This window comes from Diorhabda carinulata, chromosome 4 (assembly GCF_026250575.1).
Source record: "Diorhabda carinulata isolate Delta chromosome 4, icDioCari1.1, whole genome shotgun sequence".
Classification (NCBI taxonomy): domain Eukaryota; kingdom Metazoa; phylum Arthropoda; class Insecta; order Coleoptera; family Chrysomelidae; genus Diorhabda; species Diorhabda carinulata.
Window position 1 is genome coordinate 27330763 of NC_079463.1, and position 216630 is coordinate 27547392.

Here is a 216630-nt window from a genome sequence, read left to right on the forward strand (position 1 = left end):
ATGGGATCTGAACCCTTCTGTGGTATCAGCTTCAGAAAAATGAAAAAAGCACTGAAAAAGAAGGTAGATAGGAGCAAAACCAATTATTGGGACAACCTACAGGGTCTGAAACAGGCTAAGACTCTTCTGGGAAAAATAACCAGATTAGGTCTGCTGCATGTATCAACCTAAGTAAAAACAATCTACGAATACTAACAGGAGTTCTATCGGGGCACTGTAGTTTTCTCAAACACCTGAAGGCGCTAGACCTAGCAGATCATGCGGTATTCAGATTTTGTTGCACAGAGGACGAAACCTTTATCCACATTCTTTTGAAGTGTAAAACACTGAGGAGCTCCAGAGCACTACACCTGGGTGTGTATGAAATAGAAGACGAAGCTATCTGGCAATTGGAACCATCCCACACATAGACTTTTTAAAAAGAGTGGGATTGATGGATCAGCTGTAAACACTGGGCTCTCCGGTCCCGCAGCAAAAAAGGGGACCTAGGAGTCGCAGTGTGTACGAAACCTCAAATCCATACATATATACATGCAAAGTGTATTGATGACTTGAATCCATTAATCTCGATATTTAACATCCATCCCTCAAATTGAATTTTCTGGAAGGAGTGAGATTAATAGATCACCTGTAAGTACTGAGTGCCACAGCAAGATAAAAGGTACATAATAGATCTTTTGACTAGCATTGTAAATGACATCGTACACTATACATCTATACGTTATGAACATATCGAATGATCTTATACATTGGATTTCTCATTCCTTTAATTTTTAAACTGTTTAAAACCCTAATTTTAACATAACTATTAAATTTTATATAGATTTCAAGTTACCATAAAGATGTACATTTATGTAAATGTTTGTATTTATAGAATACGAAGGCGCGGGTGCGACTTTTCGACCCACTCTTTTAACAAATTCACTTGACAATGGATGATATTGGAATGAAAATTGCAGCTGGTAATTTTGGGTTGAAATTATAACATTGGTCTACCTACTGACCATATTTTTATTCAAATAATTATAACATTCGTGCTTATAAATTTTTATTCAAGGCGAATACTAGAAAACCGAATATTATATAAAATACCTGGTTATTATTTAAACGCATTTATGTCTACATATTATTAGAATTAGATTATTTAATAGAAACAACTTGAGGTGAAATAAACATTCTAGAGGTGACATTGAAATAGTTTTTATAACATCGTAACATACATGTACTATGCAGAAGATTAAATTTGTTCGGCGTAAATCTTGATATAATTGGACTTGAGATATGACAACACTAGACGAACTACAGTCGGCAAAAACGCTTTTAAAGTACCACAATATTTAAGTAGTAACCTCTGTAGTTGAGTCGCTGCAATCATAGAGTAAATAGTGTCACATAGGATTTGCCATGGAAAAATGATTGGTCGATAGAACATATATTATGATCTACTGTGATTTAAAAGTCAGTTTAGAGAACAACAAAGTCATGAACGGTTGCAACGAGCATTTAATGATTATGATTAGTATCACAAACAGCTGTGGGCCCTGTTTCTCAGTTACTGAGAGAGTGAGATATAAGATGGAAGAAGCATCTATCAAGCGAATGACGCAGCTGTTGGAGTTGACTTTACAACAGTAAATTTAATGTTACATGAATAACTTCATGCGAGAAAATTGTTACTCGATACCATCCACATACCATTTCCAAAAGAAATTTCAAATAATGGTGGTCATTGTATTTTCTCTAAGATAATAACAAGTGATGAAACGTATATACATACCAACAATCAAAGGTTCGATAAAAAATTTCTGTATATGTTCATGTTTTCTCTCGTAATACAGGATTAGTGAGAGCAATTAAGTTTGAAGATCAACGTAGGTACAGCAAACGTAGAAGCATGTCTACAGTTTCTTTTGTAATGAAGCATCGTGTAAACTTGTACGGACATAATTTAAATAATTCCATTATTACATTATGAGTTTCCTTAAATTTACAGACTACGTCGTTATCAGTCATCTTGTTAAAAATCACTGATGCAATACCAGTACGAATGCGGTTAAGTATACGCCATGTTTTTTATTTCCGGCTGTTATTTTTGGTGTAGGAGTTATAAGTTGACATTTCGCATGAAATATCCTATAGACAACTTTGTTGATTGTTTTCAAATTTGTATAATTGTTATTTATCGTCTGTTCAAAGTCTGGATATTGTACATTGTGTGTACAATCTTTTATTGTATGTATATTCTGTCATTGACATACCATATGCTTTGGCGGTTCTGATAGGACCTTTTGCTTCTAGTACGTTTCCTAAATAGGTTGTTACCATCCATAATTATTTCTTTATGTTATAGCAATTGTGGCGTTCCTTACAAAAATGACAAGAGTCCTAAAATTCGGATTGCGCGATTTACATTGACACTTGTAAATCAGGAGCCATCTGTTTGACCGGGAAAGTCAGATTCTACAAAAAGAACCATAGTACGAATTTACAGCCACCAAAAGATCAAGTAGTTTTACAAAAACAAATCAAATTCCTGCAAAAAGCACCATTGTCCCGGTCTGTTTGATTAGTAAGCATGGCTAGTGTTAACGAAATTTGTGTTGAAAATATGTTACAAATTACTTACCTTTAGTTTTGTATTGATGTGACTCTAATGACCATAAATATAATTAATTATAGTTTTTGTATACAATAGGATTAGAATTTAAGAGAGCATATACACGCATAGCGTCTTCTTAAGAGTTTTGACATCCAACGAGTACATTAGTCAGATTATTGAAAACACTTTATTTTATATTAATAAATAGTTTTCACAAAGTTGTGAATTGAGTTATATAACTCGTTAAAAAGTGTCCATCATTTCTAAGAATTTAGTGCCTCTCATTTTGGACCTATACTATAGTGAAAAATATTTTTCTGATATGATTACTTTATATGGATTTTTTTAAGCAAATTTTTATCTCCCCATATGTTTATCACTGTATCCAAGTTAATTTATCACAATTAAAATCATAAAATGCAGTATTTGTAGGCATTTTTCGATTTTTTGTTAACATAAGGTGATTGTGACTTTAGTGCTTGAAGTTAAGTCAATGTATTTATAAATAGGTATGTAACAAGCACATGGTGCCAGGGTCGATTCGAGAAATCCCAGACACCGATGACTTAAGTGAAATGCGTTAAAATATATATACTTATATGGTTATGGGTCAATGTCGGATACGTTACTTGGAATAAATATAACCAATAGTATGAAATGTATGTACATTCTAAGTAAAGTAGAAAGTTTTTTTTTATTGGGAGCCTAATAAAAAATATACGAGGTTTGTAGTCTCTACAAACAATATATATGAAGATAAAACACTCCTCCAAAAAAAGTATCGCATCACTATGATTTCTGATCTTTGCACTAAGATATAAATAACTATTATTATTCATATGAATGTTTTCAGAAAGTCTTAACTATTTTCTGTATTAGAATTAACTATAGACAGAAAGTGGTATAAAAAAATGTATACATATATGTTAGTTAAAGGAGCTCATAAGTCGGAAAATATGGTACAAAATCATTCTTTTAAAACCAAATAAATTATATAAATATTTTTTATCAAGTCCGAGTAATTTTGGTCCAAATGTTCTCACTCACTCATTCAAATTTCAAGCAAGTGTTGAAAGTTAGCTGGTATTAAATCTGTGGATATCATCGTTCTGTAAATATTGTACCACACAGATGCATTAAGGTGATATGCGTGTAGGTCAGTCTAAAACTGTATTTACTTCTTGATAATATTGATTTCAATAACGGATGAGGGAGCTGGGAATGTGGGAGGTGGTGAAACTAAATTTTCTTCTCAGTTAAATGCATCCGTTTTGGCTTGATTTTTTCGCTCAAATGCTACAATAAGTTAGCATAATACTCGCCATTGATAGTTTTTCGGATGGAACCTTCTTTGTCATGTTAAGAGCCGGCTTTCCCTTTTCAGTCCATTGTTTTGATTGTTCTTTTATTTGTTAGGAAACGGACCAAAAATTCAGCTTTATTCCTGTGTAACATTGCCAAAAACTTAATGGAAACATCTTCACGACGCTGTTTTTGTTCTATTGTGAGCAAAAGCGGCACCCATCTTGCTCACATCTTTCTCATGTCCAAATTTTCAGTTAATATGCGATGTACAGCGCTTTTTGAAATGCCTACTATGTTTGCTAGCTCGTGCACTTACAGTCGACGATTAACATTCATGGAATCGTCACCTCATTTGGTCGACCACTGCGATACTGGTCTTCGAAGGTCGTACGGCCTGGTTTAAACTCTGCTACCCAATAATTAGCTGTTGATAGCAAAGGAGCAGTCTCACCAAGAATAGAATCTAGTTCAGCTTCATAATATTGGTTGGACTAAGTTCTTTCAAATAAAAGTTTGTATCACATAACGATGACTAATTTTTTCCATGTTTACAAATTGACTCAAAACAAATATTTAACTAGGTGACGTCTTCAAACTTGAAACATATTATACTGTATTGAATGTATACTTTCTAATACAGTTTTTCAAGCAACTACCACCAGGTATAGGTCGGCCAGGTACTTCTGGGACCATCCTCGTAAATGGTTTTTGCGAGCAAAAAATAATATTCGATCAACGTAATAGTTTTTTTTCGTCATATCGATCTAACATGGGGGATACTGATAATATAATCAACAGTATTCTAGCTTAATACCACTCTACTGTAAAACCGCTCTCTTAATTTCAGTTAATTTATACGTACATCTATTGTAAGTATTGAAATCCTGAAAAAAATTGTCAGAAAATTCTATTTAAAAGCAGTGAAACAAAATTAAGACAATAAATGAATATATCGCAATGTGTGCAGTAAATTCGTATTAATCGTGAAAAATAATTATTTCACCACTCCTGATGGGAATCATTAGGATCTGTTAATCATATAGTTAAGTGATTCCAAGTGATTCCACACTTGAGGTTTCATTAACGTAGCAAATTACTCACTTTTATTTTATATTGATGTGACTCTAAAAGGCCATTTTTATCATTGATTATAGCTTTTGTATACGATAAGATTTAGTTTTTAAAGCAGCTTGTACACGCATACTAGGTTCTTAATAGTTTGACATTTGTCGATTAGCCAAATTATTGAAACCAGGTGTGATTAATTATTTATTTGGTTAATAAATAGTTTCTTCAAAGTTGTGAGATGAGTTATTGAACAACAGAGACTGCATCAGTTAAAAAATCCATTAAAATGTTCATACTCGTACAAGGCCTTTCACCGGAAAGATAACGCGTATTAATCATTTTGGTAATTTCAAATAATCGATGAATCCTGTGTTATTTTCTATCCGTTCTGTATAGGGGTTTCTAAGAAGGGCAACATGAATAGGTATTTTGTTTTATATTGGTAAAAATATTAGATTCACTATATTATGGGACGTTTTGAATAAGAATGGCGCATTTCTAGAATATAATCTCAAAATATCTGAGTCACTATTATCATTAAATTCAATCAACGTAACAACTTTAAAGTATCATAGTCATGTGCAGTGAAAACAGAGCCCTTATTAATAGCAAAAATTGTCGTGCGGTTTGGAGAGCTTACAAGTGATTTTCAAAAATCTAATGTATCCACAAAGTGGTGCGAAATTTGGACTGGAGGCAATTTTTTTTTGGAAAATGTGACCGTTCTTCTAATAACTTTAATGATCGGAACAGCACCAGATGCTTTAAAATGATGCAATTCTATTAATGCCAAGTCGAGTAGACTCTTATGTTTTCTTATATAGATTTCTTCATATAAAGTTATTTCAAGTCAAAAGTTAATATCAACAACTATTTGTACAGACAAAAAATTCTGTAGTTTGTCCTTAATTATGTTCGACAAAAACATGCATAGACGCCAGTATATCCTTGGAAGCCATTTGGCCGCTTTGTTGTTGCATAAAACGTAATTCATGACACAATAAAAAATGTGATATTGAAAATTGTATTTGCAACTGATTATATGGATTTCTTCTATTAGCCTATTTATTAATTTTTTTACGGCCAAACAACATTCCTTGTACCTATAGGGAACTTATCTCTTGTTATTCAGAACGCTCTCGTTCTCTTCAGCATTCTTTGTGATTTGGAAGCTCTTAGACTTTTTCTGTAGTCTATGTTATTGGTTCTCTGTTTAAATTTTTATAATTGAATAGTATCTTGTATCTTACTAAAATAATCCATTCATTATGTATGTATTCTTGGTAATTTGATAATTCACTAACATAATGTCTCTAAAATTAGTAGTTCTTTCATTCCTGATCCATTTATAAATTTAAAGACATATGCTGGCACCTGTTTGGGTAACGCTTTATCCAGTATGGTCTTAGGTATTCAGCAACAAGATTCTGTTACATTTAGCAAGCATTGAGAGGATACTTTCAATTCAAATTCACAGTCTCTTTCCCTGTTAAAACTCTTAGTACATATTAGCTCTGCTAAAGCATTCTTTCGATCACTTCTGGTTGTAGTTTTCTACTAATATTCTCGAATCTTTTCTTTAGTTATCTTTTCCTATTTTTTCCAGAATTATTAATTTAATCGCTTTGATAACTACAATATGATGATTATGTTATTCCTAGGTTTTCAATCATTTTGGTACTGATTATAAACGATATAAGTAGTTTGATAGCTGCTTGACTATCCGACATGACTATTATTCTCTGCTTTTCATTATTCTTAAGTTGAACTCATTTTCAGCGTAAATTTCCCCTTGTACTATGTTTAATGTTTTCACCAAGTGTATTTTCAGGCTTCTACCGGTTTGTTATGCTAAGCTTCCAGTCTAATATACGAGGTGTGACTATCAAGTATCGAGACTAGGGCTGCTAAAGAAAAAGTTCACATGTGCCAAAGGTTAGCGACTGTCAGCTATTTAACCTGAAGTGGTTGAAGACAAACCAGTGTAGTCGTCGCCTTCGTTCGTATAGGGGCTGTTTTGTTTTTGTTTTGCCGTTAAAATGATGGACGTTAAAATACTGCCACGATTGTTGTGGCAATTCACATGAAACTGCATCTGAAATATAGAATTCGTCGAAACAAGTATTTGGCAATGAATGTTTGTTACATCCACGTGTTTTTGAGTGGTTTAAGTGTTTTCAAGATGATGTTGAAGATGAGTCACGTTCGGGTCAATCTTCCAGGTCAAAATCGGATGATGATAATACATATGGAAAAAATTAAGTAATCTTGTTAAATCTGACCGTCGGATAAGTATTCGTGCGGTTGAATCTATGGGAATTGTTGAAGAATGTGTGCGGCAAATTTTACATGAAAAGTATGTTTAATACTGATGTCTAAAATCCTTACATTTGAACAACAAGAAGCTCGAAAATATATTTGTATTAACAGTTTGAATGCGACTGAAATTTGGATCTTCCTGCAATATGCGACTTCTACTTCAAGGTCAAATCTGCATTAAAAGAAATGAGTTGAGAAAAAGTGGCGCACATCTTGAAGAAACTGTCAGAAAAAGACTTTCTGCACTTTTAACTCTTACGTAACTTTATTGCATATAATTTTATTTATCAAAATATTAAAGATTGGCGCTTTAGGACTCTGTTCTGAAATTTTTTCTGCTGTGTACTGAAGAGTCACAATACGCGGAGCTTTAGTTTCATTAATTCATACCAAATATGGGAAGAAATCAGAATTTTCGATTCGAAATTTAAAAGTTTTCGTGAATTTTATCTTTCAACTTCCTCATAATTTTGTAGCTAGTCGAATTTTCACAAATATTCTCGAAAATAATCAGAACAGCTCCAAAATTTCATAAATGCATACGCAGAGCACAAGTTACAGATGATATAACAAACCAAACCACCTTTCTAACTAATGCAATATGAAAACCTTCAAATATTAAATATTTTTATTAGTAATATCGACTTTCTATCAATTCGTATCGTAAAATATCGTTCATAGTGACATTATTACGAATTTAATGCTTAAAATATTAGAGTACACCTACAGAAAGAAAGTAGTGGCACTTTCTTTTCGGATCAGTAAATTGAATTGAAGTTCTTTCTCTCCAATCAGTCAAAAAATTATATATTTCACATAGGTATTTAGGTTCGTGGTCTGCCTTGATATTTATGAATTCGCCCACGACCCAATTTAAACCTTAGACTCGGCTTGCGTTCAAATTAAAAAAAAAATAAACAGACTTATGAAAAAATAAAAATATTTGATCATGAAATATAAGTTCCATTCTAGGTGAATCATGACACTTGAATAATTTATCAAAATTTATGTTCTGGTATATTCCTTTTTATTTCGTTATGATTTGGATATTGGAATAATTATCTTGTTTTGCTAAAATAGTGATGTAAGGTCATTAACTAAGGTTGAGGATATTATAATTATTGTTTAATTAACTATATCACTATATCGTTTACTTCAAGCAATTAATATAGTAAAATTATATTTAAAAAGTAATTTAAACACTTGAAAATTTAAGCTAATGATTTTTATTTGGATTACAGAGGTAAATCAAATATATAAAAAAGAAGGATTGTGACTAAGGAAAAAACATTTTTTTGCTAATAATCGATTTTATTCGTCAATGATAATGATTCGTCGAAAAGCAATACAATTATTCCAATACTTCTCGAGCTTCTCGATGCCGTGCTTGTAGAAGGGTTTGACTTTTGCCTCAAAATAGTCTTCAGTTTCAGTAATTGCTTCTTCATTTGAGCTAAATTTCATGCCAGCGAGCATTTTTTGAGATCAGCGAATAGCCAGTAGTCATTGGGGGCAATATCTGGACTATACGGCGGGTACGGAAGCAATTCAAAGTGTAATTCGTTCAACTTAACCATTGTTGTCATAGACTTGTGAATTGGTGCATTGTCTTGGTGAAACAAATGTTTTTCTTGTATTTTCCTCAGGTTTTCTTGATCATGTCCACAATAGGATCACATTGGGTTTACCCAATTGAAAATATATTACTTTTTCTTCAAGCTTTCATGATCATGTGAAAAATTCCTCAGGATCACCTGATGAGTTTCTATGATTAATAAAGTATATAAATAATATTTGCTTGTTTGAACCTCTTACTCTTATCCAAATTAGAAATTATATAAAGTGACCTTGCATATAAGGATAATCTAATCAGTACTATGTAAGATGAACCTGACCATAAAGTATTCAAGGCAATCCTCAAGGAAACTGTAAAATGGATATTTAATTAGGAATATGTGGTAATCGTTATAAGGGCCGAATAAGAAAATCCCGATCAGGATCTTATGAGGTAATCATAATCAGTACCATATAAGGTAATCCTGATCAGGATTTTATTAGCGAACTTCGTTACATCCTCATCAGATTTTTCTCAGGTTATCCTGACCTATACCTTACTTGGTTGCGGAGTTTCCTGATAGTCCTTATCGAGGATTTAGTCAGCTACCGTTTATTAAGATCCATGGCGAAATTCTTGCGGTTTAATAAATTTGAATTTGAAGAATATAGAATAGTTTGAGAATACAGTGCGACAAATGTTTATATCGAAGCCCAAATAATGGTTTGAGCAAGGTCTCAAAGAGCTGAGCTGGAATCATAGAATACCATGGGCCTTAATTCGAATATTGATGCTATCTTTTTATATTATTATTCAATGAACAAAGTGGACATTGGAAGCCGATGAGACACTCTCTATGTTTTAGGACTTCATTACATACTAGAATCATATTAGAAATCAAATGTGTGTAACCACCATGCTCCATTCTTATGATAAAAAAAATAAAAACAGTTTTCAAAATATTACAAAATGTATGCTTGTATATATCCAAAATGATCCACCAAACACCTTGTATATACCAATATATATATATATATATATATATATATATATATATATATATATATATATATATATATATATATATATATATATATATATATATATATATATATATATATATATATATAGTGAAAACTTCTAATTATCATTAATTTTTTATTGTTCATAATTTCTCATCTATTTCTGAAACGTTAGTTAAGAATGACGTGTTCTTGTGGCGGTGGGGGACCACTGGTGATGTCTACAGTAGGTGTCTGGTCAGTGGAATTGTGGGATGCCCACCACAAGAAATGAGATGTCCCACCTTCGTGGTCCATAACAGAAATTAACGCAGTCGATTGTCGGCATCTGCGAAAAGTGTACACCACACGTGCGAATAAATAACAAAATAAAAAACCAAGTTGCTTTGAATTTTAATGTGCCTTCTGTGATAATTATCCGCTCTGTAGAATTTTTATTACTATTGAAAGACTAATAGTGTTCTGGTTAATATTTTTAGGTGAGTAATGCCGAATTGTCATTCATATTTTATGTTTTGTTGATATTTTAATTTTTTTCATTGAGGGAAAGAAAAAAAATGGATAAACATGATGCATAACATGTTGTTTTTGATAATTTTTTAAAATAACATCTATGGAGATTTTTACATTTTTACATTAAATTATATTCACGTTTTTATGTATAAATTATGTATATATATTGTTTAAACGTTTGTAATATTGAATAAATATGAATAAATCACAAAAATTTATCGTTGTGCGTATTTGTTTTTCGTATAAAGGGGTTTATATGATATTCTGATTATTGAAAATTTGTATCTGATTGATTCATGAGTTAATCATAAAAATTTAGAATACCAAAACTTCATATTAAAAGATGGATTATAACAGAGAGGGTACTTGGCACTCTGTTGTTCATAATAGCTGTGGATGATGTAATGAAAGAAACAAAAAAATCTATAAAAGCAAAAAAGGAACTTTTAAATAACATCAAGATATGGAAAAGAAAATGAGAAATCTGAATATTAATATTGGAAAATGGAACTAATAGAAATGATCAAATATTTAGATATGTCACTGCTTAGAAGAGGAACAGATGATGCGGAATCTCTAGTCAATCTAAATCGATTATAAATTTTCAGGATAATTCATGGGCAAAAAGGAAATCAGTGGGAAAACCAAAATTAACATATGGAAGTGAAGAAGAAGTTCTTAAGAGAGTGAAGGGAATAACACGTAAATACAGAATAAGAAACGAAGCGGTGGGGGAAGAATTAAATATTGAATCAATAGCTGAAATTATGAAAGTTTAAATCATAATAAAATAGAGAAATATATTTTTGATAAAAATATAACGGAGTCTATTGGATAGAAAATGACATTATTTAGATATAATTTTGACCTAAGATGACGCGCATTTCGGAACATCAGTTTTCTCAATTTTTTTCAGTATATGCGGCCGTAATCACCAAAAAATATTTCAATTACCTTAAATTACCAGCTAATTTGCCGAATTGGCGGCGAAAACCATGGTCGTTCGGCTTTAATTCCTACATAAGCTGAATCTTAAAAAAGACAAGATCCTATAAAATACATACCATAAAATCTTCAATTCAGTGGAAGGTGACAAGCCCTTTCGCTGAGGATGGCGACAAATTGCTTGATTTGATTCTTCTTTAATGCTTTCCTGTACAGCAGTTACAACTTCTCCAGTGCATCCTATTCGAGGACTCACGGGATGTACATTATTAGTAAGATAAAACGTGGTCCGAATACGATTCATAGTTATTCGAATTAGCTAATTTGAAAAACTATTATGTACGTCTTAAACAAAAAGAACTTTGTCAAATGAAGCTTTGTTTCCAACTTAGAAGAAAAACCACTTTTTATATATAAAGTGAGTCTCGTGATGAGTGATTCAAAACAAAAAATTGGCGCAGAACTATAAAATCGATTTGATAGATATATGCAAACAACAAGCACAACAAATCTTTTCACTGGAAAAATAAACAAGAAACAGCTACATTGGTACTCATATGTCCCAACTGAACAAGTCTAAATAAAAAAAATATCAACAGTAGTACCATGTCATTAAAAAAACTTTTTTTAAAAGCTGCCTTTAGATTTTACATCACTAATCAGTGAAGATGTCTTCAAACTGTGTTTGCACCGAATTTGGTACGCCTAAGTACGCGACATGTATAATTTCTTGTAGTATTATGATATGAAAGAACTTTTTTTCTCATTGAATCGACTTCATGAGCTGACCATTGATTTTTTCGTTCTTATTTTCACCGCGTACATTCCTGAAAAACGATAGTCGTCACTTTATTGGCTAAAAAATTCACCTTGACACTGATTTACCCTGACAAATCTACTGTTTTGACTTTTGTTTATCAGGTGTATTGTAGTGGAGTAACGGGTATGAGAAGGTGCAAAATCTTTCCAAATTTTGTAATTGTCAAAGGTTGGCGCTTTTGGTTGATTGTAAGCAAATGCGGCACTTAACTTCTAGCAAGCTTTCTTCTACCCAAGTGATCATTCCAAATTAAAACTGAGCTAGCTATATGAGGTCTCAACGACTTGATCATACAAAATTTCTTTATTTCAATGTCCGATCGGCCAACAGCATATAACTTTTTACATTTTTTTGGCGACACCACCTGTAAGTACAGATCGTTCGGCATCTTCCGTTCTTGTATAATCACATCTCAAATTTGACAAATCTTTTTTTAACTTGAAGATTAAATATTTATTAAGCTTAGTATTGGCTGGTGTGATGATTTTTCTGATGAGTAATGCTATGTCTTATCTTATCTTATCTTATCTTTTTATTTTGTTATCTGAGAACGCAGATCCTCTCTTATATCTCAAATTATGTTATTTCTTTTTTAATATGGTCTTATTAGTTTCCCCTGTATGTTTGTATGATTGTGACTGATTTTTTGGCCTCGATTTTGCTACACTTTGAGCATTTAGATTTAATTTGAATATTGCACACTTTTCAAAGAGTAACTGCAATGTAATAATTCGATCAAAGTATATGATCATCTTTATTAGATTTACCAGGATTCTTAAATTTCTGTTTGTATCGTTTGGATGAAGAAATATGGGCGCTATTAGATGAATTACGTAAGCGCGTAGTTCCAGACACAAAATTGAGAAGTAACCATCAACATATTAAAAACGTATGCCAAAAATGAAATACATTTCACAAATACTGAAAAATACGCTATTAGAGTTAGTTATACTTGAACTAAAAAATAATTTATGGTTGGACTCAAAATACTGGAAAACACGCTTTTCGAGTTAGTTAAAATTAAAACCGGAAAATAAATTATAGTTTGATGAAATTAAAAAACACGTTTTTCACAATAACAAAAAACTTTATTTTTGGTATAAGAGTAATTTAACTAATGAGATAATTAATATTATAAAATCTCGGGCTTCTATCTGTGGCATTTTAAAACTAAATATGTAAAATGAAACTAGTAAAAACTTATAACAAGTGACATTGAGTCCTATATTTCGATATTACCTACCATTTTGAGTTCGGTAAATGGAAAAATTGAGAATGAGATAAAGGGAAGACCTTCTTAGTGAGTAATATTCGGTAAGGGAAAAATAATTCAGACGACCCGGAATAGGAGACGAACCCAGATCTATTAGTTATGCGCTAGAAATCAATTAAGCTATCCCAGAAATAAGTACCGCGTTTATATTTTGGTCACCTTCAAAAGAGTCCCACCGAGAAACACTACCATCGATCTTGCCTACAACTCACAACGATTTTTAATCCGTTGAAATTTGGATGCGCCAACTCGGTAGGGGGATATTTCAGGTAAACGAAAAGGTAGTCGCAGGATTCGTTAAGAGTATTTAGTACCCAATCCACTTTGTAAAGTTGGAAAATCCATAAATTAGTATAGGTTAGGGTACCCAACCTAAATTCACAATTTTATGCATAATACAGATCTTTTAAAAACTGACCAAGGAAAATATTATTCTTATTGGACATTTGGAACTGACATAAATTTTAATTGTTTAAAAAACTCAGTAGCATTTTACATGGATGGCACTTTAATTGTCCAAAGTACTTTTTGTTTTGTGTGATTAGAATGTAAAATATTTTTTTTGAAATACACTTTATATAAATTTCATTTATACAAGCTACGTAATCTTCCGTCACGAGTTGTTTAATCTTCATGATAACCACGATCACGAGCTGGCACGTTGTAACAAAAGTTAAAATTTTGTGGCGACTTTCAAAATCACGATTTGGCGCACGGTACAAAACTATTTTGAGTTTATTGAGCAAATTGGGAAAGAAAGGAAAGTCCTACAAACTAAATAATTTTCAATAGTCGAAAAAATATTTCGGACAGTCCTCGGATTGCATATCACATTCAGATCTATTGGTTACAAAACGCATAGTTAGTTTAAAAATGCCATACAAAACACCCCACGATTTTATAAGAGTGACATTAATTTTCTCATCACTAATTTTATTATATTTTTTAGTTTTATCGAAATACAATTTATTTATTATATGCCATTTCGGGTTAATTTAATTATCTGTATTAAAAGTTATTAAAAATTCAAATTTATAGAAGGAATTCAAAAACATAAATTATATCATATTATATTTCTTTTAAATTAGCATTATCGTCACGTATAATAATAAAAATAAGGAAATAGTCACCTCATCAAAATTCTTTTGTTATATTATATACAACATTCTCTTAAACTATACAAATATGTTGGAGATCTTCCTGAAAGATAAGATAATGAAAAATGAAAATATCACGGACATAGAAAATATTCCATTTATACATCCGATAATAAAATCAAAACAGTGTTTCAAGTTAGATTTTGATCGGCAATAGAAAATTTACCGTTTAAATATATTACGCCAATTTTCTGGAATTTGAAATTATCGTGTTTTATTATACAAATTTGCTTGTAGCTCACATTTTTAATGGATGATTACGTATATTCATGTAGTGTGTTTCACGAAATGAACAATTTTACACCCCTATTTGAAGGCCAGAGGTGGCTCGTGCTCAATGGTTAACAATCCGTAATTGTATAGGTTGTCCCTGTAAGAGTTGCGGATTGTTAGCCATAAGGTTAACTGTCAAACAAATGTTCAAATGTATAATTTAGAAAATATACTTAAATATAAGTTCTGATTTCGCAACTTAGGCCTATAACTCAGAAACAAGGGGTCGTATAAAAAGTTTTTGTCATAGCATTATTTTCACGTCAACTACTCACCTTTGTATGTTATCATCAAGTCCTGAAATACTCTGTATGTCATGCCAGGAGACACAAGAGTTTGCGATAAGCAGTAGCACCACGAACCATGGCTTTAACAGCTGGTTCCAAAATTCAATATGACACCAACAGAGGTCGACATGAAGAACTTAAAACCTTTCTATCCATTCAAGAACAATTCCATGTTCTACAATCCACTGGATTGATATTACACTTGTGGACGAGAAACGATGTCTTGAAGCTAATAATCTTACGCGGAATCTTGGTCCTCAATTGTCCTACTCACTCGTCCTGTGCCTCTAACTATTCATGTTCGGCTTTCTTCATAATTTGCCTGATAACTAAAAATTCATTTCGTTTACAAGTTATATGTCAGACATTGGATTTATTCTAAATGCAAATACATCTTTTAGTTTTCTTCTTCATCGTCTGTGTCACTATCAACATCATAGGAATCATAAGAGATATTGTCTATTTTTATACTTCCATTTTCTTTCAAATGCTGTAAGATTGATTGAAAAAACATATAGCTGCAAGTCATATTAGTATATTAATGACATTAAAATTAATTACAGGTAATTGCGGCTAATTTTTACAAGGCAACCTATCCTTAATCCATTCCATACATCCTCAAGATTCCTTTAAAATTAATTTCATCAAAACAACAAATACCTGCAAGATCAAGTGATGGGATCTTAGATTATATATAAACATCATACGCCATCAATTTGACTGTTGTGGTCTTTGAAGTTATAGTTTGGTCGCCGACACTTCTAGTGTTAATAAATGGTGGCCCAAAAATTAAATCCCAGGCATCGGGGGCAACGCATTTGCAATTGTAAAGTTGCGTTTGAGTTTTAGTGAGTGATATACAGTAGGTGGTATAAGAGGCGAAGGATCCACTTAAATACCTCGTCTGCCTGTTTAAGCACATCTGTTCATAGATTTTTCTTCCAAAATTTTAGATAATCAGTCCACCAACACCAAAGTCCTTGTGCCTCATTTTATCACCCTGAATGAAATAAAGTAGGACGGCACATAGCATTGCTATAGCTAGGGTTCCTATAATATCTAAAAACAAAACAAGGGCGTAGTTATAGGAGCTAACACAGGGCGCAGAAAAGGCTATTTACGACATTGCCTGTACATCTAGCTATCAAGTTTAACTTTCTTGGTCACATGTTTGATAACAACTGATGATAATACCCACACTTCTGTTTATTTTATCAACAATTTCTTAAGAATAACTTAGTTCTTTGAAGACCAACAATTTGACAATCTTTCTAGACACGTGAATTCTTATAGGAAAATTTTAACACCACTGAAATCGAATAAATTCTGTATCCAGACATCGTCATGGACTCGTTCATTCAATATAATACTCATAGCTAAAGAATAATCAATGAAATCAGGAATGTTCACCTAATAGAACTTCTGACATCTATGAGCGTAGAATATTTTTGAATTAATATAATATTTACTGGGTGTTGGTTTTTCAATGTCACTGAGTGTATTTCTCACAGTTATGTTTTGAAAGAATAGATAATTCGTCAGCGTAAGAGTAACAATGAATTTTGAATTGTTAATATTTTGTTGTGTTCCATTGACTGATTCTAGTCACACTTTTATGCATACTAAATAGACTACGACTACTACATTCATTATTTCACCTAAAATTTGCTAGAATTTACTCAACAGTTTGATGGAATTCAGAAACAATGTCAAAGTATTGTCAACAGACCTTCAAACACTATACGTGTAGGTATATAGTTAATTTTTATATAAGAATATTATAATTTAAACTTGTCATATAAAGATATAATCGAAGGAAGATATCCTTGGAGGTTTACATAACTGGTATTAATTGGTACACAACTGATATTTATGAATTAGTTCTAGATTTTTATTTATTTTCCATTTTTTCTATATCCAATGAATCGCACACCTACATACATCAATCTCACTAAAGTTTAAATTCCATGTCTAGACCAGGGTCGAAGCCTTCATAAATCGTGAAAAGTGAAAAAAAAAAATAATAGTAGGATGAAACTCATTTGAAAAGGTGAGGAATATGATGAAAATAAAAGGAAAAATAAATTACGGGTGATCTGAGTTCGAGAAGTGGAAGGGGGTGAGTTTTTAAGGCTAAAAAATAGTTTATCTCAATTGCTGGCAAACTATAAGTCCTATGGTTGTAGGTTATAAAAAGATCTACAACTTTTATTTTCACAATTTTCACAAAATGTATATGAAAAATTCAAATTATCAAGTTTTTGGTTTTTTATTTTTATCTTTTAAAAAAAGCCTTTTCATTCCCAAATACACTGTAATTTGTTTGATTTGAAATATCTACTTTTTTCACCTTATTTTGACTTGAAATAAAAAAAGCAACCCTAATTTTCAATCGAAAATGCTTGCGTCAAAATAACAGCTTTTTTGAAAAAGTCTGTGAGATTTTTGTTCGTTGAAATCTCTACTTTCTAATGGTTAAAAAAATATACATTACTATAGTAAATGTTCACAGAAAATGCAAAAAATCGAAAAAAACTTGATCATTAACATCAACAATCAAATAAGTTAAAATAGAGTTAATATTTATTTAATAAGACATCTACAATTTTTGGAGAATGCTGTAGAATATTCTTTAAATAATTGATGCCTATTTATTGCTGTTATAAGATTATTTATATACCGGAGTGAACTACGGAAACTTTTAGCCCATTTGAAGGAATTTCATAGGGAAATTGGTAGAAGCGGCTAAACAATGCCAAAAACAAGAACAAAATATTGTGTTCGTAATGTCTGACCAACCACTACACCACGAAATGAAATCCACCGTGAAATCTTAGCCAGTAGTGTAATGTAATGATCTCTAGATTTATCCTCAGTCCAGGTAATACTTGAGGGATTTCATTTATTGATGTCGTTCCTCGAAACAATTGGATTCGTCATGGATGGTGGTCTTAAGGAGGCTTTTTGTGAAATATATGCCGAAAATTCGTCCGACAAAGCTCTTTCCGGGCATGTATATGCAAGAGGACATTTTCTAATACATCTCGCCTTGTCTGAATTAATTTTTGCATCGATGGAGTTGTCGGACATAGAAAAGGGACCAGTGGATATATTTTTGTTGGATTAAAAATTATCGACCCTGGTATAGTCAAGTTACAGTGCAATGAAAATAATAGGTTTGACTTACCACACAATACACATTTATGATGAATTTGATCAGTGAAATTAGAAGAAAAATAAGTTTTTCAATAATGTATCGATTATTTTTGTGTTATAATACATCCTAATTTTGTTTTGGCCTATTCCTTGTTTTTGACGAAACTATCTTCTTAAGATTCTTTTCTTCATCTGTTATTTGTTTGTGTGAATCCGCAATCTTTGAGATACTTAAACTTACTAAATCCTTTTCAAACTTGATCTTTTTTAGTAAGTTTGATTGAAAAAGCTCAATCTAGACACAATAATGAATTAAAATGATTAGTATTATTTTCACGCGTTGAAAAATATTTTTTCTTTAAATACAAAATTATTTGTATTCGATTTATTAAAAAGAGTTCTTCTCTATATTTTGAATTTACGTGTATTATGTCTGCTGAATTCTTAGCCCTTGTTTCTGATTTAATAGGTTACTTCTCTCAAAACTTTCCTCACGAAGGAGGCCTTTTATTCGTTTCGTATTATGTTTTTGAAGCATACATTTTTCTGTATTAAGGCATGTTGCCTAATTAGTTGTTTAGTATTTATTGCTTCATTTTCTTTTGAGAAGATTCAGGATATCACATTTTTTTTTGTAGATGTGGAACTATTAAGGATGTTCTTTCATCTTATAATTGATATTTTTAGCATTTTCCTGAAGACTGACAGTGATACATAAAGGTAAACTGTAAACCTTTGGTTAGGTTAGGTTTTGCAATTTGAGACTTTTTCTATCCAATTTTATCTATCTGTGATAAACAGTCCAAAATAAGAATTGCTCATTTTTGTTTGTAAGAAACTATTTAACAACTGTTAAAAATGGTTCAAGAGTTTTGTTAACTTCAATGATTATAAAAACATCTCAGGCTATTGGATTATTTGAAACGAGCTCAATACAAACGAATGCTGTGAATCGATTAAATATGCCCCGAAAGACGAAGGGCTGAAAGAGTTTCCTGGGATATACGGTTTGTAGAAATCCATTTTATGTCTGTAGAATCCAATGAAGAAGATTTTTTAATGATAGATGGGTTTCAGTATCGATCTGAATAGTAAGGAAGAGAATCCTTAATACTAATTTAAGATCCTTGCGACTTTTAAGGAGAGCACCTGCGAATATGCAATAAAAGATTAGCTTGGAGATTGGAAAACCAACACTGCCGTATGAAGAATAGAGATACTCGATCTTCACAGATGAAAAGTGAACGAAGAATATGGATAAAACTATTAACGCTATAAGATAAATATTTAAGGATTAAGTAGTGGCCAATATGTTGCCCCTTTTTCATGCCGCTGTAGAACCCAAGCTTTATTGATGATATTGCTTAACCTCATCGTGCTGAGATGGTTTTAGAAAAAACAAAATAAAATTAAAGTTTTCTAAATTCGCCTAGTTGGTAGGATCTGAATCTAATGGAGCATGCTTTGGATCAGTTTCAAAAAGGCAGAAATTGCACAACATTGATTGAGCAAATTGGTTAAAAGCATACTAGAATACTAGCTGCTTTTGTTGTTTAAGTATCTTTTTTTATTAAAGTTATTGCTGGATTATTTTGTGTATTATTTTCTATTAACACTTTATTACATTTTGATCATTTTAGGATCAGAAAAATCGTTTATGGCATTCAAAAGTTAACAAGATATACCATAATTTTTTTTATGGTATGGTATTTTTTTATGGCTTTTTTAGGTAATTCTTTTTGTTGTGAAACATAGTATATTTATATATTTATGATGATAGTAAAATGAAATAAGTCTTGTTACAATGAATTTGCTTCTTTCGTATTTAACTAAATATTTGTTTTTGTGTTGCAACAATGTGATATTTCCGTTAACGTATCGTATTCTAATGGAAGAGCCAAGAGTTTTTCTGAGAATGATATGAAAACTACTAGATACTTATATCGCATCACTTGTTGCGTTATATATACAAAGAGGTCCATATGTATGGAATAAATTCAATTTTAGCGTTATTATGTACTATGTGGGAAAAACCAGAAACAGGTCGATGTTTATTCTTAAATTGACAATTTACAGTTTACAAATATTATCCGCCTCCAGCGTCCCCATTGAATTATAAACATCCCCTCGAAAATTTTGAATAAGAAAGGGGGTCGTGTGGTACCTTGTTGGGAAGTGATTTTAGTCCTCTGTTCAGTAATATAAAGTTTTTTGAATTTGGTGCAATCATCACTGAAAAAATTAATTTTTAACATGTAAAATAATGTATCTATCACAAAACTTTACGTTGAATGGAGATAATAATGTCGCATAATATTTAGAGATTTTCAATGTAATTTGCAATTAAATTCAAAATTACCATTCACTTCTTGATACAATGACCGAGGCTATTTTGGATTTCTCGTACAGCATTTTATATGACCTCAGGAGTTATTTTGTTAGTTAATTCCGTTATCCTATTTATTAAATTACCAATTTTGTCTGGTCTATTAAATTATACTTTAAAACCGGACATGTAAAAAATATTGAAACCTTGTTAGAAATGTTCAATTCACTGTTCGATTTACTTCTAGAGATTGAGGGCTTGAATCATTAACAAAGTTATTGGCCCTAATTTTTCTGAGGGCACAGTTAATATTGAGGTTTAACTAGATTTTGTGATTAATTTTTTCTGATGTTAATCATCCAAATGAGATAGATCGATCTATTTACTACCAATAAGACGGAGCTCCATCGCATTTTGCACGTACAGTTAGAAATTATTTAAACGAGATTTTTCCCAATAGGTGGATTGGAAAACGTGGAACGATCGAATGGCTGCCTAGATCCCCCGACTTGACTCCTCTGGATTACTTCTTATGGGGTTTAATAGACCAGACTATACTACTAATTTAAAAGTTAGGATAACTGAAAAAATTAACAAAACCCCGAGGTAACAAAATGTTGTATGAGAATGCCAAAATACCCTCGGTTACTGTCAAGATATGAATGGTGGTTATTTTGAACATTTAATTTAATTGTAAAAGTACAGGTGCCACACGACTCCCTTTCTTGTTTAAAATTTTCAAGGGGGTGCTGGAAGGAGATAATATTTTCCTGCTGTAAATTGTCAAAGAATGAAAATCGAACTGTTTCAGGATTTTATTACATAGTACATAATAGCGCTAAAATTGAATTTACTCCATAAATATGGACCGCATTGTATATGTGGTACAGTAGTTTCAGTGAACTTTGAAGGACATTAATAAAATATTGGTTACTATGAGGAATGTCATTACAATTGCTTTTAGACAGCCTCCCTTAAACTAAAAACGTACAGATCGTCTTTAAGAATAGTATCATTTTTTTTGACCCTAAAATAGGTTAAATCAATTGATAAAATTAATATGAAAATTTCGTGTGAAATAGAACTATACAGAAAAACTTATCATACATAAAAATAATTAAAACGATCATCTTTTGGCAAGGTAAGAAGCTATTCCATACCTCTACTCAATAATTTTGAATGGCTATGTGTGGTATCTTTAGAAGGGAAGTCTTAAAATCGGTAAGTGTTGGTACTAGGTTGGTAACCTAAATATCCCATGCGGGTGGACGATCTTCGAGCATCTAAACTTCACTGTTAAAACGATTAAAACTGTGACGTTCGCTCTTCAACTTCCACATCAATTTCACATAACATATTCTTTGCAGTTACAGCTTCTTGAAATTTTTGTTCCCATTAATATCGTTAACATTATCAATAAAGAAAGAGGGAGTGATTGAAATAAAGTAGGAATTGAACTCCTCATAGGTTTATAAACTAATATTAACAAGTTACGACATAATCAAAAGAAATTTTTCAAATATGAAAACCGATATTACTTATTAAACACCCTCTGTAGTTAGAAAACATTATTAAACTCGAAAGAAATATTTCAAAGAATCAGCATTTTCACTCACAATTGCGAGAAGAATGTTGATATATCAATAGATGTAAATAACAAATGTATAAAACTTTTCAACGAATATTTGTGTTGAAAAGAAAGAATTTTATACTTGTAGGGGCTTTTTTATCAACGGAATTTTGAACTTATTAAAATGCAAACAAATTAATTGCACTTATATTTACTATTCAGTCTGTTATAAATCATAAATACATTTTTTGCCAAAGATTTGATACAACGCAGAATATCGTCTCCGTAAATCAAAATATCACCAGTTCTGCTAACTTTGTGCTTATCTTTAATATTGAAGATATACGTAAATTTAATATGTCTGTAATAAAATTTTAAAAAATCAATAACAGATCCGAAAACTATGCCGGATATATCACACAATGGCGCGATCTCAAAATTGATACGTTTCGTGACAGATTGAGCAGACAGAGCTACTTGTTCAAGGTCGGCTGCGTCAAACGCTTCTTCAGTAGAACAACCAAAAGGATAGACGAGACTTTTCCCGTTTTCTTGTAAAGATACAAATAATTTTATCGATGATTCAAAATTATTTAATACGTTGTAAAAAGCTTTTGTTACCGGTGAATCGAATTTAAGATTTTGCTTCCATTTTCCGATAGCTTCCAAGAATACTTCCGTACTAATATCTCCCATGTAGTTCACACCTAGTAACAAAGGATAATTACAGGATAAGTTCAAAGGAGTTGAGTTTGTTGGGCACTTATTGATAGTTTTATGATAAGCGTCTGGGTTTAAACATGGTAGAATTATGAAATTCGTAATCTTTACTAAACTTTTGTTTTTCGTGATAAAATCTATGAGGTATAGCGCCGATGCAATTGCTAACCGATCAGATCCATCAGATCCAGCTTCTATTAACGTAGCCATTTTTTCATGATCATAAGAATTATCAGATATAATTACTAAATAGATTGGTCTTTTTTCTATCGAAGTTCCTATTATTTCTAATTGTAATCTTTCAGGATATTTTTTTTCCATGTTAGTTAAATATTTGCCAATTTCTTCACAGGTCAAGAACTTGTCATGACATATTTCATAGCATTTTACTGGACATCGAAATTTTACCACGTTTTTGGGGTCGTATCTAAATTTTTTCGGTCTAGATTGAGTTCGTTTTTTTGTGTATTTAGGTTTTTTTTGTTTTTTTGTACACTTTTTAGTATTACGCTTCCTCCGTACAATTTTTTTCTTTCTTGCCATTGTCACAATTAGACAGTCACTTATAAAATTTTGATAGTGAACGTCAAAATTATTTTATTAGTTTTTAGTACAGAATGGATGAATTTGCTACTAGAGGTGCTAGGGTAGAGTAAGATTTTTTAAATGTCTTGTCAAATGTCACTGTTTTCCAATACGCTCTTATTAGTTCCACCTATATGTTTGCAACTAATTTTCAACAGCTACCAATCCAAACTAAAAACGAGTTTCTTGCGTTATCCGTTTTTATAACAACGGTATCATCAGCAGTAATAACAATAATTATATTTTCATGATTGTTTCTTGGCATACACACTTGAAAATTTTCATAGTTTTCCTTTCTTTGTCTTTTGGCGTAAATTGTATTAGATTTCCGACAACTTTGGTCGATTACTCTACACATATTGTGAATATCCAAATAAAGTGTTAAAAAACTAATTTTGTTTTTTTGTTTGTTTTTTATCGCGTATAACTGTTGATCCTTAAATAACAGGTACGTCATCGTTTCAAACGAAAGGAAAAAAATCCTAAACTAGGCAATTTTTAAGAGTACAACATTATTAAAGTGTGAAATACTTTCTATGATGTTTTTAAACTAACTCTATGTTTCGGAATTCAACTAGTAAGAATTCTCTACCTTGAGCTAGTTAAGTGGATACGAGGATAAAGAAAACGAAAGACCTATGTGTGAGAATTATTTGTAGTCTTTAATTCGTGTTAATTTACTAACATACACACGATGGTTTTGGTGGCATAGCTATCTTTACGATTCATTACTAATCACTATTTTAAGGGCGTTCTCATTCTCGGAAAATTTTTGTTTTCTGAACAAAAAGATATTGCACAATACCATAGCATTAACTGGTAAGATTCAAGTTGTAAGTTATCTACGTAGTTAGATATTAGGTTCGTTCCAGCTACAGCCAGATATTGCGCAGAAAATATCATTTAAACGCTTCCAATAACCGTTCCAAGAACGGTTTAGACTAGCATGTTGCCTATAGTATATAGTACCGTATATAATTTTTGACAAAATATTCCTATAATTTGACTCATTTTCATTAAGCCCCTCATATTAAACAGAATCTAATTGTGCCATAATATTGCTTGATCCCAATACCGCATATTCCATGCAATTCTGAAGATAGCTTCTGGAGGTTTCATGTCCTCGTATCTTTAAAATTTAGTGCTCTAGATTGTTAACTCCTATTTGTGTTCAAAAACTTTATCGCCGTTTTCGTAGTAGGATGTGGCAAATTAAACACCAAAGGGTACGAATTCTAATATATGTCCGAGCTTATATATCCATCGTTTGGGACTGAAATTATGATCAAGTACAAAATAAAACTATGTATTAAAGTACCTATAACATTAATAAAAATTCTTAACTGATTAATGTAATAAAGTAATTCTTAAGTGGTTTCCAATTTCTTTTTTTGTATGTTTCAATGTTTGGGGTTATTCGTCGTATAATTCTACGAAATTATTACAGATTTCGGTGTCAAGATTAGTTTAATATTCTATAGTAATAACGTTACAACGTCACCTAAATACATTAATTCATAGCCACAGTCTAATCTATTTCAATCATGAAATTGGATTATACTGAACATTCATTATTATTCTAAACATTTCTAGTGAGAAATGTTGTCCCTTGTATATGTATAATCTTTTCATGCAAAAAAAATCGTAATATAACTTGTTTATACTTATAATGGTTATTTTGTTTTTATAGCGGTTTTAGAAACGATTTCAAATACTCTATTTATCTGCGCTGCCACTTAATATTATTAATGATATTCAGGCGTCAAAAGTACTAATTGGCATTCAATATTTGGTCTCGAATTACAAGCTGCTGTGAGATTGACACCTCACCATAATATATAAGTTTACCATTCAAGGCCAATATTGTTTTCGTTAGAAGCACGAAAAATTGCATCATTTCCAATATTGAATCGTATATTGCGAATCGTATCTCTTATTTGGTTAAACAGCATTTTTTTACCGAACGTAAGCCATATGTTCCAATACTTTTTTAAATAAAACGCAGTGCATTTGGCTTAAATCACTGGAAAAATAGTCCTTTCGTTTAACAAAAAAAGTAAATCACCTATCAACTTAAAATAGAAATAATTTGTTCTATTTATTATTAGTAATATTGGTAAAATTTCGGCGATTCTTGGTATTTGCTTTTTAATATTAAATGCTTTGACTTTATTCTTAATAACATTTCAATAGAAGAATACTTGTAAAAAAACATTGACATGTAACGTAAGGTCCCCCGAAAACAATAATTTAGCAGTGCAATATGACGATGAAAAAGGAACAGGCGAATAGCCTACATCAAAGAAGAAAAAGAAATGATTGTCCCTCCATAATTTCCATTTTCAAACTGCTTTTTCTAGTTTTAAAAGTGTCATATTACTTAGGACTTACAATTTTAGAGTTGGTAGATAGAATTTCATTAGACGTTAATGGAAAGGATCTTTTGAAACTACCAAAAATTATTGAGAAATGATTGTAATATGAGACATAAAAAAGTTAAATAGAAAATGAACATTGTTAAATTTCATTCTTTTCTTTTCTGTTCATCTACTGACTCATGTATATGTATGATTATTTACTTGATACGAGGATCGTTCGAGAAGTACCTGTCCTGAACTAGAAATGGTGGTAGTTGCTTGAAAAATTCCACTGTATTAGAAAGTAAACAATGTATTTGAGAGAGCATGTATACGTATAGTGTGTCTTAATAGTCTGGACATCCAACGGGAACAGTAGTCAGATTATTTAAAACACTTAATAGATTTATATTTATGTTAATAAATAGTTTATAGAAAACCTTTTGTGAATGAAAGATCCTTGTTGCTTAGTTTTGGGTTCATATACATAGATAAATGGTTCCTAGACTGTCACAACCTCATAAATCTCATCTCACTTCGATTAAATTTTTTCAGCAACAATCGACACGTTATTTTTATTAATCCATCATCCGTCACTGTCATATCTACCTGTTAAGCAAACGACACCTGTCGGTGTTTTAGCAGCTGTGGACGTTGAAGTTACTGTCCTCATGGGTTTCGTCCAATTTTTTTGACAAGGGTTCTCCGTTTGTTTCTGTTTAAAGCTATTTCTATAGCCTTTTTCCTTGTTAATTTTATCTGGTGCAGTTCTTCCTCGGTAGTTTTTGTCCATGTTCAAACACATTGTATTATAATTTAATGCTTGTATGGTTATATTTGGTTTCGTTTCTATACTTGTGGCCTATCTATCTCGTTTTTTGCTTCCAAATCGTTATTCAAATTTCCTGTTCTTCAGCTATCTTCCAAAAGTGTCCATTACTTATCTTGTTTGGCCAAAAAATTTTGCATATAACTCGTAGGCATCTGTTGATGCACGATTGAATTTCCAAGTTCCGACCATGTATAACAAAACAGATTTTATATTGGCTAGTCTTGGAATAAAATTTGAAGACCATTTTTTAAACAGTGATTTAAAAGCGTTTTGCGCAAGGTCTATTCTTCTCATATGTCATTTTTAATAACCCTATTTTCTACTTATTTGCTACCTAAATAGCAAAATTTTTTGTTTTCCTTCATTATCAAATTTATTACAAAGTTAAACAGGCTCACCGACAGGATTAATTCCTGATAATTACCCTACTTGTGTGACTAAAATCTAATAGTCATAAGGGTATTATATTATCGAATCTTAAAATCAATGTTTAGGGATCAATTTCAAGTAGTAAATTAATAGGTTGTTACATTCTACCTAGATGGATTAATAGAGGTGCAGAAGCTCCAATTCATTAGCCTCCTCCGTCATGCGATTTTAATCCTTTGGACTACAAAGTTTGATTGTATCTTAAAGAGAAACTCTATGATACAGTGGTGAGATCACTTTAAGAATTAGAAAATAGGATTCAACATCACTTTAATGACCGCTTATATTTAAAAAAAAAAGGATAAACTTGTGTAATCATGGAAAAAATGTTAATTAGATAAATAAATTTCCAAAACATATTAATAGCAATTCGTATAATCATTCTAACACCTTTGAGGACTGCGTCAAAATACCTTATTTGTTACCGAATCTATGCTACATCACTATGACGACACTTCAAAATTAAAGACAATACCTATCCCAAACTTACGATATATTAAGACTATTATTATCCACCCACAATTCATTCGAGTTAAAAACTAATTTTATATTGTGTAATCTAATTTAACTACTAAAAATTGCAATTAATTGTGTAGTTGATAACATTGATTGACATGATATTAATAAGTTAATTAACACGCTTTTTCTTATTATTTCTCACCAACCGACCAGACTTATTAGCAATTCTTTCGTTTAGTATTATATATATTATTGAATGAGCTAGTAATTATGGCTATTCACTTATAACGATGATTTTTGCTCCGAGCGTGGCGGTGTAATTTATCCGAATGAAACAACCCTAGCGAATAGAATATTAAACTATATCTATAATTATAAGAAAAAAACAAAATGTATTATGCAATATTATTAACAGGATAATTATAATAATATCACTACAGTTATTTAAATTTACAAGTGGATTTTCTTCATTGATCTCATTAGAAGCAATACTACCTATGGTAGCACTTGTAATATTGTTGACACTTTGTGGTGTGGAAACCAGGTTTTTACATAGATGTAATTTCACTATTCCTGTTCAAATTAATGTCTATTATTGAGGAAAACATTTTAAGCTCATGATCTTTCAGCTACTTGCTCCAAAAGAACGTATACCACCGAATTGTCATTATTATTCAATTTGACACTAGTCATTGTGTGTAAATATAATTATAGTAATATTCTCATTATCCGTTTGGCTATTTTTCATATATTCTCGTCTTAGCAAGATAAACTTCTAATTGCTCTATATAAAAACATTTTCTACGGTATTCGCTAAACTATGGTTAGTCACTCGACAGTTACCACGTACTATGTCGTTTTCAGAAAGTGGAAGGTGAAAATAACAATATTTGGGAAATTACAAATATTAAGATGAACACTAAAAAGACTGAAAGAGAATCCATAAGTGTTGAGAAGCTCAAACTTTTCGAAGCAAAATGGGAAAAGACGGATAAAAAAGGATAAGAAGATATTACAAAAACATTCTAGGTACGAGGATGGTCCCAGAAGTATCTGGCCTGACCTAGAGATTGTGATAGTTGCTGGAATAGTACCACGAACTATAAGAAAGTACATAATCTATACAGCATATGTTTCAAGTTTGATGATACCAAGTTGTTTAGTATTTGTTTGGCAGCCATCAATAATGAACGTTTCTAGTGAATTTGTAAGCATGGAAAAGATTGGTCACAATTCAAACAAGGTCGTACGATCTGTGAAGACCAGCATCGCAGTGGTCGACCAAAAGAGGTGCCGATTCCAGAAATGTTGAATGAAATCCACAAAGCAGTATTGTCTGATCGTCGACTGAAAGTGAGCAGGCTGGTGACATAGTAGGCATTCCAAAAAGCGCTGTACATCGCATATTAACTGAAAATTTGGACATGAGAAAGCTGTGCGCAAGATGGATGGCGCGTTTGCTTACAATGGAACAAAAACAGCGTCGTCAAGATGTTTCTTTTGAGTCTTTGGCAATGTTTCACAAAAATAAAACCGAATTTTCGCGCCCATTCATAACCATGGATGAGACATTAAGTCCACCACTTGACATCCGAAGCAAAAGAACAATCAAAATAATATATTTAAAAGGAAGAACTGGTTCCAAAAAGGCAAAGACCGTATCATCTACAGGCAAGGTCAATTTTTTGGGATGCGCATGGGTTAATGTTCACTGACTACCTTGAGAAAGGAAAAACTACACACGACGAGTATTGAAGCAAATTATTGTAACATTTGAGTTAGGAAATCAAGCAAAAACGGCCGCATTTGATTAAGAAGAAAGTGTCATTTTAATGCACCAGCTCACACATGCGTTATTGCAATTGCCACAATTAATAAATTGAAGTTTGGCGTACTACTTCATGCACACTATTTGCCCGATTTAGCCCACACGGATTATTTTCTGTTCCCAAAATTGAAAAAATGGCTTGGTGGTCAAAGATTTTCCAACAATGAAGAGGTGATGTCGGCAGTTAAGTGCTATTTTGAGAAGCTGCACGATTCTTATTATAAGAAGGGCAAGGAACTTATTGTACATCGTCGGGAAAAGTGTATGGATCTAAAAGGAGATTACGTTAAAAAATAGATAAATTTTTTCCATAATTTTTTATGGTAGGGTTCTATTTTTTCAGTTCTGCCTCTTATTTTCTTTATTACGTATCTTGGTTGGTGTTACTGTAATTTGATATTTTTCTAGAATACTTTTATTCTAATGGAGATCTCTCAATTTGAATATTTCTTCATTTATTATTGTATTGAATTGATTATATTTTTGATCCAAAATTAATTCTATTACGTGGTTTCTTGTCCTGTCCCTGTAAATCTTGTGATGATTTTCTGTTTCTTGATTCTCTTATATTCAACATTAAATAATGAACTAAGTTTTTTAATTTATTGCCTCAAATATTGGATCAAATAACGCTAAAAGAATGGACTATAGGTACCAATTATCGATAGACGTAAATAATTTTCGACGTAAACTTGTTCGATTTAAATAATAATGCAACTTCTAGAAAAAAAGTTTACTATAGCCCAATTGACCTAATAAGGCATCCCCCTTATATGGTTATGGTTTGCGGTTATCAAGGCAAGGTACTCTGTAGATGTAACTTGAAAGTATTTATTAATGGTATGGAACATTGATTAGACATGTAACATGTTCGGTATAGACAAGAAAAAGTATTTATCATTTTTAACTTATTGTGTCATAATTATTATGAAGACAATTTAAAGGTAAACATATTCAAAATGGACGATGACCTAATTAGAATCGTTGAACGACATTGATACTTTTTTGTAAATGAAGAATTGTTTTTTTCCGAAGAAATTGTCATTTTAAAATAATGCTGAAATATTTTGAAAATTTTGTGGAGTAGATAATATCTAATACCTAAGTAAAATATTTTTTTTTTCGAGTATATTCAGCTTCTTCTGAGTTAACCAATATTTTTTTAAATTAAAATATGTATTAAAATATTAATAATTTTTAGTGCTACTAACCAAAATTTCCACTTTTTAACCTGGGCATCCCTTTTTTTCCATTCCAGTGGTATTGATTATAGTATTTTTGGAATTATCTGTCTTATTACATTTTTTATCAAAGTAAAAAATCTTTCACTTTCTCCAGTTCTCCATAAGTTCATATTCAGTTATAGTAGGATCGTTACTTACGACATTAATCCTCCTCCCGTGAAAAATATGGATTATTTGGTATAGTTCAAAAAACTCAAACTTTGGCTCTTCACTCCATAAAACTCTCTTCTACTCTTCATATGTGTTAGCTCAATGCAACCTATTAATATTATTTTGAAGTCTTAAAATAGGTTTCTTTGTTCCATAAAGTCCAGTTTTTCTCAATCTTCTTTTCACTGTAGAAGTACTCAAAGGCAGATCCCTAGATTCATTGATCTGAGCTTCTGTCTCTGGACCCGTGAGTAGTCGATTACGTTTACTGAGGAATATAATATGTTTGTTTTTAGCGGTTGTGTTTTTTCGAGACCGATCTGAACGTTTTCTATCACCAAAGCTCCTGGTGGATGCATATTTTTCACGTTGTAGTCCACAGTATGTCGAGGCATTTTTTATTCGGCGACAATGGTACGGTTACATTTGCCTAAATTATGAAGACTTGTAATTAATGCAAGAGCTGCAACCGATAGTTCCTTGGTTTTACCTATTTTAAAACTGAATTTACGAGAACGAAAACAATTCGTATACGAACTTCACAAAAATATATCTTGATACAAAAAATATAAATCATAGCACATTCTTGCGTCTCACAGGGCTTACTGGAACTGAACTACAATCGTAAATACCGGAGAAATAATTAACAGTTGAAGAATAACGAAAAAATCAGCCGGTATGTGCAAGTTTTGAATCGTCGTATTTACCGATAAAATATTAACAAGCGATCGTATGAACCTTCCAGAACTCGACGCCTGGCGACAGAGGCTGGAAGTTGTTAGTCCATCTAAACGCGCGCCAGCCTATATCTTCTGACAACACAATATCTTAGTTCCGCCCTGAAAATGAGTCTGATTTGGATGATGGCGCAGGCTATGAAAACAAATACTGATGGGGTTGGATAATATTCTAAGACCCCTTGTCGTGTAGTTATGGTCAACGAGGCCCACCGCTACTAATATAGCGGTCTAGAGCGAACCAGGGTGGCACATAGCCCCCCACTGCTGGTGGCTGCTATAGTGATGACATTTGTACAAAATAAGGCTTTGATTTCTTCAGCAAGTTGTGTCAGCCCATTGGCATTCTATGACTAAAACGTTTCAAATTTTTTTTTCTATATATATCTGATAATTGTTTCATAATTTGAATGAACAATTTTCCATTTGATAGACAGTAAAGTGTAAAATTGAAAGATAAATGTGTTTTGACATAATAATTTCCCATTTAAGATTATTTGAATTTAACATTGGATAAATGGTAACCCAGACAGAGGTACAATCTCTTGTGTGTAATTTAACTCACCATCAGTGCGAACCATTGGGATCCGTCAGTCATTTAGTTGAAGGAGACAATAACAATCCAAACATGTCAAAACTCTATTATTTGATTATTAATAATATCTAATGTAAAATCAGGAATATTCGTGTTTATCATTTCTAGATTCCCTCATACGTATTCCATGTTTACAGGAGTTTTTAGAACTTCACGCCAGAAACTGCCAAATTTAAATTCGACTCAACAATGTAAAGTTACACAATAAACGAGGATGGTCCCAGGAGTACCTGTCCCAACAAAGAAAACAGAAAAGAATTCGAGGGGGCTAAATCTGGTGATTAGGTAGTAATTCAAACTTCAATTCATTAATTTTGGCCTTTGTAATAACGAATGTGTGAGCTGGGGCATTGTCTTGATGAAGTAACACTTTCTTCTTAGGTAAACGCGGCCGTTTTTGCTGGATTTCATCGTTCAAATGGTGCATTAAGCTCGCATAATACTCGCCGTTGATAGTTTTCTTTTTTTCAAGACAGTGATTGAAAATTAACCCATGCGTATCCCAAAAAACTCACGTCATGACCTTGCCTGCCCGGTTCTCCCTTTTCAGTCCATTGTTTTGTTTCGGGTATGAAGTGATGGATCCACGTTTCATCCATGGTTATGAAGCTGCGCAACAATTCGGTTTTATTTTTATGAAACATTGCCAAATACTCAATGAAATCATCTTCACGACGCTGTTTTTATTCTTTTAAGTTTCTCATGTTCAAATTTTCAGTTTATATGCAATATATCGAATTTTTTGAAATGCCTACTATGTCTGCTAACTCGCGCACTTCCACTCGACGATCATCTAGTACCGCTTTGTACATTTTCTTAAACATTTCAAACCGTTACCTCATTTGATCGATTTCTGCGATGCTGGTCTTTGCAGGTCGTACGGCCTCGTTCAAACTCTGCTACCCAAAATTTTACTGTTGATAACAAAGTAGCACATAATGATGACCAATTCTTTCCATGTTTACTAATTCACTGAAAACGTTCATTATTGATGGCTGCCAAACAAATACTTAACAACTTGGTGTCATCAAACTTGAAACATATGCTGTATAGATTATGTACTTTCTTATAGTTCGTGGTATTTTTCAAGCAGCTACCGCCATCTCTAGGTCAGGTCAGGTACTTCTGGGATCGTCCTCGTACCTAGAATGTTTTTGTAATATCTTTTTATTCTTTTTAATCCGTCTTTTCCCATTTCGCTTCAGAAAGATTCGGCTTCTCACCACTTATGGATTCTCTTTCCGTCTTTTTAGTGTTGGATTCATCTTAACTCGGTAACAAATAAGGTATTTTGACGTAGTCCTCAATGGTCTGGAATCAAAATTTATTTCAAGACTGGCCAATATAAAATCTGTTTTGTTATATATGGTCGGAACTTGGAAATTCAATCGTGCATCAACAGATGCCTTCGAGTATGAATTATATACAAATTTTGTGGCCAAACAAGATAAGTAATGGACGATAACTGAAGAACAGAAAATTTTAATAACTGTTGGGAAGCAAAAAACGAGATAGATAGGCCATAAGTATGGAAACGAAACCAAATATAACCATACAAGTATTAAATTATAATACAGCAGGTAGAAGGCAAATGGGTGGACCTGTTCATGCAGAAAAACTACCGAGAAAGAACTGCATCAGATAAACTCAACAAGGAAAAAGGCTGTGGAAATAGCTCTAAACAGAAGCAAACGAAAAGCCCTCGTCAACAAATTTGGACGAAACCCATGAGGATAGCAGCTTCAACGTCTACAGCTGCTAAAACACAGCGACGATGATGGATTAATAAAAATAACGTGTCGATTGTTGCAAAGAAATGCTGAAAAAATTTAATCACAGTGATTCAGAGGAGATTTATAAAGTTGGGACAGTCTAGGAACCATGTATCAAAGTATATGAACTCAAAACTAAGCAACAACCGACTGTAAGCGTCTTTCATGACGAGCCATATCCAACAAAAGGTTTTCGCGCACGAAGCACTTCGCAGTAAATGGTCGCCTGAGTTAAAGAACTCAATTCACAATTTTCTAAAAACTATTTATTAACATAAAATATGAATCAATAAAGCGGTTTCAATAATCTGACTACTGTTCCCGTTGGATGTCCAGACTATTAAGACACACTATACGTATACATGCTCTCTTAAATACAAATATCAACGAATACAATATCAAGTTAAATAAGTAGATTTATGATTCTTCGATTCTTCACAGTCACACTAATATAAGACAGAAATGAGGTAATCCAGCACGTTTATGGAGCACAAAATAAGAGACATATTCTATAACTCAATATATGGTTAACAAATCTTAAATGGTTTTCATCAGGCATGGCGAGATAATTCCTGTTTTTTCGGAATAACTAGATATATTACCACCGTTCCATTAGAGCAACGTAGAACGGTGAATTTTGAATGGTACACCAGTATTTTTTTGGCAGAAGTGTTCGAAAAACTCAGGGAAACCAATCGCAGAAGACAATGCTAGGTCTCACACATCAGCTTTAACAAAAACGTTTTTTAACCGTTAAAACATCGAATTGATGAGTCATCCATCGTACAGTTCTTGTTCGGCACTCAATGGTTCCTTCTCATTCCCACAGATTAAAAATTAATTGCGAGATCAATGTTTTTCTACACCCAAAGAAGCGGTGGATGCATATAAATCACATGTTATGGAGAAACCTCATAAGGAATGGAAGAAATACTTCGATAATTAGTTTAAACGCATACAAATGTGTATTGACCCAAATGGAATATATTTTGAAAAATAATAAAGCCATATCCAATTATAAATATTTATTTTTGTCTATATCTCAAAACTTAAGTAGCAACCCTCGTATTACTGTTAATTATAATTATCATGTTGAAAAAATTGTTTTCTTGATACTTGCAGATTAAATATAGTATTCTATTCGTAAGTAATGCATATTACTGGCTCGTAGAATAATGTAATGTTATATATTTCTCAAAAGTTCTCACGTAGCTAGATTATTTATTAAAAAAAAAAATATCACTCCTGACAATCTGAAAGACTATGTGTACTAAAAAAGTGATAAAAACTATTACATATATTATTTTGCCTATTTCAACATTTCAATTGATTTAATAATTACAATATGCTAAGATTTTGTTAATCCTCCTGTACAGTTCCTAATGAGTGACAAAAAGTTGACGTTGTAACACGCTTTTGAATTTATTTATAGAACTGTTAAAGATTTACATCGTAGAAAGAATGAATTGCCCCTTCACATGTATATTTTCAATCACTATACTCGATTGAAACATTGATATCTGGACTTTTTCTCTTTCATCATTACTCTTAATTAAAAGTATTTACTTTGACATTTACTACAAGAAATATTGACGCTGTTTATATACATCAGACATTTTAAGTTCAGAGCATTCTGTAATTGGTTGTGGAGTTCCCAAAACAATTCATTATTTTGGCTTTTGGGACATAATACGGAGAGGTTTATTCATTCCTTTGATTATTCAAAGAAATAAGGTAACAACTCTTTACCAAATTTCTTCTATTGCGAATACAAACACATTTTTACTATTAGTTTAAAGTTTAAAAATATACAAAAATTACCAGTATTACATGCAAGATAATGAGAATTATCGTTGGGGAGCTATAACTGCTCAAATGTTATTATAAATAAACTTTATTAGTTCTTGTGATTAATCTATATTTTTGAAAGCACCTACCAAATATTTTTGATATATGCCTCTTTTTGACATCTTTTGTATTATATCATCTATTTCTCTTTCATATTATAGATTATTCATATTTACATTTGTTACTCCAATAAAAAAATTACTTATAATTATCAATAATAACGATTACAGTTGTTTTGTCTGTATGGGTCTTTCAAGACTGGTCAAATCCAACAAAAGTCGATCGCGCATTTCCAATAGAGCAACGTATTATGGTCATTTTTGAACAGTAGACCAGCATTTGTTTGTTCGAAAAAATCAAGGACATCAATTGAGAAGACGAATCATTCTCCACCACGACAATGCGAGCTCTCACATATCAGTTCAAACAAAAACATTTTTAAATAGTTAAAACGAATTCATGTGTCATACTCCGGACAGTCCTTATTTTTTTACTGAACACACTGTTTACACCACCACTACCCAACACTCACAATACTCACACTTCTATTTACTCTTTACCTTCAATCTCTGAAGACGATTACTTGGTTAAAGAAACGCGCGTCGGTGTGAACAGTGTGTTCAGTATGAATATCACCAACGTTTCCAGAAATTCCAACTTAGTCCTTGTTTGGTACAGAATATTTATAGATAAACTTTATTAGTTCTAGTACGTTTCCGTGATTCATTTATATTTTTAAAAATATCTACTGAAGTTTTATGATGTATAGGTCGTTTTGATATACTTTGTATAATATCACCTATTTCACTTTCATATTATAAATTATTTATATCAACATTAGTTATTCCAATAAAAAAAAATTACCTATAATTATCAATAATAACGAATAAAGTTGTTTCGCCTGATCGTGAATATCATTAACCTTAAAAAATTGTGTATAAATTTAGGTATCACTTGCACTGATTAATAATATTTACTTATAGTCAAATTATATTAATCAGGTCTTTTAATGCATCCCGCGACGTTTGTGTGACCTATGACCTTTGGTTTAATATGCTAAATAACGTCTGCGGCTTCATTTTCGATTATTATGCTTTTCTAAAATTGGATGGTAACAGTCATAAAAATCTGGACAATCAAACTCAATTTATAGCAATCAAGTAAAAACCTTGAATATATATTTTGTTTGTTTCAGAAAAGATTGATATTAGTATACAAGGTTGTGCAAAGTTAATGATTGCATACCTAAAATTAGTTTGAAACTAAAATATTTCCTGTTTAAAATTAAATTGTACAAAAAATATTCAATTTTTCTGCAAACTATTTGCCTCATATGGTTGTTTTGATAAGTAGAAACACAATTTCGACTTGTATGATGATTGTAAGCCTTTCAGATGAGGTTAACGCGTAGAATATTCAGAATCTTTCTGATTTAATACTGAACATGTATCTAGATATTCTAAATATTGAGTCTCAAAATTCAGCATTCAGAATTCTACAAGCTCAAAGCTATGTTCAGAAGTTGTGACTAACCTTCTGTGAGACAGTTATACCTTATAAGAAGATAAAATAGGTAATGTGTAATACTATTCATTTCCAGAGCATATTTCCATACAATGAAATTGCTCAGAGTAGAACACATCCAGAGTGTATAAATATTAATTCGTTAAATTAAAAATGAGGGGCGACGAAATCTAAACAGAAGACCATGTTGATATTATAAAGTCTGATTCGTTTACCTGGATACTTAAATATGAATCAATATTATGTCTTCCTTTACCACACATTTATTTTTAAATCAGCTGTGAAACAACTCAATACCTTCACACTTTGCATTAATCTATAATGCTAGTTAAATAATTCAATTCACGAGTTTGTAAAAACTATTTATTGACATAAAATATAAATAAATAAATAATCTGACTACTGTTTTCGTTGGATGTTAAGACTATTAAGAACACACTATGTGTATACATGCTCTCTTAAAATTCAATCCTATTGTATACAAAAGCTATAATTAATTATATTTATGGCAGTAACATCAATACAAAATTGAGGCTAAGTAATTTGATAAGTTAATGGAAGTGTCTAAGGGACATATGAAATCGCTTAAGTAAGTCGTTGACTCCCATTAGGAGATGGTCAGTTTACAATAAACCTTAACGAATACAATAGTAAGTAGAAGTTAAATGGGTAGATTTATTATTCTTCACAGCCACATTAATAATTTGAAAATTATCAATAAGCGCCTTCTGGATCTGATTTGAGGACTTTCAGATAAACTCTACAGATGTACCAAAGCTTAAAACCAACTATTAACCAGTCCGAGGATTGTCTAATGAGGCTATAAATACGATCTTCATATCGGATTTGTTTCGGGCGAGGTTACACTCTCAGATTTCGTTTGTGCTTCTTTCTAATTGCGACCACTTAATTCTACGCTTTTCCCGATTGAATAGTGAATATGCATGTATTTTTTTTTTAATATTTTTAATTCGTTCTTCACATATTTATAGCTCAATATAAAATATATAGTTTGTCAAAAAATCAAAATGTTGTTTTGAACGCCGCTATTTTTCACGGGTCAATTGCCACGTCCAGTATTTGCTTACTTCAAGTATGCGGATTTTAGGTTATAATATTGATAAAAGCCATGGAATGAAGGTAAAAAACCGTTAAATAGGTTCAAGTTCTGAGACCTGCGAATACAAGAATATAATGGTGTAAATTTATGAGAAAAAATGAATTATTTAAAATCATGTTTGCATTGTTGTGAACATCATTTTAATGTAAGTATTGATATTTCTCGATGGCAAACTAACCTAATTAACAAAAGTAATAGAATTTTTATTCAAAGAACCATAGTTGTCGTAGTTTTCTCAAGGTAAAACTTTTATCTTTCTATTTGGACCATACTAAATCATGAATTTATTTCAGGTCAAAAAAGACACAGAAAATTATGTACAATATAAGATTATGAAATAACAAAATAAAAAAGTAACACTTCAGTTAGAGAAAGGATTGTGTTTCATATATTCCATTGCGGATATACGCCACCTTCACTAAGATGAGCACTCGTAAATGAAGCTTTCCTCGAGCTTCATTACAATGGTGATATTTTAGAATTGAGCTACCACAAACAAGTGATTATGAAGCAGGGTGTTGTACTTCTCTTGTTGACATTTTTAATGATTGCGAAATGGACACAAATTGGACCTGTGGTAATGCAAATAAAATAAACTTTGACAAAGCTGTGCAAGTGATTATAAAAGCATGTGGCTTGACAAATTTGAAGGATGTTTTAATAAAAAATGGATGCATTAGATATTTGTTTCATTCAAGTTGAATACACATTTACTCTTTATTTAATTTGGGAAATATCGCTAAGACTCCAAAGCATTTTCCCATTTCCCAACAAATATTCACACAGTTGCTTATCACAATTCTCCTCTAATATAATAACTTTTTTAATTTTTTCCATAATTTTTCCTCAATTTTTTCTATTCTATCGACAATATAAAGTATAAAGCTTTGTTGGAAGTTTGCAATATTCAATGAAATCACTCGAATTTTTCGCTGTACTTAAAAGTAATAAATAATGTAGGTATTGACTATTTTTCTACTTTACTAGGCTCACTGTAAAATTTCATCAAATGTTTATTTGTGCCGCCAATCAACTTACAATTATTTTTTTCCGCCGATAAAAAACTTTCAGTGTTTTTGGAATAATGTAAGGCTTAGGTACACTGCAAATATCCTTCGCTTCTACACTCGTGGTCAAAAATAACGCACCACCCTGATTTCTGAAAATATTTTTTTGTTTAATAAATTTAAATTAATATTGCTATTGTTTAACTTCTTTTCAATCATATTGACGCAATAATAAGAAATGTGTAATTTTGAGTGATTTTTAATGAGTAAAAAAATAAAAATAAAAACAATGCAATAAAACCAAATTTTCTTAAAAATAAAACTTGCATCCTAAACAATAATATTCCTTTTTTTAAAACGCTAGAAGCGTGTATTTCCGCCTCTGGATGTAATTGTTGCTAACATTCTCCTGGGCATGCTTTCAATTTGGTGCTGTATCACTTTTTGAGGTATGTTCTCCCTGGACCTCTTAGACTGATTCTTGTCTCATTAGTAAATATAACTTGGCACCGATTTTCTAAATTCCAATCTAAATGTTACCTTGCAAATCTTAGTCTAGCAACACGATGCTGCCTGGTCATCTAGAGGAGTTAAAACTGAAGGACGTCCTTGTCCACGCCTCCTAGAATGTAAACCGGTCTCTCGAAATCTTTGCATCAATCTGCCAGTGGTTGTGTGGTGTACGCCAGATTTGCTACTTCACGATAACTTTGTCCCAGTACAACTAACTCGGCTATTCTTTCAGCTTCGCGTTCAATTAACTGCCTAACTCTATTCATTTTGTGTTTAAATAGTCTCCACTTTAACACACCTTGATTGACTTAAATTAATGCTGTCCAGAAGTTGGTACAACAACCAACAAACAATTAAAATTTTAAAAAACTACAAAAACAGTTATTTGCTGATAAGAAATTTTGCTACATTTTATCGCTAACATTTCAAATACTTTAACTTTTTGGGTTAGAAAAAAAAAAGAAACCGAAATGATTAACATTTTAGGTTTTGATATTGAAATAAAGGGTGGTGCGTTATTTATGGCCAGGAGTTTACTAGTTTCAAGCTACTACCAATCGAAAATATCTTAAGATTAATCCAGGACGTGGTATTTGACGTCACGACCAATGATGATGCGTTTATTAAATTTGAATTTCGCTTTCTTATTTTGCACTCTTTAATAATTATTTTAAATAATTGGGAGCAAATGAAAGGAGTAAATAATAATTTTATGATAATATTGTCTCTGAGCAAAAAAAATCAAGTGAATTCGAACTACATGCTTATTCCCTATTGGGTTGGTCTACTAATTTATCCAGACTGCACTCCTTTATTTACGTTTCTCTAGCATTACCAAAAAAAACTATTGCTAGTTGTGAGGGAGCTTTTATTTTTATTTTTTATTTAACCATGGAAGTGTCATACTTAATCTACGAAGAAGTAATATACATTTTTTCATTTCTTACTATCTTAGCTCGTGTTTTAGGTAATTCAAATTAACAAACAAAGCCCAATAGCAAACTAAAAGTTTGGCAATATGAATACCTTGTACTAAACTCGGCAATCCCCTTCTCACACCAACTACTACTCTCTTCAGGGTGATCTTATAGATTGAAAAACTTAGTTTTACAGCTGATCCATTAATCCCACCCCTTTTAAAAAATCTGGAATGTGGGATGGTTCCAATTACCAGAGATCTTCGTCTTCTATTGCCAGAAAATTATTGTTATAGTCCGGTAAAAGCTTTTACCGGACTCATTTTTATATACTTTGGTAATGGCCATCCATATACACTTGTTCAATAATAATTGTTGAATATTTTAATTAACCGCGAAATTTTGCAAGTAACGTCTATGTCTCGATACGTATCTGATTGGTATTATCACCTTCAACAATAAATGATAATCATTAGTGAGGATCACTCCTACGCCGACTTGTTATGACATCATTCTCTTATTTCTTATTTAGTTGTTTCTCCCACTTAATGGATGATATTACTGTGTATTATATTGCAAATTTTAATTAAAAAAAGTTTTATTTCTTGATCTTCATATATTTGACGCTGATATTTATATATATAGGAAATGAAATTTATGAGAGATTTTACATTTTTAGTGCTTAGGTACTGTAAACTGATCGTGAGTTTCTAATGACAGTTTACAAATCACCTTTTAAATACCAAAGTTTATAGTTTATTTACTCCACGGTATACAGGGTGCTGAAGAAGAAAATATCGATAAATATGAATTAAGGTTTTAAGAGGATACGATACGCTTAAATCTATCTATGTAAATGGGAAGTTTAAAAATTGATTTATCTTCACTTCTTCACAATAATTTCATAAATTCGGGCAATTATCCTTGCCGTGTTCATCAGAATAACATTTAACGGAGTATTCGATTTTTCTCATCCACTCCAAACAATCATATATTAGAGACTGTAAGGAAGTATAATATGTATCATAAATATCATGAATATGTCAAATCTGACATTACCATCATGAAGTTTGACATTTTTGATTGAGAACGTGTTGACATATGAGTGCTATTTGAGTTTTTGGTTGCACTTCGCTATCCCTGTCAAAAATATTTGTTTGCGTTCAATACAGCTGAAATAATTTCGAACAGTACTAATTCTTCGAAATCAAATGTTAATAAAATTACCACAAAACGCATTTTTTCTTGCGGGAAACTGTTTGATTCCTAACAAGTCTGAATTCTTTGTTCCGCTCAAATTATCTTACACAATAAATGATCAAATAACAGTGGCTCTCAAATATGTTATATGTTATAGTATCCATCTAGGATAAGTATCACTTCAATTTTAACAATCATAGAGATTAATTGTACCATTCAATACAAACGTGACTTCAATTACTTTCTGGGTCATTATTAAGATGTAGACGAACACAACAGTGAAATTGTATAAACACTGATTTTATTGACAGTAGATTTTTATATCTGACGCAAGGTTAGATAACTTGAAAAAAAAAATTAAGTAATAAAAAATTCACTGCGAACTAAGCGGTATCATCTTATTACTGTTCTAATTTCACGATGACACTTCTTTCGCCATGACAGTTACAACAGTCTCCCACACTTATTAAGACGTTATATAGTCTCTCAAGTAAGAGGGCGCTTTACGAAGACGGTTGGAACACCTGATATTTATAGTGGGAGTACGGTCAGAATCTGGATCATGAATAAGTTGAAAGTCATGTAGGAGAATGAGCGGTCGAGGTAGGTTGCAAATCCTCTCCCTCTGATTCAGGGGCAAAGTGAACCTTCTTCTTTGGAATTTCTGAACGCCGAAGCTGGTCAATATGACGCTTTATCTCCACACACAACAGTCCATTATCACCTTTAACTTATTCTTCTTAACAGCTAAGGTTTTGCCCATAATCGTTCTGGTTTGCATAGTGAGTATAAACAAATTAATATAGCTTTTGCACATATATATTTTACGAGTGGGATTCCAAGTCAGCTGCTCATTGAAACAAACACGGGATGTTGTTTATATGAACTTGGCTGAAGCAATGATTTTGTTGAGAAATTTCAAGAAAATATAAAGTAAATTTCATTTTTGATAGGATTATAGGTATTAAAACAGTATTTGTCATTGAAAATGTAAAAGCTGTAGCCTCAAATAAACAATCAAACTACTGCACTGCCATCCGCATAGATGATCTTTATTCTTTGAGTTTCGAATTCGCTCAACACCGTTGCACTTTCCAATAGCCACGGCCGTATCCATATAAGTTTTCTTTCATCCATATCCTGTTAAATTTCTTCCAACAACGCAGATAGAAACAAATTTCAGTGGAATTTGAAGACATTTTTGTCTTATTACTTCTCGGAGACCTCTTAACATGGCGCAACATACTTGTTACGCTTGATTCAGACACGGCTAGTAACTGAGTCAGGTACTAAGTAATTTGGTCGATAACATTCACTTCCAGCATTCGGCGAAGGCTAAAAATTTACTTAATCTTACCTAAAAAAAATAAAATAAAAGGTGACAAACAGATATAAATCATTTTAAAATAAACTGACTAATCCTGGTAACTTCGGCTTTTCACACAAAACACGTAGAATTCATACGCAAGAATACAAGAAATGTATGCAGTTGTACAAGTGTTGGTTCCAGCTTCGTTCCAATGTTGGATACTTCTTTCTACTTTCTTTGGCCAACGTTTCAATGCCAACGTTGGTAGCAAAACATTCGTCGAATAACATGCGCACTACGACCACGCGATACGTCCAATCATATCAGCGTCCAGCGTTGGAAGAGAGCGTCAAACTGGACAGACAATGACGTCGTACGGAATTAAATGAAGCTACCAATAGAGGATCGTTTGGAATACTTTCAATCCGAATTTCGGAAACTTTGTTTAATTACTTGTTTAATGAAACAAAATATCATTTTTTGTCTTAAGCTAATGGTTTTTACTAGACACCCGCGTTCGGTCTTGCTTTAGTGACAGTTTATTACTTATTACTTTGATAGACAGCAAAAATAGAATTGGAACCGTCTACTTATAAGCTACTGTATTGAAAGACTTTTTTTTACTATTCTCACGCCCTAAATTACTCGCAGCTCTATTGAATTACTAGCCGTGTCTGAATTACTCTTTAACTGTTTCGACCTGATCAGCTGAGGTACTATCCGAGCTATTCAATACGTGTAATTGCGGCTTTCATGATGAGATACTATTTAATTATATACTAGTAGATTTATCAGTGAATTATTTGAAATGCACATTATTTTCAATAAACTATAACTATTGTTTAAAATTGCAGGTGAAGTGAAAAGGCCATGTCGGCCGACACATCCAATTATTCTCAAATTCAAGATGAAGATGTTCTCAGGAAAATGGTATGTATAAAATTGAGCCACAAACAATTTCCGGTAGCTATATACAGACATCAAACTTATATTTCTAATATCCAAGTTAATTGTGCTCCATATGTTTTTGACTTTATGCAAAAGTTATTAAAAAATTATGTTTTGTTTTGTGCACAATAGGCGATGACATACTTTTAATTGCCCCAAAATAAAGTACATAGATAGTAATAGAAGACAAAAAAGTGCAACAGCTAAACCTATTGCACTTTTTCGTTGCGTCATCCAAAACAAAACTTTACCTGCTCAATTGAATAGTTTAGGTTTTCACCCTTTTAATGCATTCGTGACGACAAATCGGTTTTTGTTGAGTTACCTGGTTAGTTATGATACATGTTAAATACCATTCGAAAGAATATTAACTAGAGAAGTTTTTAAAAACATTTGTAAATGTTGTTTAAGTAGGCGCAACACGTAGCCAACACCATCACCTATCGACCATTTTCCTATGGTTACTCACCCTCCAAACACCCTGTATATTCTTACTCACAAAAGTAGTGAATTTTAGTAATTCACGTATTATTAGTTGTCCAACAGGGACAACAAAATAGAGGCTAGAATAGATGGACAACTTACAGAGAAAATAAACATAGGCACGAGAGATTCCTTAAGCCTCCTACTTTTTAATTCATAATGGATGAAATAATAAAGGCAGTGAAAAGGAAGAGATGTTATAAGATGGGAAATAGAGAAATAAAAATTCTCTGCTATGCAGATGATGCAACCCTTATAGCTGAAAGTGAAGATGCCTACAAAGATTGGTCCACAAGTTCAACATAGTAGCAAAGAAGCTTAACATGGTAATTTCATCCCAAAAAACAAAAACTCTGGTCATTAGCAAAGAACCGATTAGATGTAAGATGGAAATTAACGGTACCAGCATTGAACAGATTATGGAAACTAACTACTTAGGCATCACACTATCAAGCTATGGAGATGCTGAATCAGAAGTAAAAAAACAAATACAGAAAGCCAATAGAGCATCAGGATATCTCCATAATACAATATGGAGAAACAAACATATTAGAACGGAAACTAAGACTGGAATTTACAATGTGGAAAAGATTAACGAGTGGTTATTGAATAGAAAAAAAGAATGGAACAACCGTATAAGTAGAATGACAGATAAAGATTGCAAGAGACAAATCGCCGGCCGGGAGAAGTGTCGGTCGATCCCGGAAAAGTTGGAGCAATAATATAATTTAAAAGCACTAGAAAAGAAAGAAACTGGCAGAATTGCATAGAGAAAAAAAAAAGAAAATGACGTATTCTTAGAAACCCTACAAGAAATTTCGCCAGATAAGTTATAAAGCCGGCTGATTTCAAAGAAGCCGCTATTTGACGACATTTTAAGAAAAACAATACGAATAGTTCAGTGTTTAGAGGTAATAGACTAAGAGCCAAGTCGGATTTAGATTCCTGTCGGGGCTACATGTAAAATGTAAAAGTCGAAAATAGAATATAGCGGTTTGCTAAAAGAAGGTGCTATAGTATCTGTCACGTACCAGCGAGTTTATCTGTAGAAATGGAAGCTCCTGACGTTGGCCGTCCAAAAGTAGTTTATTTCGGTGTAAGTTGTAAGTGAAAGACGAATATTTACATGGCAGCTTCTGTCGATAGGCTAGAACTAGGGAGAGTCCCAGACTTTTTGACGAAACATGCTGTTTTTGGAACATTTCATTTTCCAGTCTTCTAACTCTGAAACTCCGATAATGTTGACTTTGCGCGACTACCAGAGTAATATTTAATTTGTTTAGGCTCCCCTTAATAAAATATCATGAAGGCAGCTCCTAAACAAACTCCCGCCTATTTGATAAAATGGATTTCATCAATTAATTTTGTTAAGGAATCTTTGAGTTGATAATTGAAATGAATACATTCATTGCCTAATGTCACTTCCAAATCGTCAGGATACTTATTGACTAATTCATTAGCAAGATTTTTCAACCATTCGGCTTGTTACGTTTTTCTTCAAACATTTTGAATATTCCTCTGTTCACGTAGTTATTCTTTACAATTCCTCTCATCTCCAGAAAGAATTACTATTTCAGGTCTTGCGATCCTGCCAGCACCAGCCTGTACCAGATAATGCTGTGGTTAAAGTAGTCGGTTTCTCATTTCTGCTTGCGGCAATGAATTCCAGTGCATCAATTATTGCAGACCACTCTTTCTATAATACGAAGCAAGCATGCAACCAACAAGTTTGAGAGAGACTTAAATTTGTACGCTGCTCCAAGATCTCCCCACTATGTATAGATGTATAGAAATTGTATAGCTCATATAAAGTAGAAAAGACGTCGAAGAAGGGGCGGCTCAAAGAACATAATCTGCTAAAGGATTATATGTTTTGATTCCTCTCTGAATGCCTGTCATATTGCTCGAATTATCATACAATTATCCACGACAGTCCATTATATCCAAGCCATTCTTATCTAGAGATTCTAACAAAAGATCATCAATATCTTCAGTTTTATGGGCGATTTTTGGTAGAAATTCTAGAAACCTTTCAACAATTTCACCGTTTTCACGTACATAAGAAATTAATTTTCTTATTTACTTTTAAAATTCTGGCATTTAAAATTTTTTTCGCTCTTCTAACCTAGACCTAGAGCGGTATACTCTAGGTCTGGACCTCACGAGACTAGGCGTAAATTTTACTTGTTATACGTAACTTTCCATTACTTTTTCACTCCAGGGATTGTTTATATTGTTATGTAATATTTCCTCTATAACTCAGAAACGAGGAGTCGTATGAGAATTTTGTTTTAGGTCACAGCACTATTTTCACGTCATCTACTCACTCCCGAATTTCTTGCATCAAAGATTACTTTGAAAATCGTTCAGAGTTAAACGAATTGAAAATATACACAGTGAGTTTGGGAATCCGGTCGGTTCTGGCCCATCGACAAAAGCTGTCGTGTAGACGTCTTTGACTTGACTCAATAGAAAAGGGAAAAAACAAAATTTGGCCGAGCCGCGCAATTCTGACGTGGGATGATGTTTTTAAAAAAATATTTAAATCAAAAATCGATCCGATTATCCCATAAAAACATTATGTAGGTGTGGTAAAAAATAATTTTTCTCATTTTGCTTAAAAACTTTTGCAAAACAATAAATCACATATAATTCCAATACAAAAATTCTATTATAAAATTATTGTCTATTATACTACAACTCAATTATGGGACGTCTCTGAAGACGTAGAAATCCTTTGCTTTTTTCACATTTACTGTATTTTTTGCTCCTTTGTGTTAGAATAGATCCACTGTATTTAATATCCCTTCTAGAACTTCCAGCTTTGAGAATTGACGGTCTTCTTCAGATTTTAGGTGACAAGTGGGGTCGAGATTCTAATGCAACAACTACTTAATGATATACAATAAATTATTGATGTTACAATAATATTTGCATAAAAGATTATGTTATTTATGAAATTAATAAAAAACGATTGGCTTAAATTAATTCTGACATTAAGATTATTCTCTTTGACCTCTCGAACTTGTCTTTTTTTAAAAGCAATAGTGAATATTTGCTCATCGTTTTTGTTTATTATATAATAAAACGTCGACTCGAGTGATCGTATATTTTTGTAGTGGCAAGATACCGATGATTTCGGAAAGAAAAAAGAAATAAGATCGCATATGTATAAGCTGAGAGAACAACGCCTAAGAGAATTTTACAACGGAAGCGAAATATCAGAATCGAAGACGACTACTACTTCTGGAAAAATTACTCAGAGTTCCACTCATACGGATTCGCTGGTCGATCAGAGTTTCCAGAGTTTTAAAAGCAAAGAAGTGAGAGATTCAGAATCGCCTACCAGAGAAATTCAATACAAAGTTCCAGGTATATATTTTTTCACTATCTCTGATGATAAACAGCTCTAGTAAATTCAAAAATTTAGTCACACTAATTATATCTTAATTTTTTGATTACTTAATAATTGAGAGTAGGATTAATAATAAAAAATTATTTTCTCATTCTAATTCATGATACAAAACAAAAATAGATGAGGTTATTATGAGAAAAATTGTATTTTTCGGCATTATCCACCTCACTTAATTACTTAACACTAACATTACAAGAACTAGTGCTATTTTTGACAATATCACGAATCAACATTACCTATAGAAATCGAAGGGTGACTTATATATAGTGGTCAACAATCCGTAATTTAATAAGTAACAATCACTTATAATCTCCTTAGAGCTTGAATTATTTCCCAAAATTCCGCCAACGAGAACTATTATGAGGAGAATTATTCAAACTCGTGAGAGATGCGACACGAAAATTTTATACCAAAAGTAATGAATAAAAAATAGAATTTTTCACAAATTAATGAGCGTTTATTTTGGTTTTGATGTTTGGTGACTTAATAAATCAACCCTTAAAGGACAGAATGTTTTTGAATAGTAAATAATTTTTGGTAGTTTTGTTTAATATAAGCCAATAATAACCTAAATATAACAAAATAAAACATTATATATCCTTAGTTTCTTTAAACCGGGTGTTTCCATATGGTAATGCTAGTCTCTAGCAATATCATAAGTCTTTAGCGATATCACAATATTTGATATCTGTCCAATGTAATCAAATATTCACTTTTAGAGAAATACTATTTATTTATGACACAAAATAATATTACAATTTAAACAGAGACCTATATTGCATTTAATGCACATAGTATGCATTATGAATTGCCATCTTCTCTAGCACAACACTGCTTCTTTCCATTTGGAGTATTGTCAAATCTGATGTCATCTGATACTCTACAAAAAGAGCTGCTAGAATTATTTATACGTGGACGGCCCCCAGGCTTTGAGGGATTTCGGGCTCTCTCTAAATAGCTTTTCACAATTTCTCTTCTAAATTAAAGCTGTATTAGATTTTTTATGTCCCAACCATACTGTAATTTATTCGATTAAGAATATTTATTTTTCCACCTTATTTTGACTTCATATCAAAAAAGCACTTTTCAAATTAAAGTTCTCTCCTTAAAATATTAGCTTCTTGAAATTATCGATAAGTATCTTTTTCGTTCAAAATCTCTACTTTTTGATGGTTTAAAAAATATCACCATCCTCATGGTAAACTTTTTAGAAAAGGTAAAAAAATACATAAAAACTCGCAACTGAAAATGTATCCTTCGATCATTATGTACAATTTTGGAATATTTATTAAAATTTTAGACTCTAATTGCTTATAGTTATTATTTCAATCTGGAATCTCATGTTTTTCGTGTAAATAGAGTGTAAAATTTTAATAAATAACTAAAAATTGAGTGCTATTTCGGTTTTAAGTCTAAATAAGGTTAAAAAATGAATATTTCAAAACAAATGAATCGTGAAAAAAAATTTTTTTAAAGCATAAATAAAAACCCAATGACTTGATTTCTCAATGATACACATAAATTTTGAGGTTACGTCAAAAAATTGTAAATACAGAAGCTGCAGATCTTTTTATTACCTACAATTTGGCTTCTTGACTTTTTTCCATAGGACTTGTAGTTTTGCCGGAAATCGAGATAAACCGTTTTTTACCCTCTTCACCTTTCCGACTTCAGATCACCCGTAAATGATTTTTCCTCTCATTTGTATTATATTTTCTTTCTTTTCCAATGCGTTTAATCCTACGATTATTCTTTTTTGGTTTCAAATCTTATCAACCCTTGTCTATTTTGATAGAACTATTGACTGAAGTTCTACATCATCTATAAATGAAATATACTTTACTAAAACAAAAATGATGTGATCTTCATTATGCCCTTTCTCATTTGATTCGTTTCTAAATTCAATTGTATTTTCTTCATACATATAATTTAAAATACGTATGAAATCAAGTTTTCTGCATTGTTCTTTCAATTATAAATTGAATTAAAGACAGCAGACACGTTTAAGAAAATATTACTGGCATAATTTTTCTTTGAAGAAAAGTTTTCAAATTTTTAAATTGCGAAGTAATAATCTCACACTACTAAAATTTTATTTTGAAAACAATTCACGTAATTAGCAAATAAACCGAGTTATATAATAGTTAAAATGAGTATTCTTTTCTAGAGTTGTGAAGTAACTTTTCTCTTGGAAGTTTGACAGATATAATCTTAGCCAGGATTTTTCTCATGAGTAGCTTAAAAGCAATGCTGAATTTTTCTCGTGTTATAACGCATTTCCGAAAAAATTATATTCCTTTCGAATCAAATACGATATAGTGACAGTGAATTACTGGTCTTATTGTTAATTAGTGGGGTATTTAAAAAATAATGACTCGGAAATATATCTAATTATATTCATTAAGTGTTCATTTAGCACACCAAAATACATCTAGCCTTTACATACGTCCCTAAATTGGAGTGCCAACGCTCTAGAGGACATTCCTTGGGTCAAATTATGCGTATCTGGATAGGGAACTTATGTCTGCAAACGGATCATTTCTCAGGTGTTAAAGTTTTGAAAATAAAACAAATAGATAATTTCTAGTTCTTTCCAGAAGAGTGAAGCAGGGGTCAAGAACCCTTTTTCCACCTCTGAATTCTTCGCCACTGTAGCTTAACGAACAAATTCTGTATGTTTAGTAATTTTCCAAATAATCACAAAAGCGATCACAAAATGATGTTCGCGAAAACGGTTAATTTTAACTTAGTCAAATATTATCACTTATCTATTGAGGAATGATGGTAGAATTCAAAAATTGAAAAAACAATTTATCTAGTGTCGGAGAATTAAGAGGTGGAAAAATGGTCCTGCACCTCTGGAAACAACTAGAAATCATCTATTCATGCTAGAACAACTATTTTATCACACCGTTTGAATTTATCGACAGAAAATGGTTATATTTTCAAAACTTTAACACTCTGTATCTTGGAAAGGATGTGTTCGCTGTCATTCTGAGCTTATTTTTTGACATTTATGATGCATACTCCGAAAAATCTTCTTATTTACATAGATGCTTCAGTAACACTACCAAATTATCCAGATTTACATTGAAAATCGGTTATCAGTTCACGTAACTTCTGAGTATACTAATGTCGAACTGAAAATATATTTGATACCGTTATACTCTCTAAATGATAAAATAAAACCAACACATCAAAGTAATGTATATTACACAATATCGTCGCTGTAAAAGAAGCTATTGGAGAATATTCAAATTTATCGTTTAGTTGTCGGTGCAGAAATTGGTGCTATGTCTATCCATTACGTAGAAGAACCCTAGATCCTGGTGCAGAATTTACTTTGCGAAACTATTACATACGTTTATCATAACCGATTGAGAACTAAAGGCAAATTAATACTGTTTAATTGCCTAATTGTGCTTAAATATTAGCCTCATTTTATGCTTGAAAGACTTGTTAATGAATAAAATTGTCACATATGGAGTTGAATCACTTCATAAGAGACCCCATTTCATTACAACTGAAAAAATTTACCATTTGGTGAAGATTAGATATTGGTTGCATCATTGAACTAAAATAAGCCGCGTTATTATGAATGTAGATCGTTTCTATACCATAATAAATTATTTTCTTCGACCGATTGTTTCAAGTTTTCAAACTCCTTCTACCGCATTATCTAATAATTACAAAAAAAATTTATATCAAAACAAATACTATATCAAAAACACATGGGATTTCAAAGAAAAAATTAAAATTATGAAAATTCCTAACGAATAAGTATTTATTTTGTTAGATGAAGTTTCTTCATTTACAAATATTCCTATTACAATTGTTAAAGATATATTAATGGGAAAATGAGACAAAATTAAAGAATATACAGAAATATCTCAAATCGAATTAGTCAAAGCTATAGAACTAATATTTACAACAACATACTTCAAATATGAAAATGAAATATATATAAAAAATTACAGTTGGGCTTTGAGAACTTTCATATCAAGTGTAGTAGCACAATTAGTAATGGAAGATCTTGAGGAAAAGGTCTTAAGCAAACTTTATATAAATATTCCATTCTTTTTCCGCTATGTAGTTAGATGATTGCATTAGTGCCGTACCAATAATCAAATTAAAAACAAAAATAAAAAAATTAATTCGTATCAAACAAAACATCGACCAAAATAATAAAATAAATTGTCTTAATGTCACAATGTATAAAATCAACGATAATACAAGAACAGATTGGTATATGAAACCAACTTGGTCATAAAGATATTTGAACTTCAATTCATGCCATCCTACGTCACAAAAAAGGTCAGTGATAATAAGTTTGGCTGATAGATCTATCCAACTATCAGATCTTGAATTTAGTTGCTTACCTATTCAAAAAGCAAAAACTGCATTGAAAGAAAATAATTATTCTGAAAAAATGATAAATAACATGTTCAAGAAAAGAATAAGCAGATTCTTGAATCAATTAAGAAACTAACATCAAAATATAAAACATTTTCGCTTACCATGTGTATATGTTATAATGCACATATTATCCAAATATTTCACTAAATTAAAATCTAAAACACTCAAAAACAAAATATATTAAATACCTTGTAATGATTGTGACGCTGTCTATATAGGGCCGACATCTTAGAATTTAGAGAATAGATTAAAAGGTCATCAATACCGAGCCACGAAATATCAAACAAACATAAGTTCAATTATAAATATTCAAACATTCCTGAAACAAAATCAAAACAAAATAGAAAAGAGAATTTTTAGAAGTGATTAACATTCATAAGAACAAGTAAGTTATCAATGATATAAAAGACCTGGATAATCTAAGTATAATTTACGACGCTATTTTGTAAATTCTAATAAAACTACAAAAAATTTAATTGATTACTGCTACATATTTGAGATGTAAAAACTAATTTTTTATGTTAAAACAGATTTCTATTTTGATTGTACTTTTATTTTGATATTCATGATGTAGGGGATCTAGTGATTAATACAAATACGCAGATTGTCAAGTGTCGTTTTAATAAAGTCGTGACCTGGACTAGGAATTGACCTTGAACGATGTATGACACATTGATTTATGCTGATAAACTAGCAACAGTTGATGGCTTGAAGGAACAGCAATGCTCACAAAAGTGTCCAAAATTTGGGTTTTTAGAATGAACTTCATCAAGAACATTCGCGGTGGTCATACGCCCGAAGAGTTTATGATTATTAAACTCACTTTTCGAATTACTTTTTTATTTGAATATAATTTTTCGCCTTTTGTGTTGTTTAACAAATTGATTATTTTCTGTTTATTATTATTTTAGATAAAATGGCTTCGAAAGAATGGCAAGTTGAGTCCAGTAAAGGAACAAGTTTAGATGGTAAAACTAAAATGCGTTCGTCGGTAGCAACAGTAGAAGGAACACAAAAAATAGAAGGGGGACAGATAGATTTTAGAGCAAAATCTGAAAAAATGTCCAATGAGTTTCGAGACGCAAACGAATATTCATCAACAAATAGAAGTCAAACTTCTGCCTCCTCGCGTATGGTAACTTCAAGCAGTATGCAACCGGAGCACTCAGAGTTACCTAGTAATTTACATGGCGTTACGAAAGTAATACGCGAAACCAAAACATTACCAGATGGCTCCACAGTTACAACAACCAGATATGACACTTCTGGTGGAAGTTCTCAATTCACAAGTCAATCTTCAACATCTAGCCGACACACTTCTGAAAATATTATTTCTAGCGGTAGCCAAATAGTTGAATTACCGGAAGAAGTTCAAGAACTCACTAAAATCAATACAGAAACCAAAACTTTACCTTACGTTTCCACGATAACATCAAAAACATGTGACAACGTAAGTGACGTTGCCAAAAATAACCTAAAAACTGCGCACACTACTTCTTCAAAGCGTGTCATCAATGAAAAGGAATCCCTTACAACAATTGCTAAAGAAACGAAAACATTACCAGATAATCAAAAATATACAACAACAAACTACGATGCTGTAAACGATAGCAAAAACACAATAATTGATGATACGAAAACTATACCTACGTCGTCATCCATTTTAACCACCAAATCATCAAATGTTACGAATCCTGAATTGCCTAATAACATCCAAGGAGTTACGAAAGTTACTAAAGAGACGAAGACGCTCCCAGATGGTTCTATAATGACAATAACTAAATATGACACTCCCAGTGGTACAACCACACATTCCGAAATTATAGGAAATGTAAAAATATCTAAAGACCACAGCTCTGTACTAAGCAAATCTTATACAGACGAAGCTATAACTACCAATAATCGTCAGAGCTACAAAAAGCAAGAGCACGATCGACAAGTAGTAAATGAGAATAGACATACTGATATGACTGAGAATAATCAGTACAACAATACTGACAATAAAATCACTGTTGTATCTACTACAGAGAAAACGAATAAAGATCAGTTAAAAGAGACCGTTAATGTTACTAAGCAAAGGATTGGAGAAACTGACGGGAATAAAATGTCTCCAACTAAAGTAGCTTCAAAGAAACAACCAACTAATTTGGATAACGATGTTGAAAACGTAACTATCACAAAACAATACAAAAGTGATAATGTGAGTACGAATAGTTTTATAAATAAGGAACGTCAACAGGAAGAAGTAACCAGAGATAAAAATATCTGTGAAGTAGTTTCTTCAAAAGTAGATGATTCTCCACACCAAGAACCAAGAGTAAAGGAGACTTCGAAGCCGGATTATCATCCTAGTAAGCCAACAACTGGTCAATACGATACTACGTACAAAACAGATTATACCAGCAGAAAAATAAGTGTAGATGTAAGTCCTACTCACGATGCTTTCGCTAGATCATTAAGAGCTGTATCACCAGATAGAGTACCATCGAGAGGAAGTCACAGGACCAGTAATTCATCAATTGCAGAAAAAATGAGGCATCCTTCAAGAATTTCGCCCGAACGTCAACCTAAAGATAGAAGTATCAGCCCCACGAAATCTATTTCTACAGATACATATATTTATAATAAGAAAGGTGATGATAACCAATCACATAGAAAAATATCATCCACTACAGACAATTTCAAGAAAACAGTAAGCCAGGAAACGATTACAATAACCAAATCAAAGCAAAATACCACCAACAAATCAACAAATAAGAATATCATTACAACTAGTAACGAAATTGTTACAGATTTAGACGAAGATTTAATTAAAACTACAGAAAAGTCGCCCGTTGCTCCTGGTTCAAGACCAACAAGTTTAGAATTAACAAGAAAACCTAAGAAAATTACCGATCGTTCGCCATCCTCGCCTCTTACTGACACAAAAAAATCTCCAACTAAGGAAATTAGAAGAAGCAGTAGTTTTCGCTCACCAACAAAAGAACCATCTTCTCCAACAAAAGCAAGTTATCCTAGATCTCCGACAAAGGACACACCATCCACTAAAAACCTTCCTGAGGATAGGCATTTGAAAAGAACCGACACGTATGAAGAGAGATGTCGACAAATTCTTGGTATCACTGAAGTAACCGAAAAAAGGAAATCCAGCTTAGAAAGATCGGGTAGCAAAAGAAATTCTTTAAGAAGAAACATTTCTTCCCAACTTGTCGATACAATTGAAACAATAACGAGTCCTTCCAAAAGTCCAACAAAAGAGAGACCAGTGAGTCCAACAAAAAGCAAAAGTCCAACAAAAGAGAGACCAGTAAGTCCTACAAAAAGTATAAGTCCAACAAAGGAAAGACTATTAAGTCCAACAAAGGAAAGACCATTAAGTCCAACAAAAAGCAACAGTCCAACAAAGGAAAGACCATTAAGTCCAACAAAGGAAAGACCATTAAGTCCAACAAAGGAAAGACCATTAAGTCCAACAAAAAGCAACAGTCCAATAAAGGATAGATCAGTAAGTCCCACAAAAAGTCAAAGTCCTGTTAAAGAGAGACCAATAAGTCCGACAAAAGAGGGGACACTTAGTCCAACAAAAGGTAAGATCCCACTAAAAGAGAGGACAATGAGCCCAACAAAAAGTCTCACAAAAGAAAAACTGGAAAGTTCAACAAAGGAGAGCCCGGAAAAAATCAAAAGCCCCGTAAAAGACAGACCTGAAAGTCCAACAAAAAGTCGTGATGATATAGATTATGCAGAAATTACAACTACTTTCACCAGAGAGACCGCATATAACCGTGAAGATCAAGACATTTCTCCAATAAAGAATCGGCCTTTGAGCCCTACCAAAGGCAATCAAATTAGCTCGAATGAGGATCGACTATCATCAATTGTAACGTCTATAAAAACAGACACATTAATTTCCACTACAAATAGAGATGAAACTGTAATTACTAATGAGAACAAAGAATCTATAAAACAGATAGATGAATTTACTCCAAAAAGGAAGAATATTTCCTCCAACAAAAATACCAATGAAAATGTTATCGAGAGTACTGTTATAACATCCGAATATGATACAGAATTAATTGATAGTACTACAACTTCAAGATCCAAATCTACAAAGAAGCCTGGAAACAAAAAGGTATCTAACCAAACTTCTGATTCACCAATTAAAAGTAAGCAAGCGCTTGTTGAAGAAAAAAATACAGATAAGGTTGTACTGGAAGATATAATTAATATTGAAGAAACTATCACAACTGATGGTAGCAATTATATTTCAAAATACAAAACTTCTAAGAAAACTTCAACAGATGAAAAACCTCAAAGAAAAGATTCTCATCCAAAGGAAGAATTTCCTACTCAGTCCAAAATGCCGTCTAAACATCCATCCAATAATATCAACACCACTTCTAAATTTATTTCGCAAGAAAAAATCAGCACGGATATACATTCAAGTATGGAAGTTATAGTTGACGAAGATGATGTTAAAAATATTTCAGAGACAGAGTATGATAAAATTCCAATTTCTAAAAAAGCACCAAAAACAGCACCTACAAGCGATCTTCCAAAAACAAAAAAAGTTACTAAAAACATATCTGAGGAAATAAAAAGTACAGTTGGTATGGATAATAACAGAAATAATACCACAGATAAAAGTCCAAGAGGCAGTGAAAAAGAAAATATCAAGCCAAAAGGGAAGTTACCTTCTGACAAAGAAAAGTCGGTAACCGAAGTAGAAGCTAGAGAAATTATGATAATAGTTGATACTGATAATAAAATCCAATCAACAGGTGAAGTTTTGAATCAGCAAAAAGAAGAAAGTAATGACTTTATCAGAACTGAGCAAGTACAGAGAGAAGTGGAAGATAAAAATATATGTTATAAAAAATCCACTACAGATACAAAAATCAATGAATCAGAAGTCGTCACTCCAAAAACTTCTCCACAATCTAAACAAGTGATTAACAAATCTGGAGAAAATATAAAGAAATCAATAATATCAAAGGATGATGAAGAAACTATAATTGATGAATTTGTAGTGACAGATGAGTCAGATAATCCTAAAATTATCATGGGTAAACCAGTACCTAAAGATACAAAACCAATAAAAAAAGGCAAAGAAACACTGACTGAAAGTGTTAAAATAAATGCAATCACTAAACAAGACGATACAGTTATAGTAACTGATGAATTTGAAATTGTTAATAAACCGAATCAACAACCGCTGAAAAATGAACTAGGTATAACTGAATATCCGCCACAAAGCAAAAAAACCATATCTAAAAAGATCTCCCAAGAAAAAATTACTCCAAAATCAAAACCTGTTACGCAGAAACCAAAACCATCAGAGTTTCCTTCACAAATTAAAAAAGACAAAAGACCTGTAAATAAGGAACCTATAGTCACTGAGAAATTCTTTGAACCGATTTCGTATGAAAACAAAGTTCCTGTAGAAGAGCCGTTAATGATTAAAAAACATATAAATCCACATTGTAGAGAAGACGAGGTTGAAAAAACTGAAATAACCAAAACAACGACATCAAAAAAAGTGGAAAAATCTACTCAAAAAGAACTTCCTCTCAACAAGCAGAAAGAAGTAAAGAAAATTGGGAAACATACTGACAAGAACACAGAAAATTCGATTCAACGTAAACCTATAAATGGTATAAGTGAATATAAAGATCAATATTCTAAGCCGAAGCCAACACCAAAAGGACCTTCTAATAAAATTAAAAATACGATACAAGAAACAACAAAGATTATTCACAAAAATTATGATGAAATAAGCCCTGCACGAAATAAACCGATCACCAAACCCTTAGTTAACGGTATTCAAAAACCTAAAGAAACGCCAAGACCATCCAAACCTTCAGCAGTAACAGTCAATTCAGCCAAAGTAACTAAGTTAGATACGACGGAAACAGTTACTAGAAGAACTAATAAAATAATTGTGTCAAAGGAAAATATGAGTCCTCTACAAAAATCTAAGAAAGAAATAGGAATGAAGAATCCTGTAAAATTATCTACTGTTACTAAAAACAAATCGTCTCAACCTGATGAATTGATCACCAAGAAACACGTTGTTACAACAACAATTACATTAAAAGACAACAGACAACCAATTACAACGAAGCCAAAACTAACAACAAAAATTACAAAATCTGAAAGAAATCGAGTAACTGATCTTAAACAGAAACATATAAATGAATATGTATCTACTGATACGGATGATGAGAAGATAGAAGAAAACGTTGAAATTACTAGAAGAACAATCAACAAGAAACCAGAAAAGAAATGCATAACTACTAAAACTGTAATCATAAACAATAATGGTGAACAAAGACAAGTTATTGTCGATCTACAAAGATCCAAATCATCCAGAGAGCCGACTCCAGATAGAATATGTCCTGTTCCTACTAGTAATGGTGAATATCAATTTCCAAGATATCCTGATGAAATTTTAGAACCCGATGATGATGAGATACGTAAAAAACCGAAGCGTCTCTCTGATATACCGTTAATGGAATCAGAAGATGTTAATGATTTCAGCAGAATAACAGAAATTACTGACACTAAGGTAGTTACTGATATAGATAAAGTAGAAGAAACAGATGAAAGTCTTTTAAGCGTTAATAAAAAGATAAATTTGTTTTTGGACAACGTGGATAGAGTTAAGCAAGTTAAAAATAAACCTTTAGGTCCTGCTCCTAAAGTAGAAAGACCCAAATTGGATGTAAGCGAAGGTTTAGAATCAGATGAATGCTTATTAAGTGTGTCTGAAAAAGTCACTAAATTCGTGAACGCAGCTGATCAGTTCATGAACGTTCGGGATATACCTGAACGACCAAAAAGTCCGAGATGTAAAAATTACGATGAGAAAAATACTACTGAAACTTTTATTAAAACCGAGCAAAAAAATTTGGAAAATCAAAGTACGAACTTAGATACAGGAAAAATATCTCTAAACAGTTTAGAAAAAATTAATAATAAAATCTCGAAAGATTCCAAACCTAATAGTGAAAATAGGGTACCAAGTCCAACTAAGTTCAAACCAACTCTTGATACAATAGATAAATCTGAACAAAAACATCCCAAATATAATACAATCACTAAAAAAATATCGTTAGAAAATTTGGAAATAAAAAGCTCTGTAAAAACTTCCGAAAATGTTGTGAAACCATCACCAGAGAAATCGCAATCTAGAGATACCATTACCACCACTGAAACTAGAGAAACGCGTACTGGAAGCAGAGATTTTTCTCCCGAGGATAAAGGATATAAAAACAGATTAACTCCAGAAAGAAGATCTCCTGACAGAAAATCACCTGCTACAAACAACAAACCAGAAACTCCCGTTAAACGACCTTCAAATGAATATGGGTCCATAAAACATATAAAAACTCAAGACAAAATCTCCACTAACAGGGATCATTCGCTAGTTGATGATACTACTCCAAAAACAAGTAAAGCTAATATAGTAGAGGACAAAAAAACTTTCTTAAGCTCTACAGGGAGACTTAGAAGTACAGAAAGTATAAAAAAAGCTCGAGCGATTTTTGAAAATATATCCAAAGAGCAAGAACCGACCAAAAGTCCCCTTAAAAATAAATCTGTATCTAAAAAGCTGAATTACACTGAGGATATTCGCAAGAAGGAAACTACTTCTGAAATTGATAGAGCACCTTTAGACAGAAATACAACAGTTTATAGTCCTGATTCTAAATCCACTGATAGAAACGTAACATCAAGTTTTGATGTTTACAAAACGAACGGTGACTTGCCTCACTATATGTTACCGCTACATAGAAACGAAGAAACCCACGATAAAATCACTCATGAATCAAGAACTGTTAAAACAAAATCAGATATTATATCTACGACTAGAAATATCTCTCGGTCAAATTCACCAGATTCTCTATCTGAATCTAGTGATGTTCCTCATTATATGCTACCTTTAGATAGAAGCGTCCATACACATTCTACTCCTAGAGCTAGTCAACACAGATCTAAATCTCCAGAGGAAGATAGACCAAAAAATAGAACACCAGAAGTTCATTCTAAAACTGGTGATGTTCCTCATTATATGTTGCCATTGAAACACGATATACATACTCACAGTCACGAAACTAATTCAGTAACAAGAGAAAGTAGAACTAAATTTCAAGCCACTGGAAGAGATAATTCGCCAGATGTTCGTTCTGAAACTGATGATATTCCTCATTATAGATTACCTTTAGAACGAAGTGTACACACTACTACAAGTGAAATGAAGGATACTAGATTTAGGTCGAAGTCTCCTGAGAGAACTAAAACTGATAAACCTCATTATATGCTACCTTTGGACCATCACGTTACTATTACGACAACAAGAGTTAGTAGACCGACAACTAGATCTCCCGAAAGAGATAGTCCAAGAAATAGGTCACCAGAAAATCAATACGAAAATATTCCACATTATAGACTACCCATAGATCGAAGTGTGCATACCCATACTTCAACAAATATAATAAAAGAAAGCAAAAGTGGAAGGTATAGTTCTAGAAGTAAATCACCAGAAGATCGATCTGAATCTGGTGATGTTCCCCATTACATGCTACCATTGGATCGGAGCATTAATCCTGATAAAATCATCACTAGTTCAACAAGAGACGAAAACAAATCTCCTGTAAGAGATGGTTCAAGAAATAGATCACCGGATAGTAAATTAGAAACTGATGATATTCCTCATTATAGATTACCGTTAGATAGAGATGTGCACGTCCATACTACTACCAGTACAGTCAGAGAAAGCAGAAGTAAGACTAAATATCCTGAAAGGCCCAGTACAAGAAGTAGATCACCAGATAATCGATCAGAGACTGGTGATGTACCTCATTACATGTTACCACTAGATAGAAATGTACATCCTGATAAGCTAGTTGATACAAGCATAACAAGAGATAGTAGACACAGAAGTAAATCCCCTCAGACAGATAGCTCAAGAAATAGAACACCAGATAATCGATCTGAAACTGGAGATGTTCCTCATTACATGTTACCCTTGGATCGCAGCGTGCATCCTGATAGGATCGTTACAAATTCAACAAGAGATGAAACAAACTCACCTGTAAGAGATAGTTCGAGAAATAGATTACCGGATAGTAAAATAGAAGCTGATGATATTCCTCATTACAGATTGCCTTTGGACAGAGACGTGCATTTCCATACTATTACTAGTAAAATCCGAGAAAGCAAAACTAGATCTCCTGAAAGGCATAGTACAAGAAGTAGATCACCAGAGGATCGATCTGAAACTGGTGATGTACCTCATTACATGTTACCACTAGATAGAAATGTACATCCTGATAGAATCGTTGCTACAAATTTGACAAGAGAGAGTAGACACAGAACTAAATCTCCTCAAACAGATAGTTCAAGAAATATATCACCAGAGGATCGAAGTGAAACTGGCGATATTCCACACTACATGTTACCCTTGGATCGCAACGTACATCCTGATAGTCCAACAAGGGATGGAACTAAATCTCCCGAAAGATGTAGTCAAAGAAATAGATCACCGGATGGTCGTTCTGAAACTTCCGATGTTCCTCATTATATGTTACCGCTAGACAAGAATTCACGTCCGCACAGTGCCCCCACATCAAACATTGACACAAGAGCTACAAAATTTGGAATCACCTTGAGGAAAGTAAATATTGGTAGTCCTGTAAGTAAGCCATCGAAACCAAGTCTTCATAAACTTCCGTCAGAAACAAAATTTGTCAATATCGAGTCTATAACAGAAGAAGATATTGAAGATATTTTTGATCTAGAAATTTTGGAAGAATTGGTAAGTATTTTTTCAATAAAAATCTTGGTTTCTTATTTTTATATCAAACTTCATTGAAGTCTTTCTATGTTCTGCTATATCGGTTTGTCGTGGATAAACAGATTACTTGTCTATACAGGGTGTTTCCTAAGTAATCTAAAATACTGTAGTGGGCGTTTCGTCACTCCGTTTCAAGACAAAAGTTTCCTATAAAAGTGTGATAAGTCTTGTTGTTAATAAGATACTGGGTGTTGAATTGTTTACAATAAATGAGCTCTGGAGTGAAATTTATTTTTTCAGGTGACGCTACTAGATGTAATACGAAATAATGTTTTCAAATATTGTGTCAGAGTTAAAATAACGAAAAAAAAAAACGAATAACATATTTTTATCATTTGTGCGCTAAGTTAACAATGATGCCTGCGTTTAGAGGCTAGACGTACGTATACCCAGAGTTATCCAACTGATCGTTTACCAACAGACTGAAACTTTTGCTAAATCAAAGAATATTATTGGAATAACCAGAAACTCTACAATTGGAAAACCAGATTTTCAAATTATTGATACCATTCCGAAAAGCTGCTGATGAAGTAAATATTAGTAACAAAACTGTTTGGAATATTCTAAAATATAATTTCCTACCTACTGACTAACCGCTTTGTATACAATATTGCCAACGGATTTCAAATAAATCCCAATTCTGCAGCCCACATTCTGTTTACGGTTGAAGCCAACTTTTCCAGAGATGGCATTAAGAATTTTCATAACGACCACATATGGTCAGATGTATTTCCACATACAACAGTTGTGACACGATACCAACACTCCTTTTCGACCAATGATTGATTTGGTATCATCGAAGATTATTTATAAGGCTTTTTTCCTGCACGGTTCACCGTTCAGACATATTTCCATTTTCCATAAAATGAACTTCCAGTTTTTTGGAAGATATACCTTTTATTATTAGAAGGCATATGTGGTTCATGCATGACGGTCCTACTCCACATTTTGCAGTGATTGCACGCAATTTTTTAAATAATGTTTTTCCAGACCATTGAATCGGTGACTATTCACCCCTAGGTCACCTGGACACAATAATCTAGATTTTTGTGTGTGAGGATATTTTAAAGGGATGATTTACACAACGCCGATATTAAACTTAGGAGATTTTCAAAATCGTATCATATAAGACTGTTATGTTATTCGTGACAATCCTGGTATCTTCGAACGTGTTCGGCAATCCATTAGACGTCGAGCGAATGCCTGCATTTTGGCAGGAGGTATTGAACGTATGCTCTGAAATGTACTATTTGTTTAACATATGTTATTACTTCTAATAAAATAATAAAACAATTTGTATCACGAAAGTTTATAAGAACTTTTCGTCTAAAAAATGAGTAACAATATTTTCGATTACCTAGGAAACACCCTGAAATCAATCCATAAGATTATATTGAATACCCGGTAGTACTTAACATGGTTAACTTTTGATTTTAATTATTTTCAGCTCCAGAAAATTGAAATTTATGAACTGCGTAAAATGATAAGAACACAAATACGATTAATAAAGTCGCTAATATCAGAGAACACACTCACCACATACATAAAAGAAAGGAGACAGTTAAAATCCAAACAAGAAACCATAACTAAAAAGTCTTCATATACACGAAAATATTCTGATCAAAATATTGAAACGAGAAAAACTACATCACGTAACACAAGTCCAGAAGCAGTCAAAAATATTTCACCTACTAGAGAAATAACAAGAAAACCAGACAATGAACGATCGAGTCCGGAGAGAACAGGAGCGCGTGAAACTATAAAAACTACAACTACGACCACTACCAGATACAGTCCTACACGACAGCAAAGCCCTTCACGATATTCTAGTCCTAACCATCCAATTTCGGGTAAAACAGAAGTGACAACAGAAGAGATAATACGAAAATCGAGTCCAGAAAGAATTACAAAAACTAAAGTAACCAAGACGTCCACTAAAACTGAACAAACACGAAAATTAAGCACCGAAAGATCATCTACTACGACTGTATCAAGTACAGAACGTAGAAATATTTCACATGCACCAGATAAAAGCTCACCTAAGCTTGATACCAAAACCGGTTATTCGATTCTGAAAAAAACTGAAATACATCAAAAGAAAATAGAAGACGATAAGCCGGAATGGGTAAAACAGAGAAACCTCAAGAAAGTATCGTCACCAAATACGAATGAAAAGATTAGTACCAATGTAAGAAGAACTGTAAAAGAAGAGAATAGGATTATCACCGTTGGTTGTGAGCCTACTGATTCAATAACTTCTAGTTATGGTGTTGGACCTACCGATGAAAATGGTACTCCCTTATTTGGATTAAAGGCTTTGAGGACGCAGCATAACGGCACAACTAAAGGTAATCGATTAAATATTATTGATATAACTTTATCCATTGTCGAATAATGAGTGATGATTCTTTTCTTCCGTATTTTTCACAATTCGAGTTTTAATTTATCGCACTAGCTACTTTCCAGTTGTCTCATATATAAGTACCTGCTTTGCTCGGTATTTTCTATTTTTTAGAAATATATTAGAAAAAATAATATTTTTCCACAAAATGAAAATAAAAAAATAGAGAAAAAAAAGTTTAACGATTATGCATTATTGCAGTTTATCGAATGATCGTTAGACGTACGAGGTTTGAAGGAAAATACGGGGAATGAATTTTGTTTGTTTGAGTTAAAAAAGTGACAATAAAGCCATATATGTAATACTTCTATATGGACAGTTTCTAGTGGAAGCTGTTCCGACTAAGGAAGACAGAATGGCAACGATTTCTCTATTCTCCGAGGTTCCAGCTCGGTTCTGCGCAGTCTCAAGCAAGCTCACTGTAGATAAAGTGTTACGAACAAGAGAAAAAATGAATATTGTTGGCACCGTAAAGTAGGGACGTTTTTCCAACACCAACTATCCATATAGTTACATATATGGCTACAATTTAGATACAAAGGCAAGGAATTTCACTAAAAAGATAATAAATTACTTTGCATTAGAAATGCCTTTCTATCAATGTCGATTATCAAAGTTATAATCCTGGTTTCTTCTATTATGAGGACAAAAAGATTCCTAAAAATAAGCCAACGGTTTGCTTCTCCATTACGCAACAAGTTGCTTTTGTTTCATGAATTTTTGGCCGCTAAAAGTACTCAAACTCACTAAGAAGTATGGCTATTTAATAACGACTGTCAGCTGTTAGTCTGAAGCCTACTCTTTCAATGTAATATCTACTGTAATTGTAGACAAACCAGTGTAGCCGTTGTCTTAGTTTGCATAGGGGTTGATTTTTTGTTATGCCGTGTAAAAATAGAGTTGTGAAGTTTCACAGGAAATTTGTGAATATTAAAACTTACAATTGGTTGAAACAAGGGTGTGGTAATGGATGTTTGTCACGTCCACGTATTTTTGAGTGGTTTAAGTGTTTTTAATATTTGGCCAAAAAGATGGTGAAAATAATTCACGTACGGGTTGCACTTTCACGTCAAAAAAGGATGAGAATATCGAAAAAGTCAGTAATCTAGTTAAATATGGCCGTCAGCTAAGTATTCGTGCAATTGCTGAATCCATAGGAATTGACAAAGATGTGCGACAAATTTTACATGCGAAAAGTGCAAAACTGGTGCCTAAAATCCTCGGATTTGAACAACAAGAAGCTCGCAAAAAATATTTGTATTGACTCTTTTAATGCAATTGAAAATGACTTGAACTTTAAGAAAAGGAAGAAGATTTGAGTCTATTGAAGCTGTGAAGTGAGAAGCGACGCGCGTCTTGAAGGAACGGACAAAAAAGACTTCCTGCACTATTTCAAACAATGGAAGATTCGCTTTTAGGAAGAAATCTGCACTATCTAAGTTTCTGAAAATCATGTATTACATTATAGACAAGTTGTCGTTCTGTCTTATTTCAATTTTTCACTAAGAAATACCTAAGAGCAGAGAAGTTTTATTACTAGTGTTTTGAAAAATAAACCAGAACTATGAGTGAAAATAGATCTTCTATTTGTCAAAAATCTTATTACAGTTTATTTTTAAGAATAATATAAAGATATACATGTAATGATGATGAAAAAGTTGAAAAATATATTATGAACATTAAAGTATACAAATTTAAAGGAAATTTGGTCATATAGTAATATGTACTCTCTAATAAATAGCTGCAAAAGCCGCTTTTGAATGAAGTTAAAATTCATAGATACTAATGTCAAATGTGATTTTCTAGTCAGTCTTAAACGCGCGACCATTTTGATACAAGGCAACGGCCTAACTATGCAAAAATTAATGCCTTTTGGTTGTAAACCTTTGAGCAACAATTCATATATGAAATCTGTTACTTCATTTGCTTATTAACTTTTAAAAACTCAATTAAACCTCAAATTCAACCATTGCTTTTAGTATATTCTATTTCTTGTTCGTTTCCATGTTTTGAGGATATTATAAATATTCCATTATTATAAACCTTTGTTCCTTGTAATGGAATTTTGAAGTTTGATTAAAAAAGTTTTATAACATTTGTTTATATGCAACTTGAGTAAATTAATCCAGATGTTATTATTAAATATTTCACCATTTTTTTCATTAAATCACGTATTGTCATCAAACGCAAGAAGGTATGTGGAATTACAAGTCAATAGATTTATTGAAAGTTAGTGAAAAATTGAGCAAAAAATTCCATTTAAACAAATAAATAGAATAACAGGGTGAATTAAATAAAATGTGACAAAAAATATTTCTCTTTTTCATTTATTCTGAATCAGTAACTCTATATTTGTTATTTGATTTACATGATTCAAGCAAAATACAAATAATATATAATATTTATTTTTCAACATAGCTCCATACTCTTTTCTCAGGCGATGTTCAATAACGTCGATACCCTTTTTATTATAAGAATTGTCAATATTTTCAAAATAGCCATTAACTGCCAACATCAGCTCTTCATTGTTGGAAAATCTTTGAACATCGAGCAATTTTTCCAAGTCTGGGAACAGAAAATAATCCGAGGAGCTAAATGTGGCGGTTTTTTCGCTTAAACGTTGCAATAAGTTCGTATAACAGTCGCCGTTGATAGGTTTTCCTTTTTCAAGAAAAACAATGAAAACTATCCCACGCGCATCCCAAAAACCGACGCCATGATCTTGCTTGCAGATGGGACGGTCTTTGCCTTCTTTTTAGCCGGTTCTCCCTTTTCGTTTCATTGTTTTGCTCTATTGTTTCGGATGTGAAGTGATGGACCCATGTTTCATCCATGGTTATGAAACGGCGCAAAATTCGGTTTCATTTCTGTAAAACATTGCCAAACAAAAACATCTTCACGACGCTGTTTTTGTACCGTTGTGAGTAAACGCGGCACCCATCTTGCGCACAGCTTTCTCATATCCAAATTTTCAGTTAATATGCGATCTACCGCACTTTTTGAAATGCCTACTGTGTCTGATAGCTCGCGCACTTTCAGTCTAAGATCATCCACTACCGCTTTGTGGATTTTCTTTATGATTTCTGGAGTCATCACCTCATTTGATCGACCACTGCGATGCTGGTCTTCGTCTCACGGCCTCGTTTAAATTCTGCTACCCAATATTTTGGTTGGTAAAGAAAGAGCAGTCTCACCCAGAGTAGAATCGGGCTCAGCTTTTATATTTGTTGAGCTAATGCCTTCCAAATAAAAGTATTGTATCACATAACGATGTTTACAAATTCACTGAAAACGTTCATTATTGATGGCTGCCAAGCAAATACAAACTAACGTGACGTGTTCAAATACGAAATATATTCTGTATAGAATGTGTACTTTCTAATACAGTGGTATTTTTCAAGAAGCTACTGCCATATCTAGGTACTTCTAGGATCATCCTCATAGATACCATCAAAATATACGAGTATATCTCACAATTGGACAATCGTGATTGTACTATTTTTATATGTTCTGTTTTGATTTTAGTTCAAGGCACCTTCGTTAAGAGTGAATACTATTCAGAAAATGGTAACGCACCTGTCGGACAAATAAGCGTTACGAAATATTCGACAGATCCGAGAGATTTAAGTACCGAAGAACAAATTCAAAATAACGATTTGATAACAAGCGTAACAACTACTCAACAATTTGGATACGAAAACACTCCGTCCTTGGAAACACTCACAAATAAAAAGGTAAACGTTTTTCAAAATAGATAGTGAATTTGTTTAATCAATATATAGTTATATAAAGAAAATTTAATGTGCTACATTAAAAAGCAATTAACAAATTAATAGTGGTCTAATTTGAAACGTTCGTGTTTTATTTGAAACATCGTATTATAAATAGAAACAGTTCAATTTATGTATTTCAGGGAAAACAAATAGAAGATACTGTAATTGGAGTAAACAAAACGTCAAATTTTAAACGACAAAATTCAGTGAAAGCCCTTTCCCAAAAGTTCATTGACACTGCAGGTATGTACATTTGTAAATCTTGTAAAATCATATTCGAAGGATACTTAACTAAAACTATTTGACATATCCCTGTCATAATTATTTTAGTACCAGTATTAAAATTGGTCCTCGAAAATAATTTCTCTACTTCTACAAGAACTAGTTCTTTGTTCAGAAAAGTTTTCGCTAATGCACTGGTACCAAAAGATAATTTTTCGTATTTAAAAAAACCACAGCTCACAATTCGCTTTTATTCTTATTAATAATTATCAACATTGTTCAAACAGGACAAGCTCAACTGTAGAACCGTATTTGAGTATATTGTTCAAAAACATCAGCATCATCAACCAAAAAAGGTTCACAAGTTCACAAATGATATAAAATTCAACTTTTCAATACTGATCAAGTGCACTCTGAGTGAATATATTTTGGTTTACTATTTTTCTTCGATAAATCAAATTTCATGGTACTGTTTCGCTATTTGTCTGGTATTTTACAGTGTAACAATATTATTCGGGAAATATTTGTACGTTCTTGTCTGTGTCCAAAGTGATTGAAGTAATTTGTGATCACATTTTAATAGTTCTAATGAATTTAATTCGGTGTCATATTTGCAATTCACGCAATGAGTACCAGAATGTGGTTGTACATTATATTTTAACTAACCAACTTCCATGCAATCTGTATTTTGAGACATTTTGCGAATCTTAGGGGGATAAATGTTATTGATATTATTTCAAACAAAACTTATTTGTTCATTAATGAATCTTAATCAATCGTATCTAATGCGTCTTAAATTCAATGCGCTTTATCTGTTTTATGTAGTAGATTCTTTGAAAAACGAACGGCAAACGTCCTATCCCAAGGCAGGTCTAATTTTGCGAACGTCAAGTTTTAAAGAATCTAAAAGTGCTCCAAGTGAAGAGGACATCCCAACTGGTAAGCATAAAAATTCAATCCAATTTAACCAGTTATTGTTCAATAATAATAAGTTATTCGTACATTAAACACTCATCGAATAACACATGAAATATTTGAAAGTTTATTGCGAAATTGGGGAAAATTATTCGAACTAAATTTAGATTATGTTTTTTTTTTTAATTTGAAGATACTGTCTTCGGAAGCAACATTTTTTCGATGACTGAAAGCGTTTCTGTAAAGCTATCATGGCTCTATTAATGTTAAGAATGTCAAATCATTTCCCTTCTGGTACATTTTTTATTTTTGGTACAAGCCAGAAGTCGTATGGGACTAAATTTGGCAAGTAGGAAGACATATGGCCGCCAAAAACTCTCAAATAAAAAACAACTTGCTAGTGGCGTATTGTCTTGATGAATAAGAAAGGAATTAGCCCATTTTTTGGTATCTTATGACTACAACTTATTCAATGACCGATCATACCGCATATATTATGAGCTTTCCATCTCTTTTTGTATTTCAGACGTTTTAACAGCGACTAAAACTTCTAAAAAAACTACAACGACGACTACAACAAGCGGTGGCACCTTTCTTAGTAACAAATCCACTATTTCAGGTGTTCAAGACGTGATAACTAGAATGAAGACTGAAGAATATCAAGAAGGTACGAATAAACTCCTTGAAATATACAGAATATGATTTCACTCTGTCCAAATAGAATTTTAATTATGCTCATTTCAGCCTTATTTTATACAGATACATTTCAATGTCATATATTTTTGAAAGAAGGTCACTAAGTTCTGTTATCCTTGACAGATTTATTGCCTGTATTCGATCTTAAAATTCTGTGACCAGACTCCAGACTGTTAACACTGGCGTCTCCTTGTAATATTTCGGCAAAAGTTTCTACTCGTCTGCATAGAACAATATTACGGCTGGGGTTCATAAGGTCTATCGTAAACTTAACGTACAGCATTTGATAGATCGCTTTGTGTTTAGTTGTTCACCAAATTTGGATTGCCAATTCAGTTTTTGACAAATGCTTGCAACAATAATTCATTACCTTCGTGGCCTGTCATCCTGGCTGTGGTGATTGGGCTGGATGGATATAACTTTTAGTATATGTATAAAGATCTTTAAAAAGCTAGACTTGACCTTCTGGAAACTGTATTTCACAATTTTTCCACCATTACTGCTATTTCTACTTGAGTACTGTAGCATACTAACGAAGATATTTGAATGCTGCAACTTTGAGATTGTATCCGTGGACTCCTTTGTTTTTGAATCATTAGAAATGAAAAGAGGATTGATTTTATCTGGAAGTTTACTAACCAACAATCAAGTTTACTATCTGATAGTAGGCGACTTTTGTAACTATCAAAAAAAAAATCTTCATCTTCTTCTTCTCAAACTCATGGTATTAAATTGGTATTAAGTATTTTCTATTAGTAAGTTGGTTTCTGACCGAGTGTTCCACTAGCTGTTAGCGTGTAAGGTCAGCGGCTACCAGCTACTAAGTGCGCTCGATGTGATTGACCCTTTATCAATATGCCCTATACAGAGGTCGGTATACTTCAGGCGACAAATTTGCATTAAGAGAGCAAATGCAGCGTCAAACTGAATTTATGAAAAGAAATTACAAAAGGAATTAAAAAAAAGGGGTAATTATTCAAATTGATTCCCATCTTGATAAAAGCATTTATGGTAATGTTTCTCAACGGAGAGACATGTCCGGCAAAGCGTGTCAAGCTGTCCGCAAAGAGTTTCAAATTCTTTTTCAATTGCAGTTTGGAGATCGGAAAAGGTGCGTGCTCCTCTTGCGAAAACTCAGTCCTTGAGAAGGACCCACAGAAAGAAATGACAAGGTGTCGGATCACATGCATAAAATGAAGGATATTTGCGAGTGTTGTATCGTTGTCTATTTAAACCTGCCACACACAGATTGGTTTAATTTTTCTTCAATGAAGATGTGAGGATTCTGGTCATTCCAGAACACGTAGTTATTCCGATTGACCGGATCGTTCAGCTTAAAAGTTGTTTCTATATTTTCGTTAGTAGTTACAGATACCGGTTGTCCAGAACGCATAGCGTAGGCAACAGAGCCCGGTTTCAAGAATTTGCGATACGTATCCCACACTGTCGAAAATTGTTGTTGAAATTCGATAAACATAGTTTCGTAGTTCGCGTTCGTACAAAGATACGACGTAACAAAAAAAACTAACTCTTTCTTAAAGCATGAACTTGTATCGGTTATTCATTCAGAAAACGCATCCACTCGACGAGCACGTGTTATTATGACACAGACACAACTGTCTGAAGAACGAATATTTTTTGACATCGTTGCTGAATTTATGCTGGATTTATGCCGTGAGCGTTGCCTGTCTTATGCCGGCCTTTGTTATTATTTATGTTATTGTATAGCTCCACAATAATTTTACAATAATAATTCCAGGTGATACCTCAGAAGATATTGAAGCTAAAAGTTTGCTGAATAAGTTTATAGGATCTCAAGTGATACTATCTGGTATGGAAAACCGAAGTACTTCCATAAAAACTTCGAAAACTTCCACGTCTGACATCGTACCAACAACAAGTAGTGCAAGAAAAACCATCAAAATAACTACAACAGCAACGGTAAGTCAATATTAGATGAAGTTTTGATTGAATGAATTAATTCTGTACACACGGTCGGATATACTTGATTTATTTACACACTTACAATATAATAATTAACTCATCACTTAGGTATATAATTAAATATTCCCTATTTTAATAATTTATTTATATTCATCGGCTACTTTTACTATTTCTTTACGTTCACTATGACTTTTAATTATATGACTTCGCGATGCTAAACAACCACGTATTTTTCTCCAAAAGAAAGTTTTCGAATAAATCAAAAGGTAAACAAACAAATGAATAAATTAGGAGTAAACAAACAAATGGAGAAATTAGGAGGCCATCCTAGAATATAAATAAATCGCCGCTATGATAAAACCTTGGACACTTCCATCATAATCAAACAGGACCGTCTCCATGGTCCATGTCGTGGACGAGTTCGTAACTTCGTTTTTAGAAGGATCAAATTCATGTCTCGAAAAGTTTTGTTTTCTGCTTGAACGTGAAAAAATAAAATTTAGACCAGAGTATGAAAAATGAAAATAGCGCAAAGACTGATTAAGAAAATGCTGTACTTGTACCTATACCAACTAAACAATTTATGTGTTTTCTTCATAGTTCTTCAAATGTTCAAAATTCTTAAATTTTCTTTCTACTCTATATTTCTGCTGTTTCATTGAGGAACAGAGTTACTGGTTCGTGAATTGAAAATTTCAATTTTGCCTTCAAAATTTTCTACGCTCATTTTATTTGACTATACTTCGATTTTATCACTCCCAAATACTCGAACTGCTCAACTTTATCAACATTGTTCTATGTGTTGTGTGTTTATATTATTGAATATACTTTTATCTTTGGCTTACATTCCCATATATTTGGTTTTGGCTCCATTGACTCAAGTCGAGAAATCTTTTCAACAGTGTTTCTTATTGATTTCTTGAGATTAACAAGAATGCGACATCAACAGCGCTCAGTTCGATCTTCTTCAATCTACTCTGTTAGCTTGTCTGTTGATCCGAAATTATGGAGAATTATATTGTGATCTTATAGAACTACTTACTCACTTACATCCTGATGCGCTTGTACCTTTTCAGTTTAGTTATTATGAGGGCTCCTTTCTCCACAGCTCTGTTTCTTTTCTCTTATAATGTTATTCCTTATTTTTTCGTATCCAATTCTCTATTTTTCTTAGTAAGGTCATTTCTGTGCTTTGGATTTTGCTTTTTGGTTTCTATTTAAGTATCTACGTTTCCGATCCATATGTCAACAAGTGTATGGCTACGTTTATTTTGATATAAACTTTTTGGCTAGTAACTGCGTCTTCGAGTTATTCAAGTTCTCTGGTTTATTCATTTTATCTTCTATCTTTTCTTTATCTCATGCCATTTGATCTTCTGTGTCTCTGATTCTCTCTTATTATCATCATCTATGTATTCGTTCCTTATTATCATAGTTAAGCCGTTCTATAATCTTCTAAGTTTACCTGAAAGTTTTCTCATCTTTTGTCATTACAACCATGTCATCTGTATGGGGTGTGGAAAAGCCAAATGGAATAAATTCGTTAATAAAAAAGTGAGATCGTGTTGGCAAAAACGCTTGGGCACGCCAATTTATATTTTTAAATGCGAATTTTTTGCAAAAAAAAATATAAAGAGTATATGATGTGACAGTGACTGATACCAACTTTCTTATTTTAAATGCAACCCCTTGTATACTAATGATTTTTTTGTTTTTTCAGAAAAATAATCATAATTCGTGTATATTATCCCTCACCTGTCTTCAATTGTTTCGAAAATATTGAGTGTTTTCAGATTTATTGAAATGAAAAAAAAAATATTTTATTTCACAAATTCGCTAAATTACACTCAATAATTATTTTCCATTTAGCACTTGACATTGAGACAGTGATCCAGAACGATCACAGCATTCCTTTTTACTGATTTTAATTTGAAAAAATTATTTAAAATTGTTTAAAACTCATAGCCTTAGGAACTTATTGTCTACCTGCATGACAGTATTGATCATTGTTAGTACTATTAGTTTGAGTTTCATTAACTATATGTAATAATATAAAAATGATGATTAATTTAACAGAAATGTGCAAAATAACCATTCTACAAATAAATGGTAATGGAAATAACGCACTGAACGAAACTCTTGAAGGATGCCATGCACCAATACTAGCGACTTTATGCAAACCTTTGTTGGTTTTACGCGGCAATTTCTTGGTGTGCAAACGAGAAGTAACAACTTTGTATCCATGACCTTTGGCGACACCTATACAGTCAATCATCTTAATCAAATACATTAGTAACAGGAATTTCCATAATATGCTCCTTTTTCGGAGACTGTTTCAGCAATTTCATCTGAGTGTGGGCATTACTTTGCAGTCCTTGATAATTTTCTTGAAATCCTTCTTGACTTTTTAATTAAATCATTGGTCCATTTCTTGGAAGCTTCTAGTGAAAGCCTTCTTCTTACTATTATACCAGTTCTTATAGAAACGTCTCTTAAAATCTTCAGAAAGATGTTCAGCACAAACTGTTGCTAGATCCCGAAGACCATGTGGTGTTTCAATGTAGCCTACAACACCGACAATAACCATCGGAGGAATTTCTAAAATTGTAACTGCTCCCACGATTTCTTTCTTGTTTATTTTAGATCCTGGTCTATCAGAACACACGCTTATTTCTCGAATTTCCAAATTTACTGCCTACATCGCAAATTTGTAAAATAAGAAAGCAGTTTCGCTAGAGCTTGGTCATGTAAGATAGAAGAAAAAAGCTGCAGCCAATGAAGTGAATAATGATACATATTTTCCAGTTGCATACATTTCTGCTTGGAAAACATTTTCACAGTGTTTAGTACTGGGCTGATTTAGATCCGACCGTATAACATTTAATGCCATTTCTGTTTAGTTCTTGTATGGTGTTTTGTACCCACTTACTTCTACAGTTTAGAATTGAGGTACATTTTTTCCAAAAGCTCAACTTTTTCGATGCATCATTCTGTCATGTCCCATGTTTGGTCATTATTTAGGGACGGTTTTTCTTTGGTGATTCCATCTCTAAGCATTCTAAGTGATTTTTTTTGCTACACTTTCCAGTACTATGTGGAGAGGTAGCAGATTTAGAATCACTTCTAGTGCAGCTGTTGAGCATGGTTTCATGGTCTCGGCTGCACATGTGCAAGCCAGTTTATTTATCTCTGAGAGATTATTCCTCTTGGTGTTCAGACTGGTTCTAGTACCCTTAACCACTGTCCCATATGATGATCGGCTTCACAATTGCCGTGGACGTCCACAGTAGGATTTTTGGGTTTCAACCCCAATTCCTTCCTGCAAAGTTTCTGCACACCATCAGGGTTTTTGTGGCTTCATGTCTGTTCGAGTGTCTTGTGCGTCTAGCTTGATGGGCTTGAGGTTGAGTTTTTACTTCCTAGTGATGGAAATTAGGTTGGTCTTATTCGGGTTGACGTTTAGCCCCACAGATCGACTCCACCTTTTTCTATAATTGAGTCCTGTTTGAACTATGCTTCAACGTGTATTCTACAAGCATTGATGACTATGAAGTCTGCATATCCTTAACAGGATATGCCGAGCTCAGGCAGCCCTCATAAAGCATAATAAGCTCTGAATAAATAAGGATGCGACTCCACCTTGTGGACTTATTTTTTTATCAAAAGTATTCAAAATTAAAAATCAAAATCAATTAAGATGATTTAAAAAGACGAATCATGCTTGCGATGGGATCAGTCACGCCTCAGATGTTGAGTAACGATATTTCTATAACAGATTAGCATGTTGCCAAGACGCGGCGACCATTTTGAACATTTCGTTAATTCAAATTAATGTCCTTTCATTGTTTTTTTCACATTATTAAGAAATAATCACTATTTTTTTAGTGTAATGTATCAAATCTTCGAAATAAAATAATTTGCTTATTCAAATGTTAATTTTTATATACTGAAAATACTTAATATTGCTAAAACAGTAGTGGAGCACATTGTACATGAATTATATATAGGCTTTTCTGAAGAATATAAAAAATAACTTACATAAAGTGGGTTGCACTTAAAATAAGTAATTCGATATTGGCCACAGTCACATGAAAAAAATGTTCAAACATTTTTCCCAATACACTCTCATTTAATTATTAACGAATTTATTCCGTTTGGCTTTTTCACACCCTATAGTATAGCCAAAACTTTAATATCTTCCATTTTCTAGTAGCCGACTTTATACTGTTTTATTTGTTTTTTTTTTTCTCTTCATTTCTTCATCTAACATTCTGTTGAACTCTAACTTGTATTTCTCGGTAGTCTAGGATTTTTTTATTCTATTAACTCTGTCGGATGCTTTTTCAAGATCTATAAAGGACTAGTCTTCTGTCTTCTCTTTCTACTTATAAAATTAAACAAGGTAACATTAAGGTATTGAATAATTTTTTTTAAAACATCCACACATTTGAAAAGGACGAAACAATAAAATGTTTAGCGTAAATGATACTACAATTAGTCTTTATTATTGATAGAAATTATAGATACTATAGATGACGAAATTGAGTAAATATAGGTCATTTAATTTTTGATGTAAAGCTGTCACGTCATGAAAAAAATTGAAATGAATCTATTTTTTATTTATAAGGAGGGGTAATGTTTCCCTTCCGCGTAATTACTATTTTGCGTCTACATATTTGGTATTTTTGTCTTAAAATATGATCAAACTGAACTATATCTATAAAGACTACCTTTAATATGCAAGGTTGCCAGTCAAACAAAAGTGTAAACGAAAGGCGGCTAATTTTGGACGCTGTGACGTCAACTTTCGAGATACGTAGCAAGCCGTTTGGTTAGTGGCTGTGTTCTTTATATTTTTGTGAAGTGAACACCGCAAATTGTTAACACTCAGTCGTCTTAAAATTCTTTGCGTACTTTTTTTGGATTATCTTTTTTTGATTCCTGGTAAGCAACCTCCATTTTTATATTTTCCTCTAATAATAATATAGTGTTATGTGTTTTTCGGAAATTTTCTAAATATTACAAGGTCAGCTTCATGTATAAATAAATTCAGATCGAAAATAAATCATATGTCGACATACCGAAGTTGTGGACTTTTTTGGAAATGTTTCTTTATGAAATGTTTATCTATGAAATAAAACTGAAATAAAACGCAACAGACAATGAATACGATCGATACAAATTTATACGTAGAGATAAGGAACTATTATCAATAACAAATTTCTTTAGTTTTAAAAAATTGTTAGAAATTCTTAGTAATGAAATTATGACTGTTGAATATTTGCTTTAAATAATCTACCTACTTAGGCACGTTTATTGCATATCTTCTAAAGAATAGCGACAACATTTATTTCCTTTTGAAGTAAACTGAGATAAAAGAGGTCTCTGCGTGTACTGCAACCTGAGAGGCATGTACTGCTGGAGAGATGATGAATGCTATTTTTTAAGTTCTCTCCTTTCTCTGCGATCCTATATGTCTGCAACTTCTGTGCTTATAGAAATTGTATTTAGGTGTTTCACCCTTTTCTCAACGAAACCCACAATAATTGGGGCTTGGAGCTTCTAGATCCATATATCTTCGACTTGATTATTTGTGAGCTGTCTAACGGCTGCTAAACTGTCAGATGGGATTTTTATATCTTTTTATTGATAGTACTTACCCAAGTTGAACTGTGTAGCAGTACTCAGGAGTTATTTTTGAAATTGTTAAGTCATCTATTGGGATTTTAATCACAAAGACATTCTATTCATCTAAATTAGTGATTATCCCAATTTTGAATTTCCTCTTGATCTGCTGATCATAGATGCGTTGGTATATGCAGTGAAATTGAGTCCTTCATGACTTCTACTAAAACTGTTGGACAGGTCTTCATAACCCTTATGATGCAGATACACGCTAATCTCTGCATCTTGCACAGTTCTCGCCTCTTTATCTGTTACTCGAATTTTCTATGCAGGTTTCATCTCCTTTAATCTTAATATATTTTCTTCTTCTAAATTCAATCAGTCTCTGTACTTATGGAGTGTCTTGGATTGTGTACTTGATTCTTGGTCTCCATCAGTACTTTATTGTAGGTTGACTTTCTGGAAGAGTTAAGTGATATTAGAATTACAATTGTACTCCACCAAGCACGTTTCTATAGCTAAGGTATAGTTTTCAGAGACCAAAAGTGCATTGTTTGGGCTTTGAAGATAACGCGCGTCAAACAGTGTACTTGTGAGAATTGGTTTGGTGGTAATATTGAATAGTGTATTCTGTAATATGTTTCATCACTCTTCTCCATATAAAATATAAATTTCATTGAAATATAGTAACGTTAAAAAACTATCGTAAATAAGTCAATCGGGCACATTTTTTTTCGAGTTTTCTCATTTCCTTTAAATAATATCTGCATCAACGAAAAAGTCAAATATTTCTTCAACGCTTTTGGGGAGTCATAAACGTAACGAGTTCTCATTTGCATCTAATGTCGACTGAAAATTGTGCTCTAGAATTATCTTATAAGAGAATACGGTGATTGTACGACAGGGTTAATTGTGTTTTGCTGAAAAATTCGTTCACGATGACATTCTTCTTTTATGGTGTGCGCTATTGTGGTGCAAATCCACGAGGTTTACCAACGAATCTCGTTTTTAGCAGGGAATTTGCTCTTTCTATTACACGATAATAACCTTCCAAAACTTCAAAAACTCTTTAACTCAGACTTTATTATCAAATTACGTAACTGAATATATTCTTTTTCGCCTCTCTAATCTCTAATAAACAATTAATTATTCAAATTGAAATGAATTAATTCATCAACCTTAAGAATTTCAGCAGATAGCTCGTAATGAAGATTTAGTCACTGTTTTTCTTACTTTATCGTTGGTAACCCAGATCGAGATAAATCTTTCACTACATCTCGTTTACTTTTAATGTACTATAGCATCTGCCTTCGATAAAGTTAATCTCATGTGACGTTTTCCTGGTTTTTACTCAACATAAATCCAATTCAGATACCAAACTGAAGACAGATTATTTATTACATCTTTTTTCCAATGGAAAAAAAGCAAAACGTCATTTTTATGAGATGAGAAAAGGGAGCACTGTAAACAAATAAAATCACAATAGTGGCAAGTGAAATTCTGCATCCGATAATTTTTTTAACAAATCAGCTTCAATACCGCACTCTAGTGTAATCTGCTACCTTAATATTTCTTTTACATTCCCTGTTTTATCGATTGTCATCATTTCTAGGTCCCGTTAAAATTTGTTTTATTCTCCAATATGCTGTTTTTTGTTTTTATACTGCTGCTTCTATCCATTCACTTTTTGGTCTTAATTAATAAATCCTTTACTTTTTTATATCTAAAATGTTGTCAAAAACACAAGAACAAAGGGGATTTAGAAACTTTGAATTCATCTCTTTTAAAGTATTGGTTACCAAAGCACTTATACCAAAGTGACTTCCATTCATGATTTCTTTTGGAATGTGTTCTCTCGCGAAACCCATTTTTAGGTCCCTTTTTTCCATGTCGCTTCACAAAAGTTTTTTCCACTATTTCTTCCGAAACATCGATAAATTATAATATTTTGTTAGAATATTTGGCAGTTTTTTCAAATATTCAAAGAAAACTTAAAGTTGTTACGTTGTTCAAGATCCGTGTTTCATTTAAATGACTATAATAACACACTGCAAAGTTGAAACAGGTTCAAATGTGTCTTTGCTTGTTTCAACACACCAAGGTATATGAAGTACTAATTAAAATAGATGGAGCATAATTGCTTCAATAAAAATTCTTATTATCAGTTGAATTATGAAGAAGAATGTCAAAATAATTGAAAAGATTCTAATAATTACGTTGGTTATTTATATCTCCTCAATGCCAAAAAATTGTCGCTCGTTGTGTTGATAAAGAGGCATCTTTCGTCAAAATTTATAGCTTTATGCATAGAAGTGCCAGGAAATAATAAATTGAATATTGGCTCTATTTTGATTTCTCGCTTTATTGGTAATTTAAGATACAATGACGCTAAAATTTAATAGGAATATTTTTATGCAATCAAATATTATTACGAACTAACGTTTTTGCATTTATTTTGTTTGGCAACTGAACCACCTCGTGTAAGTTTTACGAGTAGTTTCAGAAATAACACTTTCCAAAATAAAACGTATTTAATTAAGAAAACGTGTGTAGATATTTTACTTTATATCAAGCGATGCATCCAAGCTAAGTTTTGTTTAACATCATAACCGAAATCTGAGCTCTGGCTGAATGATACATCCACTGATTAATATAGTCATAGATATTTATTTATTATAATGATTGTCAAAATCGTGACACTATATTTAATGCCAATATTGGATATACATTTGACATTCTACTAAAGCAATGGATTATATACATCTTTATTTCACATCAATTAGAGAGAGTTATCAGCTACTATAATAAATAAAAACCAAATTAGAACGATTGTTGAATATTTCACAGTTATATCGTGATGAGCTATAGAATCGCTTTTATTAATCAGTGATGACAAAAATGTCGTTTCTTAAGGGCGTAAATACAACAGTAATCGTCATAACAATATATTTAGAACTTGCTATTACTATAAGAAGGGAATTGGTAGCTGCTAGTTCTTTTTTCTTTTGTTAATCCATTCTCGTGTCTCTACTTTTTATTCTTACACCAATTTTTTCCCAACTTCTTCCGAAATAGCTTTAATTTCAAGTTCTATTATTTTGTTCATTTAACTTATCCTACTTATTATTATATAGTTTTTCATTCTCATTTAAAAGACTGTAAAAAGAATCAAAGTATTATGAGAACAAAACTAACATATGTACATGGGCGCTTACAATGCACACTCTCACACTCTCTACAAAAGTAGAGTTGTTTGCGATGAATAAAATATTTCCGAGAACAGTGAGTACGTAATACATGTTATAATTTGTTTGTTTTTCGAATGTCAGTTTGCGATTTTTGTATTAGTATCAAAAGGATTACGCTCCGAGCACATAATAAATTTGCTCACTGTGTGACAAATATCACTACGTTCTGGATGCCGACGAAGATGTTTCTTGGTACTTTGGCGATGCTATGATGCATGGTCTTCGGAGAGACGCCGGTTGCTGACATAATAACTGGAACTATTTCAACATTTTCGCTTCTGTTCAATCTTAATTGTGAGATCTGCGTATTTGTCCAGCTTTTTCTGGCGTAGACGAAAACTGAATTGACTCTTATATCAAGCACTACGATATCAGGTCTGTTATTCGTCACTTGTCTATCGGTGATAATGCTTGTCTATCGTAGTAGAGTCTAAAATTGTAATTTTCGAGCACCCTCTGCGGCTGGTACATGTAATGGCCGAGACATTTTCTCCATAGAACGGATCGGTACGGGATCAGAAGGGGTGGGTGAGCACACATATCCTACACGCTTCAGAGTTCTTTCCGATTTCCAGCTCTGGCTCGATACATCTCTCTCTCTCTCACCAGTCTCGAATCAATTAATATCACTAAAGGTTCCGTTCGCAAAAAGTTCAAAAATTTTAGCAACTGCGATTTAGCCATGCTGGCACTTTGCTCAGAACTTATTGGCCTGTCAGATGTTTGCTATAGTTCTTCCAGTATCAATTGCAGATTATGAAAACCAGTTCGAAGCACTTGCCGAAAATTTTGTTTGATCTACCATAGGCGTAGATACCTCATTTTATAATTGTATTATTTTTATAAATAAATTATAAAACATGAATAGATACGTAAAATGTACCTGCCTGTAAGGGCGTTTGGTTTAAACAGAATACCAGACGTGAGCTGATCCTTTTTGTACTCCATTCGTTTTTATTTTTTCAGGGAAAACGAAGTTTCAAAGCAAAAACCACAAAGGAAATAAAACAAAAGAAAAAACATTTCAATTCCAAATTATCTTTATAAATAATCATGCTAGTCAGAATCGTCTGAGCTAGAATCATAAATTATGACTGGTTATAAAGAGGGTGATACTCATGTTCTTTTTTGAAAACATATTCAACACAGTTTTTTCAAAGCTCTTGGCGGTCTGCTCCTAGAACTTTCTTCGCGAGTTCTACAACCTCTCAGTTCTGGAGACAGAATATATTCTCGTAATTCTGATTTTAAGTTTACCCATATTAATGAGTTAATAATATATTAATAATAATCATAATTATAATAAATTTTCTGTAACTTTAGACCTTTAATAACAGTAAACAATTCTTTGTTTTTTGGGCCTTTTTTACCATCGCTGACAGTTTTAGGAATATTTTCTTCAGACATAAATGCTAAAATTTGAGCTTTGCTACTACTACTCGTATTTGGCATCTTAAGGAGTTGTCGCGAGTGATACAATGCGTTGTCCATAACGATTACTGTGGTGAAATGTTAGGGAAAAGCTGTTCGTCAAACCCCTTTTCAAATAATTCTGCTATCATATCTTCATGATAATCAGCTGCAATTTTTTAAATTTTTTTAGCAGATATTAATAGAGCATTAGTCACGAAACCTTCCCTTTAGAACATGGCCCTATCAAACAGCATTTTTTATTATTCTTAACCCAACTAAAATTTACTACCTCGTGACTGTAAACCATGTTTCATTTAGATAAATTATGTGTCTATTAGAACTTTATCTGATGCAAATAATTTTGTCGCCATCGAAGTATCCTTGACGATTCGGTTATTGCCATCCTTTTATTCAGTTTTTTGTGTTTAAAACCACATGCTGACAAAACTTACCGCAATGTTTCTAAACTGGTATAATTGTATTTTGGATAATTAGCTACTTTTTGCTGTATAAAATCTTGAGTAGCTTTGTCAACTGATTTTAGTTTTTCTTCATATGTTTTTCGGTTTTGTGAATGATCCACATTAACCCCTTTTGCGTTGTGTTTTTATATCTAAATCTTTATTATCAAATTCATACCTGGATTTTTCCTCACTACAATGTGCAATTTCATTGCCTTCATTCGCCCATGGTCTAAAGAACGCCATATTTCTATTTTTTTAAATAAATTCGTGAATTAAATAAATCTCATCAAACGAAATCACTTGTCGCAGTGTGTATTGTGTACATACAACTTATAGAAATAGAAATGCATTTATGTTTACGATTCGATGTTTTGATTGGTAAACAGTGAAGATGAAAGTCCACGTGGACTGACGGTTTGTCAAATATTTACTGAATTTTATACGAGGAGTAAACATTATATGCCGTGCATATTTATGAAATATTGATTGTTTCTCGCATAACTGCCTTCTGAAATTGATATTGGAAGAATTATAACACCTTCTGCTCATGTAGGAAAGAGTGTTCACATCTTTAATCACTTTTTTCTTGTAATTGTTAGTGTTGAAATCTTGTTCCTGGCTAGCCTTCATGAAGCCTTCGGTCTCTGGAAAGCTTCTTTATATTAAACTACAATTATTATTATTATTATTATTAACTATTTGATGGTGATGGTAATGGTTATTTTAAATATGTTTGAGTGCCTAAATCGATAACATGGAGATTATTGAACAGATTCAAAAAATAAGTTTATTTTAATATTCTACTATTTATCGCTTACTACAAGTGAAGAATACAGATTATACATTAAAACAAAAAAATAACTAAAACCTGTATTATGTTGTTGTGTACAGATTGAGTCGTTTTCTTAGTTGAAATGCTCATACTCCATAACCCCACAACATTTTTAATGATCTATATTCTTATTTTCGAGGCTGGAATCTTTTCTTCATCGCATCGCTACTAAAAAGTTTTAACAATAAGTTTTCCAAAGTTATGTTTAGAAAGTTGTCGGGATTCATTTTTCCTCATGTTTTATCTATATGTACGGAAATGCTCAGCTTCCATTTGATTGGTATGACACCGGATATTGTAATCATCTGATATATAATAAGATAATCAGTTCCTTCTTTAATTTCTCTACTCCATACTGGATGAATTCGTTCTTCATGTTATCAATGCAAGATGCTTTTGAATTTTGTTATTATTATTTCGACTTCTTCTAGTCTTCCGGCTAAATATTATTCTCATTTACTGTGATCTCTATCGGTCTATTGTCATCATCAATAAATATTTGTAGAGCGTTTTGAAAATACCTAATCCATTCTCCTTCTGCAATGTCATTCACTTGTACTTTTTCCCGTAACTTGTGTTTTTACTCTTTTCTTCTGACCACCGTCTTCATTTCTACTGAGAATTTTTCTCTGCATTCCTTCTTTAGTGGTTGTTTGTTTTTATTTTATATGTGCTTCTTACTTCTCTTTCACCAATTCCTTCACATCATTGGTGAACCAAGATTTGGTGCTTCTCTCTCCGTTGGTGTCTACTGTGTCTATATATGACTTCTGTTACACATTTTCTGTTATATTTTTTTCTCTACATCATCGTTCTCTACAACCCAGTTTTGCATCAACTCATTTAGTCTTCTTTGTGATAGTCCTTTTGTGCTGTCTTCTTGTAACAACTCTACTCAGATTATCATCTAGTTTATTTGGTAAATGTGTGCTTGATTATTGGTGATTATAGACAAAAATATATCTTTATTGTACGTACAATCCAACTAAGAAGCTATTTTCACGTCATTGATTCAACTTGCCACAACTTGATATAAAATATGTCGGTATCTGCAACAAATGAGTGGGTTGGAAATAAATGTGGGAAATTATTTGAGGAATTTTGCGTTGGCGCTCTATAGTTTGAGTTTTGGGCCTGATATTTTTTATTTATTCGATAAATATTATCTAGTTTCCTTTGGGTATTTGGGATTTTAAATATAACATATGAATTATATCATAACATTCAACTTCATTTGATAAATGTTTAATAGTATACCTCTTTCAAATACTCCTATTCTGTACTAATCACTTTATATTTGATTCATCTGTTACTGCATCATTTCTAATTTTTATTAGGTTTGCTATTCCACATACCTCGTTTATTGAATTTTCTCTCTAGAATCTTTTATCAATTATTTACCACTTTTCATGCATATTCGTGTATAATTCTTCCAATATCAATTGCAGGAGACAGTTATGTGAGGATCAATCAATATTTCATAAATACCCCCGGCACTCATACCAAATTAAGAAATGAAAAATAATGTTTACCCCCCGTATAAAATTCGGTAAGCATCTAACAAACCGTCAGTCCACGTGGACTCATCATCTCTACTATATACCAATGAAAACATTTAATCGTAAACATAAATGCATTTCTATTAGCCGAAGCTGTATGTACACAATTTATTCGAAATATTCCTTTGGTGAGATTTATTTAACTCATAAATTTTTTAAATAAATAGAAATATGGCGTTCTTTAGACCATGGGCGAATGAAGAAAATGAAATTGTACAGTGTAGTGAGAATAAAGTCAGGTATGGATTTAATAATAAAGATTTAGATATACAAACATAGCATGTTATTTTAAATATATTGTAATGTTTAAAAAAGGAGAATATTCAGCAATCTGATAATGCAATCATAATAAGAATTGCTGAATTAACTAGAGTAAATAAATTTTCCATTTATCGAGTAGTCACGAAAGGACTTGCTGAGAATTATTCACAGAACCGAAAAAGGTGTAAAGAAGAACTGAAAGTAGATTATCCAGAAAACAATTATAACAGTTTAAAAATATTGCGGCAAGTTTTGTCAGCATGTATTAAAGGATGGCAATAACCGAATCGTCAAGGATACTTCGATGGTGACAAGATTATTTGCGTCAGATAAAAGACTACCGAAGTTCTAATAGACAAATGGGGTACAAAGAAGGCTCAGTTCACGTCTGGTACCCTGTTTAAACCAAACTCCCACACAGATAGGTAGATTTTACTCGTCTATTCACGTTTTATAATTCAATATTCAGTTGTAGCGAGTTAACGAAGTATAATAATATTTTTTTCTAAGTTCCAAGTAAGACAACAATCGAGTGCATCTATCTAAATAACGGCGTATAATGCAGTCCAATTTAAAATGATTCGATTATCTTTTAACGAATACTTTATCGCATAAGATATTTTTAAAAGTATTCATAAAAATAATAAATTAAGGTATCTACGCCTATGGTAGATCAAACAAAATAACACTCGTATGACAAAATTTTCCGAGTGGGTTCACCATTAAAAATGTCAAACTTTGTGAAGGCAATAGATAACCTAACCAAAGCACCCTACAAAGGCAACATAGTCCTCCTTTGCGACATTATCCCTTTTTATTACAGGGTGTAATCCACAATTCAGTTCCTTGGAAAAAGGGCCTAAAGAACTCGAAAAAAAAGGATAATTATTCCGATACAAAAAGACAAGTGCACGTTTTTGAAATATTTCTGACCAATTACGCCATCCCTGTTGTCTTGGTATTAATATAATGAACTTGTAGTTAAATTAAAGAAGCTAGAAACCGATGCTACAAAATATGTTATCAAACATTGAAAATTTTTGAAGTAAAATTCCTGAAAACAAGAAAAAAGTGACATGTAAACCATTGTGGATTTATTTAATTTTCTTGGTGATCTCGTTGGCTCCCCATCTGTCGAATCAACTAAAATCTTTCCTTTTACCATAACGGATGTGAACTGTACCTTACACAGTAATGTGTGTATAATATATATGATACGCTGGGTAGAATAAATTAATTATAAACCTTATTTTATCGTTCTAAATACTTTTACCGTCAAATATAATAAGTCTGATGCAAATAATTCGCTCCACATACATTTTTTCATCGTTAAAACCGACCCATAACTCTTCCTGTATCTAAAATAGCTCAGATGTTGCATCACATATACAAAATATAAACGAACCTAGATAAACAAGTATTATTCGCGAACCTTGTTTTCTTTTATTTTATATTTTAAGTTCAGTAGATTCACATTTACCCGCCGACACTAAATTAAACCATCTATTTTAGTCTTTTTTCCAACGATCGAGGATATATTTGAGAAGAGGTAGAATAAGCAATTTACGCACTGTTTAGTTTTAGTATGCAACAGATATTTCATTTAATGAAATCACGAATAACAAAAGTTCTAAGCACCTGAACAACCAGTAAAATTAAATAAATATGTGTAATATTGAGATAGATTCAATAATTTTTATTTGGAAAATGCGCGCACCTGTCGATTAGTATCTCTAATCAATGATGGATTTACCCCTTGGCTAGTGAGATATAATTTGAGAAGAGACAAAATTTTTTGAATCCCAGAATTATAGAGACAAAAAGTCAATGCATTTGATAAATTACAACTAATTTCAAGTGGAGTGCAATCTGCTAGTATTTGGATATAATTGTAGACTCTTCACCTGATAAAACCCTTTTAAATCAGTATACTATAATTATAAGATATGTACGTGATAACCGTAAAATTGTTGAAATTTTATGATAATGCGAATAACATGTAAGGCATTCAGATACGAATCAAACCAATGAATCCTTTAGTAGATCAAATGCCTTGTGCCATCCATTCTTTGAATTTGGTAGGATGATATGCATTTGAATCGGTAACAGAAGCAGCCGATTTCTTTTCTACTTTACAACAACTATATAATTCCCTTACTATATTTACACATCGTTAGGAGATCTTGATGCAGCGTACACATTCAAGATCAAGTCTTTCTCAAACTCGATGGTCTGCTCGAGATGATGCATACTACGCATTATAAAAAGAGTGGTCTGTAATAATTGATGCACTGGGATTCATTGCCGTAAACAGAAATGAGAAACCGACCACGCGATCCGAAGCTACGAGATTACACCGAAAATTACAACATTTAGAAACAACAATCCTAGTCGTTGTTTGGGATGTAATTTTACATCGTTAAATGATACTAGTAAGTTAAGAATCTCAAGCTGATTTATCATCAGTTATTCAGATTTGTTTCTTCAAGACATGAGAGACAGACAATTTTCTGAATTTCAGGAAAAAGCTAAAGCATTATCTGGAGCTTATGATTATTATCGTCGCAAAAAATTCAGCCAAATTAATCACGAGTAAATGGAAGTACACCTTTCTCTGGACAGGAAAATTTTGGCACAAATGTTTATTAACATATTCTAGAAATTCGTATTGTACAATTAACTGGATCACTTATCACTTTAATTACCGTTTCATTTCAAAATGGCACTTTTCCCAATTGCCTTAAGACGGCTATAATTATATCTCTGTATAGAGGAAGATATAAAAATCAAGCATCAAATTAACGCCCAATTGCACTCCTTTCCTGGTTACCTGATATCATAGAATCCTTATAATGTATACTCTAGCCTAAACAGCCATCACTCTAGGGGAACACCTCTCGCATGGTTTAAGTCACACCTTACCAACAGAAGTCAGCTTGTAGGGGTTGATATAACGATGTCTCTTGCAAGCCAATAGAATGTGGAATGCCCCAAGGCTCAGTACTAGGCCCTATTTTGTTTCTTCTGTTCATCGCCTATCTAGACATCAGTGGTAAAATATGTCTATTTGCAGACGATACTAGTTTTTCTTGGAGCAACTCTGATCTCACGGCACTTCTAGGAGCATATCTAGTGACCTAATCACCATTAAGTCATGGTACGATTCTAATCGATTCAACGTTTCTAAAACTGAAGTTTTATCATATAAAAATGCATTGCAGCCTTTTTTATTAAATAACACCACCATTGACGTCCATAAATCTATGAAATTCTTAGGGCTTGTTGTGGACATTTCCTTGACATGGGAGTTACATATTGCCGCCTTATCTAAAAAAATAAGTACCTCCTGCTTTGCGCTGAAATCAGTTTCCAAATAACTGAACTTATCCCTCCTCCCTCCTTAACAGTCTCTTATACCCTCATTGAGTCGCATCTCCCATATGCCCTTCTCTTCTTGGGTACGTGTATTGCGAATCTTCAAACTACAAAAAAAAAATGTTAGATATTTACTCGGACTAAGCAGCAGGATTCATTGCAGGGATTAAAGATAAAAAAACCTTCCTTATTCATCTTTGAATCCGTTCGCCTAATTCACTTAGGAACGCAAAAAGACTTTAACCTACTCACGCTCAGAATTAGTAAGGGCTCAATATTTTACAATACAAAAAATGCACAATCAGCTACAAATTGAAATCAAATCGATATAATCTTTTCCTGCATAATTTGAGGGTATATTTACTGGAAAGTGCCTCCTACTCAGTAAACGACTTATATACTAATTATTACCTATTACAGTTACCCATAATTTTGTTACTCATTGTTGTTTTGTTCAGTATATTGAAATTTTTGTTTATTTGTCTCTTTATTTAGTTATTTTTATGTTTGTTTTTTAGTTTTTACAAGCTTTTGTCTACAAATTGTAACCATTTTTTGACAATAAAGCATTTCTCTCTCTCGTTATCTGTAAAATGAACAGAAGAGAAATCTGTTTGCCTTAGTTTGGTCTTGTATACAATTTTTATTGAAAAGAGTTGTATATTAAGCTCTTCTAGAAATATTTGTTGTTACTAGTTGCGTAGTTAAATCTTGTGATCGTTTTGTTTAAACATAAAATATTATCAAAAGCAAAACAAACTGCTCTCGTATATAATTAGAATAATCAGATGTCGACATATATATATATATATATCGATCGAGTTCCAGAATGTTGTTCCGCATACCTAAGTCAAATTCAAATGGTGCATTCGGTTCAATGCTAATTAAAATACTCGAATTAATTGTTGTTTATGCTTATTTAACTACTGAAATTTTCTATATATCTAATTGGAAGTTGAACTAAAATTTAGCATTATAATTTCGGATTGAGGTTATTGAGCTTTGCCAAATTACTAAAATTATCGTGATTGCGTTATTTTAATATATTTCAACCCAAAGGAAATATTCTACTGGAATTAATTCGATTTAATTAAAATGTTTTCCTCGTTTTTTTTCCACTGCACGGTATATTTAAGCCTAGATTTGTCATCAAGCATTCAAAGTCACTCAACTTATGCCCTTTTTATGTTATAGTCAAACAGACTCTTCCTGTTCATCTCCGATGTTTTTATACGTTCCTTCTTTCATATCTCGAGTTCTAATTGGTGTAAGTTATTCGTTCTGGTCTAAGAATACTCAGTAAATCAAGCTCTTTCATTTGAGATATACTATGAGTGAATTGTATGAGTCTGAGGAGAGTTAAGCGCGGACATTCAACTTCACTTCACAAATTTTTCTAAAATTTTTCTCCACTCAATGCTCCATATCTCGAGTTCTAATTGAGGTAAATCGTTCGCTTTGTTCTAAGAGCACACAGTAAATCAAGCCCTTCTATTTGAGATGTAATATGAGTGAATCGGTTGAATCTGATGAGATTTTATGAGGATGTTGAATTATTCACATAGTCATTGTAGCGAAAAGCACGGGTTCTCACGTATTATCATTAATATTGAAAAATTCTCTTTTCAAACTTTTTCGTTCCCGTATAACAATTTTGATTAAGAAAACGTCATCTACGATTTTGGGAACGTAAATTCACTTCCCGTGAAGTATATAAGATATTTCCACATTATGCATTCTGAGATTTTTATTGATTTAAATCGATAATTTTCATATGAAATTATGAACAGCTTTGAGCGATCTTTATAGCATAGGCATAGGCATCGTTTTTTTATCAATAATGTTAAGCTGAAATTGGAATAATTTATACTCTAATACCCAGATGGATGTAAGGCTGGCAACTAAGTACTTTCGCTTTTTACAGATAAAGAGCTTTGCTTTATTTTTTGAATAGCTTAAGTGCTGTACTTTGCCGTTTGTCACGGTCTCATTGAAGTAACTTTAGAGTGCAGAAACAAACATCTTTCCGTAAAGGAAAGAAAGATGCAATGACTCACAAAGAAACATGTGAAGTTTATGGTGCTGATTCCTTAACAGAGTGCACGTGTCAGAATTGTTATAAAAAATTCCTCTCTGGAGATTTTTTCCTGAAAGATGAGCAACGTTTTGATCGACCTGCTGAGCTTGAAGATGACCGAACAAAGTCATAGTTGGAGAGGATAGTCATATAACTGTTCGAGAGGTTGCACATGTATCGCACACAACAATTGAAAAACACTTAAAATGTCTTGGGTTGGTTAAGAAGCTTAATATTTGGGTACCTCACAAATTGAAAGAAAATTCATTTAACACAAAAAATCAACATTTGCGAGATGCACCTTAAACGAAATGAAACCGACCATTTTTTGGAAACAATCATCACTGGTGATGAAAAATAGGTCCAATACAGTAATAAGATGTTGTGTTTTTTGAGCTACTTCCAAGGAACCAAACGATCAATTCTGATATTTACTGTCAACAAAATGAAATTGAATGAAGCAATCAAAGAAAAACGGCCAGAATTGTTAAATCGAAGAGATCTAGTGATAATGCAAGGCCTCACACATCTTTGTCAACTCGTGGGAAAATATTGGATTTTGGCTGGGAAGTGATGCTACATCCCCCTCACAGCCTTGATCCGACCATTTATTTCGAAGCTTTCTGAATTCTTTAAATGGTCAATCGCACCTAGTTTAGTTTTTTGCTGATCATCATCATCATCTATCAGCCATCTTCCATCCACTGCTGGATATAGGCCTCCTCTAGTTTAAACCATCTATCTCTATCTTGAGCTGTATGTATCCAATTTCCTACAATTTTCTTTACATCGTCACTCCATCTTGTTGGCGGCCTGCCTCTACTTCTCTTGGCCTCCACTCCAATATTCTTTTCGTCCATCTATTATCTGTCATTCATTTTTGCTGATAAGGACCAGAAATTTTAAGAGCACGGAATCATGAGCTGAAAAAAAATGGCTAAAGTTCATTGAGCAAAATGGAAAAACTATTTTTTGTTAAGAAAAAGTGTTTTATTTTATACCACAAAGCCTAAATTATCTTGTCGCCAAATAAAAAAATCATCAAATATTGCTTGCATGCTGCTGCTATTATAGAAATCGAAGAAGAGGTATTAAACAAAGTATCAATACTTCAAGAAATGGGGCCAAACAAAAACTGCAGTTACAGGAACCCCGCTTTTGATGTACCTTTTCGAGATATCTGCTGTTCTAAAGTGTCCAAAAATGATTATATTGTGGATAAACTATGGTGAAGTTCACCCTTTTTATAAAAGAAAACATAGATATTTCCAAGTATTGTATTTTTAAAAAGAAGATTGAATCTTTGAGAGTTTGACTGCAAGAATCTATCTGTAGAAATAAAAATAAGAATGCTAAGATGTTACGTTTTCTCTCTACTCATTTATAGAGTCCTGGACGTTGAACGAAAATATGAGCAAAAAATTAGATACTTTTGAATTTTAGCTTTTTGCGCGAGAAAAATCCCGTAAACTATTGTACTTCGGCGGAAAGAATCCAGATATGCTCCAAGCAGGGGCGAAATATTTGGAACAGAGATCCAGGAAGAAAACGAACATCCTGACTACGTTCGATAAAACCTTCCCTCAACTCTTTTGCATTGCTACTGACAGAATATATATTGCCATGATGACATAAAATATGTAGAAATAAGCATTTATAACGTTGTTTTGTATTTAGTGCTCTCTCTTCAATTGATCCTATGTAATGAAAAATTTGCAATATGAAATTATATAGCTTCGATTTTTTAGATTTTACTTTGAAAAATATGATTGTTTCAGGAGGGTGGTAAAACTAAAACAAAAACATTAGTATTCCAGAGTCCTATTACAGAAGAAGAACTAGAAAATATTTGGGACGACCAAACTCTTCGGCTGTTAGTAAGTATATCAAATAACTGATTTGAACAAATTATAATTGCTTATAACAAAATTACAGCTTGAACAAAGTACACAATACGAAGAAAGACGTGTCATAAGAAATAGACTACGTACAGTTATGGCAGAACAAGAAGGTAAGGAAATTTCGATAAAAACCAAAGTATATATATTCATGTACTCTGAATAGTTGAAGACGTTTATCAATGTGAAAAATTATTCATAAAGTTAGTGAAATTTATTCAATAAAATTATAAACTGATTTTTGTTAAGGTTTATTCAATCATTACAGATTTTTCAGTTCGATGTATATTCATATAAACCTTCCCTATATTCACTAATTTGACAATAGAAGGTGTAGTTAATAATTACCAGGACAATTTAATACATCTGTGTGCTCCGATTTTGCTGTATCTGGAAAATAGTTTCATAAATGTTGTATTCTATGTTGATAGCAACAAGTCAAAATTTTTGAATAATTTGCTCCGTATGTAAGATTTTGAAAAAACAAATAATACCATGAACATGATGATAATCACAATATATAAACTTTTATTACGGAAGCAGTTTTACGGAACAGTGAGCTTTCAGATATTGACTACATTTTAGCTACGATGATTTTATTATTAGTTTCCATCATATTTCTTATGTCATCTATCATTTTACATATATCTGACTCATACATAATAAAATAGTTATTTTCCTAACAAGTGCGGAAAGTGATACTTTCCCGCACGCGACTGCAGTTGTCCCGAACGACGCGGAGCGGAGTTCGGGCAAGCGGTCAAGTGCGGGAAAGACACTTTACGCATGAGTTAGGAACATTATTTTTTCTACGACCGTATATACATAAAAGTATACCAACCCATTTTTCAAAAATTATTTTATTCCAACAAACATAATAATATACAAAATTTTAACTGAAAACTATTAATTATTATAAATATTAATATTGAAAACACAGTTTGTTGTATTCTGTAGACCAGTAAGAATTGCCGGCCCAGTAGAGTTATTTGGTTTCAACTGGAAGGTAGATGACGTCGGTGAAGATGGCATCGGTTGCAGGTCGCATAAAGATGACGATGACGGTGACGGCAACGGTTTTAAGTCATTTGTAGTACAGAGAAACTTTTTACCATCGAATAGCGGGACCATAATGTATTAAATTTCAAAACCTTACTTAGGTCTGAAAAATACGCCAGAAATACCTCTTCCTTATAAGTTTTGGCCCCTTTCTCCTTACACCATGTAACAAAATGGTCGTATTGCTTCTCATACTTCTCATACGGAATTAGCTTCATTTGCAGCCTTCAAAACGGCTTCGGGAAGTTATTCGTCGGATGAATCCATTAATATTATTGTATCGGATTCGATTTAATGTGGTTTAATTTAAAAGAAGATTGTTCTTATTCGGTCACTTCCAAGACGTTTTGAACAACTTTGACGTTTTAGTAACAATTACACGCTTGGGTTGTCATAGCAACTGATATAAAACCAGTTTTGATATTTGTTTCTCCTTTGAAGAATGTAACTTTCCCGCACTAGTGCCGGAAAGTGACACTTTCAAAACTAAAATGCGTGCGGGAAAGTGGGTTAAAACGCACGGTCGTAGAAAAAAGTTGTTTTCGATATTGGGTGAATATGAAAAACAAGTTCAGTGAATAGTTATTTTACTATTAAGTGAGTAAAATGAGGATTTTAATTGCATATGAGATTGTCAATTTTTCGCCGATCTCGAATGTGCCATGAAAACTTAAATTTAATATACGAAATCAAGGTTTTTTGTATAACCGTGAGGGAATTTACTTCAAATGAATACTTCCAATACATCTAAACGTGGTTTTTGTCTCGATAAGTTATCGCTATTGTCTGTAAAACGTCACGGTGTCTGGAAATCCGCCTTCGTAAAAGAAGCATACATACAAAAAGTAGTTAGAATAACAAAATATTGAATTCTTCCTAAATAAAATATCTGATAAAATTGCGGAGTCAACTCTTCAACAAATATCTAACGTTTCTGATCGGCAGTAACATAGAACATCTTCGGGAACTTATGTAATTGTTCAAACTTTGCTATCAATTATTTTTTCAATAAATTAAATTGATTTATGATGAATAATCAATTAATAATTAACTCTGTTAAAAAAGTTTCATGTTTATTTTGGCAGAGAAAAAAAGTCGAGGTGAAAAGTATTTATTTACGAATCAATAGAGGAACAAAAGTTTTTTTTGACAATTGTGCTAATTATTAAGTGAAGAGACTGAGAAAAATTTACGTAAATATCATTAAAAAGTATCGGCAAGTTGAATAAAAATTACGTGTAGTTAATATAGACAATATTTTAACTGAAAGGGTATGCAATATTTTTCGTGAAAAATTATATATGACAAATCTATTTGCAACGTGGGTGCCACTATTGCTTATTACTGATCAAAAGTTCAGTTATAATAAAAATTCAAACGAATGTATATACGGGTATATTCAAGCGTGTTCAAAGTGAATTTTTTCTTCGATATATATCACGTTAGATAAAAGGTGGGTACACTATTATATCCCATAAACAAAAATACACGCGAGGCATTTATCCCAAGAAAGCGTTTTTTGGTCAAAAAAATCATAGCTACAGTGTTTTGGGATTCCAAAAATGAATCATTATTGGTTACTCAGAAAAAGGGAAACAATAATTGGCCGATATTATGTTCTTTTGTTGACACGTTTTGATACCGAATTTTCAACAAAAGACCGCATTTTTTGAATGAACAAATGTCCCTGTTCAGTCTTCTTACGATCTAGGTTTCAAACAACATATTCACCCAATTTTGATCCCTCTTAACACTTTCTGTTCCCAAATTGAAAAAAAATTACTTATTGGAAACAAATACTTTACGGAACTTTCATAAGATGATTATTCAAATATAAAGCTGAAAGGAGATTATTTTGAAGAATAAAATTAATTTTTAAAATTAAAGCATTTTTTTGTTCATTAGAAAGTCACTCTTCCATAAAACCAAACTTATTACTAGATATACAGCTGCTAATCTTTCTTTGTGAATAAATTTCGATGTTACAAGTGATGTAATAATTTTCTCATTGGGTCGTTTTTTCATTTATATCTCTGTTACAGCTTGTGCAGAACTAGTGGAAAAAGCAAGTCAGGATCCATCTGAAGGAAAAATAGAGGGTGAGTCACTTCTTCTTCCTCTTCTTCAAGGCTTATTACAAGCACCAGAGAAAGATCAAACTGCTGATTCTGGTACAGAATCCGGCGAAGACCAAAGAAACAGTCTAATCGCCGAAGTACAAAATGCTCTAGATAAATTATCGCAAAGTTTATGTAGGGATTCTACGGATATATCTGAAGAGAGACGCAGTTCTTTGTTGTATCTAGTAACAAAATTGCAAGCAGGTCTTTCCACTGCGGTACCTAAACTAGAAAGGAGATTATCTAGTGAGCCGGGAAGATTTAATAAACGAAAAAATAGACAAAACAGACACACAGTCGGAGTAAGTTCTGAAGAATTGGCTGACGCTAGACGACTTATGGAAGAAATTTCTGGTCATACAATAGCGCCATCTAATTCTCACAAGGAAGAACTCAATTTACTTAAACAAAAGTCTGAAACGAACATTTCGAATTCCTCTAATGTGATTAGCGTACCAAAGTCCAACGATATCGAGCCTACTATACTAAGTAAACAGAATTCTGATAGCAGCGTTACCAGTAATCGTTCCATCAATAAATATCTAAATAAATCGTCGGTTAAAAACACAACACCAAAGCCTTTCGGCAGTTCTAATAATAGCATATCTAATAATTCATCCACTGCTCAAACTCCAGATATTGCAGAGCTTTTCGACGTCTTTTTCACCGATGAAACACCTTACGAAGCTCCTAAATCTCTTATTCCAGATACATTTACAGAAGAACGTAGTCCTAACATCCAACCAACTATTATAGAATCGGGATATGAAGATCAAGATAAAACGAAGCCATTACAATACAATCCAGTCTATACAAAACCAGATTCCTCTTATCTCCCTTCAATGGATCATACAAAAGAGCAAGGACCACGATTTAACACAGAAATCAAAAAGCAAAAAATGAAACGTGCCAACACTATCGATATACCAAAACCATTGCACTACTATGAAGAATCAGATGATTCTGACGGTGAAACTGAAGCTCAACAACATAAAAATAATTACTATGCTCTTAGAGGACCAATAAGAGTCGGTAATCCAATAAACAAAAAACCAGTACCAACTTTCGAACCAAAGACTGCTACAGATCAAAAATTCTTAGCGTTCCTAAATAAAAATCAGAATTCGGATGCTGTAAATAATAAAAGCACCGCTTGGACAAACCAAAAAAATAGAGCACAAGTATGGGAGAACAGATTTGGTAATATCAAAAATAACTTTGAAAACGTTAGTAGGATACCGAACAACACGGTTAAAAATTTTTGGAAAACCCAAGACGATGCTATAATGGCTCGTACAAATCAATTCGGACCTAAAATTAGTAGGCAGAGTGCTAGAAATTTGCAACAGATGTTTGAAGAAAAAAGAAGGGAGTCTCAAGAGAGAATCGAACCACCACAGGTTCAAAGAGTATCAAAAGAAATTTTACCTGTCAAAGGTAAACAGGACACTATAACCGGAAAATTATCCGTGAAAACTGAACCAGAGAAAACCTATAAATTAGTACCAGGTCCGTTACCGGTTAATAAATTTTCACACGCTCCTCAATCTGCTTTTAAACCTATCCCTAAAAGGATACAAGATCAACGACAATATCAACCGAATTTGGAATCACAAGATATACTTAAAACAGAAATAAAAGAAAATAATGATACTTCATTATTTTTATACAGCCCCAAGCCATTATACAGTTCGGAGTCCAGTTCGCCAGCTATATCTCCTAATATAACGAAACCTTGGCTATCAAATGATGTCGATAAAAGTAATAAAGTTATAAGTATCACCGCAAAAAAATTCGAAGCTGCTTCTCAACAAAACGACGTGCATGTAGTTAAACCGAGAAAACTTAGCAGGGAATTAACATCTGCCTTTATTTCCCCAACTCCAAAAGAAAAACCTACTACTTCGTATCTTCCAAGAAACGATATCAAAAGTAGTACTGTAAGAAAGTTGAGTGATCAGTACAATAACATCGGCAGCAAAGCTCCAGAGTATTCCAGTCATACAAGTGTAACATACCAACCAGTTAATTATCCCAGGAACCATCACTCTTTCACAGCTGGAAGTACAACTAATATTTATGGTAAACCTCATCAAAATAATACCACTTATAATCAATCATATTTAAGACAAAAAAGTTTGGAAAGTAACGTAATTAAGCCACAGACTATTTATCAACACGTACCTGGTAAAGAGGATACATTCAATACTCCTGAGAACGTATATACATCGACATTAACGTTTAATCCTAATATTCAAAACGTAGAAACTATAAATTCTCCTCCAAAATTACAAACTCAACTTTCTAACGAAAGCGTTCATGAATATACGGCGATAAACAGTAAAGTTATGGGAGTACCAGTTAGTCAACAAGCTGTTACAATAAGACAAAAATCTCCTATGACACGAAACGAACACGACATGGCCGCAGCATTCAGCTTGAAGAAAGCTCTCACCGGCATCGGAAAAGGAGATAACAAAAATTCGAAGACTTCTCCCATTAGACAGAACCCAAGTTATAACTCTCTCGAACCCACAAAGATCAACGAAACATACAATAACAATTTTACATCTAAAGTATCAGAACCTAAAACAATTTTAATAAATCCTCCAAATAACAACGATACTAAGGCATTTGGTGTTGTGAAACCCATGCAACAGAAGCAATCTTATGATATAAAACCAACTCAAAACAAATTTCGGAATACTTCGGCTCACAATCAACAATTTGTGGAAATCAACGAAAAAGGTCAAGGTGTAGTGACGAGTAAATTTCACATACCCATAGTAAACGTTGAACCCACTTCACCTGGTATTCACTCACCTAGTGCTATATCCCCCATACCTAAAGGTATCAGTAAATCAGATTCTTGGCATCAAATTTGTATGGCCAGTCAATCACCTACTAGATCACCGCCTACTAGAAACGTAATTAAATCTAAATCTAGTCACAGTCTGGCAGTACCTCAAAGACAATTCGAGGCCGGAATGTCAAAAGACGAATTAGTGACGAAGAAAAAAGCCATGGAAGCGTATTTAATAGGAGGGGCTAGTTCACCGAAGCAAAAACCTAACGAGAAAATTGTAAAAACTAGTATAAATAGGAAACAAACTTCAGAAAAACAATCTGCGTTCAAATCTACCGGTATATCAAGAAGTAGAACTTTGCCGGATATAGTTTGTCCGCCCATGTTAGATGAAAGTAACGTGGATCAAGCTTTCGAAGATTTATTCAAATCCAGTTCGTAGGAACGAGATATTATTATTAACAGAAGAATTTATCATACGTATTCATTCCAATTTTCTATGTAAAGGTGTTTTTATGGTTTAGGAATTATAACTTAGTCGTTTTGCTGGATAAAAAACATGTCGAGTTGGATTTTCTTATGCATAGAGCTAGAAGAATTGAAAAAAATATATAATTATATGGTGTGTCGAGGTGCGCACACCATGATTATTGTCCGGGATCAAAAAGATGCCAAGTGATGTCATCGTAAGATAGAGGGTGAGGATTGTGTTGGTGTGCGCACCCCCCCTTAACAAATCTCCCTAAAACCCGCTGCTCATGAATAGCCAAAAAGCGACTGTAAATAATCATAATACACACTAATCTGCGATAAATTACTTCCTCGTTTTAGTCGGTTGTAAGGAACCTTGTACTGTTTAGTTGATACTTTTTAGCGTTCCCTCAATCTCCTTTGGAATTTTAGAACTTGTTTGACCTGAACTAACTTCAGGAATTTTTTCAATATATCAAAAAAGATCTCATCACAACTGTTATTAGTAGATAGCTAACAGTTAGTAGAAACTTTTTGAAGCTTCTCTGTCCATAACTTTCTAGTCTTCTCAAAATTCTGGCATATTTTTGTCATTTACGCTATTAATACTTATTTCATCTTTCCAAAAAATATGGTTTAAATGAAGATTCTTTAGGTTTGAATCTAGCGATTTAACCCAGCTTTCTTTGTACTGCACTTTTATTTATAAAAATTGCATATTTAAATTCTTCAATCAACATGCATTTGGTATATTATCAAAAAAAAGACAAATTATTGTTACATCTATTTCAATATTTCATCCTTCCTTTCGTCTATACAACAAGTTCATAGTTCAATAGGTTTCTCGATACCACAGTATTGTCTGTCTAAGATTTTTATTACTGTATATTTACCCGCTTACTTAATCCTTATATCCATCTACCCTCGTGGGTGTAAGTCGTGGATTAAATTCCTTTTTTATCGAATCTTTCTTCCAGAATTCTTCCCATTTCTTTCGATTCATCATTTGTGGTAGTCCTTCTTGTAGTTTCTTCCTCCTGTTTTTGTAATCCTTTCCTCATTCATCCTTTACGCATGTCCCAACCATCTTAATTGATTTTCTTCTATTCTGTAGGTTTTATTTTTAATATATGTCTGTATGTTTCGTTTCTGATGTGGTTTAATCGAGTTTTGCACTTGATTTTCCAGAGAAATCTCATTTTCGTAGTTTGTATCTTTTTCCTCTTATTTCCTTCTCCCGCTATCGTTGAGCCGAGGTATTTGTAGTGTTCTATTTGTCTTAGTTCTATTTTGATATCGTGTGTCTTTGCTCCCGTGCTCATGATCACCATCTTGGTGTTAATATATTCGAAAAAGTTATTTCTAAATTAACATTAGTTGACACGTCGATCGTTTTATGAATAATATCAGAGGGAGTTGTAGTTTAACTGACTGTAAACTTAAGTGTTCTTGTTTTTGTAATATCTAATCTAACCTAATATTTGCTACTATAGAAAAGCCGATTAACTTTGGTCAAAGTAAATCACTAGCTCAGAAAACAGCTGACGGGTATCAGTTAAAACACTTCAATTAAAGTGTAATGTACTCTATTAACAAGACTTTTAAATACAAACTGTGATATTAGTTTATACAATTTTAATGAAAGTTTATCAACTTCTTATGTAGTAAAAATGAGATTTTTAGAGGTTTAAGAATTGACAACAACTATAAAGGGAAACATTTCCAGTAAATTTTGACGTTTATTGTAAAATAATTATTTCCAGTTGGACAATCTTGAATACCACAAAAAAAATTTTGTTTCTTCCTCTGTATGAGTAAATTCCTATCAATTTCTGGTTAAGAACGACGAATATTACGAAGTAAAAAATATTCCTGATATGATTTTCAATATAGTATTTATTATATAATTACATATACCAATTTTTTTGTAGAAGAAAACAAAACAGTTAATTTACAAAATATTATTGTCATTCTGTCTTCTGTCCTTTCTCTCGTGACATCTGGAGCACTCTATATTTAAATCTATAAGCATTGCTTCATCCCAGCGGACACAAATATCTTCATTGGTAGAACATTTCACCATACTCGTCAGATTCAACTTCACAATTAGTTGAAAAAAAAAATCGAGATAGGAGTGGAGAAAATTGATTTCTAGAGGGATAATTTTGTGGCTTTGAGATTAATTGAGTCCAGTTTTTTTTATTCTATAAAAACCCATTAATAACTTTTTTGAAAGGTTCCCAAACTTCCTTCTCTCTTATTTTCACAACCACAATATTCGGGGAATATTCAATTCAAGTGAAGATGTGTCCATCGAGTGTTTCACAGGAATAAAACCAAATTTTTGCGCCGTTTCATAACCATGGATGAAACGTGGGTCCATCACTGATAAGGGAGATAAGGCTCCCTAGAAGGCAAAAGTCGTTTCATCTGCTGGCAGGGTTATGGCATCATTTGAGCGAAGAAATCAAGCAAAAACGGACTCATTTGGCTAAAAATAAAGTTTTTATTCATCAAGACAATGCACCAACTCACACATCCGTTGTTGCAATGGCCAAAAGTGTGAATTGCTACCTCATGCACACTATTCGCCAGATTTAGCCCGTTTGGATTATTTTCTGTTTCGAGACTTGAACAAATGACTCGGTGGTCAAAGATTTTCCAATAATGAAGAGGTGATGTCGGTAGTTAATGGCTATTTTGAGGAGCTTGCCGATTCTTATTATAAAACCTATTGAACATCGCTGAGAAAATTGTATGGAGCTAAAAGGAGATTACTGAAGATTACTGAAGAATTTTGTTGGGCCAGATACTTCTAGGACCATCTTTGTAGTGGGCTGAATGTAATAGTTTTTGGATTATGGTTACGCCATTTTTTACTGGTAGACTCAACGTTTCGCCTACTATTAGAAAATAAAAAATGAATTCTCTTCGTAGATAAATTCGTATTTTTGTTCCAATATAATCAAATATAATTCTGCTCCTAGCTTTGGAATAGCACAAGTCGATTTCAGTCTGGCGAATGTGTTAAACTAGGAGTATCTAAATAAAGAGTTTGTCCTTTCTATTTTTGAAGTAGTACTTTCACTCTGATTATCATTTTTTTTATTTCGTAGCCTTTTAACTTTGCTATTTGGTATTAATACAATACTTATTAAATTTCTTCAATGGTCTAGAAATTCTAAATACATCCTATTAGATAGAATAAGTGTAATTCACTACAATTTTCCAACGGAAAAACAAATAATAATTAGAAACATTCTGAGAAAATAAAAATAAAGCTCGACAATATAATTAAAACGTTTTGGGGTTTCTTAAGGTCGTTTATTTTAAATCTATTTTTTTCCTGTTCCCAAAAATAGAACGTGAGTTTCTAATTTTCAAGTTCAAAATTTGCCAACTCAAATACGAAATGAACGGTCTATTTATAAATTCTACTATTGTGCATGGTCCACATGTTTACTTCACATTCGCGCCAAATAAGGATATGCATTCCTTTTAACCAAATTTTGGAAAAATAAAATGTTATTTGACATTGAAATTTATCAATAGGAATAAAGTGTTAACATACAAGTACTGTCTAAGTAAAGTTGGTCTAACTATGAAAACTATTTTTTTAAGGAATCTACATATTTATAAGAAACATATTTATTAAATTTTGATTAAAAAAAAGCTAAAAAATATTTCATGAATTAAAATTAGAAATGAATTTCAAAATATCAGTGAAACCAAATAACCACTTGGTTATCTATTTTGCCTAATTACTTCTTTTATTCGTTTTGGCATCCTATCAATAACTTTTGTTCGTCATGTGATGTAAATTTGTTCTATATTCCTTGAATGCTAGTTCGCAATGTTGTACCAGCTCTTGCCGGATTCAATCTGAGCTTTTTGTGTTTGACATCGAATTGTTGGAAAACACATTCAATATCAATTCATCACTTGTCTACAATTTGTGGTGTTATTTTATTTTAAAAGACATTGAGGTACTTATCAGCTTTCATAATACCTTTCGCGAAATGTAAGTTTTCTACTCCACTAGCTGACACGGATCGTCAAATAATAACAAGCCAAAACTTTCTTTTTAAGACTTTCATCATATGATACTTCTTATTAAGTTCTTAAGTCACAGCTTATACTATAACAAAAGCATACTTCAAAGCTGATTTCATCTCTTGAATTTAAAGAGTTCCATTAGATTGAATACCATAATTCCTGCTCACACTAGTATATTTTTCTTCTGAATATTTGATTCTTTGGATAGTGCAGTTAACTTCCACTTCTTCGTTTATGAGTAACCAATCCCGTTACTTTGTATCATTTAACATAGTTTCGAATTGCAATTGTTGACTTTTCAATAATGTGAAGCATCTTGAAATTTTGAATGCAAATGAATAATAGCTTCTTTTATTTCGTCAGAAACAGCTTTACCACACGCCATTTCGAATATGAGTTGTTAATATTAATGCATGTACTTGAAATGTCATATTCGGCTTCTTAGCATCGTTAAATACTATTATTTGTTTTACAAAGCTTACTTTATCGAAGCCGTTAAACACATCATTCAACATAATTGTCTCCTATTTTTATAAAGAAGGCCGTTTCATCATAAAAACTCTTTGTAATATAACCTTGTCGGTTTGGTAATTTCTAGATAAACATTCCAGGAAACAAAAAATATTACGAATAAAATTTTAATTTACTTTGAAATAAATTCACAAATAACATTATGGGTAATTGAGCCAACTTCACCGAAACTAATTTCGTAGGAAACATTTTCTTATTATACGAGGGCCGTTTTTTTTAACCTCCGATTGGCTATGATCAAAAGACAAGTTCATACAAAACAATCATTTTATTACCAAAAGATTGATACACTTACGGTTACTTTTCGACATAATCACCGAAGAGATTGAGACATTTGTCATATATCTGTGGACAAGCTTTTCAATACCCTCTTCAAAGAAAGTTGTCGCCAATGAATTTAAGTAGAGTACAAAATAGACCTTGAAACTCCGTTGACAAAGTAGTAATGGGGAATCAACGGTTTTCTTTAACCATTCTGTCAATTCGTTGAATCTGAAACGACAGATTTGTATCCTTGATCCCCTTCATCATGCACATCATGAAGTCTGAATGTCAACAATAAGGAATGTGTAGTCGCAGTCGCCTACAGTGCATGCCCGCTTCCTTCTGCACGCGTAGCATCTGCACGGAGCGATCGGAGGTTGAAAAAAAAACGGCTCTCGTAAAAGAATCTTGTTTAGAAATTTATTTTTCCAATTATTAATCGCAATTTTATCTTCGAGTGGATTTTTTTTTGTAAATCATGACACGAGTAACCCTAAAACAAATTTAGAAAATCATATAATTATAGTGTTACGAGTATTCAATTAATTTACAACTAGTTTTGAAACCTAAAAAATATTTATACCAAAAATTTTGTAATTCAGAAGTTTATTTCACCACCTCGTTTTAAAAAAATAACAGTATTATGCGCGAAACATTTATTGAACGTCAGGAAATGTTTCAGTCGTTAAGTACCTTGGAATTTTCTCTCAATTTAAAAGAATTCAACAGCAATACGATAACTAAACAAACAAAATAAATATTAAAGTAGTAAAGAAGTGTTGAAGTCTATGAAAGTGTATATTGCCCGAAAAATTGATCTAAGAAATCATTAAATTGATTATTCGTTACCCTCATTCGCCGATTCATCGTACAATTTTATATTCCAACTACAATGAAATTTAAGTCTTTCTTTCTTGATTAGCTGAACTTCTTAGGTAGACTCCATTAGGGATGGGCAAAAATTTTTATATTTAAAAGATGTTTAAGAGATATAATTGTACTGAATTAAAAATATTTTAACTGAATCTGCTAACTATACTATTCGCACTAACGCTCTTTTTACTAATACTCGCTATATTGATATCCTCCTGTATCTACTTTTTATTGTTTTGTTATTATTTCTGTTTTTAATTGCATTTTATAATTCTTTTGTCTATTAACAATTGCATATATTTTATAATTTATTAATTGTAAATCTAAGTAAGACATTAATTTTCGAAATATTCGTTTCAGAAAACGTGAGTGTTGAAAAAACAACTACGAAAAATCCAACTGCAACTACAACCACAGGTAAAATTATTTTTTACTGTTTAATATGCACAATAGTGTTTTAGACTACATTTTATTCACGAAATAACGTACAACCGCTCGAGCGTTTCAAGCAAATATTCGCTATCACAGTTGTAGTACTTTCCTAAGAAAGAATTTTGGCAAAAAAATCACGCAGTTTCTCAAATAGGACCAATAAAGCCATCAGTTTCCAAATGTGCTAAATGCGACCATCTGGGCAAAAAAAGTGCAGAAGAGAAACTAGGGACAATACGGAGCTTGTGTTAAGATCTAGTTTTCTATTATAAAATCACTGTAATGGTGATACTTTTCTTTAACTATTAAAGCATGTCCTATTGGTTATCAATGTAACTGAGGATGTACTTAGAAGAAATCCGCTCAAGACTTTGCGAAGCGGTTTCCTACTTTGTTTACCGAGGTCTCTTTGACATGGTTTGTACGAAGCAGTCCGCCTCGATTTTAGTTTCCTGGAAATGATTCGTTATTGAAGCCCATATGACCTATTCAGATATGACTTTAACTAGATTATTCCGTTACCGACTAGACCTAGATCTGATAGTTGGTATGTGCTCCCCGTTGATGTTTAATTTACGGAGGGTAAACATATATTAGCTCTGATAGATAAGTATTCTCGTTTCCTATTAGTGCAAATGGTTTAGTCGAATTCTATGTCATAAAATGTAAGGATCTGGTGAAAATTTTAGGATCTCTGACAACCTCAAATGAAACAGTGCTAAAGACTATTTTCTTGTGAAAATTTTGAAGTTTCTGACGACCCCAAATGAAATAAAGCTAAAGAGTACTTTCTTCTCATTTGTGGGGTGAAAATAAACATGTCAAACATTATTGGGCAAAAGCTAAAGTACTTCAGAAGTTTTTTAAACGCTAAAAAGATTGTCGAAGCCTATGTAGAAAGGACCAGCAGAACTGGATGTATTTAGATTATCACACCACTGCTCAGCAACCACTAGCGTCAATGTTGCACGTTTGATATTCAAATTTCTTTACCCTGCTGATCACCTACTCACTATTGAGTCTGCAGAGAGCGTAGAAACTCTGGACGAATCACAAGTAGCACATTGTATCCCATATGTTATCACAGTTAGAAGTGGCTCTTATAATGTTACTCAGTCACCATCTAATTTCATCCCTAAACCTTATAACGAGAGACGCCAATAGAAAACAATAACTAGAAATAATAACTCTTTAACAAGTGAAGATACCGAAGAAATAGAAACAGTAGTTTCAGATATTTAGGAAAGTACATTTACACAACCCACTGTAACCAACTTAAGAAATCCACCTATCATTTTTACATCAACATTTCCTTCGGGAAACTACTGGATCCCTGCAGTTGATATTTACCTTCGAGATCTATGAGTCTTCCAGATCTATTTTAAGACTATTATTATTTGTTGCCCAAAGAAAATATTCTGGCGTACACTTTTAATTTAAATAATCATTGATTTACATTCAATTAATCAATAAGAATTCTACAACACAAGGAAAATTTATTATTTCAAAGGCAACACTGATAAGTAATTATTATATTTCGGAACTAATCAATAATTTTCAAATAAAACTATATAACACAAACAAATAGTTTCTATAAGATTATAACACAATAGTGCTAGTTTCGAAGTTTTTTTAGGTAGATAATTCTCATTTCAACGGAACAATTTCAAAGTTTTTATACAATATTTATAATTTTGATTGAAAAATTTTGTCTCAAGAATCAAAATTTAGTATTATGCGATATTAATAGATATGAGGTATTTCTGGAAAGCTTCAATAAGTTTCATAGTTTTAAAACTGGTAAATAAGGCAGATATGGATAGATACGGCCACTTTTAAACAATCATGAAAGCTACTACATTATCACCATAAACATATTTTTACATTTCTTCAATTTTTTTAGCACTTTTTCTCAACTTAAAGCTTTAGTATATTGCCGCACTAGTCGTTTGAATTTGATCACATTTTGTATTCATTTTATGAAGATAATACTAGGCATGACACTTAAGTCGAAACATTTTTTCCATTCCATTTGAGGTACTTCCAAAACATGTGATTTGAACGCATCAATGGCTTCTTCAGGTGTAGAAAAACGTGGAACTCGCAAGGACTGTACGACGTATGACGCATAGATTCGATGTTTTTTGCAAACAAATGCTGGTGTAGCGTTCATAATTGACCGTTCTACACTGCTCTGATGGAAAGGTGACGATATGTCACAGGCGACCTTTTGCTTCGAAGTACATCGTGCGCGAACAGCTTTTGTTGCATTTGGCTAGTCTTGACAGACCCATACATTTGACTGTTGTTAAGTTTTGGGTTCATTTGCATACATCCATGATTCATCGCCAATTGAATTTTTTCATCACTTCTTTACACCAATCGACTCGAGTTTTTTTGAAGCGAGTCTCAAATTAAGCGGTATTCAACGCGAACAAATCTTTTTGACAGCCAAATGATCATGCAATATTGAATGTATGCGAGTGGAACTAATGCTCAAGTTCATCTCAATCTGACGGTATGTCACAAGACAATCTTGCAGTATCAGTTTATGCACAGCATCGCAGTTTTCTGGCACCACAACCGATTTTGGATGACCTTCACGAAATTCATCCTGTAGCGAAGCGGTACCACAAATGAATTCGGAAAACCAGCGAAACCCGGTGGCTCGACTTGGTGTTTCATCGCCAAAAGTTGAAGTGAATTGACAGGTACACTGTTGTTGGTTTAATCCAAGTCGAAAGTCATAGAAAATTATCTTAAACAACTTAAGAAGCAACCATCGTATTTTAACATTAAAAATGTAATATCAGATTTGAAATATTCGCATCATTGTTGCCATATTTCAAAATGATGAGAATTAATAAAAAATTTATACTCCGACGATTTCTTAATTATGTCCAAGACAATGGGTCCTCAAATGCTAATTTCAGGTAAGCTGTTTAATATTCAATATACTTTGAATTATCAGAAATAGATTTTTTGTAATCATACCCGAGTGAAAATAAATAATGAGAAGTGTTTTTTCTGAATCATGGGAAAACGGTGGAAGTAAGAAAAAAATCTTCAAATCATAGTTATAATTCTTTTAATTTTACACCAAGGTTTACTGCAGTTTTGTTTATTATTGAAATTTTAAAAGTCTTGAGGGATAATGATAAGAATTGAAAAATTCATAGCACGCTAAAAAATTCAGATTTTTTATAAAAACCAAGAATTTTAATTCTACGAAATTTTCTAAGTGTTCAAGACAAAGTTCTGGCAAATTATGAATTGAAAATCTGATTTTTAACCACCTTATCCAATGGAATTTTATAAATGCTCCTAAATGTAAAATAGTAAAAAAATATAAAATTACTAAAAAATTTCATTTTCAAATTTTAACTTTTCAACTGATATAAGAAATAAGAAACAATTTCCTGAAATGAAAATTTTTAAAACATTATCATCCCTTAAACCATCAGAGATCCATTTTTGTGTCAAATTAAAAGTTCTGCAATTTCCCCGTTTTTCCAAATTGAGAAAAAATACTTTTTTGTAACTTTCTCACCCCCACCGGCATATGGTTTCAAAAATTCCATTTGATGAGCCATTTTCTTGGACTATAACGAAACAACACATGGTTTGCTTGTATTCTAATGGCTTCATCAAGTTCATCCAAAAGTATGAGCGTATACAAAGAAATCTATAACAATTTTGAGTATCTCATGAAAAAAAGTATTTAGAGTCTATGCTAAAGAGCAATCACCAAAAATAAGCACACATACCATTAATGGTAATATCAGCCATAACACAAATATTTATTATTTTTATTTCCCTTTCCATAATTGGTGCAGTTGGATAAATGCTTTGGGAATTATACAACTACAATGCAAAATAAATCTAACAAATGATGCTGGAACAAAAAAATGGGTTTCACAATCATAAAATATATATCATTTTGCTCTAGGTAATTGTTTATTGATCCAAATTGTAATGAGCGTTGATGAATTGCTAAAATGTCACATTTGTACTGCATTTTTGGTATATCTGATATATCGTTTTAGTTGCCTTTATACCAAAAAAAAATTCATTGAAATTTCCAAAAAGTACTTTGATCTATCTGAATAATAAGACACGAAAATGAATATTTGCATTGAGGCATTATCAGTAAACAATCTGTTCTAAGCGATTATCTCGAGCTTTTATCAAAAAATAGTAGTTTGTTTATAACCATGTTTAAAGATTTTTTTTATATTCTCCATAATAATTTCACAAATTTTTCAGTTACTAAGGTTACTACTCAACAACAAATAACGAAAAAGCCTCTATCCCCATTCGCAAAATTCCAACAACTGGATAAGCAAAACAGCCTCAATACTCCACCAGGGTAAGTATTCATAATTTTCTAATCATTTAAAAAAAACAAAGAAGATGTGAAATATTAATAAAAAAACACTGTTTTCCCATTAATATTTGTACAATAGACCCATTTAAATGACCCAAAAAACCTTTCATATAAATTATACAAAGTTTAGAAATCTAGTAAACTTCGCACAAAACATTTAACTTTAATACCAGGGAGTTCTTCCTCTACTACTACTTGCTACTGGATTGGATGGTTGCTGAGAAAATTTTTTCCATACCAACAGAATAGCTCGCTCTCTCACTCTTGCAAGTTCTATGAGGCAGATAATAATCTTTTTAGAAACTTCAAATATGCTATGCTCCATTTCGTTGAAGTTAGAGCTGCGCAGTGTCCACTCTAAAATATGTTAATTTCTTTTAAATAAACCACAACAGTCCTTCCAATTCAAGGCTATACATTGTTGTGCAAGGAATCTCTTTCTCTTTCTAGAATTTCGCATTCATATACCACACATTTTTTAACAAAATAGGAGAATACAAAAAAATATTTCTCCGGTTCTACGTCATATTTTATAACGAACTGGAGTTTTTAGATTCACTCTCTTTCCCAGTCATCGACAGTGCGTTGTACATGATTTCTAGCAAATTTCAATCTGTAGTGAAGTACTAAGGCTCTTAATAGTTAATTCGACGTTTTTATGTTTTCTACTGTTACTTACCTTTCTACCAGTGCACTGTTAGTTTCTTAATATCTGTATTGAGTCATCAATTTGACTAGCTCTTTTCTTTTCTTAGCCACGTTTTCTATGGTAGATTCCAGATTCCCTAAATCTTCTATCCATGCGAATATAATTGTCGTTAACACTTAGATAGTAAATTGGTCACATAACACTTAATTTTTTCATCTTGGAGATCTCACACATACATCATTGCTTAACTGACATGCTCGATTCATTTTAAGGAAATATGGAGCTAACGAACTAATCCACATAACAGAATAACCAGCAGTCACCTAGAAATTTCAAAGAATACTTTTGTCAAACTGGAAGAATGACTTGAAAGAAGTACTTTTATTCGGCTTGAAGCACCAAAAGTACGATCCGGTGATAAGGATCTTCAAAGAAGATAGCTCGTACGAGGACAATTAAATGTTAGGGCTGCTTAATTTACCCCCAAAATATGCTTGAAATCGAGTTTTAATTAGTTAGAGGCCAAACTAGCTTTGAAAATAAGAAAAAAATACCGGTAACAAAAAAGAGATGTATGCATATCTGATCTTATCCAGTTGATCAAGACTTCTAAGAGCTCTCTTCAATACAGCTTCGTTAACAACTATCAGTCTTTTCCGGTGAAAATTTTATATTTGCACGCATATTTGCCGCATCCACCACATTCCTCCAGTCATCACGGTCCAATGCTCGGCGTCTCCACCCCCTCACACCAAGCTTCCGAAGATTCTCTTTAACATCATCCAGTCATCGTTTGCGCGGTCGCCTGCGCAACTGCCTGGACCTTATTAAATTTATTTCTGCTAACTTTCTGACACCATTATTACATCGCTCTTAGTGAAGGTCCAAACAATAGCTGAAATAAATTTAACGCATGTACCTTATAGGTTGTTTGGGTTATTGGGTTTTTCTGGTGTAGAAAGTTGGTTGCCATTCATTTATCCAGCCTACGTAAACCAGCAGAATAGCCATTTGGTGATACTTATTATTGATGATTTATGTAGTAAGCTCTTCGACTATTGATTTAAAAGAGAACATGGACTTAAGCACATTGATTTGAAATTCTCTTATTTGCGTAAATATTATTGAAAACCTTTCTAAACAAATTAGCAACATACAAGAAATCTGAATATTTATCTGCTTGGCAATTGGAGTTTGATTGCGCTCGAGTCCTGTGTAAGACAAACCATGGGTTAGAGTACAGAAGCGAACAAATATGTGTTTGATTTCGATGTGATCTCCCTCAAGATGTCCTTTCGAACACCACGAAGGGAAGAACGGTTCAACAATAGGTGAACAGAAGCTTCCTCTTTGCATATTCGATATTGAGCATTTTGTACTTGAGGTGCTTAGGTGCTGTAGCCAATAATCTACCCAATTATCAACTTTAGCTGATTTATTTGGAGTTGAATGAAAAAGGTTTTGGTATGTTGACTATTCGCATTCTCACGACAGAACTTTTCACTAACCCTTTCATTTCCCCCGACCACAGCCTGTATAGGGGCTCACGCTATTCGTCAAAAGATTTGTACCTCATGAACCACCGCACCGAGTTAATCGAGAGATTATCGGTTGTCACAGAAGATAAAGAGCGTTTGTGCTTTTGGTTCATTAAATGTCCAGCACAGGTGAAGTATGAAGCTCCAGGCAATACATCCTTTATATATTTAGTATCATGAAAATCATTCTTATAAAAGGTCGATACTTTACTAAAAAATATTACGGCACTTTTGTAAGAAAGTATTTTGCATCTAAGTTTGCAGGGAATTACATCTTCCAAATTTTTGAAATTTCTAGTTTCGTTTCTTTTTCACTCAGTTATCGTTTTTCGTTTTCTCCTATCTCTATTCTTTTATCTTTAACTAAGTACCCAAGTAATTTTTTGTGTCAGCCGACAACATCCCGACTAACCCATTGGAAGAGGGGTCATATAATATAATAATTTAAACGAGAAGCGGGCGAGAGTTAGGTAGTTGTTATAGTTCTTCCAATATCAATTGCAGAAGGCAGTTTTGCTAGGATCAATCAAAATTTCATAAATACGCACGGCACTCATAACAAATTAAGAAATGAAAATAATGTTTACTCCCCGTATAAAATTCGGTAAACATCTAACAAACCATCAGTCCACGTGGAATCATCATCTGCACTGTTTACAAATGAAAACATCGAATTGTAAACATAAATGCATTTCTATTGGCCGAAGCCGTATGAACACAATTTCTTCGAAATATTCCTGCGAGAAAGTCTGCGATAAGCATTGGCGTGGCTTGGTGAGATTAATTTAATTCATAAATTTCTTTGAATAAATAGAAATATGGCGTTCTTTAGATCATGAGCGAATGAAGACAATGAAATTGCACAGTGTAGTGAAAATAAAGACAAGTATGAATTTAATAATAAAGTTTTAGATATTCTGTGAATCCGAATGACGTACGGTTTCCAAAGAAGACGTATTATTTTGTTTGAAGATTTAGAAATTAGTTATTTAGGTGCTTAGAAGACGTGAGCACTGACTGTTCAAGATATTCTGTGAATTCGAAAGACGAATTTCAGATTTATATGTGTGGATGATCAATTATTTTATATCGTTACGTTTATATTTCCATTACTTTTGTTTTAAACTTTATATCGTCACCGCCTTTTTAATATAAACTTTTCATTTAACCTACCAACTGTTTCATTCTAAATAATACCCAACAACACGAACTCAACGAGATCCAGATTATCTGATAAAACTTCTTATGGTTTTAATAAGGTTATGCAAAAAAATCCTTTCCGAAAATATCACAGGATACCAGTAAATCATTATGATTTATATATGAGTGCAGATTCTGAACACTTAATACTTTTAAATTTAGAATACAGTCAAGAGTAACGTCATCTCACATTTCAGTAGCTTTTTATTTGAAAATTACACTATTTGGCTCAAAATAAATTCATCTATTTCATCCAGTTGTTCACTGGCAGCTAACACCCTCATTATAAATACAAACCAACGAAAAGTTTTATATCGTAGGCTCAAATAAATTTCATGGTATTAACGCGTTCTGACATATTTATGAGCTTGCTTTGTACTTTTCTCTAGTAGTTTCAATATGCATTTATAAACTTAACCTTGATACGATATTTGTTTGTAACAATTTGGAATTAAGGAGATCCTTTCGCCACCACTAGAAAATAAAATTTAGTAGATTATGATGAAAATAACTTGATTTTATTATAGTATAATAAGAGGTGACGGAAATATGTGTAAGCTGCGATTTGATAGGCTTTCATCCGTATACTCATCTTAAATATATTCGAGCTTACAGTATAAAAGAATAAGTATAATCGTTGAATCAATACGTATTCTTGGTCTATTTACGCCAATAGCAAAGATATCGATTTCGTGAGTGTCTATCCTATGGAAGCAATAACGATTAATTGTTAACAGAGAAAGACTAGCACATTGTAGTCTGTTACTAAACATTTTTTTTTTCAATTTCAAGAGGGGTCAATCCCTCTTGATCCCCTGGTTACGGCCTTGATTTTGATAATGTTCAATATTCTTTCTAACATATTTCAATTCAATATTTATTGAATTGATATCTGTGAATATGCTAAAGATAAATTATTTATTTGTTTGCCTTCTTGTGAATGTTCATTATTATAGACCAAAAGCCAGCGACCAATTTTAGGTGGTCATTTCAAAAGTCATGAAACTTTTCAAAGTCAAATCTTAAACCTACAGAGATAATTAATCTATTTTATTTATTCTGTTAAAATTTCCTAGAATTTTATGACTTATACTTTAACAAAAATAAGTCTTATTTCTGACCCTCTTTAAAAATTTAGGCTAGTTCACCCCGGCCATATAGGGCTGCCAGAAGTGGCTTTTCAGCATCTGTAGGTATTAAGATTTGACTGTAAAATGTTTCGTGACTTTTGAAATGACCACCTAAAATTGGTCACTGGCTCCCCTTCTATTATACCTAAATTTCCAAACCACTTGTTCAAAATAACATGCTCAAAATTACTTTACCTTTTTCTCAAAATCAATTTTGTGAATGTACTCGCCCATAAATATCATTAAACACAATAACAACACTTATACTATACATTTCTGATATCATTTGAGCCTTATACATAAACCCTACTAGTGTTAACCTTTTGTTTTTTTCAAATATGCTTGTTGCTTGATACTCTTTACTATATATTAATACCTTCGCTTGGTCTGCAGTACCCCTGGTACCCCAAAGAGTCCTGGAAATGGTCCCCTTTTTAAATTTACCGATCCTGCAGTCAGCCTATCGGCGGCTACCATCAAAGATCGTCTGTTATTTTGGTGTAGAATGAAGACAAAGGAGTATGAGGTATGAAAAAAATTTGGAGAAATAGCTGATATAAAGCTGCTTAAAAATGGTTTTTAGAGCTAGAGCTGCTTTTTTATTAACATTTATTTGTAGATCATATGTTTTTTTCATTTATTGAATCATGATCCAAAGTTTCGTAGTATTTGGGAGCGAGACTTCTCAATTTTCACATTTTTGAGGGTGGGAAATGAGGGGAAAACCATTCTCTACGACTTTATTGGAAAGTTCACCTTGACGTAGATTCACCCCGTTAAACTCACGCTTTTGATTGGTATATGGTGATGGAATCACATTTCGTCTACGGTTATGTAACACCCCAACTGAGAATATAGAACTCTGTTATACTTGTACAGCCACAGTAAAACAGTTTTATCATTGAAATTTATAGTGCTGAATTTCCATAGTGTTAGCTCTGATTTTATTGATTGTTTTACAAAAATAATTCTCCACTAGCTGAATAACGCATCAACACATTTTAAGAGAAAAAATTCCTGTTAACGTGAACAGTGTCCATTCAGTTAAGAGGCTGAAAATTGAATGAATGAATAGACTTATTGACTCGCCTCAGCTGTAAATTTTAAACAAGTGAAGAAAAAATCTGTACTTTACTTACTTTATCCTGAAACCTTTCTACTTTTTCAGGTGTAAAGCTAAAATATGTTAAGAGTTATAAAATCTACATTATGCGATTGTTGGAAAATGGAGAGCAACAAAATTTCGAGATTATACTATCAAAAAAGTAAAACCAAGATTATGATCATCTAGAATAAATTTTCAGTTTTGATTTTACAATTAATAAAACGCTGATAACTGGAGTATATATATAGTATCATCGTTTGTTTTGTGAAATAATCATTTTTTATATATTTACTATATACACTCTACTGTTTGGGAGGCCTAAAAATATTAGATATAGAGATAATGATAGTCCCTCGACATATTTTCCCAATCGAATGGTCTAGCTAATTACCATTGGAGTGAAAAGCTTTATTTTGATATAACTACTTATTGCCAATACAATCGGGGCATACTTCACGAATATTTGTATCTTTTATCGGCCTTTATTATTCCCCAAAGTTTTAGTTTTACTTCTTCGCTGTAAACCGGAAATCCTGTATAGGATTCAAATTTCCTAAAGAAATTATCCAATGTGATAAACGGAAAGGACAACAGTGGCACTGGAAAATTCATTATTATAAAAAATTTATTTCTCTGTTCAGAGAAAAAAGTATAAATACATTTGAAGGCCGTGGTTTTACATGGTTTTACGCAAAGGTAGAAATTAAAGGATATGAAAGAGTTGCTACTTAAGTTTTGCAAAAAATAGCAAGAAAACAAACATTTTTAATTGGATATGGTTTTATTGTTTTTCAATATTATCCATTGAAATCAACACACTTTGCATTTGCAAAGGGAATAAGAGACTTTGGGAATAACAAGAAACCATTGGGTACCAAAACAAGAACTGTACGGCGGATGGCCCATCAATTCGATGTTTTGACTATATAAAAACGTTTTTGTTTGAACTGATGCTCGCATTGTCAAGGTGGAGAATGATTCGTCTTCTGCTATTGGTTTTCGTGATTTCTGGTATACAAATGGAACGGCGGCCATGTATCTACAGTTGTTCCGAAAAAACAAGAGAATATTTGCTGCGAAGTGCGTTGTGCGTGAACAACTTTTACGCTACGATCTTATGGACGTCTTTTGAAGCACCGCGATTGAATATTTTCAGCATTTTTTGCTCCAATCAACATAAACTTTTTTTGAGCGATTGTAAAATTATGAAGTATCCAACGCGAACAAATCTTTTTGCCAAATGTTCATGAAATCATGAGTGGAACTTAATGCCCAAGTATGCCTCAATCTCACGGTAAGTAAAAAGAAGGTCTTGCAATATCAGTTTACGCACACCATTGAAGTTTTCAACAGCAAATTTTTAGGCGATCTTCACGAAATTTATCCTGTAGCGAAGTGGGACCACGATTGAATTCGGAAAACCAGCGAAACCCGTTGGTTCGACGTCATAACCAAAAGTTAAAGGGAGTTGATGGGTATACTGCTGTTGGTTTACTCCGCGTCGAAAATCATCTTGTAAACAACTTAAGTAGCAACCCGCGTATTCCAAAATTATTGGATAGCAACTATGATCTAGAAAGTACCCAAGAAAAGATGAGTGCTATAAAAAATAGAAATTTCCTTTAAATTGCATTACATTTACAACTTTGAGATATTTTTATGGAGTTATTTTTTGCACTGCTTCTATGTTCAATTAAAAAACAGCTATTGTATACTTTCCTTTTTTTTAATTTGTTGATGGAAGCGTTTTGTATATTCTTATTAATTATTGTTCTATTTTGTGTGTCTGCTAATATCTGAAATCCAATGGAGCCAACTAATGTTGAATTGAAGCTGTTTATAGAAACAATTAATTGAGGTTGTTATCACTTTTGCAGAACGTTCAACTAGACAATTTCTCTACCAGCTGGGCGGATGGACTAGCATTTTGTGCCCTCATACACCATTTCCTACCAGATGCTTTTGACTATCATGCATTAACGCCAAAAGACCGAAGACATAATTTCGAACTCGCTTTCAGAGTTGCCAGGTAAGTTTATTGAACGTTTATGAAATTTTAAATTACTAAGGCTGGTTCTACAATAAGTCACTTTTCGCCGACGCATATTGCACTCGACATTTCTGTACCATATCAGTTTGTATGACGAAGATTTTCTGCTAGATTTGGTGTTTTTAAATTCTTATTCTTAGTCCACCTCTATCTATAAGCATCATAAATGATAAATCTGTCTGTACTTCTTGAGTACATCTTTCTTCTGGAACATTTTCTGTACTTGTACTTGGAGTTTCAGTATCTTCTAGGAAAACTTGGAGATACTCTTTTATAAAAAAGTAATATTAAATTAAATTCTGTCCCATTTACCCAAATACTTTATTTCAATAATTCGACTAGTGTACCCGAGGAATGTTAAACTATTAAAGACCCAGTATCTGTCTTAAATACTAAAGTTTATCGTATACAAAACCTATATATCCATAAGAATTATGGATAATTATGGTCGTTTAGACAAAATAAAAGTATGTAATCTGATACTCTAATGGAACTTCAAGCGTCTAGTCGTAAATAAGGCACATTTGGAATCACTTAACTATGAGGTTGGTTCCCATTAGGAGTGATCAGTGTACAAACTACTTCAACCACCAAATCTTATCGTATACAATAAAAACTATAAATAACCAGTAGACAAGAGACATTTATGGTCTTTCAAAATCACATTAATATAAAACAAAAATTAGGTAATCCGAGACGATAAGTTAAGGGAGGGTAAATAAGGGACACTTTGTATCACTTATTTTTTCTTGTAGAGATGAATGTTTAACTCATTCTTTCACCTATTCTCTAGCCTATGTTTAAATTGGTGTCTCAATCAGGGTTTAATCTGTCCTCCGGATGTGTAGATTTCCCAGAAATGAAAGAAGCAGAAGCTGAACTACAGTATCTAGCTAACATATACTTTTCCTAGACTGCTGTAAAGCACTAAACGTACATGACGTAATTTGATTGGAATGTACTCTTGTATATTTCGCTTTTTCTTCTGTTAAATCTATTCTTTTGATAGCATCTAACGATCGTTTTCTATGTTACTTGGACAGCTGGCTAAGATGCTGTTTAAGTTTGATTGAGATAATAGCCAGAGTTAAAAAAGGCTAACAGCATTCCATTCAGATCTACTTCCATACTTTTTCAGCGTTGAAATGGTGTCGTAAAGAACTTTTTGATGCAAATGAGATGGGAATGTTAATCAGAAGTACAATGTATGTGTCGTCCATCAGCAATATATGTTTTCAAGTGATAGCTACTTGAATAGATCTATGTTTCAACCATTTATGTGGTTAATCTTATTTCTAATCTAAATTCTATCTCACCAAAAGGTTTCGGTAGTTAAATAACTTTTCAATCACTACTTTGAAAAAAAAAACTATTTATTAACCAAAACAATTGATTAAACTTGGTTTCAAATTTCAAACTATTAAGAACCCAGTAACCGTGTACAAGCTGCCTAAAATACTGAATCTTATGGTATACAAAAACTATAAATGATTATGATATGGATATTTATGGTCGTTCACAGTCACATCAAGACAAAAAATAAGTAATCCAAAACGACACTTGACATTACTTGTCTATGAGGTTGATTCCCTTTAGGATTGGTCAGTGTACAAACTGCCTTAAGTACAAAATCTTATCGCATACAATAAAAACTATCAATAATTATGAAACCAGTAGACAAGGGACATTTATAGTCGTTCACTGTTACATTAATCTAAGACAAAAATGAAGTAATTCGAGACGATACGTTAATGAAGGTTCAAGTGTATAGTCGTAAATAAGAGACACTTTGAATCACTTAACTAACTTTTCAAGAGCAACTTTTCACTCCCAATACCATGACCGAGCTCCTTCTCAAAATTGATATCCTTTTATTTATCTATGGTCCTCTGTTTATTCACATACCTTGGGATCTAAATTGAAAACGGAAAACTCTATATAACAGGTGGTTTCTATTTATGTTCTAAATTTGATTAAACAGAACAGAAACTAGAGGTGAAAGACGTTCTTTCATAACTTCTTCTTTCCGATTCCACCCCTCTCCTATTTGCGAAGATAAAATGAAATTTTATTTTCAATCTTATGAATTTGTTCTTTACTTGAGTTTTGTTTAATCTGTTTTTTTTTTCAGTGAAAAGGCTGATATCTTTCCTCTACTTGACGTTGACGATATGATGGCTACTCGAAGGCCTGATTGGAAATGTGTATTCACTTATGTACAGTCTGTTTACCGACGCTTCAAAGATGAAGAAATCTAAAATTTCAAATAATTGTTTGTTTTTATATGTTTGTACAAATATAGATAGTAGTCATTTAAAAATGTTAGGAGCGTAGTAGACTTTTAAAAAACATAATCAAAATGAGATAAATATTTTAGTTACAACTGAAATACTGTCGATTGCTAGAAAAAAAACGAGGTACAAGGTAAATATACAAGGTACATCACAGTCAGTTGATGCCAGTTTGGAGAATTTTTTCTCTAGATTAAAGAAAAGTGTATCGTAATGTTTTCATTTGAAAAGAATAATATTAAATCACAAATAATTTAAAATGAGTTGCAATATAAATATATTTTTCTAAAAAAGTCGATATATTGCATGCTGGGATATGTACAATAATTTACAAATGACTTTTAAATTTATATTTTTACATTTATTATTTGCAAATTAATTTTTTTCATGGTACCTTGGAAAACGTGTTATACACAAAGTTACGTTACCCTTGTTACAATAATCTCGATCACTGGGAAGTGTATGATACGCTGAGAAAATGAGGAATCAAAAAGAATTTGTGAAATTATAACGCAATAGTCGTGTTTTATCTTCACTTCCTTTACTTATCGATTTATTTCTTCAACAATATTACCAGAAATGTAATTTTGTCTATTTCACAAGCGGTGAATTTAACGTTTTCACTTTTCTTCTTGTCTCCCATTCTGTCAAGATGAATTTCAATGGACTCTGCAATATCTGGCACAATCGGCGAAGAAACCTAATTCTTCATCTCGTCAAAGTTTTCTTCGTCCGTCAATTCATCTGCTTCAGGAGGAAAAGCAGTTATATTCGCCTCAATTTCTTCGGAAAATAAATATTCATGAGCTGCCTCTAGGATTGTAAAAACGTTTGGCTTTTTTTTCGACATTTTTGAATATAGAAACTAAAATAAAAAATTTAAATAATATTCCAATACCGCTTCAAATCAAGTGAAATAGTTGTTAAATTATTAGCTAAATTCTAAATAACAATGTAAAATAGCAAAATAGTAAAAGTCTGATATCCTCAAACGAGGACGCAGAATGCTAAAAGGTGGAACATATGTTTCAAAAAAAAAATTCAACTGATAACCATCCATTAGGCTATTTTCTTTCGCACAAACGTTTAAAATAATTAACAATATTATTTAATTCAAAGTGTTGATTAATTTTAGGACACTTAATGTACCTTGTATATTACAAATTCTCCGTTTAAATTTAATCAAACTGTTAAAAATATTTGTATTATGTTGTAATTTTAAAATCTAGCACATGGAACTATATGTGTAGTGCATTTGTTAGATGTTAACTTGCTCTGTGATTTTCCAGAAGCATTTCGAGAGATGTGATCTCTTTCTAAAAAGTGATATTTCTTACAATTTTTTTACCTTCATCTGCCCAGCTGTCAATTTAGTTCCTTAGGATACGTGTTTGCAAGAGAAATTATTTAATTTTCTATAGATTTCAATGAACATAAACTTTTTTTTGTTGAACAGAAAATTAAATAACAAGGATTCTTACAGCATTTACTTATACGCGCTTATTGATTTACTTACATTTTTATTCATAGAGGGATGTTGCTTGTTATATTCTTACTCTAATAACCGGCGTTTGAAGAAAATTTGCTAACATTTTTTATATATACATAATTGTATTTGCTGAGTATTTTTACTGTCATGCCCAACTGCACGATAACCATCGTTTGTTAAGCACCTTTATATACTTAATTTTAAGGTATTATTTATATATGTATCATCATTCAACTAATAAATGTTTAGATTTTTTTGGTTTTATTTTTAAAGACCACTTAATTTTTAAGGGATTACCAACAATGTACACAAGATCAAAATCTTGTTAATTAGTTTGTTTGAAAACTAAGAAATTCAATGAAAGTATTTTGTTTACTCTGGGAATGGCTAGTGCATAAGTGTTGCAGTTCTCTTATACTAATGAAATGAACACAAAAGACAAAACAAAGAATATACAATATTATCATCGTTTTATAGACTTTGGAGAAATTCGTAGATATTTTTACATTACCTGATGGAAGTAAAAGACTCATACCGGTTTATTTTGCTAAGCTTCTAGTCTAATATACGAAGTATGGCTGTTACGAGACTAGCGCTGCTACAGAAAAAGTACGCATGCGTTAAAGATTAACGACTCTGCTTAAACTATAGCCTACTCTTTCGAATATTAGGACCGCTGTGTGTTCGTCAAAAATAGGCATTTTTGTAACAGCAAAAAGGGAAGTGCAAGCGGCTCACATAAATCCAAAAGCCATCAACAAGGGAGTCAGTCTTAAAGCTGCAAAAATAAATAAGATTGCGAAACTGCTAACAAAGCACTTTGGACAAGGGTGGAGAAACCACGGTACGCTAAAATTCTACTGAGATTTGGAAAACTAAGAAACCGAAGGTCTCAACAATGAAGAAGATGAAAACTATTGTTAACAAGGAAATTGATACAGATATTGTGTGAGATAGTATTACAATAAAGACTTTATTTACTTTTAAAAACATTAAATTTTATATTATGATACTTTGCAATTTTTGTAACAATTAAAATAAAGATTTGTCACTAAAGATTTATTTTACTAAGCCTAAACATAATTAAGAGTAAAGTAAGAATAAAAATTACAATTAGTATAGCTTTTATAGCTCAACCCTTTTACGGCCTAAGCTTATTTTTGTTTCAAAACTTTTTCTAGAACTTCGGACTTCGAGTCACTTGCCTCCGTTCATTTAGTGCTGTGAAAAATGATGTCCCTGGAGAGTTACAGATATACTGCTCGTAAAGTTCTATTTAAAAATTAAGAGTGGAATTGAAAAGCTTAAATATAGAGGCATAATGAAAATGTCTCTAGGAATAGGTATATATTTTTATAAATTATTAATTGTATTAAGTTTCATGACATTCGAATTGGCTGACTGACATGATGAAAGCGATAATTCCAATAACCGTGCTATATTTCTTGGACTATTAAGTTTTCCGACTCTATAAGATTTTTTTTATGTAAAAAGGAAGCACAAGAGGGTAAAAATTCGAGTAATTCGAGTGGTGCCTGCTGTGTGGAGATGCCTATAGATATTGATCTTGAACTTCTGTAGGTTTTACCGCTCGGGAAAGACGTGCCTTGAAAGCTGATTCTACAAGCTTGCAAAGAATAATTGACGTTCTAGGCGTTTGTAGACGAATTCGATGTTCATGAGCTACGTATGCCTGTCGAGAAGGTCTTTCAAAAACTACTCTAAGTGGGATTATGTTGTACAGCTCAGAAAAGTATCCGCCGTGGTAGCATCGGTAAAACGGAGGCAGGTCAACGTCCTTTCTTCTATGCACTGAGCTGTCCAAGCTTCTGGTAAACTTTGGGTCGCTTATAAGTCGAATTGCTCTTTGCTATATTAAATTGTTAAAATTGTATCAACGAATAATTGACCTTTTTTTGGCTTTAATGTCATCGATTAATGTGTTCTGATTCAAATTATCTCTCTTATTCTGTTATTTCTTATCCTGTTTCTGCCCCTCCTACCCCCTAACACCTGTTTTCCTCGAGAAGTTAAAATAATTCTTTTAAATATCCATAAAATGATCTTTTATCAGTTTCTGAAAGGTCTGCATCAGCTCACCATGTATTAGTCTTCTGTTATAGAAGAAATAAAACTGTGTTTACAATTTGACATTTTATTGAATATATAAAATTGATAGCAACATTTCCTTGCTTAATTATAGTAATAAAAAGACTAAAAAGGAAACTTGAACAAAAAAGAAGGCTAACTATATAATTTCTTTTTTAGGTTTTCGTTACAACATTGTAACTTAATAAACTCTTCAATATTTACACAGAAATTGTCAAAAAAGCAACTTGTATTAATTCCTTTTTTAAATATTGGCTTAAAAGGCATTTTAAAAGTTTTATGCAATATCCACACAATACAAATACGTTAAAAACTTTTAGGTGAGAAGGAATAAATTTGAAAAATTTCATTTTCTCAAAAAAAGTACTGATGGAAAATCATAAATAATAGTATTTACAATGAAAAATTGTAGTTTACTGATTACATGAAAAATGATTTTTTCATAATATCTTTTAGATTTCCAATAGAAAGTCCTATAAAAAATTACAATACTATTCAATCTCATCTAAAAATTTACATCTTCAAGCACCTTTCGTAAAAAATTGAACAATAATAGAATTTTTAAAATAGAAACCATAAAATCCATATCCATATAAATTTCAGTCAAAATTAGAAAACTTTATTTTTAAATTGCAATAAGTTATATAGTTTTAAATATGCCAATTATACTAAACGTACTTCAGACAATGCAGTTTACAAAAACTAAACTGAAAGAAATCTCAAAAACGTTACTGTACACAATAATCAGTTGGGGCATTGAAAAATATCATCTGCTTTGGAGTACCTTGTATTTACACTAGAAGTAACAAAAACCAAATATAAGTCAAAAACTAGAAGAAAGTGTATACCAGTTTAAAATATCTACTGGGACTGGACAGTTGCAAATGTTTCGATATCAAATTCATCCAAATTTGCATGAAAGATTCCAAAAATGAAAAAAATCACTCGTATTTTTGCATAAGTGCAAATCACCCACATATCTCGATTTGGTGTATGTCATTTGAACCTGATATGTCGAAGCCAAAAATCCTCCAGAATCGTGAAAAAAACCATTCTAAACCGCCTCGTCTTCTTCGCACTTTCCGGTAGAATAGAGCATAAGGAAAATAAAAATTTACAAAACAATTTTCTGACCAATGTGTCATACTGGAGTGAAACATTAACGAACTCGTAAATAACAAAAATCAGAAATTATATAATGAACCAAGCGTGGAGAGGAGTTAGCTATTCTAAATCGTTGGGAATCAAAGAATCTCTTTTGTATCCATAATGTTTCAATAACCAATTTATCGTTACTGATATCGATCAGTCTCTGAAGATGATAACTGCCACCAGAGGCTGCACTGTAGGAAGATTGGTAGGATGGATACCTGCCTGACTACAATTCAGCTATTTATAAACGTAATTAACAGAACGACGGTAGCAGCAGTGGCCCCCCACTAACATTGTAACTCCCTGAAACCACCCCAGGGAGCCGCCTGGCGCCTATCTACCCATATCAGTCGTGTTTTATATTCCATCTTGGTAACCTAGCGCAAATGGAAGAAAGCATTACTAGTTCAGTTATAAAAAGAAGAGCCATTTGAGACCCGGCAGATCCGTTAACGATGTATACTCTCAAGAATTCTCCGTCCCTTTACCGCTTTAAATTGTCAGTATGTACCGACGGTTTTTTGTCTCAGCAAAATTCCCGAAGATGAAGAATTTTTCTCGCAACTTTTGAAAGAAGTTGGATACTGGCTTCATTTCCCGCGTCCAAGATGCATTTACCATCTAACCTCCATGCAACCATCTAGCATCCTGCAGCGCGGCATTACCTTCAAGGATCCGGGGTTCCGTCAATATAACAAAATAATTGCTTCAACTGACAAACTTGAAAAATTTTCTATATACCTAAGCTTCTTGAATTATTTATGCTTAAAATTTTCAAATGGGCATTTCATTATTATCCTCACAAAACACAACTTATGAGCAATTCAAAAAAAGGTTTTTCAACTTGAGCTGCAGTGTGGTTATATAACTGCTATATCAAAGATAATTTTGCATCTTACTGGATACTCTCTATAAATTTTTCTTGTCAATTTGTCATAAACTGCAAACAAACAAATTAGTTATATACAGCCGATATGTAAAATTTCACTAATTAATTGTTACTAAATATACAACAATGCAGATCTTTTTTTTTAGGATTGAAGGATATCACCACACTTTCAACTGTAGCAATATTCCTATTTACATTTAAGCGAGGAAATAAAGCACAATAGTCTAAATCTCCCATAATTCCAAATTTCTGACCAAATTGCATTTATGCAATATAAAACGCATCTTCTCAAGATACTTTGGAAAAAATTCATAAATCGGTTAAACATCTGTAGTGAACTCAAATAAGTTCCCAGTGTCTTGCTGATCCCGAATATGACCTCCAAAGTTCATTACTAATCTGTATTCATCAGAAATATACTACCTGGGTTTGTGTCGCTGATTTCACACCCAGCATCAGTAACAGTGTACCTAATGTGCCATAACCTAGACGTCATCTTCAGAAGTTTTACTGTCAAATTAAAGCAAACGAACTGAAATGTGTCTTCGTTTCGGGACGTTCTTCTCCAATGTAGCTTGTACATGATGCACGTCAATCTAGAAGTTTTCCTGTAATTTTTGCGGAACCGAACTGAAAATTGCCCGATAATGAGGTACTTTCATTAATGTGAAGAGATTCAGCCATGAGGCCTCGAAAAATTTCATAAACAGATAGTGATAAGTTTAAACCAGGAACTATAATTATTCGACGTTGGAAAAACTGTATTATAAAAAATATACGAGTACATTGAGCTTCATTAAAAAATTAAACCACTCATAATTTTTCAAATTAGATGGCTTATAATTAAAAATTCCTTGATTATATATAAGTGATGCTGCCCAACAAGAAAAATTTATAAACAGAAATGTTTTCTGTGTTTTTAACTTTTATGTTTTTAAACGGAAATGTTACAATTTACTCCCAACAATTAAAATGAAAAAAACCAAAAAAAATACGTAATTATATTATATACACAATAAAAATTATAATAAGAACCAAAATACCAGGATATATTAATGATTAGTTACAACTTGTCAAAATCAAGCAGCACCTCAACAGAACAGTTTAAAAAATGCAATGAAAAAATTAAAAAACAAAAGAAAAATAGATCCTCGACAACACTTTTTTGCTCGACAGAACTTGATGTGTGGCGTTCACTGAAAATGTTGTTTTTTATGTATACAGATAAAAAATGTCCATTAATCGTTTTCAGTTCGTGTTTCAATAGATGAAATATCAATTTTTTAGGTCTACGACAGTCTGTTTTCCGCAATACGAGTCGCCTTATTCCACAAGTTTCAGGACCTTTCCAATGGCAATTGTCCTATCTAAAAATTATAAAATAATAAATATTAGGTGACTCACACAATTATAAATATTTTCAAAAAAGTATGAGATACAAGGAATCAAACAAATTTAACAAACAAAATTAATATTATATATGACAATATGCACATCAGAAAAGTACGAGGGTTTTCTGAAAAGTTTCTGATCTAACAAAAAACAATACATATTTTTCCTTTTTCCACCTGTGCTCTAATCTTTTTAAACCTTCCAAATAATAATTGCCATCTTTCTTTTCAAAATATACGATAACATCCTCGTCTTACGAAAAACTCGCTTGGGGCCACATCTGGTAAATAAGGTGAGTAACCAACCAATTCAAATTGATAGAAAAGTACTTTTTCTCAAATGGGGTCGCTTTTTTGCAATTTCTCCCTTCACATAATCAAGCAATGACTAGTAGTACTCATTCCTTCACTTTTCCGGCCGAGGAAACTGTCTCTGCTTTTATCAGAACAAGGTTACCCTTTGCAATCCTCTATCTTCACTGTTTTTTTTTTCATTTCATGAGTGTAGTGGTAGATCCAAGTTTCACTTATGTTTTTCAAACTATGTCAATAAGACCTGTGAAATGTTTATTGCACTTTGGGGCCAAAATGAGCAAACGCAGCACCCAACGCGCCAATAGCTTACACATGGATAATTGTTCAGTTAATATATGACAAATGCGATCTTTTGATATGCCAATACCCTCTTCATCTCTCTAGCCTAAGGTTAGCATTTGGTGAACTTTTTCCATATGTGTACAATTTTTTTCTACAACGCCCTTTATCTTGAATAAGTATAGCGTTACGAAAATATTTTACTGAGCAATCCCCAAATATTTTTCCGTATTCCATCTATCCTAGACATGGAACCGCCTTTTTTTGAAACAACCTGTATATACGATAGTTAGGAGAAAACACGGAGTGATAATGAATAAATAGAAATTGCAAACCATCAAAAAACTAATATATCATGATTTTCTTTACGCTACACAGTTAATGTTTATTAAGTGCTTTGACAATATTGTCGCTTATCCTGGAATATCATCATTTAATCTCAAACAAAATATTCAATAAGACATGTGACAAATTTGAGTTTAATGGCGGCGTTCTCGTGACACTGGAAGTCCAACCAAGCAAAATTCATGTCCTGAAAATGCTACACCAGGTTACTATGAATTCCTAGTTTTAACCATTAAAAGGCAGTCTACTACTACAACACCTGAATGAAGAGTTTGAGGAAGAGTTGGTTACTTTATCCCAGGAAAATCACACAATGGTATGGGGTAGAATAATGATGGATGGCTGAGCCAAAATCGCTTCTTAACACTGATAACATATTCGAACTACAGAATGTTGACCTTATTCACTATACGAGGGTTGCTACGTAAGTTTTGAGATAAGGCAACACTGATGTGAATCAAATCTGACATTGCCATCATAAAATTTGACATTTTTAATAGCTAACGTACTCGGAACGTGTTATCATACGAGTGCTATTTGAGCTGTTTACAGACACTTAAATCTTGGTAAAAAAATGGAATCAAATCGCAAAAATTTCCGTGCGATGATTTTCTATGACTTTCGACGTGGATTAAGCCAACATCAATGTGCCGATCAAATCGCTTCAACTTTTGGTGATAAAGCAGCCTTCGTAATATATCTAAGCCCAGTAACGTTCGTTCACATGTTACAAGTCTGTAACAAATTCAGTGGTTGACAAAGGAATTGATATATTAACTTGGAACTACAGGCATAGATACTTGATAAATTTATGGGTTATGCTTTAACACGGAATTACGTCGCATATGAATAACATTCACACTGCATATTGTTTCAGAAATCCCCTGACTGCCAGAAAAACGAATAAACCTCTAGTGAAACTTAATATAACTATTTTCATTGAAAACGATAGATTCTCTCTTCTTTAACCGGCGCTATGGTACTTTGAGAACCAAGGCCTTCTCAACAATCGACTGCCCATCCTTTCTGTTCTGAGCACGGTGCCTCTATGTATCAGGTCCGCTTCAACGTCCCCCAACCAGCGTTCTTCCTCTCAGTCGCCGTCCTAAAGGAACTCCATATATGAATCTGCGCGGGTATCGATCAGAAGGCATCCCCTCCACGTGTCCCAGCTACTTCAATCCCGCCCACCGGATGAACGCCACCAAATCTGGCTCTCCATACATCTGTCTTGTCTCAGCATTCCTCCGACTCCTCCACACAATCTTCTCGCAAATAGTGCCAAAAATCTTTTGTAGGTTCTTACGTTCCCAGCAATTCAAAATCCGCTCACTTGTCATAGTCCATGCATCCGTATGTGACTATGGGACTGATTATTGTCTTGTAAATTGTGAGCTTTGACTTTTGTGAGAGCCCTCTAAACTTGAGCGCTCTCTGGACTGCCCAGAAGCATCTCTTCCCCGCAGCAACTCTTGTTATTACGTCATTATCTTCAGTTATTAAGTCCCCAAGACATTTGAATTGGTGGCAAACAGGAAAGCGATGTTCTCTTAACATTTGTACTTACGACATTGATAATTTTGAAATTTAATGTTTTTTTTTGTTAAAAAAAATCGAGGTAAATGTAAAAGACGAGCAGTAATATCAAAATTGAATAAAATAAACACCCTCAAAATAAGGGCTGAATGATTCAAATAAGCAAATACCATATAACACGAGAATAAAGAATCTTCACTATAGGACTTTTTGGATACCGATTCAGATGGATCATCTATCAGCTTATTGCGGATCCTAACCCAAAACGAGATTTAGATCACAACTATCGAAAGTCGCGGTCCATTTCCCTTGAAAATTTCAAATTTAAAATATGATCTACAAGAACTTTTGGTATTTATTCCTTTGTTGAGCGTTAATTCTTCCATGATATTTATTTTGCACTAAAGTTTAATACTACTAAACTGAATAAAGTAAAGTATAAAAACTGCAAACCTTAGTATAACTTTCAAAATTCAAAAAACTATAGACAAATGAAACAACCCGTCAGCTGATAGCATTTATCCACCAGTCTACAAGGGTAGAAAGACCATAAGGTATGACTACGACCCTAACAGTTTCCCTACAAAAATGAACGTGATCCAAATTAGTTTCCGATCATGATTTATGTTATATCGATAAACTTAATAAGGTACAAATGGTAGTCATCAAATATATGATATTTAAAATTAAATTTGAACCTTTTACATTTTTTCTATATAAAAAGAATAAATTAGAACATTTTTCTTCCTTTTTTCTTATATTCTTGTGTCTAATTTTATAATGAGCTTAGAATAGAAATTTGAAAAAATATAAAATAAATAACTGACTGCTGGAAATTTTGTCATCAATCTACTCATAATATTGATAAAATTTGAGATAAATATTGAGAAAAAATATTAGTTTTAGCCCAAGTATGATTTTTTACTTACTTTCATCTCGCAGTGTAAATCTTCCCATCTGGGGCATAAACTTAAACGGTTCTAAGCAAATAACTCCTGCACATTCAATTCTCATTATTGCTACTTGATCTTGTTTTACGAACCTTGGACGAGTTTTACTTTTTTCACCAGTTTTTTTATCTACCAAACATATTAAGGCCTAAAAGTAAAAATAACCGTTGAAACTTATTGCAAAATTATTAACAAAAGAATATGTATGTACTAGCTAATATAGAACCTGCACTAGAGGTAGCTTATAGAAAAAACGCTAAAAAGCATGAATATCAGTTCTGTCCTCAATTTGAAGTGGATGGGTTAGCCCATTACAAGCTCAAGTGTAAACTTAAGTGCAAAGTAAACTTGAGAAATGGCACTATCTAGAACCTCATTATAGAGAAGATAAGGTAAGCTAAGTCATAAAGTGAAGTAAAGCATGATCACTTTTATATTTATTGAGAGATTTATTGAAAGATCAAAATGTAAATATATTTGGTTGAATAGTTAAGAGGCGACTTTAAGCTGTTTGAGAGCTTATCAAATAGTACTGGACAGCAGCTTTATTATTAGTAGTAGATTATCGAATACACTCGAAAGAACTAACATCAAATCGATCTTTAACAACAACGCACGATCCTATATCCCCTCAGCTGGATTTGATGACTCCAAAAGAATTCAAAATTCAAGGCTTTTATGGTCCGGAATAGTTTTAGATTCTTTTAAAATTTAAATTATTTCAGAAGAATATTTTTACGGAATCGAGATCGATGATTAATTCAAAGGAATTAGAAAGTAATTTTTCTATTGTTTTTATCATTGAAATGCAAAAAGAATAAGAATGCATAAATTGAAATTGATTTTTGAGGTTCTCGTTTTTAGCAGAATTGAAAATATCCACTAGTTGGCGCTAGTCCTAATAGATATTTTGCCACTTTTCATTTGCTAGTCATAAAAGGAGGATTAGCAGTAGATGCATGATCGAAGGATACAAATGATTAGGTTCTACCCGGAAAAAGTTTCATTAATCTAAAATTATCTAATTTTAGTTGGCTCAACAAATAGTTTATATGAAGACCTTATTATTTTCACCTAGCAGACTTATGTTCAGTTCATGTTAATTTTTCTCAATCAATCTTCTTGTCCCACACTATTAGGGTGACGAGATTCAAATCAGCTGTCAATAAATTAAAATCAAACATTTTTTCTTTTCTCAATAAGTTATAAGAACCAACAAAAAAGAAGTTTTGATAAGAAATTCGAATTATGGGATGACTATTGTTCTACTCAGTAGTGTATTTCATGAACATTAATCTAAAAATAATTATCACTTACTTTAACGGTGACCTCTTCGGCTGCACAGTGAATATGCATAACTGCACTGTAACCAGCGCAAATAATGGATCTATGTTCTAAAATAACCAATTGAGCATCGAAGATTCGTCCAGTATGAATAGGATTGACGGAATCGCAAAGAACAAATCCTGGACTAACGTCTTCTTCTTCTATGCCTTTAACTTTGACTTTAACATTCTCTCCAGGAACTACTCGACTTACTTCATCATCATCAGAAAGTAACATATCTACCGTTACAGGTGTCCTATTTGGCATTATAAGCATCGTCTGGCCTTTCTTACATTCTCCAGATTCAACTTTACCCATTAAAACGGTACCCATATCTTTATATTTATCAACAATCGGCATTATAAAAGGTCCATCTGCTTTTCTACTAAGAGATGGTAATTTATCTATGAATGGTATAAATGCCTCGCCTCTATACCAATTACAAATTGATTCGTCTACTCGATCCTTTAAACCTTGGCCTGTTTGACCAGAACATGGTAAGAAAAATAAATCTTTGTTCAATATAAAACCTAATTTTTTTAGGTAGGGGAGTATTTTATCTTTGCACTCGTTGTATCTGAAAGAAAAAATAAGCATTAATTCGTACAATTATGATATTGAAACATTTCTTCTATCTATATAAACATAAATCATTTATTATAAAGATAATACATATGTAAAGGGTTATTCCTTATAATGTATCCACCCCTTTTCAATGATATTACCTCTAGAAAAACGTTTTATAAGTTTGTTTATAAAATAACCCCATGTGGTATTTATGAACGAACATAGAGTTAATAGAGTAGAATATAGCCATTTGACAATTGTTTATACAAAAACAAAACTTTTGTTTTATATGTAGATCCCCAGTTAATTTGTTATGAGGTGGTTCTATTAAAAATATTTGAAGGTTTAAAATTTTGAATGGCACTCCAGCAGTGACACCTTATTCCCGTTGTATGCACATGAAGGATTTTGAACACAGATAGATGTCATATAATAAAAACTGCACACCCTAGTGTTAGTTAAAAACTAAAAGAAATGTAGATAGAAGATTAAGTACTCCCAAATCTGCAATAGACCAAGAGGATAACTCTTTTGCAAATTAACTAATATTCTCCCATATTATGGGTAATATTACTTCTGATACGGCAACAACAGGAAAAATTAAAAAGGATGAAGATCTGAAGATAATAAAGAGAAAAATACTGAGAACCATATTCGGACCAAATATTACAGGAGATGGAGAGAGGAGAGATTGAAGATAAGTAGATAAATAGAAAAAGAACTGGGAAGAGAAAATATAATAAAAGGCGAGGAGGATAACACAATAGATATCTCTATGGCCAAGAGACAGAGGCAGCCAAGAAATACCTGGAGAAAACAAATTGAAGAAGAGACCAGAAGCCTAGAAATAATAAGATTGGAATACAAAATGCAGAAACATAAAAGAATGGAAAAAACTGACAGAAAAAGCCAGGATGAACAAAATACTGTAACAAAAAGAACAAGGTGAGTAATTTACCCCAATAAAAGTATGTGTAAGCGCCTACTAAAATCCAAGAGGTTTGATGGCATAATGATGATGATGATTACCTCCGATTATTTTATAAAATCTCAATTGCTTGACAGTACCAGAATTCCATTGTATATATATATATATATATATATATATATATATATATATATATATATATATACGTTCCAGATGCACAATGTTACCATACATACAGATTAGCATTGCACTGGTGGAGGAATTACTACAAATGAAATGCTATCTAACAGATACAATAAAAATCAATCGCAAGAACATACCTGATCCAATAAATAAACCAAAATTCGGTGAAAATAAATAAATCACTTATAAAAAGAGAGAAACAATGATATTGTCCTGGAAAGGTAAAATGGTGGTTACTCTGTTAAGCATCAGTGATAGCACTGGATTTAAAAACAAGATTTGTAATAGGAGGTAAACAACAAAATGTGGAAAAGCCAAAAATTGTTATTAACTACATGGCTCCAATGAATGTTTGATCGCGAGGATCAATAGTCATTATACTGCAGAAGTGAGTTTTCCAAAGATCGATCAAGACATTCCACTTCAACACATGTAACAAGACTGGGAAAACAACAGCACTTGCTAAAAGGTAAGAAAAAAGATTATCCTGTGCGTTCTAATAGACAGGAGCCCACGATTTCATATGGGTAATTGTATCGAAAGATACCACATTTTAAGAAATTTTAAGCCCTAAAATTTATATATTAATAATATGAATTATAATATGTTTCTTTATAAAATAGCTAAGAAATAAATGTTTTGTTTCATTTTAACGACTCTATTTTTCTTCTACATCAAAAGTATGTACTTGTAACTAATAAAGTGCTGAGTTATGCTGGAGTGTATAACTGTGACTTGAATTGTTTTGCTTTAAACATGTAAAGACATAAAGAACTAAATATAATTACCTTGCTTCATCCCAATTTACGGTAGGATCGTCCATTTTATTGACTAGTACTACAAGGTACTTAACTCCAGCAGTTTTAGCTAACATGGCATGTTCTCTTGTTTGACCACCTCGATCAAACCCTGTTTCGAATTCTCCTTTTCTAGCAGAAATGACAAGTACAGCCAGATCGGCTTGAGCAGCACCACCAATCATGTTTGGTACAAAACTTTTGTGTCCTGGAGCATCCAAAATGGTGAAATGTTTTTTGTCTGTTTCAAAAAAGGCACGACCTACTTCTACTGTTTTACCCTTGTCTCGTTCTACAAAAAAAAATGATCAAGTATTTATCTATACAATGTTATAAACATGTTACTGTCTTACCTTCTTGATTGGTATCTAAAGCCCAGCTCAAGTACCAACTTTCTCTGCTTTTCTCTCTTGCTTCTCTTTCGTATTTTTCTAATGTTCTTTTATCTACCATTCCCGTCAAAGCCATAATCTGACCTCCAATAGTACTTTTACCAGCATCGACGTGTCCAATAAAAACTACATTCACATGTTCCTTTTTATCTTCTTCCGGTTTCTCCTTAACAGTATTCTTTTTCTTAATTTTTATAGGAGCTTCCTCTGAAGATGGCTCTTCGTCTTCATCACCTTCGGGTGTAGTAGCCGGAGGTGCAGAAGCAGAAGTACTATCTTCATCTGCCACATCTTCCCAAGTGCCTCCTTCGCCTTCGGGCGACGCATCTCCATCTGCAGGAGGAATAGGTGGAGGTTCTTTTACTTCCACACGTTCTGCAGATGCATCAGGGTCATTACCTGCAATATAGGTGTTTTGTATTATATACAACTTTAAGACAATTTATGACAGAAAGAATTAATCAAGGCAATTTATAAAAGTTATTTTAGGCTACAGACTCAAATATTTCCATGATATTGTGTTGCCAACTCCTAAATTAACAATTTGGATAAAAGAGTTTCTAACAACTTCATCTGCTAATTGCATCCTATATTCTGTTCATGTTATTTTTTCATTATCAATTTTGTTGCAATTGATTTTATCCTAAGCTTTGAACTCCAAATTTCATTAGCGCAGTTGTTGAATCTTTTTAGTAAATTTATATTTTCGAACTTCTCATCTGTTTTGAATATAAACTTGTATTGTTTCAAGGTAATGTCCTTACATGTTATTAAATTCAACACACATGTTAAAAAATAATGGAGATTTCCAACAAAATAAGTGGTTTTAAACAGCTATAAATTAATGTGTCAACACTCAAGATAAACATTTGAACAGTGGTTGTGGCTCAAATTAATGCAACATTTTTATTTCAGAACTTCTAAACTTCTAAATAGTAATAAATAATTAACAGAACAAAAATAAAGAGATGCCTAACTTAACCAAATAATGTTTCACATGAATATGGATGTTTTCATTCTACCCATGGGTAAGAAAAAATCGAGGATTGAAGAAAATAAATAGGTTTAATGAACAATGGAAAATATAGAAAAAGTCGAAAATATTTGCTGGCAAGAATATTAGAAAGGAGTTTGATAACTTAAGTATAAAAGGAATATTTCTGGATTTTCAAAAGCTCTCATTGTAAAATACATACAATCACCATATTAAATCAATAATGTCATAGTAAACTTATGTTTCATCACTCTCTCAGATTAGGAAACAAGAAATAAATCGGAGTTAAATATCTTTTTATGGCTTAAGATCACTGATAAATTGTATATCATCTAATGAGTCACTGAAATAAATGTGATTTATAACCTATAATTTAGAAGTGTGATGGAATTTTTTTAAATAACAGTATTTGAATAAATATACAAAAAATAGTTATTTCTATAATAACATAGCTTTCAATAATTTAAAATGGTGGTTCAATTTGATTATTTTTTAACGCTCTAAACAATCAAACTATAAAAATAAATACGTTTTTCTTTTTGTCATTTATTACAAAAATGGGTGAGCTGAAAAGGATAGACATTTTGCACAGATTCAATAAATATAAAATTCCAAAAATTATACAAAAGTAAACTATTGATTATTCTATTGAGACATAAAATATAAAACCTGTCATCTAGGCACATAAAAAGTGATAGCTTCTATGAAATTTCAGTATACTTAGTTAATACAAGCAAACATATGGGGTAGATATTCAACTGCATCAGAAAACGAGACTTATTAAAGATCTTAAATGATGCATAGCTATTTCAAGAGTATGTCACTAACCAATTAATAAGAGGAGAATGAATTGAACAAGGAAACACAAGAGTTGGAGACTGCACACTGTAGAAAGGTAATTGGAACCTATTGTTATATTGATATGATGTCATTCATTCTTTTTATGAATAGAAGAATCTTTCAGTTTTTTATAATGTGAAGCAAGTTTATATTTTATTGCTTTCACCAATACATTTAGAAATGACCTTAATATATTATAAAGTATGTGATCACATGGTTTAATATTGACTGTAAGCAACAATGTGTTAGAAACCAATATATTCAATGTATGACAATATATTATGCAAAAGAGATATCTACAATAAATAGTATGAAATAGTATCATTCAGCTGTTCACTTTCGGAAATGTCGATATTTGATTAAATATTTATACATTTCTAATAAAATATTTTCATAAAATCTCACAAATACTAATAATTTATTATTATGCAGAAGACTTATGCACTACTCAGATTAGAGCTGGTATCATTTACCACTCACGGATACAAAGTATCAAAAGGATTAGGCTCAGTTTACCCAATAAACTTGCTCACTGTGTAGCAAATATTTAATATCAAAGACTACTGGATGTCGACGTAGGTGTTTTTTGGTAATCGCATTTTGGCGATGCTATCATGCAGGGTGTTAGGCACGACGCAAGTTGCTGATATAATAATTGGGACAATTTACACAATTTCACTGTACCACATCTCTTTCATCTCAATTGCGTATTTGGCCAACTTCTTCAGGTGTTTGTTGAGAATATTGTGAGTGTTCAGATGGCTATGTCGACGAGAAGGAATTAACTCTGAATTAATACTTTCTATCAACCACCACGATGGAAGATCTTATTATTCAAGCTCATGTGTGTTACTTATACATAAAACTAAAAGTAATGGTAATAAGCTATGCTGATTTCAGATTGTCTCTTTCTCCAATGCCTGATAACACCATCTCCCTTATGCATTTTTTTGTTGACTGTGAGTCTTATGTGAGAACTAAATTTTGTTGTTTTCAAGAAGGAGTCATTTGTAGGCACTAGATTTTTCAATTTGGCATCGTCTCTTTTCAAATGATTAATTCTGTTTATGAATTTTCAAATGATTTCGCAGCTAGATAAACCAAAAAATTGTTAAATGGTATTATAAGTAATTTGATTTACTTCACTTTCTCAGATTACTGATTTGAAAATAAATATAGAAAAATCCTAAGCATTTATCATAAAAAAATACAAAAACCTTTTTTATTATTTCAATAATCTCTTTCCATGATATGAAATTTCAAAAAAAAAGTTTTAACCACTTTAATATTATGAGAATAATTGCCAGCCTCACAGTACATTTGTCAATAATTACATCAGATTACTTAATTGATAATTAGAGTACAAAGTTTTAAAATATAAATCTTCTTAATCTTAAAACAGAGCTATTATACAAGGAACATAAAGTAGGTACAAAGCAATAACCTAAAACGAAAACCTGCAACATCACTGCCATTACTTAGAATGAAAGGTTGCTGCTTGAAAATCATAAGAAATAAAGGTTTTATTTCAGCTCTTTTGGCATTTTATAACTTCCTGTTAACTAAAAAAGATGATACATTGTTCTTTTTAACACATTAATGCTTATATCTAGTCAAACTTTCTTTTAAGCAAAGATCCTTCCTTATATTAAACACTACAAGAACTTCAAGTAGAAGAGCTAAAGTTCCAGTACTTTCAAGAAAAACCTGTAGTCAGACAATTGAAAAAATATATATGCCAAAATTAGCAAATATTTATGAAAGCTGTAACAAGTGAAATGATTTAGGTGAATCTAAATATGTAAGATTGCGATGTGAAGTACGTAAATAGTACCCAATCAAAATATGTTACTAAGTAGATACTAACATGTCTTTGATGGGGTCATTTACTCAAAACCAAATCAAGTAAAGCTAATAAAAGTAGAATTACATAGTTCTTAATGGAACAAATAATTTGTCAATGGAAAACTTTTATCATAAACTCAATGGTTCATGAAACTTTCTTGATAGAAAATGATACCATAACCAAAATTATAATTTTGATAGTCTGCTACTAAAATCCAGTTATAACTGGTTATGGATATTGATAATAGTAAGAAAATAAGTAGTATTTTCTATACCATATTTTCAAGCAAAAAAGTTTACTGATTGTTATTTACAGAATTGAAAAATCAAAATTTATACAATTTTATTTGACTTCATGATAGAAAGTATCAATATGGACATTATCTATTAATACAGACGGTTTTTTAAAATAGAAGTTCCCATTGGAATTTCACTGGTACAATACGAGAATAAAGGTGGGAATAAAGTGCCAGAGGGGGTGTATAACCTAAATATGACTAATTTTATAGACACCGCTACTTACCATTTAAAAGAGGATTATGCTGCGGTGAACTATTGGATTCTTGGGAATTTGTCGGGGATGATTTATCAACTACTTCTGGAGCTTTTCCAAATGAAAATGAAGGCACAAATTCGACAGCATTTACATTCAACGTGGAAAAGTGTGCTGTCACATCTGCAGTATGTTGTGGCGAATTATTTGTCGATGAAGTATCGGCTTGAGATTCCCAACTATCAGGAGCCGTATTATTTGACATCTTGTGCACTAGTTTCAATAAATTACTAAATATATAATAAAAAAATCCACCATAAACTTAACGCTGCTATAAATCTTACCGCGTGCGTTCTCTCCACTCACCACAGTTCTCAGCACAATGGCCGAACGTCAAACGTCAATACGTCATTTTTAACAGATTACCAACCTACTTTGCCAAATATCACCAAATATATTATAATGATTATTGTAATAAGTTTTTATTTTATTTTCATAATATGATAGATTATCTAATAAATATTCCCTTTTCCAAACCAAACGATGTACTTTTATTGAACGAAACTCTTTGAATGAGAAATTAAATTATCTCCTATATAAAGGGTGTCTCGATAAAATTGCACAGTTGACAACTGGATTCAACTATTGTTCCGATTATTAAAAGTGCAACGTTCTCTTAGAGCTCAAAGTAGCAGACCATCCGTAGCAAAGGTAATACATTGTATAGATGACGGAGCAAAATAAAGTTATTGGCAATTTTTCGAAAGAAATATGCGGTGACTGTAAATCACACCCGTGAAAGAAACATAATAATGGAGTTATTATACCCTAATGGTATGAATTCTAAAGAAATGTATTTTCAGCAGAAAGTTGTCTTTTGTCACACTGCGCATGATAAAATCGATTTATTGGAGTAATTATTCCCCAAGATCGATGTTAACTTGCCCTAAAAATCGAAAAATTTCTTTCTTGAATGTTTTTTAAAGTCTCAGCTCTTGATCTCAAAATAGAGATCCAACGCGTCCACAAACCATACTGCTACTCTTCCTATTTTGCCAAGAAAAATGAAAGTTTTGAAACATCTATTAGAACTAATGTCAAACTAGTAAATTTTTGGTTTGTTTTCTCAAGAACGGGAATTTATTTTTTCAAAAATTCATTGTAATTCCATGTATTTCTATTCTTTTTGCATTTCAATTATAATAAAAAAAGAGAGAAACTTTACTTTGACATGTTTTGCCACTTTCTCGACCAGAGTATCAGTTTAGATGGTCATGAAGTTACACTTTTATCAAAATATCAAGAAAAGATCATGTACCTATTTCTATATTATAATGGAATAAAACTCGATAAAAAATGCGTTTGATTTTATATTGAATCACTCTTATTGGGACGTCCATTACCTTTGTAAATTGATTAAATGCAACGAAATATTTTATGTAAACAAATTTTTATATATATCTAACATTGCTGGAATGTGTTGCGCTATTTTCCATCACTTAATAAATTATTGTGAATTTGTTATTTGCTCATATGTAATATTCTACCTATAATACGTGGTACCTATAAAAAACGGTGAATAAATGTTTATAATACAAATTATTTACGCTAATTATATTTTTAAAAATGAATTTTTTCAATCAAATGTGCACAATACAAAACACATTTAGGTTAAACTCTATATTTATATACAACATTTTATGTATACAGAGTTATTAATCAAGTAAGTACCCATTGCACAAAATTCATAAAACGTGCAACGTTCATGTTTGAAAAAAAATGCATAAAGACGTCACGTAATAAAAAATTGAGAAAATGTATAAAAAATAGAATAAAATTGATTTTGACTTATTAAATAAGTACTTGATAGTATTATTATATATAATTATATATTATAGGGTAATGTCGCCTAAGAGTACGCACATAAATTTGTCTGGGCTATAAATCAATTTTCGAAAATAAATATACACTTTCCCTCAAGAGTACGCAGTGTGCTAGCCAAGAGTACGAAGTTAACCTGGTACTGGGGACTCATAGTATACTTCAATGCACGCTGGACATGTTCCACTAATTTCTCGGAGTACCATTTCCATTTTTTTTAAGCTTGGGATAAATCTGCTTTTCCATTTTGGTTTTTTGTTCAAGTCTCTTTTAACAGTTTGTCTATTTTTTTCCTCCAAATTCTGATCAAGTACTGCCTTTTAGAGTGTGTTTGTTAAAACTTCCGACTTCTTCCTCGTAGCCTTTCTTTTACCGCTTTTTTAGTTGCTTTTGTCAAAGGACACAAACTATCAAGAATTCCGCTATGTTGATCTAAAATAAAATAACCACCGAAGACAATAATCACTATACTAGTTAATTTAGATTGTAATTTTTCTGTTTTGATTTTGTCACTTCTCTGTATATTTTGGTAGACTCATCATCATTACTATATAGTCCATTAAAATGTTACAATGGACCTTGCGTTATTTTATCGATGTATAGGGGGTCAACGAAAGCTTAACCCCAAGTTTGTGGGGCTCCACCCCTTGTCCACCGGCCGCCATCTTAAACAAAGGTGTGAAAAGCTTTTTTTGACGATATCACTCGAAATATTATCCCTACAAAAAATTCGTGAAGACATAAATTGTGGAAAATCACGCTGCCTACAATTTTGTTCATGACACTTTTTGCCATTAATCGCTAATTTGAAAAGTTATGAGCCAAAAGTGCAAAAATTTTGTCAACAATTTCGTTTTTTGGCTCAATAACTTTTTATTTCCTGATTTCTCAATAAAATTACCTCAGAACAATCTTTTATATCGTTCTTTGAGGATTAATAGGTATGTGGATTTTTTAAACGTAATGTTAGAATTTTACTTCGTATTTTTCCTAGGACGCAATTTTATTAGCTACGTGTGGGGAGGGTCAAGGAAAGCTTAACCCCAAATCTCGCGAACTATTGTCCTTACAAAAAATTCTACAATAATTACGAAATTAAAATTTACAACCTTCTACTTCAGATGAGATATGGTGATCTCCAGTTATAGTTAATTTATATTGTAATTTTTTTGTTTTGATTTTGTCACTTCTCTGTATATTTTGGTAGAATCATTTGTTTCCGTGGAAATGTAATACGGACTTAACTCATTACCATTACTATATAGTCCATTGGAATGTTACAATGGACCTTGCTTTTTTCTGAAGACGCAATTTTATTTTATAGATGTATGAGGAGGCTAAGGAAAGCTCAACCCCTTGTCCCCCGGCCGTCATCTTAAATAACGGGATGAAAAGCTATTTTTGACGATATCTCCCTAAAAATCGTTTTGCCTACAATTTTGTTCATGACACTTTTTGTCATTAACCGCTAATTTGAAAAGTTATGAGCCAAAAGTGCAACAATTTCTTTTTTTGGCTCAATAACTTTTTATTTTCTGATTTCTCGATAAAATTACCTCAGAACAATCTTTTATATTGTTCTTTGAGGATTAATATGTGGATTTTTTAAATTCCACTCATTCTTGTGGCTCATAGAGCGCTCCAAAAGTGCCGGGACGCGTCTATGCTCACCACATTGTGCCACAAACAAAATATTTGCTATCATTTCCATTTTTTTTATTTTTCTTTTCTTTACAGATTTTTCTGAACATTTATATAAAATTTATTATTTTTAATCGACTATTTTCCCCGCCACCTTTCGGGGCCAGTATCTACTTTTGTGACAAAAATAAAGGTTTGGGGAATGAAGGGAGTTAAAATTAGAGTCATAGTTGGAAGTTCATATTCTAATTCATTTTCTTCTAACTTTGATATTTCCATGATGTTATTTCCGTGCTGGAGGCTTGGAAGCTTGTATTGGCATCCACATGTTTGTTTGCTTCTTCCAGCGATGTAATATCCTTTAATTGACTTCATTAGATCGATCATTGAAAATTGACACTCTTCACTTTTGTCATGCAAGTAAGTAAAAATATCCTCAATAGCATTGTCGATGTTATTTTCACGTTCACCAGTCTTCTGTTCGCCCCACCATTTTTTGGAGTATAATTGTTTACTGCAATCTTTATGATACCTAGCTCCAACCTCGTCCAAGCAGGGACGTCAGCTATACGATCAACAATGGTCTTTGCTTCATCGTCAGAACCTTTCAAAACAAAGTCCAAAACACTTTTTTTTGTTCCTTCATGAAGTATTTCAACACTGGAAAGTTCTGTACCAACTGTCAGATAAGTTGAAAATGGTATAATTGTGGTTGAGTTCTTTGTAGGGATTATATATAGGTGGTAATGAATAAATGAAGGAGGATTGGAAAATGCAAAATAAAATATAATTAGAAAAATTAATATCAATTGGAATAATATATTTCGATGAATTTTCTTTTTCAGTATTTAATATATGTTTTTTATTATAAAGTTGGAATAGTGATAGATTTAGTTTCTCTTACTTTTATAATAGTATAATTAATTGAAATAATAGATCAAGTTGATTGGTGGCATTGTATAAATTTATCAAATTCAAAAACCAGCTCGTCTCGAACTGATTCAAATTTATTACTTTCTTTAGTTACCAATTTTTATCAGCTTCTTTAAAATTATCAATAAATAGTTGATGAAATTTGTTGATTGAATTTTGAACTAATACTTCTTTCATAATTTTGAAGAGATTCCACAGCTTTATCATACGTTCCAGCATCTGATTTTTAGGAAGGTCTATTGATTTATTTGCTTATTGTTTATTTATTTTCTAGAAGTTTTGATAATTTTTCTATATAAGGAGTTTGTGAAACGCAGTTTAGTTGGTTTATAATAAATAGTCGTAGTGGACAGATCGATATAGAAAGTAGAAAGTAATTGAAATTTGACTAAATTATTTAAGTTAGTGGTAGTAATAAGTGAATTATATAAATTAGTTAAGTGTAGGATAAGGTATTTAAATAAATTAAGAACGTAAGAGGCAGTATTTATTAATTCACCCCACGAATAGAAATCGCTTAAATAAGTAAGAAAACCATCACAGACCTTTTAATTTTATGTGAGGAATAAAATTTTAGAGTTAAGTTTTTTGCCTCTAATATAGTACTAGTGATATTTTCATAATTAAAAATGTATCTAATTTTATAGCTATAGGGGTGAAGTTATTATAATGAATAAAATCATGTCGATTAGTTTCAACCTTTGCGTGACCCATCAACAGTTTTGTTTACTGTAATATATATTTTTTTATTATCAAGAATATACAGACATTTTTAGACATTAAAAATACTATCCACATTTTACAAATAAAAAGGATAGTGGAGAAAAAGCTTCAAAGTAATACATATTATTCAAACTTTCGGGCTTATCTAGGTAAGAATATAATTTTGTTTAAATAACAATACCAATACTTTAAGTGAAAAGTTTTTTCTAAGAGCGCGTGGAATCTGATTCTTCCTCAACGCCATCATGTTTTAGTTGTAAAAGAACCCAACCACAAACAAAATTTCTATAATTCTTTTAATAGTAGCTGATCAACTTTGATAGTGGTTGTAATTGTTGGTATTAACAAAAATTATGATTAATTCTACAAGATGTTCTGAAAGAAAGCTTACTCTTCATCATTTACTGTGCATCCCTGTATACGGGTGTTTCGGGACTTGATGCGAAATATTCGAAAAACTTTTATTTAAGTATGTTTTCTAAATTATACATTATGAATTTTTAATGGATAATTACGTATGTCCTTGTTGTGTGTTTGATGGAATAAATAATTTTACACTACTATTTGAAGGCCAGGGGCGGCTCATGCTCAATGGTTAACAATACGTAACTTTCACAGGGACAACCTGTACAATCTAAAGATAGCAAAAATGAATTTTTCAATCGATTTTTCAACAAAAGGGTGGCACTCTTTGTTTAACTTGATAAAATTTATGGTTTAGGAGATATGTAGATTTTTAGAACGTTGTACATGCCAAGGAAACCGTTCGCCATAAAGAGACATTCTGAAGGAAATTATCATAAATTGTAATTATTTATTGAAAATACTTCAACAAGTATTAAAGCACAATCAAACATTCCTAATTGAACTGCATACTGTCGAACATCGTGTTGCTTACATAAGGAAAGCATTGAAATGTAGAAAAATTCAGTTGGTTAGCTTACAACTCATCAAATAAAATGATGATAGTTCGAAGTGGGCATCTTGCACTTCCACACACTGCCGGAGTCTACGGAGGATATTTCTTTGAACTAGAAATAACAATCCATTATTCTACCTTATAGCGACGCAATGGAAGTTTATTAATTTGGTTGCTTGTGTTTACTGGTGATTGCATATACCAAGCTTTTAAGATTTCCATTAAAAAATGAATCCATTGTATTTAATTCAGGGGTACGTGGTGGCCATGCAAATTGTCCTGCCCGGTGCCCAAGCCACCTATTAGAAAAAATGCTATTAAGATGATTTTTTACATCATTTAGGAAATTGAGAGAGGGATCCATCCTGCATGAACCACAATGATCGATAGAATAATAGAATTATTTGCACGTCATCTGCCAACTCCCGAATTTCTTGCATCAAGTCCGGGACACTATGTATACCAAAAAAGAACTAAAATTCACGAATTGCACCTAGAGTTGGATGAACCCCCACCGTATTTATCAGATTTTGTTTCCTAATCTTAAATTTTCATTTGCAGACGACGATGCAAATGCCTATTTTGAGGAAGAAGACTGCAATTATTATTTGGAAGGGTTAAAAAGATTACAGTATTGATGGGCTGAGTATATAGACTATGTAGAAAAATAAAAATGATTGTGGAAAAAAATATTTATTGTTGGTGGGAAACTTTTGAGACCACCCTTGTACAAGAAACGCAAAGTTTCAATAAAATGTGGGCTGCAAAGGTTTGATCAAAAAATAAAACAATATTTTAAACAAGTTATACCAATATATTTTCTTGTATGGATACAAATAGTTTACACCAAAACATCTAGACTAATCCTCTAACATTTCAATTCACCTTTTTTAAATAAATTTGTACTTCATAAAATAACAGCTCTTCAAGTTTAACAATGTGTCGCAAAAATATCTTTCCATTTTTCTTCCAAACTTTCAACATTACAAAATGAGCTTACGAATTACAAATTCAGACTTTTGACATTCATTTTTATATATATTAACATTAACACTAAGGAAATTAGCAGAACGAAGTGTATTTAGCAACACATCCATCATTTGCAAACATTTGGGCCAGATGATGTAGGTACAATAAAAATACTTCGAGATATTTTTTTTGTAGTAAATAAATGTAAACATAGATAGGAAGATATTTAGACGCTGAATGAGTTTTTTGTAGCGGTACCAGATGATGAACGTAATTATCAAAATATAAGTAGATTTTCAGATAATAGTAATATGGCAGCTTATTAGTTATAAATTGTTATGCTGAACACACTATTTACTAGGGTGTTTCATTCCCAAAATTCACCAAGTTTGAACTCTTAATATCAATTTTTAGTGTAATATGGAAAACAATGGACAATTATAGAAAAGCTTAAAGAGGAACCAATAGGAAACAAAATAGTTGTAAAATGTTTATATTGGTAATTATACATAAAGAGAAGAACGCCATAAAGCCTAATAAGAAAGCATAAGAAAAGAAGGGTAGTAAGACCTAGGTAAACTTGGTTAGAACAAGTAGTACAGGAAATAAGAAGAAAGGGGAACAACGAATGAATGAAGTAGCAAAGAGTGGAAACTAAAAACTCCAATAAGCTAACGCTTGAAAGAATTTGAAAAAGAAACAAACAAATAATTATAACAGAATGATGAGAAAAATATTTCATATTCGCTTAATTTACCGAAAGTATTTTAACCTGAATATATTTATTTTTGTTTGTTTTATATTTATAATCATGAGTATGCAAGAGAGTCTATTCTGGAATATAATCTGATTCACACACAAAAATTAGGAATTCAACTATAAACGGAGTTTGTTTTGCTTGGATCACAGACGTTTAAAAACGATATGATGTATAACAAACAATAGAAAACCTTGATCTACAAAAAAATTTAATATTTAAAAAACGAAGGAAAGATGGTATTTACCTAATAAACAAAGTGTCTTATTGATCTCGTTGATTATGTTTTTATTGTATATACAGCCTAGTAGTGTGGTAGTGTTAAAAATATTACTATCACGTATAAGTAGAAAGAAACTAAATACTGTAGTTATGTTTTCGTACATATTTGAATTGAATTTTCAAATAGGCCAAGCGCCAGAGCAAAAAAAGTCTTGAAAAATTTTATCGTTTTATCGAATATTTCGCGAACTGCGCATCGTACGACAAAAATAGTGGAGACCATTTTATAGATAATAATTTTTATGATCTTTTTTATTTGAAATTTTTTTTGTATAACTGAATAGGTTTTTAATTAGAGGCGCTCCTCAACTTTTTACTAAATATATAGTTAACGGTTCATGATAAATCAAATATTGTATGGAGCACTTACTTTAATTGAAAACCTAATCGATTTTCAAGAGGGCGGCTGACGCGGGCGCCCACTTGGATTCACATTCAGGGGACACCCCTAAAAATAATCAAAAACCTCGTTTTCTAGAACTGCAAAAAAAGTACCCGGCGCTCGACCTAACAACGATAAACAGGAACTAGATTCAAATATAGATACCAACCGCTTAGTTCTTCAATCAATTTAGAAATAATCTCCCTTAAAATTTAATTTCAATTATCAGCCTCAACCATATTTTCCCTTCTTTCATTAGTAGTCGATGAATTCTCTAAAAGATATATTTTTAAAAAATATGAAGTTGGTGCAATAATATCAGTTCTTTTAAAGTATTTATCACCTCTTAGTTTGGTCTAATAATGTCATAAAAGCATAAAAAATTTCATTGCAGTTTACAATAATTTCTTCAGTAAAAACAATAACGAAATATGTCTTCATTTATTTATAAACAACTGGCCAAAAATATTTGTTACAAAAAAAAGAGATCAATAAAAGTATGTTGAAGAGAGTAGAAAGAAACGCAGGAAAGTTGAGTGATGTATGTGTTGAAATAAAAATTAGGTTATAAAAGCACAGCTGCCAAAAATTCAAATCTTTTCTATATAATTGCATTGTAGCAGATCATCTTAGAAATTATTTTGTAATTAAATTAGTCTTCAAGTTCCTTTCACGTATTACAAATATTAATCGATATACTTTCACCTTTCTTAATCCCATTTCTATCAAATTCAGAAATTCAGATCGGAATTTGACGATATTATTTATACAGGGTATCTCGTAAACTATAGTCCCAGATAGCACATTTTGAAGATGACATTGTCAGCATTTTAAGGATATTTCAAAAGAATCCGTCACAAACGTTCAACATAGAATAAATTTTGTTAAATGTTTAATCAACTATTGGGCACGGTTTTTTTCGAAATACTTTTGTAGTTTTCGCAAAAAGTATACGATGGTAAATTAGGCTTAATGAAAAAGTATCAATATTTTTAATTCAATATATCGATATTTATTGATCTAATGCTGGTAGAACTGAAGGAACAGGGTCAGATGAAGCGTGAATATACCTAGTAAGTTATAAAGTGACAAAGAATTTATTTGTTGGTGATAATGTAAATATGAAGATATCTGAATGGCTGGGTCATTGAGGATTTTAATCCGAACAACCTCATTTCCCCTTTGCTCAACCGTTTTGCCAAAAAAAAAACTACTACAAATACAAACCCCTACGGATGTTAATTTATATTTTTACAATTTAAAATATGCTGTGGCAATCTCTCAATGTCTCCTAACCACCTTGCTCTTATTTTAGGCTTTTTGTATATTATCTTTGTGTGTACGTCTTTTCCAGATACTCTGACACCCTCATATGTAATCCTAATTTCAGTCCTAATATAGAACCGAAACAAATTTTTTTTAATAATCATTTTTCTTTCTGTTTCTTTCATCCAATAAATTTTCACACTTTAAATTGTGGAAATATAAATTTACATATATAGGGGTTAGAATTTGCAGTGGTGGGTTTTTTTTTGGACAAACGGTTGGAAAATGCTGAAACGAGTTTGGTCGGATTAAAATCCTCATTGACCCAGTCATTCAGATATCTTCATTTTTTACTTCATCATCAACCAAAAAATTCTTTGCCCATTTATAACTTACTGGGTATTTCCACGGCTCATCTGACCCTGTTCCTCCAGGTCTACAGTCGACTCTCATGCTGTCAAGACTGCACACGTTCCCTCCACATACCCTTACATACTCAACATTAAAGTTAACCTTTTTTTAGTTAGTTATTAATTGTATTTTGAACCGTGGGACGTGGATTATCGCCCGACGTTTTTGACTATAATTTCATTATTCATTTTATTAAAAGACATTTGAAGACTGTATGAACTACTGAAGTGAAGTAGGTGTTTTTCTTGTACAAATTTGACAATTACTTACAATATGTCTGTTTTTCTTACACACTTATGCACAGACCACCATATCGCAGGCTTACCAGAAAGGAATTTTCTGTTTTATCAATTTCCTATATCTGACGACACCAAGAGTTATATTTCTCAAATTTTTGTTTCAAAAATTTGGCTATTTAATAATTTTCCTTTAGTGTTACTTTTGATTTTCAATAGCTTATACAAGCATTTCATATTGAATTTATGGATTTTGTACTTGTCACCAAACGTACATCGAATTTCGTGATGGAACAGTTTATCGGAACATGAATTGTTTACAAAAAATAATATCTAGATGTTCTATTCAACTTAATATTCACCTTCCTACACCTCTCTACTAAAAATGATTTTTTTTAAAGCATTTTTTCTTAAAATGTCCTTCGGTTTACTCAATGTTTACCATTGTCAATTCTGAAAAGTTGTTAAATATTTACATAAACTTCTAGTTACACTAATGCGTTTATCAAGACTATACTATTTGAGAATAAACAGAAATTGCTCACTTAAATATTTCAAATAGTCCATAAAAGATCAATCAACGAATTTTTAACCGCTAATTAAAACAAATTTTGTATTTGAATATTAGTAGAGGACTAATTAGAATCACAGTTAAGTGATCGGCTTCTTGCAATTGTGATAAACATAGCTCTTGAGCTAAAACTGGAACTAAAATAAACATACAATATAAAATATTGAAAAAATGCAAACTCAGGTACATCAGAACCATGTCTCCGATTGATATGAAACAATTTTTTCCCGAATGCAGAATTTTACAAATAAGAAAATCAATATTAAGAAAAAAAAGGTTTCGATAACCAAGTTACTGAAGGTAAACTGGTTAAGTTTGGTGTAGTGGTGGTGTAAACAGGGTATTCAGTATGAATATCACCAACGTTTCCGAAAATACCAACTTAGTTGATTATTCAAGTCAGGAAAGTATCATAGAAGAAAAAAGTTAAAGAAATGCTGCCTTTTTGAGTAACAGTATGAAATTTATTGCAAACTAAAGATATAGAAAATAGATGCTGGAATGTAAGGCAGTCCTATAAGAACTAGTAAGAGATGGCTGTAAAAGCAGGCCGTTTGGGGACCCGATCACTCGGGCAATAGCGCCAGTAATTTGAAAGTAGAATGATTAAATTTCATATTTTTTTTTTAATTTGAATCTTTTATCTTTTCTATATCTGCAACTTCCATTATTTTGCAATAGTTTCAAATTAAACATGATCACAACAGACCCTTGGAATAAGCCTACTGGGGAAACCACGTTGAAAAAAGCGTGCTAAGTACACTACCTCATAGGTGCCGTAGAAACGTGTGCATATTATGACGATTACAACTTTTTGAATTATTCTCAGAAACAGTGGCTCGTAGAGAAAAAAGTATTGATACGTTTTTTGCAGATAATTTTAAGATCTAAAATTTTTGTCTGATGTATTTTTATGAGAAAACCTACAGTTTTACTGATAATCTCAAAAAAACATTCCTTTGGCTTTAAATAAAATTTTTTCCATACACGGGAATGATGGGGAAATTTTACATTTTATTTTCAATTATATTTTAAACAATTTTATTGATTTTCAGCTTGGTAGGAATTTATGTAACTAATGTCTAAATTGACCGGACTAATTGTTTAAATTCTATATCAAGGGAGCGTTTTTCATGTATCTGGCGTTTTACGAAGATGAAAACCCTAAACAACTAAAAAATCCCTTCATATACTATATTTTTTCAAGTAAAAGTCATACTTTTACTGACAATGCTAATAATAAAGACACGTCGTCATAAATTTTTTTTTTTGATTGACAAATGGCTTACAAATGCAACATTTAACTGATATTTGAAGGGAAAATGTTTTTTTTCTTCAAAAAACAAACTTTGCTTTTAAACTGAAGGTCATTTTAAGAACAAAAATCTTAAATATTAAAAAAAGTCTATAGTTAGGCTGTAAAAGCTAGGCACAGGTTATTAGGCGGTGGTTAATATAACCACCTAAACATTTCTGTTTTAAAATTTTACAACGGGACGAGGATCAACTATTTACATATATCTATAAATATTTGATAATGGAGTTTGAAGTTTTAACTTAGCAATTAAATAATGTAAGGTAAATTTAGATAGGTAGTATCATGAAGAACAATATCAATTGTTGAATTAGATAATACAACTCCTGGCAATCCATCAACTGTGAAAAGAAAAATAAATCCTAAAGCTCATAATGTTGCTGTGCCATAATTAATTCTTGATCAATGAAATGTTGCTAGTCATATAAAAACTTTAATTTCAGCAGGCACTGCGATAATTATTGTAGCTGATGTAAAATAAGCTCCAGTATCTACATCTATTGCGAAAGAAAATATATATTGAGCTCAAACAATATATCCTGAAAGACAAAAAGCCTTTTTTCTCTATTTTCTTGTCTGACAATATTGTAGATTGATCCAAATCCTGGAAGAATTAAAATATATACTTCAGGGTGTCCAAAAAAAAAAAACCAAAATCAATGTTGCTTTAAACTTGGATCTTTCAATAGTATGGTAATTGCACCTGCAAGAACTGGTGAAGATAACAGAAGAAGAATTGCTGTAATTACTACTGCTCGAATAAATAAAAGTAGATATGAAATATATTTTATGTGATGTGATATGCAATCTCGACCTGCAACCAGTATCCAAAGGATTTTAATTAAAAATGAATTATAAATCCTTAATCCGCTTTTCCTTTTACCTGGGCAAATATCAAATGAGGAATTTGATTCCACTTGTACCCGTTTACAATCTTTTCCTCAAGTTTTTTCTTCATGTTTTTTGATTTTTTCTTAATCTACCCTTTCGTTTTTTAACGAAGTTTTCTTATCATTTTTTTCGTTATGTATCTGTTATTTCCAAACCGATCCAGCTGTTTCCTATAATTAGAGGTTTGAGTTCATATCTAAAATTCATCAAATAATTGACATGAACATAGAGATCTTGCTAAAAATTTGATCAATCAATAATTTTCAAATGACCGATTTTTAAATATTGAAGTATTTTTGTTTAATTGCTATGTGGTAAACTCCATTAACAAATTAAATGCAATCATCTTTTGTGAAATAAAAACAATTTGCAGGTTTTAAAATATATACAAAATTTGAAAATGTTGAACATAACATAAGAAAATAATAAAAATTTTAACAATTTTATATCTCAAAATCGGAAACCAACAAATCATCGACGAAATCACACCTCAAAGTCAGACTTACCTTATATTCTAAAACTTTAAAAATTTTCAACTTTGTTATAAAAAAATAAAACACAACTCAAATCAGGAGTTGAGTGTCTCTAATTTTTCAATTTATAAGTTATCACAGTCAAAGATTTTTTTTGTTAATTTAAATTCAAATATTTCACAAAACCTACCCATTGTTTGTCACAGACAAAGAAAAACATTAAAATTCAAAATTTATTTTCATGAAACCTCATTTTTTGCAGTCTTAATCGATTAATTGGATAAATTTAGTGATACGGTTTAAATTTTAATCAAAATTTTATTCAAACCATCTTTTTCACGTATATATTAATTGACAAAAATATATTGACAATTGACCAGATATTGCGAAGCAAAAAACATTTTTCAGATATGTTTTAATTTGATATGTTATGATAATAATCTTTTATTCTTTAATTTATTATTTCTTAGACCTTTTATATATGTTTCATATATGGCATGTAAAAAATTCAAAGTCTCTTAAGTAAATGATAATTGCTTTAAAATTCAGTACAAGATTTTTTTTGCTAACAAATTATCGTTAAAAAATTAAAATGATTGAATAACGCTAAAACTAAATTCTTAAAAATAAAAATTTATATTGCGAAAATTTATGAACTATCATAAATGAAGGATTGAAAAAATAATAAGTTGATTCACTCAATCAATTTGATACATTCGCTTCTAAGTTAGGCGACAAATAAACTTCTATTCAACACTTTTATATCTCAGTCGATAAAGCCAATAAGCCAAACAAAAATTAGTTAATGTACTTCTTCTGGATTAAGTGGCTACTTAACTTGGAAAAAGAACTACAAAGGAATGTGGATCCAAGTCGACGATGACACCTGTTTATACACCCTCTAGTTTGAAGATGATCAGGTAATATGTGCAAACGATAGGGATGGCTCAGAATACAAAGCACGCAAACTAAGCGAAGAATATTGGAAATGGTGACTGCAGATGAATGTAGAAGAGACACAGTACTTGTGTTTAGTAGAGGATACGACCGACATACAACTATAAAACATTGAAATTATAGCGAGACGGAGAACTATAATGGAATAATGTGGAATACTTTGCTTACTTTTAAGAACTAGAAATAGATTGAGTTTCAAACAAGGTGAGTATCGTAAAAATTATAAGGAATTCCAGAGCTGGTATTCTAACCCTTGTTTCTTGATAGATGAAAGAGTTTTTGCAATAAGTCAATAGAAAAAATTCTACTTGATTTGCATCAAACAATACCTCGAGTTTTCATAAAGAAAAAAATGACTGAGGTGGTATTTGGATACAATTAATAATTGTTACATGGTAATCATGGTCCAAATATAACAAAATACATTAAAAAATTTACTTTAAAATTTAACAATCACATTCATTTCTAAATTATATATTAAAATCTGTGTTTTTTGTTTAAGGTAAAAAAAAACATTAAAAACGACATATATTGTTAAAACTGCAAAAAGAGGACAAATTTCATTATTCAAGCTAAGAAATAATGATTTTAATAATTTTTTAATGTGCACTTTTAGTACTGAAAATACCTCGCATTATTTCTTATCTAAAATTCACAGAAAAATTATCAACCTGACCTATGTTCTATCAGATGACATGTAGGAACAATGTTAAATTTTCAAATTTTTAAATTATTTTGGTTAGTCATAATGTATTTTAAAATATTCCACGCACATTTATTCTTAGAATAAATTAACATGAAATAATTTATGTTTAACCCTACTTTTCGTAAATATAATAATTAGACAGTTTTGATAATCAAAGCATCTTATCCTCATTCAATTTCATTTGAATCGAAAAACCCCTATTTTTGTTGTATTTAGTGAGATCCCTTCAACTGAGAGCAGCATTTTTTCTTCTAAAAATGTATTTACAAAGGTCGGTAAGGCAAGAGAAATTTTGGTCTATCTCAAATGAGTTTTGGTAGGTTTGGCTTTAGAAAATTGCTTTGTTCGCGGTAGATATCCTGAACATGTTCTGTTAGCAGATTCATCCGCAGTTTGAAATTGTGCTTACGCGGTTTTAAGAAAACATGTCCTGTGTTCGTGAAGCACAGATTTCTAATTCTGAACGGATTCTGAATACGTCCAAGTTATCCTCGGATGTTCATTCATACTTTTTGTAATATTTACCACGAAATAACCTCTAAACTATGTGGTTTTCTACGTAATTGTATTTCAAAAACGTGGCAGTTCACTTTAAACTTACAAATATCAAGAATAAACCTTTAGCCAGTTAATTATATACGTTTCCTAGATAGTTTTGCATTCAATTTACAATTTTAGATGTTCATAAATGGTTTGTAGAAGGATGTATGTTCAGAACACATTCTGAACAAAGCATGTGCCTTTGACACGCCTGGAAAATATTCAGAATACATTCGGAATGTGTCCAAATTATCTACCGTGAACGAAGCTAATAACGTTCCTGTCATCTTTAAAATAAGCAAGATTGGTAGAAAATGAAGCATAATAAACATAAAAATCCGATAATGGAATTAAATGGTAGTAATACGCCAAGATCCGGAAAGAATGTAAAATGAGATCGCCGGAAATATTTGTGAACTTTCAACTTTAATACAAAGATCCTCTGCATCGAATTGTTTAAAATTTGTTTCTCAGTACAATAGAAAAAAATTAATTCCGTACCATTAATTGATTGAGCAGAAAAATGTTATTAAAGAATTTTGTGGGAAATTTAATGCTATACAAAAAAAGGATCTAATATTTTTTCGAAAACTTCACAATTTGAATGATATTGTAGATTAAGTTTGATTATTTTGAGACATATTTAATTTTTGTTTATGAATTTTATAACTCGACAATAAAAAACTATTATAAAATGTACCATACAAATTTTTGTAGGAAATTGACTGCTTTATAAAAATGGTACCTTATGTTTTGGCTATTAAATTAAGTGTTCAAAAGATATTCATCATCAAATTTTCCTTTGTACTGATTTTAAGATTATTTGATTTAACCAAAAAGTTTCAATTATAAGTTTTGGGAAAATTCACACAAATTTTAAATTTTATCAACTGGGAAACTTCAAAATATTGTTTTTGTTTTCATTTCAAAAAATAAATTGTACACTATTTATCGCTAAATAATTATTTATTGAAAAAAAACAAAGCTTTCATTAGAAATATATTATATGTTTCAGTTCTAAGGGAAAAATGTCCAATTAGTTGAAAAAGTTTGAAAAAAACTGGATTATTAATTTTCAAACAATTTACATATATTTATATTGATAACAAAAAATAGAATTTTTCTGAAATTTGTAATTTCCTAAAAAAATGTTTATAATAATAATTTATAATAGTTTTTTATTGTTATAAAATTCACGAAAAAAAAATGAAATGTGTCTCATAATATCAAACTTAAATCTTCACTATCATTCAAATTGTGAGGTTTACGGATATCAGATACTTTTTTTTTGTAGAGCATTAAATTTCCTACAAAATTCTTAAAGGACATTTTTCTGTATAATCAATCAATAATGAGGTAGGAATTTGGTTCTATTGGGATGAAAAAAAGAGCTCATATTTGGTGAGAATTTTTTCATCTCAATTTTTTAAAAAAATTACCCCACCCTACTGAACACACTACCACTACTCCAATATTCCCTATTATTGGTTTGGTCCTTCAAGCCTTCCATAGATCGTTAGTTTCTCTCTGGCTTGAAGGATCAGACAGTATAATTGTGTGTAATGGTAGTAAACAGTATAATAGATGACCAGTACAATATGTGAAAAAGAAGGGTCACACTATACACAACAGTTTAACGTTAAATTATCAATCATTGTTCTGATGTCAACTGTCACAGCGACTGGTTATTTAATTTTTAATCGATATTATCAATAAAATTAGCTTCGATTAATCCAGTATTGATTAACTGACTTTCATTTTCGACAATATCGAAATCACTAGCTATATTAAAGTCCTTTTCGTGTGTGAGTTGTTCCGTAGTACCGTCTCTATTTATTTCAAAATCTTGAAGATAATCCAAACTTTCAGCAACGTCATCATTTCTAATCGGTTGCCCGTTCAACAGACAATCGCCGTTTATGTTATAAGTGAATGATCCATCATTGTTTAATGGTGTCGATGGGTAAGATCTGGAATTGTTGTAATTAATTTTTTGTGGTTTAATAAATGGCAATGGAGTATTTGGAACTGATCTAGACGGGATAATTTGCGGTAGAGTAACTTCACCACCAATGCTTTGAGACCGAGCCAATCTCTGATTCCCGAATTCATGTTGTGAGAAATCTATTGAATTGCTGTACAATTGGAAACCGAATTCTCTCAAATTTCCGTTACTAGATGTAATGTCCATATCGACGGGAGGATCTTCCAGAGAATTTAAAATGCGCTTCACGTTATCACTTTCTGAATCCGGAATGGGATCCACTTCAGAAAAATCATTATTTGTATTGGCGTAAACGTTATCCATAGGATTTATCATGTTATGTAGAGGTACAGATCGTGATCTGTAACCTTCTAAGTTTGATTCGACGTTTGATGTTAAAAATTGATTTACCTCTAAGGAACTGTCCGGTTGGACGTTGATATTCGCTACTGCGGTGTAACTGGGATTGTAAGGTACTTTGCTTGTGGAATTTAATAATTTTTGTAAAACGGATTTGTTATTGTTCAACATTGGACTAACCGGAGCAGACATCGGCAATAAATTCACACTCTGTTGATTTTCATTTGGAATTTCTAAAGTGAGATCTATTTCTCGTTTAATTCTTAAACTTTTCCTGTTTTCACTTTTGAGAATACTTGTAGTTTGATGCGCAGGTTTGTTTCTCAATATAGGTGTATTTCTGGGACTGACAAAAGGACTGGCTGATGTACTCGAACATTTAGAATGTATACCGCTTGGTGATTGTGGACCTGGTGATATAGGTGTAAAACTGAAATTTTTTCTTCTAGTGTTTGGACTCGGTGGTACGGAATCTTCAGACGCCGGTGTTTCAAAGCTAACCCTTCTTTTTACGTTAACTGGCGCATTAGGGGGTTCATGTTGGGTCAACGAATGGATATAAGAGAGATTGTTTTGTACTGGCAAATTTATTGAACAAGTATTAGCAAAAGGGACCGCTTTGTGCTCTGTTACCCTGTTTTCCAATATAGGAGGTTTAGTATCTACGATATTTTGAACTAGTAGCTGTCTTAGGGTGGACAATTTTGATGTATCTTCTGATTCATTTGATTCCGTAATATTATTATTATTATTATTACTGAAGTACTTGGACAATTCTTCTTCATGCTGGCTATTATTTGTACCTAAGATAAAAAACGTATTATTATCTACTTGTTATAGTTTTTTATACATTCGTTATAAATGTGTATGATTTCAATATGGATTTTTTAGTCGTCATTTTAAAATGATGTCCTTACAAGGACCAATAAAGTAACTAACAAATAATGATTTCAGTGAAGAACAATTTTAGTTATTATCAAATATGAAAAGTCTATTGGGAATATCAGGAATAAATTGGGCTGATTACAGATGTTGGGAAGGTGAGGAAAATAGGATTTTTTAAAAGTAATAAAAAGACACCGATATTAATCAAGTTTATAAAATGGAGCAAGAGAGAAGAAAATTTAAAAGTAGTAATATTTGGTACAAGGCGAATATTTTTAAAAGACCCTGAGTAACAGGAGAGGACTAAAGAAAATGGGAAAAACACATACATGAGAAATGACAAAATAAATACATGGATGTGTGTATGAAAGGAAAATCTCCGAATAGAAGAAGATAATTTAATAACAATGAAGACGCTGAGGGAAAAGAAAAGTTAAACATGATTTCCAAGGAAGTTGAAAATATAAGAGTAAATACAAAAACATTCAAAATAGGGATATTTTTCAAAAAACTAATAGAAAAAGATATGGTGGGACGGATAGAGACGAAAATGGGTATAGTAGAAAATTGCAATAAGCGGAAAAGTACTACAAAGAAATTAGAAATTAAGTTGGAGTTTCTGAAGGCAACACTCACATTTATATTGTCTGGCGTGTTTCGATAACCAAATTATCGTCTTCAAAGTATTAAGGTAAACTAAAACTTATCAACTTGACCTACCAATTCATACTAAATGTAACCACCAATGAACTTCTACCACCACTGCCTTCTAATATCTTTACTCAGCTATCTCACGCAATTTCACTTTACGATGAGATTAACTAATTTGTGGAGTTTTTTTTATATTTTCTGGAGTAGCCACCTCAATTGAACGATCAGAACGTTCACCATCATCGGTGTTTGTACGACCACCTTTAAATTCAGCAAACCAATAACAAATTATTCTTTACGACAGAGCAGAGTCCGAATAACACTTTTGAAGCCATTGCTGATCTTGTATAGTATTTTTTTCATAAGGAATCAATGATAAATTAACACTCGAAATTGTTTTGAATCCATTGATTTGAAAATAACAAAAGTAGATTCACTGTTAGACCTTTTGATATATTTGCTTCTAAATGTTCTTGATTTTAGGTCTCTTCTGTTTTAAAATTAATTTTTTTAATAATGAAATAAGTCGAAACTTCAATTTTTATCTTTCTTATAAAAATTATTAACAAAAACTAATTTTAAAATAGAACAAACCTACAATCAAGAACATTAATCAAGGAACACTAACTCCGATATTTCCTCCACCCTTGCCCAACATCGTATCCATACTAGACTTGCAATCGATTTCAATAGAACCAAAACCATCTCCCCACTCCGCAACAGGCAACTTGGAAACCCCTTAATCATCCACTTCGCTCTAATACTACTCCGGTCCACAATAACATTTCCTCTGAAACCCTCAAGAAGCCGATCTCCACACATTTTTTACTTCTCAAGTTAGATCAAGTCCACACACAAGACACACACGGTTCTCAACTAATTTGATAATAGTTATGGAAGTTAGATAGGTTGGTCAATTGGTTACGTCATTCTCTTTTCTTCCATAACTAGAACTTTTCCTATACAACTACATACTTATCAAGTGTTCTATAAATGTTTTGAAACTGTTCTGAACAACACACATAGAATGGGAGGGAATTGGGCAAGTGGTCTAGAAGTAGCTAGTGATTAGAAACCTGTCAAATTTTGAAAGTGTTCCAAATGAAATCACAATTCTTGATTTTTATCAATAAATATTTGCAACCACAGTGTGTTAGTATCATGTTCCAAGTTCTTAGATCAATTTTCCAAAAAAAAAAAATCGTTACATTTAAAATTGACAAAAATATGAAATTCTTATAAAATTACCTAAATACTCGTCCATTGCATCTTTGGAGACGTTGCTGATGCTGTTGAGTCTTTCTCTGGTGAGGGGAAAATCACATTCTTCATCACTGTTGCTTTCCTTAATTCTAGCTATATCATGTACATTATGTTGAGATCTATTTTCAGCCTCCGCCTCTGGCTGCGGCTGTGGGTTGTACGACGCAATATCACAAGGTTGCAGTCTGGGCCGGAGCGATTTGTACTTTTGCTTTCTACTTGATGTGGACATAACATTACAAGACTGATTGCTTGGTGATGGATGAAGTTTCGATATTCGAACCTTATTGGTCGTTATCACCAACTGTGAATCCTACAACACGACAATCAATAAAAATGGAGAATAACTGAATTTTTGTATTTTTTAGTGATAAGACATAATCTTCTATTTATACTTCACTAGTAATTCGCTTCAGTTTCATTTGAGTGGTACGTTCACATTTTTGTTTATCATAAGTCACATCAGTGTTATGCATAGAATACGTGGACAAAATTTAAATTAAATATAGTAGTAGAAATGTGTACGAGGATGTATTGATATCTAGTTAGCGTAGACCAGTTCCATGCATAACAAAATATTGCGTTACCATAGCAACGAACAATAACTTATTAGAAGTGTCAGTGTAAAGTTTGACGTCAAAAAAGTGAAGGAGAGTTAAGCAATAAATTAAAAGAAAAAAGATGTCAATTTGGACGTGAGAAAAATTGCTACAAAATGGATCCCCAAATGCTTGAATGTTGACCAAAAGCAAGGGTAGAAGCATCGCGTTCGATCGAATGGAACCTCATATGCCTAGGTAATGTAAATGTAAAATTAAAAAAAAATGTTTTCTCCAAGAATATCAACATACTAGGTATTAAAAACGTAAAACAATACAGAGTAACCTGCTCTCTTGTATGAAAATGTCAACAACTACACGAAGTTTTGCGTGACTTAATTTAACACTTTCTGATTGGTGATCGCAGTCACGGGACTCTTAATCCCAATTTTTATCGAATATATTTTTAAAAAATAATAATAATCATTAATTTTTATGAGGAATAGGCTGTATTTGATCTACGTCCCTTCATTTATAATTAGAAACTATAGATAAAAAAATTCGTTATTAGTGGATACAAGCGTATTATATTAAGTGAACTAGATATTTAATTTAAAAAGGAAAGTCAAAGTATTAAAGAAATTTGTTTAAAAAAATCACAAGGATAATTACTTGATTAAAAATCATAGTAAATATACACACTACATAATATTTCTTCTGGTAAACGAAAATATCAAAGAAACTAGTACTAATAGTTGAATAGAAATGTAAGACAACAGAATATTTCAATAATAGTAACACTGGCAATAAACGAATTTGTTTTCCTTACATAAAACACAATCACGAACCCTAATTGTTTGATAATTGAAGGTTTTCTCAAGAAAAATCAGAGATATAAACCAAAATAGCCAAATAATTAAAAAAATGATTATAGCACAGTGTCTGGAAGGCAACGTAGCAAGAAAGACATTCATTCATATCGCGTATCCATCAAACACCTAGCGTGAAATTGTAAACGATGTTGTCATGTTTCTTGTTACTTAGTATAGAAATCTCATACGAATAATTCGTAAAATGAAATTATAATTTTATAATGTACAGTTTAATTTTAATATTAATCAAGTTAAATAACTATTTTCTATAGATTTCAAATGATACTAAATTTTATTTTATTTTTTCTCGATAAATTTATACTGTTTGTAAATTTGGCTACATTGGGTGCTACAGTTGCTTTAGCATAGAAAGTGGAAGGGTCAATGATGGCTCATTCTAGAAATGTGAACAATTTGGTCTCTTGTGTTATTAGGTCTGTGAAATTTACTAGCTAAATTTTTTTAAAAAATACCGTTCTCTCACGGGTTTTTGATAAATCTCTGAACGTATTACAATAATTACGCAAAATAAAATTGCAGCGCTTTTTCTATAAAGAAATTTAGACTATAGAACTTGAAATCTCGAACCCAACTATCTCCATCGCCAATAATTTTACTTTAAATTATGCATTTTCAATGAAAATTCGAGTCGTCATCTAATGTTTCTTCCAAGTTAAAGCTTTGCTGGTGATTTCCCACAAACCAGTGGAGTGGATCTATATATGAACAAAACTGGCGGACCTTTGCATACATGGGGTCTGGATCGTCAGCCATGATTTTTAATCTATATTTAAGGGTCTGAACATTACGTTCAGCCAGAGCTTTCGTGACTGGATGACCCAGCGTAATGAGTTTTTGAAAAATCCCACTCTGGGAACAAAATCGTCACTAAAAACTACGCAAGCGCGGTATCATCTTATTACTGTTTCTAATTTTATGAAGACACTGCTTTCACCATGACAGTCACAACATATACTGGAAATTGTGTTTAGCCGTTGATTCGCTTTCTTATACGACTCCGTACCTGAAAAGCTTCGTCAGGTGGGCAAGTAAAGTCTGTACAACTGGCTTCAGCTTATTCGTCATCGCCATATTGACCCCTAAGGCACGAAAGTGCCTTACAACTCTCTAAGTATACTATACCAGACACTTATTGATCAATTTATAAATAGCGTACAAATGTATTATATACTTATTTGAGAAAGCACTACAATTAAATATAAAACTAAACCATTTCACAAATGTATCCTATTTTATATAAGTTATGTATTGTTTATATTATTGAATGAATTCTGACCTGTCCCGTAGGGCCCACAACGCCGCTGTCTACTGCCGGCTTTTGGAAACTGTTAAAGTCAGGTAGCTGAGTGAAATCTAGTGATTTATCACAGATAATTTTAGCCTGAGTTGGGCTCGTGCTGCTACTGCTGCTGGTCGTGCTGCATTCTCCACTTGCTAAATTTATACCGCCATTGGTCGATGTCGGCGAAAAATTGTTAGTAACATTTTGAGCGGGAACGCTTTGTGAACGGGATTTTTTTATACTAGGTTTTTGTTCCGATTTCGGTGACTGAAAAAAAAATAAATTTCATTCATTAAATAGAAGTAAAAACTTGATACAGTAATTATTGTTAGTTACCTAGAAGCTTTTTTAGTATAATAATCTTGATCATACAATTTGATAATTAAACCTTAACTACTAACTTATCAAATATGAAACATTGTCACTAACTTCCATAGTTTTGGTATATGAACTATTTACTTGTTCTTGGAATTATTGCAGGAGTAAAAATCATCCTTAGAAATGAAATAAAAACTCATAGGCCAGGGTAGATAATTTTTGATATAACAGTAGAATGAAACCCATTGGAATCCCAGGGGAATATGATAAAAATGAAAGGAAAAATAAATCACAGACGATCTGAGTTCGTAAAAGTGGGAAGGGGTGGGTTTTAAGAGAGAAAAATGGTTTATCTCTACTACAAGTCCTACAGAAAAAAGTTAAATAGTCAAGTTTACAATTTTTTCTCATAACCTCAAAATTTATGTGAAAAATTCAAATAACCAAGTTTTTGGTTTTTTTTTTATTTTTATCTTTCACAAAAAATTTTTTTCTACGTAATTTGGCGAAAAGTTATGTCTAAAATACATTGTAATTTATTTGATTTAAAATCTTTATTTTTCACCTTATTTTGAATTAATATCAAAAAAGCCTTATTTTCAATCGAAAATTGTCGCGTTAAAATATTAGCTTTTTTTCAAAAAGTCGGTGTGCTTTTTGTACGTTGAAATCTCTGCTTTCTGATGGTTTGAAAAAATATATACATCACTATGGTAAATGTTCTCAGAAAATGCAAAAAAAATCGAATTCGAATTTTTTTTTAATCATTTACAATTTCACCAAAAAATGTGACACCAATTTTTTTCAGTGAATAAGCACGCCGACATTTTAAAAAAAGCTGATTGATGCAAGAATTTTCGATTAAAATTACAATAAATTTTCACCAAATTTCGTAGAAAAAGATAAAAATAAAAGACCAAAAACTTTTCACACAATTCTCTCTTTGGATTTTTTTCTATTCGTAATAATCTTCTTTGATTTTATTTTATAATATTAGATATATCTTCCATATTAAATTCTAAATTCCTTTCTCTAACCTTCGAGTTCCATAATATACCTTTCTTATTCCTTCGACAACAAATATCTCATACCATATTAATTAAATCATCTATAATCATACTTATATATCATATTTGTCCCAACAAGCAATAAATCCATTTTATCACTCTTTTTCATATAAATAATAATAACTATTTCATATATTTATCTCCATTTCAATTCAATTTCATAAATTTTCATATTTTGTTTATTAGTCTCTACTTATTTCCAATATTATCTAATATTATTTTAATCTATGCAGTTCCCCTCTTCTTCTATAAATTAATGAAAATCTTCCTATCACATCTTTCCTTTTTGCCACATGTTTTAAGTAAGTATGCTCTTTCCATTAGTTAAGATTTTCCTTTTGCTGTTAGTCTCTTCACATTATGAAAATTTTATACCTCCATCTCTGCTTAATATTTTCAGTTTATGTTAAATTTTATGTTCAATTTTTTCTTCATTCTTATTGTTCTAATTACATCACATTTAATAAATTTTAATTTTAGGTAATCACAATAACCATAATAAATGATAGATTGGTAGCACATGAGAACCTTGGTTTAGTTTATTAGAATAATTATTCAAATGTTATTAACTATTTTCTTTTAAAGTGTTGTTAAATGTTATTAATTGGAGATTTTGACCTTATTATTAATCTGTTATCTTTTTATTATTTTTTCAAGAATATGGAACCTATTCTTATTTATATTTATCCTAATCATATATCTTTATTCTAAAATTTATCTATTTAACTAATTTATTTCTATTATCTTTATTCTAGTGCTCATAATATTTCCTTCTTTTTTCCCTTTAGCTAATTTCCAGAAGCATATCATCATAATAATTGACTACTTACACAACAGTATTTCTTATTTACTTTTGATAACTCTCGACATGTAAAAATTTTTATAATTTCGGTAACTAACAACCTTTTTTGCCGCCTTTTATAGTCTTTTTCAACTATTGTAATTTTTTTATAATCATGATCTTTTATTTTATCTGTTTTATGTAATATACGGGGAGTATTCCCGTACTTCCTTTTTTGTTTTACATAATTATATGGTTACAAAATTGACAATGTAAGATTCAATATTAATTTATAGGTTATATATGATTATGTTATTATAAACATTAATATTGATTCCTTTATTTTCATCATTAATTTATGTATATACATCATCTCTATTTAACATTATTATAAAGTTATTAATTTTGCTGAAACAGTGTGCCAAATATAAAAAGGATTCTTCTGTTTTTTTATTATGCTACCGTTACACTTCATTAAAATATATTTTAACAGTTTTCATTTGAAAATGATTTACATTCTTCTTCAAAAGCCTTATTGTGATCATTTTCGATAGGGGGTTTCTTCTACATATTCATCTATGTAAGTAGCACTAATGTCACTCACACATTCATTAAGCTATTGTTGACAACTGTTCTTTAATTTATTTATTTTATAGAAGAGTGTGGCTTAATGCAAAGTTCTGTTTATGATGAGATAGGAAGATCGTTTTATCAAATGTATAAAGAAGAACCAACGTTTTGGAGAAAAGGGCCTCCCTCAAACTTACTGGAGGGACTAGACTTAGCTCTATAACATAGATAAACTAGAAATTACAGAGATATACATGCTACAACTAGGAGAATTGGCCGCATATACGGAAACTGGAGTAAAAATTTAACATTTTTAAGGGGTCAAGAGGCTGCGATGAAAAAATTTTAGATGTAATGAAAGAATACAATAAATACTCAATAATTTTCACAGATGCTTCACTAGACAAAAGATTGCTCGAAGAATGGGCAACTTCACTCCAATTTGTACGGCAGAGATGATTGCAATTAAAGAATGTTTAAAATAAATTATCTATGAACAGGAAAAAATTATAATTGTTTCAGATTCAATGGGTGTCTTGCTTTTAAATTAATGGCTAAAAATGATAATATCACTCTATATACTATACAACTAATTATGTCTAATATGGAAAATGGAAAAGACATCAATTATCAATAGAATGAGATCAACACATTGTGGCACTCCAAAATATCTGTATAAAATATATGTTAAGGAAGATCCTCACTGTGACTGTGGACAATTAAGAGCCACATGTTTCTTGGATGCACAATTAGATCATCTCAAAACGATAAATTACACAAATAACTGCTCAAGTATAATCATTTATTCGTTGCTTATGGTTTCAGGGTCGAAGTGTTGCTTTTAGTCAAGTACCTAATACGAAATGGCTTAGGACTCTAAGTAGTCATTAGGCGTTTATATCCAATTTTGAAATGCATGGCTTAGCTTATAATAATTTTAAAATGGTAGGTAATATTTTTACTTTCATAGAAGCTACTTTCTAAAGCTTTTTTTTTACTTCCAGAAAAACTATTCCTACTTTTGAAGGGCACGAAGCCCATGGTAAACTCTTTAAGTAAACTGGTAACAAGCAAACACATATCTTGGATTTATGTCATTAGACAAAAGGCCAATAGAGAAGAAAAAGAAGTATATGCCTTTGAGAGGGTAATCTATATTTCACTGAAAATATCTTGAAAACCAGGTGATGCATCACAATCTACTTTAGGCTATTGTATGTATGAGTGAATGTAGTAGGATGATGGATTATGTAGAACAATGATAGTAATTCAAAGGGAGGGATCATTCGACGAATCGTATCAGGTAGTGTCGCCACTGAGATACCATATCAATATGCAGTGGCAAGATGATGTTACAAATGTTAAGGTGAGTTCAATATATGACAAACACAAATGAAACTCTTTGAAAATAATCAAAGTAGAATGCGAGAAACAGAATATGACATAATAAGCCTGAGAGAATACTCAAATTCCAATACTTCAAGAGTTGTAACAAAAATAAAATGGAATGCATACCTGCGTTCTTTTCTTCCTATCTCTCCCTTCGTTCTTTTGTTGGATCTTTCTTTGAAGCTGAAGTTGCATTTCTCTATGCTTTGATTCTTTTGCATTGCCATCATCTGAAAAAAAATGAATTTTATAAATTGGAACACACAAATATATCTACCAACAAAATTAAAGCATAATTTGTTAATTGGTTTTGATAAAACTTTCAGGTTTCTTCCGGCAAAATTTTGTTTTTGCCCAAAATTTCTACCTCACATAAAGTAATTTTTTTCAAGATTCATCAATATCAATACTTTTTGATTTCGTACAAATATATAAATTTTCTACAAACCAATAATTTATTTTAAAATGATTTGGTCCAAGTACGCGATTGTAACTTAAAGCTTTAAAATGAATCATAACTTAATGAAAATGAACCTTAACGTTCTTAAAATCAGAATATTACCCCAGAAAGGGTACTGCAGCTATTGAGTAGATTCAATAGCTTCTCACAGAGTACAATTGGCATAAGAATTCCTTGTTGTACAATCATCAATATCTAGAGCAACAAGAAGGTTCCAAGACACGGGAATAAATCAAAGAAAGCCAGATCAGGACCGTGAGCGGTGGGCGACTAACTAATGCTAACCAGGACGAATTTTTGGAACTTCAAATGTTAAGACAAAGGTTTGTTGCATCTACTGCGCTACACCAAGATTTTGTGTAGTACCATCAAGTAATGATGTAATAAGGAAACAACTTTTATTTCAGGCCAGACCTCAGCTAATTGAAGAACACAACTACAGTTTGATAGAGATCATTTGTGCTGGGAAAGCCACCAGTTGTGTTGGTTGAATCGAGATTTTGCCTACTTGGTGTATCCCAATATAGAGAAGGATCACATTGACATGACGATTATTGAAATAGTTAATCTTAATGGTCCTAGGTATACTATTTAGGTATTAGCACCAGTCTAACCTTTTGCTTCCATTGTAGACAAACGTTTTCTATGCTTGGCTACACATTGCAAGAATCGTCTAAAATTACACTTAAAAGAGCCAGCTCACAGCTCGACCACAATTTACATGAGTTATCTCTAATGGAATATTCTTGAACAAACTGAAATTAGGATAAAACATCCAACACATGCCCAGATTCATGCCAGAAGTGGACCTACATGCTTTTTTTTCTAATTTTTTTTTCAAATCTCTTTATTTCCTACAATAATGGTGGAATAGAAAAATATATCAATTTTATATTTGCGTTTTAATTTCTTTTTTCAAATTCCATGTAATGTTCTCAATCTAAAATATTAGTAAGCAACTGCCAATAAGTGATGATGTATCCACACTAGATCAATTTACTTTCTTTGAAATATGATAAACTTACCTTTCAACGGATATATTCCGGCAGAAGTAATTTTGGATGCAGCATCAGATGTTGTTCCGACAAGGTGATTTATAATTAGATGGTATGCTAAAGATTGTATAGAGGAAAAATGTTGATTCAACTTCTTCTCTGACCATTCTTTAACAATTAACCATGCAGCAGAAGATATACTTGTTTGACTGAATGGAATTTCTGTGGACTTAAAATATATAATTAAAAAATAGATATAAGTTGCTATAAAATTGAAATATGATAATTCCCATTCTAATAACAAAGACATGTTACTCCTTTTTGCTAGTGTACATATAATTTCCTATTAGAAGAAGTCCAATTTTAGGCCAATGTTAATTAAGAGATAAATGATCATTTATAATAGAACAAAACATTTTTCTGGTCGATCTGTTAGATAGAAATGGTTTTAAATTTTGTTCTTTAATATATTTCGACAGAAAAAATGACTGATTCTTCTTTGACATTATTTTTCAATTATCAAGTTTGAATATTTTGCTTAACTTACCAATGGCTTATCTGTCAAATCTGGTAGAAGAGGTGGTTTTAATTTTGCATATCTTCTTAAACCAGAATAACAATATCTTGAATTTCCTCTTGTACCTAGTCTCCTGGCTCTAACTTTAGGATAAACTTGTTTCATAACTTTTCCAAAATCAGCTTGTGATAAAGGTTTGATACCATTGTTTGCACAATAATTACTATAAAAAAAGTCAAAACATTAACAAGATGGTTCAGAATTGAGTACATTAATTTCTAGAGCTGTATATGCAGAAATAATGATAACTGTATTATATACGCTTTTCTATAAAACCAATAACAAGTCAAATAGAAACGCTTTAATTGGTAAGTAAGGAACCATATTTTTCATATTTTGGGAGTGATCTCATTTGACCTCCTACCCTAAACTATATAGTACCAGGGTACTTTTGGAAGCTATGTGAGGGTTATTAAGTTACTTTGCCCTCTAAAACTACCCTAAATATACATAGTATGGGTTAATTGGCGACACGAAAGTAATTGCCCCAATATGAATCCAAATATGAAAGCTAGAAGATATTTATGTTGGGATTTCTAGAACTGTTGGTGATATTAATGCAAAATACACTGTTTTTGCTACCACTACATTAACATTCACAATTACACTATCTTTTGTTTTCAGAGATTAAAAGTAGACTAAAATTTTTGTAGCCTCTGAAGACAATAGCTTTGTTCAAGTCTCAGACAGTGTAATTATTAATAAAAGAATTTCCTATAGTAATCGTTTTTGTCACAATTCGACAGGAGAAGGATTATTCTGAACTCAATAAAAGCACAATATGGAAACTTTTAAAAGAAATAGGTTTTCGCTTGAAAAAGCATTTTAAAAAATCGATTTTAATAGAAAAAAATGATATTGTTGCATGGAGAAGAAATTCCCTTAGGACCATAAAAGAAATGACAAACCAAAGAAGAAATATATTGTATTTAGATAAAACATAGGTCAATGAGGGTTTACAGGTATGATAATAGTAAACTTCGGCAGTTAAAACGTTTTTGTTAAAGGTAGTTTATTGACTTTTAATCTACTCGTTCCTGTGACTAACATGAGGACATGAATGCTGATGTTTGTAAAGATAGATTCAAAAAATTTATAAAATAGTCCAGAAATACATTAACAAAATAACGATTGTTATCAAACAACTTACAATACAAAAAAAAACAAATTACATTGGTGATCTCATATAAAATGGAGAGTTCCCATACGGCTGCAAGGGGAGTCGCTCCGCGATCCTGAGAGAGTTTGTTCAGCGACCTCCAGTGGAGCCGCAATTTAATTTTTTTTGAGTTGGGCAGATTTATTTTTTTTTTTGATGGTTCCAGGCATTTTACGGCAAGGTTTAACATTTGAGACAAGTGTGACATTCTCATGGGTGAATATACAAGATTTTTATGTCACATTATTTTTTATAGATGTCAGTGTTTATGATTGGACAAGTCTTAAGTAATGTCTATATATATATGCATATGCCCATGCCAATGGCCCACCTTTCACTAAAAGGGTAACAGATAATTCTCTTACCCTTGCTGTTCCAGCACTGGCGACAGCAGCTGTCTTTCTACTAAGGAAGGAATTTATTTTATTGTTACACAGGGTCAAGTCAAATCCATAATTATTACACTGTTGACAAATTATTAGAATGCTGACATCAATGACGAAAAATTTGTCACCAAAAATCACCATTTATTACACCTTTATACCTATATAACCGCTATGACACAATGTTCTTCATACCTTGTGAAAAAATGAGCATTTTAGAAAAAATTGAGCTTTAGTACCTTTGGCTGTTTAGAAGTTATAAGCAAGAACAATTGGGTGGAAATAAAAGTGTACACCCAATATATTCATTATATTTATACAAATGTTATTTCAATAAAAAATATTCGAGGAATAACTTGAAAAAATATTTGAACAGTCTACTAAAACTGATCTGCCTATTGATTAGGAATGCTTCTTCATTTTATTACTCTCATCCATAAAAATGTAATTAATAGACCAATAGTCTAGAAGTCTATAACCTAATTGTTTATTTTTGTTTTTTTCTCTTTTCTTAAATTTTATTTAAAAGCAAAGTTAAATTTTTTATTAGTCAAGGCATTATGATCAATAGAAAATAAAAATTTTGTTTTCAATTATTTGAAAAAAATGTGCTTTGCATTTGCATGTATTCATTCAATGAAGCACTTTTTATAATTAACAGTGTTATTTATATTAGTTAACACATACTCAAATGACCTTGTGTTGGTTATGATATCAAGGTTAAGTCAATTTTTTATGTATGAATTGAGAAAATTAAATGTATACATTATCTAATTATTATTGACCTAATACAATTGACTTACTGATACTCATTGTAAACTTCTTGCTTTGGTAATGATATATCAGGATCTTCTTCTAAATGTGTTTTTATCCAAGATATTGTTCTTGTTATCTCTGATCTACTACCAAGAGGATTTAAGGGCTGTCTAAATGGATCAAGTGCATTTGTTACCTCCGACGGCAACTTCAAGAAAAAAAGGAATTTTTCGACTTGAGATAGGGGCTTAATTTGTTCCAAAATTGAATGTATTGTTTGCTTTTCCTTCTCACTAAAAAATAAAAACATTCAATTTCAACCATCAAAATTGCAATAAATGTACTTTTTAATAATCTAGTTATTAAAACATGAAGGTAGAGTTTGTTTATTTTAACAGATGGTGGGCTATAAATAAATTAATCAATTATCACTAACCTAATTGTGATGTTAACGGTGCCTGCATCTGTGCAAGGTTCATTTTTAACAAAATCTTTTATATCATCTTTATCAGACATCGAACATTCCCCGTCTTCTCCATTTTTTTCTGTGATTCCATTGTTTAAACGATTTTTAATTCTTTGGAGATCTGTCGGTTCAGATTGATATTTAGCAGTCCAAGTTTCATGATCCATGTCACCGAATTCAATTCGGTTATATTTAAAGGTTTTTAATAAATACTGCACAATATTTTATCACTTTTACAGCCCAAACAGCTCTTTCGCACCGGAACATTTTATTGTCAACTCAAATCAGCTGGTCCCCAATGGACGACGAACTTGGAAATAGGCAAGTCAATTGTCATATGACGTTCGGACATTGCTACCAACTAATAGGTTCTGATATAATGCCGCCAACTTCTAGACATATCTATATTCTAAAACATAATTTTAAATAGATACAGTCAACATAATTGTTATTTTAAATAATGAATTTAATTGGAATTATGAATTTTTCACTATCTGAAATCGTCTAAGGAGAAATTATAAATTGCCAGGGTTAAATCCACTGCTCACGCTATAAATCGAACAAGGATGGAAGATGATATACCTGACATTAAGATAATTAATTTTTTTGGGTATACACATATATAAACAATTCATATACTTAATTTGTTGATACTCATGTTCAGTATAACTTATCGCAATTATTAGAAAATTGAGACCAGTAAAAATGAGTGATTTTTGGTATTTATTTTGACCAATTGCTAACTATTATTCATCCCTATTTTCTTTGCTGAAGCAAATACGTAAAAGTGGTTATATTTTCTTATTATATTTTGAAAATATACAATTAAATTATGGATAATGCAGCAATTTTAAAAATGGACCAATTTAAGAGGATACAAGTATATTTTTTTAAATCAATTTGTTTTCAGATTAAATCGCCAATTTATCATTTCAGGGTGGAACTTTGATTATTGGTGACAAATATTATTCCATTTTTAAAGGAATAAATACAGTTGGTAGAAATAAAGTAGCTGTCGTTAATATTAAAAATTTGGTAAGTTTGAAGATTTTTTTGAAAAACAAAGATTCAGCTCCACATTTTTAGAACGTTAGCCAAAACCAAGCTCTAATCATTCTCATCGGTGAAACACAACACTATATTAGCGATTTAAATTCCTCTAATGGTACATTTTTGCACAATACAAAACTTATTCCCTTCAAACTTTATGAATTAACAAATAATGCAGAAATTAAATTTGGAGATGTTGATGCAGTATATAAAAAAGTAAGTTTATTCTACAGGATTTTATTACACTTCTTTCTAATTTTCTATAAATGGGTGGAGTATTGACGAGTTTATTAAAATTTTTTTAATGTTTTGCACTGGAATGTTTAGTATTTTAGAAGTTGATGGTTTATTGCAGTTTGATTTTGTGTATCCACTCCGTTTTGATCTCATGTTATTCAATTTTTTCAATTCTAACACTTCTTTAAATATTGGGTTGGAGTAACTGTGTCTTACTCCACATTGTATTTTAATATGTTCTGTTTTAATATTGCCTATTTTTATATGTGCTGTTCGATTCCAGTATACGTTTTTAATTATGCTGATATCTCTATAATCTATTCCATGCCCTTATAGTATATCAATAAGCATGCAAAAACATAAAGGTCATTTTGAAAAGTGCTTCACGTGATCTGAAAGCATTTCTAATGCTGAATTATGAATCATCAAGATCTTCCTCTCACCTATATCTGACGTGAACGTGTATAATTAGTTGGTGTGCTTTGAGCAAGTGGAACATGAGGCTGATTAAGTGATATTGATAGCCCCAAAATTTTTTTGGCTGACGTTTTTTAGGTAGAGCAATAAAGGTTGCTAATAACAAGTCAGGCAGAATTTGACAGTCTCATAGATTTTAACTATTAAGTCAATATTTTCCTCTATAATTAGGTTTATAGCCTTGGTCTGAATCTCGTCAGGGTTAGATACCTCCCTATTTTTTGCTATAGAGAATGTATGTATCACCTCGAGCTTTATGGCTGGCCTCTATATGACACTTCCAATTTTTATATTTTTCAAATAAAAATGAACTGATTTTTCATCAGTTTTCTACTTTCTAAATCAATGTTATAGTTTGTTGGGACGATTTTTCAGTTTTTAAATGTCGCTGTTTCATGATAATATGAACATTCATTCTCAAAAATCAATTGCTTTCAAATTTCTTGCTATTGAATTTAATTGACAAGCGAATGGTGGGAAATATTTAACATTTTGTGAACTTGAGTTGTTTCATAAAAAAATTAGATTTTGCAATTTTAAAATTTTTGAGTTTTGTTGTTATAGCACATCAAATTAATATTTTCCTTAATTTTTCACTTCTTATACTTTTTTATAAATTTTTGTTGATAAATGATCTCGATTTCAGGTCTTTTCTGATTGAAAATTAGTTTTTCAAACAGGAAAAACGTTTTGACCTATTTTGGACAATTTATTAACAAAATCAAACAATACACTTAACAATTACACTTTAATTTTGGTTATTAACATGAAATATTTCAGATTTTGTCTCCCGATACAACAATTAATTTACAAGAAACTTTGGAGGTAGTTGAGATGACCCAAAATATGACTCAGAATTTTTATGCTTCAAACACACAAATTATTGATAATAAAAATGGAAACGCTCATCAACATTCTATTGTGAAACAATCAAATACCAATCCATATAATATTCATGAGATTCAAACTCAAATCAGGGAATATCCATCAGTTTTATCTAAAATTCAAGTGGAACAAAGTTCCCAAGCAGTGACAGAAGAAAAAGTAAACACTGATATTCATGATGCACCCACTCAAATAGTTTCTTATTCAAATACTATGTCTAAAGAATCTAACTCAAAAAATTTTCCAAACTATGAACATCAAGAAGAATATAGTGAAAGAACATCACCTAATACTCAAATAATAACAGAGGAAGAAAAAGAAGCAATTGTTAATAAAATCAAAGTTGAAAATTCTAGAATACCTGCAGAAGAAGTAGAACAAAATATTGATAAACCTATTAAAACGAAAACAGGGGTAATACATTATAGTCAAGAACCTTCTACATCAGGGCTAGGAACATTCCTTAAAGAATATGATGATTCATTTCTAAGCGAATCAAAAAAATCAGAAACTAATCTTGTTGTTGAAGAAAGTTTAGTGGAAAAGAATAGTAATGATGGTTCTATTGATTTCTTAGAATTAGACAATACACAAAGTGAATTTGACCTAAATCATAAATCTCCGACTTCTCCAACCGATTCAGAGTCAAATGAGAGTGAAGATATAGTTAAACATCGTGTTAAACCAATACTAAAATTACCAGACACGCAAATAGAAATCCATTCTAGTTTTGACGATACACAAGATATTGGTTTTAGAAAGAAATCCCTTAAACCTATTGTTGAAGATTCAGATACAGAAGATGATACACAAGAACAAATAACTAAATTACCACTCATAAATGGAGAAAAAATTGTAACCTCTGATTCTGATACTGACTGTGAAGATTTACTTATATGCAAAGCATCAGCCAAGATAATAACTAGAACACATAGTGTATCTGATGATGATACAGACATAGAAAATACTAAAAAATGTGAATTAGACGACACTGATTGTATTCCAGCAACTCAAGATGCATTTGCCAACGGTTTAGAGCATAAACCTACAAAAAGCTCTCAATTAAGTACAAATCACTCATCAGAAGAAAGCTTTAAGCTTGGATTAACGGAATTGATGAGTTTTACACAAAATGATGATGAAAATGTGGAATCACATAAAGTATCAGAAATAAATTTAGGTAAAGTAATTGAAAAGGAAAAAGAAGGAAATGTAATAAAATCCTCAAGTACCTGTAGTAATGATCCAATGCCTACTCAAGTAGAAGAAATGGTTAAAAAATTTGTATTTAAAAAGAAATCTGCTAATTTAGATGATTCTCTAACAACTATACTAAGTACCAATAGAAATTCAAATAAAAATGAAAACACTGAAACTGAAAGTATTAATGAAAATAACAAAGAAAAATCGAATAAAACAATTGATGACGTTTTTCTCCAACCAACTCAATTGGACACTTTGTCAGCAGCTAATCAAAGTTTAAAAGCAAATTTAAATGAAAATGAGAATACCAGAACTAAAAATAATACTGAAAATAATGGAGAACAACCAAATGAAACAATTGATAACGTTTTTCTTCAACCAACCCAATTAGATACTTCATCAACAACTATTGAATGCATCAATACAAATTTAAATGATAATGAGAATTCTGAAATTGGAGGTATTGATAAAAAAAACAAAGAACAAACAATTGTTGAGGTTTTTCGCCAACCAACCCAATTGAATACTTCATCAATAACTATTGAAAGCATGAATACAAATTTAAATGATAATAATGAAAATTTTAAAATTGGAGATATCGATAAAAACAACAAGGAACAAAAAAATCAAACAATTGGTGACGTTTTTCTTCAACCAACCCAATTGAATACTTCATCAACAACCATTGAATGCATCAATAAAAATTTAAATAAAGATGAGATCACCAAAACTGAAAATAGTATTGAAATTAATGGAGACCAACCAACTGAGACAATAGATGACGTTTTTTTCCAACCAACCCAATTGGAAACTTCGTTAACAAATATTGGAAGTATTAATACAAATTCAAATAATAATGAGATAATTAAAGCTGGAAATAGTACTAAAATCATTGAAGAACAACCAACTGCAGGAATTGATGTCGTTTTACTCCAACCAAACCAATTGGAAACTTCTTCAACAATTATTAAAAGTATCAGTGCAAATTTAAATAAACATCATAGCATTCAAACCGAAACAAGTATTGAACATCCAACTGAGGCAATTAATGATGTTTATGACCAACCTACACAATCAGTGAATCCAAAAGAATCTGAAAATGATATTTTTCTGCAACCAACTCAATCTCTTATCTCAGAAGAGACTGATGATGATTTATTTTTAAAACCAAAGAGAATTCAAAAACCAACTCGAGTACATGATGCAACAGAACCTGAAAATGACATTTTTCTACAACCAACTCAATTAATCAGTTCAAAAGAGGCTGGTGTTGATATTTCATCAAAACCAAGCTTGATTCAGTGTAAAACCCAAAAAATGGATGATGACTTGTTCTCACAACCAACTCAATTAATGGGATCAACAGAAACAAGAAATTTAATACCAACAGATTCTTGTACCCAAAATGAGTTATATTTGGCTTCTACTCAAGTTATTCAAGAAAAAACTGATGGTAAAGCTAAAGGTAAGAATTATTTTTATTACATAATTCATCAAAATTTCATTTCGTTACGATCTTGCCATAGTTTGATTCATAATATAATGTCTCTTCTCACTGTAGTGCTACAATTAAGCCTCCTGTTATATTATTTTATTGAGGTTAAAACCACACATTTTTGTTTAGAACTTTCCATGACACAAGAAGACTTATATGGACAAGAAACTCAGAAAATTGAAGACATTCCAGATATTCTTCCTAAAACTCAGTCAGAAAAGAATGTGTTTATGCTACCCACACAAGAAATGACAGACATTTGTCCAGGTAAATTATTTCTTCGTGTTTCAAAGAAATTTGGCTTTGTTGCTAATAGAAAATATGAATTTGTTTAATAGAAATTTCCATGAATATACATATAAAAGAATGTTTATACACATTTGTGAAGAATAGTAACATATTTTGGATATTAATTATTGCGCTTAATAATTTGATTTTTTCTTCAAAGATTCCACAGAAACACAATTAGAATTGCACTATTTAAATGAAACTATACCAGTTCCTGTTGATAGCGATAGACCCTCCAACCCACTTCTTCGTGAGTTAAACAAAGAGGACAGTCAAGAGATGTTCAATGAAAATAAATCTTCCGTAAAAGAAAAAGGTGATAAACATAAAGTTAGTATGTTACAGTTTGACAAAATGAATAGCTCTACAGAGACATTGAGTCAGATTGAAGCATTTTTGAAAAAACCTTTACCACCTCGAAAGTCTGCAAGACATCTTGGATCCAGAGACAAATTGAACGTTATAAAAGCATCAGTTGATAAATCCATTTTAAATAATGCTAAAAAACCGATAAAACATGAAGATAGAGCTGAAACATTGAGTCAGATCGTTGCATTTATCAATAAGTCGGACACAAAGCAAGTGCATAACAAATGTGCAAATCAAAGTACGGAAGAAGTAGTAAGTAAAGCTTATTTTAGTCAATTTTCATCAATTTGATAGTTTTTTTGGTTATAATAATTTATTCTATGTATTCTGGATTCATTCACTGGCCTAATAGCAAATTGTTTGTCTTTCCATTTTTTTCTAAACATTTATTGAAAAACAATGGAAATTAATGTTTCTATGAGTCATTTTATTCATTTGAAAGATACTTACAAAAAATCACATTTCAAACCTAAGATCACAAACCAAATTACTGGGGGTATTTTATTTACTTTACACTATATATGTATATTCGACTACCATGTACAGCACGACCCAGAGAATCTATTGCATCCCACTTTCTTGTTGGCGATACTGAGGAACCCAAGTTTACAGCTGATCCGTTAACCCCACTCTTCTTAGAAAGGTCAGAATGTGGGAGAACTGTAGCTGCCAGAGATTTTTGTCTTCAATTTCGTACCCTTCCAGGTGTAGTGCTCTGGAGCTCAGTAGTGTTTCACACTTCGAAAAATTGTGATTGGATGTGCCCATTGAGACTATAGTGCGCCGACAGAACTCCTGTGAGTATTCATAGATTGTTCTCACTTACGCTCAGCAGCATCTTCTCTGGTTATAGTTTCCCAGGAGAGTCTTTACCTGTCTCAGCACCTGTAGATTGTTCTAATAATTGATTTTACCCCTATCTGTCTTCTTTTCCAATGATTTTTCTATTGGGTTTGTCTGCACCTATTTTCGCGAGTCTGTCAGATATTTCGTTTCACTCCAATCCGGTGTGTCTCGGAATTCATGGTTCTAATACCCCAAACCACTGCCACTTATGCCCTTATATGATGATTGATCTCACAATTACTGTGTACATCTACAGTAGGATCTTTGGGTTATACTCTCAATTGGCTTGAGATTGAGTTTCTTCTTTCTAGTGAAGTACACTTTGCTGATGTACTGATATAAATCTAATGGAATATCAACAATGTTAGTCCAACAATTCTTGTAAACTAAATCGAGGCTAGTATAAAATGATGAAAAGTTTCTTGATCACACCAGTGAAGGATTTCAAGCAGTTTTTTGGAAGTTAACTTGGAAAGTCATTAATTTCAATAATTTCAATTGTTATTCAGTAGATTACCATATTATGAGTGTTTTTTCCTATTGGAACGTGGCAATGAAACACCAAAGTAGACTAATTTTAATATATTTTTCGAACTTTCAAATACTTATCTATTCATTTAAGTTGTATAAATTCTTGTAAAAATTTCAAATTCATAGGATTCAAAATTCAATATTCAAAGTGGCGTTCATAGAAATATTTAAATTTTGAATCCTATGAATTTAAAATTTTTACAATAATTTATACAACCTAAAGTCACCACAAATCTCAATTATTTCCCAAACGAGTTTTCTTTGGTGTTTCATTGCCACGTTCCCAATAAGAAAACGCTCTATCTATCTATATATATATATATATATATATATGGGTGATTCCATTATAACTGTGATATTCAATGTCCTGTATTGTTTTTTTGTACTAGTCATTAATTAATAATCAATTAATAAAAATTTTGTGTTAATTGAATAATTCTTAAGATATTTAAACATTATTTTTATACAATATAACTTGCCACTTAAAGAAAACTTATACTACATCACTTGAATGTCAGTACCGTGTCATGTCCATTCCTAGAATTTACCGATAAATTATTAATTTTTTTTGTCGTAACAAATGATTTAAACTAATTACCTTATAAATTTTAATGTTTATGATCAAACTGAGGAAAATTGATGCACTTGTTGTTTAATATCTTAAGTTACCATGTCAGTACCGTGGAACTCAAAATCCGACATTTGTGTCTTGCTCGTGATACTTTGAAGTTGTAGTAAATTCCTCTTAGAGTTTTATTTTTACAGTAAAATAGATGAATAATATGCATAAAAAAGTTAGAAAAGTTAAATTTTAAAATCTTGAAATTTTGAATACAAAAAATCACAGTTAGAACGGAATCACCCATATATATATATATATATATATATATATATATATATATATATATATATATAATTTAAAAATTAGACATATTATTTTTCTAGAAAATATCAATTTCTGGTGAAAGTTTTAATAATAAAGCAAAGTCCTTGAAGGAACATATTGATTCTAAACAATTTTCAAACGAGAGCTTAGAAGACAGTGATGAAGAAATTGAGAAAAAAGATAGTAGCAGAGAAATTCGTAGCGATGTAGATCAAAGTTTTGCTTTATTGCAATCGAAGACTTCAAAAATCAGAAGAAAACCAACTAATAATCCTATTTTAGAAGAAATCAAAGTTATGGTTACTTCTCATAGAAAAAGTATGAGTATTGCTGAAAATGATAATCCGGACTTGATAATTCCTTTAAAAAAATCAAAAAGAACTACTTCAAGCAGTTTTACAAGTAAGTAATGGTTCAATGATATACCAATTATAATTTTTTTCTTATTTCAACTGCAGTTGTTTTTTTCTCTATTTAATTACGCCAATTAGTTTCCAATGTGTTTTTTTATGAGCACCAATAGAATGAATGTTCGTTGTTCCTAGTAGCTTTCTCTAATTATGAATTTATCAAACTCGATGATATTGTTTATGTTATAGATCTAACTGAAGCAAAACAGGCCCCTAAAATAACAAAATCAAGAAAATCCAAGGTACAATCAACTACTTTGAATCAAACACATCCAGATAATAATCCAACAATTTCAAATACTGGAAAATGTGATGATATTACAACAACGTCTAAAGAATCTCTCCCTGAAAACCCAAAAAATAAAAAACTGAGCACAACTGATGAACGAAAAACAACCAGATGCAAAAAACTTACAAAAGATAGCAAAACAGATGATCCCAAAGTTTCACGAACTAGAAAATCTAAATTGTCTTTTGATAATTGGGATGATAAAATTGTTAAAAACACCGACTCTATTACAGACACAGACAAAAAAAGAAAAAAAGAACCTGCAGATTCTCCAATAAAGTCGAATAGCAATCCTACTAATTTGATAAACTCTATAAATATCCAGAAAAGTACTGAAGAATCTAGCGAAGATGATGTAGGCATAAACAATATCAAACGTAGTAGAAGAAAAAAGAGAACTATTGACTCAAGTGAAGATACTTCAGATTCCCCAACACCAGTTAAACATACAAGAACTAGTAGAAAAATTAGTTCCATTGCTCCAGAAGATAGTAATAGTAATAATAGTTCAGAAACTACTCCGAAGAAAAATCGAAATACTCTAAAAACAGACACTTTATCAAGTTCGGTAGAGGTAAGTACTTTTTCAATTATTTAATAATTTTATTCAAAATTATAATTGAAATTAGTAGGGCAAGGTCGGTAATAACAAGGTTTGAAATAACTTTATGCAAAATAAGTAAGTGTCAAAAGTTAGTCAAATAGATGCAGGGAGAAAACACTTGTGTGTATATATAGAGTGAAACAAAATGATTAAATCAAAAAATTGTTATAAAAAACTTACAAGAAAAGAAAATAATTTAAGTACCTGAAGCTATAACTAAGACTCAAAAGGATGTGTTAATATTAAAGGAAAGATTAAAAAATAATCGACAACTACAATGAATTAACTAAGTAGCAGGAGTAAATTGGATTGATGGGGAAAATTAAAACAATGAACACAACAACAGTAGGAAGGAAAGTATATGTAGAAAGAACAGAAATAAACAGAGAAAGAAAAAGATGAAGTCAAGTAAGCTACAAAAATGAAAAGAGTATGATTTGACAATATTTAAGTGAGATGCAAAAGAAACCTATTGTAAAATAAAACAACTATCTATACTTGTATACTTCATGAGCTAGGCTTAATAAATAATCACTCTGGAAGAACCTAATCAAATAAATTCATTATGTCAATTTGGAAGGAGAAATCGAAATTCTTAAATTTGAAACAGTGATCTTAGTATTCAACCCCCTTCGAATGATTGGTATAAAATCCAATTCTTTAAATAGGAAATTTTGGCTTCTGATATCGCTCATGTGCGCGCAAAGGAAGACAGGTCAAAAACAATAGTATTGAGATATATTAATTTTAAAAAAGGTCCTATTTTCAGTTGAGTTTTGTAAAAACGTCATATTAAACTAAACCAACATTTAATGCATCTAAATGCTCTTGATTTTAGATCTCTTCTGTTTCAAAACTATTCTTTTCAATAATTTTTGGGAGAAAATCTTTATCAAATATTATCTTTCTTCCAAAAATTATTGAAAAAACTAATTTTAAAACAGGAGAGACCTAAAATCAAGAATATTTAAATCCATTAATATATCAAAAGGCCTGAGAAATTAAAGGAACCAACATTTATTGAGCATCACATTTATTTAGTTGTAAAGCTTAAAACATCATACCAAACACACTAATCATCACCTGAAGAGGCTTCATCTAAATCTGGTGAAATGTCCTGGATATTTCTCTCAGTAGGTGGATTTTTATAAAAGTTGTGAAATACTTCATTGACATATGGCAGGAGTTCGATCAAATTCTTTTTCTTCTCCTCAGATATACAATTTGAGGTACTTCATTGCCACATCCTATAACAATTACATTTATAACCTGGTTACGAAGATCTTTGTCGTTAATAATGGTTTTTAGGGTTTTAAACAATGCAATAATTTCAGTTCAGATATTTAGTTATCATATATCTACTATTTAATCATTTTAATTTATCAAACCCTTTTTTTTCAATAATCATATTAAGAGGTGTTAAATTATTGTAATCAAATATTTTTTATACAGTCAACTATTGAAATCAGCAACATTTGAAAATTTTAACTTGCTAGGTTTTCGTAATTTAGTTAATATGGGTGAACTTAAGGGTTGAGAGGATATGTGACTTGTAACAACTAAGTATACCCTAATTATAACATAAGCTAGGCAAGAAAAATAAAATTACGAGCGAAGGGAAATGAAATAGCTGATAAGCTCGCTAAAGCTACAGAACAATGGGAAACTCATTGGAAAAGAAGGTAGATAGGAGCAAAACCAATTATTGGGATAACCTACATGGACTGAGACAGACTGGGCAGATACTCTTCTGTTGCCTTAACAAACACCTGAAGACGCTTGACCTAGCAGGTAATGTTATGTGCAAGTTTTTTTGTGCAGAGGAAGAAACCTCTATCCGCATTGTCTTGAAATGTGGAACACTACGGAGCTCCAGAGCACTACATCTGGGTGCGCTTGAAATAGAAGACGTAGATATTTGGCAATTTGGCCATCCCACATTCTAGAGTTTTTAAAAGAAGTGGGATTAATGCATCAGCTGCAAACATTGGGCTCCCCAGTATCGCAGCAAGAAAGGGGAAGACATTAGATCCTTCAGGTCGCAGTGTATACGAGACCCCAAATCAATATATACCCTAATTATTTTTCAGTTTTCTACATATCCTGAGACGAGGTTACCTTTTTTTGAAACACCTTGTATGTTGTTTAGTTTTATATTCTGTGTACAATGGTATTTTCACTAGTAGTGGTTATAATTTTCACATTTTTTGAATTCTTTACTTTAAAAAAACAGCTCCTAAAATTTCATAGCAAAATTCGAAATAATAAAAAAGTTATATAATAATTCGGACACGCACACGTTTTCGGTGCTCTTCAAGAATTTTGCTCGAAATGGTATTTTTAATCTGCGCTGAGTTATTCTTTGTAGCAAATCGACAGATTTTTTCAATTCTTTGTGCGTTTTATTTCATTTGTTGTATTTTACCGTAATTTACCAAATTGTAAAAAAATTACATGGGAAAAAGTTAATTAAGTTAATTTTACATATTTTTTTGTCCTTTTTTTTTCCTTTTTTTTTCAATTTTTATTCATAGTGATGAATTACCATATAAGCTACCTTCCGCTTTAAAAAGCTTTTTGAATTTTTTGTTACACTTTATCATCAAAAAGTAATAAACAAAAAGTTTTATATGGAATTAAATTAAAGAAAACTAGAAAAAAAATATTTAATTATGCGTTATTTTTTACCCTTACAATCGGTACTATTCCCTTAAGCAAATTTTGTAAGCGTAATCGTCAATTTTTCTTATTTTTATCAAATTTTCTTTCTGGAAATGTTCTTAATTGAAGCACTTATTTCGTTCGTTACATTATTTTGGAAAAATTCAAACTTATTGCAAATATATTTTTAGAGATCAAAAAGGAAACTGAAACCGAAAGTTGTTTTTACAATGTTGGATAGTCCCAAACTGGAATCGTATATTAGGCATTTAGGTAAGTATAAACAATTAATGCTACAAAAACGAATGTCAACTATCGAAACACTAACAATTGATAATATTTGTGTACTACAAGGGATTTTATCTGAATTTAAACGAAGCAATTCACTGTTACACACTTTGAAACTTTTTGTCCCTCTAGGAAGTATATTCGGGTCTATTGTACTGAATTCTAATACGTAAAAAACATACTTCTTATTGTATCAAAAAACGGATAAATAAAATCAAACAACTTATTTGGTTGTCTTTTTTCGTTTGCATTAGCCAGGAGTCGTTTCATGTTAAAGTATACAACGGTATTAATTGAATGGTAATTTTTTGAAATTATCTATTTATATAATAATAGAGAAATTATAATATTCTACATAAAAATTAACTTATATTTTTTAAGCGCTGCACATGTTTTATATCTTGCACTTTGTTTATTTCTCTATATTGATAGTTTTTTATCTTGAATGTGTATAATACAAATGTCTACGGTCGGGCGTAAATCTTCGAACGCTTTTAAAGTCCAACAGTAGTCAGTCCGCTAACATATTTTGACTCCTTTTCCTACTGTAGCGTTTTTCTCATCTTAACAATTTGCTGATGAAATATCTCTCCATACTCGTTTAAAAAAAGTCTTGATATGAAATAATGTCAGAAAGTAAAATATTTAATTAAAAATGAAATAATAATAGCTAAATATTTAATTGAATACGCAGAAATTCCAAATTTTTAAATACATAAAAAAACGATTCTCATTGTTTTTCAGTTGTGACTTCATAGGTTGATTGAAAACATTGAGCAGTTGTCTGTTTGAGGTTATCGTTGCCGACAACGTAGCGTGTGCTGTTATAATAAAGTTTTTTATTTATTAGTTACGTATAAATAAAACATTTTTCTATATATGAACTAGCTGACCCGGCAAACGTTGTTCTTCCATATAAATTATAACTACGAAATATTTTTCTAGTTCAATACAAATATCTTACTTATTATAAGTGTGTAGGGATGTACTTATAATCGAAAGGGCTCTATAAACAATGGAAATATGCTTTATGTAGGTTAATAAAGTATTCTTTATTAAAGTAACGAATATATTTCAAATTAAAATTATTGATCTAGCCATCAAAAATAATTACTTATTCGCGGGAATTTCTGTTTCAAATAAACAGACACGTGTCCTTCTTTATCTAGTCTTTAACAAAAATTTTTTTAAGCCCCAGTTTTGCAGAGGAGGTAAATAAATTTTCAGCTCATCTATTGAAGGTTCCTTAAGGACGTTTTTTGACCGGACACATAATGAACTTTTGATTTTATTCAATACATTGTTTTCACTTTCCAATTCAACTCTTTATAAATGAGTCATTATTTCAGACCGTGATTCAAACAATTAGACCATAATAAGCTAAAAAAAGCAAATTTTTATATGAAAATATTCATTGTTCTTTTATGTATTCTCATCCATTTCAGGAGGTAGTATAGTAGATAACGTGGATTCTGCTACAGTTTTGATGACTCAAAGTGTGAAAAGGTCCCAAAAATTACTAACAGCAGTTGCTCAAGGAAAACCTATATGTCCACCAAGTTGGATAAACGAGTCTCTCAAAAATAACGGATTTTTAGGTATTTATTCAAATCTCAATTGTAGTTATTTAAAATTTTTAATTTTCTAATTTCTCCACAGCATGTTTGAAAATTTTTTTCAATTGAAACAATTAAATAGGAATTGCTTCTGTATTGGCACTATACTAGGATGGTTCCAGAAGTACCTGGTACAACAAAGAAAACACACACATTTTGGAAAAAATACATTTATCGTAATATCCTTTTAGCTCCATACACTTTTCCAAGCGATGTTCAATAAGTTCCTCACCTTTTTTATAATAAGAATCTTCAAGCTCCTCAAAATAGCACTTCATCACCTCTTTGGATGGACCCACGTTTCTTACATAGTTATGAAACTCAATAGAATCATCTTCACGACGTTGTTTTTGTTTCATGTCGGCAAACGCAGCACCCATCTTGCGCACAGCTTTCTCATGTCTAAATTTTTAGTTTATATGCGATGTACCGTATTTTTGACAAGCCTACTATATCTGCTAGCTCGCGTACTACAGTCGACGATCATTCAGTACCGCTTTGTGAATGTTCTTCAACATCACTGGAGTAGTCACCTCATTTGGTCAACCAATGCGATGCTGCTCTCTACCCAATATTTTACTGTTGATAACGAAGGAGCAGTCTTACCCAGAGTAGAATACAATTTAGCTTTTATATTAGTTGGGCCAAAGCCTTTCAAATAAAAATATGGTATCAAGATGACCAATTTTTTCCATGTTTACAAATTCACTGAAAACTTTCGATATTGATGGCTGCCAAACAAATACTAAACAACGTGGCGTCTTCAAACTTGAAACGCATGCTGTATAGATTGTGTACTCTCTAATACAGTGGTATTTTTCAACCAATTACCGCCATCTCTAGGTCAGGTCAGGTACTTATGAGACCATCATCATACTTAGTTAATGTATACAAAATAATTACAGATATACTTACTGAATTGCACTTTTGGACACTGTGTACAAAATAATGACAAATTGTCTAGAGCGAAAAATAAAAGAAGAGAAACTCCGCTGGGAGAATACCAGTGCGGATTTCGAATTGGAAGATCCGTAAAAGACCCTATATTCAGTCTTAAGCAGACACAGAACATTTTTCATCGACTTCCAAAAGGCATAAGACACAATTACAAAATAACATCTTTATAAAATAATGAAAGACTTGAAAGTACCAATAAAACTAATAAAGCTCACTAAAACGACCCCTAAGAAAACTGAAACAAAAAGTAAAATAAAACAGAAATCATCAGATAGATTTAACACAAATATAAGACTAAAACAGAGATCCTCTTCTACGTTGTTTAACATAACACTAGAATGGAGCGAAGAAGCGGAATCAACTCCACGGGGACACTAAAAATAACACATTTGCTAGCATATGCAGATGCGGTAGTAATTTTATCAAGAAGTGAAAAGGAGTTAAAAAGTACGTGCAGGGCTTTCATAGAAATAGCGAACCTAAGCGTAAACGAGAAGAAAACCAAGGTCATGAAAATGACTCATCCGAAAACACATGCAAATAACAATGGAATTACACACGCAAAAAATAATTGAATTCGAGCATTTATCAAAGCCAATGGCGATGAGAGAGAGAGAGATAAAACATAGAAGATTAACTCGAAAAAGCAAACAGAGAGGAACAATAAACAAGATACATTTCCCAAAAAACTAAACTACATCTATATCAGATACTCATCAGACGGATAGTACTTTATACAAGCGAAACGTGGATACTGAATAAAGAGAGGAGAACAAGTTAGATATATGGGAGAGAAAATTACTTAGGAGGGAGAAACACGAAAAAAAGGAAGACACAAAAAGAGATGGTATGCGGAGTGACACGGAGATCTTATGGAGAGAGCAGCTCGGGACTGGAAGGTGAAGGCAAGAAACAGAAAAGAATGGAAGAAAATTATTAACACTCTATGGGCCCAGATGGCCTGCGCGTAAAAATTATTTTCACTAGGAAACAACCAATGAAGAGGTTTGGTTTAAGTTAAACACTTTTTTACTATGCCAATATTTCGAAATTTCTAAATTTCTTCATCAGGGCTACAAAAATTAATACAGTTTAGTTTTTACAGTTATTTTTTTTTAAGGTAAAAGTTACCAATAGTTGAGATCCATGTAAAATTGTAAATGTGAAAAACATTAATTTTGGTTTTGATTTATTTTGTAAGATTTTATGTGTACTCCATTTCTCTTATTGCTTTTCAAGGTCAATTAATTTATCTTATCGGACTAGTTGTTTTTAAGTAATTTTTAAATTTGATTTTTGTTCTTAAGGAACATTTTTCCCAACATTACTAATGCCAACTGCTGTTTTCAGCGCGAAAGATAATATTTTAAATTTTATGAAGTTTAAGTGGGATAAAGTCATTGAGTAATTGCCAGTTACTCAACCCCTTGTGAGAAATTTTGGATGGCGTGAGAGAGATACAATTTGCCACCTATGCTCTATCCCCCATTTTCCAAAAGACGACTTCGGTGAAGTGATTTTCTCTATTTTTTTGAGTTTTTATTTTAATTACTGTGATTGATTTAGGAATATACTTTGATATTATGATTAGGTTGAAGTGGCAAGAATGTTTATTCTTTGAAAATGATATATGATAAAAAAATGTGATTGCTGTGAGTTGAAAGAAATGATGTTTGTGTTTCTGATACAATATTATTTGCATTTAGTTACTTGAAATGGAATCAACAAGATTAGTTTCTCTTGAGTTGTTTGATAAAGTTGAAAGGTATTGTGTGGTGCGTTGTTGTAAGGTTTGAGAGGTTTGGCTTGTGTATTTCTTGTCACAGTTCATGCAAGGAATACTGTAAATACAATTTATTTGTGGGGAAGGTTCTTCTTTTCGTTTTATTTTTGAGTAAATTGTGTTAATTGTTAAAATATTTTGGTTGAAATTTATGTTTTCATTTTTGAGCATTTGTTCAATTTTTTTTTATAATTGGCCCAGGTGTGGTATAAACCATGCCTTATTGTGGGGGTTATTTCAGTGCTTTCTCTGTTGCTCCGCATGTCATTGATTACTCGATTTTTATGGTGTTCCATATGATTTTTTTTATAGCTATTTTCTATAAGAATTTGATAGAGGATATTTATGTTTTTGTTTTTTAGAGTGGAATGACTTACTGACTGATATATTTTCCATTACTATATCGAATGTATAGCGGAATTTATATTTATTAGAAACTTTGGTAATTTTTTTTAGAATTTAAACTGGGAGTTTCATATAAAATATTTTCAGTTATCTAGGAATACTGGTTATATCTGAAGTGCATTCCAACTTAGTTCTTTTAAATGAAATATACGATTTTTTATTATACGAGGGCGGTTCAAATGTAAATAGAAATTTTGCTATGAAAATTTTATAATTAATTTACATAGTTGACGCTTTGTACAATTTTTCTAGATAGTCTCCATCACACTCTACGCCTACCTCTCCGTATTATGCCTTTCTCGTAAAAATCTCTCGGCTTGTCACTTAACCATTCGTGCACGAAGGATTCTACTTCCGCATTATTTTCGAATCTCAGTCCGCCAAGTGCCTCTTTCAAGAAACCGAATAAAAAATAGACGCATGACAACAAATCGGAACTATGAGGAGGGTATTCCAGTGCTTCTTAACCAAATTCATACAACGTTTCCATCGTAAGCCGAACTGTATGCGGTCAGCAATATCGCACTACGGTTTGGAATATCACGTCGTTTTAATATGTCAACAGGTTTCACCGTGTTTCTTAGAAAGTTATTATAATACTGCGCATTCACAGTTCGTTGTTCTGTGAGAAAATTAACCTCAATTACTCCTCTCATACTCCAAAATACGGTACACAGTATTTTCTCCGCAGACAGTGTAACTTCAACTGGCGCGCCTTCGTCTTTCTTCCGCGCGTTTACTCTCCGGAATATAGTGATTTACCCAAGTTTCGTCTGTGGTGATTATTCGGTGCAATAAACTTTTTCTTTCCTCTTCATATCACTGTAGGACACATGTGCAAACTTCCCAATGTGTGAATTTCGCGGTAACCGAGTTTTTCATGAATTATTTACTCAATACTACCTATGTTGATGCCCAATTATTTTCGGTAACACTTGTTGTGGGACGCCAGGCCAAGCGGAACACCATTCATACATTTGAGTATTGGAATCCTCTCCGAATTTCTGGAGTACTTTCCGATAAATTAACTTCGATCATAAAACGAATAAAGATGCGTTGCGTAACAGTCATCCTTCTCGCTCATGGCTATAAGTATACTAAAAAACGATGTTTTGCGTTTCCGGCTGTTCTCTACGTTTCGTAACTGACCAGTCTAACATCCAGTGCAGCTACTAAATTTCTCGCGCGTTTATTCAAACATTCCGGTTAATATTCGAACCACCCTCGTATTTTGAGAATTTCAATACACCTTTATACGAGACATACTCAGGCAAATTTCAATTTCGTATTATATAAATCTTCTTTGAAACTTTTGACAGATGTAGCCGTTCAAGAAAAACTATTTTCTAATAATTTCATGTTAAAGCACAATTTTATTCATCATGGATTTAGTAATGAATTAATACTTCAATTCGATAATAGTTTATGCGTAATGTTATGCGCATTCAGATATTATTACATTTAAATATATATGGAAATTCATCGTATATTCCGAAAATTCAATAAAAATGGCGTGTTTTATTTAAAATACAAAGTTGGTATTAGCTCCAGTTATAATATTGAATAATAATAATAAAATAAGCTCCTTAGAAAACTTATATAAATTTTTAGAGCAACATGACAGTAGTTTCTGATTTAATTGAACTCAGCTCCTAGAGGTACACTCCATACATTATGTTTATGATATTGTAGATCCATGGGATTATATATTAGTTGATGAAGAAGCAGAGAAAAAATGGGAATTTTCGTTAAAAGAATCCCTAATAAAAGCAGATAAGGGAAAATTGTTAGCTGGATACGTTTTCCAGTTAATGACTAATACTGCAACTGAGGTTTTAAAAGGTAATAATCACAATTTTTCATTACATTTTCCAGTTTAGAAACAACAAAATATCAAGGTATTATTTTGGTATAAAAAAATGTTTGTTCAAGATAATATTAATTTACTAGATGACCCGGCAGACTTCATATCTCACAATCGATAAATAAAAAATCTAAACTTTTGTATAAAATAAACGTAAAACAAACAAAAGGAATCTTGTCTTTTTGTCGCTTTCCTTTTTCTATTTTAAGGCTCACTTGGGTTTTTTCGTGCTTTTTATGGTTCTGCAAGTACCACATTATTATCTATTTTTGCAAATTAGGTAAACAATGTAATATTTTTGTAATAAAATTTAAATTTATCAAAAATTATTTAAAAAATTACTAAAACAATATGAATAACACAGAACCGCGCAAGACAGTTATAATCACGTGATGCCGAATTAAGCATTTTCATTGGATAATTGGATGAGGCATGTTTGGAAATGGCAATGTAGGTGGATATGGTGAGTTTTGTTCGGTTTTGCAATGCTTGCTGCATAGGTATTAGGACTAAAAATAATATAGAGCACCAAACTCGACCCATACATTCTTTTGGTCGTAAATAGAGCAGATTCTTTCTCAGATGTTAGTTAAAGACTGTTAACTTCCAACCGGATAGTGATAATCCTGTAGACTTATAATGTCCAAATTTAAGATATTCTACGGAATTGGTACTAGGGGAAAATGTATACTGCATTCATAAATTTCTCTCTTGAAACATATTATATTCTTCTATATATTTCATTTTATAAAATTTTAGGAGCAATTGAGGCAAGCGGAGGAAAGTGCGTAACAAAATTAATTAACAAAAATCATCTCGACAAATTTGTAATTGTAGCATCTTCAGATTATAAGGCTAAATATAACAAAATCAAAAAGCAACATCCTGAAATAATGGTTATCGAACCAGAGGCAATTTTTGATGGTATTTTAAGGCAAGAATTGCGATTTTCCAGGCATCTTTTATCATAAAAGGTAAGTAAAAACATACTTAATTGTAAGTTATTTGCAAAATATCGTCAGTAGTGGTAATGCAAACAGAGTGTTCAATATAAATATCACCAACGCTACAAGATATTACTACTACTAACACTGGCACTACTGCCGTCAAAGAACCTTGGCCTCGGACATCACATTCCTCCAGTCATCACGGGCCAACGCTCGGCGTCTCCACCCCTCACTCCTAACTCACAAAGATCCTCTTCAATATCAACTAGTCATCGTTTGCGCGGTCGCCCAGGCAGTCGTCGGCCCTCATGCTTTTGCCGGTACGCTTTGCGCACCCTCCGCTTCTCAGGCATACGCTCTAAGTAACCTAGCCATCTGAGTCTGGTCCTCTTGGCTACTGTGACCAAGCTGGGGTCTTCATAGAGCCGGTAGAGCTCGATGTTTGTACGGCTGCGCCACACGCTCTGCTCGGTTCAAGATATTTCGCTTCCACTTGTTGAGCAGCTGTTCCTCGCGGCGTATATGACAACCGGGCGGAGAATTGTGCCATAGAACCGCTTTTTTGATCTCTTAATTCAGTAAACGTGATTTAAGTAGTCGTTGAAGGCTGAAGTATGATCTATTCTCCGCTTTCACTCGTTCTCTTGTTACCATCGAGTCATTATTTTCGATCACTAGTGATCCCAGGTAATCAAACTTATACCGCCCTACTTCGAAAGCCCCCGGGGGATTTCTTCTGTTCTATGATGAAGCCATGTATTTTGTTTTGGACTCGTTAATGGTGGACTCCACTCTACAGGATTCCTCCTTCACCTGCTCAAAGCTTTCCTTCAGTTCACGCTTTCTTCAACTGAGTAGATCAATGTCATCCAGGTATTCCAACTTAATATTATCATTAGCATTGATCTGTTCACAACGTTTATGTCAATTTTTCTTTTTTACATCATAGTGCAAAGTTTTTTTTAATAACGTATCATTTTTTTAATTATACTCTGTACAATTAAGTCTTTGTTCTTCACTCATATCATTGCTATTGTTCCTAGTAACATCACTCGAGTCATTTCTTTGGCTGTCATGTCATTCATATTAACGAATCCTATTTTCCTTGCCTTGCCTTTATCCTTAAATTTTCTCTGTATTTGTTGTTTTGAATGTTTTCAATTCTTGTTTTATTGACATTTCTTTCATATTTTAGATTCACTTGGATATTATGGAATCATCTCTTAATCAAGGAACTATTTTGTTGATTAGTTATTTTGTACATATTTTATACCAGGTTTGTTTTAAAGAAATGCAAATTTTTTAAATATATTGTATTTTTATAAATAAATGTTTACCATTAAAATACAACAAAAATCATTAATCCATATATGCCTTGATGGAAAAACGACATAATATATTACTTTGAAGGAATTGAGAACTCGAAATAGAAAAAGTTATAAACTTTATTCTACACTGGAAAATATTGAACATAAGTAATAAAAGAGAAAAAGATGGGAGGTTCAAAGGACGTTAGAGACCGTGTGCACACAGGCGGGTCACTCCGCAACAACATTGCCGGTGGTGTGTGTTCACGGTTGGGAACACTACATATTTTACTTGGGGACCATTTGTACACCGATGTGCATGATTAAAATACAATTTATGTACAGTAGTCGATTTGCTTGCGAACAGATTATACGAACTTACCAATCAAAATAATCAAACAATTTAGAATTTTATTTATTTATTCACCAGAGTGACAGTACATTACATTAGAAAGTAATACAAATAACAAAGTATTCGAGTTTCCTGTTCGTCAGTCTGAAAACGCAAGACAAGACTTTCTTTCAAATTAAATATAAATTGCAGTTGAGTCCGGCTAATCCGAACTAATTGGGACCGAACACTGTTCAGATTAACTGATTGTTCTGTTTAGCCGGAATAACTAAAATAATAAAAAAAAAATGCAAATTAACGTCTCCGTGGTTAAAATATGAACGAACAATACACAAAACCCAGTTTCAATAGTCTATTTACAAACACCAAGCGTTAGAGACAGCAAACTAGTTCACTGCACTCTAGAAAACGGCAAATAGCGCGGCGGTCCAGTATGACAAAGTTGACGATGAATTTTTTCTGTGGTTTTATCCTTTAAGTGGATCTATTGTTCACGAAAAAGCTATGCAGTTGGCCGTGTTATTAAATGATGAAAATTCATTTACGATCAACACCGGATGGTTTTACCGATGGAAAAAGCATCATGGTATACGCCAGTTAACTATAAAACAGCTTTCTTATAATCATGCTGCAGCGCATGCTACATTTGAAAATTTGATAGTTAAAGGAAATTATCCACACAAACAAATTTATGACGCAGATGAAACCGGCCTCAATCTTAGAACTCTGCCAACAAAAATTTTAGCTTCCAAAACAGAAACTCGTGCTACTGGTGTTAAGATGAGTAAGAACAGAGTAACTGGCTTGTTTCAATGCTGCCGGTAATCATAAACTTCCTCTCATGGTAATAGGCAAAGCTGCTAAACCTCGAGTCTTCATACATATCAACATGAAGTCACATCCAGTCTATTATAGACACCTGAAAAGAGGCCGTATGGATGGCAAAATATTCAAAAAATGGTTTCATGATAAATTCGTGCCTTCTGTTAAACAGTTTAGTAAAGAAAATGATCTCTTCCACGTGCTATCCTTTTGATCGACAATATTCCGTCCCACACAGACATTGTAGAGCTTACTTGCGGTGAGATAAAAGCAGCCTTTTTATCACCAAATGTGACATCTTTACCTACAGCCAATGAACTAAGGAGTTTTGCAGGCGCTGAAGTTGAAGTACCGAAAACGGTTTTTGAAATCTGTAATTGAAAACAATACCATCCCATTGGTACAAAAAATTAAAGAAACAACCGTAAAGGATGTTGCCTATTGGGAAAATGTTACAGTTGGGGCAATAAGAAAATCTTCGAATAAACTATAAACATTTTTGGAATTTGTAGAACAGTCTACAAAAAATGAAATCGTTAACCTGATTCAACTGCTACAGAACATTCCAGGTTATGAGGATGTAGTCGAAGCAGACATGAAGGAATGGATGGCGACAGACGCCGAGAGTGCAGAAACTTTCATATATGATGACATCATCGCAGACGTGAGGCATGAGCAGGTTCAGTGCGACGAGGAGGGGAGATGCGAAGAGCCAGGGTGCGCGGATGGACAGAAGAAAGTCTCGCACAATGAGGCAGCAGCGGCTCTTGACCTTGCTCTTCGCTACTTGGAGCAACAGTCTACTGCCACATTGCAAATATCAAGTTCATGAGAAAATGGCGGAATTGCGCGACTAAAAACAGCTGCAATAAATAACAATGAGATGTTTTATGTTCAAAAAGTTTATTCTTTTGTTCAGTACGGTATGTACCTACAATCTTTTTGACTGCATATTTGTTCTTTTGTTTATTGTTTGTGTTGTATCAGTTTAGGTTATTAAACAAACTATTTGTACTTTATTTTCATTTCGTTTCAACATAATTCACCTTCCCGACTGCTTTCTCTACTTTAAATTTTGTGAAATATATTTTTACATTAGACCGAATTATCTCTTCATTTACAAATAATTTCTGGAACGGACTAGCGGGATTCAAATGTATAAGTAAATAACATGAATTCAAATCTTATTTCATAAACTATATAAAAGTTTTATTTAATAAACTTTTTTGATTTAGTTGTGGCAAAATTTTCAATTATCTCATCGCGATTTTTGTTACCCGAGCCGAAAGCTAGGATGGCCTACTTTTTTTCCGTGGTGCATATACTATTTTTTTACTCGCCGGGATGAAAAATTCGTCCTTGACATATTCTAAAACTACTACTAAAATCATCCAAATTCATTTTTCGTCGTGTGAAGCAAACTGTCATCGAGACTAAACATTTCGATAAACAAGTCGTTGCTACGATACCGGGAGCAAAAGAAAGTTCTTCCCTGGAGAGGCCACTTTTGTCCCACATACCAGAGACGAAAAGCGAACGTTTCGTCCTGCCGAGAAAAAAAAATAATATAAACAGTTATGTTTAACGTATTAGTATATAAAATGTTTTCAATAATACTCCTTTTAATAAACGTCGGTATAATTCGTGTATATTTTTATAGACTCAAATCATCTGTCAACTCTAACAGGATCAGTGCAAATCTTCAATCATTCTACCAAAACCCTTTATAATATTGTAAAAATGTAAAAAAGTTAAATTTGGTACCTCCCTTTCATTCATTTCCTCCAGACCGCCCGCACTGGTAAGGTTTAAATCGAAGTTTGTCTATAAACGCATGAGAGCCAGCAGGCAGGGGCAGAGGGCCCATGACTCCCCCTGGAACCGTGAGAGTTCAAAGAAACTTAATGAACAAAAATTAAAAATTAATTAAATACTAAAAAGGTGAATAAAAATTTTGTTTTATTTACACATACTCAAAAAAGTTTCCGCAACTTTCGTTTTGTGAAATAATGGGTTTATTTAAACTTTTGTTTAATTTTCAGTCACCAGTTTCAAAAATATGTTCTGCGAGTAGCAAATATTAACATAGAGTCGGTTTTTAAAAGAATGTTTGTGATTGGTCAATGAAATCACTCAATAGCTTTGATATTTAATCTTTGTTAATTAAACTTCCTTTTTATTTTTTAATTTCTTGGAATTCCCCCTTTTATTATTTAAACTTCTTTCTTTATTATCATCGCATGAATGAATAATTATTTTTTATATTTTCATTTTTTTGACATAGTTTTCTTTATTTGTTAAAAAATAAACAAGTACATTTATTTTTAAAATCTAACAATATTGAAATAAAAAGATGTTTATTGATAAATCGTTTTTTTTATAATTTTTCATTTAATTGAAGAGTAACTTTTCTTTATAAAACTAAGAATCAAAACGTTTCCTATATGGTTCCGATTTAATTGAACACACTGTATAATAATGAGTTCAGCTAATGGAAAGAGAAGAGTTCGTTATTATAGGTTAAGTAAAAAAAACCGGGAACAGCTGTTTATTGTGTTTATCTATTTTGTGCTTAATAATAGAGCGACCATTAATATAATACCAAACATTTTTATTATTAATTAATAGAAAAGAATATCTTGATATTAAGATGAAGAATAAATGGTTTAAATTATTATGCAACAAAGCCGAATTACAACTTACAGGTACCTTGAATGGTGGCCAAAGTTTTAGGTAAATAAACATTAAATTTCTTCACTTTTTTTTTAAAACTTTTTATATGTTTTTCTTGATAAATTGTCAATTCTCAACTGTTTTTTGAAAAATAATTTTCTATCAAAAGAGACCTAAAATAAAGACTATTGATCAAGATAAATTTTAAATTTGTCACTGTTATTATTTAGATCTGAAAATTGTGTTAAATTATACATCTAACGTTTTTATATTTATTATATATTCTGGATTTGGTTTGTAGATGGAAAAAACATCCAAAACATGAGGACGAATGGATAGGTGTATTTTCAAACAGAGTTTGGATTTTGAAGCAAGAAGACAGTTGTATTTTTTATCAAGTGTTCGAAAAAAATACTACTGTTCAAAATAATAGTGAAACTGTGTATAATGATATTTTAAAGAACTATTTTCATCTAGAATTAAATCTCGCAAAATATTACAAGGAATGGTCTAAATGTGATAAATATTTTAAAGCTGCTGCAGAACAATTTTATGGAATAAGAATACTGAAACAAGATGTTGTTGAGAACATCTTTTCTTTTATATGTTCTTCAAACAATCACATTACGAGGTAATTTTTTCTCGATTCCCTATTCATTTGTAATCTGTAATAATGATTATAATAGGCAAATTGTGGGATAATACTATTCAGTTTGCATGCTCAGCAGGTATCCATTGATTACTATTTTCTATTGATAAGTACACAGATGGTTTTGTTTATTCATTATGCACTACACTCTTTAAAACTTTTAATTAGGTAGTATGAATTATGTCATTTAAGTCTATGCTTGGCTGCTGGTTGTACAATGAGGCTAGATGTCAGCCTATTTAGTTTAGTTGATAGATTAATGTATTTTTATAACTGATCTATAAGTTTTTTACTTTTACTTTGACAAGTTCAATCTGAAGAACTCCATATATATCAACATTCACTTATTTGGAAAAGGACAAAGTTCTTAAAATCAAATGAAATTTAGTTATCAGCACTTCATTTCAACTAGTAATTTCAGAACTGACATTAGGATTGACAAAAAAGGTTCTGGTAGTATTTCCATAATTTGATGAACCAAACCCAGGTTTTTGTTTATCTACTGTACGGGATAAGTGCAATTTGAGGCTCTCTTAAATTCTTTTCTTGTTTTGTTCTATAAACATCTTTCAAATCGTCACCCTTAACATGCCTTTTTTAAAGAAATTATATACGAAATGTGAACATTCAAAAAACCAAATCCAACAATTGATTGTGAACAAGCCAAAACAGTACTGGTCTGCGTCAGGAATTCTTTGAAATACTTTTTTTGTATCCATATCCTCGGAGTTGTTTTGCATATGTAGCACTTTAGATTTGATTTTGTTTCTCATATATTGGCCACTTTACCATCTAACATTGCAAAGTGAAATAATTTTAAAGTAATTTTCCTCATAGTATCGTAATCATTTCTATTAAATCAGTAAGAAGAAAATGTTTGAATTTCTGATAATAATTTAGATTCTTGTTTCCTGATTAAAGCTTCATTCAATAATACAAATAATAATTTGCTCTTATTATTTTTTTGTAGTTTCGTCCTACTTTGTAAAATGCCTATTGATATATTAAAATCTGAGCGATTGTATTGGTAACCCTACAAAAAACATTTTTGTTCCTGTAGGATTCCAATAAATATTTAACATTATTAATAAATATTTAACTATGTATAGTTTCAATCAAATAAATATTATTGTTTTTTATAATCATTAGGATAAGCAGTATGGTAGAAAAGTTAGCAAAATTTTATGGTGAAGAGATATGTCAAGTTGAAGGAGAAACTTATTATTCATTTCCTAGTGTCCAAGCATTATCTGATGAGACAGTGGAAGAAACATTAAAATCAAATGGTTTCGGCTACAGGTCAAAATATATAAGTAAATCTGCGAAATTAATAGTAGAACAAGGTGGAGATGAATGGATAAATAATTTAAAAAATATGCCATATCATGAAGCTAAGAAATCATTAATGACTCTAACTGGAATAGGAGCAAAGGTAATTTTTCATTCTACGATTGTTCACCTAGTTTAGTATTTCTCAAATTTTTTGCACTCGATGCTCTTTTATGTTCTAAAAAATATTACATTGTCCCCCATGTCAATTATTCAGTTTGTTACTAATAAAAAGCAAAAAAAAGTTCTTGAAACAATTATATCCTATTTTACACTAGGAGGACCATTTTACCAAACCTGAATCACACCACTAGAATTCACTGGAAAAGTTATTAGATTGGAAGCGATGACACGGGGTAAAAGAATGAATGAATGTAATTGAAAACGAAAAATAGAATGCAATGAATTGTAAAATTAAATCTGTTGTAAAGAATTTCAAGGTCGGTGAATATGTTTTCAAAAAGGTTAATAATAGCTGTCAAATTTGGTAGCACATGAAGTTTTGTATTTATTGGCGCAAATCACGTGTCATTAAATGGCGCTGAATTTGGCTTTTATAGCGGTGAACAATACAATCTGTAAGGGTGTTTGATGCTGTCTAGTTTTTTGATGTACATTTTGCAACATCATTCTTTGCTCAATTCTTTTTATCTCATTGGAAATCCTATCTTTTAGTTCCTGAATATTAGCAAGTTTTGTTTTATGAACAATGTTTTTTAAGTTGCTCTGGACAAATATTTTTCTGTCACTTAGAACTTAAAGTAAATTTGCGCATTTGTAATTTTCATATCTGTGGTATATACATAAGTTAAAATTGAAGTTATTTTATACACGACAAGTGCCCCTATGTTACCACAATAGAAGTTTTACATATATGAATTAAAATTGAGTTATATGAAACAACCTGTATATATTGTTTTTCAGGTAGCAGATTGTATATGTCTTATGTCACTGGGGCATTTACAAGCCATTCCTGTAGATACTCACATTTATCAAATTGCTAAACGGCTGTATATGCCCAAATTGCCAAATAATAAGACTGTTACAGAAAAAGTGTATAATGATATTGGAGAACATTTCAGATCAATATTTGGTCCATTAGCTGGATGGGCGCATACAGTAAGTAAACAACTAATTGCAAGTTAGAACTGAAATAATGTCAAATATTTTTCAGGTTTTGTTTTGTGCGGATCTTAAAAAGTTTCAAGAAAATGATGGAGATGAAGAAAAGAAAAAACCAAATAAGAAATTGAAAACGAAAAGATGAACTTACAAATGCATTTTGTTTTAAGTTTTACTCAAAATTCAAATGAAATTATATTTTATTTTGTTGGAAGGACACTTTTTTATAAAAAAAATATATAGTGTGATTCAATAATTTAAGTAACCAACTTTGTAAGAAAAAGTCGAAAATCAACTTATTTAAAAATAAATAACTTCACATAGACTCAAATATCTTTGTTCACGAGATGGTATGATGCCGGTCTTCAAATAGTAGTTTTTCACAAATACTACTCAGACTATACCCTACAAAATAGCGAAGCAAAGTGTTATGATGAGACGAAAAAGGAATACTTTAGGAAATTTTTCAAAAATAGAAGGTGGAGGGTTAATTTCTACAGTATGTTTGCATTAAACATAATGCCAAAGGTATTCCTGCAGAACTGAAAAGGAAACATATCCTTGAGGTATTTTCGGCACGACACTGGGAAGAATTAAAGAAAACAGGTTTTAGATATAAAATAGTAAATAAAAGGTAAACAGTAATATCTAACCAAAATTTGAGTATCATAATGAAGAAACTAAGCTGGAATTTCTGAAACAGTTGGTTATATTATATATAACCAAGTTATCGTCATCAGAGACTGAAGGTAAACTAAAACCTAATGAGTTCACTTGCCTGTTTTATACCAAATTTTCCCACCAATAAGCCTTCTCCCGCGAAAATTAATTCCAGCGGTGAAACCTTCTTAGCGGGAATCGTCATATTTATTCCTTGACTACTAAACTATAGAGTGTACTGTAAAGAATTGGCCCTTTGTCCCTATTGAAGCTACTCTCACATTTAGCAATTTCAATGCTTTCAAATAACCGTTGAGTACAGCTACATATTCAATAAAGGTCTTTTCCTTATTGTATCTCTTGATCGTAAGTGGAAAGTTAATTAACTGATGTACCAGGAAATTGAGACTGGCCATATTATGTTGGATACAATGAAAATTAACAGCCGGGATATACGTGCACGTAGCGGTGTTTTTCCTAAATACATCAAATTCTAACCTATTACTATTCGTAATTACTAAAGTATCTAAAAATGGTAACTGTCAATTATTTTCCATTTCATAGGTGAACTTTATAGATTGATATTTTGAGATGAGTTCCAAAATGAATTCGTCTACGTTCGCCTTCTTTGTATCGAATATGCCGAAAATATTATCCACATACTTGTACCATACCCTGGAAACATAATGAAATTCTTGACTGATTTGCTTTTCAAAATGACTCATGAACAGTTCAGCTATAAACGGTGGAAGGCAGTTTGCAGTTTGTCATTGCTATTCATTCGTCTTGTTCGTTGTTGTGCTGGAAATCGTTTTATTCCTAATATATTTTTGTACTGTAAATATTTTTCTATTTCATCAACTCCCAAATTTTTAGAGCTCAGTAAGTCCTTAAGGTACTCCAAGATCTGAGGGAAGCATTTGAAAGCATTAAAATTGTTAAATGTAGTATTAGCTTAAATAGGGACAAAGGGCCAATTCCTTACAGCCCACTCTATAATTTAGTTGTCAAGGAATAAATGTGAATATTCCCGTCAAAGAGGTTTTCCCACTGGAATTAATTTTCGTTTTTATTGGTGGGAAAATTTAGTATAAAACAGGTTAGTCAAGTCTTAAGGTTATAGTTTACCTTCAGTCTCTGATGAGGATAACTTGATTATCGAAACGCGCGTAAGGCAGTGTAATTGTGAGTGTTAGTGTAAACAGTGTGTTCATAATGAAGGAAGACAAATCTATTTCTTGGGATGAAACATAATTTGACAGCCACGAAACTGTTCGTAAAGCCTGAACAAATAATAATTGGAAATATAAAACGAAGACAGTCCAAAAGTAAACCCATATGCATATTACATTGCAGTGGGGAGTATTGTTGGTACCCTTTCCGAGTGTTGATACCAGTACTACATGCATACAGTGTAATTGAGTTGGATAACGCCTCGTATCATTCAAGAAAAATTCGTAAAATTCCAACCAAATAATCTTTCCAAAAAATAAAAGAGTTTTTACTTGAACTAGATCTATATTTCGAAGAACATTATACAAAGAAGCAGCTCGCAGAGATTAAAGAAACAAAAATAATTACCAAAGAATATACTGTAGACGAAATGACCAAGATGAATAGTCACACTGTTTTAAGATTACATTCGTACTGCTGTGTTTTAAATCTAATTGAATTAATAACTAAAAAGACAGACAAGAACTAATAACACTTCACCCAAAAATTTTTCCTCCGTTGTGGAACTCATAATGAAAGAATGTTGAAACATTAGCACCGAGAATTGGAGAAATGTCATAAATCACGTAAAAACGGTTGAAAATGAATATATGCACCATGTACCAGTTTTGAAAAGACTTATGATTGATTTAAACGACAGCGTTTCTGAGGAAGATGAACGTGATGATAGTGATTTAGAATAATTGTATTTAGTATATCTATTTTAAATGAAGACCACAGTGGAAAAACTTGGTTTCCCAGGAAAGTGTTATAGCTATGAAGTTGAAAAGTTTTCCACAGTATGAATTACTTTTATAAACTACTCAATGTATGTAACTTGGGCAAAAGTTTGTGTCGAATGGTGCAAACAAGTGCTGAGTCTTTCACGACGAGCCAAATCAAACAAAAAATGTTGACGCACCAAGCACTTTGCAAATGGTCGCCTGTTTTTTCGGAATAATTGTCGCCTTGTCGCCACCGTGTCACTAGAGTAATGTAGGGCGTTTAAATCTGAATGGTACACCAGCATTTGATTTTCAGAAGGATGCGAAAAAATCAGGGAAACCAATCGATGAAAACGAATCATTCTCCACCACGACAATGCGAGCTCTCACTCATCAGTTCAAACAAAAACGCCATCCGCCGTATAGTCCTCGTTTGGCGTCCAATGATTTCTCCTTATTCACGCTTATGAAAAATAATTGGTGAACTTTTTTCTACACCTGAAGAAGCCGTTGATGCGTTAAAATCACATGTTTTTGAGGCACTTCAATCGAAATGGAAAGAATTCTTCAACAATTGGTTCAAATTCATGCAAAAGTGTATTGATCTTAATGGAGAATATTTTGAAAAACAATAAAGGCATATCCATTTGTAAATATTTGTTTCTATTTGTCTATATCAAAACTTAAGGAGCGTCTCTCGTATGACGTAAATTTAACAACACTTAAGTATCTGAGTATTTTGAGGTTAAGTAATGATACTGATCGAACAAATGACCAAGGAAGTCGTACCATGGGATCGCTGGCATGAATCTCTTTAAAACTTTAACATAGTAGCTATTTTCTTTGAATTTTCATAACTTAAGAATTAGTTACAAGGTAAGTCGGAAATTAGGCTACCCGCTACACAGGTGAACTGATCCCTTTACCACAGACAGACACACCCGCTTAATTATCGGAAATAGGTCCTTGCGATTTTTTTAATCATTTTTTTAATTCAAATTAATGTTAGATCAAATAATTTGTATCAAAAAACCAGTGTGCGTATTATTAGAAATCAGTTATGATGTCACAAAGAACTAATTGCTTACTGGTATATGTGACACTTGCACATTCTTATTTTCATCTCAAATCTCAGTTTCTTGAAAATTCTCAAATTATTAGGTAGAAGTTTTGTTGCTTTGATTTTTATCACATTTTACGAGTTATGACCAATTTTTGCGGATAATACAGTGGAATATTTTAATTATACGATCTGATATCTGCCTGCACTAGAGTTTTGTGATTTGTTAAACGGCATATGTACCAATGACCGACCGAAAGTTCGGTTTCGGTGTTGGTGTACATTATGTAGCCTTATTTTGAAATTTTTTACCACCCAAATAACTAAGTATATGATGTGATTCCACTGTGTGTGACCGTTAATTACTTAGTTTTAACCATGAGAAAACGCATAGTTATAACTCGTGTGAATTACCTAATCAGTCGCCTCACCTCGTTCTTTCCTTTTACCACGCAAGGTGCCTAGCCAATTTGGACAGATACTTAGTACGTGTATTTTTTCTATTTAAAATTCAGTTCATATTTATTTACTTAACTAAATAAATTTTCTCTGATTTAGACTGAAAGCAGTGTGCCTACCTCATCAGTTATTATTCATCTTACAATAATTTGTTTGTTTCAGGTGAAAAATGTCACAAAAAGAAAAAATCCTATTTGGCAGTTTTTTGAAAAAAGCATTAGTGATTCATCTGAAGCTGTTTGCAAAATTTGTAAAGATTCATATTCATTGCGAAGCCACCCACGAACCTAAAAAACAAACATTGCACGTTGTAAAGCTACATTTATCAAAATTTCATGACGCGGAACACATACAAGTGTTAAAATGACAGCCAGAAATAAATGATTTGAAAAATGAAGACAAGGAATTCAAAAATCTCATTAGAATTATTGAGTACACATCAACCGAATCTTGTTCAATCAAAGATCCCGAGTTTGATCTCTAAAAGAGCATTGAAAAATGGACCTTATCATTGTGGATTTGTTGCCCTTTGCATTGGTAGAAGGCGAAGCATTTCGGCGACTCAATTTCACCGATCCCCATGCAGTTCACAAATATCGAATAAAATTTGAAAAATATTTTAGAACATCATTGATGCCGAAAACATAGTCTAAAGTAAAGACTTTAATTGCAAAGAGGGAGTGGATGAGTACTACCACCGATATCTGGACCAACGCTTGTAAAACATGTTCACTTTTCAGCTTTACAGCTCATAATATCGTAAACCATCAACGCCTTAAAGTTATTTTGGGTGCTTGCGTGCTGGAACAAGTTTATACAAGTCAATATATTTAACAAAAATTTACAGAAATGGTGAACGAACAATCTGTTCAATAAAGCGAATTTTGAACAAACGTTAAGTATCGATATCTCAACACATTCTTCTCTTAATTGGATACATTTATCACAGAGAACCTGCAACGTCTCTAGATCTTTCAAAAAAAATGTTTCTTCTTGCTCTACCAACCAGATCTCCACAGCTTTTATTACCTCCTCGTTGGAAGAAAATTTACCTTTTAAATTTTTTTTTTCAATTGAGGAAAGAGATGATAGTCGGACGGAGCCAAATCTGGTGAATAAGGGGAGCTTTCTAGTAATTCCAACACTAAATCACGAATTGTCGAATAGTAATCTCCAGTTATTGTTCTACCCTTATCCAAAAAATCAATCATGATTACTCCATGGCAATCCCAAAAAATTGAAGCAAGAACTTTTCCGGCAGATTTTTGGACACGAAACTTCTTAGGTCTTGGAGAACCAGAGTGTCGCTATTCCATCGGTTGTTGCTTTGCTTCTGGATCATAGAAATGTACCCAAGTCTCACCCATAGTAAAAATTCATAGTAAGAAGTCTACATCGTTTTCGAATCGAGCACAGATCGAACGCGATGCTTCTACCCTTGCACGCTTTTGGTCAATATTCAAACATCCTTTTTGTAGCAATTTTTCTTATGTCCAAATTAACGTGAACTATATGATGAACGCGTTCGTATGAAATATTCAGTGCCTCAGATATCCGTTTTAGCCCAATTCGACGGTCTGATAAAATCATGTCATGAACTGCATCGATATTTTCGGGGACTGACACAGAAACTGGCCTTCCCGATCGGTCATCATCTTCAATGGAAAATTTACCTCTTTTGAAGCTTGCAGACCAATTTTTCACGATAGCATACGAAGGACATTGATCGCCAAGGGTATTAAGCATATCTCCGTAAATCTGCTTACCTCTTAACCCTTTTAAATACTTGATGATGGCTCGATACTCCAATTTTTCGATTTTCACAATTTCGGTGGAAATCTTTTTTCTTTTAATTTATTGCGTAGCTCTGGTTTACTTTTTTGACGTCAAACTTTACACTGACACTTCTAATAAGTTATTGTTCGTTCCTATGGTAACGCAATATTATAATATTATAATATTATATTTATATTATATTTATAATATATAAAATATAATATATATATATATATATATATATATAAAATATATATGAAATCGTTCGGCAAATATTTGAAAAAATAGAACCTCAACTTACCCCTTTAAAAGATTGTACAGGTCAAAACAATTACATATACATAGTAGTATCTATATTGTTTAAACTCGTAATTACTGTATCTCATTCTGTGATAACACCCTACAAAATGGTATATATCCTTAGTAATCTTCAAGTAAATGTTTTACTTTAAGGATTCAAATCGAGTGAAAAATCAGAATATGCCCCCAACGATTATTTATAAATTTTTTATTGTTTGATTTTCGCACAGGTGTGCGGCGAAGGATCCGTTATAAGAAACGTCCCGATAAGCGATGTCCCTAGAGAAATTCGAGATCGTACTTGTGTACCAACGAGATGAGAGAAGGGTTGACCGGGTCAAAGTTCGTCACTGGACCACTATCGTTACAACAGAAGCTGAACGAGAGAGATCTTGTTCATATACGGGATATACTCATATTCTAACGGATAAAATACAACGGGTTTGTTTTCATAGATACACACATCTAGTGAATCTTGATCTGTAACGTTTAATGTAGTAAATGGTAACGTAATTTAGTGAAAAAATGTATTTACAACAGAAAATATATATCTTTTGATAACTAGTTACGCAAAATTGATTAGTTTAAACAAAAACTTCTCTAAAAATTATATTTGAAATGTTATTTTGGAAATAGTATTTATATTTAAGTCTATTTTCTAAATTATACATTTGTACATCATGAATTTTTAATGGATGATTACGTATAGTGCTGGGCATAGTGGCGCATTCGTTTGCAAAATTGCTTTAAGTCGTATTTTTTTTTAAATGTCCGGGAGGTGTTCCTGATTAATTTTTTTATATTTCGATTGAAAAAAGTTCTTACACCTATTATACTACTTCCAACCCATTAATTGTTATGAATTTTTTAAAATTCAAAATCGCTCAAAATCCTAATTTTCCTGAAATGAATAATATACCTAAAAAATTGAAATGTGATTTTCAATTTTTTATCAAATATTTCAACTATCTTGAAAAAATTGACCTAAATAGATTTGAGGAATTTTGTTTTTTATATGTTTTATGTGTTATAACAATATAATTCCTAAGCGCAGACACTTTTGAGAGAGAAGTATTTCTATCTCACTCCCATCTCAATGTATAAGATGAGTGAGAGAAAGGCCGACGACGCGCTAAAAAAATTGGTTGCTATTTTTCAGCAGTAATACGTTAAAAAAATATTCTTATGACCCCAATAACCCAACAATGTTCATTGAAACAGGTAGAAATTTTTCACGGATCACGACAAGTGTATTTATCCTTTTTTATCTTACTAGAAAATAGGGTCACTTCTTAGACGGTATCTGACAATGATTTTTTCATAAATAAAAAGAAATGTTGAAAATAAATGTTTCTGTTAACTTCAATTACCAAAAAAAGTTTTCCAAATTCAAGTGTCGATATCTCGAAAACAAAGCGAGATATCGAAAAATTTTATTCTCCATTTTCAACTTATTTTGGGTCGATTTACAAAATGGCATAGTCAAATCCAGGAGTCACGGAAATCGTACTCGTGCCAATATTCTAACTGTAGCAAAAAGTTGAGGTTCAAAAGTTCCTTGGGTTTAAAAAGAGTATCAGCTGTAGAAATTTATGTACATAAAAAACAGGTTTCCCTAAAAATAGAGTCTTTGTGGTACTTTTCAGAGTATTTTCACAAAATTTAATGATAACTACACATTTTTTTCTATAGACTAATAAAGAGAATAAGGACTAATGAATAATTGTGTTTTTCCGAATACAGGGCTGACAAAAATCGATTCAATCATAAAGTTTTAATTCGATATTATAAAAAAGAACACCTTGTTTTTAACTACATTCCCGAACACTTTCATATATCGGAATAATATGAACTTTTGTACAAGAACCGATGACAATATACATAGTTTCACTATACTTAACAGAAGCACCAGATAATTTTGTGCAGTTTAAATCTTCAGTTGCATTTTAAAATGTTCACGTTTATTAAGGACCGATAATTTCCTGGATCTAGAATAATACTTTATAGTCTCAAATACAATACAAATAGTCTCAAATTTTGCAATTTTGTGAAGAGCTTATAAGAATATACTAATCTCATAAATTTAATATATTGCTGCTTTTCTTTCCCGAAACGTGGTGACCATTTTCCTATTCCATCCTCTGTCTGCAAACGTTGACTTTGTCCATGAGGGCTTTACCGTGTAATTCCAACAAATATTGTACTTTCAGGATAATATTACCGTAGCTTTTTTCGGTTTCTTCGATTGATTTTCCACGGAAAAAAATTTTCAATTAGCAGTATTTTAATCCTCAGAAAGTAATATTTCATGTTTATTTTGTGAATTATTTTGAAAAGTGAAAAAGACTTTTCCTCATAGTGGAAAACAGTTAACATTGACATATCAATATAGATGCAGAAATGACAAATTTTTGACAATTTTACAAAAATAGTATATTGTGTAACAAATGGGAAAAGTTCAACTTTTCTCACGAGTGTGAAAGTTTGTGCACTCACACGAGTGAGAAAAGTACTTTTCTCACATGTTGGACACTATACTTTTTCTACAACGGCACAAATTGAAAGAAGAAAAGCAATGGAACTCAATGTTTATTTTTATAAATAGTAAAACCAAAATAATACCTAAATATCCTCTTCATTGTTGAATAATATTATTTAAAATTGTAGTTGTTTGTGAAATTTTTACAATTTTGTGTAGTTGAACCTGGAAGGAACTTCATTTCTTTTTATTAAATTTTATATTATGTTAATTTTAGATGTTGAAGGTTGATCGTTAATATACAGTGTATTTTCTGTCTCCATTTGTGTAAAGGGTTCGAGTGGTTTTTCAATGGAGTTGACAATTTTATAAGCAACGTTAATTTTATTTTTAACAAACTCTTCGACGTATCCTTCTACTACGGTACTGGATTGCTTTCCTGTATGGCGTTTCAAGGTTAATATGTTCCCTTCCGCATTTACCGAAATTGTTGCCGAAGAACGTCTGAAGCCTGAAGAAAAAATCACATACTACCGGATTTGTTAATGCCAACTACATGTCTAGTACATTTTTCGTGTTGGTATTTTAAAAAGAAACGTTTTCTGGCAAATTAATCGGTCGAAGAGCAGCATCTTTTTTATATTTCCCATAAAATTCTCCCGTTACAGTTAACGCTCTTGGCTTTTTTGTTTTCGTGTTATTTAATTTCACAAGTAAAGCTGAATTTGAATGCTCCAAATGATCGATTCTTAACTTCCACAACTGCTCTCTACGACATGCCCCTGCTACGCCCCCAGCTACTGCTGTCTCCAAATAAAAAAAACCAGAATTAAAATTTTACAAAAAAATTTTTGCCATATTGCCAAGCGGACACACTATTCACTGCACCATTGACCATTGATTTAAATGTATTGGTTGAAAGTACAAATATCTATCTACCATAATTTGGTATAGAATTTTTAATGATTATACAATTCTTTTTATCTACTGAAAAACCCACTAATTAGAAAAGTCTATCTTAATTCAAGGAGAAAATAAAATTCTAAATAAATTCTAAAAATAGTTCCTCCTTAATAAATTTATTTTTATTAGTAGATATTCCTTGTGTGGAGCTTTGTTTAAAAATCTCTGCAATTGGTCTGCTGTCAATATGTTTGATTTTTTTGGGACGTAATTGTCGGACTTTCTTTCCAAAAATGAACGTAATTTCTGATACGTGGATATATCAATGTTATTTTTTATACTGATAGTACTTCGCAACATTGAATATTGTGACCAAAGTGTAGACGCCTTTAAAGTTTTCGACAACTCTTCAAAGTATACCACAGTTTCCGAAAAAGATTTTATTTTTGTATTTCTTCCCCATTCGATAAATTTAAATCTAAAACAAATCTAAAGTTACTTTTGCTGCTTTTTTCGATATCTCTGGCGGAGTATTATCAAAATCGTCACTACTGTCAGTATCCTTATTATTTATTATAAATTGGTATAATCATGTCTTACTAAAATAATATTTCATGGAAATTGCGATTTTTATTAAACCACGAATCAAAACTACTTTAGGAATTTAGAAAACTTCTATAATGTGACAGTTGTGTCAACTATGTACAGTTGACAAAACCCAACTAAGTTTTCGTTGATTTTTGTTGATTCCCCATATAAATATATGTGGTATGGATAAAGTGTGGGGTTTTGATATTAAGTTAGATATGAGAAATACGTCACTTTTCATAGCAGTTGTAGAAAAAATATTTTATTTATCGACATAATCTCCAGTTAACTTTATACACATGGTTCAGCGAGTTTCTAATTTTTTGTAAGCATTCAAGCTTCGCGAAATACATGTCCCCAGCTCTCCATTAGTCCGAGCTCCCTTTTCACTCTTTCTTTGAGGCAAGTTCCTTACAGCAATTGCATTTTTTGACGTCTTTTTGGTTTTTACTACGTTTGGAAATATCTTTACATTCGTTTGATTATCAAAGTGAGCGAGCTAATTATTAGCTGCTTGTTCAATCAAAATATTGCATACGCGTTCTGTTGGAATATATAGTTCATTGTATGAAAAGGCACGGATTTCATTAATCGTTTCTAGAGAAATTACAGTAAATGACAATTCAATGCGTTCAGCTTTATTCGTCTTCATGTGGCCACTTTTAAAAGCAAATAATCACTTATAATTCATTTCATGAAAAGGAGTACTTTCAGGATAATATTACCATAGTTTTTTTCGGTTTCTTTGTTGGTTTTCCAAAGAAAGAAATGTTAATTAGCAGTATTGAAACTAATCTAAGTCAGAATTGAATTTTTTAGATGGCAAATCACTTTTCCATCAAACCTTCCTTCTAAGATTCCTTCTAGAATTTCTTTTGAAGCATGCAACTAATAAATTTTATACAAAAACTTAAATATCAAAACATTTCTTATCATAATCGAAGTTTTACTATACTTAACAAAATCACCCGATATTTTTGAGCAGTTTAGATCGTCAGATGCATTTTAAAATGTTCATTAAGGACCAAAAATAATACGATAATTTCTGAAAAATACTTTATTAGTTACCTAATCAAATAGACCCAAATTTTACAATTTTATTAAGTGCTGATAGGAATATATTTGTTTCATAAATTTAATCTATCGCTGCGAAGTGTGGTGACCACTTCCTTATTCCATCCTCTATCTGCAAACGTCGACTTTGTCCATGAACGGTTATGTCCATTACCCTAATTGTCGTCATACCTTAGAGGAGCTCTACCATGTAATTCCAACAAACATTGCATGCATACTAAAATCCTACAGTTTGAATTCAATTTTAAATACAGCAAGCTCCATATCTCCTTAGATACTTTTCAACTTGCTTCTACCTACCGTCATCTGGAGAGATATTTTCAGCATATGCAAATGGATTTTTTAAAATTTGATATTGAATGAAAGGGATGCTAATTTTTCCCGGTTATAATGAAGCAAACATCGAGAGTTGGTCATTTGCGAGTGCACGGAATTTATAAAATTGCTATGTTCATTGGAGAGAAAAATGAAACAAAGTTTTTCGAAATAAAGTTAAGGAAATTTTGTAATAGGAAAGATTTATTATAATTTTATAAGGGAAATCACTTCTTGTTATAAATTTAGGAATATTTTGTATCATCTATCATGCCCACTTAAGCCATAATCATTCCATTAAATATCATTTCTGTCTTATTATTCTTCTTTTACCTGTTTTATATAATTTCTGAATTGCTTATTTTGATATCGAAATAACATACTTCGCCTTTAAGCTTATATCTATCCATAATATAAAAATAAATCGCTGAATGATTTGCTAAGCACAAATCTCCAAAAAAGTTGAACCGAATTCACTAATTCTTTTTTTATACAATTCCTTGAAGTACGAGGATGGTTCTTACAGAGAGAAATATTTGAAAAACAGCCTAAAAACAACAATTTTCTTTCTTCTATAATATAATCAAGTGTTGGTGGAGAGGTTCAGGGAAGGCAAAACAATTGAGTGACGTGGATATGTAACTGAAATAAATTTCAAAATTCAGTTGATACGGCAATTGATGAAGATAATGTGAACTATTTGCCAGGATTGTCGCCTCACAATCTTCAATTAAAGGTTGGAACTGTATTTATAATTATGCGAAATATTAACCAACCGCGACTTCGTAACAACACACGATTAGAGATAAAAATTTTACTGAATAACGTAATAGAAGCAATCATATTGAAAGGAAAGAATAAAGGAGAAGACGTTTCGATACCCCGCATCCCATTGATTCCGGCTGACGTACCATTTAAGTTTAAACGACTACAGTTTCCAGTACAGCTTGCTTTCGCTATGATTATAAATAAATTCCAGGGGCAGTATTTAGGTGTTTGTGGTATTAATCTAGAAAGCCCATGTTTTTCGAAAGTTATAATTTTTTCTATTAATTCGACAAAAAAATAAAACGGTATTCATAAACAATGATATATCAAAAAAACATATACAATCATAAAAAGTCCACAAAAAAATTCACGTACAAAAAAAACAACGATAAAAAATACATAAAAAATACGAGTAAAAGTTATAGGTCTAATTTGTGAATATCAATGCTAGTACGAATAATTTAAATGATACCTGCATAATTTTGAAATGTGACAATTAAGATATTCATGTTGTAGATAATTAATTGATTAATATAATTACGCGAATTGTAAATTTTTACCTGTTATTTTAAACTGATTTTCTATTAAAATTAATGTGATTCATCACGAAAATTATGGTTATATAAAATGGGTTTCAAAATATAAATACAAACGGACATATTTTTTTGTGAATATATGAATAGAGTTTAACATTTTTTAATACGGGAACAAATCCATTTCAATTCCTGTTAAATAATATTTTTTTGAAATATACTTTAAAAACAATCAATATACCTTTTACCAGGGCGGTTTAACAAAAGTACTTTTTAATAAAAAAAATATTAACTGTAAAAATAGTTATTTTATGTATAAAATGCGTAAAGTGCGGCTTTTTTTAAATGGTTCATCAGAGTGTTAATTTTTTTTGGAGACTGCAGATCGAGGTCAAAAATTCTGTCGAATATACTGTGAAACCATGAATTTTCTACACGAAATACACACAACATTTTTTGGACACTTTCGAATGTGAATTTTTAGATTTTCTGAAATATATTAAAAGTAAATACTATACATATTGACGAGATTTTTGGTCTCGATAGGTTACTGTTCTTAAAATACTGTTGGTTTGAAAAAAAAGTTGAAGATAAAACCTCACGGTGGGTATAAATCTGCCTCTGTAGTAATAGAAGATAGATAGATAGAAGATAGAATAACAAAATTGATATTTCTCAACAAAATATTGAATCTTCTTTCAAACAAAGTAAAATTGAGGAATCAACTCTTTAAGTAATATCTAACGTTTCTGATAATGAAATTGTTTTATGACTAATTATTGATTTTGTCAATAATAAATCATGTTTATTTTATGAATTATTTTGAAAAGTGAACGACTTTTCCTCATGTCGAAAAAAAAGTTAACAAAAATATTTTATCTATCAACATAATCTCCAGTTAACTTTATACAATTGGTTTAGCGAGTTTCTGTTTTGAAAGCATCCAACCTTCACGAAATAAATGTTTCTCTGTGTCCCTACCTCTACATTTGTCCGAACTCCCATTCTACGCTTTTTTTGAAGCAAGTTCTTTATAGCAAATGCACTTTTTGACATCTTTTTGATTTTTATCATGTTGGGAAATATCTTTACATTCGTTTATATTATAATATTGCATACTCGTTTTGTTGAAATGTATACTTCATTAGTTGTTTCCCGTACTTTTATTAGATGATACTTAAATGGAAGGGCACGGATTTTATTAATCGTTTCAGGAGAAATTACAGTAAATGACGATTCAAGACGTTCGGCTTTATTCTGTGTTTATATGATCACTTTTAAAAGCAAAGAATCCCTTATAATTCATTCCATGAGACGAAATACTTTCGGGATAATATTTATGTAGCTTTTTTCAGTTTGTTTCTTTGGTTTTCCACAGAAAAAATGTTTAATTAGAAGTATTGACACTAATCTAAGTCAGAAGTGAACTTTTTTATATGACTAATCACTTTTTCAGCCCTTTTAAGGTGTCGAATTTTTGTTGAAAAATAAGAATAACATGCAACGAATAAATTTGATCCAAAACCATGTAAAAATACTTGAATACTAAAAAATTTCAACGTACTAACGTCGATTTCTAAGTAAGTGATTGTTTTTTCATTGAATATGATTTCTACTCTTATCAGATTTGAATTTTAGATTTACATATATATTAATTATTTTTTCAAGATGAATAACTACTGGAAATAGTCTAAGGGTACTAGTTTGTTGCTTGCATAAAATTAATAATTTTTCACATACAACTCCGTACACGACTAAAATAAATATGTGGCAAGTTTTATAAAATGTAATGTTGTTTCTAAGATTCATTGGTTCAAATTTTTTTGGGACACCCTATATTTATATATGTATATACCATAATAGGACTTGAATATTACTATAATATCAAAATCCGTCTCTGTATCTGCAAGTCATCTTCACGCTTAATGACCAATCCATCTTCTCCAATTCTGCAGTCGACACCGTCGTAACGTCCATGGCATGACTTGATCGTCGGCGCCTTCGCTTTCAATCGCCGGATCCCCTAACGGGCCGGTTCCTCTCTCTCCGTGTGGCTACCGCTATCGCTAGAGACGCGTACGCTCACCGCGGCAGGACGGAACGCGAGGGGGGCGTCACTCGCCCATAGGAAAGGGTCCCGTTCAGCCTGTCGCATCATTTTGCGAACGCACCACTTCAGAGTTCAGTTGTGGGACGCGCTCCTCAGCTACTAACTTACTGCTTTTTATAATCAACTTTCTCTCTCTCGATACGAAGTACGCGTGCTGCGCTTACGAACTTTTTTCGAAGTTGATTGCTGTGTTTTAGTCGGTCGCTATAGTGATAGTGGACAGTTGAGACAACTTGAGTGAAAAAAAAAAACAATAGTTTTTAATAGTTCGTTCTTTGAAATAATTCGTTTGCTGGTACAGGTAAATCATATATTATATAGATTAAAGATTAGAAGCAAATCAAATTAAGCTTTAAAAAATTGTTCAAGTAGTTGAAAAATTATGGTTATCAGAGTTTCTTAAATATTAACCTTTGTGAGAAAAATCAATCGATAGATAATGTGCTAAATGATGCTGAAAATCATTTAAATTAAACGCAATAATAAAGAAGATGGTTCATTGTGAGCGGGACAATAAATTGTCTTGTTGAAAACAAAATACTCAAAAGCTAACAAGTGGTAAAACAAAATGTAAAAGGAATCGTTAAGGAGCCTTCTTACGATGGACGAACTATTTCATCTGTAAGAATATTTTATTTAATCCTAAGCCAGATTATCGTGTCGTAGATGGCTGTTTGATTGGAAGTCATGTTATATACTTTTTTCTCTTCATGTCTTTCGTTTGCTCTTTTATTCCTTCCCATTTTACTCCCTTTATATCAGCAGCTTCTTCCACATTTTCAATCCGTTTTTCTTGGACTCCTTTTATTATTTTTTAATCTTTTTCTGCTTCAATTTGCCTGAGGAATCTCATTTCCATTGGATTTATACGGTCTATTTGATTTTGATTTATTGTCCATATCCCACAGCTGTCAAGCATAGTAGGCGTAATTATTTTTCAAAAAATTTCTTTTTTCTTGGCACTATTGTTCCCAAAGAATGATTGCATTAAATAATTCATTCACTATTTCTATACTTTCATTCATCTTCTACTCTTGTTTACCTTTTTATTCGATCAATTTGTTTTTCCTGAATTTGACCATTATATAAATTATATTTTTCTACTCTTTTTACTACTATTTTATTCATTTCCGTATTTAATATTTCTCGCTTATCTATATAACTTCTTGCGATCTAGCTAATAATATCAAATCATCTGCGAATACCCGTTATATATGTTGACCCCATCCTCCAAGTCCCTATATCTGCAACAATATGCATTTTTTAATAGTTTTGTTTTAGTTTTGAATTTCCACCATAATTTCATACAATTCCATCCGTCTGATATTGTACTTGGAAGTTTTATCAAGTTCTCTAAAGAAAATTTTACAACTATGTTTGAGTTTTGTTTTCATTGTTTATCGTATTTGTGACTTTTCTTCTCTATTTATTCCTGTGCTTTTTACACCTTACTACAATACCATGTATCACTACTGTAAACAAATCAGTATAGCCGTAATCTCTAATCATCTATAATGTTCCACCGACAAAGAATTATTATGAACTGTATAAAAATTGTGATTGAAACTTATAACTTATTACAAAATGCAAGGTGACCGAGGAATTATTTTAGATAATTTTCACCCTTCCACTTTAAAAGCAGATGATATCACACTTAAATATCGGTAATATGATTCGAACAAAGTGTTGGAAACGTGAATAATTGATAATAAATCCGTGAAAAATATTTCAACATGTAAAAAGGGAATGCCA

At 31.9% G+C, this 216630-nt stretch overlaps 6 protein-coding genes across 12 annotated transcripts; 3 read left to right on the plus strand and 3 right to left on the minus strand.

Annotated features, from left to right (window-relative positions):
- The first annotated feature begins 10093 nt into the window (after positions 1 to 10093).
- On the plus strand, positions 10094 to 121863 carry LOC130893100 (mucin-2). 4 transcript variants are annotated; one of them, XM_057798898.1, is made up of 18 exons: positions 10103 to 10347; positions 44189 to 44264; positions 47885 to 48137; positions 53508 to 62416; positions 63903 to 64803; positions 68382 to 68590; positions 68770 to 68872; positions 69677 to 69790; positions 70293 to 70433; positions 72222 to 72403; positions 93039 to 93137; positions 93196 to 93271; positions 96260 to 99493; positions 105699 to 105755; positions 110037 to 110139; positions 115068 to 115200; positions 117657 to 117808; positions 119961 to 121863. In XM_057798898.1, the coding sequence occupies exons 2-18, from the start codon at positions 44205 to 44207 to the stop codon at positions 120085 to 120087; spliced, it is 14853 nt and encodes a 4950-aa protein (XP_057654881.1). In that variant the 5' UTR covers positions 10103 to 10347; positions 44189 to 44204; the 3' UTR covers positions 120088 to 121863. The 4 variants fall into 4 exon arrangements, 2 of the variants coding, with proteins under 2 accessions (XP_057654881.1, XP_057654880.1); XM_057798897.1 differs by having other exon boundaries at positions 96260 to 96316; XR_009059145.1 differs by lacking the exons at positions 115068 to 115200; positions 117657 to 117808; positions 119961 to 121863 and having other exon boundaries at positions 10094 to 10347; positions 96260 to 99841; positions 110037 to 110073.
- Positions 22384 to 23550, minus strand: LOC130893101 (carboxypeptidase B2-like). Its single transcript, XM_057798899.1, has one exon. It carries the CDS (start codon positions 23449 to 23451, stop codon positions 22384 to 22386), a length of 1068 nt encoding a protein of 355 aa, XP_057654882.1. The 5' UTR covers positions 23452 to 23550.
- A 1885-nt stretch (positions 121864 to 123748) lies between the features above and the next one.
- On the minus strand, positions 123749 to 139347 carry LOC130893498 (eukaryotic peptide chain release factor GTP-binding subunit ERF3A). 2 transcript variants are annotated; one of them, XM_057799696.1, is made up of 7 exons: positions 139285 to 139329; positions 138971 to 139230; positions 134730 to 135167; positions 134368 to 134668; positions 131893 to 132478; positions 130555 to 130723; positions 123749 to 127126 (listed from the first exon to the last, which is right to left on the minus strand). In XM_057799696.1, exons 2-7 carry the CDS (start codon positions 139203 to 139205, stop codon positions 127083 to 127085), a joined length of 1773 nt encoding a protein of 590 aa, XP_057655679.1. In that variant the 5' UTR covers positions 139206 to 139230; positions 139285 to 139329; the 3' UTR covers positions 123749 to 127082. The 2 variants fall into 2 exon arrangements, with proteins under 2 accessions (XP_057655679.1, XP_057655678.1); XM_057799695.1 differs by having other exon boundaries at positions 138971 to 139347.
- Positions 139348 to 145830: 6483 nt separating this feature from the next.
- LOC130892310 (uncharacterized) lies at positions 145831 to 171910 on the minus strand. The gene is made up of 8 exons (XM_057797671.1): positions 171542 to 171910; positions 171153 to 171398; positions 168778 to 168970; positions 168261 to 168459; positions 166902 to 167005; positions 162645 to 162917; positions 159922 to 160249; positions 145831 to 157940 (listed from the first exon to the last, which is right to left on the minus strand). Exons 1-8 carry the CDS (start codon positions 171736 to 171738, stop codon positions 156490 to 156492), a joined length of 2991 nt encoding a protein of 996 aa, XP_057653654.1. The 5' UTR covers positions 171739 to 171910; the 3' UTR covers positions 145831 to 156489.
- Positions 171911 to 172103: 193 nt separating this feature from the next.
- On the plus strand, positions 172104 to 193021 carry LOC130892869 (uncharacterized). 3 transcript variants are annotated; one of them, XM_057798551.1, is made up of 14 exons: positions 172104 to 172451; positions 172508 to 172606; positions 172658 to 172837; positions 174116 to 176888; positions 177048 to 177185; positions 177367 to 177827; positions 179898 to 180240; positions 180438 to 181111; positions 183994 to 184075; positions 185536 to 185688; positions 190544 to 190693; positions 191475 to 191499; positions 191553 to 191689; positions 192858 to 193021. In XM_057798551.1, the coding sequence occupies exons 1-13, from the start codon at positions 172404 to 172406 to the stop codon at positions 191566 to 191568; spliced, it is 5142 nt and encodes a 1713-aa protein (XP_057654534.1). In that variant the 5' UTR covers positions 172104 to 172403; the 3' UTR covers positions 191569 to 191689; positions 192858 to 193021. The 3 variants fall into 3 exon arrangements, with proteins under 3 accessions (XP_057654534.1, XP_057654533.1, XP_057654535.1); XM_057798550.1 differs by having other exon boundaries at positions 191475 to 191689; XM_057798552.1 differs by lacking the exon at positions 172104 to 172451 and having other exon boundaries at positions 172666 to 172837; positions 191475 to 191689.
- Positions 193022 to 196652: 3631 nt separating this feature from the next.
- On the plus strand, positions 196653 to 200241 carry LOC130892494 (N-glycosylase/DNA lyase). Its single transcript, XM_057797934.1, has 5 exons — positions 196653 to 196876; positions 197118 to 197447; positions 198615 to 198897; positions 199719 to 199913; positions 199969 to 200241. The coding sequence occupies exons 1-5, from the start codon at positions 196794 to 196796 to the stop codon at positions 200059 to 200061; spliced, it is 984 nt and encodes a 327-aa protein (XP_057653917.1). The 5' UTR covers positions 196653 to 196793; the 3' UTR covers positions 200062 to 200241.
- Positions 200242 to 216630: the final 16389 nt, after the last annotated feature.

Bases quoted from the DNA above. Each gene is read 5' to 3' on its own strand.
- LOC130893498 (XM_057799695.1), bottom strand. From the start codon at position 139,205: ATGTCAAATAATACGGCTCCTGATAGTTGGGAATCTCAAGCCGATACT. The intron at 135,168-138,970 runs GTAAGTAGCGGT...CCTATATTGCAG, and splicing joins GCATAATCCTCTTTTAAATG to GTAATGACCCTGATGCATCT. The intron at 132,479-134,367 runs GTAATTATATTT...TTTTTCTTTCAG, and splicing joins GTAAATTGGGATGAAGCAAG to ATACAACGAGTGCAAAGATA.
- LOC130892869 (XM_057798550.1), top strand. From the start codon at position 172,404: ATGGATAATGCAGCAATTTTAAAAATGGACCAATTTAAGAGGATACAA. The intron at 172,452-172,507 runs GTATATTTTTTT...TTATCATTTCAG, and splicing joins ACCAATTTAAGAGGATACAA to GGTGGAACTTTGATTATTGG. The intron at 177,186-177,366 runs GTAAATTATTTC...TTTTCTTCAAAG, and splicing joins AATGACAGACATTTGTCCAG to ATTCCACAGAAACACAATTA.
- LOC130893101 (XM_057798899.1), bottom strand. From the start codon at position 23,451: ATGGCAAGAAAGAAAAAAATTGTACGGAGGAAGCGTAATACTAAAAAG.
- LOC130892494 (XM_057797934.1), top strand. From the start codon at position 196,794: ATGAAGAATAAATGGTTTAAATTATTATGCAACAAAGCCGAATTACAA. The intron at 197,448-198,614 runs GTAATTTTTTCT...TATAATCATTAG, and splicing joins TCAAACAATCACATTACGAG to GATAAGCAGTATGGTAGAAA. The intron at 199,914-199,968 runs GTAAGTAAACAA...AATATTTTTCAG, and splicing joins TAGCTGGATGGGCGCATACA to GTTTTGTTTTGTGCGGATCT.
- LOC130892310 (XM_057797671.1), bottom strand. From the start codon at position 171,738: ATGGATCATGAAACTTGGACTGCTAAATATCAATCTGAACCGACAGAT. The intron at 168,971-171,152 runs GTAAGTCAATTG...CTTTTTTTATAG, and splicing joins GAAGTTTACAATGAGTATCA to TAATTATTGTGCAAACAATG. The intron at 162,918-166,901 runs GTATGCATTCCA...TTTTTTTTTCAG, and splicing joins ATAGGAAGAAAAGAACGCAG to TCACCGAAATCGGAACAAAA.
- LOC130893100 (XM_057798898.1), top strand. From the start codon at position 44,205: ATGTCGGCCGACACATCCAATTATTCTCAAATTCAAGATGAAGATGTT. The intron at 69,791-70,292 runs GTAAGCATAAAA...TTTGTATTTCAG, and splicing joins TGAAGAGGACATCCCAACTG to ACGTTTTAACAGCGACTAAA. The intron at 117,809-119,960 runs GTAAGTTTATTG...TTTTTTTTTCAG, and splicing joins CTCGCTTTCAGAGTTGCCAG to TGAAAAGGCTGATATCTTTC.